The 230,106-nt window shown below is 39.0% G+C and overlaps 2 protein-coding genes and 4 long non-coding RNA genes across 14 annotated transcripts in view; 3 read left to right on the plus strand and 3 right to left on the minus strand.

Annotated features, from left to right (window-relative positions):
- Nucleotides 1–5,307, minus strand: part of LOC105471555 (uncharacterized) — a 9,549-nt gene extending 4,242 nt beyond the window's left edge. Inside the window, exons 1-2 of the long non-coding RNA XR_981210.2 lie at nt 5,230–5,307; nt 4,931–5,068 (exon numbers count right to left, since the gene is read on the minus strand). This is a non-coding gene — a long non-coding RNA (uncharacterized lncRNA). The remainder of the gene's footprint in view (nt 1–4,930; nt 5,069–5,229) is intronic.
- A 13,100-nt stretch (nt 5,308–18,407) lies between these two features.
- Nucleotides 18,408–39,252, plus strand: LOC139357477 (uncharacterized). Of its 2 annotated transcripts, XR_011610690.1 has the most exons (4): nt 18,408–18,484; nt 26,981–27,175; nt 33,818–33,994; nt 39,081–39,252. It is a non-coding gene; the product is annotated as an uncharacterized lncRNA (long non-coding RNA). The 2 variants fall into 2 exon arrangements; XR_011610689.1 differs by lacking the exon at nt 39,081–39,252 and having other exon boundaries at nt 33,818–34,473.
- On the plus strand, nt 22,830–25,719 carry LOC139357478 (uncharacterized). The gene is made up of 3 exons (XR_011610691.1): nt 22,830–22,979; nt 24,253–24,332; nt 24,856–25,719. It is a non-coding gene; the product is annotated as an uncharacterized lncRNA (long non-coding RNA).
- A 33,516-nt stretch (nt 39,253–72,768) lies between the features above and the next one.
- On the minus strand, nt 72,769–81,928 carry LOC105471554 (uncharacterized). Its single transcript, XR_011610692.1, has 4 exons — nt 77,820–81,928; nt 77,613–77,676; nt 76,444–76,804; nt 72,769–75,833 (listed from the first exon to the last, which is right to left on the minus strand). It is a non-coding gene; the product is annotated as an uncharacterized lncRNA (long non-coding RNA).
- Nucleotides 81,929–91,862: 9,934 nt separating this feature from the next.
- Nucleotides 91,863–165,998, minus strand: LOC105471551 (pyruvate dehydrogenase complex component X). Of its 5 annotated transcripts, none has more exons than XM_071074884.1 (11): nt 165,980–165,998; nt 150,472–150,552; nt 133,723–133,823; nt 126,996–127,195; nt 124,081–124,179; nt 117,898–118,072; nt 114,441–114,588; nt 106,564–106,622; nt 103,124–103,282; nt 95,474–95,538; nt 91,863–92,908 (listed from the first exon to the last, which is right to left on the minus strand). In XM_071074884.1, the coding sequence occupies exons 2-11, from the start codon at nt 150,530–150,532 to the stop codon at nt 92,650–92,652; spliced, it is 1,326 nt and encodes a 441-aa protein (XP_070930985.1). In that variant the 5' UTR covers nt 150,533–150,552; nt 165,980–165,998; the 3' UTR covers nt 91,863–92,649. The 5 variants fall into 5 exon arrangements, with proteins under 5 accessions (XP_070930985.1, XP_070930984.1, XP_011722379.1 ...); XM_071074883.1 differs by lacking the exon at nt 165,980–165,998 and adding an exon at nt 165,835–165,858; XM_011724077.3 differs by lacking the exon at nt 165,980–165,998 and adding an exon at nt 165,382–165,704.
- API (APAF1 interacting protein) lies at nt 165,800–205,457 on the plus strand. 4 transcript variants are annotated; one of them, XM_011724081.2, is made up of 8 exons: nt 165,816–165,957; nt 181,805–181,869; nt 187,037–187,137; nt 197,929–197,977; nt 199,344–199,461; nt 199,849–199,921; nt 204,323–204,490; nt 205,009–205,457. In XM_011724081.2, the coding sequence occupies exons 1-8, from the start codon at nt 165,945–165,947 to the stop codon at nt 205,106–205,108; spliced, it is 687 nt and encodes a 228-aa protein (XP_011722383.2). In that variant the 5' UTR covers nt 165,816–165,944; the 3' UTR covers nt 205,109–205,457. The 4 variants fall into 4 exon arrangements, with proteins under 4 accessions (XP_011722382.2, XP_011722383.2, XP_011722380.2 ...); XM_011724078.2 differs by having other exon boundaries at nt 165,817–165,957; nt 199,786–199,921; XM_011724079.2 differs by lacking the exon at nt 165,816–165,957 and adding an exon at nt 170,201–170,219 and having other exon boundaries at nt 199,786–199,921.
- The last annotated feature ends 24,649 nt before the right edge of the window (nt 205,458–230,106 follow it).

Below are 230,106 nucleotides of genomic sequence, written 5' to 3' on the forward strand. Positions count from 1 at the left end.
GTGCGGATTTGAGTGAGTTTCTTAATCCTGAGTTCTAATTTGATTGCACTGTGCTCTGAGAGACTGTGTGTTGTGATTTCTGTTCTTTTACATTTGCTGAGGCGTCCTTCACTTCCAACTATGTGGTCAATTTTGGAATAAGTGCAACGTGGTGCTGAGAAGAATGTATATTCTGTTGATTTGGGGTGAAGAGTTCTGTAGATGTCTATTAGGTCTGCTTGGTGCAGAGCTGAGTTCAAGTCCTGGATATTCCTCTTAACCTTCTGTCTCATTGATCTGTCCAATATTGACAGTGGGGTGTTAAAGTCTCCCATTTTTATTGTGTGGGAGTCTAAGTCTCTTTGTAGGTCTCTAAGAACTGGCTTTATCAATCTGGGTGCTCCTGTATTGGGTGCATATGTATTTCGGATAGTTAGCTCTTCTTGTTGAATTGATCCCTTTACCATTATTTAATCACCTTCTTTGTCTCTTTTAATCTTTGTTGCTTTAAAGTCTGTTTTATCAGAGACTAGGATTGCAACCCCTGCTTTTTTTGCTTTCCATTTGCTTGGTAGATGTTCCTCCATCCCTTTATTTTGAACCTATATGTGTCTCTGCATGTGAGATGGGTCTCCCAAATACAGCACACTGATGGGTCTTGACTCTTTATCCAATTTGCCAGTCTGTGTCTTTTAATTGGGGCATTTAGCTCATTTACATTGAAGGTTAATATTGTTATGTGTGAATTTGATCCTGTCATTATGTTAGCTGGTTATTTTGCCCATTAGTTGATGCAGTTTCTTCCTAGCATCAATGGTCTTTACAATTTGGCATGTTTTTGCAGTGGCTGGTACCAGTTGTTCCTTTCCATGTTTAGTGCTTCCTTCAGGAGCTCTTGTAAGGCAGGCCTGGTGGTGACAAAATCTCTCAGCATTTGCTTGTCTGTAAAGGATTTTGTTTCTCCTTCACTTATGAAGCTTAGTTTGGCTGGATATGAAATTCTGGGTTGAAATTTTTTTTCTTTAAGAATGTTAAATATTGGCCCCCCACTCTCTTCTGGCTTATAGAGTTTCTGCCGAGAGATCTGCTGTTAGTCTGATGGGCTTCCCTTTGTGGGTAACCTGACCTTTCTCTCTGGCTGCCCTTAACATTTTTTCCTTCATTTCAACCTTGGCAAATCTGAGAATTACGTGTCTTGGGGTTCCTCTTATCAAGGAGTATCTTTGTGGTGTTCTCAGTATTTCCTGAATTTGAATGTTGACCTGCCTTGCTAGGTTGGGGAAGTTCTCCTGGATAATATCCTGAAGAGTGTTTTCCAACTTGGTTCCATTCTCCCCATCACTTTCAGGTACACCAATCAAGCGTAGATTTGGTCTTTTCACACAGTCCCATGTTTCTTGGAGGCTTTGTTCATTTCTTTTTACTCTTTTTTCTCTAACCTTGTCTTCTCGCTTTATTTCATTAATTTGATCTTCAATCACTGATACCCTTTCTTCCACTTGATTGAATTGGCTATTGAAGCTTATGCATGTGTCATGTAGTTCTCATGCCATGGTTTTCAGCTCCATCAGGTCATTTAAGGTCTTCTCTACACTGTTTATTCTAGTTAGCCATTCGTCTAAACTTTTTTCAAGGTTTTTAGCTTCCTTGCGATGGGTTTGAACATCCTCCTTTAGCTCGGAGAAGTTTGTTATTACCGACCTTCTGAAGCCTACTTCTGTTAACTTGTCAGAGTCATTCTATGTCCAGCTTTGTTCCCTTGCTGGGGAGGAACTGTGATCCTCTGGAGGAGAAGAGGTGCTCTAGTTTTTAGAATTTTCAGTTTTTCTGCTCTGGATTCCTCCCCACCTTTGTGGTTTTATCTACCTTTGTTTTTGATGTTGGTGACATACAGATGGGGCTTTGGTGTGGATGTCCTTTTTGTTGATGTTGACATTATTTCTTTCTGTTTGTTAGTTTTCCTTCTAACAGTCAGGTCCCTCAGCTGCAGGTCTGTTGGTGTTTGCTGGAAGTCCACTCCAGATCCTGTTTGCCTGGGTACCACCAGTGGAGGCTGCAGAACAGCAAATATTGCAGAACAGCAAATATTGCTCCCTCATCCTTCCTCTGGAAGCTTTGTACCAGAGGGGCACCCGTCTGTATGAGGTGTCAGTTGGCCCCTACTGGGAGGTGTCTCCCACTCCTCAAGTGAATCCCTACATGGGGGTCAGGGACCCACTTGAGGAAGCAGTCTGTCCGTTCTCCAAGCTCAAACACCACGCTGGGAGAACCACTGCTCTCTTCAGAGCTGTCAGACAGGGACACTGAAGTCTGCAGAAGTTTCTGCTGCCTTTTGTTCAGCTATGCCCTGCCCCCAGAGGTGGAGACTACAGAGGCAGCTAGCCTTGCTGAGCTGCTGTGGGCTCTGCCCAGTTTGAGCTTCCCTGGCTGCTTTGTTTACCTACTCAAGCCTCAGCAGAGGTGGGTGCCTCTGGGGCCTCTTTTATAAGTGCCCTAATCCTATTGATGAGGGCTCTACTTGCATGGCCTAATAAACTGTTCCAAAAGGCCCCACTTCCTATTACCATCACCTAGGGGGTTAGCATTTTGACTTATGAATTTTGGGGGGACATAAACATTCAGACTACAGCACAAAGCCTTTTTGTGAGTAGAAAAGAGAAGGTGGAAAGGAGATGAGGTGAGTGATGATTTGTGTGTCCAAAACTCTACTGTTAATCATTACATCTACCATTCATTGAGTACTTACCATGTGCCAGACTTTCTGTTGGACACTTTACACACTCATTCAGTCTTCAACAAAACCTGGAGACAAGGATTATTATCCCTGAGGGTTTTAGATAAAGATTCTGAGGCTTATGGCATTTGCCCAAAGTCACACGAGTAAAGAATGACAGAGCAGAAATTTGAGAACGGGTCTTGCAGATGGCAAAAGCCATATTAGATTAAGTTCTCAGCCTTTTGAGTTCTTACTGGCTCACAAAACAGATCTTCTAGAACAGAGTAGTAGAGTGAATTGAAAATCTTTTGTCTCCCCACAATTGTCTGAGTATTAAGCATCTAAATCCAGGTGGAACTTATCAGTGAGACTACTGAAGAGTCAGCTACAATACTATTAAATGTGCTTTGAGAGCTCTGCCCATCACTCTATAGTTCCTGTAGGCTCCCAAGCTGTCAACAGATTAACCACATTCATACCAGACAAACCTGGCTGATTGGATTTTATTTCATTGTCCATACACCACCAAGTCAACATGGGCTGGTACTATTTCATGCTTATTTTCAAGGCTAGGTTATGGTCTCTCACATCCTCAAATCCTTTATCACTCTGTAGGTGGAAGGGGGAGTACTTTTTGTCATTGTACATGGATTTTTTTTCTCCACACCCCACCCTACCCACCCCATCCTAAGGATTATCCTTCTGACTTACACGGGAGGAGTGGAAGTAGAGACAGAGAAAATATCATGCTCTTTTGTTTGTCAAAAAAAGAAGAGTGCCAACTTGGAACTTCCTCTCTTGAGATCAGTTCATCTCTTTGGCCCTTAGGCTCAGAAGAGGAAATGGGAGAGGGATTTTTCATATAAGACATGCAAATGGCCTAGTTCATAGGTCTCAAACTACATGCTATTTATGGAGCCAGACGGAAACCCAGACCATCAGGGTTACAAATATGTGGCCAAAGCAGACATTGCTAATCAATCACAGCACTCCTCTGCACCAGGATGTGGCTCTCAAATGTTCCTGGAGTGCTGTAAGCAGTCATTACCAATCAATAAGAGAATGCAAGAGAAAAAGTATATTTTAATATGAACCCGTCTTTGGGCTTCTTATGGATAGGAATCCTACCTTATGAATACATTTGCTCCCTGCTCATCATAACCTTACATAAAGTAATTAGGATAGCCCTCAATGTTTGTTGAATGCATAAATAAATGAAATAATAAATTAATGTAGCTATTTAAACAAATGTTACTAAGTCTCTTTCTGCTGGGCACCACCTTCTCTTCCGGGGCATTGGCCTTTGACTAAGATGCTGAAATCATCTGGGTGCTGAACTTGTAGTTTGTTCACAGAGATCCTCTCTTGCTGCAACAGCTTTTATTTTTATTTTTTTGAGATGGGATCTTGCTCTGTTGCCCAGAGTTCAGTGGCATGATCATAGCTCACTGCAGCTGCCAACTTCTGGGCTCAAGCAATCCTCCCACCTCAACCTCCCAAGTTGCTGGGTCTACAGGTGAGTGCCACCACGCCTGGCTATTACTTTTTTTTGTTTTTTGTAGAGATGGGATCTCACTATGTTGCCCAGACTGGTCTCAAGCTCCTGGCCTCAAGCAATCCTGCCACCTCAGCCTTCAAAAGTGCTGGGACTATAGGTGTGAGTCACCACACCCAGCCTGCTGCAATTGTGTTACTTTTTTTTTTTTTTTTTTAACACTAATCTTAATGCTGTGGAGCTTGTCTCAGAGTCCTGTGGAGCTGTTAGTGAAATAATCCTTTCTATCTATACCTTCCCTGTACCTTCAACTGTAAGAGTCAGACAAGAATCTATTGAGCCTAAGCCAGAGGACCCATTAGAATGACAGACACCAGGGTGGATTTTCTCAGCCTCTCTATGACTAAGTCTTTGTTCCCTGGCCAACCTTCTCTCCTTGACTTGTTCTTGCCTTGGGATGTTCTCTTCCTGGAGGCACCACATGCAAATAACCTTCTAACAGACCTGCCCCATCAGTTTCTCAGAGCTTCCTAGTCAGATTGAATGGCAACAGTGAACATAGTTTAAGCCCAGTCTATGATCCCTCCCTCTTTACCCTTACATGAAGAAGACCATTTTTACTAGTTATTGCTAAATAACAAACCACTGCAAAATTTAGTGACTTAAAACAACAACCATTCCTTATTTCTCATAATTCAACAGGTCAGCTGGGTGATTCTGCTGATCTTGGCTGTACTCACCTTGTGCTGTGGCCAGTTGGTGAAGTGACAGGGAACAACTGGTCTAGAATGGCCTTGGCTGAATGTGGCTCTCTTCCCTGTGCCTCTGACTTCCTTCCAGCAGACTAGCCTGGGCATGGTCTCATGATGAGGGCAGGGCTTAAGGAGGGCAAGCAGAAATGAACAAGTGTTTTTCAAGCTTCTGTTGGGGGTTAAAGCAAGTTATATGACTAAACCAAGAATCAGTGTGGGAGGGTACTATCAAATGGATGGCCTCAGGGGAGAATGAAAAACTGGGGCTGTTAATGCAATCGACTTACCACACCATGAAAGGGAATGTAACTTCATCAGTGCGAAACATTTGAAGTAGACTCAGTCCCTCTCTTATGATGGGGAAAGTTTCAAGCCAGTGACAATCATGCTTCAGATGAATGTCTCAAGATCAATAGCAATGTCTCAAGACCTATAGCAAGCCCTCAGTTGTATCTCTCGGTAGTGAGCAGCTTTGGCCTTGGTCAGTCTGACAGGTGTCCTTCTAGAGCCTCAGCAGAAAAAACAAGAATGAAGAACTTTCCTGGATAGCCCAAGCTGCCTTTAAAGTCCTCAGTCACTTCCTGTCTGTGTTTTAAAAGTACTTCCTTTGTATCCACAGTGACACAGAAAGCTGATCTCCCATTGTTCCCAAACTCTTAGCTCTTGTACCAAACTTGGCCAGCTCAATCTGGACATCCCTCCACTTGCTTAGATTTCCACAGCAGCTGTCAGCATCTGCTGGTTTTGATGCTGTGGGTATCAAGAGTGGGAGTGACGATTCATTTTAGTGCTTCCAGAAGCTTACTTCCTCTCTGGTTCCAGGTGCAAGTCTTCAGCCAATGCAAGTTCTCAGCCTCAACCTCAACAGGGAAAACATTCAGAAAACCCAGATGATTTTATCTTTCTAAATGCTTCATTCCACTCACTCCCCCATGGAACAGCTGAGTCTTATTGGAGATTTGATCATTCTCATGGGATGGGCTTGATGGCCCTGCTAGCATGATTGTTTGTAGCAAGATTGCAAATTGGCAATCACCTTTTGGGAAACATTTCAATCGGAGAGATCTGAAAAAAGCAGTTCTTTGTAGGTTTCTCACTTTTGGGTGGGGTCCTTGGTTCAAGGATAGACAGTAGTATTTTTTTAAATCTCCTGTTTCTCAGGTGGGTTGAACCAATTCCAGTTGCCTTTCCCACTAAAGGGAAAAAGATGTTGACTCACATGTCTTCATGCAACACTCCAGGTAATGACTTCAATTGATCAGATTTAGCAACTGAAATGAAAACTATTTACTATCTTGAGTCAGACTGGACCAAAGATTCTAGAAATAAATAAACCAGGTTGTTATGGGTTGAATTTTGTCCCTCCAAAATTCATAAGTTGGAGTCCTACTGCCAATACATCAGAACGCGACCTTATTTGGAAATTAGGGTCTTTGCAAATGTGATTAGTTAAAATGAATTTATAATGATGTAGGGTGGGCCTGTAGTCTAATATGATTGGTGTCCTTATGAAAAGGGGAAATTTGGACACAGATACACAGGAGAACATCATATGAACACAAAGACAGGGCTCTATAAGCCAAGGAATGTAAAAAATCTCCAACAAACCAGAAGCCAGGGAAGAGTCATGGAACAGATTCTCCCTCACAGCCCTCAGAAGGAACCAACCTGCAGATACCTAGATCTCCAAATTGTAGACTCCAGAACCAGGAGACAATACATTTCTGTTGTTTAGGTCACTGTTTGCTGTGCTTTCTACGGCAGCCCTAGAAAACTAATACACAGGTCAAAGGAAAGCTTGCCTATGGGGTGCAGATTATTTCTAGGAGGTTCAAAGAGTCAGGGAATTTTAACAGAAAAGTCAACTTGGAGACCAGATAGACAAGTTCTTTCTCCTTGGCCACACATCCATTTTACAAATCAAGAAACCAGAGCCCAGAGAATTTGCAGGCATTGATCAAATGCACTGGGCCAGCTGAAGTCAGAGCTGAGAGTTAACTGACTTTTGACTGTCACCTCCCCAGTGCCAAGTTCCATACACATTTTAGTCATTTGTTTACATATCTTTTACAATTTTCCATGCTGCCCTGAGAACAGGGACCATAGGCCTGGAATCCAGCATGGTGCCTCACCTATAGCAAGCCCTAAATAACATCTGTTAATAATAGTTAGTATTTCCAGCATCTACCACAAGGGTAATCTTCATGCTGACCCAAGAAATGATGCTTTTCCAAAAGCAACTTCTATAATAGAGAGAGAACAGAAAGGAAGGCACTCTGTGTGTCAGGCTGCAGACAGCAACTCCCAGTGGACCTCAAGTAATCAAGACCTGTCCACAGTCAGCCTGGGCCAAGTGGCCTCTTCTGCTGACAATATGCTGCTCAGAGAGGGGTAAGCCACTAAGCAATGCCTGTCAGCCTTGCTCCAGCTCTTGGCCATCTCCTTCAGCAGCTACAGATTTATTTCTATTCAGTAACTGAGGGTCTTAGATGCTTTTTAAGGGCATGGACCTTCTAATTTATCTGTATATTTTCCATATTTCCTGGGAACCAGGGTTTGGCTCACATCATGGCAGATGTCCAATGAATGTGTGCTGGCTTGGACCAACCTCCTATGCAGTCGCCTAGCTGTTGAGCAAAAAGAAAGGAAAATTTACCAGGTGCTAAATTGCTAAAAATATACCTTTGGGGGGAATCTCATGCCTTGTTATTTGTAATTTTTCCTTCGAAAGCTGGAACAGTGTTGAAAAGAAATCATCAAAATGATACTTTTCAACACATAAAATGTCTGCCCAAGTTTAGAGAACAAAGCTTCAGTCAGTCATGTCTCTGCAGGAAAATCCCTCATAAGCCACACTTACGATGTAAATTTTACATTGTGCTTGATTTTCCGTAATAAACAAGTGCCTTTAAGAGTGAGCTGTGAAACCCATTTTATACAGATAACAAGTTTTAAAGATCATGATTATATCAAATATATTTATGAGGTGATGTTATACTGAGATCAAAATCAATTTTTCATGTTTTTATGGTTGGAATGGATTCTGAGGAACATAATGCAATTTTTAAAAAATTGAACTGATAGGAAATCAGAAATAGCTTCATTCATTACAGTTGTGCAAGACCTGCTTAGATTGGAAAGTGAGAGTCATTAGAGGCTATCTGGTCCAGGACCAGAGCTGGCTACATAACTGTGGGACCTAAATGCAAAGTGAAAATGAGGCCTAGCCATGGAAGATAAGTTAGTTTCTCCTTCCCACAGCCTGTCTCTCCTCAACCTACAGTGCCCCTACCAAAGGATTGCAACCTCCACACCAGGACACACCTGTTGCCTGGATGGGAGTGGGTGAGAAGGCCCCATCCAGTTGCCTTCCAAATATACCACCATGCTGCCAGCCCAGGGTAGGGACAGCACTGCCATGCTCTTTCCCAGGATGCCACGGCGTGCATGCCCAGCAGAGCCTCTCCCCACAACTGCTCCCAGGCCCCTGCAGAGGGTGTGGGCAGAATGTTGCCTCCCTGTCTGCCAACCTGACCTAGTAGCCACCCTGAGGGAAGGGTAGCAAGTGTGGTGGAGCAGAGGGTGGGGAGGAGGTAGGGTGGAGCCTGGGACACTAAGGGCCCAAACAGAGGGCGGGTAGGAGGCAGGACCACGAGTGAGCTTCCTTGTCCCATGAGACTCCTCTTTAAAAATACACATTGAAAGATAAATTAAGAGTTGTGCATTAAACCCCAAGCGAGGCCTTCTGAGGAGGGGTCCCTGTGCAACTGCTCTGGTTACCTGCCCATGAATCTAGCCCTCCCTGGGAAACTTGCATAGGTGCTCAGTTTTTCTTGTGGGCTTCAGTATATGTGTTGGTCACGTGCTGAGTGTGCAATGATTGGCTCAATACTATACAAGAGCTTAGCTAAATGGGTTTTGTAAGATCCTTGGTGGGATTGCAGGGTGTGGGGTGCGGTTAGGAATGCTTTTATTCTTGTTTCTCTCAAAGCACTTAGAAAGGTGCTTTTGACCATAATGCACTAACAAACATCTCATGAATCATATAAGCCACAAACTGAGATGCTGAGAGATAAAATATTCTGCTACACACATGTTGAGTTGAACCCCAGTTTTAATTGCTGCAATATAGACTTTCTGACCAAGAACCTTTGGGCGTCTCTGGTAGAAGGGGTAACTTCAAGGGGCAACATGGGAGAGGAGAACAAGAGGGAGGTTTCTGAGAAAGATGTTTGCTGGCTCAGAACCTCAGCTCACATCACTAATGCATATGCATCATAAAGCAATTTCGATTCTTCAGGGAGAATTAGGTAATGATGTACACTTGGAAATTATAAGAAAAATGGAGCCACGCCTTCAATGTTGTGGTTAAAGGCTAGAAACCACAACCTCTCAGCCCCTTACTCTGGAGACTCCTTGAATAACAGAATCCTCTCCTGACTCCATGAATAATTGCCTGGAAGAGGGAGAAGGAGATGAGGGCTCCATTCAGTACATTTCAAGTACTTATCCAGTGGACTCACTGGCTCCCTGCTGTTTGAAATCCTCATGCCAAACGGCTGCTAGGAGAAGTCACGAAGCCATGGATGGAAATAGCCCTGCCCACTGGGAGAAAGAGGATCTCGGAGGGCTCTCTTCTCATCCTCTGACAAATACCAATGAAGCATTTTTGCACCTCTGCCAGTTGCTATGGAGACCAAGTGGGGAACACATGTAAACATTCGACATGCGTGAGACACGCTGAGGTCCGCCAATGCAAATGTGGTTCCTCTTCTCCTTAGCTTGTCCCCTTTCTGGCTTAGAGCTGCAGCTTGTACCCACATCAGTAAGCCCTGTGGTTTCAGGCCTCAGACAGCAGTGGCTCATTTTTAAGGAACTCATTTACCATGAGCCACTGGGAAATACCCTACATTTAGGGTCATGAGACTTGAATTTGAAATACTTCCCTGCTAGTTCTTTAGTAGTAGAAAGTCACTCCACCTTCTTATCTGTAAAGTGAGCCTCCACCTTCTTATCTGTAAAATAGGGGAAAGAAAGAGAAGCCACTCATACCGGGGAGAGAGTGAGATCAGACAGGACAGTCTTTGTAAAGATGAAAGCACTCGGCGTGTTTGGGAGTGCTATTATGTAGTTACTGTATATTCCCAAAGGCTTGTCAAACTGTGGTTGGATTTTGACATTGGCGTGTGGAAACGGGCCTGCTCACCTTCAGAATTAGCAGTTAGACCCATTGCTCCCTCTTAAGGTTTGGTGTGGATGCCTCCACCCCACAGAGAGGTTAGAGGAGTAACCCCAACCTTGGGGCTTGCTGCTAGCACCTCTCCTCCCAATTTCTCAGGGCCTCTAGGCCATCACAGGCCCCGTCTCACAGTCTTGCATCCAAATGAGAGCAGAACAGCTCAGCCGCCAATCTCTTCCTAATCGTGAAAACACCCAGGTGTTTTCTTGTTACAAAAATGCACTCTCAAGGCGAAGAAGGCAGCAGATCCAGCGGTAGGAACCTCCCTAAAGAGGCGCAGAGGGCCAGGGAGTGTGTGTGGACAAGCCCTGGTGTGCATTCCAGAGGCAGCCCCTCTCCAGCTCCCTGTGTGGCTTCTTTTGGGGTGTGGGAGGAGGGGCGGAGCCAAGGATTGGGTGAGGTCCTCCTGGCTGACTGTGGCTGCCACCCACCGTTGGAGAGGTCTCAGAAGGTTCCTCCCTATCTCCGTGGTAACCCGACACAGTGCTGTGGCGAGAAGAGGAAACTGCAAACAGAGTTGGTTCCTTCCACCAGACCCGTTTCGGAGTTCTAGATTTCTGCTTGTGGTTTGTCAATCATTCAATCAGACCTAACAGCAACTCCAGATTGTGACTGTCAGAAGCCATGGCCTCGCACGCCTTTCGTACATCAGTCCACCAGTGCAGGCTGGACACATGGAGCCTGTGACTCTCCCCTGCCCAGCCCAGCCCCTGCTCCACTGCTGAGGAGCAGAACTCACCACGTAGGAATGTGAGCAGCCGGGATGGGAGGGAGGTGAAGGATGAACCGGGAGCTGGGGCCAAAGAAGAGCCCAGCTAGGTCAAGAATTCTCCCAGTTCTCTTCCTTTGATACTCCACGCCCCAAATCGCACATCTGGAAGGAAAAATGAATCCTGTATATGTTTCAGAATTTCCATGAAGTTGAGAAGGGAGCACTATAGCATCTTGCAGGTTTTTTTGTTTTGTTTTTATTTTTGTTTTTTTTTGAGATGGAGTCTCACTCTGTCACCCAGACTGGAGTGCAGCAGTATGATATCCGCTCACTGCAACTTCCACCTCCCAGGTTCAAGTGATTCTCCTGCCTCAGCCTCCTGAGTAGCTGGGATCACAGGTGTGCACCACCACACCAGGCTAATTTTTGTATTTTTAGTAGAGACAGGGTTTCACCATGTTGGCCAGAATGGTCTTGAACTCCTGACCTCAAGTGATCCACCTGTCTTGGCCTCCCAGCATCTTGCAGATTTTTGTTTGTTGTGTTTGTGTTTATGTTTGCTTTGCCAGGAAAAGCAGGGGGTGAAAGGGAACCTTGAGAGAGAGAAGACATGATATTGACCATAACAGATAGGAGGGGCTGGTGGGAGCTGGGGACATTCATTTGTTAATTAGTCCATATGGTGTGAGTAACCACTAAGTACCAAGCTCTGCTTTAAAGGTTGAGGGGACAGCAATGAAGACAACAGGCAGAAGCTCCTGACCTCATGGAGCTTCCATTCTAGTGGCAGAAGTAGGCAATAAAAGTCACACATTTATTTAAACAACAAAAATACAAGTAAGTAAATGATATTGTGCCCACACACATACACATGAAGCAGAGCGAGGGATAGAGTGGAGGAAGGTTTGCAATCCAAGACAGGATAACCTGGGGAGCCCCCACAGTGAAGGTGGCATCTGGGTTGTCTTGACAGAAGAGGATGTGAGCTGTCACTGTGTCTGGGGAAAGAACATTCTGAGACCAATCAAGAGGTCACTGAGGCTGAAGCAGTTAAGTGAGGGGGTGGGAAGCGGTTGAGGCTGGAGTGTGAAGTGCCAGGTCAGGGAGGGCCATGAGGGCCACTGGGCTTTTCCTCTGAGTTAAATGAGGAGCCATGGGAGGTTCTTAAGTGAAGAATGGACACGATTTGACGTCTCCTTAAGAGTCACTTTGGCTCCTGCATGGAGAATAGATGCAGCATTGGGATAGGGGGTGCTACTGAACCTCTGAAGTCTGATTTAATTGTCAAAAAGGGGAACTGGAGCTGGGCACAGTGGCTTACCATGGCTCGTATCTTTAATCATGCCTTGGCTCTTTGGGAGGCCAAGGTGGGAGGATTGCTTAAGCTCAGGAGTTTGAGACCAGCTTGGGCAACATAGTAAGACCTCATCCTTAATAAAATTTAAAAAAAAGAAAATTAGCCAGGCATGGTGGCACATGCCTGTAGTCCCAGCTACTCAGGGAGCTGAGGTGGCAGGATCGCTTGAGCCTGGGAGGTTGAGGCTTCAGTGAGCCCTGATGGTGCCACCACACTCCAACCTGGGTGACAGAGATAGACCCTGTCTCCAAAAAACAAAAGGCCGGGGGAAGGACAGGAATTGGAAAGTTTTAGAGAGACTGAAGACCAGAGTGCCACAAAAACTTTCTCTTATGTCATCAGGACTGATAGAAACTGGAAATACTTTGGGCGTATTCAGTGTTAATTAATGGTGTCCACACACCCCCTAAAATCATCTTGGTTATCACCAGCGGTTCATTTCCCACCGCTTGGAAAATGTGGTCTAGGGAAAGGTCAAACGTTCACCACACAGAGAGACTATAATTTTGTCTGCCCATGGAGGTTCTCTTCAGGTGGCTGTTATTCAGATGTGACTTAAGATGCCCTAAGTTTGAGCCTCCTTAACTCTATAGCTTGGACTAAAATTCAAAATGTAAGCTGTTTTATTCAAATGCAGTGTGGTCACTAATTGATTCACACACTGCCAGCTGTGCAAAAATAAGCTGTGCAACTTTTTTGTTTTCTGTAACTGATCAAATCTTCCCTGTGCACCCTTAACCCTGTGGCGTAAAGAGGAAAAGACTGGACTTACACAATCAGGGTATCTTGGTCTCTTCCATCATCCTTAAGTTCCCCAACGTTAGCATCTGCGTCTATGGTTGATAGGAGTGGCATTACCATGTGACTGTACATGTGGAAATCAGTATGGTGATCTCTGGGTTGGTTTAGGTCCTATGCTAGTTCCCCTGACGTGATCCTGGTTTAGGCCCTCCACTGGCATGCAATGGCATTCATAGCTGTGGAACACTGATAATGTCATTGACCCTAGAAATCAAAGTTCTTGATCTCAGTGGCTTCTACTTCCCAACCTCAGGCCTCTACATTTTCAGCAATCCCCCCTTGAATTTCCCTGACCTTTACCAGAGCCTGTAGAAACATAGGGAAACATCACATTGCTGTCTATGAAGGTTCCTCTGTCTGCTAATGGTGCACTATCTCATTCAAGCCATGTTAGACATGGCGCCAGGACAAATACGGGGCTTCTCCTAGGTGCTTTCAGCCTTCTCCAGGCCATGTGTGGGAAAGTATGTCACTCGCCCAATGTTCTTAGGTTCCTACTACCTTTCTAAATGCTTCTATAGCCTGCCCCCAACAAGACTTGACCCCAGGAAAGAGTGGAGGCAAGACCCTAATATTTGAAGATCATACTCTGCCTCTATTTCTTTCTTACTCACAGTCTCTCTTGGGCAGGAAGGACTGAACTTACCCTTTTGTCCCCTTCCTTTCTGGTAAGAACTTTCCCCATCAAAAATATTTTCTTTTGTTAAAATGGCACCCGTTCTGCCTGCTTCCTTGGGGCCATGATAGTGTGTCAGATGTGCTCTCAGGGAAGTGGCCAGGAAGGCACAATTAGGAAAGCAAGAGGTTTCTTGGGTGTCTTATTTCTGGCTGCTATAACAAAGTATCACAGACTGGGTGGCTGAAACAAAAGAAGTTTATTTTTCATAGTTCCGGCGGCTGGAAGTCCAAGATCAGGATGCCAGCATGGTTGGGTTATGGACAGGGCCCTCTTCTGGGTTGCAGATTCCAACTTCTCATTGTATCTTCCCATGGTGGAAAGAGTGAGAGAACTTTCTGGGGTTCTTTTTTATAAAGCCACTGATCCCCATTCATAAGGGCTGTACACTCATGACCTAATTATCACCCAAAGGCCCCACCTGCTTATACCATCACCTTGGCGGTTATGATTTCCACATATGAATTTAAGGGGACACAATCATTGAATCCATCGCATTGGGAAATGAAGACAAAACGAGGAGGAAACAGGATTGGACTGCAAGAGCGTCAGAGCACAGTACAGATCTGACAAAGTTTTGGCTTGCTTCATGGGGATTTTGAAAACAAATATTGCCCATTTGAGGAGCCCCATGTTGAAAGAAATGGACAAGCCCTAGCAACCCCTTTGTGCTCAGCCCTTCTCTGGGGTCTGCCCAAGAAGAGGATGGCCTTAGCTTCAAAGATGAGACAATGCTAAGGTGTTAACAGCTGGAGGCTATAAACTAACTGCACTCCTTATAGCTGAACAGCAAGTTCTTTCTCAGAGGGAGATCCACATGGGTGCCTCCAATACTGTCACAGTGGTGGAAAGGTTACTAGAGAATGATTGGTAGGGAGGAATAATGAAAATCCCATCAGTTTAATATTTTATAAGTGTTCTTTACATATTGCCCAAGCTTTTAAAGTCATCACTGAGCATCATCTTAGCCCACATCCTCTTCACTGCAGGTGAGGTTTATCCACTGTGACCACAGCATACAGCAAGTTACACAGATTTGACTTCCTTGAACCTTTCCCAAGAACATTTTCAAAGAATATAGTGCTGGGATGATGCCTGAAAACCATGAGCACGGTCCTCACAGAGTCTTCTGCTTTTCATCTCAGAGATTTCTGTGAAACCCAAAAATCTCCATTTTAATTTAATGTTTGGAACCAGAAAGTGCCCAGCAGTTAATCTAAACCTGTTTTTACCAAGACAGCATTCTGTGTACTGCCCGGGAAATGTCAATGGTTTGTTGATACCAAATTAACGATGCATATCTCTAGCAAAGAAACCTCCAGTGAGTCAGAAACCAATCGTCAAACTGTCCGTCCACCAGGTTTCCTTCCTGTGAGTCACTTTAAGAAGCTTGACTTCTTCTTTCTCTGTTTCCAGCCTCTCTGGTTTAATCAATGAGAGTTAAAGCTACATTATAATTCTTGGAAGTATTGAGAGATGTGACTGGTCCTCCCTTCTGGACAAGCCTTGAAATGGAAATGATAGAGAGGAGATAAAAGGAGGTGGGAAAGGAAGTATGTAGACAGAGGGAGAAACAAAAAGGTCCAGAGGTCTAGAAATTTCTTACTGCCCCAGAAGTTAAAACATTGTTTTGTTAATCATAATTTATCACAAAGGCGGCCAGTTTCCAGAGAATTGTGTTGCCAGACAAAATGCAGGACTCTCAGTGAAATTTGAATTTCAAATAATAAATAATTTTAGTATAATAATGTCCAATGAAATATTTCAGACATACTTACATTAAATTTTTTTCTTTGTTTATCTGAACTTCGAATTTAACTCGGTGTTCTCTATTTTTATTTGCTAAATCGGACAGCCATATCTGGGAGATATTTTAATTTCCATTGCATTCCTTTTGTTGGTGAGTGCGATGAGCTACCATATTGAATAGGAAGTAGAGAGGATAGCGCCATCCTCCTATTGTCTAGCAGAAAGATCCAGGATATTCAGACTTGATAGTTCCTTACTCTCGGGGCAGCCTCTGCCTTCCCAGCTCCACTCAGCATTGAGCATTTCAAACTGACCATTGACTGAAACTCATCAGCCAGTCATTGAAACTGGACTTGCTGTCCTTGCTTTGGAATTGTCTATATCTGTTATAAGGTGAACTTGGATTTCACAAGCCTAATGAGCCTTATTCTTGCTGTAATCCTCTCCATGTGTGTCCAGGCAATCAGAGTGATCTTTTGCTTTGGTTTCTGCTTATACCTGGGGTCCTGGACTCTAGACTATTCAGATATGGTCTTGACATCCTGCCTAAACCTTGCCATTTCCCTCTGTTCAATGGTTTCCCTCAGCCCATGACAAACATATCACTTGGAAACACAATACTGACTCCAAGTCTCACCATCTTCTAGAACAGAGGTTGCCAAACATTTTCTGCAAAGGGCTAGATAGAGTATATTTTTGGCTTTGCAAACCCTGCAGTATCTGTCACAACTCCTCAGTTCTGCCATTGTAACATGTGAACAGACATGTGTTTCTGTACAGCTTTATTTATAAATAAGGCTGTGATAGGTCACAGGCTATATTTGGCCCAAAGGCCATAGTTTGTTAACCTCTGTTCTAGAAGATCCTGGGATCTTGCTTTTCTTGCCAAAAAGGTTCCACTTAGATATAGATGTTGGCCTATTAGCTCAATGAGGTTCATATTGTTTACTTAATGTGATGCTGATGGCCTCTCCATGCCTCCATCAGAGACCAGTCCTATTTTACAGTCTTGCCACCCTCATCTTGGGCTTGAAAATTCCCAGCTTTCTTCTCTTCTCCTCTACCACCTTCTGAGGTCCCTGCATGACTTGATGATGAGCACACTCAATAAGCCAACTTCTACTTGTTTCCACACTATACCCTTTATTTCCACAAATGCTACCTTACTTTGAGACTTAGTTGCCAATGCTTTGGACTAACTCTGTCTCAAATTGGAATTCTACCTGAGAAATCTTCAACTGCTCATCACTGCTGATGTGATTTCCTTTGCATAATAAGTCCACAAAACTACCCACCAGTGCTAAGAATGGTTTGCCTTATAATAGCTATGGATTTAAAGAAAAACCCTTCTCTCTCAAATGATTAAAAATACCTTGCAGTAACCAGGCAAAGGTAGCTAGTAAATGGCTACAGGGATACATGTAAAGTGCTTTAGCATGAAGAAAAATCAACATTATGAATTGTATTAATGCTGTTCTTAAAAGTAATTCTATGACCTTAGAATGACCTTGCTATGGTGTGAACATGCAAAGCAGATTTTATAAACAACTAAATATGTGTATGAATACATCCATTTATTCACAAGGGCAGGACTTTGGAACCTAATGAATGAATTTCAAAAATAAAATTTTAAATTAGGAAAAAACAACAATTTTGAAACCAAGTCCACAAAAATCTATAAAAATAATGTTGATTGACTCTGGCTACTGTTCCAGGTCAGTGTGACCACTTTGACTACATATCCTTTTATGGGATAAATATTTCTCACAAAAGTTAAGTGCAATTGAAGGTTTAGTAAACCAAATCCTATTTTAAATACAGAGAGCTCATTTTTTAATTTTGGAGATGTCCTTCCCTCATTTTAAAAAATGTGTTTTTAAATTATTTTCTTACATTATAACAGATTTTCAATAGCCATTATATCTCTCAGTTGAAATTCTCTATACCTTCCTAGGAAGAATCTGCTTTGAGTTATCTGAAATCCTTCAAACTAGTCAACTATTATAATTTAATTATGATGACTCTGGAAAAAATCTAAAACCATCAGATATTTACATTACTACCATTTTGTGGTTTGATTACAGCTATTTGTGTTACACCAGTGGTCCACATATACTGGTGAATTGAGGTAAATGGCTATGTAATAATTGTGATCAATGGTCAAAATTTTATTAACACACTTTTTAACAGGTGTATTTGGGATAATCATTATACAATTGGCTGCACATATTTAGAGCATACAATCTGATAAATTCTGACATAAGTATAAACCAGTGAAACAATCACTACCTTCAAGATGATGAACATATCCATATACCTGAAAAGTTTTCTTATTCCCCTTGGTAATCCCTCCCTCTCATGCCTTCCCATCCGTTCCCTACCCCTATACCCATGTAACCACTGATCTGCTGTCACTATAGATTAGTTTACATTTTCTAGAATTTTAGGTAACTGGAATCCCATACTATGCACTCTTTCTTGTCTGGCTTCTTTTTTCAAATTCCTCCATATTAACGTGTGCATCAATCATTCATTCCTTTTTATTGATGAGTAATATTCCAATGTGTTTGATAACTGTTTAAATACAGTTTGTGCATTCATCTGTTGATGGCCTTTTGGGTTGTTTCCAGTTTGGGGCTATTAGAAATAAAACTGCTATGAACATTCATAAATGTTTATATGGTTGTATGCTTTCATTTATCTTAGGTAAATACCTAAGAATAGAATGACTATAGAATGACTATAGAATGACTATAGAATGACTATTCTTAGGTATTTAAGAGAGACCTGGTAGGAGGTGATTGGGTCATGGGGGTGGTCCCTCTCATGCTGTTCTCATGACAGTGAGTGAGTTCTCACGAGATTTGGTGGTTTTATAAGTCTTTGGCAGTTCCTCTCTTACTCACTCCTCTCTCTCCTGCTGCCATGTGAGAAGGTCCAAGCTTGCTTCCCCTTTGCCTTCCAACATGATGGCAAGTTTCCTGAGTCCTCCCCAACCATGCAGAGCTGTGAGTCAATTAAACCTCTTTCCTTTATAAATTACCTAGTCTTGGGTATTTCCCTATAGCAATGTGAGAACAGACTAATACAATTTCATTATTACATTTCATTGTGTAATTTGCATTGACTAATGGTGTTAAGAACTTTTTCATGTGCATGTTTGACTCTGATGTTTTCTTTGGTGAAATGTCTTCCCAAACATAAAATTTTTTAAATTAGGTTTTTTGTTTTCAGTTTTGAGAATTCTTTATATATTTTAGATCCAGATATCATAACTATATAATTTGCAAATATTTTCTCCCAGTCTGTAGCTTGTCTTTTTATCCTCTTAAAGTTTTTCACAAAGAAGTTTTTTAAATTGTTGATATAGTCCAGTTTTTAAATGTTTTATTTAATAGATCATGCTTTTGGAATTCTTTGCCTAGTTTTAGATCTCAAATATTTTATCTTCTGTTTTTTTCTTTATGTTTTATAGTTTTATGTTTTATATTTAAATCCATAATCCATTTTCAGTTAATTATTGTATAAGATATGAGACTGAAGTTGAAGTTGTTTTTCTGTTTTGTTTTGTTTATGCTTATAAATGTCCAATTGTTTCTGCTTTTTGAAAAGACTATTCTTCCTCCATTGTATTGCTTTTGCACCTTTGTGAAAAAATCAGTTGGCGCATCTGTTTAGGACTACTTATGGGTTCTGTTTCTTTGATCTATGTGTCTGTCCCTCAACATGTCACACAGTTTTGATTACTATAGCCAGATAAATAGTTTTGAATTGGAGTAGAATGATCGTTGCCACCTTATTTTCTTTTTAAAAATTGTTTTAATTATTTTGGTTATGTTGCCTTTTCATATAAATTTTAAAATAATGTTATCTGTATTTACAATATATCTTGCAGGGATTTTGATAGGAATTGCGTTAAAACTGTATGTCAATTTGAGGATAACAGACATCTTTACCATGTTGAGTTTTCCGATGCATGAACACAATATATGTCTGTCCATTTATTTAAGTTTTCTTTAATTTCTTTTATCAGGCTTTTGTAGTTTTTAGCATACACTTCTTGCACATGTTTTGCTGGATTTACACCTAAGTACTTTACTTCTTTTTAGCAATTGTAAATGATATTGTATAGTTAAATTTTATATCCACATGCCTATTGTTAGTTTGTAGAGATAAAATTGTCTTTTCCTTTTCTTTTCTTCTTTCTTTCTTTCTTTTCTTTCTTTCTTTCTTTCCTTCCTTCCTTCCTTCCCTCCCTCCCTCCCTCTCTCTCTCTCTCTTTTCTTTCCTTTCTTTCCTTTCTTTCCTTTCTTTCCTTTCTTTCCTTTCTTTCCTTTCTTTCCTTCTTTCCTTCTTTCTTTCTTTCTTTCTTTCTTTCTTTCTTTCTTTCTTTCTTTCTTTCTTTCTTTCTTTCTTTCTTTCTTTCTTTCTTTCTTTCCTTCGGTCTCACTCTCACCCTGGCTGGAGTTGCAGTGGCACAATTTCAACTCACTGAAACCTCTGCAACCTCTGCCTCCTAGGTTCAAGTGATCCTCCCACCCAGTCTCCAGAGTAGCTGGGACCACAGGCGCATGCAGCCACAACTGGCTATTTTTTTGTGTTTTTGCAGAGATGGGGTTTCACTATATTGCCCAGGCTGGTCTCAAACTCCTGAGCTCAAAGCCATCTGCTCACCTTGGCCTCCCAAAGTGCTGGGATTACATGCGTGAGCCACCACGCCCAGCCAAAATGGCTTTTTCTATATTTATCCTGTATCCTGTAACCTTGTTGAACTCACCTTTCAGTTCTAGGAAGTTTTTGTAGATTCCCTGGCATCTTCTACTATACATTCATGTCATAAGGATGATTTTACTTCTTCCTTTCCAATATATAGGCCTTCTATTTCTGTTTTTGGGGGTTTTGTTTGTTTGTTTTTGCCTTAATGCACTCACTAAAACAGTACAATATTGACTAAAGATGATGTTGAATAAGGGTGGACATCCTTGCCTCTTTTCCAATTTTAGGGGTAAAGCATTCAGTCTTTCACTATTAAGTATAATGGAAGCTGCAGGTATTTTGTAGCTGGTCTTTATCAGGTTGAAGAAGTTTCCCTCTCTTTGTATTTTTCTGACACTATCATGAATGGGTATTGAATTTTATCAAATAGTTTTTCTGCATGATTTTAATATGATCATGTGATTTTTCCTTTTTAGCCTGTTAATATGATAGACCACATAGATTTTCAAATACTGAAACAGCTTTGCCTCTGTGGAATAAATCCCATTTGGTCTAATCTATAATTCTTTTTATATACTGTGGATTGAATTTGCCAATATTTTGGTAAGGGTTTTTGCATTTATATATATGAGAGATATTGGTCTGCAGCTTCTTTTTTGGAACTGTGTTTCTCTTGTTTTGGGATCAGGGTAACACTAGCTTCAGAAAATGAATTAGGATGTGTCTTCCCACCTTACTTTTTCTATTTTATGGAAGTTATTGTTATTCTTTTTCAAATGTTTGGTAGAATTCTTCAGTGAAATCATCATCAGTATGTGAAAATTTCTTTGTGAGGGACAGTTTTTATTTTAATTACTAATTCAATTTCCTTAATATTTATAATGCTATTAAATTATCTATTTCATATTGGATAGTTGTGGTAGTTTGTGTTTTTTGAAAATTTGGTCCATTTCATTGAAGTTGTTCAATTTATAAGTGTAGAGTTGTTCATAGTATTTCCTTATTGTCTTTTAAAGTCTGGAGGTTTTATAAAGATTTCCCTTGTTTCATCCCTGATACCAGTCATTTGTGTCTTCTCTATTTTTTTCTTTATCAGTCCTACTAGAAGTTTGTCTGTTTTATTGATCTTTTCAAAGAACAAACTGTTTCAGTGATTTTTCTCTATTGTTTTCTGTTTTCCACTTCATTAATTTATGCTCTTTATTATTTCCTTCTTTCCACTTGCATTGTATTTATTTTTGCTCTTTTTTATTGACAAGTGAGTTTAGGTGACTGATTTGAGGACATTTCTCCTTTCTAATTTATGCCTTTAGTGCTATAAATTTCCCTCTCAGTACTGCTTTGGCTGTGTTCCACAAGTTTTGATACTTTGTATTTTCATTTTCATTCAGGTAAGTGAGCAGTTTTTTAAAAATTTTCTTGAGCCTTCCTTTTTGATCCTCTTTCTAAATAACCAGGTTTATTTAAAAGTGTGTTATTTAGTTTTCAAGTGTTTGGATAATTTTCTGTAACTTTCTATTGTTTTTAATTTCATTCCATTTGGACTAGAGAACACACTCAGTATGATTTCAATTCTTTTTAATTTGTTAAGTTTTGGGGGTTTTTTTCTGTTTGTTTGCTTTGTTTTTATACACTAGGATATGGCTTATCTGGCTATATATTCTGCGCACACTTGAAAAGAATTTTGTATTCTGCAGATGTTTGGTAGAGGGCACTATAAATGTCAGTTCCATCCTATTGGTTGATGGTGTTGAGTTCTGTTGAGTTCTTCTATATCCTTGCTAACTTTTTGTCTAAGTAGTCTATCAATTGTTAAGAAAGGAATATTGCAGTATTCAACTATAATTGTGAATTTGTTTATTTCTTTTTAAAAATTCTATTAGGTTGGGTAATTTTTATTATTCCCCCTTCTAGTTCACTGATTATTTCCTCTTTTCTCTTTATTCTGCTGCTGTTTAGCTCATCCACTGAGTTTTTATATCAATTATTGTATTTTTAAGTTCTAGAATTTCCATTTAGTAATTTATTCCTTCTATTTCTTTGCTGAGACTTTCTATTATTTTCCTGAGACATTCTAGTTTTACATTTTTTCCGAGTGTGTTACTAATTGCTTCTTGAAGCATTTTTATGAGGGCTACTGTAAAATAATTGCAGATAATTCTAACATTTCTGTCATCTTGATAAGGGCATCTATTGTTTTGTCTTGTTCCATTGGAGATCCTGGTATGATGAGTGATTTTTAAATTAAAACCTGAATATCTGTGGTATTATGAGACTCTGGATTTTATTTAAACCTCTGTTTTCACTGGTTTCCTGTGACATTGCTCTGGCAGGGGAAAGAGGATCACCTCTCATTACTGCCATGTGGGGATAGAAGTTCATGCTCCAATTTAACCTCTATGGACACTCAAGGAAGCTCCTCATTACTGCTGGCTGGTGGACAGTGTTTTGGCTCCCCAGTAGGGCTCCACTCATACCTCCCTGGCTGGAAGGAGTAGGAATGCCTTATTATCGCATACCCTATGGCCTCCACTGATGCCATGGGGAGAGTCACACTACTGCTGTGACAAAGGTCCTGACCCTGCACTAGGCCTCCTCTCACATGCCACCATTTGGGGAAAGAGGGAGGGAGAGGCACCTCTTCACTGCTGGGCAGAGGTAAAACTCCAGGCTCCCACATAGTCTCCACTGATACTGTGGTGTGGATACTTCTTCTCACCAAGCAGGAATAAAGTCCTGATTTTTCTATTCAGCATTTTCTGACACCACCCTGGAGGAATGGTGGAGGTAAGGAATAGTGTTGGGGGCCTAATCACAGCCTAATTAGGGTAGAAATCTAGACTCCCCATTAGGCCTTTCCAGGTATGAGTGGAGATGGGGCTACAGTGTTTTTTTGTTGTTGTCCTTGCTGTTTTGTTTTGTTTTGTTTTTCTCTGTTGTGTCTGACTGGAGTAGAGTGGTTCTGGTCTAAAAGTCCTCTGTCTTGCTGGGCTACTCATTTCCTATCCTTGGCTAAAGAGAACAGTCTTTTGTTGTGGCTTTTTTTGTCTGTGCCCATTGGCATTTCTAGGTTATCATCTTCCTTATTCCCAAGTCTGGAATAGCTGCGGCAAAAAGAAAGCCCAGGAACCCAGGGAACTCAGCACTGTTTTGTTCCTTGGTCCCTAAGTCCCCAGCCAATCTACCTTCTTTTCTTCCCTTTAGAGCCTTTCTACCTTTGTTTTATATATAATGTCCAAAGTTTTCCATTGTACTTAGAGGGAAAAAATAGGAAAACATGTACCTGCTACACCTTTTTGAAGCAGAACCACTCATTTGGTTTTTAGGGAGTTATTCTCAAATTTTATTGTGAAAAATAATGTTCCAGGAAGCAATATTTTTGTCCCAGGTTTAAAATAATTAAACACTGGCTTCTGTTTTCTTTTCTTTTTTTCTTTTTCTTTCTTTCTTTCTTTTTTTTTTTTTTTTAAGCACAGGGTTTCACTATATTGCCCAGGCTGGTCTTGAACCCTGGGCCCAAGCAATTCTCCACCTTAACTTCCCAAAGTGCTAGAATTACAAGAATAAGCCCCCATGTCCTGTGGAGACCTCTGTTTTAAAAGCAAATAGTTAATTTCCAGTTTACTAATCTTTCTTTTTCTCTAATAAAGCTTTCATATTGGGTTTTCTTTAAGTATTATATACTTGTGCCCAAAAAGAAAGTTCTCTCAACAACAATATATTATAGGAGGTCACATAACAACTGTATAATCATTCCCCAAAAAGGTTCTTTAAAATTAGTTTGACCATTGTGGAAAACAGTGTGGTGATTCCTCAAAGACCTAAAGACAGAAATGCCATTTGACCCAGCAATCCCATTAGAGTTCCCAAAGGAATATAATTTGTTCCACCATAAAGACACATGCATGCGTTTGCTCATTGCAGCACCATTTACAATAGCAAAGACACGGTATCAACCTAAATGCCCATCAGTGATAGACTGGATAAAGAAAATATGGTACATATATACCTTGGAATACTATGCATTCATAAAAAAGAAACAAGATCATGTTCTTTGCAGGAACGTGGACGGAGTTGGAGGCCTTTTTCCTTAGCAAAATAACACAGGAACAGAAAACCAAATGCTGCATGGTCTCACTTGTAAGTGGAAGCTAAATGATGAGAATACATGGACACATAGAGGGGAACAACAGACACTGGGGAGAGGATCAGGAAGAATAACTAATGAGTACTAGGTTTAATGCCTGGGTGATGAAATAATCTGTACAACAAATCCCCGTGACATGAGTTTACCTATATAACAAACCTGCACATGTGCCCCTGAACTTAAAATAAAAGTTAATATAATAATAATAATAATAATAATAATAATAATAATAATAATAAAACAACTATTGGTAAAATTTTTTTTTTTAATTTTTTTATGTGACAACTTTTGTTCAGACGTGGGATCTTTCCCAGATGAAGTAGCATGTTCCAACAAGAGCAGATTCTAGATGAGATTCTAGGTGGCCAAGAAATACAAGATGATATTTCTATTAAGACACAAAATTGTTCTATAGTGGAACACCAGCCCCTCCAATTTCCCCAAGTGGACTGTCCACTGGCTGCTCTATTACCTACAGTACTCAGTGAACTCTTTTCTCATTTCTTTCAACCACAGAGTTTATCAGCCCAACCTTGTTCTAATTACTGGCTTCCAAGTTTTCACACCTAGAGGCACAACTATGTACTAATGAAACTTTGGGGTCAGATGAATTCAAATTTGAATAGTATGACTGATCTCACTCCCACTTTTGTGGCTAGAGATGGGCTAGATCCTGTGACTGAGCAAAAGTAGAGAGAGAGGGAAGTGGTTTCTCTCAAAGAGTGCTCAGCAGATAAACACAAGCCCATTTTGCACTAGATCAGGAGAGAGAATGTTGGTTCAAATCTAAGATGCAGAGCAGGTTGGTTAAGGACTAAGTTAGTTGATCATTTCCTAAGACAAGACTAAGACTAACAGCAAAGGTGATATGGATACTATCAAGATGAGAGGAGAAGTGGGCAAACTGAAAACTAGTTCAAGGTCTAATTTTACAAACATGACCTACCCACTGTGGCATCCGTCTTATGCTTAGCCTGATGTGCTTTGGTACAGGAAGCACCAGCCATAGGAGTCTGCATTTGCCAATGGTGCCTTAGAAGAAAGGGAAAGCACTGGAACAGGTCAGCAAGTCCCATGCTAATGGGATTCATATCAAGCTGGGTCAAGTTGGGGTGTAGATCTCTCATTGAGAGCTAAAGCATGGCTCTAAAATCAGGGAAAGCAGAGCCATAGAAAGCAATCAAATCTGAAGAAACCAGAGGAGGGATGGAGATGGAGGCTGTAGAACAAGGTGGAAATGGAAGCTGGTGGAGAACAATAAGGTAAGGACATGATCAAATCCCTCAACCATCAGGGGTTGCTGCTGGTTTGGATATGTGGACAAGTTGGAGTATAAATCTGGTTTGATCTGGTGGGACAATTTAAAAGACCAGGAACAGAAAAAAAAAAAAAAAAAAAAAAGATGTACTTTACAGACCACCTTTCTACCCTAACATAGGAAAGCTTTAGTTTCTCTTTCTTGTCCTGGTTTACCCAAGGGTGAACTTAATGGTTCCATGAAAAGGATACATACACTTTCTGTTGATCTAAAATCAAGTCAGGTTTAGACGAAGTCTCTAAAGAGCCTTTGTCACACTTAGAACTCCAACCATGTGAGGTCAGATTGGGGAGGCTAGGGGAAGGCAACTAGGGTTTACAGGTCTCTCTAAAATATGATCACTTACCCTTTCCTCACCAGGCAGAGCCTCAGTTACCAAAGAGTAGGAAAATAGCCACATGTCTGGGTTGCTACAGAAGAGGATTTGTGGCTTGAGTCCTATTAAGAGGAACTGAGAAGTCATAGGCCTATGGTATAGATTTCGTTCTCTTAGTCCAGGGGAAAACAATTTAAGAAGGGCAAGCATCAACTTCCATGCCTTTATTTGGACCTCCCAATATCTCCTTCAAGTAGATGACACGATCCACTTTTCCCCAAACAAGTGCCTAATAGTGAGCTTTAGACCATTCTCTCAGGCACAATGTCACAAAGACGTCCCCAGACATGTAAGGGGGATGGGGCAAGGAGAGAACAGCTGTTGAGCAGAAAACCAGTAGTGTCTGTTGCTGGGGCGATTGGGCTGTCCTTATGATTTATTTCCCGAATAGAGGCAAACCCACATCATTTGAAAGGCATTTTAGGAGATGAAATCTGCCTCCATGAGATCATGGATATTGTTGATGTCCTAGCTCAGGAGTAAGCAATTCCATTTTAAACTCCTGCTGTGATGTGACTCTCCAAAAAACATTTCCTAAGTTACATGTAAAAGCAAGTCATTAAAAAAAATGCAACTTGCTTTTATTTCTATGTTTAGCCTGCAGTTCATCAAACCTCACCCTCTGGGCTAGCAGCCCACAAATATCTCATAGCACTTACTAAAGTGTGTAATGATTTGATGAATTTGTTTATATCTCTGCCTCTCCCTCCACCTTTACTGTAAGGCTCATCTGTCTTGTTCACCATTCTGTCTGAAGCATGTAGCACCAAACCTGGCCATAGTAGTCATTCAATAAAAAGGCTGAATGAATAAAGGAATGAATGAAAATTTTGGGTTGGTAAATTGCAAGGCCTCTCTTTAGAGCACAAGAGGCACCTAGCACTAGCGGCATCTTCACCAAATTTTTATTGAACCCAAAGGACTGTTTTTAATGCTTGCCCCTGTAGGTCCTGCTGAGGATCCCTGGTGTGCAGTAGGGAACACCATGAGGAGGAGGACTAAGAAAGGCACCCTTTCCACTGATTTACATCACCATTTGTACATGGAGTTCGGCTACAGCAAAATCCATTGCTATCTCACCAGCTACAAAAAGCAAAGAATCAATTGTAATTTATTTTTGTGCTCTAGGACTTTGGTTGAAGGTAAGAGAAAAGAAGTCTTGTCTTTCCAGTTCTCAAGGGACCTCAAACTCCTCATTTTTTTTTTTTTTGCTGTGTACCAAGCTCCCAGAGACGACTTAAAATGAACTCCATCCTGAAACAAATGAAACACTGGCTACATAAATACTGCCCCAGCTTTGAGATGTGTGGTCTTTGGACCACTTTTCCTTCTGGGCAGAAAAGCAAAGAGTAGAGTCTCTAGTGAATGTGAGAGGATGAAAGAATGGGAGGGCTTCAGATGGGTACTAGGCAGTTGAGACTCTGATGATCATGGAATAGTTGTATCTATTCAGAGAGAAGGAAAAAGGGATCAAGCTGAGGGTAGGAGGGCATGGGTAGGGAAACCAAGTGTATGGAAGAATCCTTTAAAAGAATGACAGCTAAGGCGGGAAATGAGTGAGTATCTGGACAGCAAGCTGGGGGACCAGAAAGTTGAGTACAGTAAATGCTATCTCTGCTGCTATTGTTTCTCCAGCTTCTCTGCTCTTCCATGGGTGCTTTCTGTGGCTGGGATTCCCTCAGGCGAGTCCTGGGGAGCCTGAGTGGTGACACAAAAGATGAGGAAGAGAGAAAACTGGGAGGTATTTCAAGAGCTTCTTCCCCTACACTCTTCTTCATTTCCTCCTGCAATCTGGTTTCAGGATTTCCTCCTGCAATCTGGTTTCAGGACTAAAGATCCACTGTGGAAAAAGATTCGGATTGCCGCCTTCCAGGGCCCCAGACTGCCAATTTTTCTCTTTGCACAGACCATAAAATCCTGTATGGTTTTTATTAACCTTCCAGCAGGGGCCCTGCTTATTTGATGATTCATTATAAGGGGAATGGAAATCGTTAGAAAAGATTTTCAGCTAATGGGTAAAATGTGTGGGGCAGCTCCTAGCCAGGCTGCTGCTGCCTCGGAGTTCACTTTCTTTCGGTGGTCAGTCTCTGGCTCAATGTGGAAAGGACACCCTGCTTGCCTAGAGACCAAGCTCTCTTTTGGGGAGCAGAATGCCCTGGGCTGGACTAGCATGAGCAGTCTGAGGGTGCTTGGAGAGCCAGTAGAGGCATGAAGAAGCTTGTCTCCTAGGTTGCTAGTTCAAATCTCAAACTGAGCTGAGGACAGGGAGAGGAGATGTTCACTGAGGATGTTTCTTTGTTTCCCTCACAGAATGGTTGGTCTCCAATGAGGTTCAATTTCCAGGAGGTGGTGTTGCCTCATTTATCCTCACACCTTAAGGAATCAGCTATCTGGCACAAGGCAAAATGGGGCCAATTGCTTCACCATGAGGATATTCTCTTCTTGCAGCGGAAGCAGGATTTAGGGCAGGGCTGATCTCAGAGGACCAAGGCCTGGATGACTTCTCTTTTCTGTCTATATCCTCTCCCAAGGTGATCTCATCCAATCCCATGGCTTTAAACACCAACACCCAAATTTGTATCTTCAGTCCCGACTTCTGCTTTTCAACTTCAGCTTCATTATCTACAATTGCCTCCTTGTCATCTCCATTTGGATATCTGAACATGTGCAAACAGCCTTCCGGAACCGTCTACCAACATCTCAAGAACATCCTTCTTCTAGTTGCTCAGGCCAAAAACCTTGACTCCTCGGTTTGTCTCACAACCCACCTCCACAGTAAATCATTTTCACTGCCATGAAACACATCCAGCTCTCTGCCATCTGCACTGCTATCCCCCGGTCCAAGGCACCGCCATCTCGCCATTGTCACTGTCATGGCTTCCTAGCAGGTCTTGCTTCTGCTCCACCTGTCTTCTGTCTATTCACACCCAGCAGCCTGGGTGACTCTTAACATTTGAGTCAGGTCATGTCACTCTTTCCATTCAGAACCCTCCAGCACCTCTCATCTAATGCAAAGAAAAAGCCAAAGTCCTTACAATGGCCACAGAGGCTCTGATGATCTGCCCTGGCCCTTCCCTGTCTGACTTCATCCCCCATGGCTCTCAGCTTTGCTTATTCCCCTTCTGCCACTCTGACCTCCTAGCTGTTCTCACCTCAGTTTCCCTCCACGGGAGTTCCCTCCCGGATATTCACGTGGTCACTCCATCTTTTCCTTTGGGTCCCTTTCCTTTGGGTGAGATCTTCCTTGACCATCCTCCATACAACAGCAAAATCATACCTCTGGAACTGGTCATCCCATCACTGCAGCATAAACAATTCTCTGTGGCATTTCCTCGTCGTTCATATATGCTTTTCTTCTTTTAGTGATGGTCAGTCAGGTGTGGCCACAAGAGGAGGCACAAGAGAGGTTCAGGGAAACAAAGTTTATTTTACTCACAGGTTCTGCAGACAGGAGATACACCACTCCATGGAAGACCACATGGGGAAGCGTTGAGGTAGTCAGGAGGCAGAGGACGAAAGAAAGGCAAACACATTAGGCCAGAGCCTTTTGGGGGCTTTCCATGGGAAAGGCAAGCAAGGGGAGTAAACTGTTCAGAATTGGCTAGTTTGACTCTTTCCAGCAGGCTTTAAACTCTAGGGGTGGTGCCTAGTTGCCTGATGCCTGGCTCTGGGATGATTAAGGCAGACGGATATTGCTTGTTTGGGGGGCATGGGCAAAATCAATGAGCTATAGCTCTGGATTCATTAGTTTGCATAACAAAAGCTTGTGCCAGATGAGCATTTTGCTACCTTTTAAGAATCAGCTAGGCCTAGGAGGGACAGTCTGTCCCCAGCCAGAAAAGTTTTTAAAGATGTCAAAGCATCATAATATACAAAAAATTAAAAATACTTACAATACAGTATATTCTCCATCACTACCACAATGTAAGTTCCATGAGAACAGGGACTTTTTCTCTTCTGTCCACTGTTCTAGCTGCAGTGCCTAGAATAGTGCCTGAGATACAATAATTGCTTAATAAATATTTGTCAAGTGAATGAGTGAATGAACAAATGAATGGATTTCTAATCTCCCCCCCACCCTCTGATCCCAGGAGCCCTATTGTTTCTGGAGCCACCATTTCAGCTTCCTTAAAAATAAAGGGAGGGACGGTGAGGTTTGATAGTTTTATTTGAAGGTAGAGCTTCTAATGACCTTATAAGGACAACATTAAACTTAGAAAACATCTATCAAGATCCATTAATTTTTTTTTTTTCCATTTTGCCTGACTCATTTGATGAGAACAACAAGTTCACATGCAGTGAGGAATTCAGATGTAGGAAGGGTGTCAGAAGCAGGGCGGGAGAAACATTTTATTGTTTACTGAAATACAGGTCACCTCACCTGTTTCATTTTTTTAGATAAATGTTTTTATCTTTTCTTTTTTAAAGTAGAGAATACATACAGAAAAGTCCACAAAGCTTAAATGAATTACTGCTGAATCGTTGCAAAGTAAACACACCCATACAACACCACTCAAGTCAACAAATAGAACATTGCCAGCACCCAGAGCACTCCCTGTGCCCCTTATGGAATCACATGACATGTATTCTTCTATAACTAGCTTCCTTCATTCTACATGATATTTGTGAGGTTCATCAATGTCGTGCGTAGCAGTGATTAATTTATGTTCATTGTGTACAGTATACCATTTTATGAATATACCACAGTTTATCTGTTCTATTCTTGATGAACTTTGGGTTGTTTCTATCTGGGGCTCTTATGAATAATACTGCAATGAATATTTTTGTGCATGTCTTTGATGAACACAAGCTCTCATTTCTGCCCGATATATACCAGTAATGGATTTGAAAGGTTTTGTACAGACTACATTTAGGTTTAGTAGATATGCCAAACTTTTCCCTAAATGGTTGTTTTATTCTAAGTTCTCACCAATGAGAGTTTCAGTTGTTCCACATTCTCACCACCATGTAGTATCATCTGAAATTTTAATTATTTTCATTCTTGTGGGTGTATAGTGATACATCAATATGATTTTCATTTGTATTTTTCTGATGACTAGTGAGATTGATCACCTTTACACGTGTTCATTGGCCGTTCTATTTCTATGAGGTGCCTGCTCAAGTATTTTGCCTGATTTATTTTCAGTTAGGCTGCCCGTTTTTTTTTTTTTTTTTTTTTTTTTTTTTGTAGAATTCCTTAATGTCTTAATTTTGTAATTAGAGATGGAGTATCACTATGTTGCCTAGACTGTTATCAAACTCCTGAGCCCAAGTGATCATCCCACCTTAGCCTCTCAAAGTACTGGGATTACAGGTGTCAGTCACTTCGCGTGGCCTAAGAGTTCTTTATATATTCTGAATGTGAATCCTCTATCAGTTATATGTATAGTGACTCTCTTTTCTCACTCTATGACATCTTTTAAAACATCTTCTTAATGGTATCTTTTGATGAACCAACATTTTTAATTTTATGAAATTTAATGTATAAATATTCTTCTTTATAATTAGTACTTTTTTGTGTCTTATTTAATAGTATTTGCCTACCCCTAGGCCAAGAAGCTATTCTCCTATATTAGCTTTTAGAAGCTTTCATATTTAAATCTACAGACCAAATAAAATTGATTTTTTTTTTGCTGTGGTGTGAGGCAGGAGTTGAGTTTCATTCTTATTTCCACTCGGATATCCATTTGACTTAGCACCATTTATTGATTAAGACCCACTACTCTGAGGTGCCACCTTTTTCATAAATTAAGTGTTTGTATATGGCATGAGTCTCTTTCTGGGCTCTCTATTCTGTTCCACTGTTGCATTGTTCTTTGTTGTGCTGATGCCACATGGTCTTCATTACTGTAGCTTTACAATAGATCTTGATGTGTGGTCATGTACATCCTCCAACTTTGTTCTTTGATGTGAGCTTAGCTATCCTTGGCTCTTTGTCTCACTACCTTACTTTTATGTAGGATAGAAAGCATTTTTTTTTCTTTCTGAGACAGAGTTTCACTTTTGTTGCCCAGGCTGGAGGGCAATGGTGCCATCTCAGCTCACTGCAACCAATGCCTCCCAGGTTCAAGCAATTCTCCTGCCTCAGCCTCCCGAGTAGCTGGAATTACAGGCGCCCGCCAAGATGCCCAGCTAATTTTTGTATTGGTAGGAGAGAGAGAGTTTCACCATGTTGGTGAGGATGGTCTTGACCACTCCTGACTCCTGACCTCAGGTGATCCACCTGCCTCAGCTTCCCAAAGTGCTGGGATTACAGGCATGAGTCACCACGCCCAGCAGAAAGCATCTTTAAAGGTAAAGTGTCTTCTCATTTTGAGGTGCCCTCACATCCACCTAGACTACCATCTCTGGAGTAATAAAGTCATACCCACACTTCATTCTTCAAGTGGCCCCTAGCATAGGCCTCACTGCCATTCCAGGCAGTGACTGGCCCCTGGTTCTTCTCATCCTTCCTGCGTTACCTCCACTGGCACTTTCTTGTGTGCAGCAGATATATGCACCACAATTCTCTGCAAGTTTCAGCTACTAATACTAACTCTAGTATTTCTAGTAATAAATAAAATGTATTGTGTTCTGACTGTGTCAGGCATTGTGTTAAGTGCTGTGCCTGAATTACCTTATTTAATCCTGACCATCACCCTAGGAAGTAAATATCCTTTGCCTTCCCCTTAAGGATTTACACTATCCTCTCAAGGATCCTGATTTCCCCAGCCATTTTTTTCCTTCTCTGTTAGTTTCAATGTTTCCATAGAATATAGCTTTTCTGAGCTAGAAGGGACCTGAGAGACATTTGATTTGACAAATGAGGAAATGAATGCCCAGAGAGAGGACGGATTTACCTTGGGCCTCCTCAGCTCATTATTGGCAGAAAAAGGATTAGAATTCAGGTCTCTTGACTCCAGGACAATGTGCTTCTCTCACACACATTTCCCAGGTTCAGCACCCGGCAAACAGACTAGTCTCCTCCTACCCAATTTACTTCCTTCCTGTTTCCATTTAAATTTCTTCAGTCTTGTCTATGATGTTAGCTACTTCGACTTCCTCATCTACTGTTCTCTCTTTGACCACTCCAATCTTACTTCCTCACCGCAACTGCTCTCACTGACTTCCACCCATGACTTCCATGTCACACAGCCCTGTGGCCTCCCCTCTCTCTCATCTTCCTTAACCTCTCAGCTAACTTCAACCCACATGATTTTTCCCCTCTTTCTTTTTTTTTTTTTCTTTTTATTATACTTTAAGTTCTAGGGTACATGTGCCTCACAAACACGGTTGAAGGTGATTGAGGAGCAAAGTAACATGTTACATAGTGGCAGGCAAGAGAGCTTGTGCAGGGGAACTCTCATTTATAAAACCATCAGATCTCATGAGACTTATTCACTACCATGAGAACAGTATAGGGAAACCACTACCATGATTCAATTATCTCCTCCTAGTCTCAACCTTGACGTATGGGGATTATTACAATTCAAGATGAAATTTGGGTGGGGACACAGCCAAACCATATTGATAGCTCCAATCCTGACTTTGCTCTTGAGTTCTAAGCTTTGAACTTCTTACTTGATATCTTTGTTTGGATGTTGTCATAATTGGGTTTTCTATAAAACAAAGCCTGAAGCAAGAATTAAGGTGCCAACAGTTTAACTGAGAGGTGCAAGTTCAAGGTATTGCATGTAGGAGCAAAAGGGAAGGGAGGTCAGGGAAAGTACATAATATATGTATTGTGATATGATGAATGATATGATGTGGTGAGCCACATTACCATTTTGCCCACCTCTTCACAGAGCTGCAAAGAGACCCAGCAGGTCACTCGGAAGTTGTGTTCAGTCAGCATGTGGGACTTCTTCAGAAGAGTTACTGGAAGATGTTGAGAAGGGAATGAAGAATGTAGCTGGATGGCTCCCTTTTGGATCCCATTGTCCTTTGGGATTTACCCTTGAAGAGCTAACTCTATACTTCCCGTATGCATAATCATTATCATAATACTTATTCCTTTACTATGCATGAAGCCACCTTGTCATGTGATGTTTTATTCAAGTCTGAAAGTGAAAAAGTGACCCAGAGCTTATTCTTTCTCTCTCTCCTGGCCAGGCCTCTATCAGCTCCATAAGTGTTTGCTGAATGAATGAGTGATAGGATGAACTGCAGGTGAACTAAGGGATTAACTGTGTGGCAAGGAATACATGTTTGCCTGAATTTTTATCTGGTTAGGTTGTTCTACAACTAAAAAGTTTTTGGGAATAGGGAATATGGGCAAATTGAAGGGTATTATTTAGGTCCTGCTAGCATTCAAGGTGAGCTTAGGGATAAGTTAACAGCCTTTCTCCTGTCCCCAGTTTTTAAAATTAGACTTTTAAAATTGAGATAGTTATAGGTTCACATCTAATTTAAGAAATCATACAGGGATTCCTTGTACCCTTCTCCAGTTTCCCCTGGTGGTACATCTGGTTAAAAAAAAAAAAAAATGATGTAATATCACAACCAGGATGTTAACATTGATACAATAAAATACAGTGCATTCCTTCACTGTAAGGATTCTTCATGCTTTCTTTTTACAGCCACCCCCACCTCCCTCCTGACACCACCTCCTTAACCCCTGGCAAGTCCTAACCTGTTCTTCAGTTCTACTATTTTCTTATTTCAAAAGCCTTATGTGACCGTTTGAGATTGGCCTTTTTCACTCAGCACAGTTCTCTGGAGATTCACGCAGGTGTTTGCATGCATTGGTAATTCATTCCTTCTTATTGATGAGTAGCATTCCATGGTATGAATGTGTCACAGCTTGTTTAAGCATTTGCCCATTGAAGGACATATGAGTCATTTCCAGGTCTTGGCTATTTTGAATAAAGTTGCTATACATATTCAAGCACAGGCTTTGTGTAAATATAAGTTTTTATTTTTCTGGGATAAATGATTAAAGACAACCCAACCATTGTTGGGTTGTATATTTATTTAAGAAACTGCATATTGATTTATAGGGTGGCTGTACCATTTTACAGTCCCACCGGCAATATATAAGTGATCCAGCTTCTACACATGTTCACCACATTTGGAAAAATTGAGAAGTGTTATGTAGATCCTGCCGGAGTTCCAAGTGAGTTTGGGGATTCCTTAACAGCCTTTCTTTTCCCCCAACTTTTAAAAAGACTGATGTTCCATCCCTAGTTTGGCTCAGATGGGGGATTACATTAACGATAAAAGCCAACCACCATCTAGATAAAACAGTCCACCAAGCCAAGTCCATCATTTTCCTTTAGGACAACATGAAAGGAAACTCATACACTTTCTGAACTTCCTAGTTAACTGTAAATAATGTCAGAAAAGATGAACCATCCTTTGAGGTTTTTGAGGAGAGTATGTGGCAGGACTCAGGCTGAGACCTTGATAAGCCATAGGATACCACACACTTAGGCCAAATCAGGCAGGGAGGAGACACCTTGTATTAGTCCACTCTCATGCTGCTATGAAGAAATGCCCAAGACAGGGTAATTTATAAAAGAAACAATTTTAATTGACTCAAAGCTCTGCAGGGTTGGGGAGGCCTCAGGAAACTTATACTCATGGTGGAAGGAAGAGGAAACATGTCCTTCTTCACATGGAAGCATCAAGAAGAAGTACGGAGTGAAGCTGGGTGGGGAAGCCCCTTATGAAGCACCTTATGAACTCATTCATTATCACAAGAACAGCATGGAGGCAACCGCCCCCAATGATTCCATTACCTCCCACCAGGTCCCTTCCATGAAGGGGGATTATGGGAACTACAATTCAAGATGAGATTCAGGTGGGGATACAGCCAGACCATATCACACCTTGACCACGTTTTTTATAAACTCCAGGTAGAGGGACTTTGCAGATGGAAGTGGCAACAGCAGAAATGCACATTTGAATGTATGTTACCTTGCCTGAGCCCAACCTGGATTAAAGGCTGCTTCTAAGAGGGAAAAACTTAGCTTTAATGTTTGAAACCACGGTCATCTTGGAATTTTCTTTTTTCAGGGGCTTCAGAAGACAAAATAGAGAGGCAGAATAGTCTGTCTTCAGCTCCTTTCATGGTGGCTCACAGTGTCTTAGCCTTGTTTCTACTTTCTCTGGGTGTCTAGCTACTCCCGAGCCCTCCCTCTCTTCCTCAGCCTTGCCCTTCTCTCATCTTCTCAAAGTAATCTGTTTTCCAACACCTTAATGATTACTATTTTATTTAACATATACTTATATAGTGATTACTATTTTCCAGGCATTGTTTTATGGTTTTATAAATATGAGCTTCATTAAAACTCATAACAATCCTATGAGGTAGAAATTATTAATTTCCCAATTTCACTGATGAGGGAACTTAGGTACAGAGAATTCAGGGATCTTGCTCATAAGTGGCAAAGATGAGATTCAAAACCCAGGCAATCACTCCAGAATCCATGCTCTTAATCACTACAGTATGATGACTTTCTATGGCTGACAAATATGCTTTAAAACAGCAGTTCCCAACCCTTTTAGCACTAAAGACTTGTTTTGTGGAAGACAATTTTTCCATGGACCAGGGGCAGGGATGGTTTGAGGATGATTCAAGCACATTACATTTACTGTGTACTTTATTTTTATTATTGTTTCATTATAATATATAATGAAATAATTATACAACTCACCATAATGTAGAATCAGTGGGAACCCTGAGCTTGTTTATCTGCAACTAGACAGTCCCATCTGGGGCTGTTGGGAGACAGTGACAAGATTATCAGGTATTAGGTTCTCATAAGGAGCATGCAACCTAGATCTCTCGCACACACAGGTCAAAATAGGGTTGGCGTTGCTATGAGAATCTAGTGCCACCGCTGATCTGACAGGAGGTAGAGCTCAGGTGGTAATGTGAGCAATGGGGAATGGCTGTAAATACAGACGAAGCTTCAGTCAGTCATCCAGGGGTTTGGGACCCCTGCTTTAAACTATTCTCTTTCTCATGACCTTTGGTATTTTGGAAAGGCAAAAAGCCTTCAGCTGAAAGAGTGAAACATTTGGGACTTCAGATGGCAAGTGACAGGTCTATCTGGGGCCACCCCTGCCTTTCAGGTGCCCTTCATACATATCATATCCTATCACCCAGGCTGAGGGATGCCCAGGTCACCCACATGGAAGAATTTAGTGCATACAGCGGCTCTATCTTGTGCAGGTTATTTCAAAGAAATGCAACTAACATTTAGGAAATGGAATTACTATGTGCCAGAGATTGCGCTAGGAGGTGTACTTGTGCTATATCATCATCCATGTAGGGCAGGTAGTATTAACTCTCTCTTAAATAAATTAGGAAATTGAAGGATCAAGTGGTAAATGGCTAGGTAATTAACGTAAGTCACACAACTTGAAATGGCAGTCCCAGGTCTGCCTGAACCCAACATCTGGTCTCTTTTTACAACACAAACTTGATTATAGAAAGGTTAGAGCTTCTAGTTTTGTGTTCTTTATTTTTAGTCAGAATGCCAGTTTTGGCAAATAACAAGGTAAGAATAGAACTTTCCATTTCCTCGCCAGTGAATCAGTTACTCCCCCAGATTTTTTTCATTTTAGACCATGGCTCTACCACTAGCCCAGGGGCCCAAATAAAAAACTCAAGACTTGGCCGTTCCCTTTCCCTTACTCTATTTTCTGTTTCTGCAGTTTACCATCAAGTTATGTCAATTCTATCTCCAAAGTACATTATGACATATCTATTTCTGTGCACCCCAACCCCCAGCAGACCTGAGTCCAGGCCTCATCATCCATTGCCCACACTACATCAACAGTACCTTCCTCTGCACACCTTGTCCACCCCACAATTTATCTTCATAGAGATGTGTATGCTTTTCTTAGGATGTGTATTGGATCTTGTCCCTTTGTTATTTAAGAGTTTTCCAGCTGGATTTGATGTCACTTTCCCATGCTGTCACTAATTCCCAGCCACAACAGAATGGGTCACACGCTTCTGCACTTTAGACCCTTCACCCATGCCAGAGTCATCCCCTGACCCTCTTCCCATGGCTGTCACCTCTTCAAAAAGGTCCACTGAACCTGAAGTAGATGTCCTCCCTCTATTAAGATTCAGTGTATCAAATCCACCCCTTCAAAGTCTTAGACTAGCACCTGGCATACAGTAAGTACTCAATTAATGTCAGCTTTTGTTTTTGTTTTGACCGTTGTTATAGTGAATATTCTAAAAATACATGCCTAGATGATGAGATAAATGGAGTAGGGAAGAGAAATCACATCAATATCTGGGCCCCAGGGGCTTCTAAGAGAGGCAGCTTAGATATTTTTAAAGGAGAAACAATGTAGTCTTATAAATCCTCCTTCCTGCCTTAAAAATAAATGTTATGGCTATGATTGTCAAATACACAAGTACTACATGCATAATGGAGGCATGTTTTACAATAGTAGTGTAAAATATATTTTAAAAAATGCAAGAACACTTAAACTATATTTTTAAAAGCAGCATTGAGACCTGTCTGATTGATTTTCCTAAACAGGTTTTGCCCCAGTTCTTGCAGATCTTCATCAGGTTTTTTTCTGACTTAGCAACAAATATCTAAAATAAAGTTTATCTTTTTAATTTCTAGTCTCCTTGCTGACAAAATAGGAAATGACTTCTGAAGACATGAAAAAAAGAAACAGGGTGAAGATAAATTGGGTTAGAATAACCCATGACCTAGATCATTAAACTTTGTCTAATGAAGAGCTGCCTTTTAACAGAGTTAAAAGTGATAGCACCATGGCCTCTCACCCAACAGGGTTTGAGGCTGGACCCTTCTTTGACAAACAATGCCCTGATTTATGCACAAAGATGCCCATCATAGCATTATTTATAATATTCCCTGTCCAATGCTGGGGTCCTAGTTCAATTAGCTATAGAACAGCCATTTGATTAAATATTATAAAGCTGTTAAAATAATAGGAACAAAGAAATTTTGAAACATGTGGAAAACCTTGATGTTGTAATATTAAACGAATGAAGAAATTCTATGAATGAAAGTCATTAAAACACATCTTTACAGTAGCTGCACTGACTGCACATTTACTTTCATTCAGGCATCATTTCCGAATGTGATACAGGAGGGCCAGCCTGGCAACAAGACGGGAACCTCTCGATCCATGGCACAGTGCTGTCGACCCCTAAGTTCTTCCTCTTGTTCTAAACTCAGGTTTGGAAGTACACCAAAATATTAATACTATACATCATTGCAAGCTTTCCTTCTTTGATCCTCTGTATTTTGCAAATGTTCCAACACCTTTTAAAGTACACTTCTGTTCTCTTTTAAAGTCTCCTTGGGAACTTCTAAAAGGCAGCTGCTGTGGGCTCGCATCATCCATCCTTCCCCCAGCAAATGTGTAAATAAAGAAACGCCTCTGTGCCTTTAAATTGTAACAGGCTAAACTTTCTCCTGTAAGTTGATACTCAGACCAGAAGTCTGTGGGTAGGATGAGTGTTGTGTTTTTTTGTTGCAGCTTCTTTTGGCTGATAAACTAGCATTTAAGTGTTTCCCTTTTCCAAACCCCCAAATGACAAGTATCTTTGTGGTCAAATGATGGCCCAACTGTCATGGCCAACATGAACGGTGCTGAGGACACTTATTTTTAGTTTACTGCCTAAGGAAGCACTAGGCTTGCTAACTAGAGACCTTGGGGCCCAAACCCCTAGAATCCCCAGAATGGAGCTTTTAAAGAGAAAGAAAGGTGAGGCAACCAAAGCTCTTCAGGATGGCCCAAGCTCCTTCTCTCCAGATGGGCCAGAAAGACAAGGCAAAGATCTTACTTTTGATGAGAAAACTGTAATCCCCCCTTTTTACATAGTTTAATTTTACCAGAGATGCTATGAAACAGAAACTTGTTGACTCCATTTAAATAAATGTAAACTCTGGCAGCCTTGGAGAGCTATTACAGCAATGAGGCTGATGACAAGAAACAGAGACACTTCGGCAGACATCTGTTCCTATGGCCTCCTCAGCAACCTGTTCTCCTATCAGCTAACACAGCTTCATTATTTCACTGAGGAGCTGCTCTTCTCTTTGGCATTCACTTTTAAAGCAAGGTACCTTACCTTCCCTTGTTCAAGTAATTGGCATGTTACCAAGTGTATTAATTCATTTTCATGCTGCTGATAAAAACATACCAGAGACTGGGAAGAAAAAGAGGCGTAATTAGACTTACAGTTCCACATGGCTGGGGAGGCCTGAGAATCACGGTGGGAGGTAAAAGGCACTTCTTACATGGCAGCAGCAAGAGAAAATGAGGAAGCAGCAAAAGTGGAAACCCCTGATAAACCCGTCAGATCTCCTGAGACTTATTCACTATCATGAGAATAGCACGGAAAAGATGGGCCCCCATGGTTCGATTATCTCCCCCCGGGTCCCTCCCACAACACGTGGGAATTCTGAGAGATATAATTCAAGTTGAGATTTTGGCAGGGACACAGCCAAAGCATATCATTCCACCCTTGGCCCCTCCAAATCTCATGTCCTCACATTTCAAAACCAATCATGCCTTCCTAGCAGTCCCCCAAAGTCTTAACTCATTTCAGCATTAACCCAAAAGTCCATAGTCCAAAGTCTCATCTGAGACAAGGCAAGTCCCTTCCACCTATGAGCTTGTAAAATCAAAAGCAAGCTAGTTACTTCCTAGATACAACAGGGATACAGGTATTGGGTAAATACAGCTGTTCCAAGTGGGAGAAATTGGCCAAAACAAAGAAGTTACAGACACCATGTATATACAAAATCCAGTTGGGCAGTCAGATTTTAAAGCTCGAAAATGATCTCCTTTGGCTCCAGGTCTCACATCCAGGTCACACTGATGCAAAAGGTAGGTTCCCATGGTCTTGGGCAGCTCTGCCCCTGTGGCTTTGCAGGGCACACCTTCCCTCCCAGCTGCTTTCACAGAGTGGCATTGAGTGTCTGTGACTTTTCCAGGCTCACAGTGCAAGCTGTCAGTGAATCTACCATTCTGGGGTCTGGAGGACAGTGTCCCTCTTCTACAGCTCCACTAGGCAGTGCCCCAGTAGTGACTCTGTGTGGAGGTCCTACCCCACATTTCCCTTCCACACTGCCCTAGCAGAGGCTTTCCATGAGGGCCCCGCCCCTGCAGCAAACTTTTGCCTGGCAGCATTTCCATACATGGCTTTTCCATACATCTTAGATGACATCCATAGATGACATTTCCATACATCTTCTGAAATCTAGGCAGAGGTTCCCAAACCTCAGTTCTTGACTTCTGTGCACCCACAGGCTCAACACTATGTATAAGCTGCCAGGGCTTGGGGCTTCCACTATCTGAAACCACAGCCCAAGCTCTATGTTGCCCCTTTTAGCTATGGCTGCAGCAGCTGGGACACAAGGGAACCAAGTCCCTAGGCTGCACACAGCACGGAGAACATGGGCCCAGTCCATGAAACCACTTTTTCCTCCTGGACCTCCAGGCCTGTGATGAGAAGGGCTGCAGCGAAGGTCTCTGACATGGCCTGGAGACATTTCCCCATGGTGTTGGGGATTAACATTAGGCTCTTTGCTACTTATGCAAATTTCTGCAGCCAACTTGAATTTCTTCTCAAAAAATAGGATATTTTTTCTACGGCATCGTCAGGCTGCAAATTTTCTGAACTTTTATGCTCTGTTTCCCTTTTAAAATGGAATGCTTTTAATAGCACCCAAGTCACTTTTTGAATGGTTTGGTGCTTAAAAATGTCTTCTACCAGATACCCGAAATCATTTCTTTCAAGTCAAAGTTCCACAGATCTCTAGGGCAGGGCAAAATGTTGCCTGTCTCTATTTTAAAACACAATGAGTCGTCTTTGCTCCAGTTCCCAACAAGTTCCTCGTGTTCATCTGAGACCACCTCAGCCTGGACTTTATTGTTCATATCACTATTAGCAGTTTTGTCAAAGCCATTCAACAAGTTCTCTAGGAGGTTCCAAACTTTCCCACATTTTCCTGTCTTCTTCTGAGCCCTCCAAAGTGTTCCAACCTTTGCCTGTTACCCAGTTCCAAAGCTGCTTCCACACTTTCGGGTATCTTTTCAGCAACGCCCCATTCTACTGGTCCCAATGTACTGTATTCATTCGTTTTCATGCTGCTAATAAAGACACACCTGAGACTGGGAAGAAAAAGATGTTTAATTGGACTTTCAGTTCCACGTGGCTGGTGAGGCCTCAGAATCATGGTGGGAGGTGAAAGGCACTTCTTATATGGTGGCAGCAAGAGAAAATGAAGAAGAAGCAAAAGTGAAAACCCCTGATAAAACCATCAGATCTCATGAGACTTATTCACTATCATGAGAATAGCATGGAAAAACTGGCCCCCATGATTCAATTATCTCCCCCTGGGTCCCTCCTACAGCACATGGGAATTCTGGGAAATGCAATTCAAGTTGAGATTCTGGTGGGTATACAACCAAACCGTATCACCAAGCAAGGCCAATTAACTATCTCCAGAAAAGAGAATCCCTGAGTAAAGTGACATGAGGAACCCCTAGCTAATGAATAGTCTATTAATGTCTCCAACCTAGGTTCCTAATTTCCTGTCCCATATGCAGTCAGATTCTTTAGCTTTTTATTTGATTCTGTGAGCTATCCTGTAGCCTTCTAATATGTATGTGTGTATGGTATAATATGTGTATGTGTGTTTTAATTTTCTTTTTCTTAAATGAGCTAAAGTTGGTTTCTTTTGCTTGGAATAAAAAATAACCTATCTAAAAATGAGAGTCCCAACATATTTCACTGCCTGTGCAAATCTGTGCCTAGCTCTGAACTGAAGAGTTTTGCTCCTCACTAAATATTTTCAACTTAGGGGAAAATGAGCCTTCTTCCTTAAACAGGAAGTGCGTAATGCTGAATTTGATAAAAGCATTGGTGCTTTGTTTTCCTTCCTTTTTCTATGAATGAAAGCTCTTTACCATTTCCTAACCAGCAGCAGCCTCAGAGGAGTCCTCCACCACAGACAGAAGAGGGAACAAGGTCTTCCCCATCACTTGAGTCTGACGTGGTTCTAGGACCCCACGGTTCTTGAGCTGGAAACCAGATCCTGGCATCGACCTCCCAGAGACTGACAACCCCTGACAGAAGGGCTTCAGACTCCATGATAGAAATACTGGATGTCAAAAGCAATGCTCTCAACAGCACTAAGTTCTGTCAAAGACAGTGCAGTGAGAGCCAGCTTCCACTACCCCTAATAAAACAGGGCCGCCTCAATCCCACTCACACACAGAGACAGACTCAACGTAAGTGCCAAAAGGATGGACAATGATACTCGATCACCACCACTGCCATTGCTGCTGTTACTTTGTATGAGATGAGTACTCCAGTCTGAATGTTTGGGTGCCCCTACATTCATATGCTGAAAGCTAATTACCGAGGTGATAGGTAGGAGCTAATTACCAAGGAAAGGAGAGGAGGTGATGGTTAGGAGGTGCGGCCTTTTGGGAGGTAATTAGGTCACGAAGGTGGAGCCCTTATGAAAAAATTGGTGCCCTTGCAAGACACCTTGAGGACTGCCTTGTGCCTTCCATCCTGTGAGGACATAGTGAGAAGGTGTCATGTATGATGAAGTGGACCTTCAGCAGACAAAAAAATCTACCCTCACCTTGATCTTGGACTTTCCAGCCTCCAGAACTGTGAGAAAGAAATTTCTGTTGCTTACAAGCCACCCCATCTATGGTGTTTTGTTATAGCAGCCCAAATGGTCTAAGACAATGGACAACATATCATATCTACAATAGTATAAATATATTTTTCAAGGCATCTTTTACTTCACTTATGTATTAATATATCATAATCCAGTAAGGCAGGAAGGGCCAGCAACATTAGTCCTATTTTATGGATGTGGAAAATGAAGAACATGCCAGTAGTATCATATTAGATCTTGTAGACAATGACAATGATAGTCATAGATGTCAAATTATCAGATCCGCTCTCCAGAAATATTTTAATTTACTCATTATTTTTAAGAGATATAGTCTTGCTCTTTTGTCCAGGCTGGAGTGCAGTGGCACAATCATAGCTCACTGCAGCCTCAAACTCCTGGGTTCAAGCACTCCTCCTGCCTCAGCCTCCCAAGTAGCTAGGACTACAAGCTTGCGCCACCAGACCTGTGATTTTTTTTCTTTTTTGTAGAACAAGGGTCTTGCTATGTTACCTACACTTATCTTGAACTCCTGACCTCAAGGGATCCTCCTGCCTTAGCCTCCCAAAGTGCTGGGATTAAAGGCATGAGCTTCCTGGCCCAGAAATATCTTGAAAGCACAACAAGAACAATAAGAGTTCACATTTATTGCATGTCTCCTATGTGCTTTGAATGCATTGAAGTAGATGCAATTGTCCTTATTTGAAAGTTAAAGAAACTGAGGTTCAGAAAGATTAAGTATATTACCTACAACCACATCATTAGTAAGTGGTTGAACCAGGATGTGAATCCACGCAGTCTGACTCCAAAGTCATGCACTAGACTAATAAGTGACACCTCTGTTAGCCCATTTTTTCAAGAAAACTCCATTAGAATATGTTGATAAGACCCTTAGATCTTGTTCTTATAACATTTATAGCAATTTTTAGTCTGAGAGTAAATATATCATACCTGCTAAGGACAGAAGTGGCTCTTCACTAATATTTTCAACTCAGAGTGAAAAGGTGGAAGAACTCAAAGAGAAGAGTGTTTAAGTCCATCCCATAGTCCTAGATGGCTTAAAGGACTTGGGTAAACACTCAGCTGTGAAACACTAACAAAGCTCCCAGCCTCGGTGGGTTACCTCACCTGCATATGCCAGGTCAACAGAAGTATCTGTAGTAGCCTGGAAAATATCAAGGATCTAATAAATCAACTGATGCTGAAAACAAGCTTGACTTCCTTCTGCAATGTGTAGCTCTGCCATCGCAGTCTTCACAGCACGGCAGACACTAAAATGTGACAGGAAACCCAATCGTCTAGCCTAGCAAGTTATTTTCAAAGCGTCGCTAGGGTGATGGGGAGGGAAGGCAGATCATAGACACAAAAATCAAAGGTTTGATAAGACTTGGTGTCATTCAAGTGATACCCACAGACATATGAAAGGTGCTCTGCTCACATGGACAACGTGGAGCAAATTCAAAGACAATGGTCATGGCAGCCTCCATCCTCTTTCGTACCTTCTTCCCTTGGAAAGTCCTCTCTCTGACATTCATGCCCTCAACCACTATCCATCTCCAGTGCTGTTCCCCCACCTTGGAAGTGCCTCCCATATAATTCTGTCCCACTTCACTAAACCCGTGGGCTGCTTTTTTTTTTTTTTTTTAATTAGAGAAGGAATCTTAAAATTAATTTTTCCCCACAGCTGTTTAGTCCTTCGAAACATTAGTTACTAAATCAAAACTGATCAAATAATGTATGATTTATATGCTATTGGGTGATAATGACTTAATAAATTAATACTGTCAGAGAACTTTTGCAATTTACCTTAACAATAACTAATGGAATTTTCTAGCTCCCTGGGAAGTTGGTATGGTGGAGATGTTTAGTGCTTCCTCTCATCCCATTCTCCTCTCTTTTTGGAAAGGGTCATGTGCCTGTGGTCTGTGTGTCACATGTAGACCAAGGCATTTAATTGCCAGTGAGTGACCCTCCAATATGCTCCCTCTCTGCTATGACAATTGTAAACTTTTTTTTGTTGTTGAAATGGAAGTGGTGTTAGACTAAAGCAGCCTGCATCACTGAGGCACCATGTGGAGGACCAAAGTCTTAAAGAATCATCCCAGGCTACAATGGACTTTGGATGAAACAGTAATAAAATTCCCTTATGTTAACCCATCAACATTTTTTTGGTTATTTTTTATAGCAACATAATCTAGCATATTGACAGATAAAGCTAGTAATTTTTGATCACTTCAATCACAATCCACAGTTTGATTCTGATAAAAGACAAAACTACTAAAAATTACTTCATTAAAAATCAATCAAGATCTACATAACTAGATTTGTTGTGCAGATCTGAATTGGCTTTCATTTGCCATTCTAAAATTGGGCAGCATGTCAGACCAAAAATGCTCTGCCTCACCATATGTGCAGGTTATACTTATCTCCAAAGAAAAGGCAGTGACATACAAAAAAAATGAAGTGGCCTACAGAGGCAGACTGATTGGTTACAGCTTGTGTCTGTCTTACTTGAACCTAGTTTGATCAGTTGGCAGCCATGATTGGCTAAAGCTCAGCTGCTGTAATTGGCTGAGAACAGTTTGGCAGCTGTGATTGGTTGAAGTTCAGCTGCTGTAATTGGCTGAGACTCAGCTATATGTTACAAAGGCAAATTCCTAAGTTAGGTTTTCAATTTGTTTACATACTAAATTAGGTTGTAGTTTATCACATAAGACTTGGAGGAGGCTTCTTAAGCCCAAATTTAGTTTGATTTAACAGTTTTTGTCTGCTGTTAAGAGAAACATGCTCTGCTTATTAGCTGTGTGGCTTTGGACAAGTTGTTACACTCCCCAGAATAAGTCTGTGTCTTCCTCTGTAGGTAACTGGTCCTTTTCAGCTATAAGATTCTATTTAACTGACAGTCCAAAATTACATGGTATCTGCTCCCTAAAAATAACTCTTCTATGCAAAGACCAAGCAATTTGCCCCAAAACAAGCGGAGATGTTTAACTCAAGTCAAACACTTTTTACCTGTCCTCTCTCTCTGAACAGGAGGGTCAGGATCCCAGGCTGCCAGTAAAAAAAGCACATGTTCTAAGAGGTCTGAGATTGAACTAAGAGGCCACACAACGTCTCATTATCCTCTAGAATTGGTCATTCTGCACCTCTTAGTTATCAAGATTTATCAAATTAGAGCTGTTCAATTTGGGAATTAGGTAGCCTTTCTCAAAGATTTTGTTTGTTTTTTTTTGTCTTTGGGGAAAGTCTCCGTTAATGTATAAAAACAAGAGGGTCGCATCTGAAACAGTGGTTCACAGCCCTTTTAACATACCTCTTCAAAACAAAAACTTTTCCTGGATGTATGTGTGGTGTGTGTGTGTGTGCGGGCGCACGTGAGTGTGGTACTATTAGTACCCACTGATCTAAAAATGCAGTATTAGAAAAACTATTTTAGTGAATTGTTATTTACATATTTGAAAAACAGAACGCACATTATTCAATATACTTAGATATATTATGTATTCAGTTTACAGGCAATGTTGGGCATGTGTGTATATTTGCAGATCTCTTGCAATACCTCTGAGGCTCCCCAGAGGCTATTCATAGCCACAGGTTGGGAATAGTATACTTCAGGAGTCTAGGAGCATACTGCAATCTATATTTGGTTGTCACTTCCTCTCCCTCATCCCCAACCTCTTATTCTCAGGGAAGCAGATGCCAAGGCAGAATTCCAAGTGCATAAGGCTTTTGGGGAAGTAACAATTATGAAAGGAAATGGGAGGAAGTAGGATTGGGCATGGGAGAGCCACCCGATCATGATACAGTCTTTATTAGACTAACCTGCCTAATTGCCTGTTGGAGCCGAGTTCCCACCGGACGGAAATAGTCAAGCCCTCCCTTCGTGGTCCTGCTCAGTCATGGGACCACTCTGAGCAGAGTATGACATGGGCTCAAAAATTGCTAACAGGGACACTGTCTGCTGATTACCCTCTTAGTAGCTGCACAGTGAGTCCTTTCTTGAAGAGAAGTGATGTATCTCCATCTGCCATACCCAACATTTCTCCCTAATTCTACAAGGTAATTTTGCCCCTTAAGGTTATTCACAAAGACAACATAACTCTATAAATGATAGTGTAACGTGCTCTTGGGAAACAGGCCATCTCTAAACCAGCAAAATCAAAAATAAAATCATAGCCAAACATGAGCCTAATTGCACTGACCAGGGGGCGAAGTGCGCCTAGGATATGGGATTGCATTTAGGTCAAGCAGACTCTCCTTCTGCAGAGGGAGCTAACTGAAATCTGAAATAAGATCAGACAAATGCTTGCTGCAGGAGTCTGGTTATACTCTGCAATGCACATGATCATGAGTATTGACTGTTCACTGCAGGGAAATAAACTGTGCGAGAAAAACGAAGCAATAAGGGAAGACAGGAAATGACATGGGGAGAACAGATTCTTTTAGAAATAGGAATCTATTCCAAGTGTCAGACCCGAGCAGCTACAATCCTTTCTCTTATCCTGGGCTGCGATGGTGAACAGGTGTTTAGCACGTGCCATGAAGAACAGCGAGAATGAATACAGCTAGTGGGAAATTCTATAAGATCTAATTGTGTTGTTAGTCCAGTTTCAATAACTGAACCAACCAATCTCCAAGGATGCATCTTTCAGTAGTTTCCACGGTGGTTTCCAAACAAGAGTTTACACTGACCACAGAGAGGAGAGGAGAGAGCAAATGAAAGGGGAACCCTGGAGGACTGGACCATCCCAACCCTGCCTCTAGCCCTCCTGCAAAAGAGCAGCCCATCTTGATCTGTTTTACATGGTAAGATTTTGTGTAAGGTTACCTCAAATAAAAGGTTCTTTAACAGAAATAAATGAGCCTGATAGCTATTGTTTCCTAGGTTTCACCTAAACCTGCTGGAATAGAATCTCTTATGGATGTGTATTTCTAAAAAAACTTCTCAGTGTACTTCCTGATAGAAGGATGGCTAGATAGATGACATATGGCAGATGTGATAGAGAGGTGGGGGACAGACAGAGAGAGAGAGAAGGGATGAGTAGATAGATAATATACATTTACCAATATACTAATACACAAACATATAAACATATACACAAAAATAGAAAATGTAAAAGGATAACATAAAAAATAAATATAATAGAAGCTCTAGTATTTTCTCTTGTGTCCAAGGGATCATCTTGATTTTCCCTAATGTAGGCACAGCTTACATTAGAGGATTCTCATGGTATTGAATGTAATAGAAATAATGCATGGAAATAAGGGAATGTCCTACTGTGACTTGCAGATGTATATCTATCCCACTGATTTTTAGTGGCTTCTGAGCCACTGAAATAGTGGCACTCCCCATCCTCGCCTATTTCTTCTATGCTAGGGGTAGAGGAAGCTGGTAGAAAGGATAGCAGTTGTAGTTGATTACTACAAACTGAGAAGAGGGTACTTGTTTTTCTTTTCCCAACAAGATGATTCTTCCTCCCACACATAAAATCCAATGTAAGCACAGTTGAAATTCCAAAGATGAGCTCCGTTTAATTCCCAGTGTTTGGAATAATGAGCGGAATTGCAGACGCTTTAGTTGATGAAATGCCCTATAGCTCAACTCTGAACATCAATTATAGAAACAAAGTCACTTATATCTGGGAGAATAACTAGTGAAGGATCAGTTTGAGGGGCATTTGCACTGAGCAAGGTGAGTGGATATCAACCAAGGATATTTCAAGTCTTGAGCAAGTAAAAGCAAAGATCGCCAACACCATGTGGAGTTTGAAGGCATGAGACAGACACCAGATGTGTTTGTGTCACTACTGTGACTCAGCTTCTATTTCAGCTACTGATAAATAAAGGACCATTTCCAGGTATGCTATGTTTGGTTAAGCCCTAAACTCGGACATAAGTATAGCCCTAAGGTTACCGAAACTACATTGCTCTAAACCACAATTATTTCACGTGTTGAGCTGAAAAGAAACTAAAATTAGAAGCATGAAAAAAATGAAATGAATGTCTGTGTGTTCCCTATACAATCTTCAAATCTCCCTTCACTATCAACACGGCACTGAGTTCTGCTTCTGCTTTGATGGCTCCTTCTGCCTCAGAGACCCACTTTCGGTACTATTTCCCCAATGTGTTTTCCCACTTTTCATTCATTCACATTCTCTCTTTCCCACTGCTTTCCTCCAAATACCCATGTGCCAATCTCTCTTTCCAACTCCACCCCCAGATACATGTACAGACGTTGCCCCAAAGACTCCCCAGTGAGCAATATCTTTTTCTGGCGATAGTAAGCACTGACTCATTGCCTCCTTCTTACCACAGTTTCCAAAACACAGTCTTATTTCACCTTGTCTCTATGCAGATCTCGGTAGGTCTGGGCCACGATGTACATAAACAGACTCTTGATGGGGGATTCCCTCCTCATCTTTCAATGAGGAGCCCTCTTTCACTCTCTAGCCCTCTTCTGTTTTAATTTTTTTATTAATTTTAATTTTTGAGAGTACATAGATTATATATCTATGGGGTACATGAGATGTATTGATACAGGAATGCAATGTGAAATAAGCACATCATGAAGAATGGGGTTTCCATTCCCTCAAGCATTTATCCATTGAGTTGCAAACAACCCAATTACACTCTTTAAGTTATTTTAAAATGTACAATTATTATTAACCATAGTCACCTTGTTGTACTATCAAATAGTAAATCTTATTCATTATTTCTCTTTTTTGGTACCCATAACCCTCTTCTGATGCTTATCCTCCAAAAATTCTGAAGAAAGCAGAGTTTAAGGAACTAGAATCTTTAGAATTTGGGATTTTTTCTGCATCTGAAAATTTTGGTCAACAAAGGAAAACAAACTTCTGCTACTAAAATAAGACTCCAAGACTCCTAGAGAAATGGCATTGACAAAAACAGACAATAGTGCAGTCAATTCCATCTTACCTTCACCTGGGCAGGGAAAATATAACCTAAGGAGGAGTCAGCACTTTTCTAGGAATCAGGTAGCTGGCATGGTTCTCCCAGGCTCAGTGAGAAGCAGCAAGAGATTTAAACGTGGGTAGCTGAAAAGGAGCTGGGTAATTCATATCCTTGAATAGGCAGCATGTGAAGGTTTTCAAAATTTTATGTTAAATGTAAACATATTTATTCTTCTATCAGGTCCATGCCAAGAAGTACCTTTAGGCCATGGTGGGGTAAGAGTCACTCACTTGAGGATGACGTTATACATGAGATAGGTGATATTCAGCAAAATCAATCAGATTATCATCTTTGGTTGTTCTCACTGGGTCTTCCTACCTCCAGACACTCTCTTTTCTCTGGATTCTTTAAATCTTTCCCCAATCTGCAAAATCATTTTTGGTGACTCAGAATTAACTTGGGATACTCCCCTACATCCTGCCTCTCTGAACAAGACTGAGCCAGTTCCCTGTCGATTTCCAGCACTGACCCCAGCACACTCTCAGGTTTTATTTCTACCAAGATGTGCATGGCTCTGTCACCTGGGAAGCAGGTGTGGCAACCTTTGCCTTTAAAACTCCAAAAAGGTGTTGATGGTTCTGCACTGGCCTTCCTGAAGGAATTTATTGACAATTTTTTTGATCCACCACACCTTCATTTTCCAGAAGAAGAAATTCCTTCTTGTTTTCCAGAACTTCTCTATGTCTTGGTTTAGATTTTAGAAAAAAATGTTGTCTATAGCATTTAGCAATGGATTCTCGTCTAAGAGAACTGTAAGACCACTGAAATAAAACAAAATGAACAACAAACTAGGATGTATGGGAGAGTCCCCTGTGAGCAAAATAGAGACATTTCAACTGAAATGATGCTGGTGGGGCTGTTGCTGGGACGGGACCCCTGGCAGCAGTTTGCTTATTGAGTCACCAGGTCTCAATGAAGGACTTGCATTTCATGTGGCCTCCACATGGCTTCCAGATAGTACACTGCAGATCAACTAATGTTCTTTATCAACATGTTCCATCATATTTGGGAACTAGCTTCTGACTCTGGGTAGTTTCCCAGCAGTACAGAAGCCTGTTTCAGGGTTGACCCATAAATACTACATAAGCCCAGTGTTAGAGAGTCCTTCTGATCCAAGGAACCAGAGACAAATCAATCCATTCTCTGATGCTTTTTTTTTTTCCAGAACCTTTGAAGGATGCAGCCCTTAAGGAATCAGGACTTCCAAGATCCAATTTTCTTGTGTGTCTCAAGACATTTATCAGATAAAGAAGGAGTATTTTTTGCTGTTCAGTAAGATTCCAGGGCACTTAGGCAAATAGCACCATAAAAACAAAAGGTATTCTGTACCATTATTTCCCACTTATGTTCACTACATGGGCAGAAAACTCAAAGACAAGCCAAACTTTCTCTGAAGAAAGATTGTATTCATCACTCAACTAATATGATTTGTATAGTTCTGTAGACCTGACAATAAATAATCACCAATTCCTCCTAGCTCCTTGAAGAGCATTGGTCATACAAGCACCTCTCCAACCTTTTTTTTTCCTCTAAAACCAGTTACTTAAATACACCATTGAGTCTTTCTAGTGTTCCATTTAGAAGAGTCCTGAGAAGGAATGATTCATCTCACCCACATGCTATGATCTAGATTCTTTAAGCACAAGCAACCAAAATCAACACTAGATTAACTGAAGCAGGAAATAAATTTATTGGAAGAATTTAGGGAAGTTCACAGAATAGACAGAAAGGCAGGAGAATGAGGCTTGGAAAAATGTAAGAACTGAGCCGCTCTGGGGAGTCAGGGAACAGCAAACATGATCAAGATCGTGTGTTAAGAAGAACACGTCTAAAATGTGCTGTGGATGCTGCCAGTGCTGTGGCCATTATCTGCTGCTGCTGTCACCACCATTACTGCTGTGCCATTATTGCTGAGATGATCCTATTTCCATGTACACCTGCAGCCTTGTGTCGCATTGAAAAGATTCCAAGTCCTACGTATCCAAGTATCTGATTAGCTAAGTGTAGGTCACAAACCAACACTGCCAGAATTCAGGAGAAGAGACAAGTTTCCTCTTTCCAACTTCTATAGCAGGAAATAGGGCATTGGGTTTTACCAATACAAAACACAATAGGGTAAGAAAATCTCCCCAGATAGAAGGAGTAGGATGGTGGACAGCCAAAAATAGAAAAGGGAGGGAACATCTACCACATATTTCAGTTTTGTCCAAAAAAGCCAAATCTGTAGTTCATTCCTTAGACAACGGTATCCAAATCTCGTCCTCTTTTAAAAAGATCCAATGTTGAGCATAAGAAAAACTCTTTGCTCAAAGGATCCAGTTTTGAGCTGTATAGTCCGTGCTTCTCACATGATTTGGTCTTCTTTGGCAAATTCTGTCACATTAAAGACACTGTTTGTGGTCTCATCTATTTATTCCCTGATAAATAGGAATATTTGTCTATTTCTTCTGAGAAATATTTGAGGTGGCTCACAAATTTTAATACTCTGAAAAATGAAAACAGATTGTAGCAATGGGAAATGCCCTTGGACTCTGTGTGATGGCTGCTTCTCATTATTTCTAGGGTAGAGGAAGCAAACAAAGAGGATGGAAGTTGTCTGGGCTTTTGTATTCTCTTGGTGGTCAGAGAGGTGTGCTGTGCTGATGGGTAAGCCTTTAGGCAATGGGCTGCTGGGTTGGTTGGGTCTATAGGTATTGGGAATGGCCAATGTGTGTTCAGGACAAGCAAGAACTATGCTAGTAAAGGGGTCTACAGTCAAGCTAGAGGTTGGCCAGATGACTAACGGGGAACCACAGGCTGGAGGAGGAACCCCAGCAGGTTGGCTGGTGGTGGAACCCCAGCAGGTTGGCTGGTGGTTGATAAGTCATGGCTGAAACCAAAATAACTAAAGGGTGAACTGAGGTCAGAGGACAAGGCCGGGATTTCACCTAGAAGATATGACTTTTGCTGACAATGGCTTCTGCCAAGTGCTGCCTCTTAGAAAGGCAGCTGGAAGTCATCCTTCCAAGGTTTGACAGAACCCAGAGCACCCAGAAAGACAGTTGTGAATCTCCTCTACATATTACTCTGTAACCAGAAAAAAACAATCAAATGGTATTTTGAAATGGACCTTCCAGACATGGAAGTGTGATAAAAAGAGACCTGGCTTTTGCCTGAATCCCGCTTTTCTTTCCTTTCTTTTTTTCTTATCTTTTTTTATTTCAGACATCAGTGTTATTTGCCAATAAATCCAGCTTTTCTATCAACTAGTTACGTGACACTGGGAAAGTCAGATTTCTCACGGCCTCAATTTCCTTCTATAAAATGAGAAGGTTGGGCTAAATATTGCCTAAAGACTCTTCAAGCTTTAGAAATGACTAAACCACTTCTAGTGCACATGTGTTCATGCACACACGCATACAGACACAAACACATCAGGGTGATTCTAGAATCACAGAGCATGATTCTTGCTGTGCATCTCCTTTTCCCCTGAAGCTGGCTCTGGGAGAGAGGAACTTCCTCAAAAACCACAGCTGTTGAAATGGCCCCAAGGGAGTTATACTTAATTCCTGTTTCCTCACATCCTGAACGTGAAGCCCAGAAGAATTGATAATGGGGTTAGTTCCGCCATATTGCAACCACCAACTGAAAGGGGGAAAACCATGCTAACCAATAACTTATTCAGTAGTGTATAACTGTGGCCAGAAATAACAAGTCTGGCCAGTTCATAGCTCAAGAATGTATAGTGGCAGCGCAACGAGGATTTCCCTTTTTTCAAGACAAACCACGTCAGCTCTGATTAAACTCCTGATTATGGCTAAATCCCTCTCCTTTACTCATATTATTCTTCCCAAGATTGCGTTCCATCGTCTGGTGTTGTTTTGGGAAATCTTTGAAATTATTTAACCACTCTAAGTGACATGCAATTAGCAGCCTCTTCAATGAGTGATTTATTGTCTTTATGCACCAGGCACTGTGCAAAACTTCAGAGACCCCTCAGTGAACAAGCCCTGTGGGACTTACAGTCTAATATGGTAGATGGAAAACACGCAAATGGGCACAAATGTATATATAAATACAATGAAGAGTATAACAAAGGAAACGGTATGGGGCATGATGGAGAATAATGGGGGGAACTTATTTGCATTGGGTGATCCAAGAAAGTCTCTCCATGAAGGTGATATTAAAGCTGAGATCTGAAGAATGATAAGGAGCCAGTTTTGTGACATGCAGGATGGGGTAGGAGTAATATGTAGAATGAGTGTGTGTGCACGCATACACGCACACATGCATGCTGAGGAGAAGGAGAAGAGACAGATTTTCTGTCACAGGGAAGAACAAGTTGGTTGAAAGTTCAACTGATTCCAGAGCTGAAAGAACTCCCACATGGGTTAAGCAAAAGGGAAGATAATATGAGATGAGACTGAGTTTGGCAGATGCCAGATCACACAAAGCCTTTGTAAAAATCTCGTACTTTTCCCTACATTTTAAATAAATCTGATAGGAAAGTATTAAGGCATTTTAGATAGAGAATAACATAATCTTATTCCAATTTTCTGCTTGCTTTGTGGACAACTGAAAAAAAAAAGAAATAAAAGTGGAAGCAAGAGGACAGGTAGGAGACTAGTGTAGTTCAGGCAAAAGTTAATGATGTCTCAGACTAGGTTAGTTATTCTCAGTTCCTAGGGGACACTTGGCAATGTCTGGAGATGTTTTGATGGTCACAGATGCTACCAGCATCAGCTAGGTAGAGGCCAGGGATGCTGCTAAACATCCTAAAATATGCACACCAAATAACTATCCAGTCCAAAGTGTCAACAGTGCCAAGGTCAAAAAACTCTGGACTCAGTGATGGCAGGAGAAATGGAAAGAAGCAATTGAACTCAAGATACACTGTGAGGCTGAAAGTACCAGGAATTCTTAATAGATTACTTGTGAAAGTAAGGGAAACAAAGAACCTAAAGATGGTTTTCAGATTTCTGTCTTAAGTAACATCTCATGAGACTATATTGGAATGATATATAAAATAATTTCTGTCTAGTAGATAGATTTTAGTTCTCAATCTACTGCTTATCAATTACAGGTTGCAAGATACACAACTATGTATCTATACCTCCATTTTCCCATCTATAAAATGGGGATGACAATGTATCTACTTCAAAGGTACGTGATAAGTATCAATTATTCAATCATGTAAAGTGCTCCAAATAGGCCTGGTATGTAGCATATCACTTACTTTTGTTGTTATTTACTATTGTTATTATTAGAATGAGGATGTCAATACAGCCATCAAGGTTGAGAATACATGAATTTGAGAGTGGTCAGATGGCATTTAAATCTTTGAGATGAGTGTATAGACAGAGGAGACAAATTGTCCTGCACTGAACCTTGGGTACTCTACTGTTAGGATATTGAGGGAAGGAGAAGAAACAGCCTAGGAGACTGAGCAGGCGTAGGCAGTGAAGTGAGAGAAAAGTCAACAGAAGAAAGCATTTTGAGGAAGGTTGAGTAAGAAGAGGTTCTCTTGAATTTCAAGGTCCTGGGCAACTCCAAGAAAAGCAATTTCAGTTAAGAGGTGGAGACGGAAGTCAGGCCTGAAATGAGTTGAGGATTAAATGGGAGAAAACATGGAAACGGAATATGTGGGAGCTTTTTGTGAATTTTGGCTAAGAAGAGTAGAACAGGTGGAGGAGTGTTCAGTTAATGAGGGATGAGACTTTTTGTTTTGCTTTTTTAGAGAAATACCATTACATAATATTTACATTCTGATGAGAATATTGTAGTAGAAAGGAAACATTTATAGCTATCAGAGAGAAAGAAGGCAGTAAGACATCAAAGTCTTTGAGAGGACAGGAGGAGATAGGAGAGATTGGCCTTTGGCGGGATGAGGGGCACTTTGTGCTTTGCAACAGGAGGCAAGTAGCAGATCAGTGCCACATGGAGAGGTTTGTTGTTTTTGTATTAGGGAAATCAGGTGATACGTGTCTGCCCACTTTTATTTTCTTAGTGAGGTATGGGGAAAGGTACCCCCAGAGGTAAGTGGAAGAAAGCAGGATGTGTTTTGGGTATAAACAGTCACCTTGAAACTGGAAAGGCTAGATTTCTAGAGAAAAATGATAGGATTGTTAGACGTCTTTTGAGACTGATGATCATGAATGTTACGTGAAACCAGTGAACTTCATTCTTTGGTTTTCTCTTGCAATGTCCAATTATTCAGAAGGTGGAGAAGACATAATTCCCCTCTCATTCTCTTTGACAATGAAATTTGGCCTTGAGAGGAAGAGAGAGGTTTAAGTCCTCAGAGAATGAGGTGGGACCAGCAGGTTGAGGATTGAGGGCAGAAAGGAAAGAGGGTACAGGTAGCAAGGAAGTATACCTTCTAAAGGGGCAGGAGGGATGAGGAACGAGATCTGGCACCTCCTCTACTTCCTGAACCTGAAGTATGTGAGGTGTGAGCAAATAAAGATCCTCTAATCATGAGATTTGGATGTCAAGTGGTGGACCCAGGGACTGCCGGGTCCTCATTAGGGCAATGAGATGGAGTTCAGGGAAGAGGTCACTGCCATCTTCAAGCCCCATTGGTGCAAGGCAAAGTCTGTTCCACAATACAAGGTCAGGCCTGCTTGGTTAGAGCTTCTCTTATTCCTACTCCTCCATTCCCTAATTTTAGTGCAGGGGGAGGATTTTCAAAAATTTTCAGACTAAAAATAATGATTGAGCAAGCTAATTAAGTGGTATGAGTGGTTTCAACAAAACCCCACACTTAGCGGCCAACATGGATTAAGGTGGAGGCTGCTTTTAGGTAATCCACATTGTTTTCCAAGCATCCCCTCCAGCATTCAGGCTCAAAACACATTTTAAAGTTTTGTTTTAAGTACTCTTGGTTCAAAACACCTTTATAGACATTATCAGAAAAAGGGAAGTTGTCCAACTAACCCCAAGTTTGCTATGCCCTTTTAAATCTGATCCTCATCCTTACATATTGCAGATACTCCAAAGCTTTTCATAGCAAGTGTTCAAGACCAGGGATAGCACTGTCATAATAGTTAACATGTGTTGAGCAATGACTGTGTCCCAGGCATTGTTCTAGGCAATGTTTCTACGTAATTCCATTTAATGTTCACAAAACCTTTGAGTTTTTACCCATTTTTCAAGCTGGGAAAATGAGACAATGAAGAATCAAGTGACTTGCCCAACATCACCAGCTATAAGGGGTAGAGATGCGACCATCTGCACAGTTTGCACTTGTAAGCATTTGGCCGTAGTGCCGTAGACTGCAATATACAGCACTCATACATTTACTCTCCTTTCCTCATCCAGAGCAGACGCCACTGGTCATTTACATGACAATCCTACCAAACTTAATCACTAATCCATTGATCTGGGAACTCCTACCAGTTGATGAGTCTGAGCACTAGAAAGGAAATCTCTTTGCAGTTCCCTAGACCCTCCTTCTTTGCTTTCTGTTCTCCCTCAAACCTTGTCTCTGCTCTATTCCAAAGACTGGTTCTACTCTCACTCTGGGTCTCCACACTTGATATGTAGTCCTGGTCTCTTCCCAAGTTTGACTCAGGCTAAGATTTAGCCCCAGGCCCCTCTTGCCCTTTTTCTGGTCCACTCATCATCATATTCCTATCATGAGCTGGCTCTGTGATTCAGTCAGTGTTGACAGGTGTCTGAGATGCAGAGATAATGTAGTAGCGATAGGCAGGACAGAAAAGCAAGCCTCCATAACAAACTCATTCAAAGAATCCTAAGCTCTGCACCATCAATACAAATTTCTGTGTGAAAACCGTAAAGACAGAACTAACTTTACATGTTGAATCCATCGATTCAAGTAAACTTTTAAAAGAAAATTTTAAAAAGAAAAAAAAGAACTTTAGATGTGGTGTCAAATTCAAAAGATCTTACAGTTGGAAATATACCACTGAATGATTTTCAATGTCTTTTAAAATGGCAAAAAAAAAAAAAAAAAAAAAAAATCCTCAATTTTAATCACCTGAATCATAAACGCAAGGAAATTTTTTAATTTTGGAGGAATACTTACTATTTGTTGGGCATCAAAGATGCTAGATGGAGGGTTGAAAAGCTATAGGTTCTAACTAGCTGTGCAATACTGGAAAATCACAGCCTCTCTGAGCTCTAGTTGGTCTGTGAAATGTAGTGGTTAAATTTAGGGCCTCTCAGGCCTCTTGCAGTCCCAAAGTTCCGGGTCAATGCAGTTTTTATTTCAGAAGCTCTTGTCCTTATCTGCTTTGTCTTCGAGGAGTCACTAGAGGTGCCCCAAATGGACTTGCAAGGGACCTGTTCATTTTCGCGGGTGGGAAACACGTAGGATCCTATGTTACTTTCCTTCTCTGCTCTGCCCACTATTTTGCCTACTGCTGTTCCCTGTGGGGTGCCCTGGGGAACTGGTTCTGTGGGGTCTAAAGTCTATTACCCATCATTACCACCACAGCCACTGGGCATTATGGGACATTAACATCCTCGGGATGCCAAAGCTCTTTTAGGGATCGTACGCTCTAGTGTTGGAACCTGAAGCAGGATTGCCAAGCTCTGCCAAAGACCATTTGCTTAGAGGTGTATTCGAGATGCTGTGACAACTTTCAGGGGCACCACTCAAATTCTTGAGAGCTTGTCAGTCTCTTCTCTATTTCCGCCCAGAACACCACAGGCTGCCTAAACACTCAAGTCCCACAAAATATAGGACTGGTCTAATCTGTCCCTGGAAACTATTGATACAAACCCATTATCTGAGAAGACAGGACAAGTTATAATTAGAAGCCTGATGAGTCAGAGCTCATGGGCACTAGCTCAGAAGCCCTCATTCATAAGAGGACACATCAGCTTGACGTCCACTGGAGCTCATCCTGGGCGTCAGAATTCAGCCTCGTACAAGGATAGAGGGAATTGGCTGGAGACGAGGGAGAATCGCTGAGCACAAGGACAGTCCTGCTGGGGCCAGCCTCGCCAGGAACACAGAACATCTCACACAGGAAGCCCAGGGAGACTGATACAAAATTTCACTAAAAAAAAAAAAAAAAATTCCCTTTACCACACACAATTTCTCTCTAATTTTTCTTAAGGTGCTACAGTTGCTAATTTAAGCATTTCACATAATTTCCCAATATTGACTTAAATTTATGATCTTTACCGCACATCCTCCCCAGTCTGGTGGATTCAGAAAGAGTAAGGGGGTTAAAATCCTATCTCTTACCTACTGGCTGTGTGACTAAGATCAAGCCTGTCGAATTTTCTAAACCTTAGTCCCCTTATTTATAAAATGGGGTTTTTATGAGGATTAAAAAATAATAATGTATGCAAAGCACCTGGCGTAAGATCTCCACGAGTCATGATCAATAAATGTCAATTTCCTTCCTTCCTGGTAGAAGTCATCAGATGATACTAACTCTAGGTTTTCTGTCTGACACAGAACACACCCTTCAAAGTGCCAATGCTGTTCCGGCTCAGCAGACACCTCGTCTCAGGAAAGCCATTAGAAACCCCCCAAAATACTACATTTTTCTCCTGGTAAGTAGCTCACTTCCCACAACCACTTTGCATTAAGTGAGCTCAACAAATGAGTCACACTGCTTGCAGAAGCAAATTCGGGAACCACACCCAAAACAGAGGCATCTTGACTTTTCCCAAGAAGCTGTCATTATCACCAGAAAGAGGGTTTGGGGGATCTATAGTTAGAAAACCTCAAACTCCCAAGCTACCTCTGAATTCATATACAAACCTCAGAGCTCATTTTCTTTCAGGGATTTTTTTTTTTTTTTTTTTTTTATCCACAGCATTCAATGACAGCTAAGAGTCACTGGCCATTGATGATTATTTACTTTTTGAAAGCTTTTATCATAGCATTTAAGCTATAACTATGATTTTCAAGAAAAATTTCAAGAATGTATTCGTGGCATAAAAATAGACACAATTTCATTTAGACCAACCCTTTCTGACCTGCAGGCTGCAGAGTAAAGTAGACATGCATGGGGTTATAGTCAGAAGACCAGGATTCAAGTGATGGTTTTGTCACTTACTGAATGATTTAGGGCAAGCCTCTGAGACTCAGAGGTGTATCCATAAAGCAGAAAGAACTATATATATTGTACAATTCAGAAACAATGAAATATATGAAAGTACCTAGAAAACTTAATGCAATAGAAAATGTTAGATTTTTTTAAAAAAGTAATCTGTAATCCTTACATTTGCCCAATAGTCCTGGTACTAATTTTTTTGAATTAATTTTGTTGGCTTACTTCTGCATCCTTCTAAATTAATATATATATTTTAAAGCTATTGGCTTTCAAAATGAATGGAAAACTCAGCACTCATGGTTGATTGGCTAGAATAAAGACTGTTAAATAGTTTTGAATGATTATATGTCTAAAAATTCAGTTTTCCAATGTGAGATACAGTGTGGCCAAAATGTCCACGTTGTTCCCTTCTTGGTACAGAGCTCTTTATAATGTTACTGTGCAACTCTTCCTCATTCGTTGAATCTGGGCTGGCTTTGTGATCTGCTTAGGCCACTATAATGACACAAAATTGACACTGTGACAGTTCTGAGTCTTGGCATCAAGGGGCTGTGCACTTCCAATCTTACTCTCAGAATCTTGCCAGTGCCACATGGATGAGTCTGGGCTAGGCTTCCGGTTGATGAGAAACATATAACCTCATTACCAGAGACTTAAAATGCAGTCAATAAATAGCTAATAGCCATACATGTGAGTGAGGCCATCCCAGACCAGGCAGCACCCAGCTGACCTATCAGCTGAGCACAAACACATGACTGATCCCAGCCAAGATCAATTGGGTCAGACCCTGAGAATCAGAACCATCCCCTTATTTGTGAGGAATGATTGTTTAAGCTACTATTTTTTTTTTTTTTTTTTTACACAGCAACAGATTAACAGATATACAAGGTTTCTATATCATTAAAAAATGAACTCCTCATAACATGCCAGACTAAGGTAACAGAAATGGGGTCCTTCCCTTTATAAACCTAAAGAAATGCTGGCTGAAATACATGACCAAGTTCAAGAGACATAAAGGAAATCTCCAAGGCAAAATAAAGAGAACTCAAACATACTATATGGCAGTAAGCAAAAGCCGATATTGTCACCTGTGGGCACATAGTTTTGCACATGGTTATAGGCATTAGTGACCGGGGGACACATTTTTTTTATTATTATTATACTTTAAGTTCTGGGTTACATGTGCAGAACATGCAGTTTTGTTACATAGGTATATACGTGCCATGGTGGTTTGCTACACCCATCAACCCATCACCTACATTAGGTATTTCTCCTCATGTTAAACCTCCCCTAGCCCACCACACCCTACAGGCCCCAGTATGTGATGTCCCCCTCCCTGTGTCCATGTGTTCTCATTGTTCAACTCCCAGTTATGAGTGAGAACATGCAGTGTTTGGTTTTCTGATCTTGTGATAGTTTGCTGAGAATGATGATTTCCAGCTGCATCCATGTCCCTGCAAAGGACATGAACTCACCCTTTTTTATGGATGCATAGTATTCCACGGTGTATATGTGCCACATTTTCTTAATCCAGTCTATTATTGATGGACATTTGGGTTGGTTCCAAGTCTTTGCTATTGTGAATAGTGCCGCAATGAGCATATGTGTGCATGTGTCTTTATAGCAGCATGATTTATAATCCTTTGGGTTTATGCCCAGTATTGGAAGTGCTGGGTCAAATGGTATTTCTAGTTCTAGATCCATGAGGTATCGCCACACTGTCTTCCACAATGACTGAACTAATTTGCACTCCCACCAACAGTATAAAAGTGTTCCTATTTTTCCACAACCTCTCCAGCACCTGTTGTTGCCTGACTTTTTAATAATCACCATTCTAACTGGTGTGAGATGGTATCTCATTGTGGTTTTGATTTGCGTTTCTCTAATGACCAGTGAGGATGAGCATTTTTTCATATGTCTGTTGGCTGCATAAATGTCTTCTTTGGAGAAGTGTCTGTTCATATCCATTGCCCATTTTTTGATGGGGTTGCTTTTTTCTTGTAAATTTGTTTAAGTTCTTTGTAGATTCTGGATATTAGCCCTTTGTCAGATGGATAGATTGCAAAAATTTTCTTCCATTATGTAGGTTGCCTGTTCACTCTGATGATAGTTTCTTTGCTGTGCAGAAGCTCTTTAGTTTAATTATACCCCATTTGTCAATTTTGGCTTTTGTTACCATTGCTTTTGGTGTTTTAGACATGAAGTCTTTGCCCATGCCTATGTCCTGAATGGTATTGCCCAGGTTTTCTTCCAGGGTTTTTATGATCCTAGGTCTTATGTTTAAGTCTTCGATCTATCTTGAGTTTATTTTTGTATAAGGCGTAAGGAAGGGGTCCAGTTTCAGTTTTCTGCATATGGCTAGCCAGTTTTCCCAACACCATTTATTAAACAGGGACTCTTTTCCCCATTGCTTGTGTGTGTCAGGTTTGTCAAAGATCAGATGGTCATAGACTTGTGGTGTTATTTCTGAGGCCTCTGTTCTGTTCTATTGGTCTATATAGCTGTTTTGGCACCAGTACCATGTCGTTTTGGTTACTGTAGCCTTGTAGTAAAGTTTGAAGTCAGATAGTATGATGCCTCCAGCTTTGTTCTTCTTGCCCACGATTGTCTTGGCTAGGCAGGCTCTTTTTCTGGTTCCATATGAAGTTTAAAGTAGTTTTTTCCAATTCTGTGAAGAAAGTCGGTGGTAGCTTGATGGGGATAGCATTGAATCTATAAATTACTTTGGGCAGTAAGGCCATTTTCACGATATTGATTTTTCCTATCCATGAGCATGGAATACAACAACAAACAAAACCTTTCTAATGTCAAAGTGTTTTCCCCTTCATATCTTTCTTTAACGGTATATTTGCAGCTGTTTCCTGTTAATCCTTTGTCTGTCTGGCTTCCTTCTTTAGGGTGATGGGATCCTTAAGACAAGCACAGAGTATGCCTTGCTGTGGTGTCCTGTGAGACAGGCCACACTCTCGTCCTTTAACGGTGTTTGATGTGGCAATGCACATGAGACCATGGAGATCTATGTCTCAGTGTTTGCATGTTGAAGATGGAATGATACATGCCATCTCTGAGATTTTTATTTGCTCAGACCTTCCCCTGTTCTGGCCCAACCCCACTTAATCCCATCTAATAAGTGATGGTGGGTTTTGGGGGGCCTAGTTTGTTTGTGTCCTCTCTTATTTCCTTAAACATTGGTTTGTAGTTCTCCTTGAAGAGGTCCTTCACATCCCTTGTAAGTTGTATTCCTAGGTATTTTATTCTCTTAGCAATTTTGAATGGGAGTTCACTCATGATTTGGCTCTCTGTCTGTCATTGGTATATAGGAATGTTTGTGATTTTTGCACATTGATTTTGTATCCTGAGACTTTGCTGAAGTTGCTTCTCAGCTTAAGGAGATTTTGGGATGAGACGATGGGATTTTTAAAATATACAATCATGTCATCTGTAAACAGAGACAATTTGACTTCCTCTCTACCTATTTGAATACATTTTATTGCTTTCTCTTGCCTGATTGCCCTGGCCAGAACTTCCAATACTATGTTGAATAGGAGTGGTAAGAGAGGGCAACCTTGTCTTGTGCCCATTTTCAAAGGGAATGCTTCCAGTTTTTGCCCATTCAGTATGATATTGGCTGTGGGTTTGTCATAAATAGCTCTCATTATAATGTCGAGATATGTTCCTTCGATACCTAGTTTATTGAGAGTTTTTAGCATGAAAGGCTGTTGAATTTTGTTGAAGGTCTTTTCTGCATCTATTGAGATAATCATTTGGTTTTTGTCGTTGGTTCTGTTTATGTGATGGATTACTATTATTGATTTGCATATGTTGAACCAGCCTTGAATCCCAGGGATGAAGCCAACTTGATCGTGGTGGATAAGCTTTTTGATGTGCTGCTGGATTCGGTTTGCCAGTATTTTACTGAGGATTTTTGCATTGATGTTCATCAGGGATATTGGCCTAAAATTCTTTTCTTGTTGTGCCTCTGCCAGGCTTTGGTATCAGGATGACGCTGACCTCATAAAATGAGTAAGGGAGGATTCCCTCTTTTTTGACTGATCAGAATAGTTTCAGAAGGAATGGTACCAGCTCCTCTTTGTACCTCTAGTAGAATTTGGCTGTGAATCCGTCTGGTCCTGGACTTTTTTTGGTTGGTATGCTATTAATTATTGCCTCAATTTCAGAATCTCTTATTGGCCTATTCAGTGATTCAACGTCTTCCTGGTTTAGTCTTGGGAGGGTGTATATGTCCAGAAATTTATCCATTTCTTCCAGATTTTCTAGTTTATTTGCACAGAGGTGTTTATAGTATTCTCTGATGGTAGTTTGTATTTCTGTGGGATTGGTGGTGATGTCCCTGTTATCACTTTTTATTGTGTCTATTTGATTCTTCTCTCTTTTCTTCTTTATTGGTCTTGCTAGTGGTCTATCAATTTTATTGATCTTTTCAAAAAACCAGCTCCTGGATTCATTGATTTTTTGAAGGGATTTTTGTGTCTCTATCTCCCTCAGTTCTGCTCTGATCTTAGTTATTTCTTGTCTTCTGCTAGCTTTTGAATTTGTTTGCTCATGCTTCTTTAGTTCTTTTAATTGTGATGTTAGGGTGTCAATTTTAGATCTTTCCTGCTTTCTCTTGTGGGCATCTAGTGCTACAAATTTCCCTCTACACACTGCTTTAAATGTGTCCCAGAGATTCTGGTATGTTGTGTCTTTGTTCTCATTGGTTTCAAAGAAAATCTTTATTTCTGCCTTCATTTCATCATTTACCCAGTAGTCTTTCAAGAGCAGGTTGTTCAGTTTCCATGTAGTTGTGTGGTTTTGAGTGAGATTCTTAATCCTGAGTTCTAATTTGATTGCACTGGGATCTGAGAGATAATTTGCTGTAATTTCTATACTTTTACATTTGCTGAGGAGTGTTTTACTTCCAATTATGTGGCCAATTTTAGAATAAGTGCAATGTGATGCTGAGAAGAACGTATGTTTTATTGATTTGGGGTGGAGAGTTCTGTAGATCTCTATTAGGTCTGCTTGATCCAGAACTGAGTTCGAGTCCTGGATATCCTTGTTAATTTTCTGTCTCGTTGATCTGTCTAATAGTGTTAAAGTCTCCCACTATTATTGTGTGGGAGTCTAAGTCTCTTTGTAGGTCTCTAAGAACTAGCTTTATCAATCTGGGTGCTCCTGTATTGGGTGCATATATATTTAGGATAGTTAGCTCTTCTTGTTGAATTGATCCCTTTACCATTATGTAATGGCCTTCTTTGTCTCTTTTGATCTTTTAAAGTCTGTTTGATCATTTGTCTCTTTGATCGTTTAAAGTCTGTTTTATCAGAGACTAGGATTGCAAACCCTGCTTTTTTGCTTTCCATTTGCTTGGTAGATCTTCCTCCATCCCTTTATTTTGAGCCTATTTGTGTCTTTGCAAGTGAGATGGGTCTCCTGAATAAGACCAATGGGTCTTGACTGTTTATCCAATTTGCCAGTCTGTGTCTTTTAATTGGGGCATTTAGCCCATTTACATTTAAGGTTAATATTGTTATATGTGAATTTGATCCTGTCATTATGATGCTAACTGGTTATTTTGCCCATTAATTAATGCAGTTTCTTCATAGTGTCAATGGTCTTTACAATTTGTCATGTTTTTGCAGTGGTTGGTACTAGTTTTCCCCATCCATGTTTAGTGCTTTCTTCAGGAGCTCCTCTAAGGCAGGCCTGGTGGTGACAAAGTCTCTCAGCATTTGCTTGTCTGTAAAGGATTTTATTTCTTCTTTACTTATGAAGCTTAGTTTGACTGGATATGATATTCTGGATTGAAAATTCTTTTCTTTAAGAATGTTGAATATTGGTCCCCACTCTCCTCTGGCTTGTAGGGTTTCTGCAGAGAGATCTGCTCTTAGCCTGATGGGCTTCCCTTTGTATGTACAAGACCTTTCTCTCTGGTTGCCCTTAACATTTTTTTTCCTTCATTTCAACTTTGGTGAATCTAACAATTATGTGTCTTGGGGTTGCTCTTCTTGAGGAGTATCTTTGTGGTGTTCTCTGTATTTCCTGAATTTGAATGTTGGCCTGCCTTGCTAGGTTGGGGAAGTTCTCCTGGAAAATATCCTGAAGGAATGTTTTCTAACTTGGTTCCATTCTCCCTGTCACTTTCAGGTACACCAATCAAACATAGATTTGGTCTTTTCCCATAGTCCCATATTTCTTGGAGGTTTTGTTCATTTATTTTCACTCTTTTTTCTCTAATCTTGTTTTTTCACTTTATTTCATTAATTTGATCTTCAATCACAGATATCCTTTTTTCTGCTTGATTGAATCAGCTATTGAAGCTCATGTATGCTTCACGAAGTTCTCGTGCCATGGTTTTCAGCTCCATCAGGTCATTTAAGCTCTTCTCCATACTGGTTATTCTAGTTAGCCATTCATCTAACCTTTTTTCAAGGTTTTTAGCTTCCTCGCGATGGGTTAGAACATGCTCCTTTAGCTTGGAGAAGTTTGTTATTACTGACCTTCTGAAGCCTACTTCTGTCAACTCATCAAACTCATTCTCCATCCAGTTTTGTTCCCTTGCTGGCGAGGAGTTGTGTTCCTTTGGAGGAGAAGCAGCATTCTGGTCTTTGGAGTTTTCAGCCTTTCTGCTCTGTTTTCTCCCCATCTTTGCGGTTATATCTACCTTTGGTTTTTTGGAGACCTATGGATGGGATTTTAGTGTGGATGTCCTTTTTGTTGATGTTGATGCTATTCTTTTTTGTTTGTTAGTTTTCCTTCTAACACACAGGCCCCTCAGCTGCAGGTCTCTTGGAGTTTGCTGGAGGTTCACTCCAGATGCTGTTTGCCTGGGTATCACCAGCGGAGGCTGCACAACAGCAAATATTGCTGCCTGATCCTTTCTCTGGAAGCTTCATCCCAGAGGGGCACTCATCTGTATGAGTTGTCTGTCAGCCCCTACTGGGAGATGTCTCCCAGGCAGGTTACAAAGGAGTCAGGGACCCACTTGAGGAGGTAGTCTGTCCATTATCAGAGCTCAAACGCCTTGCTGGGAGAACCACTGCTCTCTTCAGGGCTGTCAAGCAGGGATGTTTAAGTCTGCAGAAGCTGTCTGCTGCCTTTTGTTCAGATATGCCTTGTCCCCAGAGGTGGAATCTAGAGAGGCAATAGGTCTTGCTGAGCTGCGGTGGGCTCTGCCCAGTTCAAGCTTCCCTGTCACTTTGTTTACACTGTGAGCATAGAACAGCCTACTCAAGCCTCAGCAATGGCAGACGCCCCTCCCCCCACCAAGCTCCCGCATCTCAGATTGATTTCAGAGTACTGCGCTGGCAGCGAGCAAGGCTCTGTGGGTGTGGGACCTGCCAAACCAGGCACGGGAAGGGATCTCCTGGTCTGCTGGTTGCAAAGACTATGGGAAAAGCACAGTATTTGGGGAGGAGTGTACTGCTCCTCCAGGTACAGTCACTCACGGCTTCCCTTGGCTAGGAAAGGGAAATCCCCCAACCCCTTGTGCTTCCCAGGTGAGCTGATGCCCCACACTGCTTTGACTTACCCTCCATGGGCTGCACCCACTGTCCAACCAGTCCCAGTGAGATGAACCAGGTTCCACAGTTGGAAATGCAGAAATCATCCATCTTCTGTGTTGACCTCCCTGGGAGCTGTAGGTCAGAGCTGTTCCTATTCGGGCACCTTGGAACTTGTCCCTTGGGGGGCAAAGGTTTAATGCTCACACGGCAGAATGATGATGGCCAGGCTCACACAGGGGGCCTGCTGCTTCTGGCACTACCACTAACCACACAGTTTTGTTCAAATCAAATAACTGTTATTAACTCTTTCAAGGAACTCCTCCCTCCCAGAATAGCATTGCAACCCCAAATCCAGCTCACACCACTACCAAGGCAGGCAGCACAGCTGGAGGTCACAGCCCATCCATGTGATCTCCTGCTCCTTCTGCTTCTCTGTTAAACAGAGACTCAGACCAAGAAACTTCAATACTTGCCCATCCTCTAAACTTAATCCAAATGTCTTCTAGAAGTCCAGTGTGGCCAGGAAAAAGCAGGTCTTCATCAAATTTCATTCCATACCTTATTTTATTAATACAGAAAATGTTGAGAATCCTAAGTTTGATTGAAGAACGTGTAAAGGGTTTGACCAGATGATAAATGCCGATATTAAATCTGCTGGAGTTCCATGTACAGAATGAAGAGACAACACCCAAAATTAGTTAAAGACATAATTTCTTTAACTGCGGCTTAAGAAACAATGAATGCTTAAAACCCTACCTTACAAATAAGAATAGATTTTATCTTATCTAGAGATAAAGAATGAGATGTGGAGTGGAGGTTCAGTTTTATTTGGTTTATTAAATCTATAAGACCACAAGAGAGGCAATATAAAAAGCTCCATGATTCTATTCATATGTACATTAGAAGGAATTTCTAGATGTTACTGTAAATCCTCAATATACTGTTTCAGCAGTACTAATTTAATGTTGATATACTTTAGTTTCACACTAAGTTATCACTGTTCTCTTGGAAATTGGATTTTTTTTTTTTTTTCTCTGAGGCTTTGGATTTGACATTGTATTTGACTTTCTATGTGGTAACTGACATGTGTTAGGGCAATGATGAATTGGAAGCTACCCCAAACTCACACATCATGGGTAACTGTTGCTTATAGACTTTTAAAGTCAAATGGTAGACATTTCCCATCGCTTGCTCCCATTCAACGAAAGCAATAGGTTCATCACGCTACAAAATTGTCCTTATGGTTGGTTAAAAAAAGATGTAAGCCATCATTTTGTACAAACAAGCTACAACATTCTGCTAATAAAAACAGAAGCTGTATTTGTCAAAATTTATACACACACAGCAACTAAACTATCAACTTTTTTCCACAAGGTTAATGTTGAACTAGAAAAAAATCTTGGCATAATGATATGAGATTTATCTCTTCACTGCCCATAATCAATCAGATATTAGAAATTTTTAAACCTTTGAATTATTGTTTTGGAAATCAACCTAAGTGTCTTATAATGTACTGAAATTTTATTTATTTACTTATTTTAAAATGAGAGCTCTAAATTCAATTTAATTTAAAATCAGTTGGAAACCTTTAATTAAAGTATACAATAAATGGAAAGTAGCCAAAGTGTAGCTCTTGAAGATTTTGGAGAACTGCCATTAATAGAAACAAAGCTAGTAAACAAGAAGACACTGAAATGTATTCTTATTTGGGAGGCTGAGGCAGGCGGATCATCTGAGGTTGGGAGTTTGAGACCAGCCTGGTCAACATGGTGAAACTTTGTCTCTACTAAAAATACAAAAATTAGCCGGGCATGGTGGCAGGTGCCTGTACTCCCAGCTACTTGGGAGGCTGAGGCAGGAGAATCGCTTGAACCCGGGAGGTGGAGGTTGCAGTGAGCCTAGATCATGCCACTGCACTGCAGTCTGGGTGACAGAGCCAGACTCTGTTTCAAAAAATAAATAAATGTACTCATATTAAATCAAAGTGTTTCTAAACACATAAAATAATGATCAAACAGTATATGAGATTTTATTTGGAAAATTAGTCATTGAGCTTCAAGTATCTTGACATCTAGAAAGAATATTTTGATGGGCTTCTATTGTTAATTAATTAGATAAATTAGTACTCTGTGCTGGAATAAAGTAAAATTCAGAAAACCTACTGTTTTTCAGCATCTAAATTTGATAAAGCATTTAAAACAGAGACAACCTTTTTGCTAAATTTTGTTTTTAAAAATATTTGTGGGGGAGGTAAGGATAGTTAATGTGTACAAAAAATAGAATGAATAAGACCTACTGTTTGATAGCACAATAGACTGACTCTAGTCAATAATAACTTAATTGTACATTTTAAAATAAAGAATGTAATTGGATTGTCTATAAAATTGAATTGGATTGAGGGAATGGATTGAGGGGATCATTCTCCATGTGTTTATTTCACATTGCATGCCTGTATCAAAATATCTCACGTACCCCGTAAATATATATACTATATACCTACTATGTACCCAAAAACATTTTTAAAATTGTCAAAAAAGTTACTCTAAGTGGAACAGTATCTGTGAAATATTTAGTTTTATCAATACTAAATACAGAATTGAGAATATTCTCCATCCAGCATAAATTGCCCTGATCTTACCAGTTACCTCAGCATCTGTAAAACTGGATATTTTCTCAATTGAAAAACATGCTTTTTGCTACAAAGAAGAGTCAATTGATATATCAATAATTTTAAATTTATTAGTTATAGATTATAACTTTGAAGATCTCAGTAACTTTATTTTTAAAAAACCACAAAACATTAAAACATACTAAAAAATAGAACCTTCAGAAAAATATTAGTGACACACTACTAGAGTTAAAAATGGCTCAGAATGAATAGGTGAAGAGAAAATGATTTTTAGGACAGTGAAATTACTCTGTATGAGTAGATACATGTCATAGTGTATACATGTTATTATACATTTGTCCAAATCCATAGAATGTATAACACCAAGGGTGAATCCTAATGCAAACTACGGACTTTGGGGATAATGACATATAAACTATTTTGATCAGTTGCAACAAATCCACCATTCTAGTGGGAGATGGTGCTAATGGCAGAGACAATGCCATGTGTAGGAGCACGGGAGATATGGGAAATCTCTGTACCTTCCACTCAATTTTTTTGTGAACCTAAAACTGCTTTTTAAAAAATATACTAAAAAAAATTAAAGCATAAAAAAGTTGCTAAAGGTATGACCTAATAAATGAATTCGCAGAAATGCAAGCGAGAAAAATTTTATCATCAGTCAAGATATCACATTAATAAAGTACTACTACTTTTTGTATTGTATAAAATTCGGACACCAAAAATAACATTTCTGTAGGTTTGTTTTGTTACTTATGTATCACAATTACACATAATACATTTTAGAAGTAGTAAAATATTTTTAAAGAAAAAAATAACTAAGAAAGTGATTACAAAACAAGAATAATAATTTATATTATTTTTATTGGTCATAGAGCCAATATATAGATGTTTAAATTTTTTTACATTAATGTACAAGGATATATAATTTGGTTTATTAGAAATTATTGTTGAAAATATTTTAATACTATAGTTCCTGTCATTCCACCAATAAAACAAAACCTTTCTCATTTGATAAATATTTCAAAAATATATAACAAATTATTTGAGCATTCTTTCTCCTCTCAAAAGCGTGCTGTCACCCTATTTTTGAAGACAGTTAAAAGAATTCTATTTCTGAACACTGTTAAGAAAAGTAGGGGAGTCCCAGCAGAGTTTTGAGCAAAGGCAATGGAATAAACATGGCATTTCTGAAAAGAGACACTTGAAAAGGCCGAACACTCGCTTAGCATACCCAGCATAATGTAAAAAGGAAAAAGAAACTATTCAATTGATTCAGTTCATTTGTAAAAGGAGTTTTCCCAAAGTAGACCACCAACAAACCAGTCTATGTGAATCACTTGCAGAGCTTTGAACCCTGAACCCAGCATTTTGAGAGTGGGACCCAGACATGTGCATTTTAAAAGATTCCCCAGGAAATTCTGATGGGGAGCCAGTGAGCCTGCTGAACCAGGTGACTACTGACATCTCTTCTTTGAATGACTTTCGACAATCCCACAAATGTCTGCTTGACGGTGTCCTGAAAGAGCTGGGTCATGGCTCTCATTACACACTACTGAGCATCTGTTGTGTGCAAGACACCAGGCTGTATCACACTTCGTCCGGACCTCATGTGTCTTACAGTACGGTGATGGGACGTAGGTGTTCTACACTTGCCTATAGGCTTCTCTTCTTTCCTAATGAAGCTCCCACTCATCCAAACGTCCTTTGAGGAGGAAATCTATCCAACTTACTCCACTGCAAAAGCTGGAGAACTGACAAGATTCTTCCTGACCACTTCAATGGCTATGATCATAGGCAGTACTGTGATTTACATTTGCAAAATGAGGAATAAAGCTGGAGACATTTCCAGTACTAGAAATGGTCTGTTTGTAGCATGAAGGAGTATACTCATTTCTTTTTCTTTTTTCATGTCCTTTAAACATTTGTTATATTTTTCTCCTGTTAAACAGCTATATAGGCTTAATACAAAGAAGTCTGAAAACACAGAAAGGTAAAAAAATTAAATGAAATTAAGATCATCTGAAATACACCAAGAGCAAGTTAACAACTGTGAGCATTCTGGTTTGTATATTCTTGCAGTCTTATTTAATTAACTGCATTTATGCACTTTAAAAAAACAAAAGTAGAATTATATTGTATATATGGCTTTGATGTCTTAAAAATTAACATTGCGAACATGTGCAAGGAGTGTTTCTTAAATTGCTCTTTCCATTGTCACTTTTACTGGAGATTAAAGTCTCAAAGTAGATTTTTTGACTTAGCAGAGGGAGAGCTGAGATGTCTCATTAAAGCTTGGCTGAGCGCCTTCTGTTACTGCTTATTTACATAAGTAGCTTTCGTAAAATCAACAGCTCCCACGAACAAGACATATACATTAATGCCTCACAGTCCAATACATGATGAGACAAACAACCACTGCTTCCTAATATAATGCGCACACAGCAAACATTGCCTGAGATGAGTCAGCTGTTCTGAAACGTAAGATTAGGAAATTAAATTTCATGCATACATTTCCATGAATCAAAAGTCAAAATCAAAGGACAACCTTCTGTGTTACAGTGAACTCTGGAAGTGAGTGTAAATAAGATAATAAGATATGCCCTACTTTGTTGTCATCTTTTTTTTTTCTTTTTTTTTTGTTGTTGTTTGTTTGTTTGTTTGTTTTGAGATGGAGTCTTGCTCTGTTGCCCAGGCTGGAGTGCAGTGGTGCAATCTCGGTCCACTGCAACCTCCACCTTCTGGGTTCAAGCAATTCTCATGCCTCAGCCTCCCAAGTAGCTGTGATTACAGGCGTGTGCCACCATGCCTGGCTAATTTTTTTGTATTTTTACTAGAGACGGGGTTTCACCATGTTGGCCAGGCTGGTCTTGAACTCCTAACCTCAGGTGATCTGCCTGCTTCAGCCTCCCCAGGTGCTGAGATTACAGGCATGAGCCACTATACCTGGCCAGATATGCCCCACTTTGAACAAACACTGCTAGAATCAGGAAGAATCTTCCGTTAGCCAAGGATTGCTTTTGAGGTTCACTCCAAAAACTGAGCTACCACTGGGGACGAATGGTCTCATAATTTTGAGTGTAAAGTGCAACGATTCCAGCTCATGAGCACCAATATAATTTTTGAAAACAATACATCCACAACAGGCATCATCTAGAAAACTAACAGGATCTCTTTTCCACTAGAGTGTAATGTTGTTGACTAATTGCTTCCAGTTATTAAGCTGGAAGAGACATGCTGGGGAGAATGTTTTGGAGGAGCAAGTAAGGGCAGAACACAGAGAACCAGGTAACTTAATTATTTCTCACCTTTCTCTTTCCTTTGTAGTTAATTAGCAAACATTCCTTTCTCCACCTTACCTCTCTGTTGAGGTCATATCAGCAATTATCTGCCCTTCGGTTTATGCAAAACTACCTGAATAACTCATAATGCAGAAGAGCTTATCCATTTTCTTCCATGTCCTGTTGCCCAAAAATAATCAGCAATGAAATATCTCAAACATACAGAAAAAGAAAAGTAAATAACCCACCTAGATTTATGAGCAGTTCACTCTCTACCATACATGCTTAATATATTTTTAGTAAAGCTCTTTAGTCATCACTGCCACATTTACAAGGGTACTTGGCCTTTTGCTGTAGCTTGTCTTCTGAACATATTTTTGCATGTAAGTCTTTTACATATTTCTCTGAAGTGGTTAGAAATCCATCAGCTCGATGGTCTTTATTGTTTCAATATGGCCCAATCCACAGGGCAGAGCATGTGACTGGTGTAGTGGTTGCTGCATGGCTTTGAAGTCACATGGATTCGAGTTCCAATCCCTGTCTACTAGCTGAGCAAATGTGGTCAAGGGTCTGTGACTGAAATTCTTATTGATAAAGCAGGGATAACAATACCTACCTTGCTGTCGAAATGTCAGGAGGTGATGTAAGCAAAGCATCAGAACAGTACCTAGCACATAGTAAGTGGTTATCATCAGCTTGTGTGTCTGCTGTATATGCTGAACTGCTTGAGCCCATCTCCAATTGAAGCTGTATTTACCAGGATCCACTCAACCACTATCCTGATCATTAGCAGCTCCTTATTTGTGGACTCATGAATACAAGTCACTTTCATCTGCGGGGCTTCAAACTTAGCCCAGTGAAATGGCAGTCTGTTTTATTTTTCTAAATACCTGGAGGCGACTTTTTCCCTGCCTCTGACTTTAAAAACATAATGAAATTTTACAGAGTTTTATAGCACTGAACTTTATGTAAAATCAAAAGAGCCTGTGAAATAAGAGAGCAGTTGGTTACAAGCAAGCCCCTTCATGAACACGGGCATTTTTTTAAACATGTTTGTATCTGTGAGCATCTCCTTCTCTTCCTATCCTTAAGTTTATTATTTGTCATGAAAACAAAGTACTCTTAAAACATTGTGTTTGAGTCCATGGTTTCCAACAGTGAGCTTCAAATTCACCTGTGGTGCTTCAGATTATAGATTTGCATACTTTGGTTTAAAATGAATATTATAAAAATTTATGTTTAAAAATATGTGTGTGTGTATACATACATAGCTACATACACCCAAGCCTCATATGTGCATGTGTATACATAACATATACACATACATACATACACACACACCACCACCACCACCAAAGCCCCACTAAAAAAATACCGCAATCTCTGGGAGTAATGGGGGCAAACAGGAGGAGTTAATGTTCTACCTAGGTAAGACTACTATGGACCCAATGTTGAGAATCACAATGGGTTTATTACTTGAAACACTACCTATCTAAAGGACAGTTAAAGACTTCGGTATTAATCAGAAAGTCTTTTTTTTTTTCTTAAATAATTTTGTAGGCAAGATGCTGCTGTTACAAGTTTTCTGTTACGAATTATGTCTTCCATAGGAATGAAGCATCCACGCGGTCCATCCAAGCATACTGTGAATCAAAACATACGTTCATAGCTGGAACGAAAGCATTGGGACCATCTAACTGGATTCCACTGGAATGAGTCTCTGTGAAACCATGCCGAAGTCTTTGTAAACAACCACCCTAAAGAAAGCTACATGAAAAATAGCCAATAACAAAAGCACTGGATTTAACTCAACTTTGTAAAAACACAAAAAACACAAATACGATGCACACACTTCATCCTTTTGTGAACAAAATGCCACCAAACATTTGAAACTGGCCTAAGGCTACATTGACATGAAGCCCAGCCTTATTGACCAGCGTTTCCAATACTCTCCCCCCACCCCCATTCTTTATTCCCAATAGATACGTCTTCTCACAGGTAGTTAATTAGCAAACATTCCCATCTCCACCTTATCTCTTTTTTTAATTTTATATTTATCTCTTTTTTAAAATATTTTTTTATATTTATATATATTTTTATATTTATCTTTTTTTTTTATTCCCAATAGATACGTCTTCTCACAGGTAACTGGGCAGAAAAATGCTTATTGACTGATCTGGAAAACTATAATGCATCTAAAGCTGGAGAACATTAAAAAACCATGCTTCTCTTTATTTATTTCAGTTTCCATGGCAAGAGGAAAATAAAAGGCAACTCTGTTTGAAAGCAACAGCAATAAACAAAGCAACATCTCTGGCAAGCAGGCAAAACTTAAAGAGTAAAAGTTATAAAGCCCCAGGTAGACAATGCTACCTACCTTCCCCCATCCATGGGGATGACTCTTAATGGCGCTGACTAGGTATAGACACCAATTTGAGACCAAGAAGTTATTCTTAGAAGGTGCTAACTTTTATATTTTCTTTTAGGTTCTTGCTGTTAAGTTTCTCTTTCAACTGACTTCAGAAATCAGACAGTGAAATCAATGGGGTTTTCCAGGCCACCAAATTCAAAGTAATCAGGGCAGGGTCAGAATGCTGGTTGACTTTTTTCAACACACAGGGACCTGGAATTGGGGTTCCAGGTCTACCTCTCAGCACAGAGTCAGCAGATACAATGCCCTAGATGGTTGGATTTTCCAGTGTCTGTGACAGGCATCTTCAAAGCTGATTCCTCTCCCTCTGAAAAATCAAGGCCAACACCTTTAATTACTGACATAGTAGTGTACTTCCTGTACTGCAACCTCAGTTCCTTTTGTCACTTTTGCTTTGCATTCAAGTGTCCTGGCCAGTGTTAACTGCAGCACTTTGATTTCTCTTTCTATAAAGACTATCAATACCAACTCATTTGTTTCTGCAACCATGTAACCCAAGGACATATTCTCCTGGGTGAAACTCTAAGATCCCCCTCAGAAGTCAGTGGAGAATAGGCACAGAAAAGACGATGAGGGTCATAGTTTCTAATAAGTTGTTTTCTTTTTTTAAAAACTTTTAATTTTTATTTTTTTGAGACAGAGTCTCACTCCGCCACCCAGAATGGGGTATGGTGGTGTGATCTCAGCTCACAGCAACCTCCACCTTCCAGGTTCAAGCGATTCTCCTGCCTCAGCCTAGCTGGGATTACAGGCATGCGCCACCACGCCCAGCTAATTTTTTGTATTTTTAGTAGACACGGGGTTTCACCATGTTGGCCAGACTGGTCTCGAACCCTGACCTCAAGTGATCTGCTTGCCTTGGCCTCCCAAAGTGCTGGGATACGGGCATGAGCCACCGTGCCCAACCAGTTTTCTTTCATTTTCTTTTTTTCTTTTTTCTTTCTAAGGGAGGGGATTCCCTCAGTGGATTTACTTAGAGTGAAATGGTATCTTGGCTTTGGACTTGCCCCTGCCTTCATTCATGTGGGTACTTTTTATTTAACATTTTATTGTAGGTGGGCTCCCCTCTACCTAAAAAACCAAAGGGAAAAAACCCAATTCTTTAATTTACTCACATCCTGTTACGCTTTCACAGGCTGTTCATTTTCATACCAGGCCTCATCTTCTGTTGCCAACATCCTAGTTTGAAGGAAAGGGGGAGACAGGTCAACTGGAAGTGGTCCTGACCTCAAAGGGAGGGAACTCCCGGGTACCTCTTCCCAGCAGTCCTAGGCTATTTCAAAATGTCAGCAGGTCTAATCCTAGAAGAAAACACCACTTACTTCTCAACCTGCTGGGGTGCGGTGAGGTCTAAACAATACTAACTGACAAAATCTGCCAGTTCCTGAGAACTGCCAGAGAACTGCCTGAGAACTCAGAGATAAACAGTAAGAGGTATGGTCAACCTTCAGGGGAATGAAGAGACTATCTCGATGCAACAAAAATAAAGGAATAATGTGCTTTGCAGCTTTAGAAAGAACTCTCCTTCCTGCGGGTGCCTCTGTGTCCCAGGCACTAGGAGGCTACCTAACCAGCAAGGTTGATAGCATGACCCTGGCTCCACTGAAAACTTGGGCCTATAGGCTGGCTTATTCTAAAGGGTGCTTTTTAATTCTAAATTATTTTTAAAATTTTTAATTTTTTTTTTTTTTTTGAGACAAGTTCTCGCTCTGTCGCCCAGGATAGAATGCAGTGGTGCCATTTAGCCTCACTGAAGCTTTGACCTCTCAGATTCAAACAACTCTCTCGTCTCAGCCTCCCGAGTAGTGGGGACTACAGGCATTCACCACCATGCCCGGCTAATTTTTTGTATCTTATTATTATTATTTTTTTGTAGAGACAGGGTTTTGCCATGTTGCCCAAGCCGATCTTGAACTCCTGGGCTCAAGCAATCCACCTGCTTCAGCCTTGGAAAACTGCTGGGACTACAGGTGTGAGCCACCGCGTCCACCTGAACCACCAATCTTTTAATTTTTTCAGCTCCAGCTGGCGAACCCACTACCTGCTCTTCTTAGGCAGCATCCCTTGGTCACTATTCAGCCATCTGCTACTGCCAAAGCAAAAGTCCATGGCCCTCAAAGGGTGGGAGCTCTGGCTATTGGCCACTTACCATTTTGCCTTCTGAAATCCTTGTATTTCTTTCTGAATTCACACACTCAGAATTGGCAGTATATTCTTAAGCTATAAAGTCCTCCACTATATGCCCATCCCAAAAGCCTGAGTAAGATTATTTAATCTAAGAAATGGTTATTTATGGAAATCTGATCTTCTCATTGCCCAATAACCACGGAATACTGAAGAGTTGCCTCAGATGGCAGGGAGCCCGCATGCTAGCTCACACACTATCCCTAGTAGCCATTTAACTTTGGGAAAAGACCTGTTTTTTCTCTGGACTTTCGTTTTCTCCTCTTTAGAAATGAGAAGCTGGTTAGCCAATCAGTCATGTCTATGTCTCTTTCAGGTATATGTTCTACGCTTTGCAAGTGCAAAGTTGACAATCTGAGAATTTGTGCATGCCAAAGGGGCTTAAAAAATCATAGTACCTAACACTTAAGCGCTTGATGTGTATTAACTCATTTAATCCTTCAATAACCATATGAGGTAGGTGTTATAATTATTACCCCTATATTTTAGATGAGAAAAGAAGAAATAGAGAGAGGTTGAGTAACTTGACCCATTATCCGGTAGTTTTAAGGATGGGGTTTGTATTTTTAACCACCATATGCAGGATAATGGGCAGATCTGAGGACTAAGCTTCCTTGACGTTTGCATGCTTAGAAGGTTTCAGAGGGAGTGTGAGAATCACAGTTAATCTGCCAATCAACGGTATTTACAGAAAACCAGGACTGGAGCCAGAGAGCGTCCTCACTGTTACCTGTTGGATTCTCTTGGCATTATTTAGTGCACAACATTACTATAGAGAAACACAAGCACTTTTATGGCAATGGTGTAAATTAGGAGGATTCTGACAGTAAAGCCCAGAGTCACTCCAAGATAAAACCATCAGTTTGGGATCTCTTGGCCACCTACTGACCTGTCAGTGTATTGAGGCAGTTTGGGGTGGGAAGTACGTCAAATGATACTTGAGGAGGGAATACAAGAGGCCAGGCAGAGTGACTTACTTATTATTTATTTATTTATTTTTGGTAGAGACAGAGTCTCGCTATGTTGCCCAGACTGGTCTCGAACTCCCACCTTGGCTCCCAAATTACTGGGATTACAAGTGTGAGCCATCATGCCCAACCCCAGAGAGTGACTCTTGACTAGTTTGGAGAAATAAACCGACTTCAAGGGTCTTCAAAACACAGCCACTTGGAAGTCCTGACTGCCCTTCTCTGATCTCCAGCATGCGCCTCTGCAGAAGCAAGTGCCTTTCACTGAGTCTGACCCTAGCTGAGTGAGATATTTGCAGAGGAAAGGACAACATTCTTATTTTTTTCCTGAAACCAAACAAGAAAACCAGGAAAGTTGCTTGCTAGTCTACTACAGAGAGGTAGTGATGAGAACTTGTAATACTATCTAGATTCTGAGCTCATTGCTCTAGGGCCCAGGGTCCCAAATGGTGCCTCTTTTCAATGCTTATTTACCATAGTTTCATAGAAACCTCACCAAGAGTCAGTTAGTTCTTTACCCTTTGGGTTTTTTCCATCAGTAATCCTCTTGGCACAGGGTGGGGCTGAGCTGGGAACAATATCATATAACTCTGGTTGCAGCTGTCCTTATGCAAACCAGCATATCCACAAGTTACCACCACCTTTTGGGGGAAACCAACATAACAGTGCTGGTGGACACAGCTTCAGGTTGCTAGTGGTCACTGATATGTACCATTGCAACTTGGAAGGAATTCTATATGTTGATACTTTCTTTGATTCTGTCAACCAAACAGCTTTGTGGCACACATGCTACAGTACTGAATGAAATACCTTTCTTTCCCTTGAGCCAAAAGCACATAATAAGCTATAGATTCTTTGCTGCTATGCCATTGATTTATCTACTGTACTTTGTTACCCAGGAGGGCTATGAATCATCCTTCCTAACTTTTCAGCTTCACAGAACAGGTTACTTTTAATACAATCTCTTCTTCATCTAGATTTATTTGTTCTGAACCCTAACACATTCTTAGAGCATTATTTCTTACTGAAGACAACTCTCCCTTAGTGTTTGTTTAATGATAATTTTTGTTCACACGCTCTTCCTGGGTGTCCATTTGCCCTTTTTCTTTTTCCCAATGCTTTATATTCCTAGGAATACCCAAGTTATAAGTGGTCAGATTGCCAGCATTCAGCAATCCCAGGCAGGGGGCAGATTTTACTGCCTTTCTCTCTTCTCTTCCATGGGTTGCTGAACAGTGTTAACATTCTGATTTCTTTTAGTAGTAGAGCTCCAAGACAATCTCTTACCCTGTCCTTCTTACTCATTAACTTTAATTTCCAAAAAATGCCACCGATACCATTCAAACACTAGTTCAGGAATTACCATGGGCTGGGCACTGTACTGGGTGCTGGAGATACTGAGAAGAAACATGATCTGTTCTCAGGAAGCTCACACTATGGTGAATGTGATCATTAAGGTCATGATTAAGCAAAGCAGGAAGTACTCCAAGGAAAGGTGAGCAAGGCATTTACAGGTATGCAGAGGATTGCTTGACCCAACCTGGAAGAATCCAGAAAAACTCATCCAAATCTGGGCACGGTGGCTCATGCCTGTAATCCCAGCACTTTGGGAGGCTAAGGTGGGCAGATTGCCTGAGGTCAGGAGTTCGAGACCAGCCTGGCTAACATGTTGAAATCCCATCTCTACTAAAAATACCAGAAAATTAGCTGGCCGTGGTGGCGTATGCCTGTAGTCCCAGCTACTCAGAAGGCTGAGGCAGGAGAATCGATTGAACCCCCTGGGAGGCGGAGGTTGCAGTGAGCCAAGATCATGCCACTGCACTCCAATCTGGGCGACAGAGGGAGACTCTGTCACTCGCAAACAAACATACAAACAAAACCCATCCAAGAGCCACAAAGAGGTTATGCTTGACCTGAACCTTAAAAGACAAGTAGCAGTCATGTTGGGGGAGTCCAAACAAGGGATGGGTTGATGTGGATACAGCAAAGGACATAAAGAGTCATGGCCAGATCATGAACGGTTTTGTCCCTTGGGCTAAGAAATTTGAGCTTTATCTTAAAGTAGAGGAGCCACCAATTCCGAGCTACAGCAAGGAATTGTAATATAGCATTGTATCATGTATGAAAGGACAAAATTCATGCTACTTTCCTAAAAGTAAGATTCTGTGTCCCCGTTTGCTTCATCTAATATTGCTTCTTGGCCCCAGCGATAGCACACAGAGCACCGGAAAACTAGTTCAGGCTTAGCACCAATTCCTGAAGCCAGTTTACCTCTCCAGGACACTTACAGCTATGACCTTCTCCAAGCTCTCCAAGATTGCTGTGCTTGTTCCATATTCTGGTCTGCAGAAGGTGAAAGGGTACTAATCATCCTGGAAGCCTTCCTGGAACAGGATCTCTTTGCACAGGGTCATAAAATGAGGGATCCAGATGGTACAGGGAAGTGTAAATGGCAGCTGGAGATGGGACAATAGTAAGAGCAGAGGCAGAGACACAAGTCAGCAGACCCCACATATGACATGCCAAATACAGGGAGTAGGGGAAGAAGTGGGAGACATGGTACAAGAGGTCAAAAGATTTACTGGTTCCCTGTATTACATGAGAATGTTACTGCACAGAGGATTACACATTTCCAAGTTGGAGACACTAAAGTACAAAGGTGTAAATTGTCTAAGCACAGATATGAGGCAGCGGCAAATTAACAAAACAAATCACATGCCTGTTTCTAACCTGTTTGCCATGGCCAAGAAGAGTCTGTGAAATCAAGTTAGACATTCTGTCTTTGAAATAATGCATTTACAGAGCTTACGGAAGCTTTCAGGTGGAAATGTCTTTACTCTTAAAAAAAAAAAAAAAGAAAGAAAGAAAGAAAAAAAAAAAAACCAGCTCAAGTAATGCCCTAATCATCTCCTATTATAGTTTGTATCTGCAGGATTTGGAAACTGCTTGGGAAAACAACTGGATTCCTAATAATCCCTGAACAATTATTTTTATTTTTTTCTGTGGACATTAGCCTTTTAATTTTTCCACAAGGAATTCTGGGCTAATAAATAATAACATAATTTTCTGAGTGCATGGTACTTTTGCTTCATCTGATTTCATGGCTTTCCTGCTCCATGACAACCCACTGTCTTTTCCCTCACCTGTATGTTTTATGATGGTTTTTTCAGGCACCTGAAAGAAAAGCTTTAACACTTTCACTCAAGCTAAGATGCCTCAATTTTCATTAGTGTCTTCATTGGCTAGGAGGTGTTACAGAGACTACCAAATAGTTTCAAAATTACTTGCTCAGTCACGATGCCCACAGTTGACTCTCAGCCTAGCAAAAGAGAAGAAAAAAGTTCTTGTGTTTACTGTCCTGAACATAACCTTACGCTAGTATGCAACCTCCTCAGGTCCCCTCAATTAGGATCACATTTCCTATTTTACAGTTATAATGCAATGGACTCTGCGTACTGTTCAATGAATATAGGTTTAATGTAATAGGTGTATTTCTGCAAATACATATGTAAATGAGGATTTTGCAAGCACCATTTAAAATTACCTGAGGGGTATTTTCTAAGTAACTGAGAATCTTTTTGTAAAGCAAAAGCCCTTTTAAAAATTAACATCATTCCTTATTTCGTGTGTTCTAAGTTGAGGTTTTCATGGACTAATTTCAAAAAATGATGGAGGTCACCATTCTTTTTCATTTGTTGAGTAAGCTTTACACCAACACAAGAGGCCATCACGCTTTGCCCTTAATCTTTACTAAACAACGACATTTGAGCATGTGGGCTACTGAGACAGAAAAGTTCCCCCATGAGTCAGCAGCCAGCCCCAGCAAAACATCTCATGGTTCCAACTAACTACCCCACAGCCTTTCACATTCAGTTCTGCTTTCTCAGTGGTCTCTAGGAGTCTAATTTCTGGTTAGGAACTGAGAAATTGGGTTGATTTCCACTTCCGTAGGATAGCAAGATATCCGCAGGATGTCGAGGGGGCTGGGCCAGTACCCCAAGTTAGCAGTAGTGAAAAAAGTGGCTGAGCCCCAGGATCTAGAGCACATGAACTCTTTCCCACCTCAAACCCCCATTCCACCCTCTATCCCACGAGGTTCCAAAGGAGATGAGCAGAGAACAAGACCTGGCAAAGCGAGGTTGTTAATGGGGCTCCGACCTCAAACCCTGATGTCTCACCTTAGACTTATCTCCAGGAGTGGGGTCCTGGGTTTCATATTTCAAAAAGCATGGCATATTGGCATATGTCTCCCCAACCCCCAGCACCACTGCCAGTGGAATGCCTAAGGCCAGTGGTGTGCTGAAGCTGGCTTGTACCAGCTCGTGAGAGCTGATTGTTAAACTTTTTAAGAATTTTGCAAGCTGATTATTAAACACAGTTATTACTAAAAGTTAAATTATATAAGCTTAGGATTCAATAAATTACACCGAAAGCAAAGATGATAAATAGCCAAAGCTCACCACTTCCTAGTCATTTACTATTATCTATGTTCTTGAGGTTTTTACCTCTATTGTATCTTTAATGGTGGAAATAGTAAAATAATGTAGAGCTATGCATCTCTTCCTAATTCTACACTCAGTAACATTACATTGGAAGCTTTAAATCAGAGCATTTATACCACAGAAATCAACAAATACTACAAATCAGGGATTGATTTATTGTGGATTGTCTCTAGACTTAAGAAAATAATAGAGAAAATGTAAATAATGCAGATTAAACTTAAAATGTCATGTTTATAGTTGGTACACTGTGAATAGCACAGAATTTGAGAAAATATTCTTCTAGTATTTGAAAATTTTCTTATTCAGTAGAGAAAGTACTCTCTTCATTGACAAACAAGTGAACTTCTATGTCATTGTTGTTTTAACTTTTATCTTATTCTTTTGTGTAAAGGAAAATATCAACCAACATTCAGGTCAGTAACCTACTTATTCATCAACTGCAACCACAGTTTGGCTGCAAATAAAAGCGTTCTATAAAATCAGGTTAAGCATTCTGTGATAACATACAATAAGGAGTATTGTATGTTCTATAATTCTTTTAAGTTGTATATTTTACTACTTGTAAATCAGTAAAATTTATAACAGACTTATAATTGGTTATATATCCACATGCATTTCTTCTCCAAAGAGCTGGTTGTTAAATATTTACCGGCACACCGCTGCCTAAGCCAAGAACAGAAACAGGTTAAACAGCCTCCTGGGCTTCTATCCCATAGGTTCACACCCTTATCTCAGCTCTTTAGTTTACCATTCTCCTGTCAAGAAGAAAACAAAGAATAGAAACGTTTGTACAATTAAATCAAAAGGAAAAGAAATAAATAAGATCTAAGGCAGATAATTTAATCTGCCTAATTCAGCCCTTCCTAAGAAGGCCGCCTCTCAAGTAGGAATGGCTTGAGGCTGATGTGACCACACCTACCATGTGGAAAAGCTGAGAGCAATCCTAACAGATGGCAGCCTTGGCACTGTAGCCTAATAAATATTCTCCCTTTTAATGAGTCCACATCAGATGGCTCCTGGGGGACAGTGGGGGGAGAAGCAGGGAACAAAAGCAGTTTCTCTTGCTTCCTGGTGGGATCTCATACATGTCTGGGGGTACATAACAAAAGATCAGTGAGCATTTCTGCCTTCTACCAAATGGAGTACACATGAACATCACAGCTTTGTGTACAATTATTTAAAATAATCAATACTTGTATTTGAAAACATCTTTGTAGACTTGGAACCAACCCAAATGCCCATCAATGATAGACTAGATAAAGAAAATGTGTCACATATACACCATGGAATACTTTGCAGTCATAAAAAATGATGAGTTCATGTCCTTTGCAGGAACATGGATAAACCTGGAAACCAGCATTCTCAGCAAACTAACACAGGAACAGAAAACCAAACACCTCATGTTCTCACTCATAAGTGGGAGTTGAACAATGACAACACATGGACACAGGGAGGGGAACATCACACTCTGGGGTCTGTTGGGGGTGGGGGGCTAGGGGAGGGAGAGCATTAGGAGAAATACCTAATGTAGATGACAGGTTGATGGGTGCAGCAAACCAACATGGCACATGTATACGTATGTAACAAACCTGCATGTTCTGCACGTGTATCCCAGAACTTGAAGTATAATAAAACAACAAGAACAACAACCAAAAAGAAAACGTCTTTGTAAAGGTGAAATAAAATGCAAATACCAGACAAATATATGGAATCTTTAAAAATCCTGTTACTCAATGGTGTTGTTTGGTCTTTAGGCCAATGCTAATAACCAACACTAACCAGTAAGGAGTGTCCTTTACTGCAGGAAAAAAAAGAAAAAAGAAGAACGCAGTGAAACTTTAAATTTTTCTTTTTGAATGGCCAGCTCTGTCTCTCATTAAATCAGACGACTGACTGACCATATTATTCTTGAGCTCCTGTGCATGTACCTATTCAATTTTTTTACATACTTCCACAAAATTGTATGTTCTATAGTTTTCATGAAACATACCATGAGTATTTTCCATTTGTTAGTCTTATTCCCCCCTACACGTTCTCCTTAATAATTTTTCTCTTTAAAAAAGCAAAAGTCCACCAAATATCTTTTATCTGAGTATCGTAAGGTAGAAACCTTGGGTATAAAGTCATTCCCAAATTAAAGGGAGTGCAGTTTTTCATTTATGAAAAAACACAACTGGGGGACATTTTAAAAAGGAGTCTTCAGGTTAGTTGCTTTTCAATGTCTTATTTACGGTATCATAAAAAATAAATATACAAGATGACTTATCTGGCCTCCAAATAAGAAATGAGTCAATGCTACCAGCATAAAATGTTCACATACCCACCCACCATAAAAGGGAAACTGGCCTCAGAACATCTTACAAAAAAGCATAATGTTATGGGCCAGTCTTGACAAATAGTGCTTTTACTTAATCAGTATGTTTTTGACAGCTAGGCACAGAACACTCCAGCAAGATTCCCCCAGTCCCTTAAAAAAGGAATGCATTTGGTGGGGGTCAGAATGACTCACTGAAAGGGCTGGAGCAGGGAAGAGTGAGAAATCCAATCAGCCTGGCATCCTTACAAGGTGTGAGCCTTGTGTTAATACTGTACAAAACAATTGTGTTGGTGATAGTAAGGATGAAGGAACAAGTGACATACTTTAAACTAGCAAAATAATCCGGGGAAAACCAAGGAGGTATTTCTACCTGCCAAGCTCTGCTAATTGCATAGAAAGAACATGTACTTTCAACCACAAAGACATTACATTTTCTTTTTAAAAATTTATTACTTTTCCTCCTCTGTAACTTGTCATCCCAGAGCAAAACTAAAGAACTCTTTGGTCATCACCCAATAACATGCCCTTTAAATAAGAACATTGAGGTATTATTTTCCCGTTTGACTCTTGATTATTAATTCACACCAGCTACCACCCCTTCATGAATCAGAAGGCTGAAGGAATACACTATACATTAATATTAAAATCTAAAGGAAACCAAATGTCAAATTACTGTGGTTTTAGCCACAGACATTTCTATGGCATGTGCAATCCCTGTAGAAGATGCTCCCGAGAAGTTCGACAGGCTGTGTTCACTACATCAAGAGACAGCTATTACCCAACTCATAAAAATCTTTTTAATGTGCTGAACTCCAAAACTTTCTAAGAAATAAATGTTTTTAAAAAGGAGACTTGTGACTCTCAGCTTAAAATGGTGGACATCCAGTGGTGCTTTGACCCTGCCGTTTGCCCAGAATAGCAGCCCCAGCTTGGCCTTCTCCACACCTTTGCGTGGTCTTCTCGACAGACACCACATATGCCAGGCCTCCCACCTGCAGTGGTACCCTGACCCTCTCAGCGTGCCAGCTGAGGCTTACATGTGCCCTGGATGGTTGCTTCCCGTTCACTTGACAACTATGAACAGATCCAACCTGGTGACCCAATGAACTCCACCATAAACTACTGAACCCTAACTGTTTAGACCATGGCTGATACAGTAATCAATATAGAAGCCTGAGGCCTCGGAAATGAAAACTATGGTAACCACTTCTGGTCTTAACTTGGACAAGAATCAACCTATTTATTAAAAGTAGCAGCTTCTAGGTCATTTTTTTAATACCTAGAGGCACTAAGCCCCATAAGATTCTATTTTTCTACTTAGAGGTACAAGTGATGACACTTAACATTAGTTATTTCAGGTTAAGAGCTGTCCATAATGAAAACAACAACAACAAAATCCCTCAGTACTTTCTGCACACTTACTAGAAAGGCACAAAGAGAGCCACTACAGAGAAAATATGAATTGATTTTAAAAGTGGTTAGGTCATAAACACATTAGCTTTAATACAGAAGAACAGGACCTCAGGACCTTCAGTTATTATAGGTGGAAAACACTCTTTGCATACAGAACTTCCAGCTGTAGCAACACAACTCAGAAGGCTATATATTGCAATGTAGTGAGCTTGAGCTTTGGTGCTGCACAGATCTGGGTTCAAATCCCAGTTGTGGCACTTTTGAGCTTTGGTCAATTTACATAATCTCTGAATTTCTATGTGTAATCTCTGAAATTCTATGTGGGAGGTAAACGTTACATCATCCATGATGATTGATAAGTAGCATACACTTCCCACATATAACTGAGGAAATTTAAAAAGATAAGCAACCAGTACAGTGATTAATTTCCCCCTTTGCTTCCTCATTTTATAGGTAAGAATACTGAGGCACAGAAATAAGGTTTTGCCAAGAGCACAGTAACTTACAAAGCTGAAATTAGGCTTAAAATAGTCTTGATTTTAAGAGTATGCAAACTTGGGAGACAAAGTTATGTACAACAACTAGTAGTTCTACTGGGAAGAATAACTTATTAAGTTATGGTATTAAGTACCATCTTATAAGTTTCTGATAAATACCATTCCCCATCAGACTGATGAGCTACTAAGTGCAATTTATGAGATTAAAAATTTAAATTTAACATTTTACATTTCCATAATACTTTATGCTTTATAAAGTGCTATAATCAATGTTATTCCACTTGATCACAAGAGTCTCATCTTTAAAAAAAGGCTCATCTTTTAGTAATAGGAGTGACAGAATTTCATAAACTAAGAAATTTTAAAATATACATTTTAGGTATGGAAAAAAAAAAACAAATCATGACTAATTAATGATTTTGCTAAAAGTTTCTCAACTTTTAATGAAAACCCATTTTCCTTAATGGTATATATCATACAACAGAGGTTAAACTGAGAGATTTACAAAACATTCATTTTCCCAGGAAGAAAGCTGTTTGGACTTCTTGCAAAAAAGCAAAGATAAGGATAGAATGTGAAAATAAAATTCATATGATCAAAGAAACAAAAGACTGCCATTAAGAGAGGGTAATAATTTTTCAAAATACATCTGCATACCTTATAGTTTCAATTAAATGGTGCTTCAATATTACAAGTCTAGACAAACTATATCCTCCCTCCAACCCTGTCTGCCCCCATCTCCTGAAACCAATGGAAACACACACACACACACACACACACACACACATTTTTGTAATATAAAACTAAGTAAAATGATTTTATAGAAAGACTATTGCCTTTTCTATTCACGAAAAGTTTAAATGTCTACTGAAATATACTATTTGCTGTACATAACTTACTGGAATCTTACTCCTTTTCATACTAGTGAACGTGAGCCATGGAGGACTGTGTTTTGGATGGGAAACTCCATCACTTATCTATAGTTTAAGCGCATTATCTGACTGAATACATCTACCCTGTATATTCATAAGACACCATAGCATGGTAACATGTCAATTTTTACCCATTTTCTCCTTTAAAGACACTGACCTAGTACAGATCCTAATCAACTTACGCTTTCATTATGGCAAAATCTTCCAGTTCTTTTCTGATGACTGCTATCCTCTCCCTGTTTTGACCTACTGACTTGCACATTAGGGCCAGACTGATAAAAGTAAATCTGCACTGTCACTTCCTTCTTCAAAAATCAGTAAAAGTTTCCCACTAATAGCATCTCATTTAAATTAATGGTTAGTTCTTACCGGCCATACACTTGATTCTTTCACTTCTGCACTTCACCTGAGACAAAGTCCATCATAATGCAGTGTGTGAAGGACACGTTCTCCTTGAAAACTACGATTGAACTTTTCTCCCACACTTTCACTACAATACATTAACTTACAGCACCACCTATCTTTCAATAAAAGCTTAACCAAGAACTACATTTACATTTAGCATAATGCCCGTAGGCTGGCCGATACAATTTAGCGTAAAATTAAGCCCAAAGTGCAAAATATTTTTTAAAAATCTAAAAGTGAAAGTTTCATTCAACACTATATAAAACACCCATTAACAGTATATATAAAGTTCTTAGTAATGTTTCGAACCAAGGGGTCTGGCCAGTTGTATACCAATGACTTAAATTTAGCACAAAACAGTGAATGTAACTAAAAATTGCAGTCAGCGAGCAGAGCCATTCTGACTTATAAATTCTAATATTCATTGATATTTTCACATCTAAGTGTTGACTGGAATATGTGTTGACTTTTCCTTAGAAGTATTCCCAATATTTGAGTCATTTTCTCTGTTCAAACAAGAAACAAAAATGAAGAGGTAGAAATTATTTGTATATCCTCTCGGTGTGATACCTATTATAAATAAATTAGTAGTATAATGTGAAAGGGGCCTGAGAGTGTAGCACACAGTTCAAACCAAGTGTACCAAACTCCTTTCTCAGTGTTATTCTTTGATCTCAAACTACAACAAAATTCTTTTTAGAAATGAAAACTTCCTTATCTAAACCACCTCATCAGTATAGAAATACCAGAGAAAATATTTTTGGTCATAATGAACAAGCATTTGTACCAAAAGTTGAGAAGTCAAACCATGAGAGGCAGGTGATTATATGAAAAGCCTGACTGTGAGGTCCATGAAGAATTAAAACATCTTAAATTTATACAGCTATTTCCCTTGTACAGTTCAACTCTCTAAAGCAGGCTGAGTAAATATTAATGCCCATTTCACCTACAGGGAAACAGATGCACTACTGCTTATGTGTGTCAGTTCATGAAAAGCAGAACTCTGAGCCAGGCTTATTTAAGGTTGCCTCATCATGTTCTGTTCCTCAGATATAAAAATTAAAACAAACAAACAACAACAACAAAAACAATGGCCCAGCACAATAGCTTATGCCTGTGTAATCCCAGCACTTTGGGAGGCCAAGGTGGGTCAACTGCTTGAGCCCAGGAGTTTGAGACCAGCCTGGGCAACATGGCAAGACCCTGTCTCTAAAAAAAAATAGAAAAATTAGCCAGGCATGGTGACACATGCCTGCAGTCCTCAGCTACTCGGGAGGCTGAGGCAGGAGGATCACTTGAGCCTAGGAGGTCGAGGTTGCAGTGATCTGTGATCATACCACTGCACTACAGCCTGGGCCACAGAGCAAGACTCTGTCTCAAGAAAAAAAAATAATAATAATTTCGATTAAAACTGACCTTGGAAATAATGTAACATAAAAATTATTTTGAAAATAGCACTTGGTTATAATTTTCAGTGTAACTGTTAATATGACGAAAGTTTTGAAGACTTTTTAAAAATGGCTTGTTAAACTGAGTTGGATAGTTGGATTAAGCATTTTCTTAACAATTAATACACCAGGGTGCTAATTATTTTAGAAGGCTCTTCTGTTAGGGTTTATAATTCATCATGTCATACCACACAACTTGTACTATAGACTTCCTTCTGGTGATTCATGTCAGCCGACACTAACATAAATCTTTTTGTGACAAGTTAAATTATCATTCATTACCGTCCAATTTAAATACAGTTATCTTGACAGTTATAGCAGAGTTGCCAACAGAGAGAATAAGCTCTTCCAAACTTTATAATAATTAGTGAAAATTTCATATTAGTGGAATAAAAAGAGTAGTTCTCATCTGTTTGGCTTCGTAAGTCTTCTATTCTCTTTCCAAAGTTTTACATTTCCTATCAGTTACTTTCCTAATGTCATACTAATTTGAAATTCCTTCTTTCCTCCTGTAGAGTCCTTTTTAAGGTGTTCTAGAAAAACTACTAATCAACTTCAAAGTTTACTGAACTTTTGTGTTTTAACATGTAAAATACAATTGAAATGTTCATATTTTCTCACATTTTACTGCACAATACAAAACTGATTTAAATGCATTACGAAACAACATTTTCTTTTTAAATAAACACTAACACAATGTTTGGCAAGAGATAACACAATTTATTTAAATATATTCTGACTCAGGATGAAGGCAAGCGCTTTACCTAGGTTTACATATTTTAGCTATAGATTTTCATTGAACCATTTTTCTGAAATGTCATTCTTCTCATTCATGCTTCTTTTATTCTCTCTCTTTAGAAGTTCACAGTGTTATACAAGTGAAAAACAAGACAGATAGAAACCACCCTAAACATAAGGCTTTATGTACATAAAAAATTCAATAATGTTGCCATAACCCCTAATACAGTGTGATCCTATTTATTATCCAGAATAAAATTCTGTACATATTAAATTCTTCAAGTATATCTAGAGCAGTGCTTGTAAAAGTGAGGTCCCACTGCTAAGTTAATGGCCATCTCTTTGAAGATCACTTCTACCTTCAACACAATTATGGTAGAGTTCTAATAGTTTATTTTACATGTATTATACATTCTCAAATATTCTAAAATGCTCAAATGAGCCAAACATATACTTTGATTTACATCTAGTTGAATATTCCCTTTATACAGCACCAGAGGTTAAAAAATGGATCTGAGTAACCAAATATTCTCTTTCCTTTAATAGTTAGAGTTTATCATCATTTATTTCTATAACATTAAACCCAAACTGAAGATGAAGACACCCTGGGTCAAATGCTTTCATCTTAAATAAATAAACATTTCATCCACTTCATACTTAAATACCAAGTTGTTTTCCTCTAACACATGTTTCTTGGTAACAACTACTGAATCAACTAAGCTGAACACCAACTTCTTATCTTTGAGGACTAGGCAAGTCGGATAGGATTCTCTAGGTTTGCTTTAAAACTTTTAAGAAACCTGGTTGCCAGTTCGTCATCAACCACTCGACTGTCACTTGACATTGTGACTGTTATGAGCTGGCGCTGCTGCAGTTTGGCATTTCCCTCTTCATCCTCAGTGAGCTTCAGCACAGGTCGGAACCTCCCAACCGCCAAAATGCAGGCCTGAGGAGGGTTAATCACTGCAGTAAATTCGTCGATGCCAAACATCCCCAAGTTGGAAATACTAGGGGGGAAAGAAAAAGCTCTGAGGGAGGGACATCCTTAATCAAAGTTCCCTTTCCCCGAAGCACATATTTTATATATATTTTATTAGGCAGTGTAGTAAGGCAAGAAAAAAATATATTAAGTAATGAAAAAAGGAAAAATGTAGTATTCACAAATAAATTAACTGTGTACATAGGAAAAATAAGACTCTACAGATAACTAGTAAAATGAGAAAGTAAATTTAGTTAAGTCATCAGATAAAAGGTCAATATAAAAATCCATTTTATATCTAGAGTCATGTCCCACATAATGAAAGATCACATATCCAATGGTGGTCTTACAAGATTATAATGGAGCTGACGAATTCCTATTGCCTAGTGGCATCATAGCTGTCATAACATATTGCAATTACTTTATTTTAAAAGTAAATTTAGTGCAGCCTAAGCGTACAGTGTTGATAAAGTCTACAGTAGTGTATAGTGATGTCTTAAGCCTTCACTCATTCACTGATTCATCCAGAGCAACTTCTCGTCTTGCAAGCTCCATTCATGGTAAGTGCCCTAAACAGGTGTACCATGTTTTACGTTTTACATTTTTACTGTACATTTTAAAAACGTTTAGATACCCAAATACTCATCATTGTGTCACAACTGCTTACGGTATTCAGTAGAGTAACATGCTGTACAGGTTTGTAGTCTAGGAGCAAACAGCTATATCATACAGCTAAGGTGTGTACACGCTGTACCATGTAGGTTTGCGTAAGTACACTCTATGATGTTTGCATGATGAAACTCCTAACAATGCATTTCTCATATCCCCATCATAAAGTGGCACATGACTCTATATATAAGTTGCTATAATTAGAAAATAAAAAATTAAAACAATATCATTTATAACAGTATCAAAAAACAAATACCAAAGAATAAATCGAATGAAATACATACAAGACCTCTATACAGAAAATTATGAAACATAACTGAAAGAAATCAAAGAACTGAATACACAATGGTTTCTACCATATTCACTGGTTAGAAGACTCAATATTGTAAGAATGTCAATTCTCAAACCATCAAAAGACTTAATGCAATCCCAATCAAGATTCCAGCAAGGTAGGGGTGTGTGTGTGTGTGTGTGTGTGTGTGAAAAATGGCAAATCAATTTTACAATTTATTTGGAAATACGAAAAGCCAGAAGACAATTTTGAGGGTGAATAAAATTGGAAGCCTTCATTACCAGCTATGAATAGTTGTAGCTTGGTGGTAGTAAACAAAGGATCAACAAACAGGCCAGTGGAAAAGAATAGCATAGAACCAGACCAACACATATATAATCACCTTTTCAGTGCTATGAAAAAGGAGAAATCAATATTCAATACATGATGCTGTGTAAATTTACTATCCATGTGGGGAAAAAAGAGAACTTTAAACTTCACATTATTTACAAAATCCAATTTCAGATGAATTGTGATCTACATGTGAAAAGTAACATAAATGCTTTTAGAAGATAACACAGAAGAGTAACTTCATGACTCTGGGATAGGCAAAAAATTCCTAACAGAAAATGAACTATAAAGTATCAACTATAAAGAAAAATATATAATCAACTATATAGAAAAGTATCAACTATATCAACTATAAAGAAAAATACTGATAAACAGGAATTCATTAAAATTCAGAACTTCCTTTCATTAAAAAAAAATCACTGAGAGAGTCGCAAAGGCAAGTCGCAGAGTGTGAAAGCTATTTGAAACAATATATATCCTACAAAGGTCTGTGTATCCAGAAATAAGAACTATACATCATTTTTTAAATGAACACCAGACTGCAATGGGTACTTTATCTCATGAATTACCAGATACCCAAATGGCTGATGAGTGAAAAGTACTCAACATCACTAATTTGCATTTCCCTACAAAGAGTACCACTACACACCCCAATAATTGTTAAAATTTAAAACCTAACATTATTAAACACTGGCAAGAATGTGGAGCAATGGGAATTCTCAGGACTGTTGGTGGAGGTGTAAATTTGTATAACCATTTGGAAAATTGTTTGGCAGTATCTGCTAAAACTTCTAACTTAGGAATTATACTTTTAGGTCTATACAACAAAAAATGTACATATATTCACCATAAGACACCAATAAGTATGTTCATAGCACCATAATTTGTAATAGCACCGAACTGGAAGCAACACAAATGCCCATCAACAGTAAAATGAATTCTGGTATATTTATACAATAGAATATTATATACTGCAATAACAACAAATAAGAGGTTGCTTCACATAGCAATATAATATCACAGATATTAATATTGGGGGGTCAGATACTAAAGAATACATAATATTTACCATTCCATGTTAGTCAATGTCCAATGAACGTTTAGTTCAACACAAATAAGTTCCTACTAGCTTTAATATGAAAGCCTGACTAGTCTGAAGAATATTTCCAGATATTCTATTGTCTAAATATTTTTAGCTTAAATTTTAAAAAATATTTCAGATAAATGAAAGGCTGACAGGGTCTTTATAAGTCTTACATCTATCTGTTTGATGTTATGGATAATTAAGAGTTTAAATTTTACCTAAAAGATCCTCCTTGGTATTCTTCAGGCAACAATTTTCCATCTCTTGCTTTCTTTGATAGAGCCTGAGAAAAATACAAACAGAATAGGACAACCAACAAAATGTTACACAGTTGATCTTGTCATTTGAAATATTTGTAAGTCATATACTCTCATCTCTGATATGCCTTGATTTGATTTTATGTTACCTATATAAAAATAATTTTCTCTAATTATAAGAACAAACAAGAGCACAGATAATTCAAGAAACTAAAGCTGTTAATCAAAACTCTAGAAAAATTACTTCCTTTAACAATTTTTCAAATATGGGAATTACCCTGTGTACCACCAATTACTATGTAGAATGCTTTAGAGTTTCCTATATGCACAGTGAAATTTTCTATTTTGCCTATAAAACTTTATTGTAAGAAAAAAAATACAAGAATACATTCTCATCAACCTAGTGTTTTTGTTGTTGTTGTTTTGTTTTTTGTTTGTTTTTGAGAAGAAGTCTCACTCCGCCGCCCTGGCTGGAGTGCAGTGGCATGATTATGGCCTACTGCAACCTCCATCTCCCAGGTTCAAGCAATTCTCTTGCGTCAGCCTCCTGAGTAGCTGGGATTTCAGGTACCCACTACCACGCCCGGCTGATTTTTTGTATTTTTAGGAGAGATGGGGTTTCACCATGTTGGTCAGGCTGGTCTCCGACTCCTGAACTCAAGGGATCCACCTGCCTCGGCCTCCCAAAGTGCTGGGATAACAGGTATTAGCCACCATGCCTGGCCAATCTAGTGTGTTTTAAATAAATTATCCAATGGCAACCAAAGTAGCATACCCACAATCCCACAACCAACATTCCGTTTTTATTTTTCAGAGTTTGCTCCATCTTTATGCACAATCTCAACCCCACACAATGGTTATAAAACATAAATTTTATATTTAATTGTTCAGTATTATATGCATCTTCTGTGTTGTCAGCCTTCAGAAATGATTTTTTAATGTCTGTTCCTAAAGAATGCATCTGCCTAATTTACTTGGTTATTTCCCAGTGTTATAATTTGGTTCACGGTTTTTTCTGAATTATTTCAGGTAAATTTTCAGAAGTGGAATTATAGTGCCCTAGAGAATAGACTTCTTTTGGTTCCTGATTCTACAGCTAAATCACTTCCTGAATAAGCTAGTCCAATTTATACTGCCACAAGGAATATAAGGATGTACTTGATTCTTATCACTCTTGACCATACTGATTTCTAAAAATCTTACAGAAGACAAGACATGACACATTAGTAAAATTTTCCTCTCACTTGTAATTGGAATTAACTACATTTCTGTTAATTTTTATTTTTCAGTGCTTAAAAGCAAGGGAACAGAGGTTGAGTCATCATATATAAAAACTTAATAATGAATTAAGAGGAAGGATACAGAAAAATTAGGTCACTGTCATTTGGGTAGATAAAACAAATGTGGAGTTTACTTAATATTTTGTATTGCATAGGCAACATAGGCACTATTACAATCACAGTTGATAACTTTAACTCATAGATGATTTAAATTTTTAAAATTAAGTCTTTAAAAATATCAAAAATCTAAAAACACATCACTGCAACGTACTGCCAATGGAAAAAATTACAGGTGTATGCTGTTTGCAAAAAAAGAGATGAATTCTGACTTATATAGTTATTGGAATAACAGGAGAGAGAATAATCTACAAATGCATTTTTCCTCCCTTAAGCAATGTAACTGTTTACATGATTTGAAAAGAGATATATATGAACTTTGAAAGGCATTTTCTAAAGGCAGATGATCTCAGCATTATCCTGATGAATTACCACACTGCAACAAATGAAAAAAATTCATTTTAATAACTAGATTGCAAGCACCCATACTAAAAACAAAAACTCTGTAGATCCTAAATACATCAACAGGAAATTCCTGTCAGTGAACTCGAGTAAGAGTCTGAAATAGGTATGGAGTCTGAGAAGGACTGTTGGTTGTATAAATTTGTAATTATCACTGGGATCCCCTGGCAATGTGGACTCAAAATCAAAGTACATGTTACCTGAAGCATCCAGCTGAAAGAATAAAAAATGACCACTAAATATTTCTATAATACATCAAATGCCTTGCTAATTCATTCAAAAAAATTTACTGGGTACTTATAAGGTAAACTTTGCCTCTGCCTTTTAATACTGTTATAAGTAATGAAGAATTAAGAATAACACAGGATTCAAGGTGTGTTACTACATTACTTTATTCAAGGAATACCAACTTGAACTCGGCTGCAGTATGCCTACAGCCCCCACACTGGCATCCTTGGGATTACTGAGGATCAAGAAGTAAATGCGTAGTACAGGTGTTCTTCACCTGGGGTTCATGGATGAATCTGTAGAGAGCCACAAACTCTTGAAAAATTAATTTCAATGAAATAGGTTTTACTGAAATTTGTTTTAAAATAAATTCACCAAGCAACTATTGTATCCCAAGCACTCTTCTAGAATTAGATAAATGGCAATGGACAGTGAACATCAGACAGTAGGGAACACAGAAGGGTGAACAAATAAATAAACAAGGTAATTTCAAAGACAAATAAACCATATGAAGACAATAAAACAGGGTAATGAGATAAAGAGTGTTAGGAAACTATTTCAGCTATGGAAGCTGCAGAAGGCCTAAGACATTAGCAACTGAACTGAGAAACCAGTGATGAAAAACAGCCAGCCAAGTGACAATCAGAGGGATGTGTGTACTGGATAGTATGTCACTTAGTGAGAATCCAGAGCTCAACCTGTCTATGATCCCACAGTCTCCTCAAAAAGTCTGCTCCTGCCTCACCAGGTAGAGAGCCTTGGTCTCTTTGCTGCAGGTTCTCTTATCCACTGCCTACTTGCTAAGACCACAACCTCACATTCCTCAGGGAATCTTCACTGCTTCTTTGGCAGAGTACTCTCCCGTGTGACTCAGGTCTCTTCTTTCTTAACTCTTTTTTTCTCCCAGTTGCATACAGTAGTTCCCCCTTATCTGTGGGGGATATTTCAAAGACCCACAGTAGGTGCCTGAAATGGCAGATAATACTGAACTCTATACCTACAGTCATGTGCCATCTAAGGACACTTAACGACAGACATATATGACAGTGGTCCCATTAAGATTACAATGGAGCTGAAAAATTCCTATCACACAAATACGTACCACTGTAGCACTATTTCCTTATACTATTCAGTACAGTAATTGGTTGTATTGCAGGTTTGTACCATACAAAGCCTAGGCGTGTAGTAGGCTATCCCATCTAGGTTTGTGTAAGTATACTCTACAGTGTTCACACAATGACAAAATCGCCTAACCATGCATTTCTCAGAATGTATCCCTGCTGTGATGCATGACTGTACTCTTCTTCCTACACATACATACTTATGATAAAGTTTAATTTAAAAATTAAGCACAGTAAGAGATTAACAATAACTAATAATAAAACAGAACAATTGTACCAATGTAAAAATCATGTGAATGTGGTCTCTCTCAAAATACCTTGTACAGTACTCACCTATTTTCAACTGTGGTTGACCATGGGTAATTGAAACCATGCAAAGTGAAACCTTGGATAAGACAGAACTACAATATCTCAAATTCCAAACCAAAAGATTGGTCTTACAGACACAGAAAACAAATGATTGTACTCCTTTCCTCTACCTGGCAAATCAACTAATTATGGTGCATTTGGTATAACTGTTGAGTCCTTAGCTATTCTTCTTGTTCATTTCTGAAAGTTCAGGAGCTGCTTCTCAAGTATTTTTTATTTTTAGAGAAAACATTACTGATTCTAGAAGGCTGATAACCTGACCACTACAGTCATACAGTAGTTATGTAACTAGTGTGAAAGAAGCAGCAAAGCTAAGTGGTTGGGAGCAGGCTCTAGTCTACAGTCTGATTGGGTTCAGATGCTGGCTACATCACTTAGTAAGATTTGGGGCAAATTATTTAACTTCTCTTTTTTCCCCATCAGTTGCTTCATCGACCATACCAAATTATTATCTTGTACTTGATAGGGTAGTTTTAAAGATGATTAATATATATAAAAGGCTTACAGCAAAAACTGGTACAAAGTATGCCAGGTGCTATTATTGTTAGAGTTGTTAAAACTGTTAAACTGTACAAATACTTCTAGAACTTGCATGTCTTTAAATAAGAAAATTACAAATACTACATTCATATATGAATTAGTCATATATTTCTCTCTGGTCAGAGCAGATTTTACCCTGGAATTAAAATCATTCTAAATTTTATCTGTTTAAATACATAAACATTCATAAACTGTTTAAATACATAACCTTTTTAATACATAAAACCTTTTAATAAGCCACAGTACAAAGTTTGATGTAGAAATACTGACAAGACTCAAACTGTATAAAATGGCACTATTCCATAAATGGAACATTTACTGTCTACCCTTTTTGGTGGATGGGGTAAAATATAACAACACTAAAGCACAGGACAGAAAATGCATTTATTACCAAAGATGACTCACTACTATACTTGGACACTCAGATAGATGCTTTTTTTTTTTTTTTTTTTGCACAGTAAAGCTGAATTCAATATAATCTTGCTTAACTTGGAATTGAGTCAAAATCTACATTGGATGTGAAGAACACACACACACACACAAACACACACACACTCAGGGTTTCTACTTGGTGCATACATATTTTTAACGACTATTCGTGCACAGCAGCTAAATGAACATATCTCTATAGAGCCTATCTAAAATACTTAGTTTTTAAGCCACCATTTAAACAATCCAAGATTTAAGTTTTTAAAATAATCATGCTTACAAGACAAGCCATTTCAACAAAAAACTAATTTTGCAGGAGCTCAGATCTCTCTCTCTTACACACACACACACACACACACACACACACACACACACACTTTCTTTTTCTCTCTCTCTCATGTAAACTAGAGAACTAATACGCTAAATAGGCCATGCAAGGCACCTGTTTCTCATGAGAGGCCTCAATGTGCTTCAATGTCCCCTTATTTTTTCTGAGTACAACCAAAGTGATTACATGCATCTGGTTGTTATGCTCTGTACCACATGACACATTGGCCTGGCATGAGAGACTTGCCCAGCTAGAGTACTTCATACAAGAAAGTACTACTTGGGGACCAAATCAAACCCTCCTTTTTGGTAACTTTGAGGGAGAAAATGACAAAAGAGAGGTAAAGAAGTGAATGATTAGATAGGAAAAAAGAAAGGTAAACAGTAAAAGCAAGGAGAGAGGTGGTATAACAGATCATTAAGTAGTGGCTCTAGAATCTAACTGCCTGGGTTAACTAGTCCTCACTGCCACTGCTTTCTAGCTGTACTGCCTCGGGCAAATTTATCACAGTTGCTAAAACTCCATCTCCTCAATTTCATGGAGAAATTAAGGTTCCAATTGGACTGGGTTAATAGGATTAAATGAAGCGCTTAGCCCAGTGCCTGGCATCACTAAGAACAAGAGTGAAGAGAGCAGAGTGGGAAAGAGAAGCAGGTAGAATGAGAAGCAAACAGGGGCAGCCAGAGCTCGGCAAACCCTGAGTCCCTGCTGGGGGTTACAGGAAATGCCTAAGGCCCGCCAGAGACCATCACACTCCAGAGGGTTATGACTGCCCTTCCCATTGCTGTGAGACCCAACTGAGAGGCTGGTGAGACTGCCTCCTTACCTCTTAAACTTAGAGTCTTCAGGATGCAAGGAATAGAGGAAGCTAACATAACTACTTAAGAGTTATGTATTATAGTAGTAAAATTAGTAAATTGCTCAGAATCAAGGAAATCCTCCTATAATGGTTAATTTTTTAAATTTAATGTATATAAAAATAAGGAAATTCTAGCTGCGCAGTAAAGTTCCATAACATTATAATAGTACTTTTTATTTTACGGGTTGTTTCAACACTTAATCTCATTTAACCTTTACAAAACACAGACAAAAGTATTCTCATTGTTGCTGAAAACCCTTGATAAATATAAGGAACATACTATATCTCAGCAAACCAATCTCTATTACTTTGACTTTTGAATTGACCAAATTAATGCTATCCTTCTTTTTTCTTTCTTTTTTCTTTTTTTTTTTTTGAGATACAGCATCTTGCTCTGTCATCCAGGCTGGAGTGCAATGGCACGATCTCAGCTCGCTGCAATCTTTGCCTCCCAGGTTCAAGCAATTCTCGTGCTTCAGCCACCCGAGTAGTTGAGATAACAGGTATGTGCCACCATGTCCAGCTAATATTTGTATTTTTAGTAGAGATGGGGTTTCACCATGTTGGCGAGGCTGGTCTCAAATTCCTGCAAGTGATCTGCTTGCCTCAGCCTCCCAAAGTGCTGGGATTACAGGCATAAGCCACCATGTGCAGCCTCATTTTTCAATTAACAATTCCATTTTTATCTATACAAACACTTTCTGCAAATCTTTTCAAAGAGGAGTGAAGAAAGACCTAAAAATATTGATTCTAGTAGGTTCACCTTTAATTATATCTACCTCTAAAATTCCAAGTAAACTCAGTATTTATGGGTATGCTTTTAAAATCAGATTAACTTGTACTTATTTCTTTTGAGCAAGTAGGTCTACACATTTATGGACTGTCAGCTCTCCAAAGAAATCTTACCTTCTAAATTGTTCTACCACTATACATACAACAGGTTCTTGGCAAATGGAAAGAAATCACTTACCCAAATGAATCAGAAATTTTTGATGCAATCACTTTAAGACTTGTGATACTTCTGTCAAAAAATACCCTCGGAAATTACTGAGGCTGTCAAAGCTGCCCTACTGCCTGTGTTCTTGCCTATTCGATGTGCTATTTTTTGGTGAAATAAGATTCCTACACATTGGAGTTACAAAAACTGCTTTTCAAGAAATCCTGAAAAAGTAAAGTAACTTTGCTTCTGGAACACTAAGTCCACTTTTTTTTTTTTTTTTTTTTTGAGATGGAGTCTCATTCTGTTGCCAGGCTGGAATACAGTGGCGCAATCTCGGCTCACTGCAACCTCTGCCTCCTGGGTTCAAGTGATTCTTGTGCCTCAGCCTCCCAAGTAGCTGGGATTACAGGCACGTGCCACCACACCCAGCTAATTTTCGTATTTTTAGTAGAGATGGGGTTATACCATGTTGGCCAGGTCGGTCTCAATCTCCTGATCTCGTGATCCGCCCACCTCGGCCTCCCAAAGTGCTGGTATTACAGGTGTGAGCCACTGTGCATGGCCGCTAAGTTCTTTTAATGGTCTCAGTTTTAGAGAAGAAGTAAATATACTTTAAGAATAAAATGTTATTAATATTGAGGTCTATTACCACTTCCATAGAAATACAGTTTCAGCTTAACTTCAACTTTAAAACCTACCTGATATAGCATCTTTAGGGTTGAATTCTGGACTTTGGAAAATAAAGTTTGTCTTTAGCATGAAATTGTTCTATTTACATGTTATCTCTTAATTTTTGAATATTAAATTTTCTTACAATGGGTCATACTTGGATAAAAACTTTAAAAACCTATAGATATGTGACAATCACTTGATGAAATAACTCTCCCCACATACAAAAAAATCACAGTCTGACTAGATTACGTCAAGACTTTATCAGAAAGTAATTATCCAAAAGTATATGCTAACATTTTGAAAGCACACTCTTTCTTAAGACATACCTTTACAGAGTCAGCAATTTCCTGGATACCCTTAGCGGCAGCATCTTTTATGACTGGTGTAAGTAAGCCTTTATCTGTTGCCACAGCCACTGAAATATCAATAAACGGCAGTTGCTTTGGGCCCTCTCCATCCCAGCTTACATTAACATCTGGCATTTGCTAGAAATAGGAAAAAAAAAAATCTTACTAAAAAAGTGGCTTTAGAACAAGGCAGTTACAGAAAAATAAAACTACTGTGCATTTTCCAAAGTGAACATAGCTAGATAAGAGGAAATAAGTAAAAATTTGGTTTGGAAAAATGGTTTGGAGTTCTGTCAATTATCTTTTATGTCTGCCAAGAATAATTAAACATACTACCTTTTTGAAGGAAGTTTGAAGAAATTATGATGAGGTACATGCTTTGATCTCTTTATATCCTAGTGGGGAAAAAAGGGCTTTCTTTCCTGATTGCTAAAAGTTATTTAATGTCTGTTGTACTTCCTACCTCATATGGTAACGAACATGATCTTGAGGTGAGGAGGAGAGTGGAAAAGGGTAACGATATAAGATCATATTATTCCTTTCTAGCTCAGCTCTGGGATATATATCAGCAGGCCCTCAAGAAATTACTTCCCTATTTAAAAGAGATTTCATCAAATGACAAAATGCCTGGAAATCCTGTCTATTAATAATGTTGCCTTGTATTACAGGTGAAAATGATGCTGAAAAACAGAAACTGGAAAGAATTTCTGTACTCAAAAATTCTTTGCTTTTTAAAGAAAAAGATCCAGGCCTCCTGGCGTGTCATTTAAGCATGGCAATACACAATTTGATTCTACTCTATCTATCCCATTTTACTTGTGACCACTCCCCTGAGATGGATTTTCCACTGTCATGCTATGCTCATTTCCATTTCAAGGCTACCTTCACATTGCTTTTCAATTGCTCTTCCATTTTTCCATCTTTCAAGGCTTAGTTCCTTCACTCATTCAGCAATATCACTATGTTAAAAGAATAAAGTCCCAACCCCTCAGAAGATTTGAAATTCTTCATAGACAACGCTAAAGTAAAAGAGAAACTAAACAAAACCCTCATGAATGAAGAATATCTGGCAAATAAATTTAATTACAAAACGTAAAGAAGACTTATGGGACATGGTCAAAATTGTATTAAAAATCTATTATCTTAGGGCAACCCGCTCGGGTCCCCTTCCATGCTGTGGAAGCTTTGTTCTTTCCCTCTTCACAATAAATCTTGCTGCTGCTCAAAAACAAAACAAAACAAAACAACTATTATCTTAAACCTTATTAAAAAAAATTAAAATGAATTACACATTCAAGTTTTCTAACCAAAATGAATCTAAGGAAATGAAGGAAAAAATACATAACAAAACAATATAAACTAAGAATATAAATATGCAATAGAAGTGAGAGTTCAGAATAACCCCAGGCATTGAGGATGTTAAAATAATTATAAGAAACAAATTTAAATTACTCTAGGCTAATAAGTTTGGGAATCTAAATTAAATGAGTGATTTTGGGGGAAAATATTAGCTTTTAAAATTGATTTTTTTAAAAAGCTGAAAATTAAAACAGATCAGTAATTATGGCGGGGAAAAAAAAAGGGAAAGCTGCCAAGATCCCCTCCTCAAAATAGAAGCAGGTTCAGATATTTTTACTGGTGAATTCTATGAAACTAGAAAATATAAAAAATTTTATAATATTGAAATGAATACAGAGGAAAGAAAAGAAGAAATAATCCAAATTCATTGAATGAAGCCAATGATTAGGGGAAAAAGGTCTGATAATGTTGGCACAAAATTTAAATTACCACTACTTAGGACTCTAGATACAAAAATTATCCAATGAAATATTAACAAATAGCTTATGCCTATTAGAGATTTATTTAAGGAGTGCAAAAATGATTCACAGTTAATGATATTAATCACAAGAGTCAATTAATAATTAAATCATTAATATAATTCAAAATATTTCATCAAAAGAGAAAAGTTATATGAATAATTAGATAATGCTGAAAACGCATGCTTTTTAAGTTCTGTATTAACGTATTTTTCAGAATCCAGAGTGCTAACCATTACACCATGGAACCCTCCTTAATGTATTTTTCAAGAAATAAAAACAAGTTAATTATAAATGTACTTTAAATACAGTCTGTTAACAAGCAGTGATCCCAGAAAATAGCCTCATTACAGAAAGAAGGCATGATGAAAAATAGTGCCAGGCAGGAAGGCAGGAAGCCAGGGTTCTAGATTTACATCTAAAGGCAGCTAGGTTTACATCACCTCCACTGAACTGCAGGCTCATATGTTCACCTGCCTTCCTGCCACCTCCACTGGAATATCTGTTAGGCTCCTCAAATTTAACATGTCTAAAACCAAACTCTAGATTCCTCACCCCAAAGCTATACCCCTCCCAGTTTTCCCAATGTTAGTACATGGAAAACTCATTCCTCCCATCGCTTGGGCCAAAATGCTTGTTCCTTTTTCTCACACCCCATATCCAATCCATCAGCAAATCCTGTTGGCTCTACTTCTGAAACATAACCCAAATCTCCACTTCACTCTAGCTCCATTTGCTACTACATTTGTCCAAGCCACAGTCATCTCCTAAAGCCTCCCAGGGGAGCTCATCATCTCTTCCCTTGCCTCTCCACAGGCCGTATTCTACACAGCACCCAGGGCAGCCTCTCCTTTTCCTTTCTCAAGTGTAAGTCGATCACATTAGTTACTTGTTCAAAACCCTCCAAAGGCTTCCTTCTCACCCATAATAAAATCCCTAGTCCTCACCATGTCCAACAAGGCCTCATGTACTTGGGGGGTTCCCCTTCATGCTCTCCCACTGTTATTTAAATCTTATCTCCCGCCCTTTCCACTCTAGGCACACTCCACCCTCAGCACCATATCTTGAGTTAATGCAATCCTCTATTCACAGCCTTGGTGTTTGCTGGTCCCTCTGTGTGGAACGTACTTTCACCACATACCTGTGTGGCTCACTCCCTCTGTTTTCTCAGGCCGTATCTAAATTATCACCTTGTCAGGGGGGCTTCCCTCGCTTCCCTTTTGAAAGAGCACACCTCGTTACTTTGTCCCCTTATCCTTTCTTTTTCTCCTCAGTACTTTCATCATCTGACATATAATAGTGTTTGTCTCCTCCAACTAGAATATAAGCCCCAGCGAGAGCAGAAATCATGTAAGCTTTGGTTTACTGCTATCTGTCTAATGCCTAGAATAAATGGTTTTTATTCTGCTCTACTTCGTTGTGAGCCCTTTTCATTTACAGTTTCTTCATTAGAAAAATGAGAGAGATCAAATGATAGGATATTTTAGCAAGACAATTATAAAATTTTTGTGATTTAAAAATAAGAGTTCTATTTGTCATTGTAAAAATTCCATGACATGAAACTACTTTAGAAGACAAAATCATTTGAAGTCTGCTACTTACTTTAAGGGTAACAGCTGCTGCCTTGATGATAAAATCATTTACTGATACTTTAATGTCATCTGAAAGAAAAATAAGCTTAGTAAAATTAGTATTCCTAATACAACTTTAACATTGACCATTACAACTTCAAACTTGTAAATTATGGAATGTACTGACAAACAATGATAAAAAAATTACAGGCTTTTGTTTGCTTAGTCAATAAGGTTCCCATGATTAGAAAAACTTACGTGAGGTCCTGGATAAATAATATTAACCATTAATGTAAGTTTATTTCTGGGCTTTGGTTATCAATTTTTTAAACTGTTTAGATATCATATACAAGAACCTGAAGGACATATTACAAGCATAATCAGAAAAAAAAGAACTAACTCCTATGTCTCGAAAAAGACAAATGGTCTCTCTGTGGTGTGTGCAGTCAGGAAGTTTACAAGATGATTCAGTTTCTTCCTCGTTCTTTTCAAATGCACTTATTCTCTGTATGCTTTATAATATATTGATTATACTAGAACAGTGACACATGTAGGTACTTTATATAAACAGTTATATATACATATATGAGAGAGTGTTCAAAAATTTCTTTTTACTAATGGGGTGTAGGTGAAAACAAATTTAACTGCTTTTTAACTTAACAAAACAGGATATAACAAAAGCCAAAGATGAAGCAATGCTGGCATAGGTCCTAGTGTGATGAATAAAATGAGGTTCTCTGTCCATACTTTTATGGTGAATGCATTTGAATCAATTTCTTTGCAGTATACGTAATGATTTTAAGATAAAGCTAGGGTCCTCCCACTTCCTACAGAGCTGATCATAACTAAAGTATTTGTTTATGTCTTTGCATTTACCACTGCACATAACAATGTTGGAAAATGTAAACAACACTCGATTCTTTCTTGCAAGAGCTTATAGAAAAAGACTTTAAGATCAAAATCTAGTCAATGGTATGTGGCAAAAAACCTATCCTATTACTAAAGTATCATGGAATTTTACATGAATAACAACTCATTCCAAAGGTATCCTAGAGACTTCAGAAAGGGATTAGATGAATTACCATAAATCTAAATACTGTCAAACTGTCACAGTAACTGTCAGGTGCAAAGTATCAAAGCTCCTCTAATTCAGAATTCCAGAAATATGTAAACATTTTGGCTTAAATTCCCTTTAGGAATAGAGATATAAATGGACTTACAGTGCTTAGAGGCTTTTAATGATAACCACATAGAAAAGATTTGGTCTGTACAAATTCAAATGTAACAGCTCATGAACTTACTCTGCTTACCTTTCATGGCTCTCTCAGCCTTCTCCCCACTTTATCTACTTACCCACAGGTATTCACAGTGAAGACTTCTAAAACCATCTGCCAGCTAATGACCCCCAAACCTACCACCTAAGTGCACAGTCCTCATTTAAAATTCTGTATTCAGCATACTCCCACATTTAGGAACATTCTTGAGTTAAACGAAACATATTCTTTTACTGGCCTCTACCTATGTCACTATACTCTCCTGGTTTTCTTCCACTTTCTGCCCACTCACTCATTTTTATTCCTTTCCTCTCAATGTTGGCATCTCCCCAGCCTGGAAGTTCCAGTTCCATTTCCAAGGTTTTGATATCATTTATATAATGATGACTCTTCCAAATTCTACCTCTAATTCTGAGATACTGAAGCTTCAGACTTGTATATCCAACTTCTCACAAAAAATTTCTACTTGCATCTCTAACATGCATCTCAAATCTAACATGTGTAAAGTAGGTTTCTCTTTGAATTCTTTATTTTTAACTCTTTATAATGGAGATTTTCCAAACATATTGAAAGGAGATGTTGTTACATTTACTGAGTAGAAAACAGTTTGTAAGGTAATATCAAACATTCTCATTTACACATTGTCGAGACAGAAAAGCAAAGTGTGAAGCATGCATATAGAATGTTATATATTGTAACTTTATATGAGAAAGAGGAGTGAACACAATGTGGGGTGTAAAGATTTTTAAGAAAATTCCTAATTACAAGGGTGTACCAAAACCAGACCATGCAAAGATAACAAATTAATCCACATCTCCTCTGAAATACTGCTGTTTTCTGCCTTATTAGAGTAAGAAAACAGGAAAGTGATTTCCACGTTAACCTCTATATCATGACTAAGCAAGTGTGATCTGAGAACTACAGGAGTGTTTCCAGGGGTCATTTTTTAGAGATTTATCACTTTCTCTAATATAGCTTTCCATTTAGTTCCTTGAACTTTTAAAAGCTCTCAAGTTGTCTTTATATGAAATCCTGAAGATCTGTATATAAACTGAAAAACGTCCTGCTTTCACCTTGGATGTAGAAAGTTACAAAAGAAAGTTGCTCCCATCCTGACAGGGTGAAAGAAAAAGCAGGATAAGTTACAAAATCATAACTTTTCTTAAGCTCATTAGGGAGCTGAGGTTACAAAGCAAACAGGTGAACTGAATGCCAAAGAGTGATAATCCACTCAGGAGAGAGACAAACACAGGAAGTAAATACCCACTGTCAGAGTACAGGAGTGAAGAGGGCAGAGTATGGTACAACATGCACAAACAGATGCGGACTAGCAGCAGAGAAATGGAAACTAAAAAAACATTCAATTGGAAATCCAGAGGGGAAAATCCATGCTAACCAAGATAAAAAATATATATATTTTGCTAAGCTTTGCAGACACAACTAGGAAAATAAATCAGTGAACTTGAAGCTAGGTAAACAAAAATTATCCAATATGAAACATAAAGAGAAAAAAGAATGAACAAAAGGAATAGAGCATTTAAGAGCTTTGGACAATTCAAAAAGTCTAACATTTAAAATTGGAGCCCCAAAGAGAAACCACATGAAACAGAAGATATCATTAAAAATAACTGGAAAATTTTCACAATTAAAGGAAGACAACAAACCATACATCTAAGAAGCTGAGAGAAACCCAAACAGAATAAATACAATAGGAAAAAAAAAAATCTAGGCATACAATAGCCAAATTGGTAATGGAGAAAATCTTGAAAGCAACCAGATAGGGGGAAAAAAAAATATACAAGGGAACAAATATTAAGAATGGCAGCAGGCATTCTAAGACAGAAAATAATGAAATAGTATCTTTATTTAAAGAACTGAAACAAAAACCCTATTAACTCAAAAATCTATATCCAAAAAAAATACTTCTTAAAAATGATGAAGATACATCCATTAGGGTGACTACTATCAAAAAAACAGAAAATAACAAGTATTGGCAAAAATGTGGAGAAATTTCAACCTTTGTACACTTCATTGTTGTTTCTGGAGACAGGTCTTGCTCTGTCAGCCAGGCTAGAGTGAAGTGGTGCAATTATAGCACACTGTAACTTCCAGCTCCTGGGCTCAAGCAATCCTCCCACCTCAGCCTCCCAAGTAGCTGGGACTACAGGCATATGCCATCTGCCTGACTAGTTTTTCAATTTTTTTGTAGAGACAGGGTCTTGTTCTGTTTCCCAGGTGGGTCTTGAACCCCTGTCCTCAAGTGATCCTCCCACCTCAGCCTCCCAAAGTGCTAGGATTACAGGGATGAGCCATCATGCCTGACCCATTGGTGCGCCCTTAGTGGGAATGCAAAATGGCACAATCACTAAGGAAAACAGTATGGTAGCTCTTTAAAAAATTAAAAATAGAATTATCATATGATCCAGTAATTCCACTTCTGGGGATATACCTAAAATATTTGAAAACAGAGACACAAAGAGATATTTGTACAGCCATGTTTGCAGCAGTATTATTCACAATAGCCAAAAAGTAAAAACAACCTAATGTATTTATCCATTAACACATGAATTAACAAAGTAGGGTATATACATAAAATGGAATATTGTTCAGCCTTAAAAAGGAAATTTTGATACATTTTGCAACATGCACGAACCCTGAAGACATAATGCCAAGTGGAATAAGCCAGTCATAAAAGGACAAGTACCATATGATCCCACTAATATGATGTACTTAGAATCATCAAATTTATAGGAACAGAAAGAAGAATGGTGGTTTGTCAGGAGTGGTGGGAAAGAGGAATGAAGAGTATACAGAGTTTCCATTTTGCAGGATGAAAAATGTTCTGTAGATGAATGGTGGTAATGGTTGCAAACAATGTAAATGTACTTAATGTCAATGAACTAACTGTACACCGAAAATGGAAGACTCATGTTATATATCCAACTACAATTTAAAAAATTGTTTTAAAAAGGAAAAATGTGAAAGACAAAACAGACTTTTTCAGACAAAAACAGAAAATTTATTGTCAGTCAATCTGTACTATAAAAAGCATTAAAGGAAGTTCTTCAGGTAGAAGAAGTATAATAGCAGACAGCACTTTAATTCTATACAAAGAAATGAAAAAAGGTACAGATAAATATAAAAGACACTTTTCCCCTCATTTTAAAACTCCAAAATAGTTGATTTGCTAAAGCAAAAAAAACATTAAACATGTATTCTGGGGCTTATATCATATAGAAGTAAAACATGACAACAGCAGTACAAAATATGAGAGGGAGGAAATGCAAGTATATAGTTATGAGGTTCTTATATTAAACATGGAGTGGGGTGTAATCAGGCTGTGATAAATTAAAGAATTATATTGTAAACCCTAAGAAAACCACTGCAAAGACAGATAAGAAGAGAAAAAAGGAGATAAAATGAAGAAATACAATGGAATGATAACAAAGTAAGTAACCAAAAAGATAAGGAAAGAATAAAAGAGGTGGGACAAAGAGAACACAAAGAAAGAACAAAATGGTAGATTTAAATCCAACTATCCCATTAAATGTGAGTGGTCTAAACATCTTAAGAGACTAAAGAATTGGATAAAATAGCAAGAACCAACTACATGCTGCCTTCAAGAAACCTATTTAAATAAACATATTTACATTTAAAAAGTAAAAAGATGCAAAAAGATATACTATAGAAACACAAGTCAAAGAAATCTGTAATGGCTACAGATGTGATAAAGAAGGCTTGAGGATAAGGAATATTACAAGGAATAGATAAGGACATAACATGACTGGTCTGTTCAAGAAAACATAAAATTTCTAACTGTGTATGTGGCTAATAATAGATCTTCAGGATACATGAAGCAAAAACTGACAGAGCTGAAAGGAGAAACTACAAATAAACAATTATAATGAGAAATATCAACACTCCTCTCAAAAGACATAAACAACACTATTAATCAGCTTGGCCTGACATTTACAGAACATTCCCTTGTAAAAATAAAAAAATTCTTTTCAAGAACACATACCAAGATAGACCATACTACAAATACAAAATAAATATCAACAAATTTAAGAAAATTGAAATCATATAAAGTGTGTTCTCTAAACACAATGGAGTTAAGCTAGAAATCATAAAAGAAAGAGAAATGAATAGTTCTCAAATAATTTGAAATTAAGTGCACAATTATAAATAACTCATTGATCAAAGAAATCACAAAAGAAATAAATGAGAAAACATTTTTAATTGAATAAAAGGAAAAATAATGCCAGGCGTGGTGTCTCATGCCTGTAATTTCAGCACTGAGGGAGGCCAAGGTAGGTGAATCACTTGAGGCCAGGAGTTTGAGACCAGCTTGGCCAACATGATGAAACCCTGTCTCTAGTAAAAATACAAAAAATTAGCCAGGCATGGTGGTTTGTGCCTGTAATCCTAGCTACTCAAGGCACTGAGGTGAGAGAATCACCACAGGAGGCGGTGGTTGAAGTGAAGCGAGATCGCACCACTGCACTCCAGCCTGGGTGACAGAGCAAGAACCTGTCTCAAAAGAAAAAAAGAAAAAAAAAAATCAACATCTGTGGGATACAGCTAAAGTAGTGCTTAAAGATAATTCAAGAGTATTATATGCTTATATTAAAAAATAAAGGTCTCAAATGATCCAAGTTTTCACCTTAAAAAACTAGAAATAAAATAGCAAAGTAAACTGAAAGCAAAGAGAAAAAAAAATACAGAAATCAATGAGATCAATATCACAGAAATACTAGATAAGTTAATAAAACCAAATGCTGGTTCTTTGAAGAGATCGAGATCAATAGAACTGATAACCCTTTAGCCAGAGTGATCTAGAGAGTAAAACACACAAATTACTAATATCAAAAACAGAAACATTACTTCAGATAAAATGACAGTATAATAAGGTAATGTGGTGAATAACTTTATGCCAATAAAACTGGTGACTTAGATGACACAAATTTCTTGAAAGACACAAACTACCAGAATTCATTCAAGAAAACAAAAGCTGCATCCATTTTTAAAATAAAATTCATAATTAAAAACCTTTCCAAAAAGAAACTCATTAGTGAATGCTACTAAACAATTAAAAAAGAAATAATACCAATTGTACCCAAACTCTTCCAGAAAATAAAGGAGCAGGAAATGTTTTCCAACCCATTCCACTAGATAAGATAACAATCCGAAAAAATGTCTCCAGAAAAGAAAACTACAGGTCGGCATTTCTCATGGGCATAGGTGTAAAGATTCTAAACAAAATTTTACAATACAGAATCAAACAATATATGAGAAGGTTAATGATTAAGTGGGCTTTATTTGAGGAATACAAAGTTGATTCAACACTTGAAAATCAACCAATGTAATTCACTTTATTAACAGACAGAAAAAGGAAGTTATCTGAAAAGATGCACAAAAAGTATTTGACAAAATTCAACATCTACTCATGTTTAAAACTCTCTGCAAGCTAGGAATGGACATTCTTTCAACCTGAAAATAATGTTCTACAAAAAACCTACAGCTAACATAAAAGACTGAATGCTTTTCCCCCAAGATCAAGAACAAGGCAAAAATATCTGCTTTTACCATCTATATTCATTATACCAGAGGTTCTAGTCAGTGCAATAAGACAAGAAAATAATACGAAGGCCATATAGGTCAAAAATGAAGAAATAAAACTATCAGTTCATGCTAAAAAATCTGTATGTCTCTCAGCAAACTTATAATTGATTTTTGTAAGAAATATTACAAATTTAATAATCTGTAAATGCACTCTGAACAAGAAATATAAAATCAAAATTTGCATACAGAAGAATATCTAAGATATTTATAATCTAAAACATCCTTAAAAGTTTTGGATTTTAAACTTAATGAAATGTTAAGGACTGCTTTGTTTAAATACCATACCAAAGAACATTCAAAACAAAAAATAACCATTTGGTCTACACAAATCATTCATGTGTTCTTACCAAAAAATTGACCTATGTAAATGCTAAAGCACACCAAAACATTAAGACCACTTTTGCTTTTAAAATAACCAACCAAATTACAGTACTTTAGATTTCAATATCCCTTATCCAAAATACTTGGAACCAGAAGTGTTTCAGATTTCAAAATTTTTCAGATTTTGTAATACTACATTTACTGTTTGGGCATCTTTAGTCCAAAAATCCCCAAATCTGAAAAGCTACAATGAGGACTTCCTTTGAGCTTCATGTTGGCACTCAAAAAGTTTCACATGTTGGAGCACTTTGAATTTTTGGTTTTGTGATGCTCAACCTGTATTTTTAAAGCTCAGTATGTAACAGAGAATTGAACACAATAACTGCCTGCTAAATGAATGTTAACTAAATGTACATTATTCAAATATGACAAAGGGGAAATAAAAGCAAAGTAGAACAGAAACCTTTATTCTGCATAAAGGCATCTGTGGTTTATTTAATACTGTGGAACCAATTCACTTTTTCAAGGAAAACATTACTAATTTTTTTTTCTCTAGCACAAATATACCCATAGTAGAGTGCAAGTACATTACGAAATTGAAATTAAAAGCTACGTTGTGTAATTTTATAAAGGATTTCATGACAGTTAAGTTAGCATGTGTTTTGTATTAAGTAAATTCAATTTTACTAACCTTTGACGAGATCTTGCCTAACTTTTAAAACAGCTCCAAGGTCACAGTCAGCAGTAGCATATGCATGAGGTACAGTACTTTTAGATTCAGTTAATCTCTTGGCAATAACTCTTCGAATATTGCTGGCAGGGATTTCAGTGAATGTGCCCTACAAAAAGATAGCAACCTGTCCATTAAACCACAAGTGGAATAGAAAAATGAAACAAAAAACAAGCAACTTTATAAATGAAATTCATTCTTGATGACCTAACTTATTAATTAAAGATTAATACAAGAAAAGCACGATTAAAATTCTTAGTATAAGGGAAGAATATGAAAAAATCTGGGATATTTTGGTTTTATAGTATGTAGCTACAGAAAAAAGTAATAAAATTCATGTTTCAATTGTGAATGGGATATCTTATGTTACTATGTTTAAGATGATAAAAAAGAAACCTACCAAATAATTCCTCCATAGGTGTGTTTGTGTGTGTATACATACATACACACACACCATACACACACAAGGAGCAATATATGTATGTGTACATACATACACAGAGAGAGAGGGAGGAGTGAGAAGAGAGACACAGACATAAGCCATCTGTAAGCAGCTTTTGTTACAAATATCACTTAATAAAACTGAAATGGGCTGGGCACGGTGGCTCATGCCTGTAATCTCAGGATTACTTTGGGAGGCTGAGGTGGGCGGATCACGAGGTCAAGAGTTCAAGACCAGCTTGGCCAACATGGTGAAACCCCATCTCTACTAAGAAAACAAAAATTAGCTAGGTGTGGTGGCGCATGCCTGTAATACTAGCTACTCAGGAGGCTGAGGCAGGAGAATCACTTGAACTGGGGAGGCAGAGGTTGCACTGAGCCAAGATTGTGCCACTGCACTCCAGCCTGGGCGACAGAGCAAGACTGTCTTAGGGAAAACAAACAAACAAACAAACAAAAAAACCCTGAAATAAAACAGCCAATAAATCAACAAACTATTAATATATAGTTGCCCTTTGACTTTTGATGGGGTGACACTCTGATGAACCCATTGTAAGTTGAAAATATCATAAGTCAAAGTGCATTTAATACACATAACCTACTGAACATCACAGCTTAGCCTTAGCCTAGCCTACCATAAATGTGCTCAGAACACTTACATTAGCCTACAGTTGGGCAAAATTATCTGGCTACACACTACATTGCAAAGTAGCGGTCGTTTGCGCTGATGATCACACGGCTAACTGGGAGCTGTGGCGGGCCACTGCTGCCCAGCATTGCAAGGAAATACTGCACTGCTTTCTACTGAATGTATGTCACTTTTACACCATCATAAAGTCAAAAAATTGTTAGTCGAACCATCTTTTCAAGCACACATGGAACATCCACCAAGACAGGCCATATTATAAACATAAAATAAATCTCAATAAATTTGAGAAGATTGTTCTAAAAATGAAGTGTGTCTCAAAGTGCATTCTCTAAACACAGTGGAGTTAAACTAGAAATCATGAAAGGTAACTGAAGCGTCTTCAAATATTTTGAAATTAAATTCACACTTATAAACAACTCATGGATCAAAGAAATCACAACGGACATTAGAAGCTCAGAGACCTTCTATACAGGCAATTCAATTATTTCTATTTGGATTTGTAATTTTTAAAAATAACATGAGGATCTTATTTCTTAGAGATTCATAATAGAAAGTATGAACGAGATAATAAAATATCCCTGTAACTTCTCTGCAGTTTTTTCATTCTGTTCCTTGGACCGCTCAAAAAAGCATGATAGGCTTTAAATTATATCTAATTCCTTTCTGTCCTTCACTCTATTTTGGAATTTCATTACAATCACTTCAAGATAATACAAAGCAAATGAAAGTGCGGCTGATTTTATTTTTACAAATATCATTAAATTAAACACTTTATGTTAGCAAAGTACTTGGTCAAGTAGAATAAATGCTCTCTACACACTATAAGAATTCGAAAGTAAGGTTTACCTTCCTAACTTGAATAACTTTTTTTTTTTTCTTTTTTGAGATAGGGTCTTCCTTTATTACCCAGGCTGGAGTGCGGTGGCATGAACACAGCTCACTACAGACTCAACCTCCCAGTCTCAAGTGATTCCCCAACCTCTGCTGCCTGAGTAGCTGGGACTACAGGCACACACTACCACATCCAGCGGATTTTTAAATATTTTTGTAAAGATGAGGTCTCACTATGTTGCCCAGGCTGGTCTTTGAATGCCTGGGTGCAGGCAATCCTCCCACCTCAGACTCTCAAAGTGCTAGGATTACAGGTGTAAGGTAACACACCCAGCCTTGAATAATCTACTTTTTAAAGATATATGATCGAACTATACATATTTTATAGTCAATATATGTTATATAGTGGAAGAGTGGACTATACACTCAATATACATAATGTCTTGTCCAACTGCATGTCCTTAAAGACTAGGTTATTCAAGTATGCAGTATATTAATCATTAATGGATATTTGAAAATCTGTTTCCCATGAAAGTTGTACTGTTTTCAACTCTTTTAAAGTATCATATAGTATATAGTTCTCCACTAGGAGTACAGATTTATCTATTTTTTTTTTTAAGTGCCCATTCAATTTTAAATAAACTTGGTTATCCTACACTTCTTCTGATAGGAAGTAAATAACCTGAATAGGAAAGGCACAGAGAGACAAAATGGAGGAATTTGAAAACAAAAAGGGGCTGTTATGCTGCATGCACCTGAGAAGGAAAGAATGACGACCTATATAGTTCTTTATAGGGAGATTATCAATTCCCTAGTTAAAAAATAGAACACATCCACAAAAGGGAGCTAGTGTCAGCCACTAATTATTAGTATCACACTTAAGAAAAGACATGAAACATGAGATTGTAGGGAATATATGTTACTGAAGTTGTGGAACCTATGGTAACTTTAAATTGAATTATAGTTCTAACGTTTATTTGGAAGTTAACATACAAACAAATTTTGGTTTCTGATAGGAAATCTGTAAAACAAAGCATTTGGACTGTTTTTTATTTATCACTGAGTTACTACTGAAACAGATTAGTAAAACTAATCTGTTTTAAATCTATTCTTAAAACACACAGTAATTGTTCTTATTTTCTCTCTCACTTAAATCTGAAAAATAAAAATCCAGGCCAGGCATGGTGGCTCACGCCTGTAATCCTAGCACTTTGGGAGGCCAAGGCGGGTGGATCACCTGAAGTCAGGAGTTTGAGATCAGCCTGGACAATATGGTGAAACCCCATCTCTACTAAAAATACAAAAATTAGGTGGGCGTCTGGTGTGCGCCTATAATCCCAGCTACTCAGGAAGCTGAGGCAGGAGAATTACTTGAACCTGGGAGGCGGAGGCTGCAGTGAGCTGAGATCACGCCACTACACTCCAGCCTGGGTGACAGTGCAAGACTCGGTCTCAAAAAAAAAAAAAAGAAATAAAAATGCACTTAGAGAACATTACCACTGCACTGGGTTGTCCAGGAGTTGATACTGGTGGGATCATAGGCCGGGGATAAGATGGCCCAGCTGTGGTCTGTAGGGGCGAAGGTGCTGTGGGAGTGGCTGCAGGGGCTGGAGTTGGTCTAGACTCGGTAATCTTGCCCGTCTGTTTCAACTGGACAAGTCTGAGAGCATCCCTGGAAATAAGAGCAAAGGAGATAACCATAACTAGCAATAAGGAATATAACAGAACTTTCAGAAAACGTAGATGAGACGTGGAGAAAAGATACACAAATATACAGATGTCAAGGTTATAATTAAAAACCAATTACTTGAGCTAGAAAATTAAATCCTGTCTCTTACCTGGTCTGCTGACGATTATTTGTCATGTTTTAATATTTGCATATTTTCAAAAACCAAACAATAACTAAAATTTTATTAAAATTGGGCATAAGTATTGATTTTTAAAAAGGAAATTAGTCTTTTTTCTGTACAGTGGATGTTATTTGGTAGATCAACAATTAATTAAACCATATTCTCATCCTTCATACTCATGAAATAATATTCACATGGCATTCAAAAAGTGTCAAGTTTATTGTAAATATGGCTTTCACCGGGATACTTCCTACATCATTGTTCACTTATTGTTTATTCATTGTTTATTATAGTGCAGATCAGCTTATTTATGACCAGGAAATCAAATCATTTTAAATTTTGCTCAATATGCCATCAGTACAACCTAATATAACAAATCTAACCCATGATATATTTTAGAACGAAAAATAACTAGTTACAGACTTGCCTTTGTATTACTCTGTAAAACAAAGGTATTTTTGTCTTGTAAGAAGATATAATTAGATTACTAAATATGCTAAGCCCTCAACTCACTATGCTAAGTTACAGTGGTATTAGGCAATATATTTTCTTAAAATAATTTTTGGGACATTTTAATATCCAGTAAGTATTTAGGAAAGTATTTTTTCCAATTTAAGAAAAAAAAAATTGTTTTATATAACCTAAAAAAAATTCAGGGTGACACAAAATCTAAAGAAAAATTATTTCTCAAGCAGTTAATATTTTGGTGTTATTTTTCAAAAAAACTGATGAAAGATTAAAACCTAGAACCTGTTGAGCATATTTGAGAAGACCCTTTTACTTGTGGCAACATGGTAGGAAGAATTCTGAGATGGCCCCAATATTCCTGCCCCGGGTGTACACACCCCATATAATCCCTCTTGACGGTATCTGGCCTGTGAATACGATGGATGTCACTTCCATGATTAGGCCCTATTATGTGACAAAATTGGTGGCATTTTATAGATATATGAGGCTCCAAATCAGTTGCATTTGAGTTAATCAAAAGGCAAACTACCCTGGAGAGGGCAAATACATCAGGTAATCTCTTAAAAGAAATTAGGCCTTCCTGGAAGAAGAGACTTGAAGTAAAGAGATTCAACTGCTGGCCTGAGAGAAGCAAACATGCATGTTGCGAACTGCCTGTGGAGACCACACATGGCAAGGCCCTGCACATGGCCTCTGGGAGCTGTCACGGGTTCTTGGCTGAGAGCTAGAAAGAAAACAAGGGCCACAGTCCTACAGTCCCAAAGAAATACATTCTGTCAACAACCGCATGAGCTTGGAAGAGGACCCCAAGCTTCACATGAGTCCCCAGCCTTGGCCAACACTTTGATTTCAGCCTTATGAGACCATGAGTTCAGAACCTGGCCGTGCTATGCCAGGACTTCTAACCTATTGAACTGTTAGAAAACAAACAGGTATTATTTTAAGCTGGTAAGTTTATTGTAACTTGTTATGCAATAATAGAACACCAACACAAGTAGGAACACTCTAACTGAGGTGCAAAAATCTGTATGGTTAATGCCTGATTACATCTATTTAAAAAAAAGGCTGCTGACACTAAATTGACACATTTTTAGCATAACTATTACTTATTAGCATATTTAGGAATATGTAATATTTAGTTAACATAACTATTACTTGCTACTTTATTTTTTAAAAAGCAGTTTAGTTTTGTCTCTGTAGTAATTAAGGTTCTTGGGTAGGTTAATCATAAAGAAGCAGGAAGAAAATTCATTCTGGCCACTGGCTCACAAAAACTTTTATTGCTGATTTTATTTTTTATTTTTTTATTTTTTAAAGAGTCTCACTCAGTCACCCAGGTTGGAGTGCAGTGGCACAATCTCAGCTCACTGCAACCACCACCTCCCGGGTTCAAGAGATTCTCATGCCTCAGCCTCCGTAGTAGCTGGGAATACAGGTGTGCACCACCACGCCTGGCTAAGCTTTATAGTTTTAGTAGAGATGGGGTTTTATCATGTTGGCCAGACTGGTCTCAAACTCCTGGACTCAAGTGATTCGCTACCCTTGGCCTCCCAAAACGCTGGGATTACAGGTGTGAGCCACTGCACCTGGCCTTTTTATTACCTATTTTATACTTTACATACCTATGAAGTATAAATCTTAATTATTCTTTAGTAACAGCCAACGATTTAGTTTTCTGTAAGGCAGAAAATGGTTTTAATGATTTCTGCACATTAAATAATCAGACTAAACTTGGAGCATTAGGTAGACATTAAAAGCTACAAAAATCAGGAGAAAAACAAATCTGCAGATAGGCAGAGGATGCTCTGGAAGTTAACTCAGGTAGAACCTTCTCTACTGGTTTCCGAGAGAACAATTCATTTGGGTGTGACATGAATTCATTTTGAAAAGAAATACCACTAAAACACACTAGGCACTTGCCTGTCATACTTACCTAATTTTTGATGCTGTGTGATAAATACAAATATTACTACAACTATGATTTAAGACACAGATGTACCAAAGACATTGGGGCTGCAGGCAAAGAACCTAAACGTCTTCTGCTTCTAATTGTGGCCCTGACACTGCTTTCTTAAAATAGTCACATATACAAGCGGAGTCAAGTCTACACGCTTTGGTACAACATATGTATTCTGAGCAATGCTTGTTTTAAGGCAAAATTAAAATAGTAGCCCTGATACCCAAGATTTTTTTCACAAATACAGTGGGCTGGAGGCATCTGGAACTGATTTTTCTACTCGCACTTTTAGTAGACATGGTATGGAGGATGTCCTCACCATGTCAAGAATGTGTGCTGGCCGGGCACGGTGGCTCACGTCCGCATTCCCAGCACTTTGAGAGGCTGAGGCGGGAGGATTACCTGAGGCCAAGAGCTTGAGACCAGTCTGGGCAACCTAGTGAGAAACTGTCTCTACAAAATTTTTTAAAAAATTTAGCCAGGCATGGTGGCACACCTGTAGTCCCAACTATTTGAGAGGCTGAGGTGATAGGACCACTACAGCCTAAGAGTTCAAGGCTGCAGTGAGCTATGAACAACATCATGGCACCCCAATCTGGGTGACAGAGTGAGAGCCTATCTCTCTCTTAAAAAAATAAAAATAAAAAATAAAAAAGTGTGCTAAGATATTTTGGGGAGAGCTATGCCAAGGCCTGCAATTTTTCAACCGTATCAGAAGATGACATTAGGCTAAAATTTTTCCAAAGCTCACCTTAATGATAAACTTAAAATGCAGGCATTTTTAGTAGTATAGAAAAGCAAAAATCCTCAATAATGTATGCTTTCAGGATTCATTTTTCTCATAAAATCTTTTGTACTAGTTCTTATTTTGAAGACCAGAAGTTGATGCCTTTCTTGTGGAGAGTTAAGGAATAAGGGCAGGGAAGAGAAAAGGGTAACAGGGTAGAAAAGATGGCAATAATAATAAAAGCCTAACTCTTTAATACTGCTTCCTTATGGTATTCGGGAGATAATACCACCTTGTTCTTAAGAAACGTTTCATTAATATTATAACTTTCAACTCAGGTTTAAAAAAAAAGATATTTGTGCACCATACATGTATTAAGCACACATGGAAAGAAAAGGAAGGAAGAAACCTTTACTTCTTTATTCTACTGCTCTCACACTACTGAACTGCCCTCCAAAAGGTTACCACATCACCAAATTTAAGAGTCTTTTCTTAGATCCTACCATCCTTGACTTTTCCCACATTTCCCAGGTATCCTCCAACTCAAGGATTTTAACCTCTAAATAGTTTCCCTATTTATGAACTCAATTACAACAATTGCTTTATTATCTACCAAATCTATCTCTCTAATCCCAAACTGTCTCCTGAGATACATCTTCATCTCACTGATCCTGATACCTACATGGCTTCTAAGTCCTGAAAGTAAGCTTCAAACATTACTAACTCCACCAAAACAAATGCTTCCCAAATCCTTTATTTCTATTTCTGGAGACAAAACTATCATCACCTAGACCAGATCCAAATTCATTCCTTTATTTGTTGCTACTCTGGCCTACACTCCACATTTAATCTGTGAAGGTTTCTGGACTTCATCCTTACAATGTTGTCTGTATCAGGAATCTCCCTTTTAGATCTTCTAACCACATTCAAGTATTCATTATCTCTTACCTGGATTACTTTAGGAGCCTATTAATTTATCTCCTTAACTCATCTTTTTCTGCTCCAGTTTATCTTACACAAATTTGCAGAACTGATCCCCCTAAGGTGCAACAATTATTATTTTACATTTCACCAAATCCTCAAAGACTAATGAATTAAATACAGACTCTTCTTCCTAATCCTCAGAATTATGAGCAAGGCAAGTCTACTTTGTCATAAAAATAGTTGCTTTCTCCCATTTTTACAGAGAGTGCTACTAAGGCACAGACTGGTAGAGATTAACAAGATTAAGATACCAAGAGCAGACACAAATCGGGATTGGTGTGGGGAAGAAACTGGGATTAACTGGCAACCAAGGTTCTTAATTTTAATTTTTTACAGCTAAGTGTAACTTTTAAGTCCTTTAACTAAAAATCCCACGGTCTGGGATGTTGCCCTTCAGTGAGCTCTCAGGACAGCTGATTTCCAACTCATGCAGTGTGGCATGAACTTCACAGTATGTGTGTGATAGAACCACATACTCACATTCAGTTAACAAATCAGTAAGAGTGCAATATAGATAAATGAGGATATCTAAGAATTAAAGCTACATACTGCTTTCAATAAACACCCAACAGTAAGCCAATGCTTTCATGCAGAGTAAAATAACCCAGTGGAAAAAAGAAGAAGTTGCCTGGCCCAACACTGCCACTTATAATTTAATAACCATTGCTCTCTCTTGACTTACAAAAATTCTGGCCAATATTATTTATTATTTTCTATCAATATTAGATAAACATGGAATGAGTACATTGCTTTAAAACATAAACTCAATTTGAAACATTTACTCTTACTGCCAATAGAAATGTAGCACATAACACTACTGAAATTTTACATTAGTTCATAAGCCTATTTGATTAATCTTTGTCTACCCTACTAGACTAAGTTTCAACAGAAAAGGGGCCATCTGTTTTGAAAGACACAAAAATTTAAACTAATGCAAAGACACACCAGTGTTGCGGAATAGAAAGACCCATCATCATAAAGATGTCTGTTCTCACAAACTTTATTTAAAATGTGATACAATCCCATAAAAATACCCCTCACTCCTACCCATGGAGCTAGATGAACTGCTTAAAATTCATTTGGAAGAATAATAAAATAAGAATGAACTAAGAAAACTGATTAATTAAAAAAAAAAAAGAGCAAGGCTATTGCTATCAGAGGTAAAGCATACAGTAAAACATTTCTAATTAAAAATGTGGTACTAAAAAAGTATGGTACTAACTTGTGAACAGATGGATCAATGAAACAGAAAAGAAAATCTAAAAAGAGACCAAACTGTATATGGAAATTGCTTTATAACAGTACAAGTGAATAAAATTCAAATGGATAATGAAAATAATTTTTTAAAATATATTTCCTTGTTTTAGAAATGTAAATGTTATTGCATGAGTTCATACACTTAATACTGCATAAAGTTTCACTGTTTGGCACTCTAATTTTCTGCATTTATTACCACTTCTAAGGATCTTGCTTAGTTACCAAATTAGAGTTGTTCTTCAGTAATGCTATAATTATTCAGAAAACAACTCTTGCACACAATATAATTTACAATGATAAAAGCAATTAAAAGTACAAAAGAACAGTGTACCTCCTTTTAAATCTTAAGACTGAATAAGCTCTTTTTATTTTCTTTCAAAAAAAAACATGATCATAATAAATAATGGAATTGGTTATTACAAAAAGCAAACACATACTCTTTAGTGAATATCCCCCGAGGGCCAGTGGCTGTGCCCTGGCTAGCATCCAGTGAGTGTTTTTCCAGAATATTGCGGGCAGCTGGACTTAAACGGAACCTAAGAAAAAAATATGAAGGTTAATAGAACCAATTAACACTTACATTTGATTCAAATAGATCTAAATGTCAACAGTTTTGCAAATAATTTTAAAAATCTTATAATAAAGTTAAAATGACTCCCACAGATGGTCACCGTCAAATAATCTGTATCAATTTATTTTATTCTTTAAACATTTTCATAAAAATTTAGTTACTATTTCTAAATATTATTTTAGTAAGAATAAATATTCATTAGGGGAAAGAACTTCTATTTCAACCAATTACTTTCACATGGGTGCTCATCACAAACATCAATTGTTTCTTCATATATTTTGTTATATTGTTGCTTCATATATTTTGTATTGTGGCAAATGATACCTAAAATTTACCATTTTAAGCATTTTTAGGTGTACAATTGAGTGGCATTTAGTACAATCACACTACTGAGCAACCATCACCACCATCTATCTCCAGAAATTTTCATTTTCCCAAATTGAACTCTGTATCTATTAAACAGTAACTCTCCATTCCTCCCTCCTTCCAACCCCTGGTAACCATTCTCTTTGTCTCTATCAGTTTGACTACTTCAGGTACCTCACATGAGTAGAATCATACAGTATTTGTCTTTTTGACTGGCTTATTTTACTCAGCATAATGTTCTCAAGGTTTATCTATGCAGCATTTACCAGAATTTCCTTCCTACAAAGCTGAATCACATTTCATAGCATTTTGGACTTATGAGTTGTTTCTACCATTTTGCTACTGTGAATAATGTTGCTATGAATATAGACGTACAAATATCTCTTTCCAGTCTTTGCTTTCAGTTATTTTGCATATATATCCGGAAGTGGACCTGCTAGATGATATGGTAATTCTAATTTTCTGAGAAACTGCCATACTGTTTTCCACAGTAGCTGCAGCATTTTACACTTCCACTAGGCAACAACAAGGGTTCCAAATTATCCATGTCCTTGCCAACACCTGTCATATTCTGGGTCTGGTTTGGTTTTTGTTTGTTTGTTTGTTTTGATAATCGCCCTCCTGAAGGGTATGAAGGGATGTCTCATTGTGGTTTTGATTTCATTTCCCTAATGGTTAGTGACAGTGAACATCTTTTTCATTTGCCTGCTGGCCATCTATGTATCTTCTTGGGAGAAATGCTATTAAAGTCCTTTGCCTATTTTTTAATTGGGTTGTTTTGCTGAGGTTGAATTGTATATATAAACATATATATATATATATATATATATATATATAGTATACCTAAGATTACATGACTAACAGTATATTTCCTTTAAGCAAAGTAGTAAACAAATGACTACACAGTCAGATAAAGAAAATAAGCCTGATTAGTACAGATTAAAACAGGGTGGGTCTAGAAATTAAAGCTAAGAAACAGAAACAACTGTGGAACTTGCTGCATTTCAGGGAAGTATTAAATAACTCTCATATGGGCCCAGTATTATTAAATCTTTAGACTTTTCAAGAGAAACTGAAATTTTAGATTTTTACATAAGATTAGTGACCAACCAACCAAAATAAAAATTTTTTTTTTTCATTCACTGTGTGGGCCCAAAAATATGCAGAGTTCATAGGTCAGTAGGTTTTTAACCTACATAGTGGGGCCTCAGATTCATGCAAGTTTCTGATGATGACTGATCTTAAATAGGGTATACACTATTATTATCTTTGCAAGGGGAGAAGACCATTAGTTAGAAGACATCAGTGAGACTGTCTTCCAATTTTTAGCGTAAATGAAAGAGGAGACAGTAAATGGGAGTCAAGGCAACAGAGTCAGAAACACTTTGCACAGGGAATTTAAAAATCAATATTTCAAAAAGCAGGCCAGACGTGGTTGCTCATGCCTGTTATCCCCAGCACTTTGGGAGGTCAAGGCAGGCAGTTCATGAAGTCAGGAGTTTGAGACCAGCCTGGCCAACATGAAGAAACCCTGTCTCTACCAAAAATACAAAAAAAACTAGCCGGGCAAGGTGGCACATGCTTGTAATCCCAGCTACTCAGGAGGTTGAGGCAGGAGAATCGCTTGAACCCAGGAGACCAAGGTTGCGGTGAACTGAGATTGCACCATTGCACTCCAGCCTGGGCAATGAGAACAAACTCCGTCACCGCCTCCCCCAAAAAAGCACGGTGGATTCTTTTCTGACAATGATAAAGTAAAGGAAAAAATGTTTAAGAATGAAGAGGTCTACTTTATGAAGATCTTTTTCTCATAAAGAAAAAGTAATGTTGTATAATTATATAGAATACTAAACAAATGAAATGTTAGAATTTATAGAGTTCTTCTATTAAAGCAATGTAAAGCTAAAGTGAAATGATGTGTAGTAAGTTGTCTGTTTTGTTACAGAACAGACAAAACTGAGCTCCAGTCTGTGCCGGAAACTCATAATGCAGACTAGTTTGAAAACGAATGCATGTTAAAACACGAATTCTATTTTATATCAGAGAGACATTCGAGCTTGGAATTCCTGTAAGTAATTAGAACTCCATAAATGGTAACAGAGTATGAAGTCTGGTATACTGAATTCCATTCTAGACTTCTAAAACCTAATTCAGCCTCAACATGGACACATACTGTTTGGTTTTCCATTGTGCAAGCAGGGCTTTCAGAGTACTTGGAACATAGCAGATATTCAATAACTATTTACTGAATGAACAATGATGGTTGAAAAAAAAAAGCACACACTCTAAGGTCTGAGTGTGCTGAGAACAGCAACTTCTATGTACAACGATGTGCGAATATAATGATTACAACTCCGTAAGAACTGCCATAAGCATTTTTTTTTTTTACATCATCCTTTGAATAAATATACTCACCGTAGTGTCCCGGGTATGTGTTCCTTTTTGACAGGGATGGAAATCTGTGGTTCTGGTGAGGGGCGAGGCTCTGAAGGTTTTGAAACTGGTGGTGGAGGACCTACATCTTTGGGAATTTCAACATGTTTCCAATCTTCTCCTTCTTCTACTATCAAACCAATTAGTGAACCTAGCCGTATATTTTTACTTCCTTCTTCAACCTATATTTAAAAAAGAAATAACTGTAGAGAAGTAAAACCCCATGACTGCATTAAGTAGTTTATTCCCTTGTTGGGAAATTCTCCCCTTAAGATATCTTAATTTGAGCTAAAAGCTGCTTCTAAGACTGTTTGCCTCAGTCTTCCACCTGTCACCTTCTCCACTTTCTCCCACTTATACCTTCCTTCACCATTCTCCTCTTTCCAGTTGCTAATGCTACCTTCTGAAACAAAGGATAAATCTAGAATGTATCCTCTGAGAGCCTTCAAATACACATATAAGATCCATCATTATCATCTTGTTTTTTGAAGTCAATACAAATCCAAAACAGGAGCCTGTGGCTACATATCTTAACCATTTGTCTTTCCCAGACAGTTTCTATGCAATAGCTTCAGAATTCAAAAAGCTCAGAAGGGATTAATTCCTTCAACTTAGTCCAATCTACTAAAATTTACCTAATGCAAGAATCTTTTCAGTAAACTTAGTCTGAAAAGATGAACATTCCAATGTATAGATAGAACTGGTTAACTATTCTGGTTAATGTTAAATATAGTCTACTTCTTTATATTTAATTATTTCCCTGTATATCTATTTACAAAACCTGAAAAATAAAATAAAACCTCATGAGTTTTTTATGGGTATATCAGAAACACAGTGGTGTCTCAGTTAATAAAGCATTTTTTCACAGATAATGCCAATTAACACTTAAATTGAAGATAATGTTTTTAAAAGTTAAGACAGATGTATTTTAAGCATTTCAGCAGCATTAATTTATAAAGGGTTAATTCTAATTTACTTATTAAAAATAAGTCCCTAGAAAACCTTCAGATAACAATATTTTATAAGTTCACTACTGGAAGAAAATGTCATTCCCTTAAAATTTTCTATTATTCCCTTTCAATTACTCTAAATAAGGTTCATTAGCTATATTTAATGAACAATAAAATGACAGGCTGCAGGATGTCCACTAATACAGTAATGCTAAAGAAAAGCATAACTTCTAGAATGAGTTTGACATTTCAGAGTAACACTAATTTCAATGCTTACTGGTATGTTCACTATCGTTAATAAGGCATAAGTTATAAGGGGTTAGGAAGCTAAGTTTACTAATTACTGATGAGGAAGAAAAGCAGCAATGCTTTGATGAAGCAAAATATATATATATATGAAATTAGTATAGAAAGCTGAATAGGAATGTTTAATGAATTACAAGCTATGGAAGAATACTAAGAAATCCAAGAAAAATGTAGTTGCTTAGTTGTTTGTCACATACTAAAAAATTCTGTTTCTGCAGAGTTCATTTTCTTTACTATGTCAAAAAGATGAATTAAGATTATTATCAGACCAATATTTGTCTTCTAAAAGTGTTTATAATTACCTGCGTGTGAATTGCTAACTCAAAAATCAAAGTAAAATGACTAATTTTCTTTAAAAATTTATACAAAAAAAACTATTGACATATAGTCCACTTGATGTTAATTCCTTTCGAAACTGAATCAGAAATAGGATCAATGTCCAAGTACAAAGAACATCATTCAAATGTAAAGCATTAAAAAAAAGTTTTGTTTTAAAAATATCAATAGATTTTTAAAATCTGAGTCAGACAACCGTACTAAATCTGAAACTGATACCTCACCTTGTTTCATTTACTGTAAATCATATAAACGATTCCATACATACTCTACCAACATAACGCTGACACCTTCACAAGTAGACAATAAATAGTATTTATCATTTCAATTTTTATCATTATCTAAATATCAAATAAAATTTATTTTTAACCATTCACATTTTTTTATTTAAAAAAGTGACACCATGAAGCATGAAACCCAAATACAATAGACAAGGACAAGTGATGTACTACCATACAACTTGAATATATAACAGAAGATAAAATACAGTTGATTATAATTCCATTTAAAGTCATTAAAATCTCTATATGAATTTAAGATAATTTCTTCAACCTTTCCTATTCCTTTGGTGCAAACAGAGATCTTTCAGAGGTATGCTAATTTCCCGTAGACATTTGCTTACATTGTGGGAGGCAAATATTCAAAACCAGTGTAGACTTAGTATAGAGGAGTAAATAGTACTCTTTGCAAAACTGTTTAGAAACCAAGCAGGCCTCTGTAACTGTTCCCTTTCCTCTCCGAGCTACCTCCATGGATACAGTCTGCTCTACCAAAGCATGTGGAGCTAAGGACACCTCAAATGCCAGAGTTTTCCTATGCACTCAGGTTACTTGACCAAAGCCCTCTCTTACTCTTGTGCCAATAATTTCTTAATATTAAATGTAGGGTTTTTACACATAGCTCTATTAACTTAGAGCTCATCAATGCTGAAATATTGAATGCTGAGTCTCTCATTTCAAATATTAGCCTTCCCTCCCAGTTGTGTACAGAATTCCTGAGTTTCAATGCTGGCTCCACCACTTACTAGTTATGTGACCTTAGTAGTTTCCTTATCTCACCATGCTTGCTTTCTGAGTTGTAAGATGCAAATAACAGTAGCTATTTCACATTGTTGTTATAAGGAATAAATGAGTTATATGTAAGGCCCTTAGAATAGGGTCTGGTAGCTAGTAACTTGTTTTCATTTTCATTGTTAAAGGTATTATTATTGTTGTTGTTACTGCTGTGGTGTTTTCCTTCAAATTATGGATTTTTTTAAAACAATACATTCAACATGGATCAATATTAGACTACAGGGGACTGTCCCCTTGGTATGGGTTAGAAATTCATGCCTAAAGGTTTAGCATGTGGCTGGCATCACTAAAGGGCAAACATCAACATATACGATAATGGGTAGTAAGGCCTGTGACAAACTATTTCTTCATAATTCTCATACAGAGGCTGAGGTCACTAGTGTGAGGCTTCTGTACCAGAGACTTCTCACATCTTAACCAATGAATCACCTGCAAATGTGCTACAAACAGCTCACCTAAGCTCATCTGTGTACACAAGGATATGAGAGGCAAAACATTTATAGCAGTATGTCCAACAGAGAAATTGAGGGGGTTCATTCCATTAAAGGTGCAAGTAAATATTGTCTGTTTTAATCCTGATATTTTAAAATTAGTACATTAAGTAATTATTTAAGTATTTTTATTCTTTAAAATAGAGCAGTTTGAAAGCTACCGAGTGACTACTGACAGAGCATGTGCAGCAGTTAGTGGCGATGACCTGGGTCATGTGACTGACTTACCTGGTTCATCACTATGATTTTCCATCATGGTGTGAACCATTATACAGTTTTGAACTGTTTTTATTCTTCAATGTATACTGTTTTTCTTATATGGACAATGAACTTTGGTTTATAAGGAAGTACATAAGAAATACTGAAAATGAAAACAAATCAATGATAAGCTAAAATACAAAGGGGAAGAAGAAACATTCATTAAGCCCTTGAATAACAGCTGTCTGGCTTTCAAGTCTCAGGCACTGTTCTAGCACAACATTAACTCATTTAATCCTAACAACTTTCTGAGGTAAATACTATCATTATTCCCATTTATAGATGAGAAAAAGCACAAAGAGGTTATGTAACTTGCTCAAGATCACAAGACAAGTATGTAGCAGAGGCAGGATTTAAATGTAGTCTGACATCAGAGACGGTATCCAATATAATCGCTACCAAATCAATAATTTCCCAAATCTGTAAATTATATCCAACTGATCAAAATTTATCGTGCAGCACCTCAAGATGATGCCAGTATTTTAAAAAAACAAATTTAAAAGGTATAAAGTAGATGTAACAATTTAACTTTTGATTCATAGGGAACATAAACTATCTTTCCTCACAATGTGTCATAACTATTTCAATATGAAAAAATTAGAGTTGAGAATATCTTCCATTTAATAGAATCTGCTCTGAGCTCTGAGAGGCTATTTTCTTAATTAAAAATATCATGGTCTAGAGAGAAGAATCAACTAAAGGCTCTACAACTTCAAATTTCAACCATAAACTTTCAAACCATTAAAAGGCAACTTTGAATGGGATTGTGGGCAACTTAATGAAAAAATAAGGGTGGGGAAGGGGAATCTAATGAATACAGTAGTATTTAAAAATGTATTCTTTAGAAAAAAACCAATGACACAGTATTTGAGTGAGATAAAGTGAAGAAACCAACTGAAGAATGTGAATAGTACTGAGAATAATTATTCTGCTGTTTTTAGTATTCAGATGATCAATTAAAAAAATGTGTTTTTAAAAAAATTTTCTTTAATACTCATGGATGTTATTTTTTAGGAAAAAATTCTACTTTTGAAAATTGTTTTGAATAAAGGTCTATCAATAAAAATCTATCAATAAATATATTGCTAGTCAATAAATATATTGCAAACATTACATAAATGTAAATAATTTTAACATCTTATACCCTTTTCATCCTCACAAATATCCTAATTGGTGTGCCAAATTATATAGCAACCCCAAATATACTGGAAGCCAAATTAGAGAACCTCTAATAAACCCTCTAAATATGTCATCCTAAGATTCTACTTTATTATCATTTAAAACAGCTGTTCAATCTGCTAAATACTAACTTTAAGAATAAGCTGATGAACTGATCTTTAAGTGTGTAATAACTGAAGTATTTTTGTATGAAAATTTACTAGTTTTGACAGGGCGTGGCGGCTTACACCTGTAATCCCAGCACTTTGGGAGGCTAAGGCGGGTGGATTACTGGAGGTCGGGAGTTCGAGACCAGTCTGACCAACATGGAGAAACCTGTCTCTACCAAAAATACAAAATTAGCCAGGTGTGGTGGTGCATGCCTGAAATCCCAGCTACTTGGGAGGCTGAGGCAGGAGAACTGCTTGAAGCCAGGAGGTGGTTGTTGTGGTGAGCCAAGATTGTGCCATTGCACTTCAGCCTGGGCAACAAGAGTGAAACTCCATCTCAAAAAAAAAAAAAAAAAAATTTACTAGTTTTTCCCTGATAAAATTGCAACATCTTGTTGTGAATAGACTCCCAAATACTATCCAAAAAGCATGTGGAATAATAATAAAGCCATGAAGGACTAAAATATACAGTCTTTTCTTTGGCAAGAAAATAGTTGTGCCAGTAAAGCCGCTATCAACTATATGCACTTTCACTCCCAACCTTTTTCAGAGCATAGGGGCCAGATGAATTGGCACTGCTGACCCGCTGACATGATTAGCAATTTGAAACGTATTACTTAGCAGCTAAGTGGAAAAATGCTATCAATTCTGGAAGATTTCCACAGCCAAACAATCCAAAATTGGGGCCAAGAACACAGTTTGCCAAAAGTACACATAATAAAAAGTAGCTAGGTTTATTACATGGTAATTCAAGCAATATTTTTCAACATGCTGCATAAATTAGTCAAGAAAACTATTTTTGGTATGAATATTTATATTTTCCCAATTACAAACGTATAGAAATTTTAGCCTTTGATTCATATTCCTAAAAGGAAGTTAACTGTATTATCAACATGTTTCAACCTGGAATGTTATATCTAGTATCCAATATCAGAGATGACAAGTAAAGGAAGTTTAACATATTAGAAGTTAAAAATACAACATAAGTGCTAGAAAAAAAAAGGAAAAGAGGATTTTCTAGTAAGAAAAACAAATAAAAAACTGTCTCTAGATTTGCACCTAGTTAGAGTATAGCATTCTGAAGTGTAGTCTTTGAATAGAATATACAAAGGAAGGTGTTATGTCTATGCTCAAAGCGGAGGTAAGCTGGTGGCTCAGAACTAAAAACACATCCACAAGGGACTGCTAATAGACATGCAGCTCATCTGTACAAATCAAACTCCAGAGGCGCAAATGGATATTTATTATCCAGTTGCAACCAACCAATACAAATTACTAGGCAAACATACAGACTGACTTGGGGACTGATGGTCACCAAGAGCTGAGGAAACAATTGTAATAATGGGAGAAGTAACATTTATTGAGCAACTGAGTAACAGGTCTTGAGATGCGCATGTATGTACTCTCTCAGTCTTCCCTACTGTCCCATGAGGTAGGTATTTATCATCTCTACTTTAACATGAAGAAAAAGGCACAGGGGTTGAAGACTTTGCTAATCATTACATAACTAATAACTGGCAGAACTTTTTAGATATAATATGAATCAGTCAGCGGGGTGATTCCAGGGTCCACAGTCTTAGCTGTTCCACCATACTATCTAGTAAACGTTCTAGAAATTAAGAAACAAACATGCTGGTTGGCTCAATCAGGGAATATACCACATAATGCTAAATAGTCATGTTTTTACCACATGTAGCTCTGAGCATTTTATTTCACTTACTTTTCACATAAGCTCTAACATTCCATTACAAAAATAACCCACATTACAGAAAATTTAGAAAATACAGAAAAACAGGCTACTAGACCTTAACTCTAAAACATTTTAAACACTTGAGTTAAAAATGTATTATGTAGTAGACCATACACATTAAAAATAAGGAGGCAAAAATAAAAGGTAATTTTACTACAATGAACTTTACACTCAAGAGCTCTTCATCCTGTTGAAGACAATTAAAATAAAAACATACCACGATTTTGGCCAAGATTCCATCATCGCTTGCATCTAAGGTAACCACAGCTTTGTCAGTCTCAATTTCACATAATGCATCTCCAGCACTCACCGCTTCACCTACAAAACAAGACTGGGTTTGTTTTTTTTGTTTTTGTTTTTGTTTTTTTGTTTTTTTGTTTTTTTGAGACGGAGTCTCGCTCTGTCGCCCAGGCTGGAGTGCAGTGGCGCGATCTCGGCTCACTGCAAGCTCCGCCTCCCGGGTTCACGCCATTCTCCTGCCTCAGCCTCCCGAGTAGCTGGGACTACAGGCGCCCACAACCGCGCCCGGCTTTTTTTTTTGTATTTTTTATTAGAGACGGGGTTTCACCGTGGTCTCGATCTCCTGACCTTGTGATCCGCCCGCCTCGGCCTCCCAAAGTGCTGGGATTACAGGCGTGAGCCACCGCGCCCGGCCTTGTTTTTTAAAATATAAATATTACTATGTATACATGTACATACGAATAAAACATAAACAAATACCAAAATATTCCATAGCTATATCTGGGTTGTGTAAATACAAGTAATTCTCATTATTTGTGGGGGGGGGGGGTGTGTGTGTGTGTATGTGTATGCTTTGCTGTAATTTCCAAAAGCTCTATAACAGACATAAATTATACTTGTGATAATAAAAAAGCTATTACAAAGATTATTGAGCATGTAAAAATGAAATCAACTTTAGAGACAATAGCAACAAATGTGTATTCACCTTTGAACAAATCAATTCCAGACTCCATACCCCTTTACTTTTTCAAACATTTTGACTATATTCCCTGAAGAAAAGTTTTACAAGTAGCAGTACTTTGGGGTTCACATCTTAGGGCAAATTCAAAAAACCTGTTGGCAGCACACAGTATAAATGAATAAAACATATAAAGCATAAAAAGAGAAAATCAAAGACACAACTGAAGTCAAATACGGATCACTTCTCTGCAAAAGAAAATATCTGGAAACTCAAAAACATTGAGGAAGACCTGAAGTTACAGGCTTACTAGCTTCTGGATCTAGGAGCAGGTTTGGAGTAAACAGGGGGAAAGAGGTACAACAGTTTCCTTTAGGGATTAAAGGGAACTAAAAGTAGTTTGTTGGATATAGGAGACTCAAATCAGATTCACTACTTGAAGCTAGGGCTACATCAGGGTTCTTCTACTCATAACGTGAGGCTGATAAAATGCACAATCAAAACCTGTTGACTGAGACTATGATTCTAATCAGCAACCACGGGTCTAGGAAGGTGAGGACCAGAATACTGCCTCAATACCAGGAACAGAGTCAAGCCACCCTCTGACTTCAGGGCTGTATCTACCAACATCCCCAATATCAATTGCAAAATTCCTTGGGTGGTGGCGGGGACTGAGGGGGAACTGTGTAGGAGGGAAGACATTAAAGCATAAACTTTCCACTTAAAAGTAAATTGCAGAAGTTCTGAGACATGGCCAGGCGCGGTGGCTCAAGCCTGTAATCCCAGCACTTTGGGAGGCTGAGGCGGGAGGATCACGAGGTCAGGAGATCAAGACCATCCTGGCTAACACGGTGAAACCCCGTCTCTACTAAAAATACAAAAAATTAGCCGGGCGTGGTGGCGGGCGCCTGTAGTCCCAGCTACTCGGGAGTCTGAGGCAGGAGAATGGCGTGAACCCGGGGGGCCAAGCTTGCAGTGAGCCAAGATCTCGCCACTGTACTCCAGCCTGGGGCACAGAGCAAGACTCCGTCTCAAAAAAAAAAAAAAAAAAAAGAAAGTTCTGAGACACATGAAGAAATCAAATGCTAAGAAAGCAAGCCACAAAATCAATAATTGTAATAAAAATTCATTTCAGAAGCAATTTATTTAGTGCAATCTATCAAAGATTGTAAAATAAGTACTTGAGGATATCCAGAAACATAAATGAAAGTAAAAGAGCCATCACAATAACAAGAAATTAAAAAAAAAAAAAGTATCAGGTAGAAATTAAAAAAAAATTAGAAATCTTAAAAATGACAAATTAAGTAATTGAAATAAAAAGAAACAACAGAATATATTCTAGACAGGGAACAGTGAAGGTATGAATTAGTAAATTGAAAGGTAGCACTAATGAACTACCCGGAATTTCATGCAGGCAGACAAAAAGATACAAACATGAAAAACAAAAAACAAAACAAAACAAAAAACAGAAAAGAGCAGTTAAGTGACAAAGACTGAGGCTGCAATGTTTGCTAATGGAGTTTTGAGGGAATATGCTAGAGGCAATGGTGGAGAAGCAATACCTGAAGAAACAGTGGCTGAGAATTTCCCAGAACTGGAGATGTATACTCTCATCATCAAAGAGTTTTGAATGAGTTTAGGGCAGGTGTACTGACTAGCAGGGGGCATAAGGGATCTGTGTAGCTTGCTAAGAATGTTCTAAATCTTGATCTAGGTGGTGGTAACATGGGTATACATGTATATAAAATTTAACTGAGCCTAAAGTTTATGCAAGTTATACCTTGATAAAAAAATTAAACAGAAAAAAGAGCATTAGACCATATAAATATGAATCATTATTAGATACAATGTAAAGAGATAGCATACTATCAATGATAAAAACATAGTCTTTTAAAAATCTATCAAAGGGGAAAAAAACAGATTACCTCAATGGAAAGACTGAGAGCACACTTAGCAGCTGCAATAAAGGTCGGAAAACAATGAAGTAATATCTTCAAAAGACTGAGGAAAAATAACTGTCTAGAATTTTATATGCTGCCAAACCATCATTTGAGAACGAAAGAGAAGTATTAATTAGACATATAAAGGCTAAGAAATTTTACCATCTATTAAAGATCTCTTTAAAAAGCTCTTACAAGATGCAGTTCATTAAGAAGAAAAGTGGAAGCAGATGGAACCCATGGGATATAAGAAACAAGTTATTGTGAAAATTACTAAAATGTTAACCACTTGTATTTTTAAAGTAATGTTTGAGGGTTTAAAAAGTGTAAAACTCAAACTCTAAACAACAATAAGATAGGTAAGGAAATGTTTAGATGCATGCTAACAACTTTGATATACTCGGTGCAAAAGTAATTTTATTTTTACCACATTACTTTCAAAAATCCCAATTACTTTTGCATCAACCTATAATAGGAAAAAAATACTGAATAACACTAAATGTAATTGGCAAAATTTAATTTAAAATTTAAAAACAAATATAATCTACAGCATTAGAAAAACAGAGGAAAAATAAAAAATAAGGTGATTAACTGAAGGCAGGCACATGGAAAGAAAAGGCAGAGGATAAAAATAAAAATGCACAAAAAATGGTAGAAATAAGTCCACATGTATCAGTAATCACAATAAATATAAATGGATTAAAATCACCCATTAAAAGTAGAGATTATCAAAATGGATACAAAAATAAAATCTAGGTAAATGTAGCTTACAAGAGATAGCCCTAACACAAAAACAGAATAAAAAATAAGGGGATAAAAAATAGGTAACATATAAATACACCTCCTCACACATCAAAAATAGCTGGAATAAGGCAAGCATCATAAGAGGAAAAAAAGAAAATCTAAAACACTAAATTAATAAATATGCTCTGAATGTTCACAGTACAGAAAGTACTTCATTTGTGTACCAAGATGTTCAAATTGATAGTTACATTTTTAGGTAAAACAGTTCAGAGACACTAATATAAGTTATTTTTAAAAATAAATTGATATGTTAGATGATATTTATTTACCACCTAAAAGGTCCTTTGTCTAACCCCAAAGAGATGTCCCTAGTCAACATTTATTAAAAATATATTGGGGTGGCCAGGCATGGTGGCTCACACCTGTAATCCCAGAACTCTGGGAGGCCAAGGTGGGTGGATCACCTAAGGCCAGGGGTTCAAGACCAGCCTGGCCAACACTGTGAAACCCTGTCTCTACTAAAAATACAAAAATTAGCCAGGAGAGGTGGGGGGCACCTGTGGTCCCAGCTACCAAGGAGGTTGAGGCAGAAAAATCACTTGAACCTGGGAGAAGGGGGTTGCAGTGAGCCAAGATCACACCATTGCACTCCAGCCTGGGTGACAAGAGCAAAAACTCCACCTCAAAACAAACAAACAAAAATATATATATGTATTTATATTATATATATTTATATATTATATATATATATAGAGAGAGAGAGGGGCACTGACTATACAGCAGTGGACAGTAATAACAGCATAGATTTAAGATTCCTGACCTCAAGAAGCTTGCTTAATATCCATTGACAAGTAAACTGGAAAATAGAGCAGGATAAGGTGAGGTCAGGATGCTCTGGGAATGTTCAGGAGGGGCATCTAATTCAGTTTTCGGAAGGTGAGAAAAGGCTTCCTAGAATACAATGACCACCTAATCTGAGCCTGAAGAGGTGAGGAGGAGACAATCTGTAAACAGGCAGTGATCCAGGCAGAAGGTAATATACTTATAGTCCTGGAGGCAGAGAGAACAGGAAACTTCAGAGGAACTGCAAATAGTATGCAGAGAAGTGAGGAGAGATTAGGCTGGTAAGATATGCAGAAAGAGACCAAAAATGACCTTTGTATGTCATAGAGAAAGCTACAGTGTCAGATTATATCATCTTACATACTTCTTTAAATGGCAGATGTTTTAGTGGTTAAAACAGATTGTACTTCAAAAGGAAAAAAAAAACAAAACATATCCTCAAAGGTTTCTGCTATAATCAAGGAAAAACTATAGAACTAGTAAACCCAGCAATTAAATACCTCTTAGATGCCTAGAAAATAGACTCCAGCCACAGAAAAACAAAATGATGCTATATTATCATTTGTGTTCATCAGTATTCAAATTCCAATCACACTTTAAGAACTATAGATTCGACTCCAGCCATATAACTTTCTCTGAGTAACTTGACCTACATAATTTTGTTCATATTCCAGATTCCTATAGTAGGTCTAATTTATTTAAAAATCACAAATTGCATATAAAATGTTACATTACTGCTAATTACTTTTTTAAATTGTGATTTCCTCTATTTACTAGACTATGAGCTTCTTCACAACAGGGATAGGACACTTAAGTGTTTTATATTCCCATCCCCATTCCTCAGGTTTCAGGCCAGTGCACCATACACAACGAATTTTAGATTAAAATGCTTTAGAAAAAAACATAACTTCACAAATCCTTATTTCCTCATAAGGTATACATCAAACTATCCTTTACATTTCTTTTGGTTCTAACATTCGATTTGTAGCACGCTTCTGATATTTAAAAAGACAGCCTTTTTTGCTTTTTTAAAAAACTATACCTATATATTTTCACATAACACAGACATATATGTTAGCTAGATGAGAATGCCAAGGGAGAGGGGAGAAGAGAAAAGCAGGAGGAAAGACAGGGAAAAAATGAGAGGACAAAAGAGAGGGAAGTGGTGAAAAGAGACACAGAAAACTTTACAAACAAACCCCAGGAAAGTTTTAAAAACACAATAATATTACATATGGAAGCATTACCCCTAATTCATCACAAAACCAAAGTTCTATTTTTCAATAATCAAACATCATGTAAATGCCAAAAGAAAACTCTGAGACCAAATAATGAGCCATGAATATTCCAAATCTACTGAGTTTCAGCTGTGATCAAAAATTTAGTGCTGTAGCTTAGAACGATTCCTTGGCAGAGTAGTTACAAGGAACCTCTCCTAATTCAGATATGAGTTTGATTCCAAGCTCTGACAGTTACTAGGGATCTTGACCAAGTTACTTAATCTCTCTGACTCTCAGGAAAATTTTAAATATGTGTGTGTGTGTGTATATATATATATATATACATTTTTTTTTTTTAAAGTCTTGGGGCTGGAAGTGTTAACGCTTCACATACATCTTTATGTAACACTTCACAACATCTCTAGGTAAAAATAAAATGTTAGCTATATAGCCATTTAGAATCAAGACACATGTATTCCATATTCTGTCATGTCTACCAGAATCAAGATACATTTTCTTTCCATATTCTGTCATTTCTACCAGAATCAAGACACATTTATTCCATATTCTGTCATTTCTACCAGATCATTCAACAAACATTAACGTATAAGGCACTGTACTAAGCACTGGGTATGAAAACAACAAAAAGAGAAGTTTCCGTCCACAAAGAATTTAAAGTGGAGAAGAGTGGAAAAGACTGAGCAGCTAGGATAGAGGGTCCTGGACACCGTGAGGTGACACATGGCTTCTCAGCTGTCAGGTTCATAGCTGACTGTTTGAAGAAAGAGATGGCGGCCCAGGAGTGTTCCTGCACCATCTTCTCGTGGTCCATGTCAGTGGTGGAAGTGGAGCGGGCCCGGGGTGAGAGTGCGGGCCCCAGAAGGGGCCAGAGCAGAGGCCCGCCTGGGGGCTGCTCCCCAGCACTGACGCCAGCATCATCATCCTGTTCCTTTGTCCGATGGGCAGCTGCCAGAGCTGAGGACTGAAGTATACAGAGGCTTCCCTTTCTCTTTTTAAATTCTAGACATTAAGTATAGCCTTGGTCAAACACAGTTAATGGTGATGTTTATTTTATTAATGGACTAAGTCCTGAGGCTTTCACAAAATAATTTTGTTCCGCCAAAAATTAAGAATAAAAGTCTTTATGTAAAAGGTGCGTGTGGTGGTAGTGGTGGAAGAAGAGCTAGTTTTTATCTGTAAGACCAAGTTATCAGATCAACATGAACATTAAAGAAAAATTCCTCTTCTTAGTGCTATGTTGAACCACAATGACTACAATAATCAGAGACAAAAATAATTCAATTGTTTACTCCACAAATATTTACTAGCTGCTCCATGTGAATGACACTGTGTGTGACACTATGATAAAAATAGTAATAAAGTAAGACAGACCTGCTTCAAGAAGTTCCTAATCTGATTGAAGAAGAGTACAACAAGCAGGCAATGACAATCCCATCCAATTAGTACCTAGAGCAGAATGGGAATATAGAGGAGGGGCCCCTAGTCAGTGTTTGTCATCCCTTTTCACTTTACACATACACAAAGAAGTATAATATTTGCATGGCCAAAGACCTGAGGCAACCTGGTTGCTAGGCCAGTTGAGGTCCTGCCCTACGGGGTGAAGCCATGAGTAGTAGTTTGAGAAGGGCCCTGTGAGACAAGGTCAACTGCCCACACATCCCTCGGGCTTCTTCACTAAGTCTAGTAGCTACTGTATTCAACAGGTTAACACAGAACATTTCCATCACCACAGAAACTTCTACTGAATAAAACTATAATCTATAATTCCATTCACTAATTTTAAAATTCTGATATCATACAAAGATTTAGCAGTAAGTGTAAAAAGGCATAATGATGGAATATAATTCAGTAACAAAAGGAATGAACAGCTGATAAATGCTACGACATGGATGAACCTTGATGCTAAATCTGAAAAACTCTAGTCACAAAAGATCAAATATTACATGCTTCTATTTGTATGAAACGTAGACAAAACGCAAAACTTTAGAGACAAAAAACAGATGCGGACTGTCTAGGGATAGAGATGGGAGAAAAAAATGACTGCGATCAGGCAGCAGGGATCTTTTTTGGGGTGACAGAAATGTGTTCTAAAACTGGATTGTGGTAATGGCTGCACAACTCTATATATTTACTAAAGATCACTGAATACTTAAAATAGGTAAATGTTATGGTATGTAAATTATACCTCAATAAAGCTGTTAAAACCGTAGTACATCAAAAAAAAGGGAAGCTATTTGTGAAATGTACTTTTCAAAATTTTCCATTTTAGCACCACAAACATATACATATTCCCAGAAATAATAGAACCAAAGCGTCTTCTACAGCAGAATTCAGAGACCCATATAACTCTCTAGTGGCATCTAGTGATATAGGATAAGGCTTTCTTCAAAATGGTTTTATTTCTGAATTTTAAACAGTAACAGTATATTAGACATAGTATAAGACTTTCACAAAAACTATTTGAAATACAAAAAAAAAAAAACCCTTGTCTCATGACATAAGGAACACTGCAGCAACAAGCACTACTGTCAAGCATGCTTGCCACGTACATTCTAGGCACTGTGTGTGCGGCTAAGTGCTTGATGGAATTATCTCAGCCTGGTTTTGTTCCACAGTGCTTCATGGCAGAGCAGAAAAATCTCAAATATTTTGAGAAAAAAAAACAAGGTTTTTCACAACCTCAAATATTCTCTTACAAAAGGGGAACAAGAATTTTTTTTTCCTTTTTATTATTTTAACAGATTTGACAGTTCAATTGATGAAAAAATAAACTAGGTCCAGTTTAAACTGAAAATATCTGAAGCACATGCCCCCTCCAAATAAAAAACCTGTAATAAAAATGCCGAATGATAGCTCAATTGACCTTTCAAAAGATTTTGAAATTGTGGCTGTTACCTAGCACTTTCAGAGTGTTTTCTGTACTAATTTTATCTTGTGTAATGTTTTAGTCAATCCTCAGACTGAAATGAAGTACTCTAAGAGTCATTATAGAACTTATTTTCTTAGACTCATGAGTTCAACAAAGATGGAAATAATTTATATGCTATAATAGAGCATATTTCAGTTACTTAAAAAAAGAAAATAAGTTATCATAGAATTATAAATCCAGGATATTCTGTACCTTAGATTTCATCTAGTTCAACTCACTCCCAGGTAGTTCATGGCAGAGGAGGAAACCCAAAGGAAAAACCATGATTCCTGGGCCAGAGTTTTTCTTTGCACCCTTATCTCCTTGGCATAAAATGTCGCGCGCGCACACACACACGCGCACACACAAACACAAACACACACACACACACAGCATTAGTAAAAGAAGCTGTGAATCAGTCTCAGGTTTTTTAAAAAACTTAATGGTTTCAAGACTGAACTGCTGTCCATTGAATGTTCTCAAATACTTATCTAGTCTTCGCTTAGAAGTAAACTAGATTCATAATTAGATGCAACACTTATCATTTTTCATGAAAAATATCAATTTTCTTAATGCATAAAGGTCTAAACTCATTGTTTTATGGTGACCATATATTTTTTAAAATCTCAAAATTCAAACAAACAAAAAACAGTTAATAAGAGAAAAAAAATCTATGAAAAGTATAGTGTCAGAATATAAATTTGTTTTTAATATAAAATGAATGAAGCAAGTTATCATAAATGTACCAAGAACCAGGCATACTTAAACATATATGGATACCCATGTAAACAGTACATAAGTGTTAATGAAAAGCAGCAAATTATAGATCACAAATCACAAAGGTGATGAGCTTAAAAAAGAAGCCAGTGAACTACTAAGAACGAAGGATTAAGATTGCTTTCAATTATTTACTGTGTTTTGGCAAAAACAAATTTCCCTTCAGTTGGCAGAACACAGAATTTTAAGAGCAACCTTCTGGGAAACACGCTCCAGGGACTTAAAATATATCCTGGCCTGTCCTACATGAAAACAGCATACTGTAATCAAAAGAGAAAAAGAACAGAATAATGAGACCATATGTCTCCTGGCTCTTTATCTTACTGCTCATATTCTAACGGGTGTGAATAACTTATTAGATTGCCAGTGAGCTGGAAGTCTGAAAGATAAATGTGGCCCAAGAATCCCCTCATCTGCTTACCTATAAATTCTCAAAGTGTGAAGAAAGTTAATCTTTTTAAAATAATCCCGAAAAGACTGTTCTGTGTCTGAGTAATTATTTAATGACACCAACACCATGTCATATTGAATATGGAAATAGCCAAAGCTCTATAATTCATCAGAGAAAAGAAACCTAAAAATAGATTCCAATTCATTACATTATTTATAAAGGTAAAACTTTCTTAGATACTGACAATTATTTTAAAATATGGTAGCAGCTATTCAGAGCCAACGCTCAAAATGCTTTCCAATGGGGTACTGGCTCTTCCATTTACATTACATGTATCTTTCTTAAATTCTAGAAAATTATCTGCCAAATATTTCTTTGAAAATTACCTCTTCCCATTTTCCTCTTTTTTATTCTTCTTCTGAAATTCCTATTGGGTTACTGAATAATTTTCATTTTACCCTTCATATGTCAACTTCTCTCTCATATTTTCCAGTGCTGTCACTATGTGTTACATGCAACCTAATTTCCTCCAGTTGTCCTACCGTTCACAAATTCTTCATTCAGTCCTGTCTAATCACACTTCAGCCCACCCTTGAGGTTTGGGGGTTTTTAATTTGAGGGACAATATTTTTCATTATTAGAAGTTCTGTTTATCCTTTTCAAATCTGCCTGGACTTTTGTAATTCCAATTAACCGAAGTTCTGGGATCCAGTCCTGCTGCTTGTTATGCCTATTGACTTTCACTCCTAAAAGACTTCTTCTACATACGTTAGTAAATATGGGATTGTGACTTTTGCTAAGTGAGACTTTATCTGCAAATTCTGTGTGGTTTGGATTAGAAGCTGTATTCTTCCAGAATAATGGCTTCTACCAGGTAACCCACGGAGGCAATCAGCCCAGGACAACTTCACTTCTACCTGTGGGTTCCCAGAAAATGCAAGTACTATAAATTTGACCCTCAGGAGGACTCTTTAGGGGAGTAGGCATTCTTATTCCATATAGATTCAAAATCGATTTGCCTGTTATCACATGGCATTAAATTCCATCCACATGCTGATGACTCTCAAATTTCTGTCTCCAAATCAGACTTCACTCCTGAACTTCAACTCCTATAATCAATTGCCTATTGAACACTTTCCCTTGAATGTCTAATATGCATCTCAAATCTTACCACATCCAAATCTTAATCTGATTCTTTATTTCCCTTCCTTGCTCCTTCCACCCACCCCACTACCACCAAAAAAAAAAAAAAAAAAAAGGTCAGAAAAACTCCAGCCTTCCAGCTCAGGCCTAGTGGTGCACATGGCCTCAACTCCCATTCACCACTCCAGATGTGGGTACACTTGGTGATTTCCTTTCTCTGCATTCCAGCACCACTTAACATTGAAAAGATTTACTTATAATATTATATCCGATAGAGAGCAGATGCTTTACCCCATCTGTTTAGATGGTCACATTGATTAAGAGTCCTCAGTGTTGGCTTTTCAAATGGGAGCAGGAAAAGGAGGCTACTTTAAATTGCCTATAGTTATCTCTTCATACCAGGTTACTCTTAGGGCCTGTTCCTTTCAATATAATGCTACTAATAGGGCTCAGAAAAGTATGTAGAAACCACTTCCTGCCCAGGTACAGTGGCTCACACCTATAATCCCAGCACTTTGGGAGACCAAGGTGGGCAGATCACTTGAGGTCAGGAGTTCGAGATCAGCCTGGCCAACATGGTGAAACTCCGTCTCTACTAAAAATATAAAAATTAGCTGGGCATAGTGGTGCTTGCCTGTAGTCCCAGCTACTTGGGAGGCTGCGGCACGAGAATCACATGAACCTGGGAGGTGGAGGTTGCAGTGAGTGAGATCGGGCCACTGTACTACAGCCTGGGTAACAGAGTGAGACTCTGTCTCCAAAAAAAAAAGAAAAAAGAAAAGAAAGAAAAAAGAAATCACTTCCTATTAAGAAACCATGAATGTGGATATATTTTGGCTTTAGGATAAGGACCCTCACAGACTGATAAACTACAGATTCGTATTCAAGATCCTTCTAATAATCTATCTTATCTTACAGCCACTATGCCCCCAATGCAGCCAGACCTACCTGCTGTTGCTAAAGTATGTCTCAGTGACATCTTTCTTCCAAGACTTTACCCATGTTTTTCTATCTGGAATGTCCTTCTCACTTTTTAAAAAAGCCCATTTATTCTACAAGGACCAGTTCAAATACTACCTCATCTGCAAAGCCTTCTTGGATCCTTGTCATGTACCCTGCTTTTGGCTTACTTTCCCCTCTGCCGATACCTTTACTAACTGACCACTTACAGCAATGCAGTTCTATTCCAATTACCATGTTAGTCACAAAGGGAAGCACAAACAAGAACAAACTCAGACATAATCCCCGCTGAGGAACAAAATTTAGTAGTATGTCCAATCAGACTTGGTTGGGTCCATCAAGGACCAGTAATGTTCATTTGGACAACCTCACTGCACCATACCTCCTAACCTCCATAGTGGCTCAACCCACAGCAATTTTTCTCGCCTTTCCTTACACCCCAGACTCCCTGAAAGAAGTGAGGTCTTGTCCCAAACTCCGCAGCTCATTTGGCTAGGGTTCTCAAGTAAATACTTGTCAGCCCTCTTCCTGATCCCCAAACCCATCATTAGTGGCAAAAGTGATGCCATGAACGGCTAGACCTCCTAGGATCATAACACTGCTCTTCCAGACTCTGGTGTCCTGCCCACTGCCTAAACTCTTGATACTATTTCATATGCACTAGACTGGACCACTCAATACCAACATTCATGTGAGTGACATCTGTGCCTACTAAATCACATTAGGATACCCTGGAAGTCCTTGCCAGGGCTAGTCTCTGGAATTAGACAAATCCTCCCCAGACCATGTTATTCATTCTCTCCTTGCTCTTTCCTTCTTTCTTTCCCTTTTTAACACTTGACTTACCATTGCTCCAGGTGAAGCATCATAATGGCTGTGGGGGACTCATTCAGTCACCTCTAATTTCTCTATTCTTCTGTCTAACACTCCCTAATAGGTACTGTAGATTCATCCTCTTTCCTCCACAATAGTTTAACCTGATACAGAATGAGTCAAGCACAGAGAAAGACAGCTACATAGGGTGCTAAAAGAGGCTATCCAGTGGCCAATACCTAGAGGGGTGACTCTACTACCACACATGGCAAAGGAAAAAGGGGAAAAGAAAAGGCAAAGAAAGTAGCTGCCAGAAAAACAAAAAGTCCCTTTCTCCAGCTTCCTTCACATTAACTGTTCCTCTATCCTTCTGTATGAGCACTGTAACATACTCACCTCTTTTATTCACAGTCTTATTTCCTAAGCACTATATTGGTTACTTAAAATCTGGCAAAATGGTTGCCAGAAACAGTGACGTAATACAGCTTTATAGATGGTATTGCATCAAATATTCTCTTAATAATATCAACATTCCAATTCATCTGGTACTAGTTTCTCATTTCAAATTATATCCTGAAAGCACTATGTACAACTTTAAAAAATATATATATATAAAAAATAAATTTCAAACTATACAAAGGTGGTGAGAAAAGGCAATGAAGCCACATATACCTTTTACCTTATTTATACAACTGCCAAGTGATTCATGACTGATCTTGTTTCAGTTATACCCCTCCCTACCCTCTCAACCTCCACCAGGGTTATTCTGAAGCTAATCCCAGAGATATTGTCATTTCATACATAAGTATTTCATCTCACATCATTTATAGGTGAGATTATTTTTTTTAAATAATCAAAATATAACCAAATTATTATTAAACCTTTAGAATTAATAATCCCTACGCTGGGTGCAGTGGCTTATGCCTGTAATCCTAGCACTTTGGGAGGTCGAGGCAGGAGAATCACTTGAGCCAAGGAGTTCAAAACCAGCGTGAGCAACACAGGGAAACCCTGTCTCTAAAAAAATACAAAAAACTGTCCAGGCATGGTGGTCTGTGCCTGTGGTCCCAGATACTCAAGAGACTTAGGTGGGAGAATCACCCTTAGCCCAGGTTGAGGCTGCAGTGAGCAGAGATCGCACCACTACACTCCAGGCTGGGCAACAGAGTGAGACCATGTCTCAAAAAAAAAAAAAAAAAATCCTTAGCATCATTAAATATCCAGCCAGTTTTCAAATGTCCCCATCTGTTTTGTTTGCTTGAATCATAATTAAAATAAGGTCCATACGTTGGCATTGGTCTCAAATCTCTTGTATGCTATAGGTTCGCCCACCGCCTGCCCCGAGCTCTTCCCTGCCACCCTGAAATTTATTGGTTGAAGAAACTGGCATATAAAATTCCTCAGTTTAGCTTTTGCTGATATACTTCTGATAGTGTCATTGAACATGTTATATTTCCCCCTGTATTTCCTGGAAAATGATAGTTAGAGCTATAGGCTTGAATGTATTTGGTTCAATTTTCTGGCAAGACTACTTCACAGTGGGAAGCATGTAATATCTGGTTATCTCTCTTTTTGTGATGTTAGCAGCTGTTAATGATACTATTTTACCAGAGATTGCAAAACGGCGATACAGTGACATTCTATGATTCTTCTATCTTTTAACAACTGCGATATGCTAATAATGAGAAACTTCTCATCAATTACTTGGTTACTCAGAGCTACAGTTTATATAGCAGAAAAGGTAGAGAAAAATGCTTGAGTCTTTCCATTTATTACATTTTCAAAATGAGTTATTTCTTACCACCCTCTAAAGCTAACCAATTATTTTTTTTTCCTTTAGTATTACTGTGAACTTACGGTTCAAATATATTTAATGTACTGAAATATATTAAATATATTATCCTTATTATCCTTAGTGATCCTCAAACTATCTCATCTATGGCTCCTGAGTCCTTTAAGTTGCCCTCAGGAGTTTTTGACAGCTTCCTTGCTTTCTGAACTGACAAGATATTAAAAGCTCATCTGCACATCTCCTGCCCTAGACCTGCAAGTAGCTACTCTCCAAGGAGCCTTCATTTACTTTAGTGGGAACTGATATTTAGAGACTACAGTCTGGGTTCTAGGGGTGCTCACTGCGACTCGATTGGTCCTTGTTTCCAGGCATTGCCAGGGGAAAGAGCTAGAAAATTTACCATCACAGAGTCTTTCCTAACCTTAGAAACTTTTACCTGTTTCTCCTTTAAACTACACTAAAAATCCAAGTTTCCAATGATACTATCTTAACCAGTCATTTGCTTTATCCCATAAAATACACAAAAAAGCCTTAGAATAACAATACCAGCATAACCAGCATAATATGATTACTCTAACAGTTGAGGATTATACTTTTGGAGATGCTTTATCCTTCAGTTATAATCTATTAGGGCATATAATCAAATATCTGACATTTGAAATAGTGCCTCTCTGTATGGTTATGTAAGCAAATTGAGAGAGAGAGAGAAAAAAATGAATTAGAATCACCTGTCTCATTGTTTCAGTCTTTAGGACTCATTTACATTTTAAATTTGTTTTAAACTTGGGCAAAATATGTATGTGGTCCCAAAGTCAAAGAGACAAGATATATTCAGAGAAGTCCAGCTTCCAGTTTCTTCCCCACACTTTTCCCTCCATTACTCTGTAAATAACCATCTATTGTTGTTTTTAAAGTTTTATTTTATCCTTTCTTTTTAATTTCTTAAATATTAGCACTGCCACCTCTTTCTTTGATAAATGATATATACTATACTCACTTGTCTATACCTTGCTTTTTCCAATGAACATCACTCCATAGCAGTATGAAGAGATATTCCTCATTCCTTTTTACAGTTGTGGATATAGTAAAAGTTATTCAACAAATCCTGTACTAACCAACATTTGGGTTGTTTCCACCTTTTGCTATTTCAAACAGTGCTGTGATAAAAACAGCCTAGTGTGTGTTTGTGACTTTTCCTATTTTTGCTACTGTAACACTGAAACAGATCCCTCGAAGTAAAGCTGCTAGGCCAAAGGGTAAACATAAATGTAATTTTTCTAAATAGTGCCAAATTCTCTTCCCTAGTATTTACACCATTTAGCATTTCCTCCAGCAATGTCCGAGAGTGCCTGCTTCTTCCCTTCCCTCCACAGCCTCATCAAGAGAACAGCTTGTCAAACTTTTTAACTACTGTCAATATAATCGGCAAGAAATGACATTTCAGTAAAGTATCTGCATATTTCTTATCAGCTGAAAGGTCAGGCAATTTTTTCTACGTTTAAGAGCCATTTGCAATTATTTTTCCATAAACCATCTGTTCATGTATCTTACCCACTTTCTTGTTGAGTTGACAGTCTTATCGATTTTTTAGGGATATTAACCCTTTGTGATAGGAATTGCAAATACTCTTGTCCAATTTGTCACTTCTTTTTTTACTTAACTTGTATTTTTAGCCATGTAAAAGTATCAAATTTTATTTCCCATATTATAATCTGGATTTTGAGTTATAGTTAGGGTGTTTATTCTACTTCCAGGTTCAGAGGAATTCAAGACTTGCATAGTTTCATTTTTATACATTAAATGTATAATTCATTTGTAATTTATCCTTCACATAATATAAATCTAATATAAATTAAATAAATCTAATATTTATTTATTAAAATAAATCTAATATTGTCTTCCTTTACTATACACTTAAATTCCACGTGCAACTGCATCTATTTCCTTATTCTCTACTCAGCTGCACTGGTCTGTCTTTTAAGTACCAATCCCAGAGTTTTAATTAGAAATGCTTAATACTATGTTTCAATAATTAGCAGGGCTACAACCCTCCTCCGCTGCTCTGCTTTTGAGGGTTTTCCTTGGATTCTACTTATTTGCTTTTTCCAATAAAATTTATAATGAACTTGCCTACCTCCCGGAACACACACACGCACGCGCGCACGCACACACACACACAATCATGATAAAGTTATCAATTAAGAAGAATGTCAAAATTATGATGTTGAAACTAAAAGCTGGGTATAAGGACTAAAAGTTGAGGGAAAAGCCTTAAAATATTTTTCACCATTCTGTGCTTGTGTAAGGATATAGGCTGAACCCAGAAAAGCTTTGCTACATTATCATGGGAAAATTTTATTTAACCAAACTTACATTAACTACCAAAGGGACACAATTTATTTAATTTATATCACATATTGTATAACAGGACAGATTAGAAAAAAAAAATAACCAAATAACAAAGCACACAGGACATTAGGAAGGTACCTCCTCACCTTCCTTTTTCAGCCATTTCACAATGTTTCCCTCTTCCATTGTAGGAGACAGTGACGGCATTAGTATCTTAATGGGATCACCTGAAATTGAAAAAAAAGGAAAGATCAGCCACAACAAATAATGCACCTCTTGAGGCATCAATATAAGTTCAAGTAAATTAATGTCAAATTCAATTTGAAAAAAAAGGCATTCCAAAGTCTAAAAGATTCCCAACTGGTAAACTAAGTCTCCAGTAAATAGTATGGAAACATAAAATTCAATTTTTTATAACAATAAAAATGTTTTTTGGAATATTTTAAACTCTGTTTTCATAATTCCCCAGTGTTCTATGCATCTTCTCAAGCCAGGTGCTTACAAGTCAAAAAAAAAAAAGGAGAAAAATTGATTTAGGATTGATTTAGGTTTCACCTCCTCCTTTCCCTTTTGTTTCTGCAAAAAACATTTATAGGTAAAATGACCAAAGAAAAAGGCAAATAAGAAAACAACAACAAAACAACAATAAAAAAATAACAACAAAAACATGGTTCTGACGATCTACAACAGAATAATTAAGATCAGAAATTGGCTGTTTTTATTTTCCTCTAATATTATAGTATTCAAGAATCAAAGGTTCCTACGAATAAGTGTGAAAGGAAAAGTTTGCCTCGTCAAGGATGATTAGAATTTAAGTGGTTAAATTAACCTCACTTTTTGTTGTATACCACAATTCAATTGGGGATCCAGAGAAGTAGACCTCAAACCAGAATGATCTCTCAATGAAGCATAATTACATTTTCCTTAGGTATCAAAAAAGGAAACACTATGTATTTGTCCAGCAACACTTCCCAATCCACTGTCCAGGGTTACAATCAAGAGCAACATGGCTTTTAGATTACAATTTACCATGGTAACAAATACACCCATCCCCTGTAGTTTTCCACAGACCCTATTCTCCTCAGATAGTTCAACTCTCCAGACTCAAACAAGCAAAACACTGTAGCATAGCTAACATACTTCAAACGTGGAAGAACAGGGATTCTTTTGTCTCCACTGATGTTTTAGGTTAAAAGCAAGGAAATTCAGCACTAATGTTAAATGAGAATAAATATTTATCTTGGGAAGCTGAATAACTTGTACTGCATTTTCAAATGGAGATTTCCTATGGCTTCATGATAAAGGCGCTTCCACCTCTTTGAAGTATTTAAGAGAAAGTTTCTGTACCTCTCCACTTTTCCCTCACTCTGAAGGTCTGCAGAAAGAATGCAAGCATGCATACCTGCCTCAGTCCCTTCCTTATTTTAACAACTTCCTGATTATAGACAACCTGCAGTCTCCTCTCAGCTCCTCCACCCACGTGCTAGGCATACGTGGCCCTGCCTTTCAAAAGCAGCTCCACGGGCCCAGCTCTCTGTGTTCTTGCCATCAGGGCCCACTGGATATGAGGCAGCAATTCGGATATGTGTGCTTGCTTTGTACACACAGTCTCCCTCTAAAACAGAAAGTTCAAAGTCTAAAGTGGGGTTATACTAAGAAGCCCAATCTTAGGCCACAGATCTAAGTCACATTCTCCAATCCAATGTAACTATCAGCATTTGATCTCCATCTGTCTTACCCTTTCTCTCTCTCCACTGGCACCAAATTCTAAGAAGGTTGGAAAAGTAGAACTATCACTCCTAGTGCCCCAACAATGACACAGCCCAAACCAAAGTTCAAGTCAAACATGCCCATTTCATCAAAGAGAAAACCACAATCTAGACTGATTACAGCATGCGAATCTGCATGCTTAACTCTCAAAGTTGTGCTGACTTAACATCTCAATATTCCTTACAAACATGGATCATCAATTAATTAATGGTTATTGATAGCTTATATTCACTCAGAAATCCAAATATAGCAAACCAGACATATCAGATCCACGTGAGCATTCTTCATATATGTCTAATTAAATATCCTTGTAAACCTTTTCCCCACCTTGAACGTGCAGAATTCTTGTATTAAAAAACCACTTTTGCCGAGGTGGGCAGATTTGAGGCCAGAAGTTTGAGACCAGTCTGGCCAACGTGGTGAAACCCCACTCTATTAAAATTTAAAAATTAGCCAGGTGTGGTGGCACATGCCTGTAATCCCAGTTATTTGGGGGGCTGAGGCATGAGAATCACTCGAATCCGGGAGACGGCTGCAGTGAGTCAAGATCACGGCACTCCAGCATGGGCACAGAGCAAGACTCTGCCTGAGAAAAACAAAACAAAACAAAAAACCATCTTTACAGGCCAGGCGCGGTGGCTCACGCCTGTAATCCCAGCACTTTGGGAGGCTGAGGCGGGTGGATTATGAGGTCAGGAGATCGAGACCATCCTGCCTAACACAGTGAAACTCCGTCTCTACCAAAAATACAAAAAATTAGCCGGGCGTGGTGGCGGGCGCCTGTAGTCCCAGCTACTTGGGAGGCTGAGGCGGGAGAACGGCGTGAACCCGGGAGGTGGAGCTTACAGTGAGCCGAGATCCCGCCACTGCACTCCAGCCTGGGCGACAGAGTGAGACTCCATCTCAAAAAAAAAAAAAAACATCTTTACTATTGACAATGAATATTTCAAATGCACACGAAAACAGGTTATCTCTAAGTGCATTATATATTGAAAAACAGGAGGAAAAATAGCCACAATGAGTTTCCTAACTCCTAATTATGAAAGATGGTTATTTTGAAGACACTGAAGAACAAAGGCCATCCAACTCCAGTCCACCATGACTCTCAATAACCGTAGCTGCAACAGTTTCACTTAATTCCCAAGCTACCTCTAGTTGAAATGCTAATTATAACTAGAAGGTAGCTTTAAAAAATCTCTGCTTTTTTACTTAGTAAAATAAGTCCTTGTGAACTAAAATAGGCACATTAAAATATTAAATAGGTAAAAAATAATGCAAACTACTAAGTACAACCATAATGTTTTGTCTATAAAACGCTGGAGAACTAAATTCTTGAGTGAACTAAAATTAGGGAAGTGCACTTAGGGAAAACACACATACACACACACACTCTCACACACAGGCAAGATTATAACATTAGTGATGCATCTCCAAATCCAAACCATAACAATCCTACACTTAATTGCAAGAATTCTTCAAATGTGCATAAAGCTTAACACATTAAATGCATTTGGAGATAATAGAATGAGCTTTCTAATCCTCTACACTATGTGGTGTGTCTTACTGCCTTTTTCATTTTTTACATGGCTTGATAAAGAAATCATAAACAGTTGCTTAAAGAATGTACTGTCAGCCTGAGCCTCAGCATTATTTTTTTAAGCTCAGAATAACAAAGGCACTTGTTTTGGAAAAAAAAAAAAACAAAGGAGTGGGGGGTGGACAAAAAAACTCCTACCTTTTAAATAGCACCATGGTAAGAGGCCAGCCTCTTTTTGAAAACAAAAGCTTAAAAAAAAAAAAAAAAGGTCCCAATGTGTTCTTATCAAAAAGCTGAAGCCAGGCATTATGAACAGAATATTTCATAAATATATATATATTACATTTATATATCAAAGAGTTCCATTTCAAAGAAGCAACTAAATGGACCTCAATGATACTATAGCCAGATTCCAATTTATGACAAATACTAACTTAATTCTCTTAAAGTCTCTCTCCAATATTTGTATGCTTTGGTTCCAATTGTCATGACACAATTCATATTTATTTTATGATTCTATCTCCTATTATAATCTCTCACCTAAGAGACCTTCACATTTCCATTACTCTTGACATTAAGGACTATATTATGAAGCCTCTGCATTTATTAAGTATTATTTTTCAAGTTACCAAACCAAGAACCTCAAAATTTTTCATATTTTAAAAATAAAAAGAACATAATCGTTCCTTAGTCACCCTTCATGAAATGAACTGAAATTATTTATCTGAATTATGATAATATAATAATTCTGTAGTAGATCATTATCTTTACTCTGAAATGAAGGTGACAAAAACCAAAGAAAAATATTTTGGACATTTCCATTATTCAATACTATCTCTTGATAGATTATACTCACTTATTACAGAGAGCTAAATGTGCAGTATATTTTGTGGTGATTCTAACTAATCTATCCTCAGGCTTTCATGCTAGAAAAATCATTTCATAAGCATTAATATGTTAATAAAAGTACATATTTCTTTCTAGTATACCCTCTTTTGATTAGAACACTACATGATATCTTTTCCAGATGTATTTTTCTGATAAGAAAGTAATTACGCAATCATAATATCAGCTTGAAGTGACAGGACTGGACATAATTAATATCTGCCCTTTATGGCTGCTGTCAGCTCTACTAAGATAGTGTGGACTTTTCTAGACTCCTTGGAATGGAATTTTATCCTTTATCTAATATTAATTAATTTGCATTTGAAATTATATGCAGACTCCCTCCTCATTCCAGTAAGCTGTACATTCTACCATTCTCTTGTCAAATTAAGGCGGCCTTAAGATATGCACCAATTATGTTTCCTACTAATATTAGTTTCCCACAATTACAGGTAAGTAGTTTGCTGCACTCATTATACAGGTTTTTCAATTAGTACTCACAAAATACTCAAAATTTAGTTAAAATTTAACACTTTTGTAGTCACTTTAGTATTCTGCTCCTTCTTATAAAGCTAACAAATTATACCGAATTGGTTTGTGAAACCTACCCTTCTATAGCAGTTACAAAACATTTTTTAAAATTTTAAAATGACTATTGTAATGTATGTGGTCCAGTAGTTTATATTTAAACGTGCTGATTTTAAAAGTAAAGTCTCATGACTCATGAGAACTATTTTACTTTTTTTTTACATCAACAGAATGACACAATCAGTTACAATTTTTTGCTTAGCATATTGCTGTTTTCCCTGCCATTTCTGCTACATGAGCAATTTAGCAATCACTGAATTTTACAGTAATCCCTCTAAGCAATTCCTATATTTCTTCAAATAGGCTGTTCCAATTTTTCTATAGCATAATTCTGACTTCAATTTCAAATATGGTACACTAACCTAATTCTAGTTTCTTGTTCCCTAAGTATTTCTTTTATCCTAAGAACAAAACGCTCATACTTCACAGTAAACTCAATTATATCAAAGCTTTAAATTGATGATCTATATATGAACACTAAAAGGTCTCCAGATTAAAAAAAAAATTTCATACACGCAAACTCTTAAAATACAAATGCAGAACAAACTGTTTTATGGTTAATATGAAGCAGATTTAAGCTCCATTACTCTGACTAAAGTAAGTAAGGGTATTCAGCAGTTTACATATGGTACAGCTTAAACATCATGCTCCAGTTCATTTATAGGCTCTAGTTCATTTATAATCCAAGCATGCAAAAATCATGAAATGAAGATAGACCAAATGAAAAAGTAAATTACCCAGTACTTTCTCAGTGTGGCTCCCTGTCTCTAACATTAATTTGCTTCTTCGCTAATAGGGAGAGAGACTGTTCATTTAATCGTTTCTCATTCCAATGTCAGAACACACTAAATAAAACGGAGCCTTCAAAATTGCTGTTCAAATAAAACAATTCTGCCATCTGCAGGCTGGATGAAATAAAGCAGAATAAAGTAAAAGTAATTTAAAAATCAGCACTAGGCACATAGTAACACTTGGAATAAAGGCAGTTACATTATTTTTTATTTTAAATGAGCGTTTGCCATATAAGTCTTCTTTGTTCAAAGAGTTACTCTGGTGTGGTACTGGAGTAAAAATAGACTGAAAATGTCAATGGACCACAATCGAAAATGAATGCACAACAGTTTGTATGAAAACAGCACTTACAGGTCTTGGCATGCTAACAAACATAAAAAAGATAACCCATAAGCAATATATAGGTTGAGTATGCCTTATCAGAAATGCTTGGGACTATAAGAGTTCTTAATTTCAGATTTTTTCCGATTTTGGAATATTTGCATTATTCTTACTGGTTGAGCATCCCTAATCTCAAAGTCCAAAATCCCAAATGCTCCAATGAACATTTCCTTTAAGCATCACCTCTGAGCATCAGGTCAGTGCTCAAAAAGCTTTGGATGTCAGATTTTCAGATTAGAGATGCTCAAACCTGTAGATGATATCATCCAATTTCTACCTGCCCCGCTTGTACACACACAAAGAATGAAATGAAATACTCTAAAATGGCAACAGTAGTCATCTCTAGCTAGTGATATTACTATAAGGGCTTTTTATTTCTTTTATTTCTGATAACCTATATTTTCATATATGTCTACAATAAATTTATCCAATCTTACTTCCTCTTTCAAACTTACCTAACACCAAGTTTAAAAATGTGCTGTTTGTTTCTGTTATTTTTAAACAGAACCCACAAGGACAGAGAGAAAAGAAGGAATAATGGCACATAATTTTGGAAGCAGAAAAGTAAATAGATAAATAATAATCAGCTAAAGAGACCCTAGAAAGCCATATCCTAAGCCAGGGAGGATTTGGGTGGCTGCTGTTTGAAAAGTAGCTAGATACCTGGATCCCCTCTCTTAATCCAGTGGTAGGTAACAACTCATTCAACAGAACCTACCCTCATTCAACAGAAGACTGAAGCTTGTTTTCTCTGCAGAGGGCAAAAAGAGAGCTTGAAGTTCAATGTACACAACTGGGGATATATAAAAACTGCAAAAATAAGTTAAGTGAGAAAGTATCTGATGTGGCTGACATTACAGAAAACTGTGTGGAGAAGTTATTACGTAGTGTTAGATAAATTAGAAATTATCACAGAGAAAAACTTAATTAAAAATTTAAAAGGCAGTAATAACTGCAGCAAAAAGAAGGCTAACAATCGAAATATGGGACAATCCTCAATTGTGAATAATATTTGTTTAGTGTAAACAGTGAATATTTGACCAAGACTTACAAAACAATTTCACTGGGGAGGGAAAACAGAGGGTGGCACTGACTGTCAGTCATCCACAGATAACGTCTAAAATAGAAACAGGGATATAGGCAAATGCCAGAAGGAAGTTAAAAGACAAAACCAGTTGCTTCTAAGGCAGACTGGGAAAGTTGGGTGAGATGGGGCAGAGATCCACTGTACTGTTACAAGCCTTTCAGTACTATTTAAACTATAGGCATGTACTATTGTGCTACATGAAATATTTTATTATTTAGTTAAATATTTAATTTAAAAAAACTCAGGGAGAAGCAGAATACCATAGTGATTTAGAGAGCAGGTACTGGAATCAAACTGCCTAGGCTCAAATTTCAGATCCACCACCTACAAGTTATTTATTCAATCCACGTCTGTTTCCTCTTCTCTAAAATGGTGCCATAAATAGATTTTTGTAAAGAAATAAGGTAGGCTGGGAGCAGTGGCTCATGCCTGTAATCCCAGCACTTTGGGAGGCTGAGGCAGGTGGATCACATGAGGTCAGAAGTTCAAGACCAGCCTGGACAACATGGTGAAAGCCCATCTTTACTAAAAATACAAAAATTAGCCAGGCATGATGGCACTTGGAGGCCTGAACCTGGGAGGCAGAGGTTGCAGTGAGCCGGGATCACCCCATTGCACTCCAGCCTGGGCGACAGAGCAAGGTTCCTTCTCAAAAAAAAAGAAAGAAAAAAAAAAAAAAAAAAAAAAAAAAAAAAAAAAAAAAAAAGAAGGTAACACATGGGGCTTGGCAGAGAATAAGTCTCGAAAATGTTAGCTATTTATTTTTGATGGGCAGCATAGAAATAATTAAGAGGGTATATGCTGGAGGCATTCAGATAGCTGGCTAGATGTATCACAATATCCTATAATATTGTTAAGATGTCACAATATTGTAGAATATCACAGTTCCTACTTGGAGTAATGAGAGATGCATTCACAGGTTCCTTTCACCTTCCCAGCCTAAACTTGAAGGTTCCCTTTTTACTCTCTCCTCTACCTAATTCAGCAGTGTTCTCATGACTAAAGTACACTAATTCTTAATCTCTATTCCAACTACATTTCATATTTGAAAACCAAAATCTCATTAAACTCAGTAGGCATTCAACAAATGCCTACTGAACACTTGTTATCCTAGCCCTAGACCAAACCAGATTCTTCACCTCAAAAGGATTACAATTTAGATGAGAAGATAAATACACAAGTACTAGACAGTAGTAGATAAAAGTGCCATTAGACAATCAAAGAATTATGAGAGCTGAGATTCTACCTGATGAAGACTGGAAAAAAAAAAAATCTGTACTAGTACTACTTAATATCTATTAGGATGGCTATTATCCAAAAAACAGAAAGCTAGGAAATGATGAAAATGTTTATGGAAATAGGCTTTAGACTAGGTGGTACTTATGGACAAATTACAGGGAGATCTGAGTCCTCTGGACTCAGAATTATATACAAAATTTTGTATGTATGTGCTTTCCTGAAGAAGTGGTATAGCTTTTATCAGTTTTCTAACAGATTTGTTCCCCTCCAAAAACCAGGGCTAATAGATTCCCAAGCAATCTCTCCTGAATTAGACATTTGCTGATCCTAATTTTTCCCTACGAATGTTTCATATAATAAAGTCCTTGATTTATACAGTAACGGAAAGGTATCAAACAGATCACTAGCTATAGTAAATGTACTGCCTACCAAAAAAATGAATCACCATATACCCCATCTTGTTTATAGAATCTGCTGATTCTATATTATTATACTTTTACTTAGTATCCAACAGCACATTAGAAAAGAGGTTAGCCAGAATTTTTAGATAGCATATGGTGTAGAATGCATTTCCTTTGAATGAAATAAACCAAACATTTTAGAAGAGATTTCAGCTTGCAATACTGGCCTTCTTGGTATTAAACTATAAAATTAAAATTCTACATAAATCTCACTTTACTTTGCCATCTTGGGAGAAGAGTAAAAAGAAATTAGCATTCCATTTATAGCCTAGCAAAAGAACACACACACACACACACACACACACACGATACTTTGGGAACTTACACATTTTGTTGTAAAAGGCAAATTAAGCTCAAGACAACAATAAGAAGGTATATTTAAGAGTACGTCACCTTAGAAATTTACAGGTAGGAGAAGTCAATATATACTCTCTCTTAAATAGTCATGCCACCCTTATACGTACTCAAGAATTTTGGTGTCCTTAATTGTACTAAAATGATAGGCTGTCACAGAAATGCTAGTCTACAATGCAGTTATTACTATGTCTGATTTCATTTTTTTTAAAAAAAAAAAGCAAAAATGTTCATATAGAATGTACACATGTGAACAAAACGTCAGCATGCTGACACTGTTCTGCTGAAATCTATAATCAAGCTATCACTTGATACTGAGGTAGACTATGGTTAAGGAAACAGGCATTGGTGTCAGATCTGGGTTGAAACTTGAACTATCTACCAGAGTATAGCATTAGTTGTGAGTATTAAATGGAGCTGATTCATGTAAAGTGCTCACAAGGGTGCACAGTATATAGTAAGCTCTCAATAAATGCTACTTATTACTCCCAAACCTACTCCCCAAATTTCTTTCTTGCTGGTAGAAGCTTAACTTTGTTCAGTTATATATTTTTCTTGTGCATACATACTCAGAGTTAGTGATTCCACACTCATCCCCTTGATTAGCCAAAGTTTATCCATTTTTCACACAGTGAAGTCAAGCCAGTAACTAACTTAAGAAAGGGCAAACGACCCAATTCTGGTCAATACAAGAAAATTCTGCTGTGGTAACAGAAGATGTTTCTTTGTTCTGCAAAAAAGACATCCAAGAAGAAAGATCCTCTTTTCTTCCTCTGGACGTCATCAGGTGCACAGTTCCAAAGTGGTCATCCACTTATCCACTAACCTTGGGTAAAATGCTAAAACCTCTCTGAGTCTCTATTTCTTCTCCTATGAAACATGGCAAACCTTTGCAGGGTTTTTATGAGTTAGAAGTAATGCAAATATAGTGAGAGCTCAGTATGTGATGGCTACTTCTAATATGCTGCTTTCATATACAGAATAAAATGCTTTAAAACAAAGTAAACATATACAAAATATTTCCTGATCATCTAAATCTTCTTAGTCCCTCCTGTTGCTGCCTGTAGTAAGATCTCATTTACCCCTGCCCTATTTTCTTTGGATGGGCAAACATCTCAGCTGAGTAGTCTAGATCTGCTTTGCTTAGATGATACATTTTGCTTGGTCATTACCTAGCGCAGAAACAATTAAAATAAAGGACTACTGCACCACTGAGCTATTCTAGTCATGTGGTCATAGCAACAGACATGCCAATCATCCATTCTCAACGTATACTACTTTCTTAAAGAAAATGTCCAAATCGTAGCCTTCGAAAGAATCAGCCTTGCGTGCCCTATAGCACAACTGATCTATAGTGGGTCAGTCAGTTACTCTATTCAAGGAATTTGGAAGGAGATTACAGAAATGATGGTGGGCACTTAAATTAAACTGACAGAGCATCGTGCATAAAGGCCTGAATCACCAATGAGGCAAGGCAAGCTGACATTGAGAAAGAAAAGACAGGAGTAAACAGATTGATAATCACAAGTCTGCACAGAAAAACAAAGTAAATAAGAGAAAGAAGACAAACAATAGGAGCTCTAGAAGAAATAGATGGAATAATTATGGTTTCCCCATAGCCCTGCAGCACTTTATAAGTGATGTTCTATCCTTTTAATAAATCCTACTTTTACTACAGCTTTCTACATGTTTGTTTCCACAGGTAAATGAGAACTCGAAGGACAGTATCAATCTGATCAGTTATCAGTGTATCAGCACTTAATAAGAACCAGGCCTAAAAGAGTATCTGTGTTTTGGCAGAAATACCATACCATTAACTCTATCAAGGAAGTTCCCTCTCTCCTTGTTATAGCACTGCTGTCAAAAACTCATATGCCTACAAAAAACAGGCAGGTGAGAAAAGAGGACTAGCATCTTAAGGCTTTTTTCTTTAGATTCTGACATTCTTTATTGTCATATTAAATGGATAAGCATTTTCCTCCTTTACATAAATACACAATATCTGCTTTCTCCCATTTTTCTTGGTCTTTTGTCTTCTGCTTTCCATAGAGATAAGGGTAGAAGAAAAAAATGACAACTAGAGATGATGCAAATACCAAGGGACATTCAGCCTTGCTAAGATGTAGGGGGGATAGTGACAAAGTAGGAAGCAATTTCCTACCTAAAAAGAATAATTATTATTCAGTGTTAGATAATTGTCACCACATAGGGTTTAACTTTCAATTTTAAAGAGAAAACAAACATCTAGATTTGTCTGTAAAGTCTCCTGATTTCAAACTTTTGCCATAAGTTTTTCTGCTAAAACAATGTGGGTCAGTTCACTGGCTGCCAACTTGCAATCCTACTGTAGGCTCTAGTGTTCTTTTATAATGTCCTGGATTTCTAGCTTCCTTAGGTATGTTTATTTAACGTCTATAATATGCAAGGCCTATAATTACATACTAGGCAAATCGCCACCAAGATTGAACCTCATTTATTTTTCTATTCACAGGTTATTTTAAATTCAACATGTTATTCTTCAGAGACAACTTAAAACCAATATTATTAATTAACATCTTACCAATTATATACCAAATCATACTACCTACTCTGAAAGGACCATAATTTAAACTGTTTGAAGTTAACTGTCTAGGGTAGGTTGAAAAACTGTTTACAGATGCTGTGTCAATTATATAACTAGCACTCTGGCCTCTGGGTCTTGGTTTCTGCTGTTCCTTCAGCCTGTAATGGCTGGCATCTCTTCCTCTAAGAAGCTGCCTTATATATTATTTCCTGATCATCTCAAACTTACCCCCTCTGAGCTTACTGCATACACTACTGAAATCATGCCTTTATTGTTTACATTCCCAAAGACACTATAAATACCTTAAGGATCAGCCCTATATAGAATTTTGGATTGCATGTCCAGAAACTAAGTATGATTAAATGTGCCATGTGGCAAATACTGAGAATCTGTTTGATTCAGCTGGCCACTACTTCCCAAGCAGGCTACCATGTGCCTAGCAGCTAACAGATGCCAATTTCTTCACCCATTCTTCAATAATATAAGTGGTGAGAAAGATAGTCTCTGCATTCTCACTAAATCTATTGAGAGAATGATACAAATTAAAGATTTGTTAAGCAAATTAATATATGTATACAAATACATACATGCACTTCAGTTCATTAACATAGTTGTGTGTCTTTAGGAGACTCAATTTCTCTAAGTCTTGGTGTTTTTGTCCAACTAAATGCAGATGATGCCAACTTTACTAGGTTATGTGAGAAGTGAATGAGAAATTCTAGGAAGTGCTAAGACAATGGCGTATGTCATAGCTAATAAAAATGCTGCCAACACCTCTTAAGGAAACCAAAACTCCAAAGGTAGTTCTAACTGACAAATTTTTAAATCCTGGATATTTGTGTGAAAGAGGAAACAGTTCAATAAACGTACTTAATGTACACAGTTTACAGTAATCCAAACAGTTGCTTAGTTTTATGAAACTACAGTTTCTACCAAGCTCAGAGAAAAAATACCATCGTAAATTCGCACTTTGTAAAACAAATAGTCCAAGGATTGCCACGTGTTTTCGGCATGGCAAAACAAAAATCTGTATGTAGGTGAAAGTCAGAAGCGGATAAATTTTGGCTCGGTATTAGAAAAAAAGTCCAAAGTTTCTAAATACTTAGTATTTCCAAATACTTTCCACAGCTTCACATGCAGAATGTCATGCCTCAAAAGGTTCACGTCCTAATACCCAGAAGCTATGAATATGCTGTTACATGGCAAGAGGGAATTAAGGTTAAAGATGGAATTAGGTTTCTACTCAACCTTGAGATGGGGAAAATATTCTGGATCATCCAGATGAGCCCAATGTAATCACAAGGGTCCTTGTAAGTAGCAGAAGGCAGGGGGGGAGTATTAAAAGTGATGTAATGTGATAAAGACTGAACCAGCCATTGCTGACTTCGAAGCCCATGAATCAAAGAATCTTAGAAATCTCTAGAATCTGGAAAACGTAAGGGAATGGGGTCTCGAGCCTCCAGAAAAGAATGCAGCTCCTACCAATAGCTTGATTTTAGCCTAGAAGATCCATTTTGGACTTCAGACCTCCAGAACTATGAGACGTGAATTTGTGTTGTTTTAAGCCACTAATTGGTGGTAATTTGTTGCAGCAGCACTAGAAAACTAATTTGGCTTTCTGTGAGATGCAGTGCCTTCTTCCTGACAGATGGTATTCAAACTGGATATGTCTAGGGGATGGGCAATAGGTAAAAAACATCATGAGGATGCAGGTAAGGATTGCTTGCCTAAGTGAGTTCCTAAAGGCATTAAACTGGGCCTATGTATACTTTTTTTTTTTTTTTTTCTGAGACAGGGTCTCACTCTGTCACCCAGGCTGAAGTGCAATGGTAGGATCATAGCTCACTGAAACATCTAACTCCCGGGTTCAAGGGATCCTCTTGCCTCAGCCCCTGGAGTAGCTGGGATGCCAGCACACCTGGCTAATTTTTTTTTTCAAGTAGAGGCAGGGGTCTCACTTTGTTGCCCGGGCTGGTCACCAACTCCTGGGCTCAAGCAATCTTCCAGTCTCGCCTCCCAAAGTGCTGGGATTACAGTCATGAGCCACCACGTGCACATTTTTGTGTGTAACCATTTATGGTACCTTCTCTGTATAGAGAGTCTGCAGCATTTTCAAAGATTCTCAAAAGGATCTGCTTGATAGACAAGATTAAGAACACTCTTCCCAGATTATATCTAATACTAAACTTTTAATATTCCATGATTTTCTAAGGCAGTGAGTCTCAAAGCACATTCCATTAAATGTCAAAATAAAACATCAGAACGCATCCAACATTTGTAAAATGCAGATTCCTGAGCCCCACACTAGATCAGACCAAATCTCTAGGAGCTGTAAAAAAATTTAATTTCAACAAACTTGAAGGAGGGAAGAGAGGGAATTCTGCACATACTGTTAAAGCACCTCTGCTCCAAGGAATATGTTATGAAACATTACACCAAAAAAACTGAAATAAATTGTTCCCATTACGGAATCTTTAGGAACCCCAATACACTCATCTTACTATATGGCTTTGTGTGATTTTTTTTTTTTCTGGGCCTCAGGTAGCTCAGAATACGAAGGCAATGTCTATTAGACCTATTTAAATTAAAATTCATTCTGTAGAGTGCCAGGAACGATGACTGGCAGGCAATACGTCAGATTAAAAAACGTCAGTCCTATTCTCCATCCCTGCTTCCCTCCAACCCTCTCCCCAAATAAGGAAAAATAATACCCAGCCTGCCATTTTGCATACTGTTAAATACTGCAAGAATTGTGTTAACCGTATCAATATCATTACTAAACGACAATTTTCTATAATAAACTTTTTGGTATGATTTATCTCCTAAATGTTCGCTCTTTCAAGCGAATATTTGCTTGAAACATTCTCCTGGACCTTTGTCTGTGATGCCGTAGGAATTTACAAATTTAAGTCTTCCACGAGTCATGGCGTGGGGTAAAACTCGACTGGCCTCAATGAAAACACCTCCCAACAGAGAGGCCTAGAGAATGAGTAAGAACTCCCAACAGTGGCTTTTCAATCTCGGCAACCTTGGGCAGCTTTTTCTCGTCCGAGACGTTTGACAACCCTAAAGAAACCTGAGCCTTGACTGGAAAGGGGGCTGAGGGAGGAGAGTTTAGGAACCCTCTCCGCGCCTCACAAATAACCCAAATTCCAAGGCAAGGTCACAAAGTCATACAAACCAGGAGGCCTAGGGTAGGGTCGAATTCTCCCAGCTGCCAAGAAAGCCCTCCACAGCATGCATTAGGCCGAGTCGGCGGACCCCACCCAGAGAAAGAGGGAAAGGAATAGGGAGGCCGCGCACCTCAACACCCAGACGCAGGTCCTCAATCAAGACTGCCCCTGTCCCAGGCCCATCACTCAGCTACACAGAGAAGCTGAGCGAGCCCCGGCCACTCACCCCGAAGCCACTGCGTGCTGTGAAACCATCTCCAATTAGCTCCGCGGCTTACAGACCACCCAAGAGCCCCCTTCACCAGTCCTATGCTTCGGCAGCCAGGGAAGCCCACAAGATAACGCAGTAGCCGCGGATCACAGCCTAGCCTCCAGGAGGCCGCCATCTTCACGGCCTTCTCACCGGCTGCCCGCAGCACAGCCTGATGTCCAGCATCAAGGCCCCGCCTCCCACATGGTTGGCCACACCCCCAGACGATCGAGGTGCCTTTAGGTCTCTCAGACTTGAAGCCCTCCTAGTCCCGCCTCCAACCACGTTGGCCACGCCTCCCGGGCAGTCAGGTGCGCTGCAGGATAGCCCAGCCGGAGGGGCCTTACCAGACCCCGCCCACCCTGTTCGCCCCGCCCCCGGGCTGCCCTCAGCGCCGCCTGATTGCATTTGCGGCCTTGCTGCCTCAACCTAGGCTGAGCGCCGCGAGTAAAGTGGTGCGGAGATTGGAGGCCGCGTGGGTCCCTGGTCTAGGCCATGTCTGGCTGTGACGCTCGGGAGGGAGACTGTTGTTCCCGGAGATGCGGCGCGCAGGTAGGGGCGGGGTCACCGGTACCGGTTATTCCCAGGAGTAGAGGCCCAGACGGAACCTGGCGGCGGGAGCTGGGCGCGGGGTCGCGGGCCGGGCGTTTGGCTGCGGGGCGGGGCTTCGGGCCGGGCAGTTTGCGACCCTGGAGCACCGCGGCCTTCGCGTTGGGAAGCAAGGCTGCGGCCCCAGGCGATCAGTGGTCCCGGGCGGGGCGCTCCGACGACGGGAGCTGGGCGCCAAACATTGGAAAGAAGCAAATAACGCAGAGAGAATAGCGTTTGGGTGACCTCAGCGGGTATTTATCAGGAAGACAGGCCAGAGAAGGAATCGTGAAGCTCCGAAGTGGAGCTGGGGCGAAGACCGCGCTCCCCGAGCTTCTTTTCTGCGCCCTGACCAGTTAGGCGTTTGGGGAGACTTTTGGCACTCGGGAGACATTTGCCGAACCGGAGCTGTGCCTCGGCTGCCAGCGCTTTGCCTTTGAACAGTTGCTCCTTGCCTATCTCCCTTTAGATGAATTGTGGGATGATCATGGGAACGATTCTTCCTTAAGCCGAAGTCAAAGGGAAATCCACCCTCACTCTGCATGTAGTTTTCGGTCATTTACACAAACCAACAGTTTTATGGAGCACCTTCTCCGCGCTCAGAGATGGCGGTACATAAGACAAATGGCCCAGGGTCTGGAGAACTAGACGAATAAGCAGTTTCAGCACAATATGATAAACCCCACCTAAGAGGCAGGGAAACCCCTCAAAATTAGCTCCCTTATTCCCCCTATCTTATTCCTCCCATGTATATCTTTCTTAGGGTTGAAAATCCTAATTAAAAAGTAGTAACTAGCAGGAGATTTCATTGCTAAGTATTTGTCAACCGCTGTCTTGTTTGAATAAGTGACTTCCCCAAATTAGCGAAGACTACTCTGAAAATAGAATGGTGGATAGGCAAGGTTGGATGGGAGAGAGAAGATCTTGGAGATAGGACAGATAATTGGAGATCGTTCCTAGGCAGGTGTGTATGGAGAAGTGTTCATGCCCTCAATCAGTAAATCTTAGTGTAATGTGAGCATCAAAGAGAGCCTTAAGGGACCCCAGAATAAACTAGGATTCTCATACCAAACATGGCCCACAGACAGCTTGATGGACAGGCATGTTTCATTTGCCTAACTCAATGTTCATGAAAAATTTGAGCTAACGTTTCTTTTTTTTCGACACGGAGTTTTGCTCTTGTTGCCCAGGCTGGAGTGCAATGGCATGATCTCGGCTCACTGCAACTTCTGCCTCCTGGGTTCAAGCGATTCTTCTGCCTCAGCCTCCCAAGTAGCTGGGATTACAGGCGCATGTCACCACGCCCAGTTAATTTTTGTATTTTTAGTAGAGATGGGGTTGCACCATGTTGGCCGGGCTGGTGTCCAACTCCTTACCTCAGGTGATCCACCCACCTTAGCTGCCCAAAGTGCTGGGATTACAAGTGTAAGCCACCATGCCCGGCCAAGTCAACATTTCAAAATCCAGAAGCATTTCAGCTTCTTTTAAAACCTCAGAACATATGGTGACATCGGGCCCTTATTTTTTCCTGGGATCTGGATTGTGGTTGCTAGTGAACACCGCCTTTACCGAGGGTGCTGGCCAGGTTACCACAGCTTCCACTGCTCACACTGGATTTGAATATCCAGTTAAATACATGAGCCCCTCTAGATATTTGTGTCTGTCTGGTTTTGTACAAATACATAAAAACAGCAATAAGAAAAGTTTTAAGAAGTCATAAAATTTCATTGTAGTTTTAGCGGGTCATGGGCAATTGAAAGAGACAGTCTCTTTGGCCTTAAGGAAGGGGAACATTCAACTGTAAGTGATTAGTTCAACAAATATTTAGTGAGTGCCTACTATGTGCCAGGCATTGTGGATTTAAGAGTGCAAGCTGCATCTGGTTCCTTCTCCCCTAGAACATGCTGTATAGTGGCAGAGACAAATTAGCAAAGAGACAAGGATGGTATGACAATATGACATAGTATGACATATGACAATATGACTTAGATGGGAAAGTTCAAGGTAGTTTAGGAGTATACACTTGACTGGGTTAGAGAATACCTCAGGAAAAAGTGAAAGTATCTACTGAGGCCTAAAGGATCAGGAAGACATAACCACATGCAATGAAAGTAAAGATATTCCACGTAGGGGAAGTAGCATGTACACAATCTCAGGATTGTCCCTGATTATGGACATGGTGTGTTCCCATATTAAGTTTGGTGTTCTGGAACATAAAGTAGGGGCCAGAGACTTGAGAAGAGATGAAGCTAAAGAGAAAAGCTACTGAGAGGTGAAGCCAGCTGGGTTTCTGGGTTGACTGGGGACTTGGAGAACTTTTCTGTCTAGCTAAAGGATTGTAAATGAAACAATCAGCACTCTGCGTCTAGCTAAAGGTTTGTAAACGCACCAATCAGCTCTCTGTAAAATGGACCAATCAGCAGGATGTGGGTGGGGCCAAATAAGGGAATAAAAGCTCGCCTTGCTGCAACTGGTTAGGGTCACCTTCCATGCCATGGAAGCTTTGTTCTTTCGCTTTTCACAATAAGTATTGCTGCTCCTCACTCTTTGGGTCCGCACTACCTTTATGAGCTGTAACACTCACTGTGAAGGTCTGCAGCTTCACTCCTGAAGTCAGCAAGACAACGAACCCACCAGGAGAAACCAACAACTCCGGGCACGCCACGTTTAAGAGCTGTAACACTCACTGCGAAGGTCTGTGACTTCACTCCTGAAGTCAGCAAGACCGCGAACCCACCAGAAGGAAGAAACTCTGGACACATCTGAACACCTGAAGGAACAAACTCTGGACACACCATCTTTAAGAACTGTAACACTCACCGCAAGGGTCCACGGCTTCTTTCTTGAAGTCAGCGAGACCAAGAACCCACTGGAAGGAACCAATTCTGGACACACTAGGACCAGACCTAAAGGACCTGCTGAGCAAATCTTAGGTTTTTAAACGAAGGGCAATGAGATAATCAGCCAAGGCGACTGAAGAAAGCCTGGGGATTGCTGACTAGAGTTAAAAAGACTAGAGGCATGGAGACAGACTAGGAAGCCATGGCAAGAATCCAGGCAAGAGATGCTGGAGGTCTGAGTGAGGGAGTAAAATCAGAAGGTCTTGGTTATTGATTAGATGTGTGTAGTGAGAAAAGAAATCAAGAATGACTTTTAGGTGTCTGATCTAGTGATTGGGGCCTGGTGGTCCACCAGAAAGAGAATACAGGAAGAAACAGTTTATCATGGGCGTGTTGTGGACATGTTGAGTTTGAGGTACAGCCTCAGCATATGGTACTATACACTGGGTGTATTAAGCAGGGTTCTCTAGAGGGACAGAACTAATGGAATTTTATATATATATATATATATATATATATATATATATATATATATGGGGACGTTTATTAAGCATTAATAAATAAATATTAAGCATTAACTCACATGAACCCAAGGTCCAACATTAGGCCGTTTGCAGGCTGAGGAGGAAGGAGAGCCAGTCTGAGTTCCAAAACTGAAGAACTTGGAGTTCGATGCATGGGAGAAAGATGTAGGCTGGGAGGCTAAGCCAGTCTCCCTTATCACATTTTTCTGCCTGCTTCTATTCTAGCCACGCTAGCAGCTGATTAGATTGTGTCCATCCAGATTAAGGGTGGGTCTGCCTTTCCCAGCCCACTGACTCAAATGTTAATCCTCCTTTGGCAACACCCTCACAGACACACCTAGGATCAATACTCTGTATCCTTCAATCCAATCAAGTCAACACTCAGTATTAACCATCACACTGGGTATTGCTTTCAAGCTAGGAGAGAGACCTGGATTGGAGATAAAGATTTAGAAGACTTGCTCACCAAAACCTTCCCTCTCAAGACCTGTGCATTATTTATTTATTATTCTGTCTTTGATAAACATTGTTTTCTGAACACATATCATTTGCCTCCCTCTGTAGCCCTTTCAATAATTTTTGTTATCCTTTGCAGTAACTTTCCCAAGTGATTTATGTTTCATGTACTTTCGTCTTGTATTCTAAAGATTCTTCAGGCGTCAAGTGTGTTATTTTTAGGTCAGCTGCAGCTTATAACAATAATCTCTAAACTGGCTTTACAGTTCTGAAATTAAATCCCTACTGACTGTCCCTTGAACTGATTTTTTCTAGCATCAGCAAAGTCACAGAGTGTTTCCCTAAAAGAGAAAGCATTTACTCAGAAACTGTATATTAAAGTCCAGGCTGAAAAATGCAAACATGAGTAAGTTGTTCTTATTCTTCAGAAACTTGGGCAGTTGCAAATGCGTATTTATAATTAATATATATGAGTAATGGGCAGTGGGGCATGAGGGGAAAGGACGAAGTTCTGTTAGAGGATGACAAAGTATTTTGCAAGTTTACAGGGAGGGGAAGGTCATTTCATACAGTGACTCATGGAAGACTTTATGGAGAATATGGCATTTTAGATTGGCCAGATGGAAACCAAAAAGAAGATACTAGGGCCAGCATATGCCCTGTTTTAAGAGGCAGCAGTACACAACGCTGATCGTTTTTGCTATGTGGGAATATTATCAGCCCATTGTTTAGTTTTGCTTTTTTAAAGGAAACTGGAAACTCAGATTTTATATGAAATCTCTTGACTTTAAAATTTAGGCTCAGACTCTTTCTAAGCATTGTGTAGACCAAATAAACAACTTCCTGTGAGCCCGAAGCAGTCTACAAAATACCATAACCTCTGATATAGGACTTTTTTAAATGTAAGAGGTATGATCTTAATGCAACCACTGTTTATTGAGCAAAGCACTGTGGTAGGTATAGCTTATACCAACAACCCATTCCCTACCCTTTAGGGAGCTCTGCTTAGTTGCAGAGAAAAACCAGGTAGGGACTACTTCTATTTTTTGATTTTACCTTAACTATCACAGTGTCCTATATCTGTTGACACTGAAAAAATATTTGTTCTTTGGTATTTCTGCAACACAAGGACATCCAATACCTTGCCCTTTTTTTTCCTTGACCTCATCAATGCTGTTCATCTTTACCTCCCCCTCACTCTAACATCCGATTCCCATGGTCATATCCTTCTCTACCCAACCCCTACCCCTTTACCATACACTCTTTTGGGTATATTCAACTATATGAATTAGTGTCTCTACAAATATTCTGGTGTCCTACTGCAGCTGGCCTCTGAGTAGCATGTGACAGTCTTCTGGGGAGTTTCCTTTTACAATCCCCTAAGTAGCTGTTCCAGAACCTCACCATTTCACCTCATCCTTTACCCCACACCTGTTTCAAAGGTGACCTTTCCTCCAAAATCACAAAGAAACTGAAAGCTATTAGGTGTGAACTTCTTAATTTCTTCCTCTTCCCACATGCAGTATAATGTAAAGGTTAAGGACCAGAATCAGACTGCCTGGGTTCAAATTCTGGCTCTGCCACCTGCTATCTTGGTGGCCTTGGACAAGTTACTTAATCTCTCTTAGTACAATAGGGTTGTTGTAAGGATAAAGTAAAGTAGTCCATATAAAGTCTTTAGAAAAATGCCTGGCACAAAATAAGCACTCAATAAAGAAATGTTAGCAATTCTTATTATCAGTGGTATTATTACACATTTAATATTACTTTGTTAATATTATTACAGACTTACCTGCATCTTTACCTTTCCTCCCATTCCTGTTTTTCTAATGCCGGCTTCTCTATCTCGACAAAGTCTGACCTCTTAGACCTCTGCTCTCCTATATGTTTAATCTCTCCCTATCTCCTAATGTTACCCCTTAGCATGTAGTAGAAAACTGTCTGAATTAACCAGTTTTCCCTTCTTTTTCCCTGTCTGGCCGTTCTTTATAGCAACACTATTGAAAGAGTCATTAGAACTCCATGCCTCCAAGTTTCATTTACTTCTAAATCAAAGTGAGTGAAGCCCACTGTGATCTTGCTTCTGCACCTAGTCTATTGAAACAGTTGTTACTTAAGGTCATGGTTGACCTAATTTACATATGGAGTTGGCCTAGCCAAACCTTTAGCCAGGATGAACCCTGCCACCCATTTCTTTGGGCCGGCGTTGAGCAGCTGAACATTGCTGGAGAATATTGCACAACTTTGTTGTCTGGCCTTGCTTCATGATTTCAACCTCAGATCGGCACTTAATGCTGCCCAACAACCCTTCTTTGTTTCTTTAGTAGTTCACCGTTCCACTCCCCAAGATGACTGTTTTATACCTTTTATTCTCTTGTCAGGCCTCTCGTACCCTGTCGCCATACTCTCAGCTGATGACTTTGTTTATATTTAAGGCAGTAGAAGTCATTGGGTAATGAACTTCCTTGCCTTCCTACCAGAAAACCTACCAATCTGCTGGAATGTGAACCCAGCTTCTCTCTCTTATTTCATGAAATGGAAGAAGCCCAGTTCCTCCACTAGAGCTCAGGATCTCCAAGCCCTCTCACCTTCTATAATTATTTCTATCCCTCTCCCCATGTCTCCTATTAGGAATCATTTCCTTTCTGGTAAGACTGTTCTCATCAGCTTTCAAGCCCTTCCATATCTGGCCCCTACAAATTTATCTTCTGCCACCCTCAGCACTTCCTCACTTCTGCTCCAGCCAGCTGATCTTCTACCTGTGAAATACTTACTCACTTCAGAGCCTTCACACTTGCTGTTTCCTCTGCCTGGAGTACTTGCCTCTCCCAGCACAAAACCTTTCACACGCACACATAGTCATTCATCACACACTGGCTTAGATCATGTCTTTTAGGTCCTAGATTAAATGCCACCTGCTCAGAGAGGCCTTCCTTGACTGCCTTAATCAAAGTTGATCCCTGCCATTTTTCTCCAAATCCCTTGTTTGTTTCCTTCTTGGCACTTTTTACAATTTACTTGTGTATTCTTCTGTTTACTTTTTAAAAACTCCTCCCTAGAATGTGAATTCTTTTAGGTCAGGCCCTGGGAATTCAGGTCTAGTTTATGGCTGAATTCCCAGGGCCTAGAAGAGTGTTCAGCACATGGTAATATTTCTGACCCACATCCCAGGGAATGATATCCACTCAGCTACTCAGCTGAGCACACACTTGGGAGTCTTTGAAGCCTTTCTTTCTCTCCTTCAGTTTTCTCACCCCAAGTCCTTTATCTGCCAAATGCATCTTCACAGTCCGTGCCTTCCAACTTCCTTTTTAAACTCTTTCAGCAGCCTCCCTGCTCTGCTGAGCTTTTGCTTTCTTGGCCACTGCCTTTCAGCCTCTTTCCTTTACTGCCACTGTGCAAGTGTTTCAAAAACAGACTCTTATCACATATCTTATGTTTCAAACTCCTTGGTGGTTTTCAGTCATCCGTAAAATATAGGCCAAAGCCCTGTGCATAGCATGGAAGACCCTTTAGACTCAGCCTCCCTTTTACCTCCATCCTGCAGAACGTAATTTATAACCACTTCCGGCTACTAAGCATCCTCTCTGACTGAAATACCCGTTCTCCTCTTCACCTACCCAGCATATACTCCCACCATCCTTCATTAAGACAGGTATAAACAATACCACATAGAACAAACTACTGGTGTTAATTCAGAAGTCTGGAGATCACTGATCCAGATTATTAATAGAAGGAGACTGATGCCCAGAAAGTATCACTGACTTGCCTTAGGGCACACAGCTAGTGGGGGTCAAAGCTAAAAACAGGCTCCATGTCTTCTGATTTCTAGTCAACACTTGACTGATAAGGAGGAGGAGGAGGGTTTTTAAGTGCAGTGAAGGTAGAAGGGAGAGCTGGGGCATTCAAGTAAAGAAAACCAAGATGCACAGAGAGACAAGTGCAACAAATGTGCAGAATGAAACAAAGACCAAGGACAGAGAGAAAGTACAACACATCTTTACTGTGCCTGCATTCAGTCCCTTCCTGAGGCCAGTGTCAGGAAAATAAGTGAAAGACTTTGAAGCAAACAAAAAGAGTATTTACGGGGTGTTTGGAGTTATCATTATGATATTTTACAACTGTCAGTTGTGGAATCCTGACAGTTACGCAGGTAATTATTGTTTATGGAAATGCAAGTTGTGTTCAATGGAGATTCATTTTATTGTTAACCCGTGGACAGTGTCCAATTTTGCTAAGTCAGGATTCCTCGTTACTTATATATGTATATTTTGAATTCTCCCTTTGAATCAGTTGTGACATCTTACTAGTCTCCCCGTTTATTGATGAGTTAGTAATAGCTTTCATGCATGTTATTTTATACTTGTATGAGAGTCTCTCAGGAAAACATGTATGTATCTGAGGAATATATGCCTGTATTTGCTTAAGTTGAAAGAAAAGATGGGGGAGGGGATTAGAGCCATTGTTGGCTGTGAGTAGTATCTCAGAGACAAGCCAGGCTGATTTCCTTAAAATAACTAGATTGAAAAATGGGAAAAATAATGTACCGAATCAAAACGTGTTAGATGTTAATGATTTTGATATGTATAAAATGCTGTTAAATGTGTTTCCTCCTCACTGTATAACCTCTACTATAAATAGTTGATTGTAATCAATCTTTAGATACACATTTCAAAATTATTATTACAATTGAAAACCAGATCTAACAATAATAGGAAAGTAATATTGACATCCAGTGGAGAACTAGATACCAACTAAACCTTTCCTTGTCAATTCTTGTTAAAATATATGTTCTGGCAGTTCCTTTCTTCTGGACAGTTTAAATGACTTCATTTTCACCAAGTATATCTCTGTTGGTGCCTGCTAAGTGATAATTCTCTTTGAAATTTTAATTTTATGGGTCTCAAGGATTGAAAATGTATTAACAGCAGCTGCCTTGTCATTGTTATTACTGTAGCTTGAAGCTAGCTAATTGCTGTAATACTCAGCACTGGAAAAGACAAAAGAGAAAGGGGAGACCTGTAATAAAAGACCATTTTCTGTAATGTTTGCAATTTGCTGTGCAAATTGATAGTTTTAAGGGTTGGAAGACTGCAGGAGTCTTCCCATTAGCTGTACTTTAAGATGATCAAAATATCACTTATATCCCTAAATAAGGAAATAGGAAATTATGCAGGCATAGGTAATTTGGGCTAGATTTCTTAAGGACAGGTATAAGAAATACCAACAGTTTTTCCTTAATAACTCCTGTCATATTCCCTCCCTAAGGAGATGCCATCCTAACTGCTGTTAGGGGGTTTGGGGCAAGGACTCTTTCTGGCTACTTCCTGCTGAAAAGGGACATCAAGTGGGGAACAACAGCTAGGGCTCCTCCTGGGGTTGATCTAAGGGTCCTCGGAAGAGTGGCATGTCCGTGTGTGGTTCGGTTTGCAGCACCATTTGGTTTGATTGCTTCTAGGCAAAAGGAAATGATTTGAGTCATAGTATTGAGTATGCAAGGTCCAAATATTAATACAAGACATATAAGTAAGAGGGGGCTTAATAAAGGAGCTAACAAATTCCATAAAGAAAACTAGAATTCATTAAAGAGGAATTGTAGGCACCCGGGGCTGAAGCCTGCATGTTCTTGTAGCCTGTTAATGATTTTGATTTGATCTTTAAGTACCTGTAGATTTTCCTCTGCTTTACTAGAGGTGTTAATCCAGAAGCAGCATGTTTTATTTATAAGTGCACAGGTACCTCCTACTTCAGCTATAAGGACGTCTAAGCCCTGTCCTGTGCTACTACTGAGGTGAAACAGTCTGTAGATTGCTGTTGTGCCTCTATGGCACCTACAGTTGCCTTCTACCCTTGTTGCATCGTAATAGAAATATTAAGTACTGATCTTTCAAGGAGAGGGATGCCCGTAATCCAGACTAGACCTCTGGCTATAGAATTTCCCATTCATGGTTTTTCTAAGATGGGAGTCCTGTGCATGCCCTCCCCAGTCTGCTCTTTCAGTTAAATCTCCCTATGAGGGCATAGAAATGATAGATCTCTTTGTCCAGCATATTCAATGTAGTGTAGTCTCTAGAAAAGAGCCTAAGTTAGGGATAACCCCAGATGATGCTGCCATCTTTGTAGAATTTAAAAATAATAAGTCAGGAACTAGTGCTACTATAGTATAAGTTTCCTTCCAGTGCCTTGGGAGGATTAAATATATCCAGGAGCCACAAAAAACAAACAAACAAAAAAAAGTGCTGTTCCTTGAAGGGACGGTTCTAAGTTGTGGCTTGTGAGAGACACCAGCAGATTTTTCTTGTATCATAGAAGTTTCCCTTCTTTACATATAATAGGGGCATCCTTGGGATGAGGATATCCATAGTTATGATATTTACGATGCCATTTGGAATTTGACATGCCAAGTGAGAAGCGTCCAACTGACAAATGGAGTTTCGAAGAATTAAAGACATAATATGCCCTGGCCAATATCACAGATGATCCTGTGGCAGGGGCTGTCAGTCCAGATGCCTCCAGTTCGCCACAGATGTGTAAGCTGTTACTATTAGCAAACATCATACAAGGGCCTGGAATTCCATAAGGGGGCATATTCGGAAAGGCCCATGTTTACATTATAGTTAAGGTGGTTACTTAGAGCATGCCATTCCCATCGGGACTTCCAACCAGAATGAGAGGCTAGATTCTGAAAGCCCCCCAACTAGGGCTTCTGATCCTTTTAGATCACCCTTGTTGCACTCTCCTCCGTAAATATTTGAACTATCAGCAATTACAAGTGTGATGTTAAAATATCTGAGATCTCCCAAGCATGGTCCTTCCTCGCTGCTTTTAAAGCAGAGGGAGGCATTTGCTATTACTGGGCTTTGTCCCAGCTGAGGATGTGAAGCTTATCTTTGGGCAGAGTGTTCTCCGGCACTGGGAGCAGAGTGTTGCCCCCATACCATGTCCAATTTATGCCTGGTAGGTCTTTAAGGGTAAAAGTGAAGCCAATAAAGGGAATCCTAAGACGGTGAATTGCTGGTCATTGTAAGTTTCTTTAGCGTCACTGAACTGAGCAAACCACTTAGGATGGACCCAATCATTAGTCTTGATGTACAGGTGGACCATGGCAGGTATTGCAGGAGCTAAAGGGTGTGATGTATTACTAAGTCCGATAAAGAGTCCTAATGGACTAAGTGATAGTAAAATGCTCGTATTTACTTCCTTTTCGTAACTATTATTCCTGCTATGAGGATAATAATTAAGCAGAATGCTACAGTAATTGAGATTCTCTGTCTGATATTCCACCCTGAGGATGCTACAGCATATAGTCCTACTCCAAATAGTAGAGTGAGTAAAACAGTCCTGCAAGAGTGGCATAGTAAATAATTTCCATCAAAAAGAAGTTATAATATTTGGCAGCGAATCTCAAAAGGAGAGGAGGAAACGACAAGAAGTATTTGGTGAGGTAGGGGTGAGACTAAGATGAGTAATTTTCATTCAGTTACTTATCTTTTGTGATTTTCAGCTTAAGATCTCCTATTTCTTTACATTGATATTCAAGGCATTCCTCTGTGCTGTCAGGGGTTGCTCCCTCAGGTCTCCAGGCTTTCCCACAAATATAATATATCCAGGAGTGGATTCCTGTAACTTTTATTGCCTAGGGGCTTGAAAGAGGAACAGTGTAAGGTTCTTCCCAGCTTGGGCTTAGGGAAGGAGAGAGAGAAGGGAGAGCCTTTACCAGTACCAAATCTCCTGGGTTAAATAGAGGTAGTCCAGTTTCCTGGGGTTGGGCTTTTGCTAGTTGTGCTAATTCCTGTTGAAAGTGAGCCAGAGAGGTTACATGCTTAACTAGCTCAGAGGTTTCCTGATCTAATAGAAAATCATTGGTAAGGAAAGCCCATCTGTACAGCATCTCAAAAGGGCTAAGACCTAGTTTTGAAGGGGTATTTCTTATTCGTAGTAAGGCCATGGGAAGAAGAGTGATCCAAGGAAGGTGAGTTTCTTGGGATAATTTTCTGAGGTGTCTGTTGATAATATCATTAGTTTTCTCTACCTTCCCTGAGAATTGGGGTCTCTAAGCACAGTGGAGATGACATTCTATGCCTAGTGCTTTCGAGACCCCTTGTGTGACAGCTGCCTTAGACGAGGGCCCATTGTCACTTTGAAGGTACTTCGGTAGACCAAAGCAGGAAGTTATTTCATTAGCTAACATTTTTATTACCTCAGAGGCTCTTTGTGTATGGCATGGAAATGCTTCTACCCAGTCATGAAGGTGTCTACCTGTTCCAGCAGGTATTGAATGCCCCTTGTCTATTTGCCAGTCTTCCCCTGGATAACTTGCCGTTCTTTGGGTTTGAGGAGGAAGGAGTCACCTGTTCAGGGGATTATTTTTAAGACAGACTTCACAAGTATTAACAACTTGCTTGATTGTTTTTAGTAAGTTCTCTCCTGAAAACAATATCTGGGCACATTGATAAGTTTTATCCTTTCCCAAGTGAAAAGCTTGGTGAAGGGTTTTAAGGATTTTCCGTTGGCCAGAGGCTGGCAAGTGGTGTTTGCCATCCTCTGACTGTAGCCATCCTGAGGACTAAAAGGTATACCCTCGAGACGAAGTGGTCCATTGTATTTCTGTAGGGGAGTACTGAGGTTTAATTTCTCTTATGGAGCCTTCCCAGATTAGAGGGGTATGAAGTGTGTTGATGCCTTGAGGCTTCCTTGCCACTAATCAGCTAATCTGGATCCTTCGGCTACTTCATCTGTTCCCTTTTGATGTCCCTTACAATGCATCACTGCTATTTCTTGTGTAAGGAAAACTGAAGATAATAACCTGTTAATTTCCTGGTGATGTTTTATAGGAAGTCCATTGGTGGTAAGGAAATGCCTTTCCTTCCAAATGGCAGCATGAGCATGGAGAACCAGGAAAGCATACTTGGAATCAGTGTAGATGTTAGTTACCTTTCCTTTGCTTAATTTAATTGCTTTTGTAAGAGCTGTTAGCTCAGCTAATTGAGCACTTGTGCCTGGAGGGAGAGATGCACTTTTGATGACGTCATTTAGAGTGACCACTGCTTACGCATATTCCTTGTTCTGCAAAAGAGCTCCCATCTGTGAAGAGGAACCCATACTGAGTTCTCTAGGGAAGTTTCTCCAGTATCTTCCCTGGCTGCATAGGTGTGTACTATGATTTGTTCATAGTCATGCTCAGGTTCCCCAGTTTCCTCGGGGAAGAAGGTGGCCGGATTTGGATGAGAACAAGTCTTTAATTGGATGTTGGAACCTTCTAACAGCAGGGCCTGATATGTAAGGAGTTGGCTATCTGTTAGCCCAAAGGCTCCCCGCTAGAGTGCAATAGTCCTGCCGTGTTATTTGGGTTGTAAACAGTTAAATCATTTCCTAGGATTAGTTTGGAGGCTTCTGGGACCAGTAGAGCCACTGAGGCAATGGCTTAGAGACATGCTGGCCACCCTTTAGCCACCAAATCAAGCTCCCTGCTTAGGTAACCCATTGGCTGTTGAGCTAGTCCTCGGGCCTGTGTTAAAACTCCCAGGGCCATTCCCTTACTTTCTGATACATACAGATTGAAGGCCTTCCCTACAGGAAGGCTGAGGGCTGGTGCCTTGAGCAAGGCTTGCTTTAGCTGGTTGAAGGTGTTTTAAGCTTCAGGTTCCCAGGTTAAAAGATGAGTTTTAGCTCCCTGAGCTTCTTTTATGAAGTTATGTAATGGACGGGCTATTTCACCATACCCAGGTATCCATAGTCTACAAAATCCTGTAGTGCCCCAAAATCCTCTTAGTTGCTTGAGGGTTTGGGGGTGAGGGAAGGAGGAAATAGGCTTAATCTTCTCTTCCCCTAATACTCTGGTCCCCTTGGACAGTACTAATCCTAGGTACTTCACTGAGGTTTTGCAGAGCTGGACCTTGGATTTTGAAACCTTATGTCCTCTGTTAGCTAAGAAGTTGAGAAGAGCTTCAGTGCCTTCCTGAGAAGCTTCCTCAGTTGGGGCACAGAACAGAATATTATCAACTAATGCAAGACCCTAACTTGAGAATGAGAGAACTCAGAAATGTCTTGTGACAGTGTCTGTCCAAACAGATGAGGACTATCTCAAAATCCCTGAGGCAACACTGTCTGGGTTAACTGGGCAGTCTGGCCAGAGGGATCTTCAAAGGCAAACAGATATTGAGAATCAGGATGTAATGGTATGCAGAAAAAGGCATCCTTTAAATCTAGGACTGTAAACCATCTAGTTCCCTCAGGTATTTGAGTTAACAAGGTATAGGGATTAGGTACCACTGGATAGATTGGAACTACAGCTTCATTAATGAGGGAAAAGTCCTGAATTAGTCTCCATTCCCCATTGGGTTTCTGCACTCCTAATATTGGGGTGTTTCAGGGGCTATGAAAGGGTTTGAGGAGGTGAGGCCCTGCATCTTTAGGTTATTATTAATGGCTTCTAGCCCTTTCCTAGCCTCTGGGCCCAGGGGATACTGTCTCTGGTTAGGAAAAGAAGTGAGATCCTTAAGATAGGTCTGGACTGGCCTAGTGGTTATAGCTCGACCTATTCTTCCTTGAGTTGCCCACAGTTGTAGTTTAATGTTAGCTTCCATCAGGGGGAGACACAGAGTTTGTCCTGGGGCTAATACAGATGCTGGCCCTCATGCAAGCTAGACTATCTCCCTAAGAAAGGAGCAGGACTTTCAGCCCTGATTTTAAAAGCATGTGTAAATAGTAGGTTCCCCCATCTGCAGGTTAAGAGGTTGAGAAAAATACCAGGTTAGAGTTTTTCCTGAGACGCCCCTTACAGTCATACTATGGGAAGAGGGGAGGCCTGGTTTAGAGAGGAGAAGAGAGAGACTGGCTCCAGTATCCAGAAGGAGTTCATTCGTTCGTTCGTTCCTCCCTCTCTTCCTTCCTTCTTTCCTTCCTTCCTCCCTCCCTCCCTCCCTCCCTCCCTCCCTCCCTTCCTTCCTTCCTTCCTTCCTTCCTTCCTTCCTTCCTTCCTTCCATTTCCAGAATCACCTGAGGTTCCTGTGCTGTAGTGGTAGTCTGAGTTGCTGGAGCCAGGGATTTGAGCCCCGGGACCCATCGGTCCTGCTGGACCATCTGTGAGACTGGTTCTGAACCCAGTGACCTCCATCTCTGGGGGCAGTTCTGTCTCCAGTGGCCTCCGCCACAGGCTGGACAGGGTCGAGGTGGCTTTGTCTTGCTACCTGGACATTCTTTCTTAAAATGCCCTGACTTGCCACATCAATAACAACTAGTGGATGTACCTAGGGGATCCTGGACTTTGCAAATTTGCACCACTGCTACTAGAACCTCTGTTGTCTTCTTGTATTTCCTTTCCTTTTATTGGGCTTCCTCCTGATCCCTATTGTAAAAGACCAAAGTGGCTTTCTCAGGAGGTTTTCTAGGGTACTATCTGGCCCTGTAGCTTGCTTTTATAGTTTCCTTTTAATATCGGGAGCTACCTGTGTAATAAACTTGTCCTTGAGAATGAGCTGTCCCTTGATTGAATCAGGGCCTAATATGTATGTTTTATTAGTGCCTCTCTCAGCCTTTCCATAAAGACTATGAGATTCTCGTCTGGTCTTTAGTCTATCATAGACAGTTTAGAGTAATTGAGAGGTTTGGCTCTGGTTTTCCATGGGCCCTCTAATACACACATTGAAGGTGCTTCCTTTTCTATTCATCTCCTGAGTTATTGGGGTTCCAATCAGGGGTGTCTACCAGAACTGCTTCCCTTCATAGTGGGAATGGAGTTTTCACTTCTTCCTCACCTTCCCTATCTCCTCTTTGTCTCCTTGGTCTGCTATAGGAGGCATGTTACTCATCTCCATATTTTTCTGCTGCCTGCAGAACTGCCTGCTTTTCAGCTGCAATGAGTGTCTAACATAGCAGCAACATAACATCCCTCTATGTGAGGTCAAATACCTGAGTTAAATTTTGGAAAATTTCTATCTAACTACCTGGGTTGTCAGAAAATCGGCCTAAGTCTCCCTTTATTTGCTTAAGGTCCTGTAATGAAAAGGCAACTTGAACCCTCATGGCACCATTCCCATCAAGCATTTCCTGCAGAGGTAAGAGTGAAGTGGGGAGAGTAGGATATACTGGAGATGGTGGAGCTGGAGGAGCTGATGGTACAATTGGAGGGGACTGGAAGGGTTGGGACATTCAATAACTGTCTCAGATTGCTCCTTAGGAACCTGCTTTAGCACTGGGGAAGGCCTATGGGCTTGCCTGCCATGGCTGGTAAAGGAACTGGGTCAGTTGTGCAGAACTTGTAAAGGTCTGGGTTTCACAGGGCAAAGAACGTCTATACATATGGGACCACAGTCCATTTGCCCTTCTGTCTACAGAAAAGCTCTAACTGTTGGATGATATTAAAATCAAGGCTCCTCCAAGAAGGCCAGGTTTGTCTGTCCTCAAGATGGTAAGAAGGCCATGCCCTTGTGCAATAGATTATGAGGCACTTTTTCTTCAAAGTCTCAAGGTCCAAGCAGTCCCAGTGTTTTAAAATCCACTCCAGGGACTGCATGCTGAAGACAATCTGTTACCCATTTAGAAAGAGAAGTGAGAATAAAAGTGTCCTTTTAGTCTCCTTCCTTTCTGTATATGACCCAGGGTGGAGAAGAAAACAGTGGGAGCATCCCCCAACTATTTTCCCTCCCTGGTTCCTGGATCCCACCTCCCTGTTAAATGTGCAGCCCATGACTATAGGCGTGACCCTCCAAGCCATGGCACCAGAGGAACTAGACTTTTGGGCCTAGTTGCACTTCCCCAAGCAGCCCTAGTCCTCTGCTTATTATTTCCCTTCGACCTCCTAGACTTGTGTGACCTGTGTAACTCCCTAAAAGAAATGGATCTCAAGAAAAACTAGGTAATGGGGCAAGGCCCCTTTAATGGAGGGGGTGTGCTAGATTGAACTCTATATCCTGCTATTATGGCCCATGCTAAAGCATTTACCCTTAGAAAAATGGTTCCGGTTAACTTCTGGACTTAAAAATCCCCTTACTAGTTAAGTACTACCTTAATCGGAGACAGAATAGGTGCCTTTAAGGAATGTAGGAACCAAATGACCGTTTTCCTGCTGATGGGACAATATTGAGACTAAAATTTGGCCACACAGAAGACATTTAACCCCTATCTGTTGAAAGCAGAATTTTCCTGTTCACGGAAGAGGCTTAGAGCCCGATTTCTAGTGGTGCAAAAGGAAGCTGCAGTGTTACCATTTAAAAAAAAAAAAAGTGCCTCATGAAGAGGATTTCTATTTCCACTAGGTGGCACTGTTGGTTTAGAAATACTATGTGCTCGCGGCTGGGGCGGGTGGATCACAAGGTCAGGAGATCGAGACCATCCTGGCTAACACGGTGAAACCCCGTCTCCACTAAAAATGCAAACAGTTAGCTGGGCGCGGTGGCGGGGGCCTGTAGTCCCAGCTACTCGCGAGGCTGAGGCAAGAGAATGGTGTGAACCCGGGAGGCGGAGCTTGCAGTGAGCCAAATCGCGCCACTGCACTCCAGCCTGGGTGATAGAGTGAGACTCCGCCTCAAAAAAAAAAAAGAGAAAAGAAAAGAAATACTATGTGCTCGCTAGAGAAGCGGTAGAGAGACCTGGAAATGCCCTGCACTCTCCAGACCAAGGGCAGAGAGAGAGAGAGAGAGAGACGCTCACTCTGGGTGGGGGTAGGGAGGAGGGGGAGGAAAGGAACCCTCTTTTCCTAGAAGATTGCAACAGCATTCCTGAGCTAAACTCCTGGTTACTAAATTCCCGCACATTCTACACAGAGAGAGAGAAAGAGACCGTGGATAGAAAAAGAAGGAAAGTTTTGTGACAGGATAGCTGGGGATTCTCTGCCAAAACCCGAAATGGGCTGTTGGAGGCTGGGTCCAATCCAGAGGCCTTTGAATAACGCCAGGGTGTGCCCTGGCCAGAAATTTGCAGTTGCCTCAGAACTTTTCCCAGCCTCACCCAATGGTAAGGTTTCCCCATGAAAGGAAACTGATTCGAAACACGGCCAACATTCCCAATGACCCGTGGGTATTGGGAGGTTCTCCGTGTTCTCACCTGGAAGCTTAACATCCCAGGCTTTAGAATGGCAGTCATGATAAGCGTATTTTTATCTAGCTGAAGGATGTCTGTTGATTGATTTGATTTGATTTTAAGATAGAGGCCAAGAGCCCCTCAGAATGATAGAACAGATTTTAGGTTTGCTCCTATAGTCACCACTCCGATGAATGTTGTACCTCAGATTCCCGGCCAGTGCACCAAAATGATACGACTCCGATGACTGAGGGAACACCAGGGCCCTTTGTCTAGCACCAATTTAGATAAATGACACGGACACCCGTGGAGTGGTTTTAAGGAATGGAGAGTTTAATAGGCAAGAAAGAAGCTCCCCTGTACAGAGAGGAGGGTGGCTCCAAGCGGGGAGAGAAAACCCCACGTGCAGCGGAAAACACCGGGTTATATTAGGAGGCTGGAGGAGGTGGTGTCTGATTTCCATAGGGCCCAGGGGATTGGTTTGACCAGATATGTCATTCATGTAGCCCACGCAAAAACTAGCCTTTTAATATTCAAATACAGGCCACCATGATGTTCTGTACACGTGAAGATATCTGGGGTGACTATGGTGCTTGGCACACATGGTGACAAGAAGAAGGTAGGAATCACCATATTGGATGGACCCAGTTTCTAATGGCTGGCATTTGCATATCAAAGCTTGCCAGCCTGACCCTTTAAGCCACTCTTCTGCTAGAAAAGAAATATTTTTGGAGCTACATTATTAAAAGAAAAAAAAAAAACCTTACCAAGCTGCATTATTAAAAGAAAACAAAACCTTGCCAACCTTACCCTCTCTGTCTAAAGTAATTTCTTAATAATTCCTATAATCTGCTATTTTAATTCAAGAATTTTCAGCTCTTTAAAATGAGAAGGAAACTGACATTGACGGTGTCAGATATTGTGCTGATTGCGTTATGTCCATTGTAGCTCATTTTAATCCTCACAGCATTTTCATTGTAGGGATAAGTAAACTGACACCCAAAGTCATGTAAGCAATAAATCCAGTAATGTGGATTTGACTTTTAAGTGAGCTAACTCCAAGTCTAAGTTGAATCAGAACTTTTAGCAATTTCTAGGTTCTCATGTTACTAATTTTATATTTGGAAGGTTACTCCATCAGTCATCATTTGTAATACTTAAAATGCGTAAGTAGAACATTAGCACTGAATCTGGGGAAAAACACCACAATTTCAAGTATTCAGTTAAGTAGCTGAGAATTCAGCCTGTTAAATAATGATCCCTTTTTGAACTCAGAGATGTTTTTCCCGCTTTACCCAGTGACAGGACCTGTAAAGGCATGCTTCCTTGTTGTGATTTTCTCCACAGTGAATCTTGTTTTGTTCACTGTTACCTTGAAGGTGGACCTCATTGGGGTCTCCAGTTTATGTGGGGATTTTTCATTAGGTTCTCTCGAATTGATCAGGGCCTGGGTTTTATCTCATGCTTCTAGTGGCTTACATGGCTATCAGAATTGAAGCTCCAGGTCACCAGAGTTTTGCAATACCTTCAGGAACATTCTGGCTTTGGAGCTTACTTCTCTCCCAGGTAGTCTCATTCTCATTTGTTGTTGTTGTTGTTGCTTTGTTATACTTTTAGGTTCTGGGATCCATGTGCAGAATGTGCAGGTTTGTTACATAGGTATACCTGTGCCATGGTGGTTTGCTGCACCCCTCAACCCATCATCGATGTTAGGTATTTCTCCTAATGCTATCCCTCCTCTAGCTGCCCACCTCCTGACTGGCCCCAGTGTGTGATGTTCCCTTCCTTGTGTCCATGTGTTCTCATTGTCCAACTCCCACTTGTGAGTGATAACGTGGTGTTTGGTTTTCTGTTCCTGTGTTAGTTTGCTGAGAATGGTTTGCACCTTCATCCATGTCCCTACAAAGGATGTGAACTCATCCTTTTTTATGGCTGCATAGTATTCCATGGTGTATATGTACCACATTTTCTTTATCCAGTCTAACATTGATAGGCATTTGGGTTGATTCCAAGTCTTTGCTACTGTGAATAGTGCTGCAGTAAACATACGTGTGTGTCTTTATAGTAGAATCCCAGTAATGGGATTGCTGGGTCAAATGGTATTTCTGGTTCTAGATCCTTGAGGAGTCACCACAATGTCTTCCACAATGGTTGAACTAATTTACACTTCCACCAACGGTGTAAAAGCGTTCCTATTTCTCCACATCCTTTCTAGCATCTATCGTTTCCTGACTTTTTAGTGATCGCCGTTCTAACTAGTGTGAGAGTCTCATTCTCATTTTTTATGGTCCCTGTGAAACCTTACTTTCTTGCCAGCTCAACAACTTGTTTTGAAATATTTTTTAAAATAATTTATTCAGCATTTGTACTTATTTTCAAGTTAAGGATTGTATATCATACTGCCCAAAATGGAATTCATTGTATTTCTTCTTTATTTATTTTGTTTGTTTTCATTAATTTAAACCACAAAAAAGCAGGAGAAAATGGTGTGGATTTTTTTTTCCAAAGAAGTAATCATTGGACTTACAAAAATAAGGCTTGGTATTTATCTGTCTGTATACATACACATACACACACTCATGAACACATATCTTTGTAAAATGGGTTAAGCAAGTGTTAACTGAGATTGTTTCTTAGTGTTTTTTGTAATTTGCTTCACTTTATTTTCTCTAATGAGTATATATTGCTTTTGCAATAAGAGAAACTAAAATCATTATGGGAAAAAGGACTTTTTTGGAATAAAAATGCAATTGAACCAACACACAGAGTATGTGTTGAATGTGTAACTATCATAATATCTCATATATATATATCATTAAGCCTTAGTTAAATAAGGTGCTTTGTGTAAATAAATGTTCTGGACAGACTGTTCCTTCAGCATGAGATTCTGTTTTCTTTCAGCCATTTTAGTTGATGCTTTGTAATGTATACTGGGCATTTCCCCACCTTGTTTTTGCAGCCTGTTCCTTAGTGTTGGACTATATGGCCCTATACTGAATAATCCCGGGTTGCCAAATAATGTAGTAGATCCACTTTCTAAACATTAAAAACAAAATATGTCTGTAATAGTTTTTTCCCTCACTGTACTCTTTCTATAGTATGTTTTCTTAAACTTTCTTAAATTAGCTTCTTATTAGAAACACCAGCTGGAATAGTTACTTGATAAAATGATGTCTGTTTTAAAAATCATTGCCTTCTTTTTAGGACAAGGAGCATCCAAGATACCTGATCCCAGAACTTTGCAAACAGTTTTACCATTTGGGCTGGGTCACTGGGACTGGAGGAGGAATTAGCTTGAAGCATGGGTAAGTTTCTGGCAGCCTTTATTACTAGGAACTCTCCATTTGAGTAGACCACAGCGAGTCTAATGTGTTACATCCAAAGAACAACTGATGATCAGTTTTATGTGATACCACAGGTCTTCAGTTTCTAAATGGACAAGTGGACGTTTGTATAACTGAATGGAAGCAATGTACAAAAGCTGAAGATGTATCAAATACCTGAAGATTGAAGAACTACAATTTCAGATCACAATAATTTAGTCCTCAGTTTTTGAGTACCAGAGTTAAATAACATGCTACCAAGTATGTTCATATACCTGAAATTCCAGCGGATCCTCTCTGGGTAGATAGGATTTGTTTCAAAGGTTCAGGTACTTTGTTTTTTGAAACAGAGTCTCGCTCTGTCACTCAGGCTAGAGTGGAGTGGTGCAATCATGGCTCACTGCAGCCTTGACTTCCCTTAAGTCAAGGGAAGGCTTAAACAATCCTCCCACCTCATCCTCCTGGGTAGCTGGGACTACAGGCATGCACCACCACGCCTGGCTAATTTTTTCTTTTTTCTTTCTTTTTTTTTTTTTGTAGAGACTGGGTCTCACTGTGTTGCATGGGCTGGTCTTGAACTCCTAGGCTCAAGCAACCCACCTGCCTCGGCCTCCCAGATACATATTTTAAAGTCACTTAAATACAGATGACTAATCATTAAAAATCCTAATAATTTTTTCATTGAATCAAAAGAAAGGCAGTATGCTTCCTAAGCACCTGTATCATTAATGAATATAGTACCTGCTAATCTGTATTCCTCAGAGGACAAAATAAGATGTACTGGACTTAAATTGAAGCAGGAAGGATAAATAGTATTCAATTGCTCATTGTATTTATTTAGTGTCATTTATTCAAGAAGATAAAGAAAGTAAGTGTTAGTAAGAAGTAACTTGCTATCAATGAAATTAAGATTATAGAATCTCATTCAGGGATTTCCAACATAGGATTAATCTTTTCTTCCTCCTGAAATGTGTTAGGAATATTATTGTCTGGAGGCTGTGTGTTAAATTGAGTGATGTTGATTTATTACTTCATTCTAATTCACTTTCTTTAACAAAATTGGATTATTAAAATATTTATGTGCTGATAAGTATATATAGTCATGCCCCCAAAGAGGCTGCATTGCATATTAACGAATGGAATGTTAAATATAATCAGAACATTTTGAACAAAAGGGAGTCTATGGTATACCACAAGATGATGCCATTATAATTTTATCTGCTTTAAATTACTGAGTTAACTCATGAAATTTTCAATGAACGTTGGGAAATGACAAGAGGTGCCTCTGTTAGCAACTAGCACACTTAGGGATGTAAGTCATTTTGAACAAAAGGGAGTCTATGGCATACCACAAGATGATGCCATTGTAATTTTATCTGCTTTAAATTACTGAGTTAACTCATGAAATTTTCATTCTGGCACAGTTAGGGATATAAGTATGCTCTCAGTCTAGTAAGATTATGTTTCACATGGTAGATCAATAAATCCATCTGTGCCTCCTCTCTTACCATCAGCCTAGCTGCTGATGTGTAAATACAGCATTGCTCAAGCTTTCACATTAGTTTGCCAAAACTTTCAAGATGGCCTATTCACAGCAAACCCTATGATAACAACATTTATTCTTGTTTCATGTATCCATTTAGAAGTTGAGTCCCAGTAATACAGTTTCCCAACTGTGTTATTTATAATAAATCATATTCTAAATGCTGCCTTTAGTTAGCTGCTTTTTATTTGCATGTTCAGAAATAGTTTGTGTATGTATAAAATAAAGCTTTCTACCAAATGAGCTAAAATAACCATTTCCAACTGGCTCTTTTAAAAAAACCAGCCAAGTTAGAAATAGGTGAATGCAGGACTCAAGATGAAATTTTTCTTATCAAAAAGACATAAAGAACTATGTTCTTTCTAGTAGAATTTTACTAATCCACGCACTACCATTGTATGTGGCCACCATAAACCACTCATTGGCACATCTTTTAAAATTAAATGGTTTTTATAGCACTATAATCAGCTTATAGGAAATTTTCATCATATATGTGAAATGCTTTATCCTTAGTTCTTAATGGGTATGGAGATCATGGATGGAAAGAGCCACAGTCATGTGGCACTGTATTTGGAATCTTATTAAATTTGTGCTTTACGTAGTAAAATGAATATTTTGTAGTAAAATGTTGGTTTTTTCCCCTAATATTTAAATGACTTAAGTCACTAGCATTATCAGCAATACTATTCTCATGTTGTTAGTGAAAGTTTGGCTCTTTGATGCTTAGGGCAAATAAATTTGGAATAAAGTGCAAACCCAATAAATTATGATTCCACAATAATATAGACAATAAAATCGGGAACATAAAATGATTTACTGATTCCAAGGTTTGACTCGGCCATTCCAGCTTATGCCACAAGTGTGTGGTACCAAAAATTAAGTCACAAGAAGGAAATAAAGGACCGAAAAAATAATAGTAATCAAGGCAATTCCAGGATACTCAATAGCCACTGGGTTTAGGTTAGATCCCTATCATTCAAATTTGTAATTTCCTATTTTCACAGAGTAATATTGACAGGTGTCGGAGAGACTGATCCTGTTGCATGTGATTAGGACTACAATTAATAAAGTCATATTGTAGACAAAATAATTGAAGCACTATAAGATTTAAATTATTTTTTAAATGACCAGAAAGCAAATAAAAATAGAAGCAACTGAACAAAGATGTATTTTGACCTCTTGGGGGTTGGCCCTTGCTTACCACAGTGAAAATGCAGGAGTACAGAGAAGTATATTCCAAAATTTAGTAACTTGAAATTCAAAATGCTTTCTGTGTGTGGCTTAAAGTACCAAGTAGATATTTCACTTTAGTATATGGCGTGTTTCTATTCTAAAAAACACTGTCATTTTTATATTTTTATCCAGATATCTCGTTCTTTGTAGATGTAAATATATTTTTCTAAAACATATTTGGCTAATGTTTTAATTACCCTAAGTTCATCAAAGTCTAAATTAATTTCAGTTTTACAAAGACATTTACAGGACTCAGCATACCAAGTCACTGAATAAACAGAATACCCTACTTTATAGAATAGTTTTACTTACCAGCAGACCGTTTTGTACTTTATTTGAGTCTATTCCCAGGACTGCATAAATTTCTACCCACATAAGAAGACCCACAAGTCCACTTATCTATACAGGTGAGTGGACTACGTACCATACATGAGTCTAGAGCTTCTTCCATGTTACACAAGGACACCAGATTTAGATCACTAGTATTCACAAAGAGCCCTTGTTAATAGTATGATCCCAACCCATTCTCACTGGTTCCAGAGGAATATCCCTTTATGTTATCCTTATGTCGCAGAACTCGGAAACAATAACCACTTCATGAAAGTGAATGCTTGCATGCAGCTTACAGTGCATTGGATTTCCACTCACATTATCAGACATTTGTTTTCTAGACTTCATCAGTAGAACCTTAAAGAAACTTCTGTTTCACCCTACATTTTTATTGATTCCAAGCCTACAGGTTTATTAGTAACCTGAACTTCAGCAGCTTGATATATAGGCCATTATCCTCATTTGCACTATGAAATGTTTGATATGTGTTCAATGTCCCTATGTCTGTGCCTTACTGGCAGAAACTAGAGCATGCAGGTACTGGCATTTTCTTGGTTTACATATATATGGGCAGCTCATTAATACTCTCTGGTGGCAACTGAAACTGGTAATTTATCAAAGATATCCAACGAAAAGAGAAAAAATCTGATACGTGAGCCAAGGGACGTTTGTTTAGTTGTTGTTGAGGGTGGAAAGACTTTAGACAAGATTTGAAATTAATTTCCAGGAGGGGGCGGAGCAAGATGGCCAAATAGGAACAGCTCCAGTCTCCAACTCCCAGCGCGAGCCACACAGAAGACAGGTGATTTCTGCATTTTCAACTGAAGTACTGGGTTTATCTCACTAGGGAGTGCCTGACAATCAGTGCTGGTCAGCTGCTGCAGCCCGACCAGCAAGAGCTGAAGCAGGGCAAGCTGAAGCAGGGTGAGGCATCGCCTCACCTGGGAAGTGCAAGGGGGAAGGGAATCCCTTTTCCTAGCCAGGGGAATTGAGACACACAACACCTGGAAAATCGGGTAACTCCCACCCCAATACTGCGCTCTACCAAGGATCTTAGCAAACGGGCACACCAGGAGACTATATCCCACACCTGGCCGGGAGGGTCCCACACCCACGGAGCCTCCCTCATTGCTAGCACAGCAGTCTGTGATCTCCCGGCAAGGCAGCAGCGAGGCTGGGGGAGGGGCGCCCGCCATTGCTGAGGCTTAAGTAGATAAAGCGGCTGGGAAGCTCAAACTGGGTGGAGCTCACAGCAGCTCAGGAGCCCTGCCTGTCTCTGTAGACTCCACCTCTGGGGACAGGGCACAGCTAAACAACAACAACAACAAAAAGCAGCTGAAACCTCTGCAGATGCAAACGACTCTGTCTGACAGCTTTGAAGTGAGCAGTGGATCTCCCAACACAGAGGCTGAGATCTGAGAACAGACAGACTACCTGCTCAAGTGGGTCCCTGACCCCTGAGTAGCCTAACTGGGAGACATCCCCCACTAGGGGCAGACCGACACCCCACACCTCACACGGTGGAGTACACCCCTGAGAGGAAGCTTCCATAGCAAGAATCAGACAGGTACACTTGCTGTTCAGCAATATTCTATCTTCTGCAGCCTCTGCTGCTGATACCCAGGCAAACAGGGTCTGGAGTGGACCTCAAGCAATCTCCAACAGACCTACAGCTGAGGGTCCTGACTGTTAGAAGGAAAACTAACAGGAAGGACACCCACACCAAAACCCCATCAGTACGTCACCATCATCAAAGACCAGAGGCAGATAAAACCACAAAAATGGGGAAAAAGCAGGGCAGAAAAGCTGGAAATTCAAAAAATAAGAGTTCATCGCCCCCTGCAAAGGAACGCAGCTCATCACCAGTAACGGATCAAAGCTGGACGGAGAATGACTTTGAAGAGATGAGAGAAGAAGGCTCCAGTCCATCAAACTTCTCAGAGCTAAAGGAGGAATTACGTACCCAGCGCAAAGAAACTAAAAATCTTGAAAAAAAAGTGGAAGAATTGATAGCTAGAATAATTAATGCAGAGAAGGCCATAAACGAATGGACAGAGATGAAAACCATGACACGAGAATTACGCGACAAATGCACAAGCTTCAGTAACTGACTCGATCAACTGGAAGAAAGAGTATCAGCGATTGAGGATCAAATGAATGAAATGAAGCGAGAAGAGAAACCTAAAGAAAAAAGAAGAAAAAGAAATGAACAAAGCCTGCAAGAAGCATGGGATTATGTAAAAAGACCAAATCTACGTCTGATTGGGGTGCCTGAAAGTGAGGGGGAAAATGGAACCAAGTTGGAAAACACTCTTCAGGATATCATCCAGGAGAACTTCCCCAACCTAGTAGGGCAGGCCAACATTCAAATTCAGGAAATACAGAGAACGCCACAAAGATACTCCTCGAGAAGAGCAACTCCAAGACACATAATTGTCAGATTCACCAAAGTTGAAATCAAGGAAAAATCTTAAGGGCAGCCATAGAAAAAGGTCGGGTTACCCACAAAGGGAAGCCCATCAGACTAACAGCAGATCTCTCACCAGAAACTCTACAAGCCAGAAGAGAGTGGGGGCCAATATTCAACATTCTTAAAGAAAAGAATTTTAAACCCAGAATTTCATATCCAGCCAAACTAAGTTTCATAAGTGAAGGAGAAATAAAATCCTTTACAGATAAGCAAATGCTTAGAGATTTTGTCACCACCAGGCCTGCCTTACAAGAGACCCTGAAGGAAGCACTAAACATGGAAAGGAACAACCGGTACCAGCCATTGCAAAAACATGCCAAAATGTAAAGACCATCGAGGCTAGGAAGAAACTGCATCAACTAACGAGAAAAATAACCAGTTAATATCATAATGGCAGGATCAAGTTCACACATAATATTAACCTTAAATGTAAATGGACTAAATGCTCCAATTAAAAGACACAGACTGGCAAACTGGATAAAGAGTCAAGACTCATCAGTTTGCTGTATTCAGGAGACCCATCTCACATGCAGAGACATACACAGACTCAAAATAAAGGGATGGAGGAAGGTCTACCAAGCAAATGGAGAACAAAAAATAGCAGGGGTTGCAATACTAGCCTCTGATAAAACAAACTTTAAACCATCAAAGATCAAAAGAGACAAAGAAGGCCATTACATAATGGTAAAGGGATCAATTCAACAGGAAGAGCTAACTATCCTAAATATATATGCACCCAATACAGGAGCACCCAGATTCATAAAGCAAGTCCATAAAGACTTACAAAGAGACTTAGACTCCCATACAATAATAATGGGAGACTTCAACACCCCACTGTCAACATTAGACAGATCAACGAGACAGAAAGTTAACAAGGATATCCAGGAATTGAACTCATCTCTGCAGCAAGCAGACCTAATAGACATCTACAGAACTCTCCACCCCAAATCAACAGAATATACATTCTACTCAGCACCACATCACACTTATTCCAAAATTGACCACATAATTGGAAGTAAAGCACTCCTCAGCAGATGTACAAGAACAGAAATTATAACAAACTGTCTCTCAGACCACAGTGCAATCAAACTAGAACTCAGGACTAAGAAACTCAATCAAAACCACTCAACTACATGGAAACTGAATAACCTGCTCCTGAATGACTAGTGGGTACATAACAAAATGAAGGAAGAAATAAAGATGTTCTTTGAAACCAATGAGAACAAAGATACAACATACCAGAATCTCTGGGACACATTTAAAGCAGTGTGTAGAGGGAAATTTATGGCACTAAATGCACACAAGAGAAAGCTGGAAAGATCTAAAATTGACATTCTAACATCACAATTAAAAGAACTAGAGAAGCAAGAGCAAACACATTCAAAAGCTAGCAGAAGGCAAGAAATAACTAAGATCAGAGCAGAACTGAGGGAGATAGAGACACAAAAAACCCTCCAAAAAATCAATGAATCCAGGAGTTGGTTTTTTGAAAAGATCAACAAAATTGATAGACCGTTAGCAAGACTAATAAAGAAAAAAAGAGAGACGAATCAAATAGACGCAATAAAAAATGATAAAGGGGTTATCACCACCGACCCCACAGAAATACAAACTACCATCAGAGAATACTATAAACACCTCTACACAAATAAACTAGAAAATCTAGAAGAAATGGATAATTTCCTGGACACTTACACTCTCCCAAGACTAAACCAGGAAGAAGCTGAATTCCTGAATAGACCAATAGCAGGCTCTGAAATTGAGGCAATAATTAATAGCCTACCGATGAAAAAAAGTCCAGGACCAGATGGATTCACAGCTGAATTCTACCAGAGGTACAAGGAGGAGCTGGTACCATTCCTTCTGAAACTATTCCAATCAATAGAAAAAGAGGGAATCCTCCCTAATCATTTTATGAGGCCAACATCATCCTGATACCAAAGCCTGGCAGAGACACAACAAAAAAAGAGAATTTTAGATCAATATCCCTGATGAACATCGATGCAAAAATCCTCAATAAAATACTGGCAAACCGGATCCAGCAGCACATCAAAAAGCTTATCCACCATGATCAAGTGGGCTTCGTACCTGGGATGCAAGGCTGGTTCAACATACGCAAGTCAATAAACGTAATCCAGCATATAAACAGAACCAAAGACAAAAACCACATGATTATCTCAATAGATGCAGAAAAGGCCTTTGACAAAATTCAGCAGCCCTTCATGCTAAAAACGCCCAATAAATTCGGTATTGATGGAACGTATCTCAAAATAATAAGAGCTATTTATGACAAACCCACAGCCAATATCATACTGAATGGGCAAAAACTGGAAAAATTCCCTTTGAAAACTGGCACAAGACAGGGATGCCCTCTCTCACCACTCCTATTCAACATAGTGTTGGAAGTTCTGGCTAGGGCAATCAGGCAAGAGAAAGAAATAAAGGGTATTCAGTTAGGAAAAGAAGAAGTCAAATTGTCCCTGTTTGCAGATGACATGATTGTATATTTAGAAAACCCCATTGTCTCAGCCCAAAATCTCCTTAAGCTGATAAGAAACTTCAGCAAAGTCTCAGAATACAAAATTAATGTGCAAAAATCACAAGCATTCTTATACACCAGTAACAGATAAACAGAGAGCCAAATCAGGAATGAACTTCCATTCACAATTGCTTCAAAGAGAATCAAATACCTAGGAATCCAACTTACAAGGGATGTGAAGGACCTCTTCAAGGAGAACTACAAGCCACTGCTCAGTGAAATAAAAGAGGACACAAACAAATGGAAGAACATACCACACTCATGGATAGGAAGAATCAATATCGTGAAAATGGCCATACTGCCCAAGGTAATTTATAGATTCAATGCCATCCCCATCAAGTTACCAATGAGTTTCTTCACAGAATTGGAAAAAACTGCTTTAAAGTTCATATGGAACCAAAAAAGAGCCCGCATCTCCAAGACAATCCTAAGTCAAAAGAACAAAGCTGGAGGCATCACGCTACCTGACTTCAAACTATACTACAAGGCTACAGTAACCAAAACAGCATGGTACTGGTACCAAAACAGAGATATAGACCAATGGAACAGAACAGAGTCCTCAGAAATAATACCACACATCTACAGCCATCTAATCTTTGACAAACCTCAGAAAAATAAGAAATGGGGAAAGAATTCCCTATTTAATAAATGGTGCTGGGAAAATTGGCTAGCCATAAGTAGAAAGCTGAAACTGGATCCTTTCCTTACTCCTTATACAAAAATTAATTCAAGATGGATTAGAGACTTAAATCTTAGACCTAATACCATAAAAACCCTAGAAGAAAACCTAGGGAATACCATTCAGGACATAGGCATGGGCAAGGACTTCATGTCTAAAACACCAAAAGCAACGGCAACAAAAGCCAAAATTGACAAATGGGATCTAATTAAACTAAAGAGCTTCTGCACAGCAAAAGAAACTACCATCAGAGTGAACAGGCAACCTACAGAATGGGAGAAAATTTTTGCAATCTACTCATCTGGCAAAGGGCTAATATCCAGAACCTACAAAGAACTCAAACAAATTTACAAGAAAAAAACAACCCCATTGAAAAGTGGGCAAAGGATATGAACAGACAGTTCTCAAAAGAAGACATTCATACAGCCAACAGACACATGAAAAAATGCTCATCATCACTGGCCATCAGAGAAATGCAAATCAAAACCACAATGAGATACCATCTCACTCCAGTTAGAATGGCAATCATTAAAAAGTCAGGAAACAACAGGTGCTGGAGAGGATGTGGAGAAATAGGAACACTTTTACACTGTTGGTGGGATTGTAAACTAGTTCAACCATTATGGAAAACAGTATGGCGATTCCTCAAGGATCTAGAACTAGAAGTACCATATGACCCAGCCATCCCATTACTGGGTATATACCCAAAGGATTATAAATCATGCTGCTATAAAGACACATGCACACATATGTTTGTTGCGGCACTATTCACAGTAGCAAAGACTTGGAATCAACCCAAATGTCCATCAGTGACAGACTGGATTAAGAAAATGTGGCACATATACACCATGGAATACTATGCAGCCATAAAAAAGGATGAGTTTGTGTCCTTTGTAGGGACATGGATGCAGCTGGAAACCATCATTCTCAGCAAACTCTGGCAAGAACAGAAAACCAAACACCGCATGTTCTCACTCATAGGTGGGAACTGAACAATGAGATCACTTGGACTTGGGAAGGGGAACATCACACACCGGGGCCTATCATGGGGTGGGGAGGAGGGGGGAGGGATTGCATTGGGAGTTATACCTGATGTAAATGACGAGTTGATGGGTGCTGACGAGTTGATGGGTGCAGCACACCAACATGGCACAAGTATACATATGTAACAAACCTGCACGTTATCCACATGTACCCTAGAACTTGAAGTATAATAAAAAATAAAAATAAAAAAAAGAAATTAATTTCCAAATCCAATTTGAGAGCACCTTGTGGTAAATGGTAGGCTATAGCATCTCCCTTAGTCCAACATCTTGTAACAAAGAGATCTTCACATGTAGCCATTCTTATATTTTGAACTCTTTTTAGTTGTTTTAGCTTTTTACTAAATTTTTTCCAAGATATATGTGCTTTTCAAATGGGAAGCATGTGATTCTATCCAAAAAGTAGCCCAGTGTTAATACAGTAATTTAAGAAACCGTCCAGCAGAGGTCTCTGAACTTCATGGTTTAATAAGAGCATTTCGAACAATAAATCAAACCTGATTCTTTGCATGACAGAAATATACTTCTATTGAGCATATTTTCCAGATTGGATTTTAGAATAACTGTATTTCACATAGGTTAAACTCTGCTTATTCATGTTTAAAGACACCGAAGACTTATGTTTTCAGATTTTTATTCCCCTAACTGGACAAAAACCTGGTTACCACCAACTTTGCACTATAAAAAGAATAAATATATATGAAAACGTGGAAGACAAAAGCAACAACTAATAATTCTACTATGCCACCAGCACTACAAAGGCATTGATGTAGTTTGACTTACTTTCTATGCAGCCAAAATCCATAATTAAATCAAGCAACTGGCTGTATTGCTTGATTTATAAAGAACATGCATGATTGGACTGTGAAGATATACTTTTCTTTGTGCAAAAGCAGGAAATAAATAAATACCAATTTGTATGTTTTGTGTTGCCAGCGATGAAATCTACATTGCTCCTTCAGGAGTGCAAAAGGAACGAATTCAGGTATGATAAAGGGATTCTTTAACCTCAGTGTCTCTTCTTCTTAATTACTGTTTTATGAAATGGAATTAATTTTAAAAGAAAACGTTCATTTTATCACAACAATTTGAATAACTAATCAACAAACATTTATTGAGTAATTATTAAATGTTTTTTAAGGTGGTAGATATCCTCCATACAACCAGTGTATGTTTTGAAATCTTATTCAGCCTATAGGGGGCAAAAGTGAATAGTGCAGTCTTAAATCACAGTAAAGAACAAGTATGACTTTGCAGCTTTATAACACTACGATCTTTATCAGGCTGGTGGAATAATCAGATTGATGATCTCAGATGAAACAAATTAATTCATATTTCATAATAGCAAAGTTATTCTAATTTCGAGATTTCAAGTTATGAAACTTTGTTTCAGATTTTGAGAAGTCTCATTCTGTGTTAATGCTGGAGTAATACCCCAAATCTAGTTAAAGCAAACACATAATTATTTAACTTCTAATACAAGAAAAAAGAAAAGCTGCTTTGTTAATAAAACGTTTATATTGTAGTTTTTTGATAAACCTTGGCAGATAAAAGCTACAAATCAGAAATACTTGAGGGTGAAGGGTGGGAGGAGATGAGGATGGAAAAACTGCTGTCAGTTACTATGCTTATTACGTGGGTGACAAAATAATCTGTACACCAGACTCTTGTAACATGCAATTTACCTATGTAACAAACCTCCACATGTACCCCTGGACCTAAAATAAAAGTTGAAAAAAAAAGAAAAACCTGTAGATCTACATAATTTCTTAAGCTTTAAGAAGAATATACCTTATTGAGATTAACCTTTCTGAGTACCAGCTAAATTTCTCAAGGGTTAGAAAATTTTACTCAAAATTTTGGTTTTATTTTACAAAATGTGGAGAAAAAATTTTAACACCCGTCTTTGGAATGTCGATTTCTTTATATAGGCTCTCTGAAATATAGTTGTGAAATTATAGGGCAAAGTTGAGAAGCTAAATTGATGAAATGACAGCAGTAAAATCATTACATAAATAGTAATTTTCCTTATCATTTTTTGTCTTCAAATTTTTTTTAATTTTTGAGATTTATATTAAACTTTTGAGAATATTTTTACCAGTAGAAATCATTTTTTTATTTCTCAAAATTGTTAAATTATTTTGAGAAACTATAATTATATATTTAAAATGTAAATTAAATATATACATATATTAGCACTCTTTGTATATGTATACTAAATATATACACAAGTATGTATACTATAGATAAACACTTTCTTGTATTCTTGTGTATATGTACACAAGAAAAGAAACATTTCTAGTTGGTATTTTATAAGCCCTCTTTTTTTCTTTTTTTCCCTCTATAAATAGCCTGAAGACATGTTCGTTTGTGATATAAATGAAAAGGACCTAAGTGGACCTTTGCCATCTAAGAAGCTAAAAAAAAGCCAGTGTACTCCTCTTTTCATGAATGCTTACACAATGAGAGGTATGCAGACAATGTATTCAACATAAAGAATATTTGCAGAGTAGGCTCCTCTAAATAATGGTAATTATTATTTCAGTTAACATTTCTTGGATACCCACCATATGCAAGAACTTTAAGTGCATGAACTTACTCAGTTTTCACATCAACCTATGAGGAAGGTCCATTATTCCACTTACCCTGGTGCCCACCACCAACTTATTCCATGCCGGGAAAAATAAGCCCATAACCATATGTATATATATGTATAACTGTCTGGCCTTTTTTTTCTTTAAAAGCTGTAATTCGGCCTTCACTGAGCATGCAGCTTTCTTCCTCCTCCTCCAGGAGCAGGTGCAGTGATTCATACCCACTCTAAAGCTGCTGTGATGGCCACCCTTCTCTTTCCAGGACGGGAGTTTAAAATTACACATCAAGAGATGATAAAAGGAATAAAGAAATGTACTTCCGGAGGATATTATAGGTATTTTTTTTCCTTTTCTTAAATAATTTGAAAAGAATTCTTCCTTCTCTTTGATAAATAGAATACTGATCATTTTATGCGTATAATGAGATGTCATGGGATCTGTATTAAATAATACTCCATTTAATATTACACTTCCAGACCTATTCTCATGACACAAATGGGATGTCTTCCCTCCTCTCCCGCCCCTATACCAGCCATGGTAAATTAGCAATATGAATAATGAAATATTTGTTTAAGTAAACTGAAAAAAATCTTGACTGAGAGCTCTACCATTATGGAAAGACTATGGTCCTATATTGAGGCACTCAAAGATCTCTTCACCTTCACTTTGGTCTTCAGAAATTTGAGCAGTGACTACAGTTTATACTTCATGATGATTTAATTTAGTGTTTCTGGAATATTTTCATATTTATGTAAGTTTTCTTAATAAAGTAGATCTCTGTATTTTTAGAATTTTTCAGTGTGGAAGGTGATATGGATAGTAAGTATAGATTACCATTCTAGATCAGTTTAAATAAATTCACCAGTCCACAAAAGTGTAGTAATTCTTCATAATTCTAGAATATAATGGCATGAAGAAACATGTTCTCAGTGTTCAGGGGCAAGCTAAGCATTTCATTTGAGTTTATTAGCATTCTCATTCCTGAACCTTCACTCTTAATTTCCTAAAGGGCTTGATCCTACCTTGCCTTGTTTAGAGGAAAACGGTGCCCGTTTTACTAAAGTGTTATTACTACAATATCATACTCTTACTGCACATAATGGAATGTACATGTTTAAACTAGTGCACTGAGATACTGATTTGATTTCAGTTAATATTTATTGTGTGCTTAAAGCATTCCTCAGGACTGTGAAACACCAATTTACAAAAGTTAAATATTTAAATTAAGAGAAGTGTACATACTGAGGAAAGTAGAGTCCCAGATTGCCTCTTCCATATCTGGGGCTGAAGGAGAGGCCTTATGGGTGCTATCAGTTTCATATGAATTTTATTGTTTTGATGAAGAAATAAAAATAGATCAGAAGAATCAGTTTTTCTGAAAAGAGGGAAAAGGTAAGGTAGAGGAACAGGGCATAAGAGAGTCTTTGCAATTTTGTAGAGAGGCCAAACATGGTGGCCCTTTGCAATTTTGTTGGAGCCTAGCTGGGAAATGAGTAATAGAGTCATTATCACAGCTCGGGAGGCAGTGTTATTGTGTCTGAATTTGAAGAGAATCCTGAGTCTAATCAAAAGAAGGGCAGTGACAGCTGGATGAGGTAAGAAAGGATGGAGTTTAAAATTATCCACTGTATTTTTTTTTAAGTTTATCTTTTATATAAAGAACATCTTTAAAATACAGTCACATGTCACTGTGGATGGGGATATGTTCTGCGAAATGTGTCACTAGGTGATTTCATCATTGCTTGTGTATGCAGAGTGTACATACACAAACCTAGACGGTATAGCCTACTGCACACCCAGGGCATATGGTATAGCCTAATGCTCCTAGGCTACAAGCCTGCATAGCAGGTTAGTACAAAGTACTGTAGGCAATTGCAACACAATGGTAGGTATTTGTGTATCTAAACATAGAAAAGGTTCGGTAAAAAAATACGATGTAAAAGAGAAAAAGTGTTACACCTGTGTAAGGCCCTGACCATGAACGGAGCTTGCAGGACTGGAAGTTGTTCTGGGTGAATCAGTGAGTGAGTGGTGAGTAAATGTGAAGGCCCAGGACGTTACACTGCTGTAGACTTTATAAACATTGTACGTTTAGGCTACACGAAATTTATTGAAAACATTTCTTAATGACCTCAGCTTACTGTAACTTTTTTAGTTTATCAAGCTTTTACTTTTTTTTTTTTTTTTTTACTTTTGGACTCTTGTAATAGTACCTTAAAACACACATTGTACAGCTATACAAAAATATTTTTATATCCTTATTCTATAAGTTTTTCTATTTTAATTTTTTTTAACTTTTTAATTTTTTTTTTTTTTAAATCTGAGACAGAAACACATATATTAGCCTTAGTGTACACAGGGTCGGGGTCATCAATATCACTGCCTTCCACCTCCACACCTTGTCTCACTGGAAGGTCTTCAGGGGCAAGTAACATGCGTGGAGCTCACATTTCCTGTGATAACAGGGCCGTCTTCTGGAATACCTCCTGAAGGACCTGCCTGAGGCTGCTTTACAGTTAACTTTTTAAAAACTATATAAGTAGAAAGAGTACCCCCTAAAATAGTGTTTTAAAATTATAGTGTAATAAATACATAAACTACTAACATAGTCATTTATTATTATTATCAAGTATTAAATACTGTACATAATTGTATATGCTGTACTTTCATAGAGCTAGCAGCACAGTAGGTTTCTTTACACCAGCATCACCACAGATATTTGCATAATATGTGGTGCTGTAACCTTATGACAGCTAAGCGGTCATTAGGCGATAGGAGTTGTTGGGAGCCGAAAATGCCAAAGGGATCGTGATCAACTCAGCATTCCACTGGAGGCTGTATGATCAAACAGCTAACTGTTTATCATGAATGCAGGATGTGAGCAAACTCACCCTGCGCCTGCCACCAAAAGGTTTGCTGAGGGACATCACTCCCTGGCACAGGGCTCCTTGAAGTTATCTGTTGAGAACTCTAGCACCTATTGTTTGAAGGATGCAGTCTCACAAGCCTGCTGTGAACCAAATGGCTGACTGACAGCTGCCTGACAATCACCCCCCCACGATCACCCCCCATTTCTCGTTGTCTCTTTTACCAATAAATATGGAGGGCTATGTAAAGCTCAGGGCCCTTGTCCACTAGAGGCAAGGTGCCCCCAACCCCTTCTTCCAAACGTACTCTCTTGTCTTTATCTTTTATTCCCATGTTCACCCCCTTTGTTAGGAGTTTTTCAGCTCCGTTATAATCTTATAGGACCACTATCATATCTGTGGTCTGACATTGACAGAAACATGGTTTCTGTCATGACTATACTAGTTCTTACCAGGGAAGGTTAACATATGTATCTGTATAATGTGTACGTATATACATGTGTATATAATATATATGTATACATATATTATAGTTGTATAATGGTATACGTATACATAACATTTATATTATAATTGTACTCCCTTTCAGAAGCAGCGTTTCTATGGTACAGTGAAAACAATACTCTTTGAGGGTCAAAGGGCTATCCTGGCTCTCTTTCTCATTTAACTTGTCTGGATCAGTGTCATGTTTGTAAAGTGGGAGGATTGGCTTGAATTCGCTTTCAGGTCTTATTTTGCTGTGAAATTATTTTGCTCCTGAAAATATATCTGACTATTGAGTGCATGCTAGAGAAAAATATAAGTTTGTGGTTCTCTTGGCCAATATTAGGAAAGATTTGAGACTAGCAATTCATTCCTTCAATATTAAGGATAGTGGGATTTGTTTTTTGTTTTGTTTTGTTTTTTTTTGAGACTAAGTCTGGCTCTGTTGCCCAGGCTAGAGTGTAGTGGCTCAATCTTGACTCATGCAACCTCTGCCTCCCGGGCTCAAGCCATTCTCTCACCTCAGTCTTCCAAGTACCTGGGACTACAGGCATGCACCACCATACCTGGCTGATTTTTGTATTTTTTGTAGAGACAGGGTTTCACCACGTTGGCCAGGCTGGTTTTGAATTCATGAGCTCAAGCAGTCCACCTGCCTTGGCTTCCCAAAGTGCTGGGATTATAGCCATGAGCCACCACACTCAGCCATAGTTAAGGATATTCTATAATTACCTCTGTTTTACTTAAGTGAAGTAATGGGCAGCTCTATACTCTTAATGATAATGGTTGGCCAAGTTATCAGTCACATGATGACTACTTAGTCTATGCTTGCCCTGCAGTAGCAATTTCTGAATACTTTAGCTAGAAATTTTTTTTTTTTTTTTAAGTTTTAGCACTACAAAGTATCTGAGATACTAGTGCCACAAACCATGCTTGTGTTTATTGATTTGCCTATCTCAGATACTTTGGGGTTCTGCAGAAATGAAATACAGTGATTTTGTATTATTGGGAAATTCTTAATATATAATTCAATTTTTAATCTTTTCTATGCTTCTGATTCTGCAATATATCATTTGCCATCTCCTTGTGTAAATATTATGATTGTCCCTGCTTCAAGGAAACATTTGCATGATCTTGATGATTTCTTTGTTAGGTTTTGCTGTATTTTACAAATTTCCACCACTTAGGTTTAGGATTAGACCAAGCCTGCCACATTACCAAGGTACCTTTTGGTAGAGATGGTTATACAAGATACATAGAATAACACGCAATATCCTGTTCATAAAAAGAGCGTGTCTAACTGGTTACTTGAAAAAATTACATATTGTATACATAGCAATGCTTGATTTTTTTTAATGGAAAAAAATAGCTTGTTTTGTCTTACAGATATGATGATATGTTAGTGGTACCCATTATTGAGAATACACCTGAGGAGAAAGACCTCAAAGATCGAATGGCTCATGCAATGAATGAATACCCAGACTCCTGTGCAGTACTGGTCAGACGTCATGGAGTATATGTGTGGGGGGAAACATGGGAGAAAGCCAAAACCATGTGAGTGTAAATCAACATGGGAAATAAGTTACCACCCGCTAAATGTGAAAGAAAATAAAGTATGTCAGTTGGTTTAAATTTAAATTGTTTATCATTATTTCTAGATACTTTATTTTTATTATATATTCATTCATGAAGAAGTATTGATTGGATGAGCTATTGTTTGGCAAGGCTCTAGGAATGTTAATAGAGGAAGAAGACACAGATCCCAAGTTACAAAAGTTCTATTTCAGAAAGTGACATCTAGTTTTTAAAAAGTGTAAATTTATGTAGGCAGTATATTTTAAACTCTCTTTCATTTCCTGAGAGGTATGTAATATGGTTGCATGACTTAATATGATTCCTTTCTGTGTTTTAAAAATGTTGAGGGCAAAATAAAGTTTTGGCCTAGAATTGAGAGAAAATATGTACTAGGAACAAAGCAGAGTTAACTGTAAGAGAGGAGAAATGTGATTCTTTAGGATTGGAGAACTCTGTTGTTCAATAAACACTGGTTCTTTTTGCTTTTTGTTTTACAGGTGTGAGTGTTATGACTATTTATTTGATATTGCCATATCAATGAAGAAAGTGGGACTTGATCCTTCACAGCTCCCAGTTGGAGAAAATGGAATTGTCTAAGCCGAAAGGAAGTCTAATTATATACAGAGATAAAGCTCAACATAATTATTATTTAAATAAAAGCTATTTTTTTTAATGAATTGAAATTTTTCATGATGCTACTAATTTGCCACTAAATACTGCAAATGGTCACCCTGAATCTCTTCTGACTTTGGATGTTATTTGCTTATATTCTTATAATTTTAAATGAGGGGACAGTGAAATGACAATTTTATACTCTATGTTTTTGTTTATTTTTAAATCCTTAGCAGCAAAATATTTGCCTTTAATTTCTTTTTTATATATACTCTCAGAAAATTCCTCTTAATTTTTAAAGATGCTGGTGATAATAAAATTCATTGGAAAATTTCCTCATTGTGAAATGAGCATTTTCTTGTTTTAATGTTGGTGTCAGAAAATATATGTGAAACATTAAGTCCAAATTTATCCCTCAATGTTAATGTTAATAGATTTCCCCTATTAACTTTAGTGTTTCCCTGTAGTCTACAATAGGGCACTCATTTTATTTTGGGATCAGTTGTGAAATTCAGATCAGGTGGTATTAACTCAAAATTCCCTTAACCAAACAGATCTTGATCAAACCAGTGATGTAATCAGAAAGTACTTTCTTTAAAATTGTTTTAAATTTTAGGTTTGGGGGTACACACATGAAGGTTTGTTACATAGACAAACATGTCAAGGGGTTTGTTGTACATATTATTATGTCACCCAGGTATTTAGTTCAGTCAATACCCAACAGTTATCTTTTATGTTCTTCCTCCTCCCACCCTCCCCCATCAAGTAGACCCCAGTGTCTGTTGTTTCCTTCTTCATAGTCTTAAGTTATTACCATTTAGCTTCCACTTATAAGTGAGAACATGCAGTATTTGGTTTTCTGTTACTGTGTTAGTTTGCTAAGAATAATAGCCTCCAACTCCATCCATGTTCCCGCAGAAGACATGATCTTGTTCTTTTCTATGGCTGCATAATATTCCATGGTGTATATGTACCGTATTTTCTTTATCCATTCTGTTACTGATGGGCATTTAGGTTGATTCCATGTCTTTGCTCTTGTGAAGAGTGCTGCAGTGAACGTTTGTGTGCTTGTGTCTTTACGGTAGAATGCTTTATATTCCTTTAGGTATATACCCAGTAATAGGATTGCTGGGTCAAATGATTGTTCTGCTTTTAGCTCTTTGGGGAATTGCCATACTGCTTTCCACAATGTTTGCACTAATTTATACTCCTACCATCACTGTGTAAGGGTTCCCTTTTCCTTACAACCTTGCCTGTATCTGGGTTTTTTCGTTTGTTTGTTTTTTCTTTTTTTTCTTTTTTGTGACAGAGTCTTGCTGTGTCACCCAGGCTGGAGTGCAGTAGCTCACTGCACTTGGCTCACTGCAACCTCCGCCTCCTGGGTTCAAGTGATTCTCCTGCCTAAGCCTTCCAAGTAGCTGGGATCACAGGCGTGCTACCAGGCCTGGCTAATTTTTGTATTTTAGTAGAGACAGGATTTTGCCATGTTGGCCAGACTGGTCTCAAACTCCTAGCCTCATGTGACCCGCCCACCTCAGCCTCCCAAAGTGCTGTGATTACAGGCATGAGCCACTGCCCTCAGCCTGTTTTCTGGATTCTTGGCAGAGGTTCTTCCACTGGGGAAAAATAGTTTTAGCCACCTCTGGTTAACTTCATTTTCCTTGTTTTAAAATGCAGCTAATGAATAAGATAAAGTATGTGGGGGAACAAACCACAATGCTTAATCCAGTGTAGATGTTCAATAAATATTAGTGTTTTTTAAAATCCCTTTTAATCCTCATAACAGTCTTTTGAGATAGATATTATACCTATTTTCTTAGATGAGAAAATTGAGGCTCAGATAGGAATAATAAATATGTAGAATTTAAATAAGAGAAAATAGGTAAACTTAACACAGTACCTGTCATATACTATGTATGCACTCAAAATATAAACTTCCTTTCCTAAAAACCCGTCACCTAGCTATCTTCAAAGTAATTGTCATGCAACTAAACCATTTAAAGTATGCAGCAGCAGCAGCGCATCTCCAATTGTATATTTATTTCCTGGGAGTGCAGAAAAGATTGCAAAACCTGCTTTAGAAGTGGGGGAACAGCTGGTGGAGGGCGATATTTCCTAGTTAATATCCTTTTTTTTTAAGAATATGATCCTTCCTATGTGACTGCTAGGATCCAAGGTCCAAAGATGAATACAAATCCAGGCTGGGAGCTAATCCTCAGTGCCTGCACATAGGTGTTCAGTGAATGAGGGAGAGGGAAGCAGGCATTCTTCACATGCCTTTGTGACTGTTGTTCTCTCAGTTATTCCAGCTTCTTTAAATAAGAGGAAAATGTGGTTACAAATGCAGGATTAAACTGGTAAGAGATCTAGATCAAACACTTTTTATTTCATTAAGTGCAGGACATGCCATTCACTCTCAGATTGAATAAGGGATTAACACATTTTAGTCCAGAGACTGTCAATTGTTTCTCAAATGATTCTAGAACCTTTTGGACCCACCCAACTTTCTTGTGAGAGATACTTCAAAATAACATAGTTCGCCAGAGAATGTCCCAAAATCAGAAAGGTAAAGTAACAATCTTAAGGAGTGTTTCATTTTATATCTCAGTTTGTTCAAATACTTCCCTTTTGAGAAAATTTTGCCATGTCTCAGCAGCAGCTGTAGTCAAGATGGTCAGATGTGGAACTAATAATATTGACATCACTATTCAAGAGGCAATTTGAATTCTCCCAAGTTTCTTTAAAGCAGGACTATAAGGCCCAGCACAGTGGCTTACGCCTGCAATCCCAGCACTTTGGGAGGCTGAAGTGGGTGGATCACCTGAGGTCAGGAGTTTCAAGACAAGCCTGGCCAACATGGTGAAACCCCATCTCTACTAAAAATACAAAAAAATTAGCCAGGCATGGTGGCAGGAACCTGTAGTCCCCTCTACTCCAGAGGCTGAGGCATGAGAATCACTTCAACCAGGGAGGTGGAGGGTGCAATGAGCCGAGATCGGACCACTGCACTCCAGCTTGGATGACAGAGCGAGACTATCTCAAAAAACAAAACAAAACAAAACGGATTTTGGTTTCCATTTCACTGATCTGTAACCTGTAAGCACTGAATCATCACGTTTTAGATACTAATCACTGAAATAGGTATTCTTTTGTGGTCTTAAGTTATAAACACAAATATGCTCTTAAAGTATAATTGGCTTCTGATATGGGTATTAGGGACTTAGGGTTCTAACAGACTTTTTAATATGTTCTATTATTTTACATATAGTAAGTACCTTTTACTTTTTCTACTTCATTATTGCAATAAGGACCACATCTTTGGAATTGAAACCAGGAAAAAAAAATTTTTTTTTGTATGTACAGTAGAGCTTTGAAAGTTAAGTAAAAATTTCCAGTAGTCAAAATTATCATAAAAAAATCCTTTAAAATAACACATCAAATATAGTAGTGTGTGTGATTTGTGAACTTAGATTGTTTCATATATTCAATAGTGTTTATCCGTGTCCTCAAATAATCATGCTTTGTTTCTTTTCTTGAGGATGTTGATCAAGTCATCACCCCTCCATTTATCTTGAACAATGTGTTTTAAATCATCCACAAATTTTTCCATTGGTTTCACAATTGTTCATTCTCAGTTTCAGGTTTAATTGCATCTATTGCTTTTAATACACGTAAAGAAAAAGGACTATTTTCCTGATATACAATCTCTTTAGGTTAACTTTAAAATAATTCAATACATTGTGATTGGAACCCACTAGAGAGTTAGGATCTGTTCTCTTTACTTGTGCATGGTTAAACTTTTCTGTTAACAAATATGTCTTTCCCGTGCTCTAAACATGAAAGTATTATATGTGTATAATCTTATGCTCATTTAGGCTTGCATTGTTTTATAAAAACTGGGTGAAAAGCAAAATACCCTAGACCCCCACCCAAAAAAAAGTAACATTAGTGTAAGGAGTAAACTTATGAAACAGTAAGTTGTGTTGTGTTGGTGTCAGATGCTCCTAGTCAAAGCCTTGATGACCATCTGTAAGCTTATCTGTTTGATATAAATGATCTAAAGGACACCCCAAGAAGGTTCCAACAGGCAAGAGAATGGAGTAGACATCCTCAGGGTGCTGAATATTTCTTCCCATGACAGGGTAGGAAATCTTTATCCCTCAAGGGATATTGCTGTAAACCTTCGTTAGCAAGTAGGTATCAATAAATGTTGAATGAATGACTCTTGGTCCTCCAGCAATATTAAACAGGATTGAGGAGTAAAAAGAAGTGTCTAGGTCACCTCCAAATTCCATTGTAAGAGAATTGAGCCTAAGAAGAATGAATGTCATGTTAACTTTTATGTTATGGGGCATAATTAATTATTGTTGTTAATGGAGTAGGACTGAGAAAGTCTTAAATACCTGTATGGGACAGAATGGAAGGGGTGGTTAATAAATAAATCAGTAATGTATTACATCTCAGAGGAAGGAACTGGGAAGACTAGGATTATAAAATCTTGTTGAGCTTATCTGATATCTCTTTACTAAATGTCTTTAATTTGTATGTCTTCCCAATAGCAAACTATGAATCACTTTATACATTAACTGTGTTTAATAATTGCATGAAATATTATAGTTTAGCAAGCACTTTCACCCTTCTAGTCATTTTCTCAGCAATCCTGATGTTGGTGTTAAACACCAAAAACACGTAAGCTTCTGGCGAGACAGGGCCATGTCCTATTTATTTCCATAGCCCTATGCCTACTCCTAGTAGACAATTCAAAAATACTTGCTTTTTGTATAAACCCTCATGTTAACAATGAAACACAGGTTCAGAAAGGTTAACTTGCCCAAGACCTGTGAGCAGGAGAGGGGAATTTTTCCTAGGCCTTTGGCTCTAAACTGTGTGGCATTTTCTCAACCTGGATGAATGAATCCCTCTCAGTAAATGCAAATCTATGCATTTTATTCATGCATCTTCAAATTATTTAAGATAATAAACATAGGGACATTTTCAGGTTTATTTATCTGCTTTTATTCCTTACATAAATTTCAGGCATATTCTATCTAACATTTTAGTAAAACTGCATACATATTTTAACAATATGCATAGAGGTGATTAACATCATCATGTTAGAATACTCGGGTGTTATCCATCACACACCAGGTCCTGTCGTGGGGTGGGGGAGGGAGAAGGGTAGCATTAGGAGATATACCTAATGTAAATGATGAGTTAATGGGTGCAGCTCACCAACATGGCACATATATACATATGTAACACACCTGCACGTTGTGCACATGTGCCCTAGAACTTAAAGTATTTTAAAAAATACAAAATTTAGCCAGCCATGGTGACATGCACCTGTAATCCCAGCTACTTGGTAAGGCTGAGGCATGAGAATCATTTAACATGGGAGGCAGAGGTTGTAGTGAGCAGCCAAGACAACGCCACTGCACTCCAGCCTGGGTGTCAAAGTGAGACTCTGTCTGAAAATAATAGCAATAATAATTTCACCACCACTGAGATGATCTTGTGACACACTTTGTCCAACAAAATGAGGCAGAAGTGACATTATACAGTTCTGATCCTGGGTCTCAGGAGGCCTGGGGTTTCTGCTGTGTTGCAGAACCCTGCCCAACCATCCAAAAAAAGAAAAAGAATATTAGGATGTTATCGCAGAAGCAGTTATTTCTCTATCTCCCTCTACAATTTTTAGGAATGAACTTAAACTGAAAAGCCTGCACATTTCTGCTCTTTCCACTTTGTTCTAGTAGTCTTTCACAGATACTAAGATCCTGATGACCCCTGGTTAGTGCAGCTTAAAAATGTGTTGATTCTGCTTTAAATTAAAACTTCTAAAGGCTTTGCACCTAAGTGACGCTTTCCAAAGGCACTTTCAAAGCCATTTACAGGATTTCAGGTATAATTCTGCCCTTTAAATCTCCTTTTTTTTTTTTTTTTTTTTTTAGCAATTATTGCAGTTAATTTAATTGTATGACATCTCTAGCGCTCTTATCACACAATAGAATGAATTAACTCGTTTTGATCAACACTAATCAATGTCATATCAGCAATCAATGTGTGCCATTTATAGAAACACTCTGAAAAACACTTCTTTCCTCTATCTTCCTAAATTTCAGAACTTTATTCTGATTTTCTCCTTACCTCTTTTTATCCAGAAAGCAAACTTGAACTTCTACTTCAAGTTGCTGGCTCCCTTTGCAGCCAAGAATGACATTGTTTAAAAACCTTGCTATGTTGTGAAAGCTGGCACTTTGAAAGATATTACTTTGGCCCATAGTAACTTGGTAAAAATTGTTACCATTTAGCCATTCACCATTACCATTGATTGAGTCTGACTCATCAAGCTTACCAATAAATGTGATTTTAAGTATAAGCCTTAACTATAAGCCTTAATCCTCTGCTCGTGGAGCTTGAGGTTTATATGGGCACAGAATAGGGGTGTAGCAGGCCAGAGTGGTCTTAGAAAAGGCAACATTTGGGTGTGAAAACAGGAATGCCTGTTCCTATTTAGGTGCATGGGTTTCCAGACTTGAGGGTGGGGCCTTTGCCGGGGAACTGCCCTCTTCTACTTAGTGTTTCCCCACCTCCTGCCCATATCATTAGCATTTTTATAATTTTACATTGACCTTGAGCAGAATCACTTAACTTTCATTTTCTGGTTGGCATTTTCTAAGGGTCTTGTAACTCCAAATTTCAGCAAATCTTCTTTTGTACTCAGTACTTGTTCAGTGCTCAGGTGTTGGTACGTGTGTAGAATTAAGCTGCTGGTGGTGTCTACCCAATTTCCCTCACTCATTGGACCCACCTCCACTCACCCACATCCCGCGAGGCTCTGGGATGGTGTCAGTCACAGTGTTCTACCTGCCCTCTCGCTGCAGCCATAACCACGTGACCCGGACCTGGCCAGTCCTGTCCAGTCGTGGCACACCATTTCCCTGCCTACAGAGAGGTTCCAAGTCTTAGGTTCCTAACTCAAGAAGAGGTGCCAGGACCCACCTCCACTTCCAGATAAAGAAAACCTATCTGTGTTTGAAGAGAATGAAACCAACACACAAAGAAAAGTATAAAAAGCAGAGCCAAGATATAGAAATAGTTCTACTACAGCATTTTAGTACTTGGATTTAGCAGTACCTTTGGATTCACCTTCAGCCTTTTGAGTCAGAAGTGTTGAACAGATTTGCTTCTTTAAACGTTATTTTGAGATGATTTATTTCATAATAGAGTCTTACACAATGTCTAATAGTATATCAAACCAAATGCTATGCAATTGTATGAAATAAAAGGCTAACACATTAATCTTGATGACACTCAAGTCTTTTATGCAAATTACTTCATATAAAACTGGTAAATAAAGGAATGTTACTAGTACATTGGTATAATATGGAAATTGCATGGATTCATACACAATTTTTCTCAGCACATTATTTTAAAGCAATCAGGGCAAGATTTCTTATAATTAATGAGAAAGCTTTAAAGATACATGAAAACATTTTGAAAAAAAAGGTGAAAATCTGCAGAAGTTTATTCTTTACGGGGAAAAAAGCCTGATTCAGTAGCTTTAGGGACCTTCAGTATTTTTCATTCTGTTAAGCTATCTGGAGCAAGCATGGATAAAGACACTAAGAAGATATTTCTAGTTATATAAAACAATGGATTAATTAGGAAGGCTACAGACTGGATACAATTTTAAAATTTGATGAAAATTGAGTTTTTCAAAGCAAATGCCTTCTAATACTTACATCTTAAAGGAGGAAGCACAAGTCCAGGAAATTATAAGGAAGCAAATGATTAACAGCTATGAATACTAGAAGAAAGCTAACTGTGCTAACATTTTTATTAGTAATATTTTTATTGGTATTCTGGTTATATAGTTCATAAGTTTTCAGTGTCTTCCTAAACCTTGTCTACTCCATTTGCCTTATTATTTTTGGCACAGCGTAGATTTTTCAGGAACACATATACGGTGTTAGAGCAGCGGTCCCCAACCTTTTTGTCACCAGGAACCAGTTTTGTAGAAGGCAATTTTTCCACAGATGGGGGTGGAGGGCGTGGTTTCAGTATGAAACTGTTCCACCTCAGATCATCAAGCATTAGATTCTCATAATGGGTGCACAACCTAGATCCTTCACATGTGCAGTTCACAATAGGGTTCCCACTCCTATGAGAATCCAATGCCACCAGTGATCTGGCAGGAGGCAGAGCTCGGGGGGTAATCCTCGCTTACCTGTGGCTCACCTCCTGCTGTGTGGCCTGGTTCCTAACAGGCCACAGACCAGTACAGGTCTACGGCCCGGAGGTTGGGAATCCCTGTGCTAAAGCATTTATATTACATTTATATACACGCATACTCGTTCTGAAAAGGATTGAGAATCTCTGAAGATACAGAGAGGAATATATACAGAGGAAAATCAAACTGTTTTTTCTTTCTCTCACTCAACAACACCACAGAAAACTTCTGTGACCGCTGGTTACCAAGACATATGTCGCGGATTTTTCCCCACCAGCAACCAATCAGTTCTGCAGCAGACACCATCTGCTGGGTGTCCTCCAATCCGATTTCAACAATATCTAACTGGAAACAGCGTCGGGTTCCACAGGTAGAAGGTTGAGTCCCAAAAGGCTGCCCTCCACTTCCAATGCCTATTGGAAGCCCCAGGTTGTGACCTGTGCTTCTGACTGACCTGCTATAAATTGGGATTCCCACCATTCCCTCCTCGGATTTAATTAGCTTGCCACAGTGGCTCACAGAACTCACAGAACTCAGGGAAAACGTTTACCAGTTGATTATAAAGGATATTACAAAGAGCACAGACGAAGAGATGCATAGGGCAAGGCACAGGGGAAGCGGGTGCAGAGCTTCCACATCCTCTCCAGGCATGCCATCCTCTAGAAGTCTATACTTGTTCAGGTATCTGGAAGTTTATCCAAACTTTGTCCTTTTGGGCTTTTACGGGTACTTCATTATGTAGGCATGATTGATTAAATCATTGGCCATTGGTAATCAACTCAACCTTCAGCCCCTTTTTCCCTCCCTGGAGGTTAGGAAGTGGGGTTAAGAGTTTCAACCCTCTAATCCTGCCTTGGTCTTTCTGGTGACCAGTCCCCATCCTGAAGCTACCTGGAGACTGCCAGCCATCAGGCAATCATTAGCATACAAAAAGACACATCACTTTGAAGAGTCCAAGGATTTTTAGGAGTTGTATGCCAGAAAACCTGAGACAAAAACAAAGTATATATTTCACAACATAGGATATGATAATACTAAAATTTACATAATAAGATGTGGCAGGAAAAGAGAAAGAAAGGAAGAAATAGAAATACAGATAATAAAGTTGAAGGGTGAGGTTAAAGCTAAAACAAAATTAAAGCCCTGTGTTAGTAGATAAACTATTCTGATTTTGTGCCAAATAAAGTGGCAATTCCTTAACAAACCAGTTTTTTACTATTACAATTTATCTCATGCTGAACAATGTCATTGTCTGGGTTAAATACCCAAGATTCATTGTCTCACAGTCATGGAAAACTAGGACATGGACACACAAAGAGTGAGATTCAGAGCCTAAGTATAGTAGACGAAAGAAAGAGAAGAGAAGTGGGTTGTCACTTCTGTTATGAAGTGCAGGAGGTTTCATAGATGACCTATATTGAGTAGACAGTGTTTGATTTACATGGGGCATGAAAGATTGGTCAGACCAGGTGTGCCATTTGCGCAGCGTGTGAAAATCTGGCCACCCTACACCCCCACTCTAATCTTTTATTATGCAGATGGATTCTATACCTGGCTGGTGCCATGTTGCCTGTTCCTTTACTGCACATGTGGTGACAAAGGCAAGATGGAGCCTCCATGTTGAACATGCCTGGCCCCAGGTAGCCCTTTTCTATTGGCAGAGCTGCCGGCGTTCACTGTGCAAGTTTCCAGCTTGCTTATCAATGTCTGCAGTTCAATTTTTTCAGGCTTATTTTTGTTAGAAAAGAAATTATTTGGGGGCTCCTTTTTGTTAAAAGGGGAATCTTGCTGAGGAGTTTTTTGCCTTCATTATCTGCCTAAATAATTTCTAAATAATTTCTTTCTAGCTCCTGTATCAATGCTATCAGGTTGGCTATTTGGGGTTAGATTTAAAAATAAAAGCATAAATTTGGTAGGAGAATTTAAATATTTTTACTCCTTTGGTTAACAAGGGATATGGTAGAGACTTTTATTTAGATCTGTGAAAACTTTTAAGTTATTTCCACGTTTATTTATTGATTTTTCAGCTTAAATTCATGTGTGTAATAAACATGTACATTTGACATGATTTTACAAATTCAAAATGTACATATTCAAAATCTAAAATATATCCTTACAGTAATTTTTTCTCCCACCCTGTTCTGGTTACCCACTTCTTCTCTTTGGAGGCAACCTCAGTATCAATTTCTTGCACATCCCTTCACAGATGGTCTATGCAAATATAAAAATATATCTACACATATCTGCATTGGACACAAGGATTCACCAGCCAGATCCCTTTTCATGGGAGGACTTATTGCTTCAACTCTTAGGAGTACTGTCAGCCCCATTCAGAGATCTCAGCTGCAGATTTGCTTACCCAAGGCCATGTCCTTCCCAGGGAAGCCCATATCCAGTGACTGAGGGAGCAGGGGTATGAGGGCTCAGCCATTTTGCCCTGATGCTGGACATGTCTGATGTGCCAAATTTAGTTCCAGCACTCTGCCTGGGGCAGCTGAGGATCTCAGGCCTGTATTGCAGCTTGACTTCTCCCTCAATTCAATCCTGCTTCTGCTTCCTCCCTTTCACAGGCAGGGCCACCAACAGCCCTGGTTTTCCTAGGACTGAGGGGGTTTCCAGGATGCTGGATTTTCAGTGCTAAAACTAAGGCTGTTTGAGGAAAACTGGGACAAATGAGTCATCCTATCCACATGCGTTGATATCAAGGACACCACCTAATAATGACATCCTGCATACTAAACTTTCTCTCAGAGGCTGCTTCCTAGGGAACTCAGCCTATGACAGTGAATGGCAAGAGTGGTCTAAGAAAGTAGGTGGTAAGATAGCTTTGGAGCTGAATATCTTACCACCAAGTTGACATTGAGGACCGCATCTAGAGGTGGGTGGGGTAGATAGCTCCTGGCATAAGGTGATGGTCCAATTATTGAAACTTTCACCAATGGTGAAGTGGGATAGCATACTAAGGAAGGGAAAAACACCAGTACACACCATATACCAGGCATTTGAAAATTATGGAGGAAATAGTCACAACAATGACAGTGGGAGCGGATGATTACTGTGATTGTTGCTTTGTTAAAGATAACAAAAGGCTGAGAGTGATTAATGGGTAATTAAAAGCGAAGAGTGGAAGCCAGAGGTCTTCCTTGGTAGCCAAGAGACTCTTCTGCAGTAGGAAAGCAGAGAAAGCTGAAGAACAGTCTCAGGTTTTAATCATCAGAATACCTGAGATTCAGAATGTTATACTCCCAACTAAGGCAGGTCTACCATGAAAAGGCCAAGGACCTTGTTGGGAAAAAATAGGACTCTGACACATGGGACGGGGAAACCAGCATTGATGGCTCTGAAAATCTTTAATGCTCAGATTCTTGCATTTCCCAAACCTGCAAAAGTGAATTCCCTCCCTGTTAAGAGTTAGCACTCCTTCCTTGCCTCTCCAACTCAGGGCAACATATAATGTCCCCAGCATCTGTTTCACTTCCCCTTCTGGCCACTAGGTGCATAACGAGGGTTAAGTCACAGAATAACCCAGCCAGGATTGTCCTAGGTCTAACAAGAAAGGAAAGAGTCCCCAAAGAAACTGCAACACCTAACTAGCAGGTACCAGCAGGCGCCACGGGAGGTCCATGGAAATGAACCCCAGGAGTGCTCAATCAAGAAAGCTGGGACATAAGGCTGGTTATGAAAGAGTTCATTTATTTTCCTAAAATACAAGATTTAACACTTTGGCTAGGATCCCAGCAGATGGGGTCAACCTGCTACATGGATGGCTCCTAGAAGTGTGGCAAAAGCAAGCACCCATGCTGAGTGAAACTAAGATATAAGAATTTCCATAGCACATGGTGGAAGAATAGATTGAAAGATGTAGGGACGTGGGCAGGCTGGAGTGGATGTACAGTGTAAGGCCAGATAGCACACTAGATTACTACAGTTCATGGGAAAGCCTGGACATGCTATTTATCAAGGCTACAGAAAGCACTAGTGAAAGGGATCCCAGCATTACTAACTATCCCAGGGTGAAAGTAGGAGAGATCATTACAGCATTCAGCTCACAGGTACCAATGGTGATAAGACCCCAAAACAATAGAAATCAATAGACACCTGCCAGCAGCTTTTCACCGTCAAAAACCAAGTGATACAATTATTTCATAATGAGTGGTAAGATCAAAATCACAGCCAAGGGGGCCTCATCCGCAGAATTATACAGATGATTAAAACAACACAGCTTCAGGTTAGGTGCGGTGGCTCACGCCTATAATCCCAGCACTTTGGGAGGCTGAAGTGGGTGGATCACTTGACGTCAGGAGTTCGAGACCAGCCTGGCAAACATGGTAAAACCCCTGTCTCTACTAAAAATACAAAAATTAGCCAAGCATGGTGGTGTATGCCAGTAATTCCAGCTACTCAGGAGGCTGAGGCAGAAGAATTGCTTGAACCTAGGAGGCAGTGGTTGCAGTGAGCAAAGATAGTGCCACTACACTCCAGCCTGAGTGACAGAGTGAGACTCTGTCTCAAAAAGAAAAAAAAAAAAAGAAAAGGAAAAACCCAAACAACAAAAAAACCCAGCATCCATAGGAACAAGACAGAGAGATAGTCAACAAAGTCACCCCAAAATAAACCCTACAAATATTCAGAGGCCTGGCACTCAACTTGTACCTTCAGAAGAAATCAAGACTGGATGATCAGGAGGCTGAGTGCAGTCACCCCAGCAAAAACACAATGTCTTATCCAGTTTCATGACCTCAGTTGTTATCTGGACCCAGAACCCACTGATGAAAAGAGAGGATAGTCTCCAGATAAAATGACTTTGTAACACCATGGCAACACAAGAGATATTGATTCAGTCCTCTCCCCAAGAGGCCTATGGATAACTCTATAGTGGGAGCAGAGGAAATACCCAAGTATATGATTACTGTCGGACATAGAATATGAGGTGATATTGATAGCTGGAGACCTGAAATGTCATCTTGATCCCCGCTATTATAAGAGACTCATATGAGACCAGTTTACAAGTGGACTATTGACTGAGGTCTAGCTCACAGTGGGCCTACCTACTGATTACATCCAAATATATAATTGGAGTAGACATAGTTGCTAGATGGTGCAGCTCCCACATTGAATCCTTGGCCTGTCGGATAAAAGCAGCCTATCATAACAGAGAAGGCCAAGTAGCAGCCTTTGAAATTTCCATCTACTCCCACCTTGCCCCCAGCCAAGATACTAAATACAAAACAAATTCATATCCTGGGAGGGATGACAGAAATTAATGCTAGCTACCCTTAAGCATCTAAAGGAGGCCAAAGTAGAGATCCTCATTTTATCTCCACTTAATTCACCAGTCTGGATCCCTCCAGAAATTAGACGGATCTCCTGGAGCATAAGAGTAGACTACAGAAACACAGCTGCAGCTGCTCTGCCAGATGTGACAACTGTGCTACAGCAGGTGAACGTGGCTTTGGGGACACAGCATGGAGCCAGCCATTTCTATCAGTAAAAATATCAGAAGCCAGGTGTAGTGGCTCACACTTATAGTCCCCACTGCTCAGGAGGCTGAGGCAGGAGGATCACATGAGCCCAGGAGTTAGAAGCCACAGTGAGCTATGATTATACCACTGAATTCCAGCCTATGCTATAGATCTAGACCTTGTCTCTAAAAAAAAAGAAAAGACCAGAAACAGTTTATTTTCATGTGAAATAGGCAACAGAGCTATAGTTTTCTCCAGGGCTGTGTTAGATCTCACTCTTGTAATACAATCTGAAGAAATTTGGGCTTTCTGAGTATCTCACAGGACCTCATATTGATCCACTACATTGATGACATGGCACTAAATGGCTGAATAATCAAGAAACAGCTAGCATCTGCTCCAGCAGTGGCAGGTAAGTCCTAGAAGATTCAGGAGCTCAACATCAGGGAAATTTTTTAAAGATCCAATGATCAGGGGCATGCTAGCTCATCCCACCCAAAGTGAAAGACAGATAGTACATCTTGTACTCCCCATTAGGAAGAAGGAAACACAATGCCTTGTAGACCTCTTTAGGTTCTAAAGTCAGCACATTTCACACTTGGGAATGCGGCTCCAGTCCAGGTTCTGGGTGTCTTGAAAGTTACCATAATTGAGGGAACCCAGAGCAGAAAAGGGCTCTACAGTAACTCCTGAGCATTTGAGCCAGTGACCCAGAAGACCCTACGATGTTTGAGTACCTGTGGTGGGAAAAGATGTCCTGTTAGTTTATGATAAGTCCCAGTGGAACAATCATTATGCAGATCCCAGATTTCTGGAACAAAGCCATGCCATCTGCAAGGAAGAATTATTTGCCTTTTGAAAAACTCTAGTGTGCTGCTGGGTCCTAATAAATATGGAACTTGCCTCTGAGATACCAAGGGTGATGGTTAATTTTATATGCCAACTTGGCCAGGCTTCAGTGTCCAGATATTTGGGCAAACATCAGTCTAGATGTTGCTTTGAAGCTATTTTGTAGATATGATGCGCACTTAAATCAGTAGACTTTGAGTAAAGCAGATTACCCCCCCATAATAAGGGTGGGCTTCATTCAAGAAATTCTGCATCGACATTGCCTTTGGAGTTAAGATTGCACAAGATTGCAACATCAGCTTTTCCGTGTGTTTCTGAGAGCCTGCTGGCCTGCTCTGTAAATTCTGGTGGTGCCTGCTCGCACAGTCACATGAGCCAATTCCTTACAATAAACCTACTTCCGCACTCTGTGTGTGTGTGTGTCCATCTATGAATCTGTGTCTCTGGAGAACCCTGACTAATGCACCATGTGACCCTGCATCCAGAACACCCATCATCATGAACTGGGTTTTGTCAAACCCAGTGGTCCCCAATTTTTTTGGCACCATGCGCCAGTTTCACGGAAGCCAGTTTTCCCACAGACAGGGTGAGGAGGGTGGTTTCAGGATGACACAAGTGCATTACATTTATTGTGCACTTTATTTCTATTATTATTCCATTGCAATATATTATAAAATAATAGCACAACTCACCATAATGTAGAATTGGCGGGAGCCCTGAGTTACTAGAGGCAACTAGATGGTCCCATCTGGGGTGATGGGAGACAGTGACAGATCATCAGGCATTAGATTCTCATAAGGAACATGCAACCTAGATCCCTTGCGTGCACAGTTCACAATAGGGTTCACACTCCTATGAGAACCTAATGCCGCTGCTGATCTGACAGGAGGTGGAGCTCAGGAGGTAATGCAAGTGATAGGGAGCAGCTATAAATACAGATAAAGTTGTGCTTGCTTGCTCCTCCTGCTGTGCTGTCCAGTTCCTAACAGGTCATGGATCAGTATCAGCCTATGGCCCAGTGGTGGGAGGCCGCTGGTCCACCCCAACAAGTCATAGTTTAGACAGGCCCAGCCACAGTTAATCACGAATGGAAGTGGTACAGCTGGGGTCAGGCCTTAGCTGGGCCAGAGGTCATGAGCAAGTTGCAATAGCAAGTTATCCAGGCTTTCATGTCAATCATTATTATTGCACCAATGCTCCACCCTTAACTCCCTGTGGTCACTTGGGGGATTCCTTACAACCAGCTGACCCAGGAGGAAAAAGCCTGGACTTGATTTATAGATGGGCCCACTCAGTATGTAGTGCAAGCCAAAAATGGTCAGCAGCTGCTCTGCATATCCCCTCAGGGGTGGCCTTGAAAGATAGTGGTCAGGGAAAAATTCTTCCAATAGAAAGAGTTTCAAGAGATGAATCTGGTTACCCACTTTGTACGGACAAAAGAAATGGCCCAAAGTTACAGATTCATTGGCAGTGGCAAATGGCCTGGATGGCTCATCAGGGGCCTGGAAGAAGAAAGATTGGAAAATTGGAATCAAATTGTCTTAGTGTACAAAAAGTGAGAATAGATATGATAGCAAGCGTGAAATAAGAAGATCTTTGATCACATGTTAATGCCCACCAGGGAGCCCATAGTACAGAAATAGTATGAAGCAATTAGGTGGGCAGGGTGACTCAGCAGGTAGAGGTCATCCAGCCTCTAAGGACCTCTCTGATAATCTTTCCCACAAGAAGTCGTTTGATTATTTCAGACTAAGCAAATGTTCAGAGAACCACACACCTAGTAATTAAGGACAGCCACCAACTTTGGCATTCACAGCCAAGTTTCCTGGAAAATCTGAGGACTCAAAGCAGCAGGAGGCAGCCAGGAGACAGATCTGGAGGCCCTGCTAGGATTGTGACTCTTCACAGCTAGGTGCTCATTCTTCTTCCATGCCTACCCTTCACCTGGAATTAACTCTTCCCCGGGCACCTAACAGTAGCATGTATTAACCCAAATGAATGTGGTGGTATTGTCACCCCGAGATGAGCTACTAGTTGCTTCGGATCCAGCCATCTTTTATCCGTGTCTACTTAGCAAGGACTCCAACCAGAGGCTGCACTGGGACCCTCTCAAAGAAGCTCAAACCCATATCATTGGAAGGAGTCAGGCTGCCATTTTCCTCTGTAGAAGGTCTATATCCCAGCTCGGTAATAAAGCCACCTCCATTGGAAAAAGATGAGAGAGTCCAGCTGATGTGGAAGCCCCAGCAAATTGTTGAAACTCTCAATGGCTTCACCAAATTCTTACTACCATTTCACAGCAATAGCAAGATACTAAGGAGGAAAGATCTAGTAGTTACCTAGGAATATGTATCTGGACTTTGGGAGAGTATCTGAGAATTATCAGCAGATCTGTGGTTCACGCATCCATTCATTTGACCATTTATTAAACATCTACTATGTATCAGGCACTCTGCAAGATGCTAGGAATTTGCCAGTGAATAAAATAGACCGGGTCTCCATTGTCCTGAAATTCAGAGTCTGGTGGGATGTGGAAGTGGAAATTGAAGCCATGTGTACAGGTCATCTTTCCAAAGGTATGAAGAAACACTAAGCTTTAGGGCACATTCTGGAGTTCAAGAGAGAGAATAGGAACTAACAAAGGAAGTGGAGAAAGAGGAAGTATGTGGAAAACCAGAGGAGCATAACGTTTAGTTTAATTTGTGAGAGTTTCAAAAAGAAGAGAGAATGTAAAATACCATCTGCTGCTAAAAACCGAGAGTAAGACTAACAGGAAAAAAGTGTAGTATAGTAGTGTTAAGTACATGGACTCTAGTTTCAGAAAAACCTAACTTTGAGTCTTACCTCCACCACTTATTGGTGATGTGATCTTGGTCAAATCTCCTTTAGTGGGGACAAAAAATGCTTCCTTTAAGGGTTGTTTAAATAAAATAATATATGCAAAGTGTCAAGTATACTGTTTAATAAACAGTAGTTTGGTTTTTAAATTTTGTTTTCTATTTCACTCTTGAATTTGGCAAAAAGGAGAATTGGTGCACTCTAGGAAATTTGCCTAAAGTTCTTAAATTTTAAACTCCAACACGTGCTTCCAGTGTCTGTTTATCAACCTTTCAGTATTTATTAATCTCAGACTAACAATCTTCCACTATGTGTCCCTCTGATAACATGTAGAAAGGGCACAATCAAAGGGGACTTTAGTTTTAACAAATCAGGGCTACAATTTGGTGTTCAGATGCCTCTACCTATTAATTTAGAGAATGTGGTCCATCACACAGGTGGAAATTTAAACGAAGTATATATCCTGGTTCTCACAATTCAGAATGTGGGGTTGAGTTGGACTTTGTCTCTCCCATAGTGTGGCAGTCAGATAAATCAAGCATCAGATTCAACCTAACTCAGAAGTTGGAATCTGTCTCCCCCATAGTCAGTGTAACATTCAAATAAATCAAGCATCAGATTCAACCCAAGTCAGGAGTCTGCAAAATATTTGCTCTTGCCTTTAGATGGACTTTGAAGACAAGGACAGTAGCAACCTTAGAAAGTTCCAACCAAACTAGATCCAACAGCATAGAGTACCCACCCTGGGGAGGACAACTGAAAAATGGAAGCCAGATGTTAGAGGGTTAAGGAGAAGACCTTGAGGAGCCACATAGACCACTCCTTGAAGAAGTTTGGAAGTGAAAAGACAGACACAGGAAATTCTGTCCATACCACCATCAATTTCAACTGAAGCCTAGATCAATCATTTCAAATAAGTCCTGTTTGATGAGCTGATTTCTCAAGCAAGCACTTTGTCTCAGCTGTACCCCAAGGCCTGGCTTTCTCATGTTCCATAAGCAGAGAGGATCATAAACCCTGCTGAGATGTCAGTAAGGAAGACTCCACTTTCTAGCATGCCCAGCCTGCAGATAATGATCTTGACTAGAAAAGTGTAAGGTAGTTAAGAGCAGTTAAGGCACCAGGTCACACTGTACTTATTCTGGCTGGGGAAAGATCACTTTCTCTGTGCCTGGGATTAGGCAAACCAAGCAAACACTAGAAGTCTCATTCTCTCCAAGAACATCAGGTATGATATCAGGTCCCACTCTGGAATGTAGGTAGGGCAGCATCTAGGTTAGTCTGTGTGTATTTGGTCTTCCTAGGTCATTGACAGTCTATGGATTAGTCTTACGGTCAGGTAATTTTCTCCAAAAAGGACCAGTCAGTGACAAGGGGTGAAGACTCTGGTTTGGCTCAAAAATCTAAGAACCTCTCCCCAGCCCAGATCTGTTATAGAGCACCTTCTACTATACCCCAATTGGTTCTAACTCTCACCCAATATACACAAACTTCTCTGACCCTCATGAACTGGGGGAGACCAGACTTTCCATTTCTGCCCCTCTCACTTCCAGCTCCTGCCTCTGTTTGCTGAAGTGGCTCTACCAGCTGATGTCCACGTAGCTGGACTTTCCTTTGGCCCATTGTGTGTTCATATGTACCAGCCAGGGGGGTTATGGGGACTTCCAGAATGCTCTTCCCAATAGTTGGAAAGCATGATGACCAAATGTTTATGAGGATGTCTTGCTGATGGATTTTAAAGTCCCTGAAAGCTTAAGATTCAAATTTAGGTTACTCTACATATTAGTCTCATTGATAGACAAAGAAATGTCAAGGGGAGCCCTGCCTCCTGAGTGCATTGGCACCTGGTATAGGTCACTAGCTGGCCTGTGACAGGTAAGCCTCTCCAAGTGACATGATTGGGTTTTCTAACAAATTTCCATTATTGGATTTAAATTTAAACAAAATATTCTGGGCCAGGCATGATGGTGTGTGTCTGTAGTCCTAGCTACTTTGAAGGCTAAGGCAGGAGGATCACTGGAACCTAGGAGTTCAAAGTCACAGTGAGCTATGATTGAACCTTTGCACTCCAACATGGGTGACAGAGCAAGACTCTGTCTATAAACAAACAAAGGAATAAATAAATAAACAAAAATGTTCTGACATAAGGTTCACTCAGTGGAGTGGATCGAAATAAATCAGACCATTTGACTTTTGTTTATTCATTCAGCACATACTTGCTGAGTACCTACCTTATGCTGGACACTGTGCTAAGTGCTCCAAGTGCAGCATAAGCAAACCAGTCAGGTTCCTGCCCTCATGGATCTGGAAGAAGGTAGTAAAATAACCTTAGAAGTAAGTGAAAAAGTAGAAGTGCTACAAGAGAGAACTATGAGGTGCTATGAGAATGTGCTATCAGGAAGTTGGACCTGGTCTTGGTGGTATAAATAGTGGCGTTAAGGAAGGGATATCTTAAAGTTTAATGGCCGAGAACACAGAAGACATTCGCAATACCCTATATTTGGCAGCCTTGCGAAACTCTTAGCTATGGTGAGCCTCCTCTATTCTTCTTACATTGCTTCATGTTTCCCTCTGGATGGAAAGGGAAAAGTAGGTTTAGGGGGCAGGGTTTGGTTAAATAAGTAATCCAATAAGAGAACATGATTTGCTGATTTACTAATTCAAGGACAACTATCTATGTTAACTGCCACTTTCTAAATGAAAAACTCTCAGGTAGAACTATCTGAAATTTACCATATTTAACTTTTTGATTCATATAAGCAGCAATTTCATCTGGTTCAGGCTAACCATATGGAGACTTCTGATCAAAAAAACCTTAAAGTGCTGATGCTGAAGAACAAGACTGACCTTAAACCATAGAACAAGGGGCCATGCCAAAACAGGCTTTTATTTCCTCCCTTTATCTTTTTTTTTTTTTTCTTTAATACGGGGGCCAGTAAAACTCTGTGGAAACAAAAAGGTGTAGCAGACACTAGAAGGGTGTCAGGAAACTTTAACCCCAGCAAGGCCACTCACATTTTCTCTGATTTTGTGTAATGGCTTTCTGTCTCTGAGGCAATAGTTCTTCATCGGTGAAACTATGGGGCTTGACCTATGATATTTAAGGCCATTCTTTTAAGACTCTTCTTGCTCCTTGCTACTGTAAGACTGTAAGACTTAGAGTAATACAGCTCTATAATCCCCAGCTCAGAATACAACCATTTCTCATTTCTGATCCCTCACCATATGGACAGGTGCAGCCAATGACAATATGGCCCATATCTGCCTGTCAATCACATGTGCTAGTCTCCGTGTGGACCAAGATAGAGATAGGATTCACCTTGTTGATCAGATGATTTGTGAGCTAGTGCTTTATCCAGAGTATATATTACATGTCAAAATTGTAAACATTCAGTAGGAAATCATTTTTGAGGACATTACCCAAAGCATCAGAAGAAGAGTTGATCTAACTACTGGCTAAAGCGAATCCAAATAATTACTACTCATTTTGGTTTTTGCCCTTCTTGAACATAGAGATGGTATTGCTCAGCACTTAGAAACTGACTCCAAACAGCTGGGAAGGGAATGCTTTCTGAAGTCCAGCTGGGCTGCCAGCACAGATCATCTCCATTCTGCTGACCAGCAGGACCATGTGCCAGCAACCAAACCTTTGAGTCTCTCAGCGTAAGGGCAAGTGGTAACACCAGGAGTTTTAAGCCTGCAAAGAGTGATTATCTGGAAGTGAGGTCATGATTCAGGGGTTTGACTGTCAAACACTGCTGACAAAGACGCACTCTTTTCCCTGACAGTACAGAATCATATTACTGCACACACAAGTGTCTCACACCTGGGAAGGATGAAATTACACTGAGCTTAATCCTCTGAAACCAGCTCAACAAGAAGTCACTTAAACATTTAGGATAGGAGTTGTCTCTTGGCAAAGAAAATATTGCAAGGCAACCGGGCAGTTTTTACTAATGAGAAGGGCCTGGGCTTGTCAGTTGAAATAATCTTTGACCCTTGATTCCCTTTATTAATTATTCCTTGAGAGGTCTAAACATAGTCTCTCTTAAGTGGGCACTCTGGTCTTTTGCACTCATCCTTACTAACTGATGAAATCAGTCCTTCAGCGAGGTTACATAAGCATATTAAACCAAAGCAGACGGATACCAGATACTTCTCTAAAAATAGGTACATAATTCATCCCTTTCAGCAAAGCTTTGCTCCAATTAGGGTCAGTGAAGATTCCTTACATGCTGGAATGTGTCAGGGGACACATACTCAGGGTTGTAAGCAAACTGAGGCCAGACAGGAGTTTCACAACCTTTATCTCTGGGTTTAATTAAACAAAAAGGCAGCATTGGGAAAGGTGTGTAAACACAAGTCTTCCAAGGAGCTCCACCACACATCTTTCCCTAGACCCATATTCTCTACCACCTGCCTGTCCTGCAGGGAGGCTAGTGCCTTGGCTCCACACCAGCAGGGAAGAAGCAGTAACCTCCCGAGCCATCTTTGACCTGCAGCTCCAGCGTATCGTGGTCAAGTTCTTCACTCTCCTCCCTCTTCCCCGAATCCTAGTTTGTAGTGTTATGGAAAGTTAAATCTATGAAACTGATTGATAGAGATGGGACATGAAAGGAAACCAAGGAAAACCTAATCTTGTTGATCATTGTGAGGAGTTTGGCTTTTGCTCAGTTTTGATTTGGGTCTGTTAAATGTTGATTGCCTCCTCCCACTTCTATCCCTTCAATGAAAGAAAATATTGATCAGTTTAACTATGCAGAAAAAGGATTTTATCAATCCCCTCTAAGCAGAGTAAGTTCCAGCCATATACACTATTTGCATTTCTCAAAACAAATACTGTCATCTGTTTGTTTTAGCTATACAGACTATGGCATAGGCTTTTCTTTCTACTTGGAGTGCCTTTCCTTAATCCTGTACTCTAAATGTACCTGTTGGACAAATTTCTGTTCATACAAAGCAATCGAAATATCACTTCCTCAGTGGAGACTTCCCTGCCTATTTCATCTGAACTGTGCCTAATTTGTTATGAAACATTTTCTGAACCCCACTAGTACTGATCACATGGTTTAGTTCATAACCTACAAGCCAGCAGTATGGGCTCTGGGGCCAGGCTGGCTGCGTTCAAATTTCACCTCTGCTACTTATTTGTTGTGTAAAGGACCCTGAGCAAATTATTCAACTTCTCTATGCCTCAATGTCCTCATCTGCAAAATGGGGATAATGGTAATGCCTCATAGGACTGCTTTGAGAAATAAATTCATAAGAGTGTCAAACAGCATCTGCATTGAGATTAGTGCTGACACACAGAAAATGCTTATTAAATAAATAAAAACTTGTTGAATGCAGAAGCAGTCTGAGCAACAGATAGTCAACAGCCAGGAGTCAATTGTGCAGCAATTTATCTGCTTTCCTGCCTACCTTCTTTCCTAGACTATGAATGTATTGAAAGAAGAAGCCAAGTATTTTGCTTTACTCAACTTTAGCACCCAACACATGGTAGTTTCATTGAATGAATGAATGAATAAATAAATGATTTTCCATCCAAGTATCTCACTTTAGTTGAAATATAGCATAAATACATATAATAGATTCAAGAAAGGCCCCAAAAATAAAAATATAGGAATGTAAGTTGTCCACAACACAAGCAAATGTGAAGTCTCTCTACATTTGGTTGCTAAAGAAATAGTCAAGGAGCCCAGTGGATTAGAATAAAGAAAAGGGAATTTCCTTTAAAAGTTTAAAATAGAGAAAGAATATGAGCTATGGAGAGAATTACAGAGAGTATACCAGGGAAGGGAAATGACCCTTACTGAGAACACTTGGGGGTCCCTAAGTCCTAGGCAGCTCCTCCCAAATCTTATGAGACATATTCAAATGCACACACATCCAATATAATTTGGGGTCAATATAATTTGTGGGCAAATTAGAAAAATTTTTTTTCTAATTTGGTTTTCAAATTATTTTTGTATTAGTAATTCCTTTGATTCACAATTGGTTATGATTTCTTAGCAATCACTGGGTACCTATAAGGCGTTTTAAGTGAGAAAAACTAATCCACAAATTGCTTACAACGATAATGAGATGTTTATGAATACTGAATTTAACAATTGATGAAACTGGCCTATGTCATAATTTGTGGCTATGTCACTACACATTTAAGAGTTTTGATATCACATTGTTCAATGGAATCGAAATATTTCTTTATTTTTCTTCTCCAGGTCTCAAGTATTTTAACCATCTCTTGAAGTTTTCTTGGGCCCCAGCCTAGGCACTATGCCTAGAGAACCTAATGGATAAAGCAACCCTGCTTGTTTAAAGGTCTAGAGGCAAGTACAATCAAGTTTAATGCCAAACATGGCAAACTTATTTTCCCTGTTGAAGCCAAGTATCTGTGTGGAGGATTAGTTGGATGCATGCTTCCAAAAGAAACCAGCTGTTCTTGTAAGTAAAGTCCTGCTGAAAGAAACCAGCCTATTTAGGTTGGAGAATATGGGGGCACAGATTGCCTTTTCCCATCACCTGCAAGGAACACCATGCCCTTATTTCATCTCAGTGCAAGATATAAGATCTGGGATCCAAAACACTACTTTCTATCACAAAGCCAGATCTCACACCTTTTTCAGATCAAATGTTCCAGCCTCTTTAGAAAAGCTTAGAAAATAGTCTTTCTTTCACTCCCCACCAGTCTTCATTGTAACGTATGATGCATATCACAACCCTTGGTACTGGATGAACGCTCCCAATCTGAATGAAGAACAGGAAAAGATAAACAAAAAACTGAGGCTAAGAGAATCACTTAACCTGAACCAGATGGTAAGAAAAGCATGCTAGAATGGAATATCCAACCGGCTATAGACATTATTTTTGGCAGACAAATGAATGGCCCCATTATAAAGGCATCAGGGTTGGTGTATTGTCGAACTCTAGGGGGCAACATTGAATTGTATTCTATGGTTGTGGTGCTCCCTGCAGTTCTGTAAACACATAAGTCTGAGAGTGATCATCACATGCCTATCATATCCAGGGAAATAAGGAACAAAATGGCCCAGAAGAAGAGAAAGAACATTCTACCATGTCGCACGTAACCTACTAACAGTCCACAGTTGCAGTTGATTTCATGCCTAACTCTTGCTACACCTAAGATTTGCATAACTTAGTACTGGGGAGGTTTTGGGGGAAACCAGAATTCCACCTCTGAAGCCAAGCCAAATCTTCAGTGACTGGAGACTGGGAAAGCTGCCTTTTTCAAATCTAGTTTCTCTTGCCCAATAGCACTTAAAGGACAAACGTGTTCTGTTCTGCATCTTTGGAACTCACTATTCATGGTTAAGTCATTGCCTTTGAGACTTTATAAGGGTTATTGGCAGTTTAGCTTTACAGTAAATGTAGTGTAATTTACACAATAAAATGCAGTCACTTGTTTAATTACTTACCTCACCTATTGGGACTTTTTCTCATCTCTCAGGTCACGGTTTTTATTTAGGGCCATAACAATGGGGTTGACATTAGTATGAAACACTTTTGAACCCCCCAGAATGAAGACTTCTTAACTGCACCTGAACAGTGACTCGCCAAAAACAATGAGAGGTGTTTCACAA

The sequence above is a fragment of the Macaca nemestrina genome, chromosome 12 (assembly GCF_043159975.1).
Source record: "Macaca nemestrina isolate mMacNem1 chromosome 12, mMacNem.hap1, whole genome shotgun sequence".
NCBI classification, from domain to species: Eukaryota; Metazoa; Chordata; class Mammalia; order Primates; family Cercopithecidae; genus Macaca; species Macaca nemestrina.

What these genes read in the sequence shown, in the direction of transcription:
- LOC105471551 (XM_011724077.3), bottom strand. Translation starts at nt 165,541, where the DNA reads ATGGCGGCCTCCTGGAGGCTAGGCTGTGATCCGCGGCTACTGCGTTAT. An exon ending in CACATACCCGGGACACTACG is followed by an intron (nt 124,180 to 126,995) that starts GTGAGTATATTT and finishes TTTTTTTCTTAG; the next exon opens with GTTCCGTTTAAGTCCAGCTG. An exon ending in CTGGACAACCCAGTGCAGTG is followed by an intron (nt 114,589 to 117,897) that starts GTAATGTTCTCT and finishes ATCTTTTTGTAG; the next exon opens with GGCACATTCACTGAAATCCC.
- API (XM_011724078.2), top strand. An exon ending in GGAATTAGCTTGAAGCATGG is followed by an intron (nt 187,138 to 197,928) that starts GTAAGTTTCTGG and finishes TTGTGTTGCCAG; the next exon opens with CGATGAAATCTACATTGCTC. An exon ending in TGGGAGAAAGCCAAAACCAT is followed by an intron (nt 204,491 to 205,008) that starts GTGAGTGTAAAT and finishes TTTGTTTTACAG; the next exon opens with GTGTGAGTGTTATGACTATT.